At 38.0% G+C, this 250,834-nt stretch overlaps 1 protein-coding gene across 7 annotated transcripts; it reads left to right on the forward strand.

Moving 5' to 3' along the window:
• Positions 1 to 4,195: 4,195 nt before the first annotated feature.
• LOC122837344 (protocadherin-1-like) lies at positions 4,196 to 188,306 on the forward strand. 7 transcript variants are annotated; one of them, XM_044127644.1, is made up of 7 exons: positions 4,196 to 4,384; positions 4,472 to 4,847; positions 17,832 to 18,660; positions 23,057 to 25,237; positions 102,140 to 102,359; positions 135,895 to 135,948; positions 139,376 to 139,455. In XM_044127644.1, the coding sequence occupies exons 3-6, from the start codon at positions 17,836 to 17,838 to the stop codon at positions 135,918 to 135,920; spliced, it is 3,252 nt and encodes a 1,083-aa protein (XP_043983579.1). In that variant the 5' UTR covers positions 4,196 to 4,384; positions 4,472 to 4,847; positions 17,832 to 17,835; the 3' UTR covers positions 135,921 to 135,948; positions 139,376 to 139,455. The 7 variants fall into 7 exon arrangements, with proteins under 7 accessions (XP_043983579.1, XP_043983577.1, XP_043983573.1 ...); XM_044127642.1 differs by lacking the exons at positions 135,895 to 135,948; positions 139,376 to 139,455 and adding an exon at positions 182,225 to 188,306 and having other exon boundaries at positions 102,140 to 102,369; XM_044127638.1 differs by lacking the exons at positions 135,895 to 135,948; positions 139,376 to 139,455 and adding an exon at positions 182,225 to 188,306.
• Positions 188,307 to 250,834: the final 62,528 nt, after the last annotated feature.

Genomic DNA, 250,834 nt, shown 5'->3' on the forward strand with positions numbered 1-250,834 from the left:
AAAGTTGATTTACTCTAATTTAAATGACGAGCTATAATAATAATTCACTATTCAATAATTATTATAGAGTACGTGTGAAGGGTAAATCGTAGCTGACTGTGATTACTTGTTTGGACAGATGTTGTTTTAAGGTGTTTAAAATCTGGAATTTAAAATCATCTTGAGACTAAGCATTTCTCAAGGTCAGATTCTATAATCTTTTCTACGCCTCAGCTTTGTATTACAGCAGGAGGGTGATTGCTTTTTATTTTACTCTTGTTGAGAAAGGACTAAGAACGCATTTTAGAAATGTTTAGCCTCTGCCAAACAGCTACACCACAAACAGATCAAGCTACAAGAGCCAGATCTTGTAGCTTGATCTAGTTTGAGATCTGTGAAATAAACTACAGGATAATTATTGGGGAGATAAACTAGTTAAAAAAATAATTTCAGCATTTTTTTTAAGACTTCTGTTGTGTGATCATGATCTACGAGAAAAATGATCTTGAAAAATACAGTCATGTGAAAACATAATGAGAACACAAACTTTTAATTCTTGTATGTTGAGATATTGATGTTTAATTTTCTCTTTTAGTCATCGTAAAAGAAAGTCAGAAAATTCCCCTTAAATAACAAAATGTTGTGCTTTTTGTGTGTCTGTTTAGATTCTTACGCGAGTGTTACTTTTTGGCTTTGGTTAGTGAGAGATGGCAATCGATCAATTCAGTACAACCAAAAACATTCTTTTCTCTCCACATGTTTAGTGATGGCGAAATGTTGGAAAATACAACAAATCTTACATCTACACACATGCAGTAATATATTTTACTGTATTTATTATACAACTAAGATTGTTATATTACATGTAAATAAAATACAAATCTAATTTAAGTATGGACTATATTATATTATATTTAATTATATCTTAGATTAATTATCTTTTTTAATGAAAGTCATAGCAAGGCTAATATTAGAATTGTCCTTTGGCTGTGAAAATGTCCTTTTCAGATTTACTGAATAACGGTAGAAAAACATTGCGTCCATTGCTGATCTGAAAGTCTTATCTTGTTCCCTTTTTTTACGCGTTTAATGCATATAGAAATTGTGCTAATAAATAGTTTATGTCAAGTTTAATAGAGCCAAAAGAACACATAGTAAAATATGAGTCTTACTACTAATTTCCTAAAAGGTAATAATTAAAATATGTTTTAAAAATGTTCTTTTGCTGCATCTACTTCCAATATGTAAAAATGGCAGCATAAGAATAACCATAATCCCAAACAAAGAGAACTTTCCACTCTTTGAACTAACTCTATGAGTGTGATTAGTTTGAGAGCAGCAGAGGAAACAAGGAGAATACTGATGGCATATTACAGCTGATCAGGTGGGCTCCACATAGGCTGCTGGGTTAATTTCTGACATGGATGCCGGGAAACGAAGTTGACCGCTGAGGTTTAAACTCCTCTAGAGACGAATGTCTGAAGTTTAGGAGGGAAAACAAACTGAGGAAGTAGACCAAAGGGGACCAACACAGCTGACAGTGTCTGTGTCGCACAGTGGTTTAGAATATTTGTGGTTGTGCATTTTCTGTTACATGTTTCACTGTGGCTTTGTTGCTTCTGATTCCGGGCATTTTCAGGCAAGACATGTTTCAGGAGTTTTTAGTTGCAGCTTCATTAATAACTCACCTTTTTGGATCACTGTATTTATTATACAGCTAAGACTGTTATATTACTGAAGATTGGAGAAATTAATGAAGAGATGTTAAATAGAGGAATAACGGTTTTAGAACTGTTCAGATAATGTAACCCTGAGGGGAAAAAAGATGAAAACATATTAGAAACAAAACAACAACAAAAACATTGCTGAATACACAAACAACTTTATAGAACATGCAACAGAAAATGACATTTTAAAAACCAAAACTTAAAAAAACCCCACAGATTAAAAAACAAACAAAAAAAACCATGAAATAATATTATAAGACAGCTGTAGAATCTCAATGTCAGTCAAAAGCTCTTTGTGGGGGAAGGGCTGCAGAGGGAGAAGAGTGGGTGTCTGCATTCAAACACTTTACAGGAAAATAAAGGACTAAGCTCTCCACTACTTAACAGTCCAAGACAGACTTACTTAAAAACATAAGGTTTGGTCTTTTAGGGGTTATTTTTTGTCATTTATTAATCTGGATGTAGTTTACAAAGTTTTACTGTTATTGATTATTTATAAACATTTTACCTGTTGAAGTATTTGTGATTGTGTGTTTTGTTTTGTTTTTATACCTCTGGATTTCTTTCATGTCTGCTGTTATTTTATAGTATTTTTATTATGTATTTGATGCATGTTGGTGTGTATATATAAAGCTATATGTCTGTTTTTGGATTTTGAAAGACATACTTAAAAATTTAACTATATGCTATTTAACTGCAAGCAAGATGGCAAAAGGTGTTCTTCAAACAAAGGTGTTTATTTCTGATTGTTTTATTTTGTTTAAAATGTTCATTGATGAAATTTCAAGAAATTCCATTTTAGGACAAAACTTCTCTTGCATTTAATATCTTGTTGCAAGTATTTGAACAGCCCCCTGTCCTTGATTCACAGACAGCTTAGTGCATACCAAGATACGCTAAGCAGGAAAGGTGAATGGATGGAAAAAGGGTGGTTGATAAAAGGCGCACAAACGGGGATGATCACAACCTTGATCACAGCCACAGTATGAGCTCCTTCATAACGATATACAAGACATGAACTGTTGTTGTCACATTATTTATGCCAAACAACTCCAGAACCAGAGGAAAGTAATCTAGACCTTGCTTGCCTCGGCTTTTCCTTATATATTTGGCATGAAACATACCAGCTGTATTTAGGGGGGTTTTGGTCATGAAGCAGGACAATGATCCAAAGCCCACCAGAAAGTCCACATCTCAGTGGCTCATACAAATAAACAATGCCCCCCTCTAATCTGCCATCACTCCCAAATGAGAAAAAAATAACCTTTTGAAGAGGTCTGGTGAATGACAGGACCTAAATCCTGTTGAAATGTTGTGGCATGACCTCAGCTCGTTCATGCTAATAACTAAATAAATACATGAAAAAAAAACAAACAAAAAAAAAACAACGTGGCTTAATTAAAGCAAATCTGCAGAGAATGGTGGGCCAAAATTCCTTCACAACAATGTGAAGGACTGATTGCCAGTTATCGCAAATGTTCGATGGTTGCTTTTCCTGCCAAGGGTTGCATAACATCTTAATAGGATTATGGAGCAATTACTTTTTTATATATTACAAAATATATTTTGGAACTCTAGTTATCCGTTAATGAATTAAATCATTGTTTTAAAAATAGCTTTTTAAGTGTGACAAAAATCTGAAGATCTGTAAGGGCGCTGAAGCTGCTTTTCAACATCAATATAATGTATGACCTTTGCATTTTGATTCAGTTCATATTTCTGAAGTATTTTATGAACTCTAGTGCTTTGGTTTATAGTTCTGTTGGCTCCTGGGATTCTAGCCAGACACTTGTCAGAGAGACCATAAAGGTAGAATAAATTCTAAAGAATGAGCTTTTTTCCCTAGCTGAAAGCTCCATTTGGATTAAGTCTGTAAGCAGATGCGCTGAAACCGAGGCCCCCCATATGAAAAAAATCATAATCCATATGTGTTGTTTGTGATATCACGGCACAGTAAAGCTGCTTTGGTGCGCAGCCTCTTTTGCGCCGCTTGCTTCCCGGGGTTCGTGCGGCGGCCGCGGCCATCAGAATATCCAGATTATGCGTTTTACACTCTGGCTCTCTTCCGCCTGCGCTCCGCGGCAGCATAGGGAAATGAAGAAGAGGAGGAGTAAGAGAGCAGGAGCTGCTGCAACTTGCCGCCTTTAGGTGGCGCTCAGAGCGCAGAAGACGGCGGCTCACTTCGGTCTCCGCAGCCGGACAGAGATGCAGGCAGAGCGGCTGCAGGACAGGTGACAGTCCGGAACGCTCTGCTCGTAAGCACGTGTGTTCGGCATCGAAGCTTCGACACTTCAAAGTTTATTATAATAAAGCTCGTTATAAAAGTGTGGAAAAAAGTGAGGGAAAAAAAAGCAGTGGGAAATGATGGGAAATCCATGAAGTTGATGTAGAGGATGCTCGCTCCGCCTCCTCTTCCTCCTTGATGGGGGAGTGTATAATGAGTGTAAGGGTGAGGGAGGGGGAGAGAGAGAAGGAGAGGGAGTGAAGCGCGAGCGCACTGGTTTGGATTCACTCCACTTTCTCATCACTCACGGTGCAGCCGCGCGACCTGCTCCGTGCCGGACAGCGCGAGGACCGAAACTGGACCAGAGGGGACCGGAGCAATCCTGCGTTACTAGCAGCTTCAACTCTTTTTCCACTTTTTTTTATTTTTAGAAAGTGTGTAGGGAGAGAAACGGGTAAGATTTTTTGTATTTTTTTTTTTTTCGTCCCGGTGCTCCGTCCACATCCAGCACCTTCACCCTAACTCCCTCTTCATCCCGCAGAGAGCGTGCCACCAGCGGAGGATGCAGCTGCTTCCATCCGGCCGCCGGTGACGCTTTCAGGGGTCCGTAAGTGAGTCCGGCCGTGCCACCGGAGAGCGCTGGTCACGACTGACAGAAACTGAGAGAAACTGGAGGAATAACTACAGCCGTGACTGGATTGTTTGATTCGCCTTTGAATCCTTTTTTTTTTTTTTTTGTGTTGTTCGTTTGTTTATTTTTCTTTCTTTTCTTTTTTTTTTTTTTCTACTACAACCTTGTGGATTCTTTATGATAAAACATTTTTTGTCCTGGAACGTCTGCGCCTGGATACCGCGGAGGAGCGAGAGCCTGTAGCCGGCGTTGGAGCGCCCAGACCTGGGTCTTTAACTCGATCCAGGTAGGAACTTCTCCGCACAGTCTCATTATTTAACCTGTACGTGGGTAAAAACCTCAAACTAGTGGATCCGGGACGCGATACGCACCATCATTTGCCCGGGCGCACTCACTTTATATTCCATTTCGCATGAATGCACACTTGTGCCTTAATTAAAGAACACCCTCTGCAGGGGACGGATCTGTTTTAAAGAACACTTGTTGATAAAAAAAAAGAGAGAGAGAGAAAGCCATCCTATCTTCTATGTTCTTCGTGTAATCTCCTTTGATGGGTTTTTTACGTGTGTTACACTACAGAGTTTATTGATCTGTATCGATCCCCTCCGTCCTCGGCATTACCTCCCCGTCTGTCAGTAATAAAACACAGCTTCCTCAAGCTTTAACATTTCTCAAACTGGGGGAAACTGTAACAGTGCTCCCAAAGGGAAGAGCAGCGAAATCTCTTTTTTTTTGTCCAAATGCGGGAGATATAGTTATAATCATACATTTGGGTCTCTTTAGCTTTATGAGGGGAGGTAGGGAAGCTTTTTAATGCTACTAAGAAGTCCATTCAGCCAGAGGTGCCCATAAACTCCCAACAAAAGCTTGTATCTCGCTGCACCTGAGCCCCCCTCCTCCCCCCAAGAGCACCTGTGGCATCAAATTTACCACCCTGTGATGCTGCTCTGCACAGAGAGGCAGAGAGTTTCACTTGAAAGGTGGACGAAAAGGAACGAAACATCCACTATGTGTCATCTGCAGGGAATCTGGTCCATCCGGTGCCTCTGGTTTCCAGCCTCCTCCGCCTTTTCCCTCTGCTGTGGTGAGGGAGAGAAAGAAAGAGGGTGGGCGTATGTCCTGCTGATAGAGAAAGAGAGAAGGGAATGAGGGAGGGGGAGTCGGGTATTTACATGCAAACTGCATCTGCTTGGCACACACAGAGCAGGAGCAGCGAGCTCTGCGGTCAGCTGTGGCGCCTTTGAATTTTTACAGGTGGCCAACCCTTCACAGGGATGTTATGCCTTCCTATGCATGGCCTTTGACCCCGTTTCCTCCTTCATCTCTTCCTTTTCATGTGAACACAGGCTTTCAATGTTTCTCTTGAAACCCTAAAACATCCATGCATTCAGCTCCAAGCCCAGGGGCAAGGATATGTGCACCAAGTGCTGATTTTCAAAATCTGAGCAGTGTGAATCCAGCATGAAGCGTTTGAAGGGGTGAGAATCTTGTTTGAGATTCAGTAGAATCGTCTCCCGGAAGAAATCAAAGAAGAAAACTACTAGACAAACATCTCATTCTGATATTATTCTGACACCGGCTGAGATGAATCCACATTTTCGTACTTTATCATCTTTTCTTCCACCGTAAACGTCAGCGTCTCGGTTACTAGAGTCGCTATCAAGTGTGGGGATTAAGTCATGCAGTGAGTGAACGCAAAGCATTTTAAATGTAACAGTGTGCCAGAAGTTGCATCAAAACAGGATTTTACAATTGTGGTGTTACATAGATTGATATTGTGATTTCACATAATTTTCAGCTCTTAGAAAGAAAAACAACATTTTACACTTTTCTGTTTGATCACACAGCACTAAGTGCCTTGGTGGAACTTCTTTAGTGTGTTTGTTTGGTTTTGTTTTGTTTTTTAGTGGAAATGCTCTTCTGAAGCAGGTTCCAGCAATCTCTGGAAACAGAAGCTCCACAGAAACCTCCGAGGTTCAGACAAACCGCAATCTTTGCGTTTTATTTCCCACGTCTGCCGCTTCAAACAGATATTTAATCTTTGGGTTCCGTAGTGGATGTGAAGATACTCTCGGTGAGGTTAGCGACTGGTTTGGATGGCGACCCTGCCATCACCCGAGCTCCTCCCGTTGCCGTCGCCGCCGTGTCGTGGGGATGGGTTTGAGGTTTGTATCCCAAGCTCTGGGATTCCTGGCTGCCTCCTCTAATTTAGAAGCGCGCCTGTCCCGCTCCGACCACTTAAACAGATACGTGCTGATTCCCGGGGCCCTGCAAGCGGGGTCGAGGCGAAAGAGGATTAGTCTGAATGGAGGAGGAAGAGATGGGAGGTCGAGCGGAGCCCGTTCTGCGCATTTCTCCGTAAAAATTGGAGATCTGAGGGAGCCCTGTTGTTAATGGGCATCATTAAACTGGGAGCTGGCAGAGTGGAAATGGGTTTAGTCTGTCAGATGAAAGCACTTGCACATGCACACACCCCCTTTTCTTTTCCCGCTCCGGAGCAAAAAGAAGCCGTCCACGCTTCAGACTTTAGAGATGTCATGGCACGTTTGCCTTCTTCTACGGTTCAGGTAGACAACAAGAAAACCCAAATTAAGAACAATCTCACACTTGTTCACTTTTTCTGTCCAGGTAACAGCCAGTTGGTAGACTAATGCAGGTGTCAGGTGTCGATGTGTAATCCATGAGTCACATTTCTGGCATCTCAAAATCCGGTCGGAGGAGCCATACAAGGAAATACGTCACAACAATAGGAGAATTTCATTTGAAGTTATGAAATACAACCGGTTCTCTTTTGATTGAGATCATGCGCTAAGATAAAAGTTGACTCGGGGCCTTTTTGTCCTGTTATTGTTGTACTGTAAACTTTGTTTTTAGATGTTAGAAATACGCACATCAAAGCTAAGATTAGACGAAACGGTTTGGTTCAAACTACCATGGAAAAGTGTAAAACATGAACATTTCGGAAGGATTTATTAAACCTGGCCTACAAATCTAGAAATATTGATTTTTCTTTTGACAAAAGCACTTTCTGACCCTGCGAATAATGCACTCATTTTCATGTTGGCATTTCTTGCCAGACCTGAATATTGCGGGGATTTTTATAATCTCTCTGGGGCATAGTATGATTGTAGCTATTTGGTAGCCATTTTACTCACAGATTTGTGTTTTATCCCAGCAACAACAATATTTTTTGAGAAAATGTAAACCACTTTCTCACTTTTTTCTGCTCCTGGGTTTGATTATTTATATGTCTTTTCAAATTAGACGCGTTAGAAGTTCACACACATCAGCAAAACAGAGTCGGAAGAGGTTAAACTATTCATACTTTCTCCTTTAGTCACCGGTAAGACAAAGCTGCAAGCTGCAAGTGTAAAATGCCGTAAAATGCAGCCTTATTGCGGCTTCCTCCTGAGAGAAAACTGCCTCCGCTCGGGCTGTAAGATGCTCGTTTCATATGAGACTCTTCATATTCAGCTTCATTTTGAGTCCATTAGGATGAAGAGTGTGGAGGCGACAGCTCCATTTGGGTTTTTCTCGGTGTGTTTTTATAATAAAAATCGTAGATATGCCCCCCTGCCACAGTCTGCACATTACTCCCTCTGCAACCCTTCCAGCTCGCATCAGTGGGTAAAAACGCTGTGGGTTCACGTCACAGAGGTTTTATGTCAGCCCTGAAATGTGCTGCACTCCTCGGTTTCCTCTCTAACAAGGCAGACAGAGTCGCGGTGGGAATGTTACCTGATGGTGGTGCTAGAAAAACTCCTCCATCCAACATCTTTTTTTTATTATTATTCTTCTCTCCTCTCTGTTCAATTCAAACACATAATCATGCACAGCGGATACATCTGATGTCATCATCGCTGTTGCTCTTTAGAAGCAGAAATCCTCTAGAGGGAATCATAAACATTCTGCTAATTCGATGCAGCTTCCTTGTGCAGAGATGCTTCTCCGGTGGACTGATGGACACACGTCTGTGCTTCCTGCTGTAAGTGGAGCTGAAAGCCAGACCATTCAGGCTTTATTGATTATTTTTTCCTGTTGGTTAAAGGTAGCGAGACCTCGCAGCCTGCTCCCACTCTGAGCTCCAGGTGTCATTTCACACTGTCACACATCGCTGCGTGTTTATATTACGTGATTCAGCTGAAGCATGAATCATTGATGCATGTAAAAGAAAAACTTGTGAAGAATGGTAAAGAACAGCGTCCTCCAGGATCTTCTGATTGGTTCAAACAATTTGGAAAAAAGTTTTTTTGTTTTTTTTCTTCTTCTTTGGTAAACTTTTTGGATTAAAAGTTCTGTCATTGTTCTTGTTTAAATGTATCATTGACTGATGTTTTTCTGATTCTAGGAGTGAAACTTTAAATTGCAACATGATTAATGTTTTTTTTTTTCCTAATAGGTAGAAGTAAAACCAAAGTATGCAAAAGTAACAAGCCACTTTATTATTTTAAAAGTTAAAACTCTTATTTTTTTCTTTTATACTTTACTATTAATGTCTTGCCTTAAGATATATCCATCCATCCATTATCCAACATATTTATCCTTGAGGGGTAATGAGGGGTAGCGTAATATAGACTTCATTATTTCCAACACTGCCAAAGAATTTCTTATTTTCTATGTTCTGTACTTTAAGGTATAAAAATGTTTTAATGACATTTTTTTGTCATTCCGATTCATGACCACATTTAACCTTTTACAGAAATGCAGTGATGTTTTCTGAGTAAATCAGTTTTTACTCTGAATACCAAAGGTAAAATGCAAAACACCATATCCTTCAGACACCCAAACGTATGAATATAGCAGATAGATATTTGCCATTTTTTTAAATTGCTTCTAAATCCTGTACGACTTGGTAAAAAAAACAACAACAAAAAACTTGTCTTTTTTGCAATGCAAAACTTTTTGTATCATCTGAACATTAGTTCTAACCCTAAACACATACAACACATCACTTTGTTTACAGAAACTCAAAGATTCCCACTAGTTCTGCTTCTCATTTCCGATCCTCTGGTAAATTTTGCAGCCTCATAGGTGTACCCAAAATTTGCTTTTATTTTGAAAATGTAATTCTTCACACAGTGATACTTTTTTATTATTCACCACTGGACAGATGGACAAAGCTGAAATCTTGAACCTTTTTAAGTTTCTTGTTTGAAGAAAAGCAAATATTCCTTTTATCTAAGTAATTGCATCGTTCCTTGATTTAGTATTTTTGTCGTACTACCTCTGCAAATACTGGCATGCATATTTCTGTCTCACAATGCAAACAGCTTAATTTTAAATCCAGTGTGTTGACCTGACCAAATGTACATTTGGAATCAGTTTACTGTTTTGGATGTTATGCAACAGCGTAAAAGCTGCTGTTATGCTGAGTTTCATAAATTTAAACTGCTGATTCTTCTAGTTTCACGTCAGATCAGGAAATGCAACTAAATCACAGAACTTGGAATGGTCCTGTAAGTGGTTTTGTATTCAAATTAAATAAAAATGTAAAAATGTGGAATTTGGATTCTAAATTACATCCAGATAAAATCACTAATTTGAAAACATTCATTGTTGTTTGTTCCGTTGGTCAGTTAATGCGTTAGATTTATCATCCCCTCTGCAGCTGCCAGCTCCACCAGTGAGTTTGTGGAACCAAAGGTTAACACATCCTGTCAGTGAAGGGTCAGGCCTTTGATCCTGATACTGGTTAGTCCTGCTGCCACACCCTGGAGCACGACTTTCAACTAGACAGATAGAGGACAATAAATCACCGAAACCAGTAAACTTATGAGTCAGAGCATGTTTAGCAGTACAATAGCAGTTTAGTGTACTGCTGACACTAAACTGCTATTGTGCAATGCAAGTGAAGACAGTCACTGCGTTTGTTGCTCACATTCTTTCCCCTCTTGATAATTGTCATTGTTTGCACAAGGTATGGACAGAAAACCACCTGCATGTAGCGGAGGACTTATCAGCAAGTCTGATGAGCGAGATTAACTTCTCACTGTCAAACTGAAAAACTGTTTTATTACTTAGACTGAGTAGCAGACCTCAAAACTTATCAGCATAATTGCCGCCCTGCTCATCCGCTAAGTCAAAATGTACAACTTTTTAGTATCTCGCAGCAGCCCGTGTTTGCTAAATTAAATTCATATTTCTTTTTGTATAACAGTAAATGTAACCTATAGGTTCCTCATTCCTCTGTTTCATCGAATCAGAAATTGTTTTTAAATCAAAGCATGACATTTTCAAAGATTTTTACCTCGGTTAAATTTTATTTGGTCAGAAAGCTGTGTGTGTGTGAGTGTGTGTTCATTTGCATGAAACAAAGGTACTGAATGAAGTCAGTAGAGTGAAATACTCTCTTGGTCAGTGAGTGGACCATCTCGCAGAACTGTGCAGATTCTGTCCATCTGAGAGCTGAAAACATCAAAGCATTTTTTGCATATCTGCATGTGTGTGTGTGTAAGATCTTTAACTCAGGCTGGCAGCTACACACACAAACTGGTTTTAAAACACTCACCTCTGAGATGGAAACTTTTTTCAGACTGGTTTCCAGTTTGGCCGTGAGCCACCTGCTGCGAGGTGCCAGATTGTCTTCCATAATAGTTGTCACATTTTCATGGTGTGTAATTGGTCTCACAGCGTTGCCGAGCACATTAATGCAATTAAAAACGACACCGGGGATTATTCAGGCTTTTGTGTAACACAGATGACTTTCTGTCACGCTCACGCAGCTTCACTTTAAAGTGATTTTCTGCAGGAAAAACTGCTTCATTAATTGGCTGAAATAAACAGAAACTGACTTATGACCCTTTATGGAGAAGGCTTTATTTATAGCTTCGTCAATTAGTCAACAAAATACTGAACTGGAGATATTGTTCCTTTTTTCCAAGGACAGCTACCATTTAAAACAAGCTACATTTCATTTAATCTGAAGTAGATTTAAAATTGACGCCTTATCTTTGTATTTCTGTTGGCGAACAACTGCATTTGGTGAGGCATGTTTAAAGTCAGACGGGGGGGATTCTTGTTATGTAGATGAGGTGGGCTTGACTTAATGGGACGGTCCAACAGACGGGAAAGTTACTGGTTGGATTCTTTAGATTCCCAGATGCAGCTGGGACTAGATAGGAGTCAACAGCTTGTATTGGATGATATTTGACAAATATCCAGCACTGGAGACAGGTCGGAGTGGATTGTAGGAGACTCACTACAGTAATCAGGTGTTGTAGAGTTTTCTTGTATTTTTGGTAGAGTTTCTCCAGTTATAGAATTGTAGCACGTTTGCAATATGTTTAGTGTGTAAGTTGCAACTGTTCTTGAGCTGCTAAAGTAGTATTTAAACTGTCTCTCAGTAGAAAAATTTCAATTGTTGTGCATTGCCATGGTTTTAAAAATTCATGTTCTCACATTTCCAAATTTTGGTACTGACTTTCTAAGACGAATTTGTTATTTTATATAATTTAGAAGAGATTTCATGGATGATTGGATACCTAAACCTACTCAGCCTTCTGTTATCCCAGCTGGTAAAACAAAAGTTTGTTATACTATTAAATGACAGGTTAAAAGGTAAACAGATTCATTTCGGGCATCTCAGATGTTAGAAAAGTGCTGCAAATTAACCCGGCGATATTGGTAGTCATGTTTAATAGAGTGAAATGTCAAGTAAAAGCATAGGCAATGTTTTGTTTAGACCTTCTTCAACTTAATCATCACATTTTATATTTCCAATCGGCTTAATGATTGATTTATTTTACTGCATGCTTTTGAAGGTTGACTTCTTTCTCGATGCTCTGGGATTCAAAGGTTGCTGTGCAGTATTTCTGTAAATTAACATCTACTCAGTTCATGGTTCAGATTGTTGCTTCACTTACCATATAATGTAGTTTAAATCTATAATTATGAAGATATTTTATGGTTGTTCAAAATATTTTTGAGTTTGTTTTGCTGATATTAGTCTCTATAAGGTATGTTGTTTTTATGATGCATATTATTTTACACCTTGTAATCCCTTTGCATTTGAAACCTCTTAGTCTTCCAACAAAGTTTAATGTCTCAACTTTACATTTGTAAAGGGACTCTGAAACATTTAGCATATCAGGTTTGAAGATCTGTGAGGGCTAGTCCATGCGGAGATCAAACAAGACTTGAGTTTATTAAAGTAAAGCACTGCCAAAAAAAGTTCTTTGGGGTTTTTGTCTTTTTGTAAGTTTTCTTAAATTTAATATGAAGCCATAATATACGGGTATCAGATTTTACAATTTGTTTGAAGTGACGTTATCTTCAGCCTTCTGGGATCTGGGTGTGCTGCTGTGTTGAGGATAACAATTACTGTCAATAGTTTGGCTTTAAGAAGTTACTTCATTTATAACTCATCTCATTCATTTGTAAAAATGATTCCAGGCTTTTTTTACAGTAATTCGATTCTATTTAAATACTGTAGAGATTCTAGTTTCAGTGTCATTATTTAGTTACTATTTGAAAAAAAAAGAAGTTTTTCTTTATATTGATTGCTGAATAAATGAACACTATTTGACATTCAGCACTTTCATAAACTTTAATTGAAAATCATTGAAAAAAGCTTTATTTTCCCTCAGTGGGGATATTCCGGTATAACAGCAGCATCTGGAACATGGAAAATAACTGAATGTTTGAGACAATTTTCATATTTGAATTTCAACCTGTGTTTTGCAAAGCTGCTGTTTCACAGCCTTGTCCATTTTGTATAGATTCAGGGCATAACTTGCTGTGCGGAGAATGAAAAACTGAAAATATTCAAACTGTTTTCGGTTTATGTTGTTGCCTCACTCATAAAATATCTCAGTTAATAATTGAAACTGCTTCACAGTTCTGTTATAGTAAAATGTTTTTTTTTCCTCTGAAACTGTGATTAGAATGTTATGAACTGTTTTTTGAATGTTTTCTGAACCTTTTTTTGCCTCTTGGAGGATGTAAAATGAACAATGTGATTAAAAAAATTGACATGTTAAACATCCCAACATAAGAGACCTTTAAAGGAACTGAATCCTTGCTAATCTTAACACTGTGAAGAATTTTGGGGATTTTAGTTTATTTTTTGTAAATATTATTTGACTAAACACTCACCATACTTTCTTGTAACATGCTTAGTGTAATTTTGATTTTTAGAATTAAATATCTTAGAATTTTCCAGTTGGAAATCTTAAGTTTCAGCTGATGTTCACAGCTTTACCTTTGCTTAACGTGACGTTCTGCAGTTAGAGTCTCATCCAGTGGGAGGTGGACTTGTAGATCCACCCTCAGTTGGGGGGCATCAGGGCTGTTAAGCTGCTTTGTAATGTACAGATGATTGCTGTCGTGGCACACCCTTTCTCTGTGTTCCTCTGGCTCTTCTATTGTCAGTCTTTGTCTCTCCACCGGCTCGGCAGCAGTTAAAATGGCTGTGCGAGTCAAACAGTCCTCACACATGGAAATGTTACTTCCAGCAGCTAAACGGGGGGAGCCTCCTCTTCCTCACCTAAAAAAAACACACAGAGGCTGCTTGGTGACTTTTTCTGTGGGAAGAAGACGGGCTGGATGATCTCTGATCCCATCCTGTCCCTTGAGGAGACAACTGCACATACTGCATTTGAACAAACTTGTTAACATGAAATTCCACCAGCAAACAGGAACTCATTCGCACTCTCTTGACATTTCGACCAACGGTTTTTCTCACGACCCAACGTTATATTTGCTTTCTATATAAACCCTCCGAGACAATGGCTAGAAATAAACTGAAGACGAAAAACTAACCTTAGATTTATCTAAAACTTGCCTATCGTCTGCTTGCTTTGGAAGAAGTGTATTTCTAAATATATTTATAAGTTTTCACAGCATCACACTTGCATTCAGATTCAACAGACTGGGTCTCTCTTTTGCAGCTTAGCCTTGAATTTGCAGAGCAGCTGAATGTAAAAAAAAACAAGCAAAAAACAGTCAACTCTGGGTTAAAAATTCAGCAGTGATTCAGACAGGCAGTGGTTATAAAGAATGTGCAGCACTTCACCTGCTATTCTTAAGAAATGAAGTTGTAATTTTAGTGCTTTTTTACTTTCACACGTTAGGTTTCTAAAGTTTTATTTGGGGAAAAAATATATATCAGATTTCAACAATGGTAGATTCGTGATTCGGAACTGCAAAGCAAGAGAAGTTTGTTTTCTTAGATTCCTCTGAAGGTGACGAGCAGCAGCAGCTCAACGTTTCCTGTGTTTATGTGTTCAGCTGTTGGAGTAAAGAGTCAACTAGAGAGCACCAGCAACAAGCAATTGGTATTTATTCAGGGTCTACTGAAATTCCAATGGAACAATGGAATAACATTGTATTTAGTGTTTCTATTAGACATTGCTTGGTATTAGTGTTAGGAGGCATAAAAAAGTTTTATGGTACTGAAGCAAAATACTATGTCTGTCATGATGAGATTGATTTTAATTTAAAATAAGTTTTATTTCTCATTTCTGTTGCCAATGACATTTTAAATATTGCTGTAGTGTTATTTTTGGTAGAGAGCTAATTTATCAATAGTTTTATTTTTTATTTATTTATGATGTTTGATGCCTTCTGTATACAAGAAGCCATGAAATACATACAGTAGTAATATAGAACCTGAATGCTTAAATTCAAAAACCGCCTAATAATCAACAATGACAACTTTAAACTACGTCAAAATTACCAATTAAATAAATGTATTTATGTTTTTTAAAACTTTTTTTAAAGAATAATGCCAGCCTGCACATGGAGTAAGTTGATTATTTCAGCTTGAGACACCTTTGACCGTGTAGCTGGTTAACAATGTTTGTATATCTTATTCTTGACAAAGTTCTCATAAACTTAATTTATTTTATTTTTATGTTAGAGAATTTTCTCTCTTTAGCCATCATAAACAGTGGGCTGACAATTTAACTCAACAAATGGGTAAAGTTAGCTTGGCTATATGGTCAAAGAAAACTTTGCACTGTCTAGTGTCTCTTCATAAGAAGAGTTTTGAAAGCAAATCATCTGAAATTAGTTGTAGCTTAAAACCAGCACTAAATGAAAAATGAATTCACCTTCACCTTTTCTGCTAATAGTATTGTTTATTATTTTCTGTAGCCTGCAAGCTAAATTTCATACTTTGTTGCTATCTCTGCTGCTGGTTCATATTTACATACTGGCAAAACATGAGGGCACTTTTAAATAAACTGGCTTTGGAAATAAGCAGCAGGTTGAGCTTTCATCTAGAAACTCAAGGTAATCGGATGCATATTTTACTGCAAATTTACTGAAAGACCATTACTTATTGATGAATTTTGGACTTGGCTTTGTTTCCACAGCAACATGTAAAATGCCGTTGGGTCAAGGATTAGAGAGTCCATGGTTTCTGACTTTTAGCATCTCAAGAAGAAAATGTGCGAAAACAAACACCTATTTCACACTGTAAGGCATTTACAGTTTGCAGTCTTTCATGGGTAATTAGGTGTATGTGTGTCATAGAAGTGAGCCGGGTATTTGGTGAGCTGCACTCACGGCAACAACAGTGTCAAACATTTGCTGCTTTCAGTATCACAGTTGACCTTTTGTGACTGTTCATATCCACAAAGCAGTTTCTGCCTGATCTTTTTTCTTTTTTTGCCCAAAGCTGATTTTTACACTTTTTGTCCCCGAATGGTCTAAAGTTGCAGCTTTGCACTGGCATGAAACAAGATTGTAACTGAAGACACTTGTAGCTCGGCGTGGATTTTACTAACAGTCTGTGTCATACCTTTTAGTGAGTAAGCTCCTTGTTTGATGTGTAAACAAATTGTCAATGTTGGCAACCGTCCACAGACACTTGGAAAACAAACCTCAGGCAAAAATCAAATTACACACTAAAAACGTGATGATGCACACATCTTGTTTATAGCGAAGCTGATTCACTGAATAAAACAGAGCCCATTTCATGCAAATAAATAACCCCTAGAATTTTTATAATTCGTCAAATTTTCTGAAAGAATATCAGACACATCTCATAAAAACACAATTCCCTCAGACTTAAGGACATAGCTAGCAACATTCAGGTTCTATAACATTTGTTAATCTATTTCTTTATTAAGAAATAGATTAATAAGTGTCAGTTTTATGAAAACATAAAAGCAGGGATGTGCTGTGGTGGTTCAGGGGTTAAGCACAACCCACGTATGGAGGCCTTAGTCCTTGACGTGGCTGTCGCAGGTTCGATTCCCAGCCTGGTAACCAAATTAAGAATGTGAAATTTTGAAAAATAAAGCGTAACGTCCACATCCAATAAAACTCTTACAGCCCACATATCTAAGGCGATACACTGCCAAGATAGAAAGGGGTGTGAAAATTAAGTAGAGGAAGAAAGAGCTTGTATCATTCAGAGTCTGGCTTAGATGTTGCAGTCAGTACATAAGGTGAGGAAGTCAACTCGTGAGTAAAAATATTTGCATTCAACAGCATGGCCTGCTTCCATCTGAGAGACCACAAGGTCAGACAGAGTCTGAAATTTACTGTAAATAAAACCTTATTACTTAAAGGCCTGAGCTCATCAAATGCAGTCATAACAAAATATGACGGTCTTAATTGGCTGGAGAGTCCTGAGTGTAATGCAGCAGATTTAATTGTCCCTATGACGTTATCACAATAGAACAATGCAAACAGTGAGAAATAAAGAACACTGTAATGCATAAGTCATTTTATTTCAGAACTAAAGTTCAAAAGCTGCCTCAAAAATATGAGTAAGCACAATGTGTGCTTACTCGTAATTTATTGGTTAAAATGTAGAAGTAAGAATAAATGGATCAGCTACACTCACAGACATTTGGTTAATTTTATACATGAGACTAAAACAAGATCTGCTTAAACGTAAACTCTACTAAAACAAACACAAATTAATACTTACTTTTTGTTTCTTAATATTCAGGCATGTTTCTCTTTTTTTTTTAATTACCCAGTTCTTTGAAATTTTATCTGCAGTCATAAAAAGAATTTAAAACCAGTTACAATACACCAATAAAGGTGTCAGAAAGTTCAAGTTATAGAGATAGAAACAGAAAATTCTGTAAGGTCTTTCATTGGGCAACTCTGATCATTTGGGAGGAAGTAGCACAAATATTTAATCACACTCTTCTTCAGAATACCAATGTCTGCTTAGTTACAATCTCAAATGCCTGCTTGGATGAAGTGTTTGGTTGAATAAGTTATTTTTCAAGTTACTTTTTCTTTACTTTCTTAAATAGTTGATGACAGCGAGTCTCACTTTCATTATTCCCGACTCTTTCTCTTTCAGATTGATGTTGTCCGGCAGAGACATGGTGATCCTGAGGTGCGAGCTACTGTCCCTCTTGGCCGTCATCCTGATGGTCTCCTGCAATGCTCTGCCTACAGATATTCTGTATCGGGTTAATGAGGAACAGCCACCCAACACGTTGATTGGCAGCCTGGCCGCAGACCAAGGCCTTCCAGACACTGGACATCTGTACAAGCTGGAGGTGGGCACCCCTTTCCTGAGGGTGGATGGCAAAACTGGGGACATCTACACCACAGAGATTCCTATTGACCGTGAGACACTGAGAGACTGCCAAAACCAGTTTGACGACAAATGCTACCTGGAATTTGAGGTGTCCATCACAGACATGGTGAAAGGGATTGGCTCAGGGCCACGGCTGATCGAAGGTCGCATTGAAGTGCTGGATATGAATGACAACACGCCGCAGTTCTCTTCACCCATCCTCTCCCTAGCAATTCCAGAAAATACACACATTGGTGTACTCTTCTCCATCCCAATGGCCACAGACAAGGACTCTGGTTCCAACGGCGTGGCTGAGTACTCTCTGATTTCCGGACCGGATGCTGATCAACTCTTCAGTCTGCAGGTCGCTTTGGACACGGATGAGAAGCAGCCACAGCTGGTTGTCATGGGCAACCTGGATCGTGAGAAGAAAGACTCGTATGATCTGACTATTCGGGTTGTAGATGGAGGTGATCCACCAAGGGGGAGCAGCGCTTTACTGCGAGTCACCGTGACCGATCAGAATGACAATGCTCCAAAGTTTGAGAGAAATCACTATGAGGCCGAACTGCCAGAGAACAGCCCACTGGGACACTCTGTCTTGCAGGTCAGTAAATTAACTATAGAATAGATGTTTGAAATATAGCAACTGCAAAATATTATGTGCCAACATTTTTGTTTATCGACTTCTGGTGTAACATATATTTGTTGGTACATATAAAATCATATATTCTAGAAATTTTCTTCTTTTATGTTTGAAAAGTTCTAATGGGAAATATTCATCCATTTAGTAATTAGATGTGAATCACAGTAAATAGATTCATTAGGTGAAAATGTTAATTTCAGCTAATTTTGATAGTTATGGCTTAAAAATGCTAAATTAAGATTCTGACAGTATTTTTAAATACTAACAATAAAAAAGACATTACTAACAGCCTGTGTCATACTGTTAGTACTTCATTTTCAGCCTACTTCATGCACTGCAAAAACTTATATATATATATATATATATAAAATTTCATGTCTAAAAAAATTATTTTGAAGAATTTTTGTTTCCAGAGTTGTTCACTTTGTGGATATAAGGGAGAGAAAAGAAGAATAAATTTATTCATGACAAGATAACACTGTCTTGGAGTTCCCAAAGAGTTCAAAGCTTGAAATATTCAAGACACCACACTGTCTCAGCCACCTCCCCCATATATCATCTTTTTATATGGTGTTAATAATAAATCATGGCCCTGATGTCTGTTGGTGTAAATATTGTTGCTCTAAGATCAGCTGGGATTTCCACTACAGGTCAGTGGTTCAAATAATTAGTTAAAAAGGTTTTTTCTTCATCATCATAACAGTGTCAGAACTGCAGGACAAAGTAATTAAAAAGATAGCTGTGGTGTATAAAACAGGAATTAAAAAAAAAAAAAAAAAAAAGACACATCGCCAATATTAGACCAAACTTTTGAAGACTTTTTTTTTTATACCAAGTGAAGTTGTCCCCATACATTGCTGCTGTTGCTCAGCAGTCAAGAGTTTCCATGTCACCAAACATTCCAGTTAAACCTTTGGCCTCGTTGGTAATAAAGTCTGAAAGCTGCAGGACAACTCGGCACACTGACTGCACATAATATGCTGCTCAATTATCCGTTCAGACAGATGGTGCAGTGGAGGTGAAGCAGGGCGTGGGATCGCTGTGTGTAGTCACATATTAACCACTGATTCAACTTCACCTTTGAGCCCTGAGCTGGGCGCCGGTCCTTGATGTTGGCATCAGCTGGCAGAATAGGAAGCCGCTGTTCGGTTGGGCAACTCCACAACAACCTGACAAACCCAGCTCACCGTGTCGTCCTGTGCGCTCCCTGTTTCCCCACTTCTCTATGACTGCAGCACGGGCCGACCAGCCAGCCTTCCAGCTCGATGTGCATGACTTAATCTGAGTCAGTCATGAGATTATCCACGGGGCTTATTGGTATTATTGCTCTGGATGTGGCTCATTGCATTTCAGAGAGCCCCAGAACTCATTTCACTTAGCGTGCATTTGAGAAGTGAGGCTGTATGGAGGCAGTGGGACAATGATGACGGACGACCCTGACCTGCTTAAAATGTCCAATGGCTTTGCAGACATGTATATCCCTAGCTTTTACTCAGTCTTTGAAAAGGCCATGGTGATTGGTTATGCATTCTTTACTCTATTTTCTTTCTGGGGAAATTCAAAAACTATCCAGAGGTTTCAATCAGTTCCTCTGTGCATTAGATATGTCTTTATATTTCTCTAAAATATATTTCTGAAGCACTTTATTCATAGGAAGATTTTCATTCCAACTGTGCATTTTCAAAACGAAAAACAATCCACTAAAATATTGTGAAATCAATCCTGGTGTCATCACATTTTAAACCAATTGTTGCACTTGCACTTGATTGGTCCGTTTAAACCTGTGCCGCTGTTTCTTGAAGTTAGCCTTGCCTACTTTAAACTGATTAGATAGGAGTAATAAAGAGACAAAATAAACAGGATGCATTTTAAATGACCAAAGTGGCTTTGTCAAATCCAAACACTCATATTAATTAGCTTAAGGACTGCTTTCATAGAGATTTGCAAAATGTGTAAATCTTGATCTTATTAAAGACCAAATCCTCCTGAGTATATTGACTAAGATCTCTAACGTTTAACAGCTAAATTGCCATAAAGGACTATTAAACAACAGTATTACTTTAGGAACATGCTGATTAATAATGTAAAAGATGCTATCCAGAGCAGTTTGAAGAGTCCACATCGATTTTCTATGTAATTGTGGTGTTATTTACTCAACAATGAACTAGACAGAATGTAAACTATGATGGATTATCTCTCGAGTTGCTTTCCAGTACAAGAGAATAGAAATTAAAGTAGTTTAATTTCAAAAACTGTTTAACACTGATCAATTATTAATCAGCTAAAACGTGCAGAGATTCTGGTCGGTTTATTTAATGACGCTAGTCAACTTTGCTGGGTAATTGTTAACCGAGACATAAAGAGTGTTTATACTTGCTGTGTGCTTGGACAGAGTGGCCTTGGAGAGCAGCCAAAGCGGTTCTGGCTTCATCAGAGTGAACCCTATGCTCCATCAGCCCCTCTGTTCAATACACAGTTTTCACAGACTGTCAATAATTTACTGCTGTTTGGGGATATCTGCTGTTTAAAGGCACACTGGCGTGTGAAAACATCCATCAGCAGGCAAAAACTTAATTTTACTTTCAGACTCTCCTCAACCATATCCTTTCTGTTTTGGATCATAGTGTCATATTGGGTAATCTTAGACAGGAAACCAGATATTTATTACGTTTTTAACATGTAAAATGTTTTTAACATGCATGATAAACAGCTACAGTTTGTCTGAAAACTGAATATGAGCAACTAATAAATGAAGAGTTTCGATTTTTCTAGTGCAAAAAATATGATTGACCTTTGTATCATTTTATCACTCATATCATTCAGTTTTAGTTGCTGTATAAAATGTAAATAAATGGAGAAATAAAAAAGCAAACCAAGATGAATGTTACGTAGTATAAATATATGATGGTATGTTAATTTGATCAACATGTAATTTAGTTTTTTATGAATAGGTCAGCTTAGTTTAACATAAACACAAAGCTGAAAAAGACTGCCACTGTCTAATATGTTTCACAAATATATTTTCCATGTCTTAATACAAGATACACTAACAAAGCCAAGGCCCAGGCTCACCCAGTACACATAAATATAAAATCTGAAAACTTGTACTCTGGAAATTAATCTATCACGTAAACACCCTCAAAAAGCACTTTTTTATTTATTAGTATTTCTTTTTAATGACGAGAAACAAGTGCTCTAATTCTAAAACACAAAGGTGGTGATTTTGCTAACCTTGCTCTAGGTCTGTCTTCCCATTTCCAGTTGCCTTGGAAATATAGTATTGTAATTATATGTTGTAGACAAGGCAGTAGTTTCATCTTACACTTTGATTAAAGACCAATAAAAACATTCCTCTTGCTGTTGGAATTATAAATTGATTTTTGTGCCCTTGGCCCAAACTAGAATTTTATTGTCCGTGTTACAGGGTTCAAATAATCCTATCCCATTGGTAGATTTATTTTTTCTTCTTTTTAAGGACTTTTTAAAAGATTATTTTCCTGAGTGCAAGCTTGGCTCAGATTCACCAATGCTTTAAAGGAATAATTGGCCTTAAGTTTTAAAAACCCTAATTACATTAGTGTAAGTTCCAGGTAAAGGCTGTAAAACTGCTGAGCTAGCAGTACCTGAGATGTTTATGTAACCAGTCTGATTGTATTTCATTTGATGACAAGCTACATTCCTTAATAGCAACCATGACATTGAATAAATACAATTAAAAAGTATTAGACATGTTGACACAATCGCATCCTAACAAGCTCAACCTAAGTGATATTTTGCTGACTACTCCTACACTCTAATTGACTAATTACCTCCATTTAGTTTAGGTTTGGACATGTGAAACAGGATTGTGGCTGATGTTGGTCTGTCCTCCCTGCTCTCCTAATGGGCCCAGAGGAGCCGGGGCTTTTCTCATAATGAGAGAAACATTAACATTCACTCATCTGCCCATTACATACCAATGACCCGCTGCACGGCCGTTAGATGTTGTTGTGTGGGTGTGTGCACTCAGCTTTGATAATGTATTATGTTTCTACACAGCAGAAACTTCCACCCCCTCAGAAAACCAGGGCTTTGTACTGTTGCATGGCTAATGGTTGTAACTCTTTGTAAGTCAAACAAGCCAAATGATCAATAAAATGCAGCTGAGCTTGTTTTAAGAATACAGGATGTTCAGGTTCAGCGTTATGTCTGACTGCAAATTGACTCAAAATTAGTCAATTGAAATTTGGTATTCTATGCTATAGTGTTGAAACTGTAATTGGGCTTTCTTTGAGATTTGATATCCCTAAAAAAAATATTTCCATGTATTGTATGCTTTGGTAATCATAAAACTCTTTTTTTTTTTTTGCATTTTCAGGTTCGAGCCAATGACGCAGACACTGGTGCCAATGGAGAGATAGATTACAGCCTACATCAAGCATCCGAGACTGTCCAGAGGCTTCTGCGCATTGACCGCTCCACTGGCATCATTTACGTCAAAGGCCTGGTAGACAGAGAAGAAACAAATTTTCTCAAGTTCTTTGTGGTTGCCAGAGACCGTGGGCCTAATTCCAAGAGTTCCAAAGTTCTAGTGACCATCATTGTCAAGGACCAAAATGACAACGCACCAGCAATAGAGATTCGTGGTATTGGGTTGGTCACCCACCAGGACAGTGTGGCAAACATCTCTGAGGACATGCCGATCGGTACCCCAGTAGCACTAGTCCAAGTGTCTGACCGTGACGAGGGAGAAAACGCTGTGGTGACATGTGTGGTTGCAGGTGACGTCCCTTTTCAACTCCGACCTGCTAGCGAGTCAGCCAATGATCGAAAGAGAAAATACTTCCTGCAGACAACTACTCTGCTGGACTATGAACGTATTAAAGATTACCGAATTGAAATAGTTGCTGTGGATTCTGGTAACCCAGCTCTGTCAAGCACCAATTCTCTTAAGGTCCAGGTCACAGATGTGAATGACAACACGCCAACATTTTCTCCAGCTTTGCTTGAAGTGTTCTTTCCTGAGGGCAACCAGCCAGGTGACAGAGTGCTAGATATTTTGGCCACAGATGCAGATAGTGGTATAAATGCAGAGATGATTTACAGCATCATTGAGTCTTCTGCTAACAGGCTTTTTGAGGTTGATGCCAATACGGGAGAGGTTCGTGTGAAAAACACACTGGATCGAGAGGAAGTTGAGCGCTATGAGTTCCATATCGCTGCAGCCGACAAGGGTCTTCCAAGTAAAACTGGAACTGCTACAGTTGTTATAAATGTTCTAGACCGCAATGACAATGAACCCAAATTCATGTTAAACGGATACAGTTTTTCTGTAATTGAAAACATGCTCCCACTAAATCCTGTTGGTGTAGTGACTGTGACTGATGCTGATAAGGGGGAGAACTCAAGAGTGACACTGTTTGTAGAACCAGATAATGGCAAGTTTGTAATTCAAAATGGCACCGGAACAATCCTGTCAAGCATTTCTTTTGACCGTGAAAAGGAAAGCACCTACACCTTCCGTCTGAAGGCTGTGGATGGTGGTGAACCACCTCGATCTTCCTACGTTGGTGTGACCATCAATGTCCTGGATGAGAATGATAATGCCCCCTATGTCACCAAACCATCAAACTCCTCCTACACTTATCTGACACCTGTCACACCTCCAGAAACAAGAGTGGAAGTGGTTGAGGCTGAGGACATTGATGCTGGGCTCAATGCAGAGCTGTATTATTCAATCACTGGAGGAAATCCTTATGGCCTTTTTCAAATCTCGTCCACCAGTGGGGAAATCACACTGGCACAAGCATTCTCTGGCAAGCACAATGGACTTCACCGGCTTGTCGTGAAGGTCAGTGATCGAGGCAAACCTGCTCGCCACACCACAGCCTTAGTTCACGTGTTTGTAAATGAAACCAAATCTAATGTGTCCCTTATTGAGGCACTTGTGGGTCACAGTCTTTACACACCTCTGGACAGAGACATAGCAGGAGACCCTAACTATGCCTACAGTCAGCAAACCAACATTTTATATGCAGTCCTTGCAGGTGTTGCTGTTGTTATTTTGGTCATTGTAGCTGTGGTGGTCATCAGACACCATCTGCAGAAAGATACTAAAAGCGGTTACCAAGCTGGCAAAAAGGAGAGCAAAGATCTTTATGCTCCCAAGCAGGGGCCCAAAAATGGCAAAGGAAAAAAGAGCAAAAAGCCCAGAGCTCCAAAACCCACCAAACCACTGGAAGAGGATGAGGAGGCGAGTCTGCAGAAAGGTCTGAAGTTCAACCTTATTAACGACGTTAATGACAGTCCCAGAATCCATCTGCCCCTTAACTATCCACCGGGAAGCCCCGACCTGGGCCGTCACTATAGGTCCAACTCTCCTTTGCCATCTATCCAACTGCAACCACAGTCACCCTCTGCCTCCAAGAAACACCAGGCTGTTCAGGACCTCCCTGCAACCAACACCTTCGTAGGGACGGGCGACAACAACTCCACGGGCTCGGATCAATATTCGGATTACAGCTACAAGGCCAACCCACCTAAATACAACAACAAACAGGTAAGCGACTACGCAAATATGACTGTGTACCCCAGGGAGAACATCTATTGGACCAACCGTGTGTGGTAGACACGCTGGAACTTACATGGCACTGCTGCCAGTGTTTTTTCACCAAAGCCGCACTGATTCCCTTGCACAGCACCCCTTTTTCAGATGGCTTTTATTCATTTTATTTTGAGTTTCATTCTGTTCACAATGTCCATTCTGTTCAGTTTTTGCTTTTCACTTCAGTATGGACAGTACAAAATATGAAGCATAACATAAATACGGTCTTTCTGATCTGGTGACAAAACCTCCCTAAAATGGACTTTAAACAGGGTTCATAAGTTTTCCGCTTTATTTTTCACACAAATGTTTAATTCCTGAATATCTGCAGTACGCATCTGTTGGTACCAGGCCCTGTTCACACTAATCCAGATATTTAGCAAAAAAGCTAGAGGTGACAAACCAGAGATTTCCAAAGTTTTTTAAAACCTCCATTTGTGGTTTAAATGTGTAAACAAAAACATGAACAAACAGACATAGCTTGTACTTGCCCACAGCAGTGAATGATTATTATTTTTTCCTTAAGTTTTTCTTTGTGCAAAGTCAGTTTCGATTAAATGTCAAAAGTAAGCTAAGTAAGTCAATAATTAAGCAGAAAGGTGAACTGTTTTCACAGAAAACTTTTTTTTTCTAGCCAAGCACTGCTTTAGCCTACAGAGTCTTCTTCTTTAGAATATAAAGCTCTAGCCTAGATATTACTTCTTTTTTGAGTGCTATCCTGCAGACCATTTTAGAAAAAAGGAGGGAAAAATATCAGTTTGAGAAATATCTGGAGTAGTGTAACTGGGGCCTGATTTCTTAATTTATAATCCAAGAATAAATCAAACTTATTTGTTCAACTCTGGATATTGGAAATCTCATGTAGGTCCATCCTGGGGTCCTTTGTGTTTTTAATTTATATTATTTTGTGTTTAGCTTCTTGTTTTTGCAAAGGGTTAAATGAAGGTTGGTTCTTTTCCTTGTTCTGTGTAAATTGAACTTGAAGTTCTTCCTTTGAGCTTCATTCACACTGACAACCTTATTAAGTCTGATTTTGTTTCATGTTTTTTTATTTAGTTGTTTTGGGTTTTTTTTGTTTTTACTTCAGAAGAGCCAGTTGTTTGAGTTTAAACTCTCTAAGTTTATAGCTGCTCCTTATGGCTGGATCAGCTTGTTGAAGTGTGACAAAGAGTGACTGTGATTTTTTTTTTTTTTTTTTCTAATTGATTCTTGGCTTTCTCTGGCCAGGAGCTCTGCAGGATGAGGAACACTTTAGAGCGTTCCATCCAGTTCAGACCAATTTAAGGTAATTTTAGCTCAGTCAGGGAGCCAAACAGTGAAAACAGAATAGAAAGACGAGGATGAGGATGTAGAGTTGCATAAGCCCAAGAAAGTATGAAGGAAAAGGTACATGAAGACTAAATGCAACCATTTCTTAACCTCCACACTTCCTGTCAAGTTGGCTGAAATACGACTTTTAATTTTTCCATGTTCCCAATCAGTGGGGCTACAAAGTCAATTGTTTGCACAGATTAATGGCAGGTAATTTTCCAGGCGCTCACTTGCGCCTTTTCTTTACCCAGAGTGCCTTGCTCTTTTCTATTTAATGTAATGGAAAAAACTGAGGGGTGAGATGGTGGTTATTAACAGCGTGGCTGTGACTAGCACTCGTGACGAACTGCTGTCACGTGACTTCACTTTGACTGCTGTGAAAACTGAAACTGTCACATGCACTGTTGAAAACCCTCGGAGACAATCAAATTAAGTTGTCATAGACATGTTCAGACTGTACATACATGTGAAAGATGTGTCAAATGTTTTAGGGTTGTTGTTTTTTTTTTGTTTTGTTTGTATGTGCTCTTTCATCTGCTGTTTGTTTTTTTGTTGCAACATTACTGTGTGATGTGTGTGAGCCTAACCAGGGCGTGTCATTCTTCCTCCCTGCTTCTTAAAGACTTTTGTTCACCGTGTGAAGACCCAAACCAAAGACTCACATGTAGATACACACACACACACTTTCATTATCATCACCATTTCACAGTCAAGTACAGCATATAAGGACCTGAGGCCATGGATCTGCTTCCTGTTTGGTCAGTCTTGGCAGTTTTACACATATGTACAGTGTTTGTTGATGTTTTTTACAGCTAAAAGAAAATTTTATTTCAATAAACATGTTGCTAAAACATTACTGTGGTGCTCTTTGTGCATTCACTGGGTTCTTGAGGTGGGCTGGACGAAACAGGGAACAGATTGCTGGAAAAGGTACAGTACTTCATTGTCACCTCCATCCTTCACACATGGAGAGAAAAGATATTTGGTGGAAATATGCTTATTGTGGAATTCACCTGTAAAAGTTTCCAAATCATAAAATTATTTTTTTAGCAATGAAGTCTTATAGATGCAGTATGTAACTTTTATAAAAAAAAATTAAAAAAAAAAAAAAAAGTGTTTCACATAGTTGCTAAAACTGTCAGTAGAATATGAGGCAGATAATCTGTAAAAAAAAAAAAAAAAAACAGAAAAAAAAACACAGCAAACAAAAAAGTCAAGCTCCTTTGCCCTCTTCTCTTACGTCTCAACATAGTGACAGTTTTAACAAATATGTAAAAAAATATTTTGTAACAGTTATTCTACATACTGCAGCTTTATTCTAGTTTCTGAGTTAGTGACTGAAAGCCTGCTGCCTACCGACGTACAGACTGGAACACTCGAATGTGTGTCATGGGTGGCTGTGTCTGGATAATTTGTAATGGTTTAGGGAAGAGTTTTTAAGCTTGGAGGACAATTATGCTAAACTTTAAAATCTTGTCAAGAGATTTTTGGACAAAAATACTTACCTTTTGTTTTACATCTAAATATCTGGAATAATATTTAAGTCCGGATGGCAAAGGATTACATTTTGAAAATAATAATAATAAAAAAAAAAAGATTAGAACCAGGATTGGAACATTTTAGAAAGAAAGAACTCGAGTGGGGCAGCATATTTTGGAATTTTAAACAAGTTAAAACAAATTAATAGTTGAATTAAAGCAAAGAGACGGAAAATGGAACCTGCAAGAAACGTACAACTTTTAGGACCTTGCACCCTCAGGAAGGGTGAATACAGAGACACTTGTGATTATAAAAATAGTAAAATAGCAAGGAAGTTCTATAGATGCTCTGATGAAGGACTCCCATTGAGTCTGTGTGACAAAGGACAATTCTGGGGATAGAGTGAGAAGGAGGGGGATGATCTGCTGTGCTTGACCCTCGTTCTTTATTTTCTATGTCTTCTATGCTTATTCTTTCCTGAAAATGTATTTAAAAGAAGCATATTCTTTTCCAAACTATTCAGGAATACATAAAACATTTAAAAGTTTGATAATTTATTAAAAAATAAACCCTCAAATATAAACGTAAACTTTTTATTAGAATTTGAAGACATGTCTAATTGTTATAAGAGTTCCCAAATTCTCCCTAAAGTTTTAGTTCTGAACCATTTCCAGAAATAAGAGCTAATAAAATGGTGATTTTTGTTTTTTCTTGACATATGTTTTGTTTTCAATGATCAACAATTCCATGTGGTTTGTCTCAATTATAGGTTTATTACCTGACACATGCAATTTTATGGGATTCCCATAAATGTAGGTGTAACCCTACTGTGAGAGGAGCATGTTTATTGTTCAGGTTGTGGCAGTTCGACGTCAAACTGTTAAGCAGACAAACTGGCCTGAGACAGAGTAAAGCTGCACCTTATGTGCAAATGTTAAAAGCAAAGCAAGCTGCCGAAAGTCGAAAAACTGCCCAAAACCAGCTGAGTATGTTTTCTCTCCATGAACACACTGTTAAGCCTTTGTGTTTGTCTCTGTTAACCCACACCTGGCACGTTGCTTTTGCACACAACGTCTCTCTGGACTCCTCGCTCTGCTTTAAACAGACCTGAGATGAAAACATCCCCGAGCAGGTGCCGGACCTGCCGGTGGAGGTCAGTGGGGTCAAATATCACTCAAGAACAGCTATTTAGCAGCTAGGATTGAGGAGGTCAGAGGTTAATAACACGCTCCACGGCCCCTCCTTCCGTCTGCACTCCATATTAGCAGTTAGGCGGCGTCATGCTCGCTAGTTACGCATTATGATTGGTCCGTTTCTATGGCAACACGTTGGCCTGTATATGTGTGTGCTGACCCACCTCGCTTCCCTTATCCTGCTGCTTTTTTCATCCAACCCAACACAATCCCTTCTTCTGTGGCAAGCTCTGCCCTTTAGATGATGAGCGTGTGTGTTGGAGAGTGTGTTTGCCTGTCATTCAGTTAGTATAAGCTCTGAGCTAAGCATTTGTTTTCCTCTCCCACACACTGACACATTTCATGCAATGTAGCACACCACATTGTGGCACACCATATTGTGGTGTGCTACATGGGGGGCATGTAGCACACGACCACGGTGTGCTACATTGCATGTAGTCACGTATGTGGTCTCTGTAAGGTAATAGAGACTAAGTATTTCAGTGTCTGTTACCTAGCAGGTGATTGTAAACATTTACGTCATCACTTTTTCAGAATTAACCTCACATGGACATTTCCAGACTGAACTGTTATTAACTCAAACATTTCAAGCCCTGACACAGTCAAACACTTGATAAGAAGCCATAAACACCGACATAAGACCTCAGAAAACTCTCATGTCTGCTGTCTTTGAGAGCAGGATCTGTTTTTTGTGGTATATCCAGCATATCTCTCCAGTATGAACTGTTTGGAGAAGAACGGGAGGCTGCTGCCGGTTTTCCAACTGTTTCGTCCAGATATACATTCTTCTCCAATGTTGTTTGATGAAAGATTCACTTAGCCTGAATGCTTTCTCCCACCGCCAAGTTGCTTACAAGGAAAGTACTATGTTTCATGAGCATAGACAGGAAAGCTGACCTAAAGCTAAAACTGCAATGGAGAATCTGAAACAAGACTTGAAAGTTGATGTTTATAGATGTTCTCCCTCCAGACTGAGTGACCTTGATCTGTTTTACAAAAGGGCTGATCATATGCTGAGACGGTTGAAGTTTACTTGCAACTGTAGTTTGAGTAAAATATGATTATAGCAACTGCAAATGAACAACAGGCTTTCAACAGTTTTCATGATTTGTTTTGGGGGGGAGGGATGAAAGAACATGTATCCTTTTCATTCCAACTCAAAAGTATACAACATTTTATTACATAAAGGCCCCAAAAAGAAGATTAAAGTTTGTGACAGTAACATAAGAAAATGTGAACACAGCATTCTTGGTCCGTTTCTGCAAACAGCAGCTTTATAAACTACTGAAATTACACTGAATTACAGTAAAGCTGAATTGAAGTCTAATGAATTGCTAAAGAGACCAAACTTCCTGAACTGTTTTTATTGCTCATTTGCATCGTCACCACCAACAGCTGCTTTCAATCTAAACACCACATCCACTAAAGGTTGTTTTCTCACGCCAGAGCAGACAACCTCTTTGGTTCACAAACTCAAATATGAAAACAGCATATACCAAAGAACAAATATTTCTCTTTGGGTTTCCTTGTGGGAACACATTTTCAAAATTATACAGATTTTTGGAAATTACCGTAGCTATACGTTGAGAACCTAATGTTTGAAAAAATAAAATAAAATAAAACTCAATTCCTACCTGCAAAGAGCCAAACCCAAAAAGTTAGGGGTGCATTGGCCAACAGCTTAAAAACAATTACCTCTTCTTGAGATGTGTTGTGAAAAAGCAAAAATTACCCTCCTTAAACCATAGCAGCCGCCTTTCCTCAAACTCCACTTTCAGTCAGCTGCAATTATGAGGATCCTGACACACCCAGAAACCAAACTGGAACTCTGGTTTCCATCTCGCATGATGTGTTAATGCAACACTAAACGCTCATAACCCATTTGCTGGGCTGCAGTTACAGTCTATTGGGTGATTGTTGATTTGAAACAGGTGATTTTAATCACAAACATGTGTCCCTACACTTTGACTGACAGAGGACTTCCTGTTTGTCTTTGCGGTACAGTTTGTTGTCAGGATATGGGTTGGCAGTGGCAGCCATCAGGCAAACAACTAGGAGCTTTGCATCCCACCCCTCTGAGAAAATTACAGTAATTTAACAGCGGAAGATAAAATCTGGTAGAGTAAGAACAGATTGTCACCCGTCAGTCATATTGTGAAGACGGGATAATGCCACATTATGGTAGTAGTCCATATATCAGTGGTTCAGATATATTCTAGGTATGCAAAGAACTACAAATCTCTGTAAAAAAATATATGCCATGACACACATTCAATAACGATATGTCTCCAATTCTACTTTAGTTTGATTAAGTCATCTAGTGCTTTAGATAGTTTTCACTACATATGCTTAATCTGCCTGTGGTGTTAGTGCTTTGTTTCCCTTTTCACAGACACAAAAACTATTTCAAGTATAATCAGAGTAAGAGCAAGAAGTAGTTTTGTTTATTAAGGAGGAGGTAAAAAAAGAGCAAAACATCTTGACCCTTTTACCCTCTAATCCCATAGAGATTGATTGTGCTACTCTTGGTTGTAATGACTATCAGTTATTCTATTTCAGAAAGCTTTGGATTCTGAATATGTCCTTGTGGCAAATCTCAGAGAGGTCTCTGTGTTGTTTTTGGTTGGCTGTAGTGAGTCAGTAGTTTGTCCTTGGAGTAATTTTGATAGTCCGGCAATTCCTGGGAAGACTCACCACTATCCCTATTTTTCTCCGTTTCTGAATAATGGCTCTCATTGAGGTTTGGTGGAGTTCCAAGCTAAGCCTGTGTGGAAGTCTTTCCTGAAACTGGTGTGGGATGGGATAAAATTTGAATGCATCACTAAATTTTAAAGGAGCTTAGTTCAAGGAGACTGGCACATTTGTAAGAGACTAATTCTACCAGAAATTTGACTTACCGGTAATTGGAAACTGGTTTTTATGAGTTCTTTTCAGTGGTAATCTAAATTTAAATAAGATCCTCACAAATGGCAAATGTTAATGCTTTTTGTTTGTTTTGTTCTTGTACACCAGGACAATACATCAAAATAGCTAAAACTAATATTTTATTACTTTTAGGGGTAAATCTTTTACTTCAAATAACTAATAAAACTGAATTTAAACAATTTCACAGTGTTATTCTTAATTCAAGATCAATATTGAGTAAACACTTTAAAGTAAAAACCCATATATATAGGAATTATCTACATAATTTGTAGATAAAAAAATTTTTCCAAGAATTTTGTTCAACGTACAAGATGTATTCTGGAAAATAAGATGTTTTTGTATGAATACAGTTATTTTTTAAAACAACAAAACTAGGCACAAATTTGAACAAAATTTATTATAATTCAAGTACCGAAAGTTTTTTTGTTTTTTTTTATAACAAGTTACTTTGTTTTTCTTGTCCACAAATACAGAGAGCCAGCTTTAAACTTCCTTAATTCATTAAGATTAGAGATTTGTTAGTAGCATTGTTCGTTTGTAAACTTACAGATATTTAAGCTCAGGAAGCTTGGCTTTCTTCACAGGTTAGAACAGGTAAAAGAAAACTTTGTGAAAACTGTAGGTTCTCAGAGAACCTACAGCAAAAAGGAGAAGGAGGGTGCAGAACAGCAAAGCCTCTGTGACCCACGCACACCATCAGAGACTAATATTATGTTCCATATAACGTGCACATTCCTACACTTTGCCATCACTCAGCACATTGTGATACTCTTAACTCTAGCTACTATTAGATGAGTGTGTGTTAAAACAGTCGATGTGTGTCTGACGGTTGGAAAAACACCTTCGCTAAAGAATTAAGTGAAACAACCAGCTGTGACTTTAAAGCTCAGCTCACCTGACTCACAGGTGTCTTTGGAGGAGCTCAGCTGCTACTCCTCTTCCAGCTTAATGGGAGCGAGATGAGCAGTGTTGTTTGTGCAGACGACTGAGACAGGAATCCTGTCAGGTGCAGAGATCACAAACAAACCTCCGAAATGTCATTTTGACTGATGAAGACATTTGCAGAGTTCCTTGTTATTTTTGTTAATGTACCGTCAGTCAGAAGTAATCATAATCCAGTCTGGATATCTGGTGGGCCATTAGTTGCTTTTGAAGGTTAATATAAGTAGAATTTAGTAATTCTATTCATTGTGTTATTGACTAATTTGTAAGTCCAGGTCTTTTGTTACACCATTCACCCTCACAGTATTAAAACCCTTCTCTTGCTGAAATGCCTTGTTGGTTCTCCCCATTTCTTGCCCACATCTCCTGCTGGCTTATTCCATTGGTTTTATGTTTTGTTTTGTTTTTTTGTTCTGCTGTGGCACCCTGTGTTTTTTGGGATGTTTTTTTCCCCTTTTTTTAATGAAAACTGTCTACATCATCCATACTCCCAGTCCCTGTCGACATTTTCCATCTTCAAACTAACACATGATCGTTTTTATATGCTTTTTAAACTAAACTGAACAACTTTATTTCCATAAGGCATTGCCAGTCTGGATATTACAAAATGGAGGAGTGGACACAATGGAGTAAAAAAAAGAGCAAAAAATAAAAGTAAAAAAATATTTATGTTTGTGAAGCAGCCGAAATATAGCTAAGCATGAATTATATTGTCAAACAGTGATAAATGAAAATATCACTACAAAGTAACACAGAGAAAAAGCAATCAAAGACACCCTCTTAGAAATAAATATTAATTTTCTACAGGCTGAATTTAAAGCCTCACTAAAATTAAATAAATGATGGCAGTAATGCAACATAATTGTGTAACTACTCTGCTTTTCTAGCTCTGTGAGAAGGGACTTATTTCCTAATCCAACAACAGATTCCAAGAATAGACGCTCTTCATTTTACAGGCTTAAAAACCCTCCGAGTCGAGATTCAGAGCAACCATTTGTTTGATTTAGCTACAGCCACTGACGCAACGAGGGCCATAAACACTTCCGGACCCTGATGTGTTTTTTTTTTTTTTTTTTTTTTTTTTTATGTTGTTCCTCAGAACACATAAGTGGTGGCACAAAGATCAGGAAACAAAGAAGAAGTCAGGCAGGAGAATAATCTTGGATTTTCTTTTAGCAAATTTTCCTGCAGGAGCTGATATCTAGCCTTTCCGTCCACCCGTCCGTCTGTCTGTCGTTGTCGTTCCCTCAGGGTGTCGATTGTTCTCGGGCCACTTAAATAACTCAACAAGGCGATCAGCTCGTTTCTGCGCATCTCACATGGAGCCAAGAAAACAAAACAAAAAAATTACTAAACATGATTTTATTTTGCGTGCGTGTTCAGTTTATACTTATCTTTGTGTCTGTGTTGAAATGCCACCTGCTCCGAAAAACACAAGTGAAGTGGAACGGAAAGCCGCCCGAGGCTCCGCGCACACACGCAGATATGAGTGTGTGCGCAAATCTGCCTGGAATGAACAAACCAGGCGACAGCAAACACATGGAGACTGGGTTCAGAAAAGAGGAAGAAACGAGGGGGAGATGATGAAGAAGTGAGCGTATTAACATGCACGTTGGCTGTGCATGGGAGCAGGTGGTGTAACTGCAGAGAGCAGGAGGTTGCTGCCCTGAACACACTCACATACCTGTAGGCAGGGTCAGAGGTTGCATGTTGTACAGCTGTTCTGTATGCCAGGCTGCTGAACTCCATCAGTGTGCAGCAAAACACACACGTGGACTCCACCATGACAGGTTGTCAGTTCAGACGCTGATCAACCGTCAATGTACCAACAGTATGACAGTATTGGTAAAGAAATGAAGAGGAGGGCAGGTTTTGTAGCCGAGTTCAAAATGTTCACTCCTGCCCAAGTGTCAGGGGATGTATAGCGTGATTCTGGTTCTGCGGTTGGCTGATAACATATTCTAATTAAAATGTCTGTCTTTACAGCACCGACATTAAAATTTATGACACATATCTGATTTAACAAGTGACATCTGTTCATACAGTATTCATTCACACAAGGACTGAGCACAGCTATATGTATATAGATGCTCACCACAAAAGACTTAAAGCCGGCAAGTCTGTTCTGTTCAGCTGAATTCAATTCAGTTTGATTGCATTTACCGGTAGTTACAATTAATGTAATTTAAGTAATTTTAATCAAAGTTATTTCAGCTTCATATAATTCGATGAAGTTCAAAGTAGGTTCAATTCATTTCAGTTTAATTTGTTTCAATTTAGTTTAATTCAAGTCACTTTAATTAATTTAGATTTCATTCAGTCCAGTTCAATTTAGTTGAAATGGAATATTGTTATTCCACGTACTGTAAAACATTTGCACAAAATAACAATTGTTAAGATCTCAGTGTGCAAAGATCAACATAAACAGAATAAACTACCTATGACCACAAATACCTCTAAAACTAATAAAACAAAAGTCATATATATCACAAATATTAGCCATGAGAAGCTATTAAATTTTTTTAGATCTTTGCAAGAAGTCAGCTAAAATACAGTTTTTATGAAATATAAATATAAAGTAATTGGAAAGAGATTAATTATGAAACACAAAGATTCTGCTTTTCTACGTAGGGGGAGTTGAGGACGAAAGTAAGGCTCTTCTGAAGACCCGAAAATATGATAAAAATAAGAATCCTCAGAGTGAAGCTTCAGTGAGATCTAAAAATATGCTGATATTTCAGTGGGTGCTACACAGGTTTACGCTTGTTGATTTAGTTCCTTATGCAGGCCTGACAAGGGATTTATCAAAAGGGTAAGGCGTTGACTGAGACTGCTGATATTCAGGGTGCTGAGTGATTCTACTGCACAATCAGAGGAGAAGCGCAGAAGCTGGGTGGTTTGTCTTGGGACTCCTGTTTTTGTGCTCAATACGCTCACAGTGAAATAGCGAGCAAAACATCTATCTGCCACCCCCTTATAGGAAGCAGTGCAGGGAGCAGGTCAGGGCTACACCATCTACGCAGATGAGAAATGGTTCATCATTGATGGATGAACATAGATGGCTAGATGGTTATCGTTCAGTCTTTACCGCTGAACTTCTTTCACTTTGTGCTTCAGTAGGTTGCGGTTTAGGAATGTGGTTGGACAGATGGAGGACGAGATGAGTTGCTGTGTTCCTGAGCGATGGCTAGATCAGATCTTTGATTGCAGTGGTGTGGTGGTTGCTCCAGTCTGCCTTGGTGAGAAAATAACTGGGACAAAAAGCAGAGCTCTTGATTTTTTGACCTGTTTACATTCCAGTTCTCACCTGTGATTATAGAATGTGGTTTATGACTGAAAAGATTTGCTCTTGAGCACCTGAAATTACCTTCCTCTCTGCAGGGTGGCTTAAAATCTGCTGTTGGGATTTTTTTTTCTTCATCTGAACTACTAATGTAAAAAAAATAAATTTAATTAATTAATTTTGGGGTATTTACTTAATCTCTTCTCAGTAAATAAGCTATCAATACCTATAGCAACCCTACCTTAAATCTCATTGCTAAATATGGTTAAGTCTATAGATATTCTTGATATTGCTGACTTTTGCACAGTATTTACTTCCTAAAGATTGTGTGCTTACTGTATCCTAACAGTACTGGTTCTAGTCCCAGTTGCAGCAGCACCAGTATCAGTGCAGCTCAGCATGTTCGGGAACAGAGCACAGTAATCCGCAGCAGATGCTAAGTGACAGTCGGGACTGTCACCATGAAGTCCCTGGAGAGTCTCGGAGACGTAGTGTGTTTGAGGACCTTCTGCCAAGTGTACAGTCACTCGCAGTCACCGCGGCAACCGCCTCCGTCTCCATCCTGACTGACAGGTGACGGCGAGCAAAGTGACAGCTACCGGAGAGAGACTGAGAGACAAACATGACTCAATCAATCAGGCAGAGGAACATAAAGAACATAATCACCTGCAGCTCACAGCTTCCTGTTTGTGTTTCAGGTTGTTATTCCCTTTTTTTTTTCACAACAGTTGGGTATTTACGGAAGTTGTTTGTTTCACGTGTTCAGAAGTTTCTGTTTGTTGCTTAGAAGGTGTATGTGAGGGAGAAGTCTTAATGTCTGACCTGATTTATAAGAGGATTTAGCAGCATGTTTGTTGTTTATGCAGATCTAAATAACAGATAGACGGTTTTCAGCATTTATCTTAAATGGACATGCTGGGGTCATCCATCTATGCCATGACACTTTTTCATATCTAACCAAGCACCTTGAAGATAACCAGACAGTGACCGAAAATAAAAGTGAAATTTTGGATGACAACAATGGGCAGAAAAGAAGAAGTAAGACAAATGGATGCCTGTAACTTTAATACATTTCTCAACATTTATACTTACTGGTTCACTAGTGTTAAAAACTGATTATGTTTAACAACAGCTTCTTGAAGCTCCTTCAAAGCTGCTTCAGTTCGTGAACACACTTTCTGTGTTCACGAACTGACTCTAGTTTTCTAATTTTGCACATTTTTTGGCAGCTTCTGCAAAGAAGGCCGTTAATATTGCTAAAACAAAGAGAAAACTCTAATTTAATTAGATGAATACACTAACAGTAACAATAAAGGCAGATAGAAACTGATTCAGTCAATTTTCTCAATAACCAACGATTTTTTATTTTACTTCATAAAATTTGTTTCATACTTGAAAATCTAGAAAGAGTGTTTAAGTTCCCCCTTTTTTTCGTGCCCTGTTCATGGGTTGTACGTACATTTTTAGTGTTGGAAATAAAATCATCCCATCTTTACTGCCCTCATAGTTTAAATATCTCCTTGTCTCCTTGGCAGCATTTCACACTCTGCAGACTTTGGCCATAAAAGTCTGTTTTTACCTTCGGGCTGCTACTTTATATGTGTCTGCCTTACACACACACACTAACATGCTCACGCACACATACGTATAAATAAAGCTGCAGAACATCCCTGCCAGTCATAAAATCGCCGGACCCTGCAGGACAGAGCATGACGAGGGCAGAGGGCATCCTACTGAGTGTGTGTTGGGATCTGTGAGTGTGTGTGTTAACTTCCCCGTCACTGAGGCAGAAAATGACGCAGCGGTCGGCTGAGCTCAGAGAGGTTTTATGGAGTAAGAAGGGGGCTTCCTTTTTCCATCTTTTTTTGGGCAACATGCCTCGTTTCTAATACCTCTATCTTCTTCCTCTCTCCTTTCATCCATCTTTTCCTCTTTTCTTCCTGTTTTTGACCTGCACTTTTCTCAGTTTTTCCCTCTTTTTTGTTTTTACTGCCTGTTTTAATAATTTACTCTTTATTTCCTTTTGCTGCCCTGTCACCCTTCAGTCCCTCTTTTCCCTATCTTCCATGCAATTTTCCCCCTTTCCTCCCCTTTCATCTCTTCCTCCCTGTTACTCATGCACCTGGTATCTACTCCCTCTGTTTTTATTTATTATGTCCTCCTCGTACTTCACCTTGAGTCGCCTCCCCTTCCTCCGCTTAGACTGTGGAGAGAAGATAAGAGTGTTGGACGCAGGAAGGGAGATGTTGTCGTTTCTTTTCCTCGCCATTTTCTCCCCTGCATCGTCCAATGCATCCATTCGAATGGGAAACTCTCATGTCCTTTCTTCTCGTTCCTCCTCTCTATCTCCATCACTCATCTCCACTACTTGCCTCAATGTCTCCTCACTTCCTCCTTTTTCTTCCACTTCTCCTTACTCTTCCTGCCTGAAGGAGCAAGGTGATGAAGTCTTGGTGAATGGTGATCAGGATTTTGAGTTTATTCCATTTGTTTTCTTTTCTTTGAATAAATGTAAACATTATAGAAGAATCCAAAGAGAAAATGAAGATAAAGGAACAAAAGATTTATTTTTTGGGGAAAACGAGTTAAATGTTAAGACGAGGTATTTCATTCATTGATGTGCTTTATCATTTTAAAAGAGGTCATTTTTGTGTTTGAGCTGTGGGTTGGTTAACCTTTCCATTTTTTTAGACATAAAAAGAACTAATAACATAACATTTTCCATTTAAGGTTTGTAAGTGGCACAACAAGAACATGGGAGAAAACCCTTTGAACTTACTTGCAAAACTATGTGTGATGGAAAAGCAGCACTGTACTCTGAACACACCATCCCCACAGTGAAACACGGTGGTGGCAGCATCATTCTTTGGAGATGTTTTACCGCAGAAAGAAAGAGAAGAAGATTGAATATATGGGAATTTGGATGCAAAAAAAACAACATATTAAAACTTGCAAACTGTGGTTGTGATATGATAAAAATGTTACAACGTCAATGTGTGTGAATACTTCTGCAAAGCACTTTTAGAAGAACTTTGTTTACCAGTTCCCTGGTAAGGAGTGTACTTCCTCTTTCTTTTCTCTCACGCGTTCCTCTACTTTCTTCCTCCTATCATCCTATTGTCTCGTTTTTTGTTTTTTTTTTCTGTTGAGTTCACTTGTCCCTCGTTAACCTAAACTACTTTCATAGACAGGAAATTCAATGCAGCCTTTAAACAGATGAGATAATTGATCAAACAAGAACACACTTATGTAAGTACACAAGTCACCTCCAGAAAGCTTTTGGCTTTCTGTTTTTATCTTCATTTGTCACGTTACTCACAACAGTAACCTCTTCCCTCATGTACATAATCACTCGGATTAAAAATGTACAACAACAACAATAATATACGTTTCTCACTTATCCTTTTCTTTCTTTTATACATAAAACCAACCTCGTAAATATTTTGTAAATATTAAAGGGCCTTAAGTGGATGGTTTTTAACCAGGGGATACAATATAAAATGTGTTTTTTCTGATAAATGAAACATTGAGCCAAAAGAAAAAAAAATGTTAATATGAACAAACATAGAAATAATAAACTTTGCATTAAATTGTGTTCAATGTAATCAAAGTTCTAACTGGAGGCAAAATAAAACTAAATGGATGCAATAAATGTGGGATCATGTTAGAGTAAGATGTAGGCGTAGAATGTAATAAGAAATGAGACATAAATATGTCTCACTGCGGCTTTTAGTTCGAATATTATCAACATGTCTCTGAAGTGTTTGTGTAACAACAAATCTGACAGACATTTCTAAACAGTTCTTTACAAAGATATCTACCTGATGTAGAAAGTGAAAAATACAAGAACATTAAACGGTTAAAATGTTTCTGGGACGAAATAGGTTCAACTGGGAATAGAAGTCTTTTGGGGTTTGCCTCTATCAGCTTTGCACATCTGGAAAATGAAACTTTTGCCCATTCGTCTTTGTACAGTAACTCAATAATATCATTCTAATCAACTTAAAACCAATTTAATGAAACAACTCCAAAGTCGATATTACACAAAATGAAGCGATGGAGATCCAGCAGAAACAACTGAAATCCTAGAACGAAAAAGGAAGCTGAGGTCTAATAGGGGCAGATGTGCTTATTAGGGATGGAGACCAGGTGTGTCACCTGGTTCAAAACAGGAAACATGAGAAGGAAACAGGACTGTTGATGGTGTCAGACTTAAAAAAAAAATATAAAAAAAAACTGGTCAAGAAAAGTTGACCTGTTCTTTGAAGTGATTTGATATTCTCCCCACCCCCATTTATTGTTTGTAAGTACTTAATGTTGGTAGTTGTTAAAATATTCCACTGGTATTAGTGTATTACTTCAAATATTTATTAATTTGTTCATGTAAATATATGTACAGTCTATTACTTAATGTGCCTTCGCATATCATTTAAATGATCAAGATTTAGACTTGAATAGCCACTTCTGACCAGTTATTCCAACCGAGATGCAAGCCTGTCTCATTTGCTTCAATTTTAGGAGTTGTAAAAGACTCCATAATTTACATGCAGTCATGCTGATGTTGCTGATGTCTGAAACAATCTGCTGCAAGGCAAAGTCCAGCTTCTTTGCCAAACTGATGCACTCCTTTGCACACGTTTAAAATATTTAGGATGTTTTTTTGTTATAAATGTTTCATGTGTTGGACAAGTGAGTTCAGCGTGTAGTTCAGATCGTGCTTGAAGCATTTAAGGAGGATACAGTCCTCAAATACAGCACTTTAGCCGGCTTTCAGCTGTTTTGTTTATGCGTTCGGCAGACAGCTGTTTCACTCCTTTAATCCCCTTGCTGACCTCAACTCCTCGTCCTCCATTTCATCTCATCTTTATTTTAATTTCCCTTCAATCTGTTTTATGGGTGGAAACAGGAGATTTCACTTCTCAAACACAATATATTTGAATAAAAAGGCAAAAATGAATTACTAAAACAACACAAATCCTTATTGTGCTGATTTCTCAGTCTTTTTTTTTTTCTGCCCCATTTCTGGATTAGAGGTCCTAATCTCTGGAGGTTAAATTAGAGGATTGAGGTCGGATGTTAACACGGAGCTCAACATCTGTGACTTTTTTTTTTTCATCTTTCTTGTGCTTCTTTAGGTTTTAGAGAGCGAACACAAAATTTCCCCATAGGTTTGTGTGATTCCCGATAAAGCTGAAGCAGGAAATAACGAATCTGATCTGTTTGTCGGACAGCAGCGCTCGAGTTGTGAGAAATCAAAAGGAAAATGGGAAAGGAGGAAAATAAAAGCCAGCAGGCAGTTTATCTGCTCTGAAACACACTGACAACTGAAAACACCAACAAACCACATCATCAATATGTGAAATGATCGATAATGATTTGTAGCGGAACTGTGACGACTGCTGTGGAAGATTGCTTCAGACAGGCTGTCTTTACTCTGCAAACAGCATTGTTATATTATATTTTAGCTTTCATGTGCCAGGTAATACTGTTTGAAACACTGGAAAAAAATACTTGGAGATCAAATCATAGCTGCCAGATGAGACAGCTTGGACCACCACAGGCTGCCGAATGAGCCTCCAAACTTCCAGTTTCAGGCTTCTTGACAGATTTTCTTTCATAACCTGCCTGCAGACAGCAGTGGTCTGGAAGCTAGTCCAGCATATGCAGGAGGTCTTCTGCTCACCTGATGCTGAGAGGTAATGGATTGGTTAGTAGGAGAGGTTTTCAACCAGAATAAGTACACCCTATGGGCCAGTGTCTCTGTCTTAAATAGTTTTTTATTGGGCTTTTATTCACAGTTTTTTAGTAAAAAACAATCTCCATTTCTACATAGTGTGAAGATTCTCTGTTACAAAAAGGGTTTAAAGTTGTTGTTTTTTTTCTTTTCACTTTAATGGAGATTCTTATGTAGTTTGTTGTGTTTTCCAAATTATCAGTTATGAGTTAATATCTTATCTGAAAGTTGGTACATGCAAATATTTCTTTAAGCAAGTATCAGAATACGGTGAGCAGGGTATAATTCCTATTTACAGATAATCTGCCAATTTTATGATTTAAATTGAAACTAAACACTTTTTTTCCCAAAAACTTTTACTTATTTTCAAAGTGAAAAAAAATATTTTCATTTCCTCCTATAGTATTTGATACAGAACTGTTTTAGGTTTTTATCATTTCTTTTTATTTCAAAGAATAAGCTTTCTGAGAAATAAACATGACTTGACTATAAGGGCCCTTCTGGATTAAACCATTGAGATAATTTCTGGAAGCAGGAAAGAGGAGAAACGAGGCAGAGCAAATGCAGAGTTTGAGTTTGAGTCCTCTGTTTGTTGAATGCACCCTTCCTGATATTCCCTGGAAAAGGAAGCCGATGATAGTGAGTGTTGTAGAATAGAGAGACAAAACATGACGACACCTAGATGAACCAAGTGATGACACAGCTGGAAGCTATGCCGGAAACTCAAACAACTCTTAACTTGTCTGTCACTTCTGTCCCGGGCAGTGGTGACAGGGAGGGTTGAATTTTCTCTTTGTTTGAACAAACATGTTTGGGCATGTAGGGATATAAATACGAAGCCACAGACACACGGCTCTTTTAGACGTGTTTGCATTCGGCTTTGCATAAACCCTGAGGTCATTCGGTGAAGCTGTGTCTCCCTGACAACCTGTGCTTGTGCAACAGGTAAAATCACTATCCTGCCCTCTGCAAACTCCTTTACATGTTCTCCTCTCAGTCGTTTTGGTCCCCGTCCCTCACATCCCACCGGCTCCTGATACAATGTTACGGGTGGCTGAGCAGCCGATGGAGCGATCCCCGTAACTAATAAATAAACACACTGAGCGTCAGCGGCTTGCAGGGTCTGCTGCAGGGTCTGCTGGGTAGTTTGGTCTGACTGATCTGCTCCACAGATAGACCACTGATCTTCACAGTGTGTTCATTTGTCTGCCTAAAATCACAAAGTCCCACTGCTTTTAAGTTATGAAAGTGGGTAAATCCCCTTTTACAGGTCAAATATTGCTTCTTTCCTCCTCCAGTTTTCTAGTATTTTTAGATTAGCGGTCAGATAAGGTGAGCCTTTTAAAGGATTGATAAAATATTGAAATACTTTCAAAGTTTAAAACACTAATTAATCACAAATCTTGCATTATTCTTAGAAAATCTGTCTTTAGGGCAGCAGACCACAGTTAAACAGTAGCACTGAAAGCTTAGCTCTGTCAATGTTTCTGCAATAAAACAAGGCCAGGCTAAATGATTTCAAAACTTTCTCCATTTTTGTGAATGGAAAAAAACAAAATATGGGCAGAAATAATACAAAATACAAAAGTTCAATCATCTGGTTGCATTAATGTGCACATTAATAGTTAATTGAAACATCTACTTGTTTACTGTCAACATTCAGCTTTTCTGAATTCCTCCTCGGTCTTCTTTCTGCTCTCTCACACCCTCATCACCCCAGGTCTATTGTTCCAGCATTCACAATCACAATCACAGTATTTATTCACCTCTTATTCCCCCCCTTTCCTCATCTACAAGCTGCCTCTCTGCATTTGGATCCACTTTAAAACAACATATCTTGACAGGGACTTTTAGTTGCAGGGAGGACTGGTGGATCTCACAAAACAGATAAAATACAAGAAAAAACACCATAATCTTAATCTTTGAAGTGTTGGAAATTTTTCTTCAGTCACTTCAAGTATTTGATTGTGTTCAAACTGTCAACAATGTTTTCCTCCAGGGATAAATTAAACCACAATAAAAATACACGAGTCAGGAATTTAAAGCTTAGGCCCTATACTGTTATTTCTAGATGTATACTGCATCAACAGCAAACCAATCTTGATTTTCATGCGCCAGGAAACGTGTCTTGCTCCCCTTTTACGGTCTTCTTGACAGCCTAACCTAGAAATAAAGTATGCATTAGCTGTTTGTCATGTAAAATAAATGCTCTAAGAAAAAGTCTAGTGCCAGAATACATGCATAAGATTTCATTTTGAATGGTAATTAGAACATTAGCATCCTTGCTATGTTAATACACAGTGCTCTAAGCAAACCAAGCTCCTGGGATATGGTTAATTCCTGGTACCAAATATTCACAAAAAAAAATTCTAAATCATCTCATATAAAATATTAGATTTGTAAAACCCTGTACATTGTTCACTGTACAGCTTCAAGTTGGGATCCTAATATGTAAGCATGCCTAAAAATACAGCCAAATTACTGACAAGGTAGTTTAAGAAAAACAAGTCAGTGTTTTAGAGAAGCTATGAGCCCTGATCTTAGTCCCATTGAAAAGAATAGTTGGCAGAACTAAAAACGTACCTGTGCAAGGTAAACCTAATTCAGATACTGTAGAAAAGGCTCAAAAGTCTGTGATTTTGTGTTCAGTTATAGTTTGATTATATTTCAATTGTTGTTAATTTGTGTTTTTGTGAGTGTTGATTTTATTGGCTCCTCCTACGTGAAAGACGTCACAGGGAAATGGTTGTGGATGTTGATGTTGAACTGCAGGGGAGCTTGTTCCATGTAGTTCATGTGCACGTAAATGACAAGTGAGTATTTTTGTTGTATCAACTTTGATGTTGTTGCATGTTATGATGACTCTCTATTGCATGTGTCAGTTCTGTGAATATTAATAATTCTATTTACTTTACTTTATTGCCGATGTCTGGAGAATGCACGCTTGTTGATTAGCCACGTGGCTAACTGTTTCGCGCTAAGTTTAATGACAGCATATTCAGGTCATGTATGCTTCTTTGTTTGGTACTTGGTTCGGGGCATTATAAAAACTGTAGCTACTGCACGGTAAAGCATCAAGAGAAGTTTAATTTGTATTTTTAACCCAATATCCGCAGCAGTGTTTTTTTTTTTTTGCACCGGAAGCGTCGCGTTTCAGACTTTCAAAATAAGAGTCCATTACAGGAAGTATGACGTTTATATTGATGGTAACTTGACATGGCGAGAATAGGACTATAATGACTGTCAGCTTTGTTTCTGTTTAGAAACAACTGGTTGAAGTTTAGTTTATTCATAAAGATTTATTGATTATTTGTATGAATTATTTCTTCTAGGAAAACACACAGTTATCTGTTGAAGTGTGGGTACAATAAAGTACTGAAGCAATCACGATTATTCTCAGTCCTTTCTCCACTCATACTCCTGTAGCTTCAATTCTATCAGAGCTACAATGTAGCTCTTCACCAAAATAATGCCCTTCATTGGGGGAGTTCCTGTGAATCTGAAGTATCAGCACTTGGCACTTCTCTCATGAACTCAGTCAAACAAAAAATTATTTCTATTTTAGACCCCAAACATATACAAAAATGGCAGCATATAAATAGTATTTTGTTTGGCAATTTTTGTTTGAATAAGTGCAGCTCCAGAGAACTTATTTAGCACAAAACAAATACACTGAGGCAAGAATTAAGTGGCTTTACTTTTCTCTATGTGTCTTTATGCAGTGTGTGTGTGTGCGTGCGTGTGTGTGTGTGTGTGTGTGTCAGGCTGGAGGAGGATTGCCACACTAAATTGGCAAAATGAGGTGTAAATGTCTTGAGGCAGATGAGCTGCCTTAAGTGAATACAGCTCTGAATATTTTACCCGCAGCTTTATGAAACCATAAGTGTGTATGTGAAGGAGTGTGTGTGTCTGTTTACGTGCACAGCCATGGCAAATCAACGTATGTCATTCAGTTTGGGTTCTGACAGCTAGAAGAGGCAGAAAGTCCCTAAACGCCTCAGAGAAACACTTAACTGCCTCCACTGCCGCTTAGACGGCTCTTTTATTATAAGTGCATGTCAAGGAAAGTGTGTGAATGTTTGCGTTAGAGGTGAGCTGTATGGAGCATGATCGTCTCATTATGTGCGGTAATGATCTGCGGCCCGATGCACCGGAGAATCTATTGACTGCTTTCAACACTGGAGTTACACCTGAGCTGCTCTACTTGACCTTCACTTTGCCTGAAAGTGATTAAAGGTTAAAGAAACTCTTCAGGTTTGACTTATGGCGTGTTTTGTTTTGCATAAAATCCAAAAGGTAATATTTTGGATTTTCCTATGCCGCCTATTTGAAGGTTTAGCCTTCAAACAGGCTATGCTTCAAAGTAAAGTTTGTCAGGACATTTGTTAGATCAGATGTCTTGAAAGAAAAAGTTTGTATTTATTTTGATCAAACTGAGCCATCGTTTTGCTTGTTTTCAAGGTCTAAACATTTGAAAGGTAGCTCTAAACCTTTGGGTTAGATTGTTACCACACAAAATGAAAAATGTAATCATTTATTTAAATTTCAGCGACATATTTCCATGAAAACCCAACTGTTCATTAAGAAGTGGATCTGCAGTTGTAGCAGACTTCCTGCTTCCTAAAAGTATTAATGCATTGATAAGTGGATCTATACTTAAAAACAGCTACATCCTCGTTTCTGTTTGCCTAGTAAACAAGTACAGGAAAGATGGGGGCTGTCAAGGTGCGATAACTATTTATTCTTTATCTGTTGTCAGGCCTCTGATGCGCAGCAATAAGCTCCTAAAAAGGAGCAATAGTCTTGCAGGTTGAGTCTATTGAGGGTCTGTGGTTCGGCCTTTTCCTGTTCAGTGGGTTTCCGCCCTTTGTGACAGAGTACAGGACTTGTGAACAATAACTTCAGCTGGTGGATCTTCATACAATAAAACAGATCAAACTTTGTAAGATTACTAGTAAATAAACTTCTAATAAAAGAAAACAGTGTGAATATTAGTTTGGAGCTACCAAACTAATATTGCTACCAATAGGAAATCAACACACAGCGGTTCCCCATGCAGTGCGCTGTATGAAGCAGTAGGAGGTCCTAATCTGGACTGTAACTGGCTACTAAAGTTGGCCAGATATAATTTCAAGAGTCAACTGGATTTTGTTCTGAAAATGTGTTTATTACTCAGAGTTTGCAGAGTTGTTATACTCAAGTCTAATGTGCAAAGTGCTCTAACTTGGTGTGAGAGCTGATCTAATCTTTGGCTCAATTAGATTTGTCTGTCTGCTCTGGAAATATTTCCTTATCACTTGCCGAACGCCGAGTGGTAATGTTTCGTTTCTGTTTTCTTCTGCAATCCTACTGATTAGGAAAAGTAACCCGCAAGTATCTGGTTGTTTTTGGTCTGACTCTGGGTGTCGCAACTATCTGGCTGTTCTCAGTGAGGAAATGACGCCAAAAGAGGAATAGCATTGCCTTAAAATTTAAATGACAGGCAGTGTGCCTGATTAACTTTAGATGAGCTCTGGTTTCAGGGCAGCACAGGCTCAGCTCTTCTGCTCCATGAGCATCATCAGCGGCAGGCAGGAGCAGCACCACCATCTCTGAAAGTCTCTGAAATGTTTGTTCACCCATTGTGCTGACGACCTTTAACCTCCAGACTGTGGCTGAGCTGTAGCTAAGTGGAGCTTTTTTCCAGATGAAAGACTCACAGAAATGTCTGGAATGTAAAAAAAAAAATCCAGTTTTTTTTTCATTCTTTTATTTCTCCTGTTGTTTGATCTCTTGCTGAAATCCATATAACTTTGATGAAAACACACATTTCAAAATGCATTAAAAAGGGGTTATAAAAGAGCTGTAACTACATGCAACCGGACACCGTGCTCTTCCTCTGGCTTTTGAACACTATGAAAAATTTACGTTGTGCAACACAAGTTGGCAAAAACTACAAAGTAAATCTGAGCTTTGGAGGCAAGATTAAAGCAGGAGCTACACCAGTTAAACTCATCAAAGTGAAGGAGTTTTATTTTTTAAAAAGTAGAGCAAAGCTTTTAATGTCTCCACAAGGAGACAAGTAAAGTTTTATATACACTTCAATAAAACATTCTGTCATTGCATTGACTTTGGTGCAAAAATGTATGACGTTTGATTGATTTCTGTAATATGTAAATGAGAAAATACCAGCTTGACTTAGAAGTAAACCCATTGATGGAATTGTCTGTGGGATTCTTACAGAGTCCTAAAACATTGGGAAATTATGGAAGTTCAGTTTAGCACCTTGAAGCAATAATTGGTCTTGGACTTAATTTGGTCTGAATTGACACCATTGCTGGGGATATAAATGATCAGATGTGTAAGGAGCTAGCACATCTGAGAATGGGCTTCAGAAGGCATATGTGGTACATAGAACTTGATGAAGGTAGATAGGTGTCACATTTTGTGTTTTTATAAGAAGTAACCTTTGCATGTGTTGTCTTTTATTGACCTAACAAGGAAAGTAAGCTCAGTAAGGTTCAGAAAACAGTGTCAGTCAGCCAAGGATACATTAGCGTCAAAAAAGCCTCCATCTTGATTTATTATTTTTTCTTTGCATTTGTTTCTTTCATTCTGTTCATTTGGCAGTGTTTTGGGCTCTCTGTAGAAAGCAAAATTGTAAGGGTGACAAAAATAATCTGAATTATTTGTAGGATAATTTTTGTTTACATTGATCTGTCTCATTTCAAATTAGTGGAGTTTCAGAACACCAATGGGAAGTGAAGTGGCCAAGCTCAGGGATCATTAACAGTATTGTGGAGGAATATCATTTTGTCATGACATTGATGCACCTGTGCAGCTAGCAAGGGGCATTTGTAACTATCAACAGATAAATGCACTTTGATATGACCTTATCTTGAATGGCAGAATCAGCTTGACTAAAGCACTTATAGATGTTTTGTTGTAGTTTCCTGACCACAGGATGAGGAGTAAATAATATATTGCCAGGGTATAAATCCTAATTCAGCACAATCACAAATCATCCAAATGTTATTGGGGCCTGCCCATAGCAATGCATAAGGAGAGCAGTGACTGACTTGCGAAGCAAGTCAGTCACTGCCTCCATGCATTGCATGGCAGGCACCTATTGTTCTACACCCAATAGAATGTTTCTTTATTATTATTATAGTAACTTATTCTTCCGTTGAGCCCACCCACAAAAGTGGTATCAAAACGAACCCGGCATTGAGCTATTACTTTTGGTGGTATTTGGTGTAACCAGGGCGCCGAAAAAAGCAAAAAAACGACCCCAAAATCACTAACGAGCTCACCAGGTGCAATCTCGTCGTCAAGGGGATGAGGCAACCTCTAAATCTTAAAAATACCCTATTTTTGAGGATTTTCTGTCGTCATAACCTTATGTAGAACGCCATTCAAACTTCATTTTGCTGATCTCTTTTAAAGTGAAGACAGCACGTCAATATGTATTATGGTTTGTCCACAACTTCTTTCTAAGCAACCCAAAGTTTTTGATTTTTGGAAAAATCAGAGTGTGAAGGCCGCTCCTCTAGAGTGAGAGTCAGAGCGACATTTTGACCCCAAATCATTTAACTCGCCCTCACGCTCACAAATATTGCATGATTGGTATCAAACTTGGTCATGACATTGATACGCGTGCCTGCTCCGGTCAAATGTTTTCAAAAATTATCTAGCGCTTACAGTTTTCTCTCAGGTGCTTCAGAGCAAAGTCATGCGCCAGGGTAGCAGACAGATCTCACTGATTCACTTCCATGTATTTCTGAAATTACAGACCTTGGCACACACTTTTTTATCTCATCGCTGTTAATACTGTGAGTGAGGTAGAGATATGAATGGCGGGACTATGTGAGACGACAAATAGCCCTCTCATATGCTTCAAACGGTTTTCGAATATGTATTACGGTTCAACGGAAACAGTTTTTGCAATGCTTTTTAGTCAAACTGGCTGGCTCAAACAGAGAATTGTCTCCCCTGGATGTCTCACTCACAGCTGGCAGAGAGGATTATTTACCATGGCAACGGAACCCAGAGCAGGGAGAGCTGCTGAGGACTACAAATAAACATCACTGTAGTTCGAACTACTAGTTCAGTTAAAACAGAGGTTCTGAGCTGGCCTTTAGAAAAACTTGCTGCTATGGGCTGTATATAACTAATTTAACCCTGTCACTGTTACACATGGGATGAGTCTAGCCCTTTGAAATGAAGCTTACTGAAAATTTCAAAATAAAAGCCCTTGAAAATTTTTACATCAGGTCATTGCTTTTTTGAGCGTTATATGACTGATTTAATCCAATGACTGTTACACATGGGATGACTTTGACCCTTTCAAATGAAGCTTAACAAAATTTCAAAATAAAAGCCTTGGGAATTTTTACATCATGTAATTGCTCTTTTGGCTTTATGTGACTGGTTTATCCAAAGCACTCTTACACATTGGATTAGTGTGGGCATTTAATATGAAGCTTACTGCAAATTTCAAAATAAAAGCCTCAAAATGCCCCTCTGATTTATTATCTTTTGGAGGCGGTGCAGTGATATCATTCTGCATTATTCTGAATTATTTGTAGGATAATTTTTGTTTATTTTCAGACTTATTAGCCATGTTTAGTATACTTAATGGAGTAAGTAAATGACAGTAAACATTCTAATGATACCCCACATGCTACTGAAAGTATTTATGCTTACATTAGCATATTTGCTCATTTTAGCTAATACACTTACTTTAACATACTGAATGTTGCATGTCCAGCTTACTTAACATTCTTGTGATTCTCCACATGCTATTGATTACATTGCAGCTTTCTTTAGCATTGATGCTAATTCTTAGCATCACAACGCTGGGTCCAAACCGACGGGCACACTTTGGCAGGCCCCAGTTAAATTTCTTCAGGAATTTTCTAGTTAAAACAGAATGTTCAATGTTAGATGACATAAAAACAAAGTATGACAAAATCAGTATAATTTTATGCTGAAGAAGCCTTTAACCTAATCCCTAAACAAACTGGTCAACATTCATGTTTTTAGCATTCAGCTTAATGTATATTTTAAGACATTTAGATGGATTGAATTTGAGTCTGGAAAAGGATGGAATTTCCAAAGGGAACCTGGTATGGGACTCAGAGATTCTGAGAGAGGAGCCAATCATTTTGGCTCCTCTCTGTTAGTTTCAGTGTCGTCTCTGTGTCAGGGTCACCGGTGTTGGTTTAACTGAGGAGAAACCTCTTTAATTTTGAATGCCATTGAAGCCGAACTGGCTGTTAACAGAGCAGTACACTTCTGTCCTGTTTGGTAATATAAAGCCATGTCTTATCCAGGGTTTCCCCCAGTGTATTATAAGCCTGGTGGGCCATCAGGCTTTACTTGTGCCCCCACCAGGCTTAGCAATGCTTGTTTAAGTTTTATTAAATGCTTGCATTTTTAAGACTTTATAGTTGGTGTTCAGATATTAATCTTTCTCAACTCAAAAACACGGCGAGCTGCTGGATGAATGACTGCCAAGCGCCCCATTTTCTGTGGTAAACCTCGACTAAACCAGAATGCAGCTCTATTTGAAAACTGACTTACTGTCAAATTGACGTCAAATCTCTAAAGTAAACTGCAGTACTGAACCGTCTGATGTTCAGTAAACTCTGTTCTGGGTTGAACAAACAACAGCATCGATTTGTCCACACAGTGAGTCCTACGTGGGTCACATAGGTGGGGACTTCTGTCTGAAACAGTGACTTTGTCCCGCTGTGAATTTCCCGTGTATTACCTTTATGCTATTGTTTTTGCAGTATTTCCTCCTGTTGTGGCATTTTAAAATCGGTCTAGCAGTTGACCACAACATTTACATTGCTAATGTTGGCCTGGAGGGAGGCTGTGCACTGACTGAGTGCATGTTTCCTGGACTTGTACAAATGCTCTTCAGCAGTGCAGTTCAGCAGTTTTCATTCTGAGCAATGTGTGGTATTATTTGCAGTCACAGCAGAGGACAAACAGGTCATGTTCCTAGAGCAAAAGTCAAACTAAATAAACAGAAGATGCATATTTCATGAGCTCATTATAGTATTTCTAAATGAATAACTTTCAACCTATCAGGTGATAAATATTCAGAGATTCCTCAGGTCATGTTGAAATGCTAAAAGATTGCATTTTGAGTGAATTTTAGAGAGAAGTTTAGCTGCATTTCGCTGCATATTTCTATTTTTCAGCTCTGATGTATGGATTTCCCCAAAGTGTCACATATTATCTTTATTTCCTCCCACTGACACAAGCACAGACAAGTATGAATGAGTCATGCCACTGTTGTCCTGGTTGAGTCTGTCAGGATGACTGCAAGGGTTTGTGTCGGAAAAGGAGCAATGATCCACTGCGGCGAGGATGAATTGCCCATTTATCTTCCTACATATTCCAAGATGCCTGTTCATGCAGAGTGAACCAGTAAACACTGATCTGATTTTAAAACATATAAAAGTAAACTAATCATGCAGACTTATTCCAGTCAGCTACATTGCCTTCTAGGTGTAATGCCCACTTCACACTGGAAAGGTGGAAAAAAAATCAGCTGGAAAGTAGCTGGTGTTTGAAGGGTTTTATGTCTTGAGGGGGGGAATTAAAAACACAGTAAGCTCCCCACTGAGTGTAGGGCCTGTGCACAGCAATATGAGGTTTGCTTGGGTCATAATGAATTTGAAGCAGGACTGACCGTACTGGCCTTGTAACAAGTTTTCTTCCTAGGAATGTCCTTAAGGTTTGGACAGAGTGGCTGCTACATTACAACACTTCCCTTCTCCAGAACCAATGAGATCACGCCACACTCTGCTCTGGTTTCCATTATTGTTCTACCTTCTGGACAATGACGGAAGGCTGGGTGTGTGTGAGGTCCTGCACAAAGAAACTGCAAAGCAGGCCGTATCTGCAGTAATCAGAAGTTGCTGGTTTTAGTGTGGGCTCAAACATGGGACCTGCTGGTGTTATTGATCAAAGAAAAACAACTGGGTTAGCACTTGAAACAGGACAAACACAGAGGACCCGGGTTTCTGGGTCAGTGGATACACATCGGAACAACAGGCAGGATGAGTGACACATGTTTGGGAATCTCTCAGGGAGGATCCAAACATCGACCAGCCTGGAACAACTATCCATCCGTGACGAATGATAGAGATGGGAGATAGCAAATCATCGACAGATTAATGGAGGGAATGCGTGTGCGTTTCACAGCAGAATGTGTTGCTTCTGCTTTCTCACACACATACGCACACGCACACAGCAGGTTTCAGCTGGTGTGTTAGAACAGAGCTTGGATTCAAACTTTGATGGTAGTGGAGATGGCAGGAGACACTGAGCATGCTCAAAACCACTATGGAGATTGTGTGATGCTGTCACAGATAAATGGTTGGCTTTCTTTTCATTACTTATAGAGGTTTCTCACCCACCATGTTAATTTTGGACTTTCAACAATTTATTTGAACACTTCTTTTTCAGGATGAAAGAATAAATCAACATAAAAGTTAAATTTTTGTAAACAAAAACTGGCTTCACATATTTGAAGTTGTGGATTTTTTCCTGTCCCAGAAGAGTTAGAATTATACATACAAGTTCATGTTTGAACATGCGTACTTGGATACTTGGATGACTATCTCCTAACAACTTGATCAATAACCACAGGATTTTTGTTCACTGTGACAAGCTTCTGGAATGATTCTGGCTGGATAGTTGACCACTCGTCATGGTAAATTTTATTTAAATCAGATGATTTAACAGCACGGACAAAGCTTTGAAAATCATCGAAAATCCCAAATCAGAAAACAGAAATCAGTCCATAGTGAAGAAGCGGAGGCTTCGTTGTTGTTGCTGACTATAAAGTTTCAGAAGTTTCAAGTTCATGGCACGTTTGGTCCAAAGGGTTAATAGTTTTTCAACACTGATCATTTTATTTAAGGGTGATAATTTGGATCAGTGGTTGAGAAAATATTTGGGAGTTTTAAGAGGACAGACAGCCCAAACACAAAACAATACTGGTTTTAGATTTTGTAATTAATAAATTAGCCTGATGTCAAACTGCTTTCAAAAGCAAAGTTTGTATTGGGTAAGAAATCAGTTTAACAAGCACAAGGCAAGGCAGTTTTATTTGTACATCACATTTCAGCAACAGGGCATTTCAAAGTGTTTTACACTACTAAAAATATAAAACAACAAACAAGTAAGATACATTTCATTACAGCGCCAACATAAAGAAAAGCAAAGACGAGTAAAAAAACAGTTTATGATGTTTCAGATCTTTAAATAATTAAAGGCCAATCTGAACAAATGGATGTTCTGTTTTGATTTAAAGGAACTCCATATTTCAACATATTTACGGTTTTATGGAAGTTTGTTCAAGTTGAGAGGAACAAAAACATTGAATGGCGTTTCTCCATATTTGGTTTTGACTTTGGGGATGCAGAGTAGGCATGAATCAGAAGACCTGAAGGTGGTTAGTTTTGTTTGATTTATAAACAAACAAAACTACTTTTATTCTCTGAGCCACCGGGAGCTATTGCATTGTTGGGGGTGACTGTTTTATTTTCGCAGTTTTAGTGGGAACGCTAGCAGTAGCATTCTGACTCAGCTGCAGCTGTTTGACTTTATAGGCAGACCTGTGAAGACATTGTAGCAGTAGTTTGACCACAGATAAATGCATAGATGAGTTTCTAGATCTTGCAGGGAAATGATAGAAGGCTGACTTTGTAATTGTTTTGGTGTGACTCTTAATGTTCATTATTGAGTCTACTATTCCCACATTTCAGGGATGTTCAGATGCTTCCAGCTGTAAAAGCTCAAGCTATGTGTTGACTCTTGCTAATTTTTCTTTTTCTCCTAGAATAATTAGTTCAGTTATTATTTTTAAAAAACAGTTACGGCACATCTATGTATTGATTTATTCTTTGTATGACTGAGACCATAAACTTAAATACAGTTTGCCTAAAGTCCTAATGTTTAGCAAAATTATGAAAATGCAGAGGGTAAAGTAAATATCTGTTGAATGACTGTTAGATGACTTCATTTTTGGCCAACTGCTTGTTAACAACACTTGAAAGTCAACAAAGGAATGCACCACTGAATGTGAGCTTCAGAGCCGGCCCAAGCCTCCATGGGCCCTAAGCAAAAAACTCAGAAATATACAGAGCCAACCACGAGAATCAGCTCATTTAAAGTTAAAACTTAGCTTTACTCAAATGCAAACATTTGTGCTATCAGGCTAATTTTGAATTAGCAGCTCCAATAAATCTTTCTGATAAACATTACGTTACCAAGACACATTAAAACATACCCTTATCTTGACTTTTTTTTTTATTCTTCTTTTCTTTTCTCTCTCCTTGAGGAATAAATATTTTTTGTGACATTGTTTTGATAACTTATCTTCTATCAATGCTTTGGAGGTTTGGATGCACTCTGCACAGCAGCTCATATTACCAGTCAGTGCGGTACCTACCGTGGCCACCAGGGGCCCTCAAGGGCAATTTATTTCTTTTTGCCCATAAGAAAGATTTCTACATACATTATCAAATATATAGTATTGTAAAAAATATCACAACTTTATAATAAAATTATGTGTTTTTGTTAATATAATCACATAGAAATCATTACAAAAAAAAATAAATAAAAAATCTGTTCCACTTATGGGACCCCATAGCAGCCCTGGGGCCCTAAGCGGCCGCTTATTTTGCTTATGCTTTGGGCCGGCCCTGGTGAGCTCATGGATTTTGTTGACTCTGTGGCACTCATGACCATTTTTCACGTTTGCACAACCTGAGTCAGAGTTGACTGAGTGTGACGGACGGTAAACAACCGTATCATTGGTTCTTGGTTACAAAAATGCATGCTTGTTCTCGCCAAGACAGATGTTTGCTATTACTGAGTGTACCTTTTCTGCCTGGATTTCTGCTCAGTTGCCACTACCCCCTTTGATGCCTTTGTTGCTTTTTGTTTGATGTAGGTGCCCTTGCTTTTTGGTTTCTATCTTTTGCAACTTTTTTCCCCTCCAGTTCATTCAGAGTTTATGACTGTATCTTTGTGGCACAAAGCGCAAAAGAATTTGAGGGAACAGATCTGTATCAAACCCATGGGTTCTTCACAACAAAATGTGCTTTGTATTTCAATATGGGCAGCATAGACAGGGGAGTTTAAATAAAGTACAGTTGTTCAGAACAGGTGCTCTTCACTTTACATTGTATTATGTAGTTACAATAGGACGAAAAAAAAACTGCTTTTGTGTTTTTGGAATAATTGTCCTGCTGACCCAGTTTGGTCCAGTGATTATGGCCTCACATATGACTGTGGTATACTTTGAGAAACAGAGGAGTCAATGATTAACTCGGTGATTACAATGCCCAGGTCCTGTGGTTGAAAAACAAGTCTGCATTATCACCCTTCCACCACTGTGCTTGACAACCTGTGTGAGGTATTTGTGCTGAAGTGTTCTGTACGTTGTGACCAAACTTCTCTACCTGGACTTTGTTCCTGAAGTTTTATGGTTCGTTAGACCAATTTCTTTTCTTCCATATTATTTATTCAAGAGAAGAGTTTGGGGCAGCATCCGATGCCTGTTTAAGGCATTTGTTATTGTCTTTCTTCCCAGGACATTTGCTTTTAAAGAGCTGCTCATACTGAGGATGACTTGTTAAATTTCAAAAATTGTGGATCAAGAAAAAAAAAATGCATGGTTCCCTTTCTGCAAGCAGAGAACAAAGAACAAAGGGAGGATGTAGCCACAGAAGTGATGCTTTATGAGCACAAATACAAAACTTCCTGTCCAAGCAGCTTTTATACTTGGTTATGTGTACTTTTGTTGTTTCTAGTAGATTCTGTCTTGCTTTAAAAGATTCCATTTTCTCTTCTCTTTGTACTACCTTTGTAGTTTCCATTACAAATTAAAGGTCGTTTGTATTCACTCCTAAAGTTTGGTTTTTGGATACTCCCTTTTGGTCCACATTAAACCTGTGATTCTTCCAGAAAGAGCAGTTACTGGTCTGCTTTGTTTGTCTCCACCAGTGCTCCCAGTTAAAGTCCAGGTCTCCTCTATAAGGTCAGGGGTGAGACCGGGGTCCTGCTGGTGTTACGCTTCTGCACATGGTACCGATTACCTACTGGTTATCACTGTCCCCCGCCACCGGGTGTTTGGTGATTAATGAGGGTCTTTTCTATCAATCTCCTGGTAATGGTCAGGAAGTGGCCACCCATACCCACTAGCCTCACAAACCCTGCAGCATGCTGGGTAACAAGTAGAGCATTGCTCTATGTAATGAGACTCTTTCATCCTCTCTGTTCTTTGCATCCTGCTGTTTTCTCCTCTCGCTGGATTAGGATAAGGAGGACCAATTCTGGTGGAGATTTTTTCAGGACTGACCTGGAGTGGCCAGAGAAAAGGAGCGCTGCAGGATCAATGTGATCAAGAGTGTCTGTGAGTTCCAGGAGCTCACAGAAGCTCCGAGCAGCAGCTTTTCGTTTCTCTGATCTGTGACTAGGACTTCAAAGGAAGCTAAATTAGAGAAAGTGTTTTTGTTTTTTTAAGTGTATAAAGAGTGTTTCAACAAAGTAACTACATCTGGAAGCCAGAGCTACATTGCTGTGAAAATGTATTTTTTATTACTAGACAACAATTACTTGAGTAAATGCAAAATCCAGTTTTCCATTGATAGTTTCATGTGTTCAATAACCCAAACCAATAAGAAATTTCCATGTTAAACCCCCAAAATGCACTGTAATTACCCATTTTTTTTTTTTTTGGAAAATTGAGAACACTTTGTTGGAAAAAAAAAACAACAAAAAACAAAGAATTATTATTTTTTCATCACAAAAGAAAGGAAAATTTAAGCAAACCAATGGTCAAATTGTAATAATACCTTGATCTTTAACTGGAAACTTTCTGAATTTAGAGTTTTAGGAAAGCTATAAAGATTTCATAATTTTTAACATTACCAGCCTTTAGAAATGTAAAGGCTAACCTTTGCATTTGAAAAGGTTGGCCTTTTGAAATGTAAAGAATCTGGATTCTTTTTGCTAGATGTTTGAGATTCTTTCGGAGTCTTACAGCCTTTCTTGTCTCAACAAACCAACACACATTGACTTGTTGCTTCACTTTCAGTTGGCTCAGCAGGAAAATTGATGAGGATGTGGATGGGGACTTGATGATTGCCACCCCTCCCAAATGAGCAGGAATAATTAGCCCTGGCAGGTAAACGAGAAGCTGCTTATGTAGGATTGTGTAGGTTGTGTAAAAGTAAACAAGAGGCTGGTTAATTATCCAAATTAAAAGAATGCAGCAGAAATCTCAGACCTCTTGAATGATATAATTCATGATTGATTCCGTTAATCAGCAGAAATAAAATCTTGAATCTTAAAATTCCCATAACCTAAACAAGGAATGAAATGAAAACAAAACTGTTCAACTGTATCTTAAAAAAAACATATGGAGCTGAAATTTGACGAAAAGCTGTTTCTGTCTTATTTCAGAGTTGGTACCCTGGCAGACGCTAATAAAGTGTGTCTGCTGCAACCTTTGACTCCTGGCCTCCTGATGCTCCTTTTTTGACCATCTCGTTTCATGAACACACAGACACACACACACACACATGCCTACGCAGAAAGACCTCCCCTTCACTTCCTAGTGACAAAGGCTCTAATGAGCCGGTGGAAGTAAGAGGATGGAGTTGAAAGGTTGAGCTTCGGCTCGGTGGTCGGCGGGTGGCGACGGATTCCTGTCTGAGCTTCAGGTCAGGGGTCAGCAGGCAACAGACAGACAAGGGTCAAAGGTGGAGCAGCGTTGAGATATGTTTGTAGTTCTCATTTAGGCTTTCAATGAATGCAGTTTTCAAACCCCTTTGAAAAACTATCATCTACCAACATTGTGCTCTGCAAAAGCATTAAAACCTCTTGAAATCCTTTTTATTTGTTCCAACTAGGAACCTCAGAGGATCTTGTCTGGATTTAATGTGACAAACCAAGAAGAGCCTAATCACAAAGTCAAACAGTGATTTCATAAGTGTTTCCACCTTTCTTTTAGGTGTGTATCTACGCTAACTTTGCATATCTACATACTAAAATATTTGCTGTTAATTATTATAATTTTTTAACCAAATGAGAAAGAGTTATTCTGCATATTTAATGGGAGCAGCTTAAATCACATGTTTGCTGTGTCTTCTCCATGAATTTTGGTGGACTGCACACCATCCTTCACATGACCCTCCTATAAGCCGGATTGGCTAAAATTCTAAATATCTAATACAGCCACTAAAGCCAAATGAATCCATGGACATTTTCATTCAGATAACTTGTAGATACGTCGATGGGCATCCCATACATCTTTAAAACACACTGCACAAGTTAATCATTTTTTCTAAGCTCTTTTCAAAAATAACCTAAGGATATTTCTTCCCACCTTCAAAGTCTGTTCATCCCTGCAAGACTCTGGAAAAGAAAGATGTATAAGTACTATCCTTGTAGCAGCATCAGTCTGTCAGTCAGAAGATGTTTGCTGCTGTCTTTTTTTTTTTTTTGCACAGCTGACTCAGCACTTCATCTGCTCTCCATGTCCCCCACCGCCCAGAGCAAACACTGAGCAGTTTTCTTTACAGACACCACTGAGGCAGCTGTGCTCTCAGCTAGCAGCGTGCGCGCCGGAGGGCGGAGCCTGCTGACTCACAGGGAGGGCAGCCGTGACTCAGAGTGCACTTTCTCCTGCCAGCGCTCGCTGTGGAGAGCCAAATGTGATGCTTCCTCTTTGGTCACAATCTTTTCACACAACAGATTAAATTGTAGTTCGGAGCGTCCTGACAGGCGGATCTGAATGTAGGAACATGGCAGCTGAGCAGAATGTGTGAAGCCGAGGAGAACGTGGTGACAAAAGAGCAGTCTGAGCTGCAACACTGTGAGAGAAGAGCTCTAGATAGAAAAACTCACTTCAAGCAGTTGTAAAGAAACGTAGTGCTCCAAAGCGCTGTAAACTGGTCGAATTTGCATCTTGAAACATTTTTTTTTTATTTGCTTTTGAGTTGTCAGGAGGATTTTGCCAAAATATAATGCTGTTTTTTTGTACTTTTCATAGAAAGGCACAGAAATTTGAATTTAATATTAGTTGACTTTAGCTAATATTTGTCTTATTCACTGAACAGCAGAGGTTTGACTGATATTTATCTAGCCTCAAGATTTTATTATATTCAGTTTTGCATATAACTCAGATTTTCTTTAAATTATATTTTGAGCACATCATGAGAGCAATAATATCGTCTGAAACATTTTGGTAACGCTTGCGTATCTAATGGGGGAAGAAAACAGCAAAAGTAAACTTAGGGATAGTTACTCTGTTACTGCCAAAGTTGGTTATGATCATTTATGAAAGCTTCTGAGTACTGAATCTCCTCAAATATCACAGTACAGGTTGAGTTATTAGGATAACTCTCGAGTGAATGTCTAATACCAAAGGAGTGTCCCAGGAATTTAGTTTTCCATCTTGTTAAGATCAGATTCAGTTTATAACTGTACACTATAGTCTATATGGGTGAAATGCATAATCTTGATCAGGAGTGACTCAAGTATTTTGGTGTCATGATCTCAAGTCATGGCAGTAATGGAGCAGCAAATGGGCAGATTGATGAGGGAATTGAATAAAGAATGAGGTTGTTCTAGTTTGTTTTGGTGAAGAACTGAAACTGAAAAATGAAGTTCTCAATCAACTCGTCTATTTACATCCCAAAATGGATGTAAATTTTGGGATGCATTCCAGATTTTATTGGAATACTCCCTTAATTATTCGAACACCTTTACCCTCTCATCGTTCCACCATCCCCCTCTAGAACAATAAATGCCTCCCCAGCTTTTCTGCAGTCATTTAGCCATTTTGTCAACCAAATGGCTTCCTTTTGTGCTCTGAACTGTTTGGTTATTCAACAAGCTGCTCCGAGGGAGGTCTAGCTATTATTGTTTCAATTTTTTACATTGTCTTTTGCTTAGTTCATTCTATATTCAGTCTCACATCCATTAAAAAAAAAAAAAAAACAAAGCAACTAGTTAATGCAAAGTCTACAGAGGGAAAACGTCTATGCTAAATCATTTCATTGAAAGAATAAAGGTTTGATTCTTGTAAAAATGTAAAGAGTCGAACATCTCTGGCTCCTCTGAACTGAATCGACCTGTAGGGGTGATTCAGCTCATTTTAAATTCACAAGAGTCAGACGAGGTCAACGTTTGAAGGATTCTGCTGAGGAGGTCAGAGGTTGTGTGCAGGGATCATGCCTCACAGTATTCACTGTTAGGTGAAGCAGTCAGCTGTGAAGATCCTGCTTTGATTTCTGGTGGGTTTTTCCTCACTGTCTTCCTTTTAACCTCATTTACATATCAGTGCTGCTGCTGTACTTACAGTGAAACATGGAAAAATAATGCCTGACTACGCTGCAGTGATCAGAGCGTGTGAATGATGTGAACACGGCAGAAGTTGGAGAAACTTGGATTTTAAACATTTGTGCTGTGGGCTGGTGATGTCAACAACATCTTGTTTTTATGCATATACAGAGGTGAGAAGGTAAAATTGGAGCATTTCAAGTTTTACAGTTCAAAATAAGGCCTTTACACATATTATTATTTTAAAGCAGTGGGACTCAGAAAACAGAGGTCCAACACTATGTAGCTTTAGAATGGTCACACTTATGGAAAACCCCTGCATTAATGTCACTGTTTTTACTGTTGATACACACACACACGCACACACACACAGCTTGTCCCGCTGCTCTCCGGCATCTATATATAGCAGATATTCAATGGCCCTTGGCGTGTCAAGCAGTCGATATAATCAGCCGCTCGCCGGCGGACATCATGTCTGCACCTGATCCGCCACCAACCACACCGCACGTCGTCCTCCAGCCACCATCCAGAAAGAAACGGAGAGGGGTGCTTCCTACTGCCCTTCATTAACACAAGGAGATTAATATCGCTGGGGTAACCTTCACACGTGTCATCAGAGTCACAGGTTATAGATCAGAGTTTGAGCATCAGATTACAATCCCTCCTGGATGATTCCCTTGTAAAGGTTTCCCAGATTACAATCCTCACAACTCTGTACTGCTCCTTGGTCATTAATCACCTCCTTCAAATCTCGGGGAACTCAGACTAGAGGTCTTGCTTCTCCCCATCGTCCAACATCAGCTGAAGTGGTTCATCTGATTAGGGTGCCTAATGGAGGGTTGCCTTTTCTTTGGACGTCTCATTGGGAGGAGAACCTAGTCAGACCAAGAGTTTCCTAGAATTTCTTTGAATGAGCCCGAGTACTGCTGAGAAGAGGGATCTCTGTTTCCTTCCTAGATCTGTAATCTCCATTACCGATTCTGAGGGAGAAAGTAAGGGATAGGTGGATGTCTGAAAAATTAATTAATCAATTAATTAATGGAAATTAAAATTGCTGTGCCCTTTTATACTGTTTTTCAAAGTTTATGGTTTTATAAGCTTCCAATATTCATTGCTGTTGGCATATATTTTGGGCTTTAAAACAAATTTGCTTTAGATTCTGCACCTGAGCAGGAAGTGAAGAGGGCAAAATTGGTGACGCTGAAAATTAAAAATGTAAAATTACCTTCTCATTTGGGGAGGTATTGGACGTAAGGCACAAGTAATAAAATCTGGAACCATGTTGGCTGCAGTGTTTTAAAATAACATCTGCAAGACCATAGTCATTATTAAAATTTTTTTCTGACCTTCTGATTGGTTGTTGTATTGGAGATTGTAATCAAAATCAACCAATGTCATTTGTGATTTGCGAAAGGATCGTTTGAGCGTCATTGTATAGAAAATTAATGCATGTTCTTGAACTTTCAAAATTATGTCGTTTTTTCAGTCATTTTTGTCAGAAACCTGCTGAGATTTATCAATTTTAGTTTGAAAATTATTACTGGGAGTCCATTAAACCCTTTCAGAGGAGAATTTACATGAGAACATGTTAACTATCAGTGTTCAGAAATTCAATAGAATGAGGGACAGGACACACAGAAACACACTCATGCTGCATAATGAGGCTTCATCACAGCTGTGATACCATTTGTTAGATTCTGATATTTGGATCTGGTTGGTTACAGACGACTCTACAATTGTGATCCACTATCTGAGTAGGATTTTGTTTTGAGTGTTTAAAAAATATATATATATATCCGCAAAATACCTAACCAAACAAGATGTTAAACTTCCTGCAGCTGCTTGTCAATAGGACAAAAAGCTCTAACACAGTAGACTGATTTCCTACAATGCATGAGATCAAGACCAACACTTTGCCTGTGTTGTTCTCAGGATGAAAGCTGAAGGCACACCCTTCTTTAAAGACTTTATTTCACTAAAGCTTCTGCACAATTTCCTTTTTGGATAGTTTGTCTTATGTGGTTTGTTTGAAATCCCGCTCTTTGTGGCTTTAATTCTGCACATGCTTCAGAATTAAGGCTGAATTATGGTTAGTTTTAGTGGTATTTACACATGTTTGACCATGTATGATGGACACAACAAAGCTTTGTTGACTTTATAATTGTTTGTAATTTAACTCTGGGTCATATCTTCATGGAATGGGGTTAAGGAAACTAAAGTTAAGATGGTATGATGATATTTAGACTGGAATGTTCTCAGACTTGCTCGTGGTGTATCAGATTGCACTCAGGTGTGTTTGTAGTTCCCATGATGTAGCTACCTTGGAATGAAAATATCTGCAAAGGTCACCTGAAAGGCCATCTTTTTGGAGATGGTATCTTACTGTTCTAAGATGACTGAAAGTAAGGTCCGTAAAGTCATGGATTAGTAAGTTTGATGAAAGACCATCTTTGGTATAAGAGAGAATTGAAATTGCAAGCCAGGCCTTTTCATCAGACATGAGACTGACCTCATCAATCATCAAACATTCCCACAAACAATCTCGCTTCAGTTAAAACTGTCATTGCTGCAAAGCTATAGCATTAAAGCCAAAAGAAAATTGTTACACTAAAATTTAAAAAAAATCATTAGTTTGAGGTCTTCTTTAAGGCAAAATGTTATTTGTGTAACACCTTATACAAACTGTTGGAGTGGAAATTAATTTGAAGGCTGGGTTATTTTTTTATTTTTTTGCATTGTAGTTCCAAAAAGAATAGACAGCATTTCAAATCTTTCATCTTTGCTTTGGATTTATTTTTTTGAGCAGTCGGACTTTTTGGTTTAATTTACCTGTCAGAACTCTGCTGTGTAATGGTCATATTTGGTTAAAATTTTCATCAGATGTTTTACTGAATCACAGAGGGTATATTCTGGAGCAGATGCTCCAAAAAATGAGTCCAGCAATGCCTATGATGCATGACATCCACATTATATGTAGCAGTTGTGTATGCACATGCAGAGTAATTCATTTAAGTGTCAGCGTGCAGTGGCACAGCTGGGCAGACTCATCCCTGCCACCTTCACTTGTACAGAGTATATGTCTGTTTCTGTGTGTGCAAAATCCCCCCACACATACTTAAGTAATTAATTTTCAACTTGGCTGGCCTTAAGGTGTGTGTGCAAGCCTGTGTGTGTCTGCCTGAGCAGGGAAGGTAGCTGGCGTCAATACTAATTTGGTACGTGAGAAAACAAATGTATTTAATCCCTGGTTGTCTTGTCCTGTTTTCCTCTTCCTCTTCTATCTCTCTGTTTCCCTGCCTCTGCTAACCCCCCTCGCTCGTCCCTACCGATGCCTCGCGGGCTGATAGCCTTCAGCGCTGCAAAGGGAATTCTAATGCAATGCCACCTTCACTGGGAAGGAATGAATATTTAAAACAGTGAAACACTACTTGAGCAATAAAACAAGGACAAATCCCTAATTTTTCAGGCACACATGTTCACTCAGTTACTCTCACACACATGCAGGAATGTGTTTAAGTGACACATACTGACGCAACATCTGTTTTTTTTTTCCCACAAACTGGTTGAGCTGGTCTGACTAGAGATCGGTCTGCCACTGTTTGTTTTTGTCTCTGCGGAGTGTTCCCGTCCTGTCAGGGAGCAAAGATGAGAGAGGTTGTCATGGTTACTACTTGAAAGCCCTCAGTCAAGGCATGACATGACGGCCTCCTGCTTTGCCTTTTTCCAGTTTTGGAGTCTTTTTTTCTTTTTTTTTCTTTCAAGCTGCAGTTGTTTTAATGTTATGACGCAGAAACTACAGTCTTCCCATCCTCTCCATGGAGATGCCAGACTTCAAGTGTGTGTGCAAATTGTAATTTGGAGCTGTTTGTTGCTTTTAAATTTTTTCTTGTGATTTGCTTGCTTGTTCTTTTTTTTTTTCATCTTAGTGCATTCTTTGATTGACAGTCTAACTTTGCATCTTGCAAAATGGTAAGCTTAACCCTTTAACTGTCACCCCAAATATTGCCACATGCAGGTCAATGGTGACACCGGTGTCCTCATGGCAGTTAAAGGGTTATTAATGTGGTGTGAAATATCAAACTGGGAAAGTAAAAATTCTGGGGCATGAATAACAAAACAGATCTACATTTTCTATCAACCATCTCAGATACTCTTCCTTAATTAAATGTTCCAGCCATATAAAATATGCATTGTTGTAGATTAATGTGTGCTGACAGTGTGGAAGGTTCTGTTTGGCATCAAGACAAGATAATTTTTTTGTCTTTAGAGCAGCTTGAAGTGAAACTTGAAATGAAAACCAGAATTCGTAGGAGATTAAACAAATACACGGTTGCTTCTTTTTTCTCTAAAAAATGCACAATTGTTTTGTGCTATTTTGAACAAACAAAAAAACGGTAAGAGAAAAATAACAGGTGAGCTGAAGTCACCGTCTGTTGGTATGGAAACAAGGTGTGCTGTCGGCTTTTCTTTTCAAATAATACAAAAGAAAATGCCTCAGGCTCTACTTTCCCTGCAAACACACAAACTGAATCCCCACATGCGCAGCGTTTAAGACACTTGAATACTTCTGAGAGGGAAAAAGTTTTAGTTCTAATTTGAAAGATTCTTCAAAACATCTGAGGAGATAAACTTGTGAAAAAGGGAGGACAAAGAGTCTGAACATCTGATGCTTTTAGGTCACAGATCTGAAGAAATATGACTTCTTAAGTTTTGCAAAAAAAAAAAAAGCCATGAAAGATTTCAATGGTGCAGACTAAATTCACATACAATGTCCTGCTTATAGAAAAATACGGACTGAGAACCCAAAGATTTTTAAATAGTAACTAGGAAGGAAATGTGTAAAAAGGACAGTAGGCAAAAGAAATAACATCATAACAATTATCAAGCATATTCAGCATTCATACTGACTTTATGTAGGGTCTGAATGAACAAACCTGAAAAACATTACCTTTCACATATTTTATTGCTTTGTTTATAAGGATCATGCACAAACATCATGAGGTTTGGAAACGATTTTACTTTGATGGAAAAAAGGCTTCATGTTAGTGTACAAACTGTAAATGTGGTGATGAAAGCAGCATGCATGAAAAAGATTATGAATATTTCACAACCTCATTATCCAGAATGTGTGATGTCGCCCTCTTCTCAATTGAACATTTGGTGGTAAGACGTAAAATAATATTCCTAAAACCTAAAGTTAGAATTGTACTTCATCAGGATAAAGTCCACTTTTGTTTTTTTCCTTTTTCTTTTTCTCTGAATAAATTTTCCCATTGTGATACAATAAAGCATTTAGTCCCATCTTCTGTATCTTTTACCCTCATACCAACTCAGTTCATGTCTTTTTTTCCCCCCACTACATCCATAAGCTTCCTTTTTGGTCGTGCCCTCAGCCTCCTGGCTGGTTCGCTCCAACTTCAGCATCCTTATACCAATACAAACATTCCTTCACCTATGAAAAAGTCCAAGCATGCCACTCTGGCCTTCTTGACTTTATCTCCAGGACATCTAACATGATGTGTCCCTCTGATGTACTAAATCCTGACACTATTAATCCTCAACAATTCCAAGGAGAACCTCAACATATTTTGGTGTTTTTTTTTTTAAGAAATTTGTACAGACACCTTTCCTTTCACACTCTTTTATAACACATTACACATTTAAAGCTCTTGTACAGCTCTTTCTACATGTCCAGCACCAGTTAAACATACTTGCTTCTCTGCCACTCCAGCTCTCCTTCCTCAGCACCTTATCATGCGCTGAACCCAGGCCTGGACCGATAGTTTGAAGTCCATGATTGTGATTCATATATTTGATTTGGTTTAGGCTTTTAACATTGGGTTCTGTTCTTGATAAAATACCCTGCATTTATCCAGACTTGGAATCAGCTCAAAGAATCACTGGGTTTTCTCCCCTTAATGTTTGTATTAAAGTTCACCTTTCTTTGACCTGTTGAAGCTTTGAACGTTCCTACGTATAATAAGGTTTCGCTGATTTATGGAGCCAGACAGAGCTGCTTTCGCTCAGATGCTTTGCCAAATGTTTTACTATTGTGTATGTGATGTTTTAATTATTATTATTATGTTAATTTTACAGACTCTATATAATGTATCCCTAGTGAAGGTTGTATCACATAACTTCCTTACAAAGAAACAAGAAGAAACATGGTTTGACATTTTTGTGTTTATTTATTTAGTTATTCTTTTTCATGGCTTCACGATGAATAGCAAACAGATAATTGATAGAAATAAATTAAAGTATGACAAACAGTAATAGGTGGATTTCAATAGCACATAAAACATAAAATATTCTGTTATCATGGTCACCTCACTAGCTGCCAAACTCCTCTTCACAATCTTGCATGAATCCCAGTTGCGAATGCTATATTAAAATATTCAAAAGTTGGTTTAAATTTTGCTGCAAAGAACTGTGGCTTAAGATAATCCCCTTTTCTTTCATTAAGGTCAGTTCAGTGTTTCCTATGCTTAAGGAGATAATAAAGAAAGAATTACAGCTCCACTCCTTCACCTTTAAATAATTCAAACTGCTTATATTGCAGCTGCCGCTCAGATTCAGGGTAATTTCTTTGTTCCACCAAACAAAACGTTTTGGAGTCAGTCAGGATAAGCAGGAAACAGAAGAACAAAACTGTTTCAGGAAATGAAGGTTAAATATAAAAGATTCAAAGGTCAAAACTAAGACAAAAAGAATGAGGAACAAAACCCAACCATAACCATGAGATTAGCTAACTGTTGCATGAAGGTTTAGATTCAATCACATGAATTCTGCACAAAACATTAGAATTTTGCATGTTTATATATTGGAGGTTGTGATGCTTTATTCTTGGTTTTTAAAGCTGAAAATAAGCAAACACAAACATATGCAGTGTAATTCTAGCATCTTCTGGCAAACAGAAACCCACAGGTGTGATCAGATGTTCTCGCTCTGCTACATTTTTCTACAACCTGCAAATAATGAAGGAATCAAAATCTGTCTGAGAAAAGGAAGACTTGAACATTCCGAGTAAGTTCCCATGAAGACACACAAGAAGATAACTCAACTTGATCTTGATGATTGCATGTGTATTTTCTTCCTTTTCTTTTTCACTGACTCATCCTAGGTGAAGGAGTTGAACTATGTGTTAGTGATCGATAGACAGTGAAAAGTGAGATAACTTGTGCTGGTATGAAGTCTGACAGCAGGGACGTTTTGCTTAATGTTTGTGTTCCTGATGAAGCTGCAGTGAAAGCAGAGATCATCAGAAAATTGTTGAGGTATGAAAAGTAAAATTGGCTGTTTGAATTGATCTGCACTCAGGAGACTATGAAAGCAGTGTTTGTGTGTGTGTGTGTGTGTGTGCGCGTTACGTGATCCCCTTCAGGTCTATAGGGTGACAGATCAGCTTTCGTGCAATGCGTCTGCAGACACTCGGTTTCCTGTGCAGAGGGGAAGCGGAGCTGGAAAGTGACTGCTGCTAGAAGCTGACCTCAGGTGTAGATTTCAGGACACAGCAAACCCGTTTCATGTGTATTTCTTGTATTCTCTTGTCCTCCCCTTCTACTTTCAACATTTGGAGTTGAACCTTATGTTAGCTTTGGTTCAGCGAATAGTTCATGTTTGTATTCCTGAAACATAGTATCGTGAAAATAATCAAAACTTTCAAGTATTCTTTTCTTTTTTTTTCCAAATTTTGTGACATTACTACTTCAAACTTTACTGCATTTCCTTTGCTGTGATGTCTCCATTCTTACCACATGAATGCACTTTGATCTAAACCATTCCATTGTTTGCCTGGCTTTATGTTTAGGCTTGTTGGCCTGCTGTAAGATTAATCTCCACCTCAGGCTCTTGTCTTTTGCTGGTTTTAATAGGTTTTCTCTCAGGATTGCCTTGTATTAATCTCCATTCATCTTCTCAACTGATCAGTTTCTCTGTCCCTGTGGATGACAAGCTCCCCCACAGCACCTGCTTCATACAGGTGATGCCTTCAGGGTTATATGTACTGTTAGGCTTCCTCTATAAATCATTCTTTTTGAATAGAAACACCTTCTCCCATGTTTGCTGTGTTCTTTAAATGTGTGGTGAAGTGCAAAGTCTTTCGACAAAGACTTCACTCATCAAAAATGTACCAATGAGAAAAATTTGGCATCAGAGTAAATGGGGTCTAAAACAAATGTTTGACACAACTTTTATATTTTTTTTTGGTGAAAAACGGTGGAAAACCACGTATCGTTTTCATCACGTTCATCATGCATTTATGCACTACTTTGTAATATAATATATATTGTCTCAGCAAAATGCATTAGTGTTTGCAACTTCAAGGGCACTGAGACAGTGCATACGTCATTACAAAAAGAAACCAAAAAACTAACTTGTATACAACTTTCCGAGTTAAAAATATTCTGGATTTACCAGAACTAACATCTGCCCAAAAGTGTGATGCAGATCCCATGATTGTCTGCACACACAACTGGGAAGTGTCATCTGCCCACCTTTGAGACAAACAAGGAAACACATGTTCGTATTAGGTGGGATCAGATGAGAGGTGTAGGACAGAACCAGTGTGTTCATGTAAGGTGCTGCTGTGCTCATTAATAGCAGCTGTTTGAATCAACTGACTCCCTCGGCTCAGAGGGAGAATTTGCTGACGGCTGCAGAGACATCGAGAGCAAGAACAGGGTCAGAAGCATCCGGCGCTTCCACGAAGATAAAGGAGTCACATTTGTTTCGTTTTCTCTAGTTCATTTTCCGACTGGGTGTACACCTGCCTCGTATCTGTCCTTCTCTTCTTTCGTTTGCCCTTCTTTCCTCCCGTCTTTGGTTGTTAATCTGTGTTTGTGCTCCATCTCTCCTTCCGTTTCTCCTGCATCCTTGAGTATCATAGAGAACGGTCAGAGGGTGAAACAGGATGAAGTTCTTTCAGGATGAAAGAGACAGACACAGAGATATGTGAACCAAATGAACAGACTCTAAAGAAATGAAATCTGTCCCTAGGAAAAAAAAAAAACACACCAAAAATACGCCATTTTAGCAGTTTTTTCACTGACAGCTGAAACGTTAGCCTGACAGGATGGCAAACTGCAACTCAGCAGATCAGGAAGCAAGGACTCGCTTACTGTATGTTAAAACGCAGTCGCATTCGCAGGAAAAAAAAAAAAAAAGTCTGTTCCCAGGCTGTTCTGACTTCACAATACTGTGCATGTGAGCATAATTGAATTTCATCTTTGTAAAAGAGAGCTTTGACATTATTGTGTAAGCGGAAGAATATGCTGCTGGGCCTTCAGGAGAAAACTGCAGTAAAATGCAACATCATCATACCTAACCAGGGCAGTTTGCCTCCCTGGAGGATCCTGTAATGCTCTACGTTTAATTAGGCAGAGAATCTTGTGTAAGTGAGGAACGTCTGACCTTTGTGATGTGGTGACTGATAGCTAAATGGAGAAAGATGATGAGAGCAACTTTTCAGTGACTCAAAACCTTGGATGCCAATTAAGTTGACAGTAACATTAGTGATACACTTAAGATTATGCAGTTTATATTTTGTTTACAATATTTTCGTGCTGCTTTTGAATTCTCACATAAACTTAAATAAGGGTCAAGCTAGAAGTCTTACTGTGGATGCAAGCTTACAGCTTGCTGGAAAACATCAACTATATTTTGTCTGACAGTGATGAGGAGTAAACAGAAATATTAAAACATCAATTATGTCATAAAAAAGTCCGTAGGACAGAATCTTGTTTTCTGCTATGGGCATTTTCAAAATCTGCTTATTGCTGTCTTTGGAGGAACCTACTTAATATTCTTACTAATTTGAGTTCAACTTCGAAAACTGAATTTTGTTTTCCTGAAACGTCAATTCTGACAGAGCATTGTACAGGTACTTGCAACCCTGTAGAAACCTGCGGTAAACCATTCTGGCATTTTCTCTGTTGCATTTTCAAATGTTGACCGTACAAATTTGCATCCGTGGAGTTTTATCAGTAGCTGAAGGAGGAGGTCATGCAGCAGACCCTTTGAATTAATGTGCTGGCAGATGATGTTGTGATCTGCGGTGAGAAAACAGAGGTAGTGAGAGAGGGGATAGATTGGTGGAGACAATCTTTGGAGAAGTACCACTCAATGTGTGTGCATGGATGTGAGGAGAAAAGATTTGATACTAAAGCTGCAATGAGTATAGGTACTGAATGTGGATGAGTTTAACCATCCAAGGCAATGGGTAACTCCTTTAAAGAGCTGGCAAAAGATGTTGCGTGATAAAATTTGGGCAATTATAAATGTCTAACTTCCTTTTTAAAAGTGATTTAAGGGGGAATATCTTTTTACATCTTCTAGGTAAAGAAAAAGTTAGATTGTCATCAAGTCATGATCTGCTCAAATCTTGTTTTGTTCTCCTCAAGGGAAGTAAATGTAACGATTTGTAGGTCAGTCAACGCAGTCGGTAAATTGAGTGGAGCCTTGTTAGGTGTGTGTCTGATCAAGATTAAAGATAAACATAATCATTGAAATGGTAATAAAACACACAGTGTTTGGTACAGCATTGATCCCCGAGGAATAAATCGTTAAATAATTTAATTTGAATTCATTAAGAACAGTTTGAATTAATCACAAAAGAAACATTAAAGCTTACAAAATCTATTTGAAGCGTCCGCATCGCCACATGAACAATGTCTTTGATAATCAGTTGTTACTGTACGACAAGCAGAAGTGACTCCTTAGGCTTAAGGACACTGTTAAACTCCAGTTGACCTCTAATTGTAGCGTTTCGTTCACTTGAACAAAGGTGCAGAAGGAGGCGGCGAGAAGACGAGGGGAGGGTTCAGACTTTAACCCTGACAGTTCTGAAGCTAGTTCAGCTGCTGAGCTCCAGCCTTCCCTCTGGCACCGACAATAAAGTGAGCTCAGACACAACAATCAGCTCACTCTGACCCGACCGTTCAGCTGTTTCACCCTCCGACTGGCATTTATGGCTTTTATAATCCGTTACAGCTTGTCACAGAGCACCGCGATCACCCAAAAATCTTTTAGGTGAGGTAAAGTGCAGCCATTCCCCCTGGAGCTGTAATCCATACCTGCAGCCAAGGGTGGTCAGTCTATTTGGACTGTCGGAGATGGATTTGTCGGGATGTTTATCCTGAGTTAAACTGTTCACCTCACCATTATCTTGCTGGAAGAAAAAACTTTTGCAGATGATTTCCCAGGATTATTTAATCCATTTTGTTTCCTCCCATATGATCTCATTTGGTTGGAATTACTATTTCCTGGTAATTTAGATCACAGTCCCACATGAAGGTTTTATATTTATACAATTGCAGGAAATGACTGGGAATTCTCTGTAAAATCAGCTTTTAAGTTATTCAGGTCGAGTCATCTTCCTGGGATTCTTCCATGGAATCTGTGTTTTTTTCCTTTTCTCAGGAATTAGGACTTAAAATAACACCCTTACAATAATAATAATAAAAAAATACAATAATCTGTTGACTTGTTTCCATTTCCATGATAATTGTGCTGGTTTTCCATCAACTCCTCTTTGTACCAAAGTTTTTTAGAGTTATTGTCGCTGTTTGACTATTGAAGCATAGTTCAAACTGTGTTTTGCCAGCTTACTCCAAACACACCAACAAAACAAAAACAGATGGCTCAAAGTGAACAGAATCAAAGGTCCAGTTAAAGTTCAGGACTGCTGTGCTGGCACCCTAACAGAGCTCTGCAGAAGCAAATGTCTGCAAACCTCAATGAACCGATCTGATGCTGCAAGGCAACATAAAGAAGTGAGAGACTTCTGGCCACAAAACTGATTTAATGCTGGTAAAGAGGCTTTCACAAGCAAGTGCACTCAGTTTCTTAGAGTTCTGTATGTGCAGAAAGTTTGTCGAGATTAGGATTCATTGTGAAAGGCAAACATTTAGAAAAAAAACAAAAAACAAACTTGTAATCTTTAAAACATTTAATCACCTCTTTCTATTTATTCAGCACAAAAATACCAGATTCAAGTTCCTGAGGTTAATTTTTTTCCTCTACAACAGTGGGAACAGTTTCCAATTATTTCTGTTTCTTTTCTTTTTATTTTTTTATATAAAATAAGCCATTCTTTAACCTTGATGTGACTCACTGCTTTTCTGTAAGGTGACTCTGAATCTCTTCTAAAACACACTGTTGGCAATTTGCTGAACATTTAAGAGGAACTGCAGCCTCTATTGATGAGGCCAGTGTTAATCTATTCCTATCATGTCTGGCTGCCAGCAGGAACTCTCCCTCCCTCCCTGCCTCCTCTCTGTGTCTCTCACTGTCTGTGGTGTTTAAAGTCTGAGGTAAGAGGAGCTGAGGAGGAAGCGTCTCCTCATACACCTCCTGTAAGACGAGATGTACCCTTCTCTCTCGCCGCTTCGTTAGAATCTGACTGGTGGCTGTTCGTTAACCAAGCCTGACCTGCAGCCATGAAGACGCGGAGGTTTCAGCTTGCAAGCTGTGTTACCACAAACCAGCTCCACCCTTTGTCAATATTGGTGTATTTTCATACTGTGGCCTTTGACCTGGGCCCACCTGCTAGGACAAATGTCACGATGAGAAGGAAAAACAGACGCATTTCATGTCTCTTCTTCGTTTTGGATTTAATTCCCTGCGTGTAGAGAGATGTTTGAATGTTAAAGTGACAGAGATGAAGGTGTCATTCACAGCTCAGTGACTGTGTTTGAAATTCTGCTCGTCTGTTAACCGACTCCATCCAAGAAATCCACAGCAAGGAGGAGACTGACAGAGACACACGAGGGAGGGGAAAGTGTGACTTTCAGAGCGTTTAAACAGGCTGTGCTGCCGCTTCTGCAGTTCCATTCACTCTGTGTCACTTCAGGATCCAGATTCTCCGGAATCAATGCAGCGTAGTCGGATATGTTGTCTCCTTTTATTCCCCACGTTCCTCCAGCTGCGAGAGAAACTTCGCGAATCCACAGTGCATCAGGACCAAATGTTTACAGCAGATGTTGTAGTTTCTGGTGCATGCCCAATCAGATTTAACCTCTCACGCCCTCTGTCTTTATTTTGCATGCTCGCACAAATTACTACAGGCATCAAGGATGGTTGTTTTTTGGGCCTAAATATTGAAATATTCCTGGGGCAGACTTCAATATTTAGATTAATTTTGGCAAAACAAATCAATCGCTTTCAAATATTAATTACTCATATTGATTCACAGCCATTCTCAAATGTTAAGATGTTAGAGAACTTTCCAAAAGTATTCACACTTGTTAATGTTTTCAACATTTTGTCACATTAGAACCACAAACCTAAGTGTATTATTTAGACATTTTATTATAGACTAACACATAAGTCAAGTGGGAGGAGAATAATATATGATATTGTTTCAACAAGTAAAATCCAAAAAAATGTGAAGCGCGTTTACATTCAGTTTCATTTACTTGGATATCGCTTAGCAAATTATTCCAGTTCATTTTGAAATTTCTAAGAGCTGACGTACTTTCTTTCTGCTTGTGAAGTGGCTCTGTAGTTCTTCTTTCTTGATCATGTGACCAGTTTCTCTTCACAATTCAGCAGAAAATGTCCTCCGTGTCAGGAGAGTAAATAAATAAGACCTGAGACAGGCACATCAGGGAGAACATTACCCTGATCAAAGTCATAAAACTTGCATCAGACGGGACTTTTAATGTCTTCTACCTGGTGGGTGGAGCTGAGCAGCTTTATTTATCACTACCTCCATCAATTCATCCGTCTCTCTGACTGTCTGTCCGTCTCTCCCTTGCAGCTGCCAGCTGGCAGCACCTCTGTAGACTCATCAATAAGACTGACAGAGTGGAGATTGATGATGCCGACTAACAGAGAAGAAGCTGTCCGACTGACAGATTATACTCATGTGGAGACACAGAGAGCTCTGAAGCCGGACAACATGTCAGGAAACTGGGAACCAGGATCATTTTCATTTTGAGTTCAAGATTTTGGGATTTCCTTCTCTATTTCAAGTCTCTTTCAAGTTTTATGTGATTTGAACAATCATATGCTTCGGAAACCTAAGAAGCTTATGTGCATCTATCTCAAACTTGTGCAACTTCATTATTGGTATTGAAAAAGAAAATCTGATTGGTTGGTTCAGTCCAATCACACCAAGAAAGATGATTTTAAATACATTTTCTAACAATTAATTTAAGGTGCTTACGTACAACTGTTTTGGATATTTTTCAAGACTTTTTTCTGTTATGTGCAGTGTAGGTAAGGTGTTTTGTCAAGAAGCCAAAGGGTAGAAAAGAAGATGGACAGGAATCAGAGATTAGTCTGTAGTAATCATTGCAAATGCAAAAATTTGGATTTACTGGTTTACTTTCAAAAGGTTCTTTAGAGAAAGTAGTTGGAAGAAAAACATGTTGAGCTATTTTGTCACAAGAATTGTGCTTGCAGGAGTTAATGATGGTGATAAGAAGCTACAGAACATGTGTGTTGAACCACCACTTCATCATGGTGGTGGTAGGATCATGCAGTGGGATTATTAGCTGTCAGTGACACTGGTAAATTGGGGGACAAATGAGGTCACCTCCAAAGTCTACATCCTGACCTCACATCAACGGCTACATTTCCTCAAACTTGGAGCCAACTGTGTTTGAAATGGGAAAGTGAGGTCAACATTTAGCTTCTCACTTAATTGCTTTTTTTTTTTTTTTTTTTTTTTTTTTTTTTTTTTGTTGCAAAAGCTAGGACAGTACTAGTAAACAATTTAATTCAACTTTTCCATTTTTGCCAAGACAAGTAGTTTAATATGCATCCTTGATTATACCAGGAAATTCAATAGAAGACTCAATTATTTGGTGGGGTGTACTTGACTAGAAGTTCATCCCAGACAAAAGGAACGGTTCAGATGCAACAGTAAATACCAGAAATTAAGTTTATATGTGCTGAAGGGTGTATGTAAACTTCTGACCCTCTGATCTTGAAACACATTAAAACCCTTGAGAAGCAGCAGGAGGACTGGAGAAAATCGTCTGGGTTTTCCTTGTGTATCTATAACAACCCTGACCTGACCGCGAACAAGCATAAGACCATGAATGGATGGACAACCGAGGCTAATGGCAGATACAAGCCGCCCAATGTTGTACACAGCTTTGTTTACTTCCTGTTGAAATGTCCACACCATGTGAAAGTTGAACCAGTGACTAATTAGATTAGAAAATGGTCCAGAATCTGTGTGGAATCCTCAGAGAGAGGGAGGCTATGAGTTGTGGTCTCTGTTCCCTCTGAGTTTGTGAATCTTTGTGCTCTTCATGCTCCATCATCCCAGCTACGAACACACTCGGCTAGATTCTGCGTGGCTGCCGTCTTTGGTTGGCCTCAAGCAAACGAGCCACAGACGCACACCTAACAGAGACAAACTGTGTACAATAAACTCCCTCCCTCCATCTTTATGGGGCTCGTTAATGTCCCTCTCCCTAATGGCCGCACACACACGCAGTGCCAGCTAAGGTCAACAACCACCTCAGCCGATGGATTTTCCTGCTTTAAGGAATCTCGTGATGGGATGTTTGGCTCGGGGGAAACTTCCACTGCCAGCTTTTTCCTTCTCCAATTTATTTTTTCTTACATCCCTTTAATGTGAAACATAAAATCTGACTTTCATTTGTCCTGTTTACCATCTTAATGAAGTCAGCCTGGACAACCACCATCAGTTTGAGACGTTTCCCAGATGTAGAAACGGAGGAGGAAGAGTTTGTCTGTTGTTTTGAGGGATCTGTAATGCTTTTCTGTCACCGTTTTTCTTTTTTCTTTTTTTCTGTTGAGACTGACTGAGCAGATGTGCAGCACTCTTCTGTTTGTATTGTAAACATGAAGCTGGAGGGAGCAGAGCAGTAGGTTTATTTAGCATAAAAACTGAAAACAGCAAAAAGAAAAAAACAAAAACAAAAATGTCAAAATAACAAATCCTGCAGCTTTGCGTCTTAAAGATTAAAGTTTTTTTTTTCTTTGTAGGTTTTTTTTAGTTTTCTATCAGTCTTGTCTTTTGTGGATAGGACTGACGTGTATCTATTTCTATTTATCTCTGGAATGGCTCACAGATAATATTTGGGCCATGCATAGAAACAGGGCTAGTGGGAGGACACCAGTCTAATTAAATTAACTCCAGTAGTTGGATCAAGGAGAGTGACAAAATATCCATCAACAAGTGGCCAGAAACTATATAACAAGGCAATTCAAAGTGCTTTACATGAATTAGAATGATGTTACATTATCTGTATTAGGAAATAATGGTGTTTTTCTTTTGCCTGACTATTCATGAAGTTTGAGAATATTCAGAGAAACTGAAGAGAGCTTCTCTTCTATGAACCAAAAGGAGTGAGCTGAGCTGGTTCATCTGACTGGGTAATGTCTCTCATGTCTCAGGTTTCTCAGTAGTCTTCCACTGTAAGGAGTCAGAGCTCCCAAAGGAACTAGAAACTTCTTTAATCCAGCCTCTCATACACAGAGGATGGATGGATAGTGTTTTTTTGTTTTATTAGACAAACATGCAGCATGCTTACTGAATTATTATCAGCAAACAGATGATTTGTGCTCCTATTCATTTCCATGACATAAAAGTGTTGCAGACTGAAACTTTGCGCCAAAGCTAAATCTGTGCTCCAGCTTTTTTGAGGGCTTTATTTTCAGATTTTCCATTAATACAGAAACGACAACAGACATATATGTAAGACAACACTAACAATGTCTACAAACTAGAAGTAGCTACTGCGCTTTAGGTTTAACTGTAGATAGTCCATGTGAACATTTTTTTCTAAAAAGATTAAGAGATGACTGGCTGAGTGAATTCCATTAGCAACTGTGTCAAAAATAAAGGTGAAGTCTGCTTAATTGAACTTTCCTAGAAAATCAAAGACTTCCCAATCAGAATATTGAAGCGGTGATTAACAAAGTTGTAAAATGTTTACTGTGTTCACAAACTAAATTACTCTCACAAAAGCCGCCCGTTTCAGATTAAAAAGCTGTCGTTCAATTGAAGCTCACACCTCGGTCTCCTACTGATCAGACTTCAGTTCTTTTGATTAACATCCGTTTTGTCAGACAGCTGAAGGATTTTGATTTAATAACCAGCCCGTCATAGAAAAACTGCTGTGCGACTGGAAAAAGCCTTTCATTCAACACACTGACGTCCTCTGACAAGCACAGCGTGACTCCGTGGAGCGTTCAGCTGAACCGGCATTTAAAATGAGCCATCAGATGGACCAAAGGATGTTTTTAACAGTCCCGCAGCTGCTGCTCCTGCTGACCCTCGCTGAGCTGGAGAAGGTCATCCCTTTCTCTAAAAGCTCAGTTTACGACAAACATGCTGAAATACGACGCAGGCGTTTTTCACATTTAAACGCTTTTTGTTTTGCGAGGCAAAAACTGCTGTTAAAGGGCTGAGACAGAGAAAAAGATGCAGATTTAATCAGTTTAATCCACTTTGTGAATCTGCTGACCGCTCAGCTGTGGATGTTCCTGCTTTAACTTTCCAACTTTAACATTCAGAGAAGGGAAGGGATTCCCCTGCCGCAGGAGCACAGGGAGCATTTGCTTTTTCCTCCTCCACCTTGCTGTTGTGGCTGGTCCATTCTTGTCTTCTTCCTTCCTTTGTAAAATGTATGGATGTGTGAGGGAAGGAGGAATCTTCCCAACGGGATGCTTCAAACATTTAAAGCACAGCTCACACACTTCCTGTTAAACTCCTTTGTCTTCCATTCCAGCACAAAGTGCAAAAGTGACGTCTTGGAAAACGTTTAAGACTTTTCAGGATGTAGATTCAATGAATGTAGTAATAAGCACAACTAATACAGAAGTTAGGAAAATGACTTATTTAGCTATGGCTCTGTCCAGACTGAAAATAAAGAAAACAAAGTTCACCTTAAGACACTGAAGTTGTTTGAATCAGCTTGAACGGAAATACCTTCTTTCATAATTGCATTAATTATGATTCACACTTTTTGCAACAGTTCTTCAGTGATTTGAAATGCTGTAGTCAGAAATGAACATAAATCCCTGGTAGTTGGGTCAATGAACACTTTGAATCTCAGGGCATTAATTATTGCACAGAAGGTTTTAACTGTTTACTAAAGATAAAGTATCCAGTTTTTCCTTCTTTTTAAAAAAATACTATTTAAAACAACATTTTTAAATATCCTCTGTAATGATTAATGCTCTGAGATTCAACGTTTCATCTGTGCAGCCATAATAGAGATTACAGTAATTATATTATAGGACTCCTTTACACCCACATTCAGTTTGAATGATGATCCAGATTTAATAGATCATCTACAGTAATTGCTGTTTTAGAACTGTAAAATGTTACAAACAGTGCTCTGTCTGTTTATCTCTGAGCATTTTTGCTCTGTAACAATATTTGTCTGGCATTTGGGTATGCTACCTAAACTGTGTTCTATCCTCCTGTTCCTACAGCCAAACAAAATGTTTTGCAGGTTTTGCTTTGGTTTATTTCTCAGCCACCGAATTTTTACATTAGTCAAAATTTATTTTAATTTGCGCAAACTGACTACGGTTAGACATGTAATTGTATTTAAGGGTAAAACGTGAACTTCATGATATTAAAATGCTTTATAACAGTGTGCAAACTTATATGCATTCTATTTTTATCCAGTTAGTAAAAGATGGTATATTAAACACGTTGAGCTTTCGCACAGCTTTCTTAGACAGGTTGCACAAAGAAAGCATCCATTGTTGGTTAAGGAGGAGGCAAATACTTGACATATGTGTTGTGGAGTTTTTCCTTAATGATTCATTTGATATTTTCAACTCTTTAAGCTCTCCTCTTTCCCCTTATTCAAATTTCAAAGCAATTTACTTACCATCAAAGTCTGTTTGAAATCGTCTGTAATTCCTGGAGCACCTGGGCAGGCAGGGTAGAGCAGAAGACAGGGTTTAACGGAGGAAAACTTTGTGTGTTTTGGGATTTTAGTCCGCAAGAGATTAATTTAATTTGGAAGCAAGGATTTGGTGCTGCATAAGATATGCAAAAGAGACAAGCCAAAGTGAACAACTCTATTTGCTTATAAAGGTTAAAGGATAAAGTAAAGGCAATCACAAAAAAAAAAATAAAAAAAATCAAGAATTGTAGTTCTTAGTATTTAGTACTTAGTCCAGAGTACTTGCACCACAGCCGTTTGATCAGCTGGACTTATTCAATAATAACACTTTTGAATAAAAACAGACAATTGTTCATCTGACTCTCCTGATGCTCCACGTGTGGACAGACACGTTTAGTTTTCAGCAGGAAAACTTTGTGTGTTTTGGGATTTTACATCCTGCCTGAGCGCTGCATGTGTGTTAATTTGGAAGCAAGGATTTGGTGCTGCAGTAAAGATGTGTCTGTGTGCACGCATTGTGTATGCAGGTGATTTATCTAAGGTCAGACTAAAGTAAAGGCAATCACCACAAAAAAAAAAAAAAATAAAGAATTGTAGTTCTTAGTATTTAGTACTTAGTCCAGAGTTCATTCAGAGCCGTTTGATCAGCTGGACTTATTCAATAATAACACTTTTGAATAAAAACAGACAATTGATCTGTCTCACACTTCCTTCCAGTGTCCCTAAGGTTGTTTTCTGCCTCTGAGAAAAGGTTTGCAGATTTCCAGAGACGGATGCAGATTTAGAAAAAAAGGGGATCCTTCTAGATTAAACCAGTTATCACCGGACAGAGCTCATCCTTCGCTGGTTGTCACAGAAGAACACGCTTGTCCTCCTGACTATGTTCCATATGATTTACTATAGTATTCACCCATATTTCATACTAAATTTACTGAACGTCATCAGATTGAATGGCTGCCTTTAAACAATTTACCTGCAGGACACATCAAGGCTCAACTTGAGTTCTCTTTAGTTTCTGGTTGTAAATGCATTCCTCAGGTTTAATGTTTGCTCCTGTAGTAGCCCAACAGAAACACGATGTAGGTTTTTTTCTTACAAACTGTCGCAGAATGGAGCAAGAGATCTATCAACAGTTGAAGGCTCTATCTGCAGTAATGAATATGTCACTCCAGTCTTTCATTGTGAAGATGTACTTTAGCTGAAAGATGAAGGTTTATATTTGCTAGAATACATTCAAATCCTTAATTATGATGTGAATATGATCCAACCTTGATCTGACACAGATAGCAGGTTTTTACAAACTGGAGTCAAATGCTTATATGTAGTTTTGGCATGCATTGCTTTATGGAATTTGTTGACGTGAACTAAAAAACAAACCTGGTGTGTCTTTTTCAAGTTGCAACTTTCAGTGCATATTCTTAAAATCTGCCAGTATATTAAAGTAACACAGGGAAAGAAACTGATGATAAAAGAAATTTTTCTGTTTTCTACTTTCTTGAAACACAGCATCTGCTGTCGCTATTTACATTAACTACTCTCATCAGACCAATAAACAGACTGAACTTTCTCACGTGACTTTTAGTGACAGGTTTGTCGTTTGCTTGGATCTTCCTCTGTGGAAAATAGATTATCCAGTTTTAGACAAAAGTACAGGAACTATAGGTGTAAAAACGGCAGTAGACACCAGCCATCTCATTTATAAATGTAGAGTATGTACAGAGTTGCCTGAAACATACGTGTCACTTTTCATGCAAAGATTGTGATCTATAAAAAACAAAATTGATGTGAGAATATTGGGTCCCTAATTCAAACTCTGACCCATTTGTACGCTCAATTTGAAGACCGGGAATACTAGCGACACAGATGGTGAGGTGAGGTATTGAATCCACACTTCATCATGTTTCTTCTGGCATTTAATTTCTTTCCATAATTAAACTTTAATCAGTTTATCCACTTTATCTTAAGCTGTTTCCACTTTATCTTAAGCTTTCAAAACGGCAGTGTTATTTAAGATTCTTCTGGTGACTCATAGCTATACTAACAACCTTTCAAATTGAAAAAGACATATAAATTAATTTCAGTCTTAAATAAAAGTCTGCACAATATTTCATCATCACTTTTTTCCCAAACACTTTCTACTCCTCGGATGTCTAACAGTTTCCCTTCTGATAGGGAAGAAGTAGAGGAGTCACATAACTGCCATCTTAAAGCTGACCTATTTCAATTTAAGATGTTTCTTTGAGGAGAAATAAAAAAAAAAAATGCATTCAATATACTTCATTATGTTGTACTGCTTAAGGAAGACGCATCCGGTTTATTCTTCTTTGGGACAAAATCCTTCATGGATTTTCTCTTTTCTTTTATTCAACGCCACAGACATTCCAGTTGAGAAAATTCCCCGATTAAAGCTTACTGAAGTGTCCACAGCAAAATAAAACAACCTTGAAAACATTCCAGAGGTCGAAAAACATTCCACATGCCAGCACATGTGATGCTTCTCTCCAGTCTGAGAGTTACCAAGCGAGGCTCCGACTTTCTGTGCAGCTCTCTGTCATTACCGGCGTCCCTCCTGGAATGCCGCCACTTGGTTCAAACCGCGTCTTTCTCATGACTCCGCCCACTACTCCCAGTCCCACAAACCAGCCCAACCAAAAAAACACATTCCTCGACGAGTTTGCTTTACTCTGAGGGAAAGGAGGAGCGAATAGAGTGGAGGAGGAAAGATGAAGACAGGGAGGGTAATGCAGTGTGATGTATTAATCACAGTCGGAGGTAATTGAGAGGCTGAGAGAGGACCGGGGCCAGCGAGCCATCCTCCATCAATGTCTCGTTCTCTGTCTCTGTGTAAACACTGTTACTGTACCGCCTGAATATTAATACAGCAACTCGCAGAGAGAGCGTGTACTGACTGATGGTGGAAGTGTCCTTACAAGACTGCGCATTGTTGTTCCTGTTTCCTGCATCACTGAAAGTCTGTTCTGGCTGACACTTTCTCTCAATTTGACCTCGCGGGAAGAAAGAACAAAACTGGTCAATGATTTCATTTCTTTCTTTCTTTTTTTTTTCTGAAATGTTCAACTGCTCCTTTCACAAACTCATTTCGCCACTCTCCAACACAAACACCCAGATAACAGCTAATTGGATAATAAGTTCGAAGATGCTCCATCTTTCTCAATCGGCCTAATTTGTTACTGCTCATAGGAAGTTTCTCCACCCTCTCTCTGTTGCCTCATTATTCACTCGCACACTGATCACAAAATACAGAGAGATATAACACAATAATGATAATACATAACAACAGCATCTATAACATTACAAAGACTTGTAGCAGGATTGAAACCCTCTGGTTTCTGTGGGCATTCAGTTTTACCTTCATTCAAAAATATGCTTTGGTTTCACATTAGTCTGCTGTGTTTTAGTTGGAGGCAGTTTTGGTTGCTTCATCCGGGGAATTAATATGATTCACATCATTGCTGTGCCCTCAATGGGCTTTGCTTTATGGCAAGAGCTTTTTATGTCTCTGCTAATTGCAAGCTGCCTGATTAAAACACCAGAAATAACGAGGTATTATGATCATTATCAGACGCCTCGCATCTAAATTCCTCTTTAAGTCTCCAGTCTGTGAATGCAATCAAAACTTGTCTGAAATTGTTATTCGTCAGAGTTTTATTGTCAAGAAGGGTTATTTCATGGTCTCAGCACTAATAATGGAGCTGTCACATGCACTGTGATGTGTCCTCTTTCTGTAATTGATGGTGACGTGCAGTAAGAGCGGACGTTGAGGCGGCTGATGGAGTCGGTGAACCCTGCAGCTACTTTTCATCCCTGCTGACCCAGTCTTGTGGCTGGATTTTCCTTTTTCATTTGAGATCTAATGTTATGGTTTAACTAACTAACTAACTGACTGACAGACTGACTGACTATCACATGTTGGATAGTTTGGTTCCAGAAGACTAGTAAATATTATAACAATAATTTTAAGAAAACAGAAACTCCTCCATTTACTGTTGTTCAAACATAGAATGAAGATTTTTCAGATCACAAATTTTCTTACAAAGAAATGTTTAGAGTATTCCACTTGACTAGTTGACACATTGTTGCTTTTATTCTTATCTAATTCTTAGGTGGCCATAGCGTCTAATCTAATTGGTGCTTCATAATTTACATGGTTAAATTTCCCTTCAGATATATCTGGTTGGTTTTACCTTCTGTTTGACTGATTGACGTTTACCCCTGTGTTCCTCTGGATTGCATCTATGGATTAAATGCAGAATGCTGTAAGATCTTCTCTTCATTTTTCTCTTGTTCACACGGCACAGACACTCTGACTGTCTTTTTCTGCTTCTGACCTTGAAGTATCAACAAACTTCTTAAATTATCCCCAGACTGACAAAAACCCGGCTTCCTGTTTTCAAACCTGTAAACATATTTCTGTCTCAGACTGCTGGAAATTAACGAAGGAGGAGGAGCTGTGCGTGTGTACCTCTGACTTTAATTAAACCCACAGAATCAGTTTAAAGCCCCAGACTTGCTTGCCTCCTTAGCGGCTGTTCAAACATTTCCACATTTTACTACGAAGGCACTTTATAATACAGCTCTGTTAATTTCCGTCTTAATTTCAGAATCATTTTCTGCTTTGTAGCTCTCAATTCGCTCCTGCAAAAAACTCTTTTAATGTACTTTAAACAAATCATTCGCTTGGCACAGCCGGTAGAATACTGCTCATTAGGTGCAAGTTTAGAAAAAGATTATCTTGTATTTAGGAGGGAATCGAGGAACTCTTAACGAGTGATTTATTTCCTGTGTGAATGACAAAGGTGCAGCCAGCCAAAGTAAATGATTTGCAGCTCATAATCGTCTCTTTGTTAAACCCACCACCCACGATCACTGCAGCACGCACAGTGGTGGAGGCTGGAGACAGTCGCTGCAACATAATGCATTCTTACTTTTAGTAATACAGACTCTTACATGACTGAGGTATTTTATTTACAGCAAAGATGGACGTTAAAACTCACACAAACAGGAAAATCGATTTTTAAAAGAGCTGAGCAAGTTTCCATTAAAATGACAAAATTATGAATCAAAGCTGACCAAAAGTAAATGCGTCACATTTTCCACCCTTTGTTTATGCATCCCTGTGTCCTCATTTTGTCCTTCCTACAAATAGTAATGGGACATGACACCTCATCCCACGCAGTAAAATGCATTAAACGTAAATGAACAGACACATGATGCCTTCATGTCCTCTTGTGTCTCTTCAACTCTCCCTATTTGCATTTTCTTACATGATGTTTGTTTTCTTTTATTTTCACTGAACTTAAAGGTGAGAAATTGTATTATTGGTTTTTGATTATTAAACTATCTGAGCTTCCAAGAGATCTGCAGGAAAAAGAAATCACAGGAAGTTTCTGCACTTTTTAGAGATTAGAGTGTTGAAAGTCACTCATACTGATAGATATAATGGGAGGCACATGGAAGAGCAATGTCAAATCCTGTGGAGATTTGGAGGTTGCGATGTGTTTACACCCTGAACTGTTTGAATAAAACCAGATGTCTGAAAGTAGAGAGAGAGAAAAGGGTTAATTATTCTAGCCTCTCTCCAACTACAGTGCATTAATTTTTACCACTGATTAACCATAACAAACATGTCAGTCATGAATGACAGCACGGTATGCATTCCTGGAACCTACAGCTACCTTAAAAAAACCCAAAAAAAACCCAACATAAATTAGTTTCTTGTCCTTTCAATGTGCTTTTGAAGATTAGAGGTTAGCTAATAAAACTTAAAGGGGGCCATAAGGAACCTAGAGTTTACCTTTTGGCTCCATCATAGAAGTTTTTAGAACATACAATTATGATAAATGGTAAGTAAATATTCATGCTTCCATTTTTTTATTTTACTTCATTTTCTTGGTCTGTATCAGAGGCTGAAATCAAAAAGTTGAAGGAAATGTATTTTTTCAGATAACTGTCTTTCCAACATTAATTAGTTTCTTTTTCAAGAGGCTTTCTTGGTCTTAATGGGTTTAATTAATTTGAGCTCCTTTATGGTCAAAGGCCAACATCCATACTTTAATAAGGCAAATTACTCAAATCCTTCCTGAGTCTTTAAATAGCCTTGTGGTGTAAAAGTTGAAATAGAAAAGTGAAGATTTTGAAACACAGTGGAACATTCCTATAAATTAAAGCAGTTTATTAAATGTCACTCTAAAACCAGCTACTCACACTCAAAAAGACACTTAAATTGAAACAGTGTGCATGCAGTACTGATCAACATACCGACTCACAATAAGCATTTCTTTTCTCAGAGAAAGCAGTAGGCTGAGATTTCTTTTTCTTTTTTCGGGTGCTTTCACACTGAATTTCTTGGGCATTTTCTGTTGTTGGTTTCAGACTAAGCCAGTTTCATTTTGACAGCATTTATTGACATTATGAAGAACAGTTTTTCCCTCCTCATTGTGATTCAGAGGAAATAGCCACCTTCCTCTCAGTCTCTCCTTCTGTCCGCTGTTGACAGGACTTGGCCTTAGTGTTAGCATTAGCCTGTCCACTCATTCCCTATGGGCCTGTTGTCTCTTTTGGCTAGCTGTAGCTCTCTTGGCAGGCTAGCAGCTAATCCAGACTGGATGCTAATGAACTCTGGCCAGTGTCCACCTTGTTCCTGTAGAGATGTCTGCTGCTATAGAGCCCAATGGCTAACAGTCCAGCACAGATGAGCAGGGAGGCAGAAATATGGAACAGTGAGGACAGTGAGCTAACTGGCCATCTGATAGCTCTTTTCTATTGTCTCATTTTGTGAATACTTCAAGAACATAGCAAAAATCAGCAGAATATATGAAATAAAATGGAAATTGGAAGTGAATTTGGAGGGACTACATTATCATTAAACTAATGCAGCCCAGTAATCCTGCCCATTAAATGCAGCAATTTTCTTAAAATCTTTCAATACAGTGAGTAAGTAGTTATTGAGTCAACTGCTTGCCATATTGCAAGTTTTGACTTACGTAACTCTCTGAGAGTAAATGAATTTGTGTAAAAATCTCATTTTCTGTTTTATAGACTCTGTCTCTTTGAAGTTCCAGTGTTATCTAACTTCAGAAATGGAAACAAATTGTGTCTGTGATAATCACATTACAAAGTTTCTTAAGATCCACTTTGAAACATGTTCTTTGCTAAACCGCAACACTAATTCAGCTTTTGCAGATAACTTTTCTGGCTCTTTTCTAAGGAAGTCTGATGAACACAATCAAAATGTACATTATAAACCATTTTCACAATAGCAAAAATATGTTGGTATAGATTCTTAGTCATTCAGTATATGACCCTGAGAGATACTATAATGCAACTGGACTTGTGTTATTCTTTAAAGACATTTTGGTCTTATATGAACTGAAAAGATTTTTCGGTTCATATTGAAGAAAACTGTTTGAAGGTTACTGTACTTTTTCTCTTGATCTTTGAAGATTTTTCACCTCTCATCTACAACATAAAGGTTGAGAACACTGAACCTTTTTGCTGATTACTTTTACTCACATTTTCTCCTTTATTTCCATGAAGGGTATGACTTAGGTTGCAGGGTCTAGCGTAAGTCTTTTTAATTCCAATGCCTAAACATGATCCACAGTCAAGAAAAGGAATTCTTGATGCATTTCTGATTCTCTATAGCATTTTAATAGCTAGATATTGTTTAAGATATTTGTTTGACAAATCCAAGGTAAAATCTGTTAAGTGATAATTAAAGTTTCCAACATGATTTTTAGAAATATTCTGTCTGATCAGATAAAAACTAATCCAAATCGGTGGTGCCTTGTTTTCTCGGTCATTTTGTTTGCAACAGGTTTTCCTTCCTGTTTCAGTCAAACTCTCTTTGTCTTTGTTTAGATGTCATTTATTCCCACAGCAGATGCTTCTCTTTTTCACTAAACACTGCGCTCTGTCAACTTCCCTCTATTGTTTCTAGACAATCGACCTGACCTTCACTGGCATGCAACTATTTTTACTGCTTTCAGAAATGGACTTATACAGAAACACACGTGCATATGGGCTGCTACCTCTTCGGGCGTACCTGCGCACACATAGTGCTGTAAGAGATCCCTCTAAAACAACTGAGATTCAGAGAGCCATCCAGAGAGCTGATGTGATTTATGATCCTCACGTATGAAGATGGAGAGAGAGAGAGGGATTATGCCGTATAGAGGTGGAGGTGGAAGACTGAAGGAGAGGCTGTGTGTATTCGCTTTGTCGTTTTTTTTCCAGACTTTCCCAGGAGGATGGGGAAGAATGGAAGAAAAGTTACAACAATAACAAAAAAAAACATTCCTTTGATCCAAATGTTTCTGATAAAACCCACACTGATTTTTACAGCTGGTGTAAAATCGGCAAACGTTACACTCAGATCTAAAGCTATAAAAGGCAAGACCAGACCAAAAATAATCTCTCTCAAAAGTATGAGGTGAAAAGTCATACTGAACAATGTAGAAGTTTTGTTTCCTTTTACTTTCTGTTGAAAATTGTCACTGACATCAAGCCAGATAATGTGGAAGGGGAGGGAGAGCCTATAAGCACATGTAGTCTTTTCCACTGAACTCTGACTGATCTTTACCTTTTCAGATCCTATTTCTTACCATTTCTAAAATGTCCATATAGCGGCCGAAGCAGGATATAGAGAAGAGGGAGAGAAAACACAGAAAACCTCAACCCAATCTTAGAAAAACCAAGAGAAACCCTTCCACTTGAGGGAGCATTTCATTCTTGTTTCGTTTAGAACCATGTCTTAGACGTTTCTCTCTGTTTTTCAATGCTTCAGTGGATGCTAAAGAGTGACAAGAATCCCTAAAACTGATTTTACCAATCCATAGAAGGAATTATTTTAAACAGAACTGAATTTTTAAAGGACTGTAACCTCAGTGGTTTTTCAGAGTTTAACTTTTAATGTATTATGAATCAGACCTGACCTGCAACTGTTGCTCATCTGAAATTTTCTCGTCTTTAAATGTCAGACAGGATTAAATACCAAACCTTTCCCGATGGTTCTGTAATAACAGAACCATTTATAGTTTGAGATCCTGGAGGTTTAAAAAATGCTGGAAGATTTTCTGTCTGAGGTCACACATTTTTGCCCCTGGATTTGGTTGACTTCACGAGACGCCTCTTTTATCAAACCAGTAGTTAGAGTTTATTATTTTGAACTGAGGATTGGAGAAAATGAGACAGATTTCTGCAGCAGATGCCAGAACTTCAGCTCAAAATCATAGTTTCTAGTCTGGCTTTTCTTTGTGTTGAAGCTGGACTTTAGCCGAGCGAATCAAAACCACATTTCCCACACGCTCATCTCTCCCTTTTCGCCTGTTTTATCACTCCACCTTTCTCTCATTCTTTCATCCTCCCTCACTTTACCCTGGAGCTAATTATAACCTGCTGCAACGTTCCTAAGTGGGGGGAGCGAGGGTGGGAGGCGTTCTCAGGGATTAACGTACCATAGCTGTCAGCTGGATACCTCTCTATCACTCCTCTCTGTCTCCAAAGTTTTCTGGGCTTTTTGTGAAACTTTTGGTAAACGACAATACATACAAACATAAGCACAGCAGCGCAAGGGGAACCCAGCAATGACACATGGAGTTAGGATTATGTAAACACATTTGAACAGAGAGAAAGCTTTTCAAAGATCCAGCCTCGGATCCATCTGCACACTGTCAAAACGTATGCTCTGCCTACACAAAACAAACACATACATTTTGTGGATTTGTTGTGCAGCACACTGAAAATCATTCTTGTTGTCACCTAAACAAACATAAGCACAGCAGCGCAAGGGGAACCCAGCAATGACACATGGAGTTAGGATTATGTAAACACATTTGAACAGAGAAAAGCTTTTCAAAGATCCAGCCTCGGATCCATCTGCACACTGTCAAAACGTATGCTCTGCCTACACAAAACAAACACATACATTTTGTGGATTTGTTGTGCAGCACACTGAAAATCATTCTTGTTGTCACCTAAAATTCAAAAAATTCTCTAAATTACTGCCAAATTGGCCCAAATCATCATATCTCTTCCACCGTGTCTGAGATTTATGGTTGGTTTTCTCCAGATATGAAGTTGAACATTATAGCCACACATCTCTACTTTGATCTCCTTTATCCAAAGAACGTTGTCCCAGAAATTCAGTGCTTTGTTCACATGCAGCTTTGCAAGCTGAAGTTGTGCTGCTGTATCTTTTCAGCTAGAAAGAGCTTTCTACTTTAATCAAACTTTTTTCCAAGTACCTTATTGTGAACCCAAATGTCCAATATGCAAAGTGAGGCCTGCAGAGTGTTAGCTGGAGCTCTTGGGTTATCTGACATGTATCTGAACATTACAAGGTCTGACTTTGGCCTAAATTTCAAGGGATGTCAAATCCTGGGGAGGCTGGAGAATGTTTTAAATATTTTCCACTTCTGGATGATCTTTCTCATTGTGGAACTGGAGACTTTAGAAAGCTTGAAAAGGGTGTTATGAGTAAAGTTTAAAACTAAAACTTTGTCAGGAGCAAATTGTTATTATGCCCTGGTAAGTAAAACACGTAATTTGAAAGTGAATGCACAATAACCAGCACTGTTGTATTTGTTCCATGAGAAACCGGGAAAACGTTTTGGCAATCTTCATCTAAATTTGGACATTTTATTGTTTGCATACCAAAGATAGTCTCTTACAAAACATTTGTGAAAAGTCTTTTAAATCTGTATATGCAAGCCAAATGCTTGAGAGGCGCATCAAACACATCAGCAAGTAATAAATCCACACACAAACAAAAATGCTGAAAATAAACCCTATGGTCAGTTGAAGAGGGAGGGCGGTGAATTTCTCTGGGTGTGTTGACTGTTTTTTTTCCTGTCTGTTTGCTACGCGTTGGAACTGTGTTCACTGATCTCAGAGTTTGAGAGATACGCGATGGATCGGCGAGGCGGCAGAGTGAAAAATGCCAGCAGCAGCAGATTTATTCAAGTTCATTTCTCTCAGCTGAGCATCTCGAAGTACAGGGTTTCTGTCAGTGTCAGCTTTGAATACATATCTATCTATCTATCTATCTATCTATCTATCTATCTATCTATCTATCTATCTATCTATCTATCTATCTATCTATCTATCTATCTATCTATCTGTCATCTGTCTGTCTGTCTGTCTACCTATCTACCTATCTGTCTGTACCTACCTACCTACCTACTACCCACCACCCACCCACCTACCTGTCTGTCTGTCTGTCTATATATATATCTATATATCTACATATCTATATATCTATATATATATATATATAATAGTTTGTTGATTGCATGCGTGTGTGAATCATACTCTAAAAGCCAGAGGATGTGACTTGCGTGAGATACTGGAGGTGAAGGTGCTCCAGACTTATGGATTCATGTGCAACACTAGATTTACTGCCTCACTGATAACACACATACCTTCAGCGAGGAGGAATGCAAGCGTGCGGGTAAAGTCCTGGAACCACATGAGAGAAAGTCAGCTGACCTGCTTTGAGAGAATTGATGTGAGGAAGACTGATGCTGGGCGACAGATTCAGCGATACAGGTCGTTTCTGTTGCAGACAGAGAACAAGCATCGGCTTGTGGATGTTGTCTGTGCAGCTGCAAAATTTTCAAATCAGAGAAGGCTGAAAGGCGGCAGCAGCATGATCTTGATAGAGGCATTTCTGTTGGTCTTCCTCACTTCATGACTTCTTTACTTGCAGTATAAAAACACAAAGTCAGGTAAATGTTTTTACTGTTGTTATGGAGAGTTTTTCAGCCAAATCAAGACTCAACTACTTGATGTTCCCCTTCATAACAAAGCTTTTTGGTTAAGTCATAAAATTTGCCTGGTTTATTTATGTCCATCCATTACTTCCTTTCAGGCTGCAGAGAAGACGATACTTAAATTCCTCTCCCAACACAGGAGACTTTCAGAGATTAAGGATAAAAATCCATCAGTAATTTCAGTTATAATTATTTCGAATCAAATTCAGCAAATTATTTTGAATCTTTCTTTGAGAATGTTTTAGCAACAAATATAAAATGTCTATGACCTAATATGCTATGTCCCTTTTGTTCTTCAAAGCTTTTTTCATGAAAGCAGCTCAAAAACCATAATATCATTAATCCTTTGCTTTGTCTCTGGCTTAATTGCTAACCAGATGCCTCTATATTTTGAATGTGTTGCAGCCTAAAAGGCAGGAATGGTGACAAAATGAGTACAGTCTCAACTTCAGTGAGAGTAATACTGCTATTAATGGTTGTTTATTTTCCATTTGTATTTTACATATACTCTGCTTTTCTGATTGAATGCTGTATAATAATGTTTGTCACATATTTATTTAGTTCTCTAAACAACGCTTAGTTATGCTTAGTACAAGACTTGAATAGCTGGAGGTAAATAAGAAGCTAAACAAAGTCTTATCAGACTTTTGAACTTCCTTATGTTTTTAGGAGTTTTCACTTACTTGCAAAACAAAGTTTTTTTTTCCAAGTAACATTAACATAACGAAGCAAATTTTTCTATTAATGTCAAAAAACACAAAAATGACAATTGGTTAGGTTTTCAGTGCTTTATTAACATGCTTCCCAATATTTTGAATTTCTTTTCTTTCTGTGCTACATGAAGTTCAGTCACATAAAACTCCTACCAAAGAAACAAGAAGCTAGTGAACACCTTCTGTGGACCGTTCATTCTGGAGGATTGGTGATTGTGAGAGGCAGCAGCATGAGGCGAGAGGTGTTAAGCCAAAAAACCACTAAAACCCAAAATATTTGTCCCTGTGATGATAATGGAACATGTCTCTGAGTGCAACAATGTGGCTCATTGAAGTGTTTTTGTCAACTGAGTTGAGTTTTGTTTCTGGAACCGAGTCAACCAGAGCAAAAAGGGGGAAAAAAAGCTGCTGTGGAAACAAATGTTTTCTCTCTTTCCCGTCGTTGTAACTCTGAGGTGAAACTCTGTGCTTATCTCAAACCAAACACACGCACACACACACCCCCGCACGCCCACACACATCCACTGTGCATCCATAGTGTATTTTGCATAGGTTTTTTTTCTGCCTGAGCTGATGGAAACTCATTTCCCTGCTGCAGTGCCTTCATTTGGATTCATGTGGGAACTTTACATGGAAACACAAAGCTGCTGTTTGTGCGCTGCTTCGCTGCCTCCACAGCTCCACGATCAATGACCATTATCAGCAATCGGACTCTATCAGTCCGAGCTTTTAGCATTTTATCTGAGTGATAAACTGCCTCTGGAGGTGTTTATTTGAGTTTTATAAATGCCCATAAGCTTTTCTACAGAATCATAAACAGTCAGGGTTGCAAATGATGAGACCAGCTGTGCTCTTCTGCCAGGAGGTGCTAGAAATGGGAACCAAGTTGTTGCTACTTTGAAGGAGAGAAGTGAGCCATGTTGTCTCTGCTCTGAAAACTTCCTTAGTGGTGTGTCCTTCACGTTTCTGCTGCATTGCAAAGGAAATATAATGGCATCATTCTGTCACAGACCGGAACCTTGATCGAACAGTCAACAGGGCAACTTAAAATTAAGTGTTTCCCATGGCATTGGAATAAATTCTAAATAAATGTATTATTTTTCCAACAATTGGATGCCTAACTCAGTAATCAGTAATTTATGTTTTCCTGTAATAAAAGTCCACAATAACAGCACAGATTTGAAAGCTTTTCCTTTTAAATGTTTGAGTTCTCCATCTTTTCAGTAGGCCTGCGTAAGCTGTGTGCACATGTTCTGCTCCTGTTCCTGTGTAACTTACATGCAGCAGTAAACACATACAGACAACTTACAAAGCTGCTCAGATTGGCACAGCAGGCCATTTCTCAAAGTGCTGGTCCCCCGCTGCAGCATTGAACTCACAACCTTCGAGAATGGAAAGGAAGAAAGACGAATTGAGGGAACGCGGACGGTGCTGTGGATAAGTTTGGCTGCTGTAGCTATATGAATTCTCATAGAAACTCTGTGTAACAACTTCTTCTCTCAGGATGCAAAGATTCTTTTCCTCAAAGATTCCTTGAAATTTCTTTCCAAAAGTTTTATGTTTGTTTTCTGAGAACTTTTATTGATCAGATACAAAGTAAAAAAAACAATATTTACTGGACTATTAAATCCTGTTCTGATATACTTCTTTGGCTAATGTTCACAAACCAAATAATGATATATGAACCTGAAACTCTCTTCCACCAAAAGAGTGTCCAGGCCCTTGTTAAGTCACTGCCTCTTAATCAAAAGGATTCAGTGCAGGTGAATGGGGCGTCTCTTTGGGACATCTCTCAATTGAAGTTATCTTTATACTTTCCACTAGGAGAGGATCCAGGGAAGAAATCTGAACGGGCAGGAGGAACCATATTTTTTGTAGCTGGAGAACGCCATGCAGCTCAGGAAGAGTTCGTGTCTCTTAGGAGAGGCATTTGTCCTACTTTCCTCAACATGTTACTTCTGTAACCCAACCTCTGCAAAGCAGGATTCTAGGAATGGATGCATAGATAAAGGGATTCAAATTCATGACAAAGTTCTGTAATCCATATTTATCTTGATCTTTCTTTTAGCTATAAATTAAGGTGGAGCGTGTAAAATGACTTGTACAACCCAGAAACCTTTTCCTGAGAGCCAGCTTTACTCTGACAAAGTTTTCCTGGAGCCTAACTGAAGGATGATGTGAATGCATTTTGTTTGCCTGATTAACATTTTAAATGCCCCTCAGCATTCGATTTACTGTCGCATAATCAAAATATTACCCGATACATGGACATTCGGATTCATCCGTCATGAGTCACCGTTAAGCAGCGGTTGGTCCGTCGCTGCCAGAGGGATATAATAAAAAATGACACATATTGTGAGGAAGAGTGGGGGCTCAACAACAAGTTTGTGCCCTGGGGGGGTTAATCCGACACTTGAGATGGATTTGGACAAAGTGTTGAATAATTTATAACATTGCCACACTGCTTTTAAGGCAGAGAGTCGCCATGCTTCTTAAGGATGCTGCTCAGACTCCTTCGCATATTTTTTATTTTTTATTTTTTTGGAGCAGGAATACTTTAAGAAAATTACCGTGACGACCTAAAGGGTCAGTGCAGCAAAATGTTTCATACATGTTGATATTCACACCTCCTTGTCCTCCTTTGTCGTGGCACTCCCCGGTCATCTTTTTTTCCAGATTCTCAGCTCATCCTTCATTTTTTGCTGGGATTCAACACATTTGTGTCGAATTATTGCTGGCAGCCGTTCATCTTGTGGTCCGAATGTGTGTATGTGTCTGCGTGAACATGTGATAATAAGTGTGTGTAGGTTTAGGAGTGTGTGTGCGCATGCATACTTGATAAGGACAGACTTTTATAAGCATGCACAATGCAGCCTCACACACTCTTATCTCCCACAGAGGGAGGTAATGAGGATCTCTCACACACACATTCACACTCCCACACACACATGCACACACTTGGTTATCTTCCTCTCCGTGTCTCGGCTGACAAACACCCAGCGAGGCGTCCTGCGTTCCTCCTCTCACTGGTTTTTAATCATCTCTGAACAATGTGGCCCACTGAACGCGCCTCCTCCTCTTCCTCTATCACCTCCTGCAGGAGTTTGAGCTGCAAGAGGAAGAGGAACCGACCTGGACTTCTTATCAGCCTCAACCCACCTTCGTCCTGCTCCTCCAGCTTCCTCTTCCCCCCGCTGCTCCTCTTCCTCTCCTCTTATCCTCCTTATCTGCTTTAATTCCCCCTTTCTGCATGATGGATTTAACGATACATCCACGGCCTCGCTGTTGCCTCTCCCCGTGATGGTAATCAAGGTCAGTTACTACAGATTCAAGGAAAAACGGCTCATCATGCCTCTCTTGTTTTACATAAGTGCACATGTGCGTTTTACCTGCAGACGACTGAGCATTCGTCAGAGGAGAAGCTGTTTGGGGGGGGGAACTTCCGACAAAGTGCAGCATTAACAGTTTTCTGCAGAAGAGAGAGGCCGTGATGAAGCATTTTCCCTTGAATTCTTAATTACTGACCTTCATTGCCATTACCACAAACTCTCTCCAGCTCCTTATATACAGTTTGGAGAGTAGGAGGAATGCTAACAGCAGAAAATCTGGCAAAAATGCAAATACAAATGGAAATATCACTATGCCAAAAAGGATGCAATAAAGTTTCAAAGTATTTTCTAATGCAGAATAAGGCCTACAAGGTGATTCAAAGTTCATTTTATACATCATTTGAATGAGTTTTGGTCATGTTGATTCAAACATTAACGTTCTGTTTGATTGAGTGTTTTAAATCTAAAAAATTCTTGTATTGATGACCACAAACATCCAGTATATAATAGGTTTTTCTATTTTAATAAATTGCTACATGCCTGTAATATTTCCCTATTTTTCACATTTCATAATAATGCTTTAAATTATGATAGCGCTCATCATCCTTCTTTCTATTTTGGATCCCTTTATTGTTAGTGATGCTTCGGTTCACATCAAAAAGTCAGAAAAATAACAAAAGTTCATTAATTAATCCCAACCCTCTCTGGGAACCTCCCTTGTGTTCCGGGTTGATGTTTGACGCAAAGTAGGGCAGAAGAGAACAGCGTAGCTGGTCAGAAATACAGCAACTATTTATTCATCCACAGTGCGACCATCTGGAGGACGAGGACATGATGTTCAGCTAAAGGATAGCGGCAGGGTGTAGACTGAGGTAGAGGATGCTCTCGATGTTGGTTGGTCTTTTTTTTTTTTTTCCCCTCCCCTCTGATCTGCTCCACTTTCTCTTAGTTCAACATGCTGAGGAGGCACTTCTATTTCCAGCAAACAAACACGCAAATGCAATCAGTACAAAAAGGGCAACAAACAAGAGAGGGTGGGAGGTTGTCTGTACTGTTTGGGCGGTGGAGGTGTTAGACAGGTGGGAGAGAGATCCAGACACCTTGCTCCGTAAGTACGGAAGTGATTTATTTCTTAATACTCACTCAGCAAACTGAGCGGAGAAAGTTATTGGCAGCGACGAGTTATTAATAACACAGCCTGGCACACTTTGCTTTCCCAAACACACCTGATTGAGAAGAAGACCGTCACACAAACCCAGGCAGGCATTGCCGCTCAATATTTAGAAAAAAGACAGTTGTTCTTCTTTTGTTGTTGTCTTTACTCGGGAATTCTTAAATTGTCAACAATAATGAACATTCCTGTCTTTGCTAAACATCTTGTATACGACATTGTGCTCACAGGTTTACATAGGCTGGCCAATTGGACACATTCTGTGTGTGTACTTCTGTGTGTTTTGAAAGAAAAAAATGACAATAGAAACGAACCAAATTGCTCTGATCTAAAGTTTACATTGCTTAGTTGTTTTTTTTTAATGCCATCCATTTCCTCTTTAACACTAATGACCACTCAAAATCGTTTGTAATTTGCAGATGATTCTTGGGCTTTGTTGTATAATTCAAATGTTTGAGATCTCACCAAAGTGACTCAATGACACAAAGTTCAAGAGACAAATATAAGTAGTCAGGGATTTTCACGTTCTCCTGTTTTAGAAAATGACAGGTCGACTTGGTCTTATGTTTTGGATCATTGCCATATTGGCAATTATTTTAACCATCTGGTTATCAATGTCAGTCCCTGTGCCTCTGTTGATCACACATTAATACCAAACATCAACAGTCCAGATCATGGTTTCACTGTAGAAATAGAGTATTTTTATTTCATAGTGCTTGTAAATTTCTCTCCTTCTGCAGTGTTAATGGTTGTGGCCATAATATCCACTTTTGGCCTCTTAACTCCAAACAACTTTCTTCCAGAAATCTGATTGGTTGTTTTGTCTACCATAATTAAGCTGCTCTGTGGCATTGGCAACATAACAGCTTTCTTCTAGCAACTCAGCCATGTAGCCCTTCCCTCATGTGCCTCCTCATTAGGAGTCTTGTGTCACCTGAAGTTATTAGTTTGTCTGCTTCTCTAATTTTTTTTTTTTTATTTTTTTTGCAATCTCTAGTGATACTTATTATTATTATTTTTAAGTCCTAATTTAAAATTTGAACACTGCTGAATTTTGTTTTTCAATGTTTGCAATAATTTTGTTATTTTATCCACCAGCCAGGCATGATACTACAACTACTATCATGATTATCTCTTTGTCACAAACCCATCTTGTCCTCAAACTTGCTGCACTACTTGCACGCTACCTTTTGCAGATGATATTGCTCTAGTGTGTGAAGAATGACGGTTAGTGGCTCCAAGCTTGAACAGGAAATACTTAGATACAGCTTCTTCTTAGGGCTGAGTTTCTGTCACAAGTGAAGGAATTGAAATACTGGCAGAAAATTGGTACATAATAGGAGAGGAAGACTGCAGCCATATCAATGGATTACAAGACATTTTCAGTTTACCAATTAATCTATTTCCAACTCACTCCTGTGGTCATAAGCTGTGGTGGAGACCAAAAGAGGGGAGCATGGAAATAAGCTCCAGACGTTGCTTAAGGATATGGATAAGGAAAGAAGAGTGGACACTTGATTTAGCGAAACATTTCTAAAACATCTGTTCATACGCCCTGGATCAAAGCTGGTGATATGCAACCACAAAGTTATTCTTAGAGGAAGTGGGCAATCCAGTGTTAGATATCTAAATGAAGTAAAATAAAAAATAAAAATAAAAAAAAAATAAAAACAGTTTGGCATGACTTAAAAAATATATATTTTTTAAGACATGCAACAGAGACAATTTATTCTCCATATTAGTATATGTTTGCTGGACTGCCCTCTAGTGGAGTCTTCTAGTGGCAGTCTGTGAATTATATAAACAACAAAATTGCTTGATTATATCAGAAAACTATTTAGATCAGAAAATTAACTGTTAGCTCAGGCAAAAAAGTTCAATTATTGGTTATGTTTCATTAATTATTACGAGGTGTTAGATGTGCTGAAGCAAACACAATGGGAAATCCAGAACAAAATCTCTCCTCGTTGTAACTCTTTCCTATCTCACAAAGTTGGTATAAAAAGTGGAACAAACCCCCTCCTTTAAGTAACACATCTGGTTCTGTGCCAGTACAGAAATACAAACTGACCTTTCTGAGCTCTTCTACATTCTTCGGGGAGGGAAGACAGGAAGTGAGAGTGCTCAGAGTCCAGTTATATCTGAGTGTTTGAACCTGTTCACCTGCAGAAGACGCCTGTCGCCTGAAGCATCAGGGATCTGGGCCTTTGATGCCTTGGCAGCACAATGTGTCTGCACAGGTCAAGGGGGAGCTCCATTGTGGTTTTAGTTTTGCACATTTTCCATCACTTTGACACTAATATTGCAGTTTTCACCTGCACACTGAGACGAAGCAGGTATTTTTAAATCCTTCCAGGTTCAGCTGAAAAGCTCAAACTGTTTTGGAATCCAGGTGATAAAACATCAGGAGACCCTCAGTCCTAGAAGCTGCTGTTTCTAAGCAAAAAAAAAAAACAATAAAAGAAGCATGACTAATAGACAGACAAATACTCTTTTGATCCCGTCCGGGAAATAATGTAGATATACATATATGAACAGTGTGGTACAATGTATGTTATCACATAGACATGCATGCATAAATGTGATGGTTTAAATTCAGAATGCAGAGGTTGATCACCTTCTACACTTGCATAACTTATTAAAACTGGCTTTATTGACATGCAGACAGATTAATAAAATGCATAGATGAAGCTGAGAGGTTGTGTGTTTATGCTCTGGGTGTTGATCTGCTGGTTTTACTGGTTCTGACACCACCCTGTTGACATAGTGATCGACCCAGTGATGTTGCTCTTCAGTAGCGCTGCCCCGTCCTTTGTGTTTGTGCACATTGGAAGTGTTTGACCATGTATTGTGCGCCTTTGAATTAGGACACTTTTCTTGGCAGCCCTCTTTGTCTTTGTACAAAGTGTGCTTGTGTAAGTGTGAATGCTGTCGAACATCCCCGCGGCGCTACAGGGAGGCTAATTGTATTTTAATTACAAAACCATCAAATGCAGAAGTCAAACAGTTACCTTCCACCCACAGAAAGACACACAAGAAATGAAAGGAAGTGTGTGTTTGACCATGAACAGACACTCTAATCACAAAAACACACACTGGATATTTTTTTACACTATAGTTTACATTAAATACTTTTGTAGTTACAGACCATGTTATCACTTCTCATTTGTATATGAGAGTGAAATGCTATAAATAACAGGGGAATAATAGGGCGACTTGCAGTTAGTGCTTTAAACCCACCAGGGGGCCACTTGTGTTAAACATTTCTCTGATTAAATGTAAATATATTGTGTTTGTATTATTATAGCTCACCACTTGTTCTACATTCAGGAGGTGTTTTTTCACTACCTTTTTAATGTTAACAAAGTTATTACATTTGACCTTTTTTTTGTTTGTTCTGAGCCTACAAGGATGTGAATATTGGCTGACTTATCAGTGAGTGGGTTGCCAGCCTGTAGGCTTTTGCAGCCAGTAGCTGTTCCACTGGGTGGGTGAATTTGCAAAAAGATGTGTCTTTTCATTCATACCAACCCATCAGTCACCAATGCCAGCTTAACATGTTTCAGATCAGGGACTGGCTTTGGGAACGTTGTAGCCTCTAATGGTGTCTGTAATGTTTTGCCATTTTAGAGCAATAAATGTCTTAAACAATCCTAACATTAAAAACTTAAATCTCTTGACTAGGGTTGGAAATTTAAGTTCAAAAGTCAGAACAAAGGATAAAGATAACGATTTTGGGACATTTCACCAGCTAGAATAATATGTTGTTGTGTTTTACAGCACAGAAGTTGACTCTGTTGAGAATGTTTTTTTGAGTAACTGATGAGTCCAAGGGGATTAATCGATCTCTGAGACATAACTGTTTCTCATGATGTCTGAGATCCCAAAAGACATTCAATAATAGCTTCTAGTGGTGAACTCTGTGCAAGATTTATTTATATGCTTGTTTCCACATTGTTGTAGACAATACATTTTGCAGTTTGTCTAATGATTTAAATGACAAATTCAGTCAAATGTGGGGTGAAACAAAGTGAAATTATCTTGATCCAAGTTTTGGCCTGAAGTGTCAAGTCAATATTTCTTGGAAAACTTAATCATTTGGGTTCTTTTGTAACAAACTGTGACATAATAATGAATCAAAAAAAAAAAAAAATCTTGGTAGAATCCTTCAAATCAAGCTTCGCTACAGATTGTGAAAAAATATATATATCTGTTAGTATTTTCTAAATACAAGAAGGTTAGTTAGTGAAGTAACCTCTTTACTAAGTAAAGAGGCACAGTTTTTTCAAGGCTAACAAATTCTTTAGGCTTTTCATATTTTTTCAGGAACATGGGATTTGTATTTTATGTCCACTTCAGGACTTCAAAAGATAATAGCCATTTGGTGTGAGTTCAGTTTCGGCAAACTTGCTACAACTGAATGACTGGGGTGAATTGGATGAAGCACAACATAAACTGGCATTGTTTCAGAGGCTATCAATTGTTCTTTTAAAGTGATCAATTTTACTGGCTGTAGAGCATCTGCTGTTCAGGTCAATGTGTCTAGCAGGCTGGTTTGTAAATCAAAACACTGGACGGAATTAAACAATCAATCAGCCATCTATCCATTAGCAACTCCCATTTTAACACGAGAGGGAGGCCTTGGGATGAAATGTAACTGCTTCAAGCCACAGAACCAAACTAAACTTGAATCAGTTTGATGAATAAAAGAGCATGCCTTAATGAAAAGGAACAAAGCAATGCACTAATCCCTCTTGTTTTCCTGTTTCTGCTTATTTCAGCTGCCCCACCGCCGAGTAACCTTCTCCACCTCCAATCAGGCCCAGGATCTGCAGGATGCATCCCAGCACAGCTACTACGACAGTGGCCTGGAGGAGTCAGAGACCCCCAGCTCCAAGTCATCATCGGGCCCCCGGATCGGACCACTAGCTCTGCCAGAAGACCACTACGAGAGGACCACACCCGACGGCAGCATCGGCGAGATGGAACACCCGGAGAACGGTAAGACCAGGTGGAGTTTCCCCTCCCTCTTTTCCTCTTCTCACCTCCTTCATTCATTCATCAACCCTGAGGGGAGCAGACACACATAAGCAGATTTATAAACACACCAGCAAGCATTTACACACTTTTCATCACACACTCACCTTGTCAGCAGGAAAACTAACACTGTACATGTAATCAAATTCCCACAATTCCCTGCTCTGCACACTGTATACCTTCGTTAAAGAGGTGTGCGACCTCACAGCAGCACAACACAATCAATATGCAACATAATCAACTCCCACAGCTTAACAAATTAACATCCCAATTATGTAAATCATACTTAGTTCAACCCTCCATCAGCTCCACTTACGGAGGCACAGAGGGTGGCTTACAGGAAACACGCATACACAGCACTCGTGGCTCCTGGACTTTACTGGTTAGCACTTCCTGAGCCTGCCATAATCTGTTACAGGAAAACACGTTGGAATGTGTTTAAACTGCCAACAGGTTGGGGAGAAATCAGTCTTATCCAGTTTACTGACATATTTAGAGGTGCTATGATGCTAGCATCCCCACAGGTACAAACCTGACTGAAGTGTTTTAGCTTTTAAAGCAGATGACAGAAGCAATAAAACTGAGAACGAGAGAATTGATGCTACACTCTGAAATTTGTTTCTCTCTTTTTTTGTTATTGAAACAAAGTGTGAACTGTTTTGTTGTTCACCACTCTTATTAGATGACTTTTTGATTTTGTTATTTTGAGGCAAAAAGAACAAAGCTACTAGGTACTTGCACTTGATTTCATCATTCCCTACGTGTTTTTTTATGTGACTATTTAACAGATACATGCAACAAGAAATGTTCCAATTTATGTGTCTCCCATTGTAAGGCTATGAATTAGATTACTACAAATGACAAATCATGGGCATTGGCAGAAAATGTCAAACTTTGGTTTATGTGAGAAACCATATTGTGTATCCCACAAAACGTTTGTATCAGTTTCAGTACTCAATTCCCCCCCTGTGCTACTTCAAAATTTAACTTAATCTAGCAATGAACTCAAACACTATTTCTTTATTAATGTCCTCTAAATGCAAATCTTCAGTTTCACCACATCCCAATGGTGCCCTATTGGTTTGAGATGTGGTGACTGCTGAGGCCAATGTAATACATGGAACTCATTATCATATTAAAATAAACAATTTGAGATGATCTGAGCTTTATTTTTTTATCCTGCTCAAAATAGGCATCATAAGATGTGTGTAAAAGGATGTACAAAGTCTTTCCAAAGTCTCTTCCACACTCTGGTATTAAAAAATGCAAGGTGATACTACAGGACACAAAGTGTGGTGAGAAAACATCTCCTCTACCTTTGTACCACAACCACACACCTAAACTTTTGAGTTTGATATAAAATTCTTATATCCTTGGGTGCTCAGTTTGAAATACGTCATCTAAATGTCGTTGCTCAAATCAAGACTCATTGAACCAGGCAGAATTTTTTTCAAACTGTTTATCTAGTTTTTACGACCTTGTGTAAACTAAAACGTCCGTCCTTGGCTAATAGGAGTGACACCCATTGTGGTCCTCTGGCGCTGAATCCCATGTCCTTCAAGATTTGACGTGTGTTCTGTTTATAGATGGCATTCTGTACACTTTGGTTGCAAGAAGAGATTATTTATCTATGCTTGACTCCATCTAGTCTTCAGCCAGCCTGCCCTTTCTTCTACGTCCCCATTGAAGCATTTTTGTCCACACAACTGCTTGTCCCTGATATTTTCTCTTGTTCAGACCATTCTTAAGAAACCAGAAGGATGGTTATCCATGAAATACCAACTGATCAGCACAGTGTGAAATACTTCTTAGACCAGCCTATCTTGTGCATGCCACATTCAGGGACACTTTTGATCCCTGTCTTTCTGATACTTGGACTGGACTTCAGCAGTTTGTCTTCACCTCTTCTAGATGCTTCGCTGAACTGAGCTGCCGCTATGTGATTGCTTAATTCAGCATTTGTGTAACAAGCAGTTGAGAAGGTGTAAATGGTAAATGTCTTGTATTTGCATAGCATGTCATCATTACAGAGGACCCCAAAGCACTTCACACTGCATTCAGTCATTCACATAATCACGTAGGTGTACCTAATAAAATGGCCAACTCATCTTTGGCATACATTTTGAGGATACATTTTAACATGGACTTCATTATGATTAACTGAATGATTAAATAGACAGCAAATAGAATCTTTGAAGCAATTTGCTTAAAGATTAAAATTATGTCTGACTTCAGGACAATCAGTGTTATAATTGGTATATCTGAACTGAAAGAAGAAGTGAAGGTGAAAGAGCAATAATAATATAAGGCTAATTTGGAGGTTACTTTGAGTGAATTTAGGATTTAACTATTTGATCGGATCTTTAGAAATTAAAGATCTTCAGTTTGTATCTGTACAAAATGAAGAAAGGTGAAACATATAAGGTTTTAGATTGAAAACGTTTTCATGATCTAATTTAGCCAGTACATTTTAGATTCATTCAAAGTTTGTTACTCCTTTATTTCAGCTGCCAGCAATATTCAATTTTGATTTTTTATTTTTTTTTCTTATTTATGCTGACGTTGAGACACAGTGCTTCGTTTTCAAGATAGAACTGTCACTGAAAAAAAAGAGAAAAATGATAGTAGACAGTAAAAATAAAATCCTATTCATTTCTATTATTTCAATTTCAATTTAAAAACAGCTTCAACACGGCACTGATTTTGATCACATCGTACTAAAAGTAAGATTGTCTGTTTTTTACCTTTTAAATGGTGTAAGCTACTTTTTTGTTTCTCTCTTCTGTGTGACAAATGCTTTACAGATACATTTTTACTGATTGACAGATATAGCATTTCTGTGAGCGTTCAGCTGTCTTACACTTTGCATATCAGCTAATGGGAAATTACGATGTTCCTCTGCATGCCTTGAGTTGCAATGCCTTTATCTCAGTCTTGCTTTATATGCCAACCGTGCAGTACACAGGGAGGCAGTTAAATATGACTGTTGGAAATGAGCTGCAAATCAATCAAGATCAGTAGTAACAAATTAAGTGTGTGCTTAAAAATTTTCTCTGCTTTGTGGTTTTGAAAAGAGATTGTATTGAATCTTTTTGACCAGATTTTTCTGCAACTGCTGCACAAATATAAAACCATTCAGAGATGGTTATGACTGATCCATCCACAGTCCTCTATCTCTGCCGCATATTCAATGAGCCTCATTTAAATCTTTAAAGCACAGAACATCTTGAGCGTAAAAGCCATAATTTATCCCAATAATCAGCGAATTGCAAGAGGATGAATCAAAACAAGACGGGAATAAGAGCTACTTGTATGTTCTGCATGATAACTTTACATTGAGATAATGATGCACACCAGCAGGTGGCTTTTAGTGTCTAAAGCGACATTCCCTGAAGTATAAATAAAACAGCCAATTTACCTACATCATGGAACCAAATTAAACTTTGAAGTAGCAATTCGCCAATCTTTTCTTACTTATGTTGCTGTTTATTGTTCTGCTTTGGCTCGGAACGCCTCGTTAACACTTATGCCAATTAAACTAAGTGAGGTGAAGAAGTTGAAGTGGGCGGAGGAATAAAGGAAGGAAGGAGGGAAGGAAAGGGATGGAAGAAGGGAAAGACAGACATTCACTTTAAATGTCACAGCTGTCTTCTGTCTTTCTTCGAGGGGTTGAGAAGTGTCGTTGAACCCACAGGTCGCACATATACCATCTGTAAACACAATTATTCACAGCTGCTTGTACACCCACAGGCTACTGCCACCCTCTGTGTTTGTGTGTGGGCGTGGGCGTGTGTGTGTGTGTGTGTATGAGATGGCGATAAAGACCAGGAGAAAGTAGCTGACTCCACACACACTGGATTAAGGTCAGCTTTAGGTGCGGAGTTGATGATGTTGTTTCAGTCTTGTGCTTTGATAGTTAAACATGTTTGGGCTGGAGATGATATTTTTCCAAAGGAAATGTGTGCTTTGTACGAGCTGAGAGGTCAACAGATTACTGCCTGTATTCCGAGGATTAACACACTTCCACTGATACACTTTACTCTCCTTCACTTCTCATTCCTGATGATGCCATTTCAGTGTACTTGAAAAGTGCCAGCTCCTTCCATATCTCTTTTTTTTAATCAGTGTAAGGCTTGGACTGTAAATGATATTTACCTCATACGCTTTCCCGTAGTCTAGGTTTTTTATTTGTTTCCACATCAAAAATAATATCTAAAGGATATATATATATATATATATATATATATATATATATATATATATATATATATATATATATATATATATACATTTATATATATATATTAACATTTGCATACATTGTATACTAACTCAACTTGAATTAAACTAGTAGTTTAATTCCTGAATGCATTAAAAATAACAACATGGTAGGAAAATTAATTAAAAACAATAAGTACTTTAATAATATATGATTCCCAAGCTACTATAAAATAAAGTTTATATCATGTAAAAAAATGGTGATAAGATTACATTTATTTACAAAAAAAGACAGACCCCAAACAGTTTCAGAAGTTATATTTTTAGGGGTAATTGGGCAATTTTAGGTGAGTTTAACAGGAAATCTAAAATAATATGGCCACAATTTCACAGATTAGAAAAAATTATTAGATTGTGAAAAAGTAAAAATCTCAAAACAAAAACCCACAATCTTTAAAGTACATATGTGCAGCTTAGATATTTCAGTTTACTAAGTAAATATATGAAACAATCTAGATAGTAATTTTAAAACCAATAGTATTCAAGGACTTTGGGTCGGGTGAAAAACAAACTGAACGCTGAAATGCATTTCAGCATTCAGTCTAGAACTAGATAATTATGCTACATTTTAACTTGGTAAGATTTGCACACTGCCCTGCAAAACTTAAAATCTTGTCCACATCCCTCTTCTGGGGATGGATATTGTGTTGGGTTCAGTTCTCAACTTCAGGTAATATGTTGCAAAGCTCAACTTTTCTTTGGATGAAGCTTTTCCTTTGTTGCTTTTAATGAACTGGAGTCACTGTGCGTCTAAAAAAATAAACCTTGTTTCATTTGTTGTTTGCCTGCAGATTCCATGTGCAATCTGACTTACATCCACCTTAACAAAACCAAGATTTAGGGAGATTTTGGTCAGAGTTGGAGGTCTTCTGCAAATTGAAAATCTTCTCTCTTGGAGCCATGCTCCATACTCCAGACATACGGAGATAACAGGATATGGTTGTCACATGATAACACCACCAGTTGTTGTTGGATATTTCTACTGCTTCTTCAGTCACCCTGTCAGCCTCTTGGCAGACAATGAAATATATTTTTATTCATTTATTTGTTTTAGTTTAATTGTACAATATATATGTCACATTAAAGTTGGCTAATGGTTTTGTCCTGATGCTATACTTTTAGCCCTGACTTTTGATGTAGAGTTGCACTTTTTCCCTCCGGAAAACAAGATAAATGAAGACTAAAGACTCTACAGATACTTACATTTCATTGGTAGTAACTTTGTCCTGAAACCAAAAACAGATCAAAATATTATTATTCTCTGACAAATAATAATATATTGTTTATCATTTTACAGAACTGTTCCGTCCTGTAAAACTTATAAATAAAAAAACATAATAATTAAATTCATTTTCACCCAATCCCACATTGAGAAATATGCTAACCCTGCCTTTATTCACTTCAGAATAAACCCAGCCCTTAAGCCTGATTAAAAAGCACAGTGTTCAGCTGTTTCAGAAAATCACTGAGCCATTCTTTCTTTGAAAGTTTTACATCTTCAGCAGGAAAAGCAGGGCTCAGGGCTGACAGCAACCAGCAGAGCTGCAAAGCACTAACAGACAGGTTTCAGTCTTTAAATAAGATTTGTCGTCTCAAAAAGGATTCCAGACTTCAAGGCTTGCCCTCTGACCAAACTGGCCGCACGGACACATAAAAACCTAACACAAACATGAAAAATACATTTAGTGGTTTGTTCTGTGAGGTGATAGCTTGCTATCGCTTCAGTCTTCCTATTCCACCGCTACTTTTATGCTACTCTCCATTCTGCAAATGGTCAGATAATGGAAGTTAATTCCATCAGCTGGTCTTCGCTCGGCTAATGCACCCGCTTCCTGTCAGGGATGGACAGATGGGAAAAGGAGAAAAACCAAAATGCGAGGGAGGAATAAATGGGGGAGGTGTGTGGGATTTGATTGCCTGTTTGTCTTTTTTTCGTTTTACTCATAAATTGGAGGAAAAGATAAAAAAAGTGAAAAGATTCAGGATTGAAGGATCCAAAAAAGGAAGAGAAGCTGCTGCATAACAAGCTGCCTTACGAAATGTGTATGTGTGGTTGCATTCACTCACACACACACACTCACATGTAGGCTTTTTATCTGCTGATTGCATCAGACTGAGAGCTGTAGAAACCGCTGCAAACTCGGCCGAGCACACTCGGATGAGAGACGCAGAACATCAGTGAGGTTTTCTATCTCGGCTCTTAATCAGCCCCCAGTTTGGTTTCCTGATAAAGTCATGAGAGCAGCCTGCAGAGTGACGTCAGCCGCTTCAACGTTGCTTCTGTTGACACATGTGTTGTGAGTTAGATGAGCCTCCAAGGGAGGGATCATTTTAAATGTAAAAACATTTCATCTGCTTGTGAAAGAGATTGAAGAATGATGTGGACGATGGGGACACGTCATATAGGTTTCAGTCTGATTCTGGGTCAGAAATGTCTGTTGCGGCCTGATCCTTACACCTTAAATATACAAAGTGCTCATGGAACTTTCTAATAGTTCTTTCATTTTGAAATCTTTAATCCATACTTCAATTCTTTAAAAAAATATTACACTGTTTTTTTTTTTGTTTGTTTTGTTTTTTTGCCAAATTAATCACCAAGTACGATGAACAAGAAACCTTTTATTGAGAATTACTGTCATTCGTGGTTCGGGGTGGAATAACGATGAATTGCAGGTGTGTTTTGCTTTTGACAAAATTTTCTTTGCTTTGACTTTGCAAGAATTTGACATATTATAAAGGTGTATTAACATCTGACTCATTTTTATTTTTTTCCTACATTGGCCTGGACCTAGTGTACAGCTGTGAATATACCAAAGTGAACTTTGGTATGGACCAAACAACTGGACTGAGACCCACTTTTAGGTCTGGTCCCATTCACTTCTGGTGTGAATACAGACTGACCTTGATTCACACCAATTACCTTTTGGACTTCACAAGCCACTGGTGTTGGTCATTACAGTTCATAATCACATAATCAGCCCTGAATGTTTCTAGCTCTACTACTGCATGTTCTGATTGTACTGAAATCGTTTCTGACCCGTTGCTTTCTGCTTAGCGATGCCGCTGGCAGCATTTTGTGGGTCAGGGGTACCAGAGAGGCTCGTTTCATACAAATTGTAGTGAGCATTTGCTGACACGTTCCAAATTATAAAATCAAATCGCAAAACCTATGTTTCTCTTGACATTGAAAATGCTATTACAGTTATAATAACAGCACAAATTCTTGCTGCATTTCTGTTCAAGTTTGGGTTTTTGTCCAGTTCTGTGATTTTGTTTTTTTCCTGTTGCTGCCAATAGTCGGAGCAATGGTCATTGACTTTGTTTACAAATTGTAGTCTGGTTGCAAAAATGGAAAGCAAACCACACCAAGCTGAAAAAGAAGCACACTTTTGGTCCAGACCAAACGATTAGACTAAAAGACTTCATTGTTGTGAATACACCCTACATTTTCCTACAGACGTAAATTTTAGTCGAAGATTGAAAACTTTTTAAGCTCTAAGGAATTGTGAAGAACATAATCTCTCCACCAGGTCTTTGGTCTGTCCAAAGGCCTCACTTTAGAGAAACAGACATGACACACCTTTGTAAGGAAAGGGTTCCACAAACCATCCTCAACAGATGCCTAAAAGACTTCAGTGGCTCAATGCAAAGAAACAGTAATTTTATTCTGATCTGGAAAAGTTTTCAGGCCATTAAAGAAAAATGTTTTCTTGCAAACATTAAAGTCTTTGAACTACATTCTTTAATCAAATGCAAATGCCCTTTTAAAGGAATGTGACAGTACATGTAAATCTAATCATCTTCATGTCTCCTATTAAGCTCCAAGAACCTGATTGATCTCTATCAAAATTTTGGCTACCGTCTAAATTGTTACTGAAAACACAGATGGTTTTTGTTTCCATTCAAAATAAAACAAACAGATAATTTGTGAATTTTTTCTATTGCTCTCATAATTATGTGGGAACGCTTCATATTCTTTATGTAGTCCCAGCCAAACCCTACTTCCTCTAGACTTTGTAAGTCCAATGGGACAAGGAGAGGGTTCAAGAGGTCACGCATTCTTCCCAGTGAAGCAGATCGCCTCCCACTGTCTCCATCTCCTTCAAACCTCCTTCAAGTGACTCTTTAGTTGCTCTCATTCCTCCTCCGGGATTCTCATTCCCTGCTTTTCTATTTGCCTCCTCTTTTTTCCCCTCCTCCTCCTACTCCACCTTCTCTTGGGTGGGTAATGATTGGAGGTCAACAGTTCGTCTCTATCCTGACAGAAACTCTCTGGAGTTAGCTATATTCTCCTGAAAATAGCATATTATCTTTAGGTTTTCCCGCATTTGTAAACTTTTGTCTTCTCAATGTAAAGGAAAATTTGAACTGCACTGAGCAGGCAGCAGCTCCCAGCAGATCGCCAATGGAAATGTGGTTGTTATGTCAAATATTAATGAAGCCTAGAGACTACTGGTACTGAGTACCAGCAGCTGAAATGAGCACACTGTGTGAGGTGGCTATGCAGTGTTTAAAAAAAGGGGGGTGGGGATTTCTGAATAGAATCATCACACCTTTGCAGGAGAAGTGATTCAAGCATTCAATAAGGATGCTCCTTGTACGAGTCATTGACCATTTTCTAGACACACAGGATGTGGTCGGACTATTGGGATCAACGCGGAGAAATTCACTAGTGTTACTGAGCTACGGTCCAGGCTAACATTCGGAACCGGTTACATCAGTAAAAATAAACAGGAAATAATGAATAGGTAAATTAAATTCTTTTTTTCCTTGTTGGAATTATATATAAAAAAAACAAACAAACAAAAAAAACTTTTAGGACACCATATCAGTAGATTTTGTTGACTCAAAAACTTGCCAATCCTGTTTTCTGTTCAAGACGACTGTGAACTGCCAATCCAGTCTTCAAAAACTACTTTGTTGAGGTCATACATCCCAGTGGTAAAGGGACAGAAGTGGGTGTAGGAGTATCGATACGTAAGTAGAATCAATTTTTTTATTTGAGTTTATTTCGTCTGAGAGATTTAGAGGTGTATACTTCACCTAAACTAAACAAAAGTTGCCTGAATCTTTCTTGCATTCAGCATAGTTCATCCACTTTTCTGGCAACCGCTTGCTCTGCAGAAATGCTCTTTACTAACTAATAATAGAGATGCTGTTGGACAGACATATACAGCTTCTCTACATGAACACACTCATTAGAGCCTGTAGTGTTACAACACGTCATGCTGAGGAAAGAGGCTGAGTGTTCAAAGGTTTTCTGAGCTTAACACACACATAGACACGCAGTTGCATACACATCTACTATCCTCAACCAAAACATTACATAACGATGTAAGCAGTGGTCCTTTTAGAAGTGGGACACTCGCTGAGAGACACTCTGATGAAACCTCGGTCCTGAGGAGGTGTGTGCATGCATGAGGCTTCTTAAGTGTGTGTTTTTGTGTTTGTGTGTGCTCCTCATTAGCCAGCAGATAAAAGGAGTTTGTAGAACGATAGAAGAGGTGATTCCTCCCTGTGGAACCATACCTCCCTCTCTGTCTCCTATTTGTATCATTGTGTGTGTGTTTATGTGTTAGTGAATGCGATGTCAAGAAGCTTTATAGTAACAGGCGGTGTTCTTTGGATGCCCTCTCCCATCCGCTGGGAGACAGAAAGAGAGAAGGGAGGTAGATTTATTTTTCTAGCTCTGTTGTTTATTTGAGCTTATCTGTGGTGGCCGCTGCACACTACAGAAGGTGTGTGTGTGCTGGCGTGTGCGCTTGTGTGTTTGGCAGTAGCTGTAAATCGAAGCCCGGCCAGGATTCGACTAATGTACAGTGGCATTGGAGCTGAGCACTGCAGCACACAGATGCTGTTGTGAGTCCATGATTGGATTATTTTGTTACACCGAGATATAGCTAGTGAGAGTGCGTCCACGTGTTGGGGGGTGTTTGTGAGTGTAGGAACTCTGAAAGCTTGGACTTTGCTTTGTCAAATTTAAAGCTGCTGGAGGGATTTTTTCTTTTATGGTTTGAGAAGCTCATTAATAAGATTCAAATTGCATCTCATCCATCCATAAATCCATACAATGTTTATCAATCCGTCCAACATTTGTCTATTCATCCGTCAGTATAACAGTATATCCACCCATTTGTCTGTCCATTCTTCCATCAAGCCATCCATCTCTATTTATCCATTAAATTACCTGGTATTATTGACTGTTTCAGTGCATGTGCAGGTAGACGTAATTCTCTGTTGTTACCAACTTTGTTTGGTGGCTCTCAAGGATACCAAGTCATCCCTAAACCAAAAGAGATATACCAATGATCCAGCCTGTAAAGTAAACTTATCTTTACAAAGAATGATTCAGTATAACAAAATTTGATTGTAAAAGACAAAATTAAAAATGTTCAACTAGTTCATTGATGGATGAAACTGTACAAAATTCAGCAGAAATTGTGTGGAGTACTCATTACCACCCTCTACATCAAGGCAAGGTTTTCATTTCTAACAGTATTAAACCTTAATATGACAGGTCAGAACTGGTACATGACTATGATTACAGGCTGACTGATTGTTGCATCACTAGAATAGATGCTTTACAGGATTCTAGCTGTGCCTGTTTCCAATGAGTTGGTCCTGGAAAACCTGAGGAAGGGGGGAAATAGAAATCCTGATCAAATTCCCAAACCCCCTGAACTGTTTTCATTGAGTTTAGAGGATTATAGTTGCCTGAGCGGAAGTTCTGCTCTGGCGCCAAATTCGCCAGAGTAGAACTCGGTGAATCAAGGTCTTCGGTTTCAACTCAGGGACTTACATTGCAGACCCAGTTTTGTTTCTCATGATCATAAATGAAGGCTGTAACACAGATGGAGTTGCTGAAAAAGCAAAAGATCAGAACAACGCCTTTTTTAGAGTAAGTAGTAATAAAGATGTATAACATTCTATTCGTGTTTCAACTCTGGGTTAAGATACCTTCCCACTCTTTGAGTTCACATCCAATCACAGGGAGTATGGCTGCAGAAAACACTTGTTCAATCGGAGAGGACTTTAAAGGCTTTGATGCTATTGAAGAAGTTCTGATGAAACACTTTCCACTTCACAGAGGTCATTCCGAAACTTACAAAAAGACTTTGAAAAGAAATCAGTTATAACATTGATGAAAATACATTGTTAATTTATTCAGCTCTTCATGTTTGAGTTTGATTAGCGCAATTTTTTGCAGAAATCGGTTTGGTTAATGTTGTGTTTGTGAATAAAACCGTTTGAATACTAGAAAAAAAAGAAAAAAGAACTGCTTCTTTGCTTCTTCTTCTGTCAAGTTTATGGAGCACACCATAACTCTGTCCTTATCACTTAGATAACACTGAACAGTGAGCCTCAAATGAATAATATGGTTCTGTTTTCTAAAGGTGAACTCTTCAAAAGTCCCCCTCCGTTATTAGTTTATTTCCAGACATGTAACCTTTAATAGAGGCCACATGCATTACTATCTTCATGAATATTCAGTGCAGCGAGCTGCTCTGTATTCTTTTCAGAGTTTGCCTTCTCTGCTCTTAAACTGCTGCTGGAATAAACTGTCAAACTGTCCTTTCTGTCAGCTCCAGTTTTTGTTATTGGCATGAAATATAAAAGCACTTGAAATCTAAAAGAGCTCCCTGCTGAGTGAAAGAGGGAAAAATCCCACAGAGGCATGGATTCACTTCTCCAGGTGTTAAAGGCTACTCAGTGAACGTAGCTTCTCTGAACACAAGATATTAAATGTGTGTTTTCACAAATATAAGATAAGTGTCAAATTTATGGACCAAATAAGAAATTTTAATAGATAAAGTTGTAAAAACCCTTCAACATGACATTTCAGCATGTTGTCCCACCTGACTTTTCTCAACTTTATACAAAACAAAAGTATTCATATTCTTTTTTTGTTGTTGTTGTATTATTGAGATTTTAGATAGAGTATACAGATACAAAGTATTGCATGATTGCAATGCTGCATGTAATACAATCCACATCAATGTAGCATAAACTCATTTTCAGGACCAGAGTGATGTGCTTCCACAAAGCAGATTGGCCTGTTGTTGAGACAAATTTAAATAAAGAATTTTAGGAAAACTGAGCTGATAATAGTTCTTGAAGATAACACTTCAAGAAGTATTATCTTTGTAGATAAATGTCTTCTCCTTTACCCTGGTTTAAGCATCATTCTTGAATTTCCTTATGGAACATTGTGGATGAAACAAATATTGCAGAAGATAGTTTTCAGACATATGAGAAACTTTTAATTGTTTTCTAAACGTGCAGCCAGAGATAAAAACAAAAACAAAACAAAAAAGACACAAATGTTTTCAAAGTTTTCATTTCCAGTGGTTTAGATCAAAGCTTATTTGTGTGTCAGAATGCTTTAGTCAGTATAGACCCAAAACCAAGAAAAACATCAATGGCTTGACATGAAAGTTACTTTTCACGGAACATTTCCAGCCAATCTGACTGAGCTTTAATCGTTCTTGCTAAGAATAATGTAAAAAAAAAAAAACAACAAAACAGACTGACAAAAAAAATAAAATAAAATCAAAAATTCTCTCTTTAGCTAGTAGAAACCCAGTAATAAGGTTGTTGTGCAAAGTATCCGTTCAGCTGGTGCTGAATATCAGTGAAGCCTTCTAAGATTTCTCATTTGCTAAACATTTTAAAAAGTATTTTTTTCTCCATTTCACAAGCTTGTACTACTTTATATTGGTTTGTCATATGGAATGAATAGATGTTTTTAACATGATAAAAATGCCAGAAGAAGAAGATACTTTTTTTACTGACTTTGCCCTGTAATTTCCAAATAATGGTCAGAGTTCCCCTGTTTCCAGTTTAATAATCGTAACTCGCATCAGATTATCTCGGAGATCAAAGTCACTGCTCGACCGTCCGCTCTGAACAGGAAGCTATCGCCTGCTTCAGCGTCGGGCGAGCTAAAAGCGGCTCTGCTAAAGCCGCCTCCTGCCGTGTCCTGGCTCCGGTTAGCCACCTCCGTTAGCGCCGGCAGCTGTTCCCGGTGGGCCGTGCCCGCTCCTCACTGGCAGCTCCAGGACAGATGGTGGGTCGGTGGGGGGTAAGATTGGGCAGCCATGGGCCGTGACCCCTGGGAACTTATCCAATGAGAGCATGAAAGCAGCAGGGGAGGTAGCCACAAGTCCGGTTGCCAGGTTAGTGTTGCATCATGGGAACTAATGAGGAGAGGCTGACTAGAGGTGTGTAAAAGTGTGTTTGTGTGGTGAGGGGATGTCAGAGGGCTAATGGAGCAGAGTGCGTCAGGTAAACAGGTGCACACGCTTTGCAGACTCCCCGGTGTGCCTCGCTATGTTTTCCTGATGTCCTGCCGAGACCCTCAGCAGGGATGGATCACCATGGCAACAGGGAGACAGGCACCAGAGTTAGGAACTGGCCATCACTTCCCTGCTGTGTACAAACATCATCATTGTTGCATCAGTCAGAAACAACAAACTTTTCACGTATTTTTTTCAAAATCAAAGGAAAGAAAATGTCGGTGTAAAATCATGTAGGGCACTAGAGGACACAACATACAAACTTCAGCAATTCTTTTTGTTTTTGGTTTTATGTGTTTTTCTACATTAAGGAACTCACATAAACAACTTTAGTAAAATGTAAGAAATTCTTTTGTGTAGAAAAGCAACATAAATGTGATGAAGCACTTGAAGCAACACAAGAAGTGACCAAGCAAAGATTATACAGTTCTGAAGAAGATAACTGTGATTCCTGCATCTTTCTAAGGGACATCTAAACACAAACTACTGGGCTAGGAATACTTTCTATAAGCACACAAGAGTAGACAGCAATTCCGGCTTTCCCTATGCACTAAAGAAGCATATTTCCTGATTCTGCACCAAAGAAAGGGAAAGCAGATGAAACACATTGTCCAGACAATAAAAAAAAATCACCCAGTAAGTAGCAGAAGGTTTAAAGTGCCTAGTTTGAACACAAATTTAATTAGAGCATTAAAATAAATGTTCTCTGCTATGTTCCAGCCCACACCTCAGTGATCGGTTCAGTCGATTAGCCGTCTAAGTAAAAACATCTCTCAGTATTGGGCAGGTAGAGTTGGATGCTTGGCTCATAGAGCTTAAGGTGAGCATTGGTCACATGCTACTGCTCCATGTTACAGCCCCCTGATCACCTATTAGGTCCCACAGATTAATGCTTTCAGTAATTAATGAGCAGCTTAGAGGCAAATCACACATCGAACCCGCTCTCTCCATATTGTTTCCCATTAACGGAGGAACAAGGAACATGCTCGGGCATTTTCCAAGCTGCCGCTCAACATTCTCCCTGATTGATGAATGGTACTGCTCGGCCCGACTTACAAGTACTGGCATTAAATACAAAGTTGGAGGTAGAAACTGAGTCTTTGTCCTTCCAGAAAGATGTGTTTTAAGCAGAGTTGCCTCTAAGTTTTGCTGTTTTGTTTTTGTTTTTTGTTTTTTCGGCAAAGTTCACAGATTGCAGGTGCACTCACTTTTCTGACTGTTAGGGTAACTTCAGGTCTAAATGAAAATCAAATTGTTCTTACCTCAGGCAGAATAAAAAAAACAAACAACAACAACAACAAAAAAATAGATTCTTTTTAGAAATAGCTGAGAAGAACCTCTTCCACATGGAGGTCGGGCTAATTGGCTCAGGTTGGGTATAATTGGTGGGAAGTTGAGAACTAGGCTCTTAGTAGATTTCCAAAATTGAGGGTTTAAGATGTGTTGCTTTCAGATGTAATTTTTTATCAAAAGGTTAGTTAAATAGAGATGCCATGGTCAACCCAAAGCAATTATGTCTCAATTCTAACTCCAGAGCATCTAGATAAACTTGTTTAAAAGGCTAACCCTATGGAGAGAGAAATTATATATATAATGTATATTTATCTGTGACACCTGCCGTCTTTATCTTTCACCTCTGTAAACCACTCTCTGAAAAGTAGTATATATTTGTTTTTTGTTTTTTTTTATCATACTTTTGGTGAAAACTATGTTGCATATCCATCTTCAGTTTAAACCGGAGACAGATTTAAAACACTGCTCTAACCAAAGTTACTCAGATGTCTGAAAGTGTTTTCATTTTGTACACTCTACAGCTTCAGCTTCCACATTTCATGCTGTTGCACCATCTGAGTGTAAATGAAACTTGTCTGAGTTTGAATACTGCTTGTCTACGGATCATGCGTTTATGCGGAAGGTGACTCTGGGGAGGCGGTGAGGTTAAAGAGGTTCATAAAACTCTGCTCACTGGACATCATCAGGTTTTAATAGACTTGAGCCATTGCTGTCATATAAATCAGAGCTTAACAACCATTCAGAGCACATTGTTATTTATGACACTGTACTTTCAAGCAGCGATGAATCTGCTGGCTGAATGACATGTAAATATAGATTTTGTGCAGTGACGCTCCTGCCGTAGCCTCAGGCTTTTTACCATGATGTCATTGAGAGTGGTTATGCTGTCATGGTAGAATGTAAGTGCACCCTCCTTCAGTTCTTGGGGGTGAAATATCAGGACATATAAAACATGTTTTAGTCATTTACAGTTAGTTCATTCTAAACCCACTTGTGCAACAAACACAACAGATTTCACAACATCTGGCAAAAATGAAGTCAAGGTAAAAAAAAAAAAAAAAAAAAAAAAAAAGCTTGCAATCCATTGAACCAATAACCTAAAGAACCAGAATTGATACCTACATTGCCCAGAGGTACCTGTTGGACAAACGGCCTCACAACTTCTCTAAAACTCATAATTATTTTGTCTAAATTCAACTCCTCACCTGGAGTCATAAGAGATTAATTAAGATGTCAAGAAGGAGATCCTGGATACAAGCAACTGAAACAGGTTTCCTCCGTCTGGTGCTTGGATTTTGTCCAGGCATTGGGTGAGAAATGCCTGGACATTGTTTTTAGGCATCACATTAGGACTATTCCTGGGCACTTTTTTTGGAAGTTTTCCAGGAACATCCCATAAAAAGGAGAAAACATATATAATCAGGACGTATAAAACATGTTTTAGTCATTTACAGTTAGTTCATTCTCAGAAAAAAACATATATAATCCTTTAGTTTTGTTTGCTTTTCCACAGAAGGACTAGAAGAATTGTTGGCAAGATGCCTGAGTTTTCCCTCTTCATCTTTCATCTCTGCAAACCACTGTCTGAAAAGTAATTTCTAATATCCCTATTTCATTTGAATCATTCTAATAATTTTATTTTAAATTATAATATCCCTATTAGAATTAGAATTTAGATGACTAAAATCAGTTAATGTATAATAAGACCGGACCAGTCAAATCCTTAAGTGGCTTTGTAGTTTGTTTCGACCTCATAATTTATTTGTCTTATGCTTTTGGTTGTGTTAAAAGGGGCCTTGCATGAAAATCTAAGGAAAGCAGTACAGAAGGTGACTGTAGCGAAGGAGTGCAGGCAGGTCATGGTGGAAAGGACAGATGAAGGAACATGGGTCAGAGGTAACATCTGCTCCAAACGTAGGCCACGGCCTATTATTGAAAGATCCTCTAAGAAATCCACAGCAGGATGACGTCTGGCCCTCCTGTGGTTCCGGATCAAAGTTTTAAGGATTCTCCAAGATTATATTGTGACTTTAAGATCGAACAAAAAAACAATGTCTAATCCACACTGACCCGCTGCTAATCCACTTATTTGGCAGGTAATACAATGACAATCCCTTCTAAGTTAATAAGTTTTTTCACCGTATTGCCTCTCCCACACTGGGACAATGAGAAGAAGCGGAAAACACATTTATTCTTCTTGTTTAGGATGAAAACCCCAACTACACTGTTCTAATGCCTCTTAACCAATGTTGATTATTTACAGAATTGTAAGGCCTCCAAAACTTCACAATACGTTTCTAAAATTTCTGAAAATAAAATACAAAAAAGTGTCCAATGCTTCCTTAAAGGTCAAGAATAACAGTCAGATACATGAGGAGGTGATCTCAGTTCCTGTTTAAAGTTCTGAATCTTTTGAAAAGGTTTGAGTTCTAATCAGCTCAGGAATTTTGGCTTTTTGTTGTCAAACATGAAATGCACTCAGGTTCTTTAAAGCTTAAGTCATTAAAAGGAGAAGTGTTTCAATTTGTTTCAGTCCTATAAAGTAATTTGGTGAATATGGGTTGGGGTGTAGGTGTGGAGCCAAAAGATTAAGTTAAATCCATCATTTAATTGAAAGAGCTGTCCTGAGCATTTGACTATTTTCAATTTAAAATGTTAGACCTCATTAAACCCTCCTCAAATTAAACTAGAATGTTTAAACTGGTAATGTGGCTTCACCTGTAATGGCTTGTAATGCTAGGCTATTTGAGAGCATTTAAAGAAAATTTAAAGGCCATTTTTGTTTTTTAACCTTAGTTTTGTGTACATTAATGGTGCAACAGAAAATTACTTCTAATTTTCTATTGCAAAGTGGAACAAACTAATTTAGAAATAGATCAAATTACTGCTCAAACACAGATGTTTATAATGCTACAGGATCAGTATGCTGTATTAGAAGGTTCTTTCTTAGGCTGATTGGCCTAATTGAGTCTCAGTTGGTGTCTTGACTGGCTGCACACATTTCTTTTGTAGAACTGTTTGCAGTTCTGCAAAAGAGACTGCTAAAGAAACTGGTAGAAGTAGCACATAAATAAGGAAAGTGGATCTTGCTATATTCCTGCTTTGTCTGTGGAACAGAGGTTCACTTTAACATTCAGGCAGCTGCTACGTTTCTCTGTACAGTTTTCGTTCACATGTGTAGTTCTGGTTTTCTGATTCTATTCTAAGGTTTCAACAGAAGAGAAAACATGTGTATTGATGCATTTGGCTTTTAGCTTCGATTTCTTTCTTTTCTGGCTCCATTGTAGGAGATACATCAGTGGGAGCAATGATTGCAGGGATTTGTATATTTGGTCTCACTCACTTTAAAACATTGAAAATGAGCAGGGAATCCCCAAAGATCAGGTTGCATTAGATATGGTGCAAATGCATAAGGAGCTTCCTCAGAAGAGTAGCCAAACTTCCACTCTTTTGAGATAAAAAGTCACAAAAAAAGAGTCAGATGAGAATGTTCAGGTATCTTGTATTCAACACAACAGAATGGCATTGAACATGCAAAACTCTACTTTTTTACATGGTTCTTACCATTAAATGTTAGAATGTCTGGTCTGGGTCAGTGGTGAGTTTCTGCCTGAAGTGAATAAGTTCAAGTATCTTGGTAGCTTCTTATAAGCTATGGCTATTACAGAATAAAGTGGAAGATGTATAGACAGACATTAAGAAATAAATCATGACTGAAGGAACATGACACAGCACTCTGAGTAAAACCTATTTCATAGAGTGTCACAGTTCTTCTTTAGGAAATACATCATGGGCAAAACCCAGAACTCACTGGTGGTTATACAATATGTCAACCCTAGAATAACTTTGATAGGACCTAAAAGGTCCTAAAAGGTTTGCTACTGACCTGTTTTTGCTCCTGGAAACTCGGGTGTGTAAGGATTTCAACTCTTCAACCAGATAATAAATGGACTCATCTACTTTCTTGATGTAAACTTTGTTATAAATATAAGATGTTGATATGTTTTGTTTTTTGCATTTCTTCACCGCAAATATTAATTTCTACTTAAATGTTGAAGTTTTTGTAAGTTCAAGTATTCCAAGGTATCTTAAGTAGTGATTTTTCTGCATGCAGGTTAACAGGGATCCTACTAAAACTACCAAAATAACGGGGCATTAAAGTTAATAAATGCAAACCTAGCTCCCCTCTCATACTCATTCAGATACAACTCAGCAGCCAACACATTTCATCAGAAAGCATGATGAGATATAGAAGCAAAATGACTGCAGAACATGAATAAAAATAAAACGGACTGGGGGAGGAGGCAAATAGCTAGCTGACAATTTCAGTTTGATACGTTATATGGAAATGTATGGATGAAAACGTTTGAAAAAAGGAAATGGGGGAAAGACGCACGGCTGCTTTATTTATATGACAAACCCAGCAGCCGAGCAAATGGAAGTAAACCTGCATGCGATAGGGAAACGTACAAAAGATATGAAATCTGTGGAGTGTGAAAACGCTGAAAATGTCTGGATGTATGCAGAATATGAAGCATCAGAGTTTTAGCGGGATGGAAAAGCCCCCTCGATCTGACTCAGACGATGAATAAGATGACGAATGAAGCAGGGCATGGAAGGAGGTGGATGGAAGAGAGGTAAGGAAGAAGAAGTTAGAAATAGGGGAGAGAAGACGGAGGACAGGGGGATTAGACGGACGCTGGCGGGTAATCCCAGAGGAGGAGGTCGTTAGCCGGAATGGAGCTAATTAAAATGTGATTTGTGCTACAAGCAGCTTACGGCCTGCTGCACTAGAAGAAGGAGCACTGAAAAGAACAGAATCCCTCTGAAACCAGAAAAGCCAAATGTCATTTTTTTTTTAACATAGAGCTGTCCATGGCTGTGTCCACACCTCTGAATTTAATTAAGAATATTAACTAACTACAGAGAATATTTCATGTTTATCACTGGTCCATTTTGTCAGTTTTGTTCAACAAAGAAGCCTTCAGGCTATAAACTTTGGGGGCACATTTACTCTGAATAGGTTTTGAAATCAGGCGTTGGTCAGCAATTCTAAATTATTCAGTTTAGAATGTGTCACCTTTCACAAATTTTTCAGTATTGCATCATATTCTGAATTTTTTATTATATTTAATATTATATAGTTAAGCATATCAGAAGGCCAAATGGAGAGGATATATATATTGAGTATATCTGCACCAAATCTGTACTGGGACTGTAAGACCATAACTAAAACCAGAAGCCAAGAATGAAGCTGCAGCTCTAAAACTACTGTAAAAACTGACAAGTGGACCAACTGAACTATTTATGACCCTTATGCATGTTTAACTGCAACTTATATTTCATCTATGTTTTTATGCATTCATTTACAAATGGCCCCACTATTTTGCCATTTTTGAATGTGGCAACAGGATTAGCATGATGGACAAACAAAACACACATTTCTGAAACTTTAAACTGAAAGCATCCAAAACAAAATAAAATAAAGGAAAATACTGACCTACTCAGGGACATAAACAAAACCTGAAATGTTCTGTTTCACGAAAAGGGTACATAAATGTATGATGTTTTGTTTTGACAGCATGCTGCAAAGTAAATCCATACATAACAGTCCCATTGAGAAGCTCCTATATGGAACATTTATGCAAATATTCTCTCTAAGTCCAGGAGGGAAAACATGATCACATTTGACACAACAAATATGTTAGTTGAAATCTAAGGATGAACTAGAGACAAAGAAAATTTGAGATGGTCTCGACCCTTTAAATATCACTCTGAAAATATGTGTTATGCAATCAGTCCACAAGTGTCGTCATGGCAGTGAAGGGTTTAAACAATAGTTCCCAAACACATCCTGATTTCCTCTGCTCTCACATTAACTCCCATTCAAAATCTGAGACCTGGCACCAGACTTTGTGTATTTATGTGACATCATTAACAATATTCTGTTAACAGAGAAAATTATTTTAGACTACTTGAATCTCTGAAGCCTACAAATAGAAGCTGCTTTTCCGACAATGCATACATAAATGACATATGCAGGTTTTTTTGTTTTTTTTCCCATCAGCTTCTCCAAAGTGTGCACATATCAATTTGTGCTCACGAAAAAAAAAAAAAAAAAAAAAAATCAAACAAGTTGTTTATTCATCTTCATCCTTTTTTTCCAATTCTCTTTCTCCTCCTCCTCCTCTTAGAGTCTGTTGGATATTGGATTCTGAAATGTTTCTGTGTTATATCGATTTCTGCTTACGCTTCAGAGCAAGCAGCTCATATGGCTTTGACTCCAATGTTTTTTCTTTGTTTTTTGTTTTGTTTTTTTCTGAAGACAATCAGCTACTTCTCTGCTTTTTCTTTCACTGATTCACCTAATTTTTTCTTTGTGGCCTGAAGTTAATCAAGCTAATTGAGACAGCAAAGTCAGAGGTTAAAGCTGCACTTGGATCGAAAGACTTCATGGTATACTTTTTGCAACACTGTTGTTCATTCAACTTATCTGACCTTTAGCATGTCTGTATCTCTTTGTATCAGCTCATCAGATCCAAATCTTTGTTGCATTCTAAATTTCACATTGAGCAGCCATTGACGTGATTCACTGTTTTACACAGAAATGAAGCGTTTGCTGCCTAAAACTGAACACCTGAGTTGGAGAAATGTTCTGAAAAGCATTGACTGACACTGGCACTTCTCTCAAAGTGTACATTTAAAACACTATATATATATATATATATTCACTCTCGGTAAAAAGTTAAGAAGTACTTGTCTTCTTTGCTGCTTGAAGCTGATTTGGACCGAATAAGCCTGAGAGATTTTGCTAAAGAGATGTAAAAATATCTTTAATCATGAGGGAACGTTCAGAAATAACATTAAAGCAAATGGAATTGTTTTAAACTAGAAGTGGAAGGCTGTAATCTTCCTTTAATAGACGTTTGCTGGAGCGTGAAATGCTCTTGAATCGTCCGTCATCATCACAGTCATCCATAAATAAGCACAATGAGCTGCACTGATGAGGCGTCCCGTTGATTTTTCAGCAGCAGGGAGCTCCTTCAGACACACAGTGAGGGATTCAGGTTTATCCAAAGAGGACAAATGACAGACCAACTGACCGGCAGCAATACACTGAATCGGCTTCCTGTGATCCGCTCGGTATGATTGGATTAAGCCATCATCCACAGCAGATGATCCGATCCACCCTTCCGCCCACACAACAGCCGGATCCCTTCTGCTCTCCTCGCTTGTATAAGCAGATTTGACAGACAATGGTATTATACACTTCACCACATGTCTTTCATTAACCCAGGCAGGGTCAGCCAGGTGGTGGCAAGGCCAGTCTGGAGCAGTACTCTGATCAGTACCAATGACCTCCAGGGGTTTCCTTCTAATCTTGGTCTTTTAGGAAAAGAAGCCAGAAGATCGTCAGTCTTGAGTTGCTGCAAAACTCCTTTTATCCTTTATGGGTTGAGGGATGCTGGGTAAAGTCTGAATTACTTAAATGAATCAAATTTGAAATTCTTTTCAAATTTAATTTATTTATTTTTTTTCTGTCTTCATAGTGAACCATATTTTAGCAGCTCCCCACACAGTTTTGCATCAGATTGTTGTGACTGGCTGTTCCTTGTCTTTTGTTTCAAAGTAAAACTTTTCCAAGTTTGAGGGTGAGGAAGCTGTGGCCTCTACTGGTCAAAAACACTTAAAATATAGAATGAATCACATCATAAATAATTTTATCTCTTTTGCTACAGTGATTCTCAAGAGGATTCAGCTACAAACTTTAGATTATTGTTGGAATTGTATTTGATTGTCCAACACAAAGTGGTGCGTAATTGTCAATTTTTTTTTTTTTTTAACAATAAAGCTCTAGAAGGCTGTTGTAGAATCTTAGAAATGAACTACATTGAGATTTTTTTTTCTTATAAGTGGAAAATGTAAAAAAAAAAAAAAAAGAAAGAAATAAAAGTCTTTTTTGATTTACCTCGGCGAACTAATATATTTTTATATGTCCTAACATAAAAAAAATATATGTAAATAAAAAAATAAAAATAGAGTTTAAAACTTAAAAAAAACATCTCCAGCTGTAGTTCTGGAGGGATAGAGATGCATTTTGCTCTGACTTGACTGACTGGAAGGTCACTTTACTAGTGATTCCTCCTGCTGCTCTGAGCAAACCCACAGAATTTTTTGGAGGGTCTCAGAAGTTCTTGCATTTCATGATATAAAAAGAAGAAAAGAAAAATCAATCCAACTCTGAACAGCTTCTTTAGAGCTGAGACTTCTTTCATGCTGCAGGAGGAGAAATGCCAAAAAAAAAAAAAAAAAAAAACACCAAAAGGTATATACATTTTTCTTGTCCCAAGACAAACACTGTGTGTGTCTCTGGTGGGCTGGTGAACACAGGAGGAGTTGCTGGTGTCCATCTCCTGACCAACACAGAAGTTCCTATGGGGAAGTTGCAGCGATGCATGTTAACATTCTCAGATTTTACCACAACAGAACGGCGTTTGGGGATTCTGAGCGCGCTCTGTGAGCCTTCAGCTGAAGGCCGCTGCTTTCATGGCCTCAGCTCCAGAAAATCCCCCTGAACCAGCGGAGAGCTTCAGGTACCGCGAGTCCCAGTGGATGAAAACAGAGGAGGAGGCTGGTGGAAGGAAGGAGAAATGGAGGAGAATGATGAGAATAAAGGAGAGAGCTGGTTGGAAAGAAGAAAATGAATAAGGGGGTGTAGGAGCAGGGCAATAATGATGGGAAAAGAGAAAGAGGCTGAATAAGGAAATTCCAGGAGCAACGCGAAGCAAGGGAATAGGCACATGAGTCGACGGGAAAACTCATCTGCCAGCAGGGGGCACTGGACTCATCCTTCATTACACCATCTGTTACACATTTGGCAGCTGACCCGGACAGTGAAACCCCATCGACACACACACACACCAGAACACTTACTTTGGACCTCCTCTGCTGCTCATTTGCAGCAACACGTGGACATATGACCCCTGTCTGTCCACTTTGGTGTGGGAGCACGCATGGAGGTCTTTCACAGGTTACTAATCTGAACAAGCTGCCGGGATTCATCAACTGATTACGGCGCCTGTCCCTAACCATTAAGCTCAACAGCACCATCTGCATGTAGAGTTAGACGTCAGACTACTAAATATGAAGTTTACGATGAGTCAAACTGATCTCCACAACTCAGTATAGTTTCTTTACCTGTCATGAAGATGGTTTTAGTGCTTTTAGTTTGTGAAAATTCTCCCTTCACTGGTTTATGAACAGAGCAGTTAATAGCTGGGTTTCACCATTAGATCAGGAATATCAACAATGGAATGGGTGGATAAATCTCCAACCTGAGATTGTTAAGGCTGCTGTCTGCTGCAGATAGCATGCTGACTCCTTAAAACTACTCAATTTAATCCCACTTTGCAGAAGTCCTCTCACTGCGCTTTTTGATTCTCCCAAAGCTCTTTTTCTATAGCAAAGTCACTTAAATGTGGTCACATGAGGGCAATGTCTTTGTCTACATTATCCTTTATAAGCATATTTTTCATGAAAGGGGACATGTTTCTAGATATAGATTTTATAGGTGGCTTGTAATTACTCAAACATTAATGTCAGCAGTGGTTTGTTGCATGCACATCCATCATCCTGGAATGTGAGGTCAGGAGTAACGCACACACACACATACCTCACAAACACAGAAGTGTGATGGTCACCTCCCCTGCAGCGGAACAGCATTTCCTTCTCCAGAGAACAGCAAAGTCACAACTCAACAACCTTACACTCTAGTTCCTTTCCTTCTCTCCTTTCCTCCCTTCCTTCCTTGTGCCTCCGTCCTTGAATCGGTTTGCCCAGAATAGAAGCTTGTTCAGCTTGTTAGCGACAGCAGCGGGTGTTCCTCTGTCTCTGGAGACTGAAGGGGAGGACAGCAGTGGACCACAGCTGCCCTGCCAGATGTGAGTCTACACTGTCGCTCTGCAGTCAGCTGGTGTTTGTATTGGCATGCGTTCGCCTCCTATGAATCTAAATCCATTCATCTAATAGTGTTAACTTTTCTTTAATAAAATCTGGCCATCTGTAGATATTCCTTTATTAAAGGAAGATCCGTTTGGGTGTGTGTGTACATGTGTTTACTTTTTTTTTCTTCTGTGTGTGTGTCCAGATAAATATCCCCCAGTGTGTGCCACCTCAGACACGATAAGATTCATGCTTGGTCTGCTTGTGTGCAGTTTGGCTTTTAACTCATCAAATCGCCTGTGCGCTCTTAGCGATTTCCTCAAATCTGTCACCGTTCTGACAGCAAGTCAATTTCCTGTTTGCAGTCTGTCCTGCTCGGGATTGGTCCAGGGTGAGTTGCTTTGTTCTCATCGGAACCAATCAGGACCTCTACATTAGGTCATATTGTCTTCAGTAAGGTTTGATTAATCATTTGAGGCCTCGTTAGTACTTTTTCTTTCCTTAGCTTTTATCTTGAAATCGATATATTTTGTTTACTTCTCTGTCTGTGTGTGCATGTTAATGTATGGCTGCAACTTTTGTCCTCTGGTATTGAAAATCTATCTAGAGAGGAGAGAAAAAAGCCATTTTTTTCTTTGTCAGTAGAGGCTGTAACTTATGCTATTCATCACTGTCATTAGAGCATCTGAAGAAAACGTATGATTGTATTTACTGCCTCTCTCTGCATGCATCGTGGCTTCTTTTCTACCCGGACCAGGAATGGATTCGGTAGTGATGCAGCAGCTCCTTTCTCCTCAGACTTTGACCTAATTGTGGGCTCAGTCGACCGGCTGCTGAGTTTGCTTGGTCGTTTTTGAATGTCTGTCTGGAGCTCATTAAAGCACAAAACAAGTCAGCCACATACACAAATGCACTCTCTAACATACACCCAATACTTTGATTTAAAAGGACACTTTCAAAAAATTTTTTTTTAAAACCAGTTTTTAAGATTGTTTTTGTCTCTTTTTAAAAATTATTTTCAGTAGACAGGACATGAAAAGCACATATTTCGAGTCACTCTTTTGCATGTAATCAGAAATGATCATTATTTCATTTAACTTTGATAAAAGGCAGTTCTCCCTGAATCACAAGGAAATGTATACTCTGATTTAAAGTAGGTTAACATTTTGTGACACACAATATTAGAATAAAAACATTTTTAATTGGTTAGGGTAGATCAGGGAACTCATTTTATTGCAGAAAGCTGCAATAAAATGAGCCTCTTTAGATTTATAAAACACTATTGTCCCTATTGTTAGCAACTAGACATATGTATGTCTAAATCAATTATTTTCTGTATGTTATGAGTTCATAATCTCCACATCAAGCCTGATGTAGCACAAGAACATTTCACATCACATTTTGTACATTCAATTTAATTATATTTCATTAAATCCTTTGACATAGTTTGTGAATTACCTGCAAAACACTGATTAGCATTTACTGAAATTCCATAGAATTGAAAGAAATGTTAAAATTGTAATTGACTTTTGTTCTTTTATTTTGAGGAGCTCTAGGTGTCTTGGAGATTGTGATTTTAAAGAGCTGAAAGTGTCAATGCTACCTTAACAGCAAGCTTAGAAATGATCCAAAATTAATTCAATATTGCATTTAGTTTAGGACACATCTTAATTACAGCTAGCATTTTTCTTACAGTGTTCATGGAAGTCCCAAACTTCCTCCTTCACCAGAGCAATATGCTCATCTTTGTCCAATCTGTGGACAGGATTTACTAACTGCTAGATTACAGCATTAAATAATAGGAGATGAACTTGAAACATACCTTTTACTTCTCTCACTGAAATAAATTAAGAAACATAAAAGAGAGCCTATACCTTCATGGAGCATAATGTTACCAAGACAACCAGTCTTTCATGTACATTGTGGTTACAGTATTAACCATGAACTCAAATGTTCTATACTTACCAACATATTCATTCTTCTGATCACACATTGAGTCCATCTTAAGTCTAAACTTTTAGAGTTCAAGTCTAGAACTAAAACCTTTGCATTTCTTACTTCAACTCAAAGTCAAATTTCTTTTTTCTGCATACATTACGATTTTCTTGTATTTTTATAAGTTGAAGTCATCTTCCGTGAGCTAATGTGACAAATCTAATGACACCTCCAGTTCATCTGATAAAGGTTACTACATGTCAGTAAATCACCTTGTTTGAGCCACAGTCCCATTTTCCTTCTGTCAACTTGTAAAATATTAAGTTTAAGTTGTGAGAACAATTTGTGTCCTTCTAACAGGTTGTTGGTAACAGATATTTTTGTTATGTGCCTCTTTAATTTAGACATTTGTATATTCCTTTTGGAGACAGAGTTAAGAGCTAAAAAGCAAAACATGTCTAGCAGAGAATCAAGGTACAACTAGGCAATATTTTTCAAGAAAGCCATTTAGAGAGCACAGAGGACTATTGACCAAGACCTTATTAAAAGATTCAATAAAAATTGTATCTCAACTGAAGAAAAAAGGGGCAAAATGCTCAACCAGAAGGACTTTTGCGCACCACTGTAACCTGTATTTTCTGTGTGACTGTCATTAGCAACAGAATCAATTATGTTATCATTCTTAACCGGTTGCCTGACATTATAACTGAATGCTTCTGAAGCTCGCTCACCTCCATGAACGTTAATCAATAAAACTCTGACTCAGTCACTATTTCTCAGAAGTTTCCAGCCTAAAGCATGAGTCATTACACAAACCACCGACACGCACAGCAGGATATCATCTGGCCTCCGCAGTTCGGCTAACAGTGCAAGCTGAAGAGGAGGTGTTCACGCTAAAAAGACCAGACTGGAAGGGGTTGGCATGGAGACCTTTGTGAAGGCAGCCCTTGCAATTCTTTTCCATCTCTTCTTCTTTTCATGACACAAAAAGAATATATTTTTTTTTTTTCAGTTTCCTCTTTAAAAACTGGCAGAGCTGAAAAAGCTCACCGGCATCAGACAGAAAGGTGTGAGGTGCAGCCCCACCACCCAGGCCCGCTGTCTGTCTGTGAATGGCTTCAGTGGGGTCACAACGTGCCGCGGAGCTCGACACGTAGTCTGGCTTCCCTCGTCTTTGCAGTTTAGCCTCAGTGCACATATACAGACAGTGAAGCCAGGGGCGGCGTTGAGTAGGGTAGGTGTATTGTATTAATGGTTACACATGAGAGGAAGCTGCTCAATGAACTTCCTGTTTTCTGTTACCGCTAATTTGACACAAAGGCTGGAGATGAATGAAAGGAGTCAGGCAGAAGTAGCTGTTTCCAACCCTGAGAACAGATATTGATCCAAGCAGTACTGATGAATATACTCCAAGTATCCACACCATCTCTTGATGAAACGACTTAAAAAATAGAATGAAGAGGTGCTTTAAATCTAGTCTTACTTTGTTTGTTCAATGTGTGACACTACAAGGCAATAAATGAAAAAAAAAAAAAAAAAAACAACAAATAATTAATTGGTTTTAATAACTTTTATGGCTATTTAAAAATAAATAAATAAATAAATAAATGTTGCACCCAGAATATCTTTTCCGTGGTCTTTATCCTCAAACTCTGGTCAAAGATCAAGATCAAGGTTGAAAGGAAGATGGGGAGAATCCTGTATGTTAGGTATAATGTGACATTATTTACAAATGCATCTGATTTTACAGGTTTTTCAAATTTTATGGATTTTCCTTGGCAGACATATATTATTTTGTGTCACTTGGCAATCATAAATCAAAGCTACATGCGGCATTCCTCAAGGTTCTATTCTCAGAATACTTTGTATTCAACATCTGCCCTCTATTATGTATCATATGCTTAAATTATGCATCGCTGCAATATTTTTGGACATTTTGTTCATGTGTCACAGCATGACCAGAGTCACAGAGCAGGGGTATCCATGGTATCTATCAGTGCATAGTTCAGAATTTCCTCCATATTAAAGTAAGTGCTGATATTGTTTTTGTGACTCTCTTCACCACAAAGTGGACAGATTGTCCAGCATGTCATAATGACTAAATCTGGTAATAAACATTGATAAATTAGTGTTTTGAAGACTTTATCCATGTCAAAATTCATCCTTCAATTTCCTTTTAAGGCTTCTTGTTATGTCAACTCAAAACTTGTTGCACAACTCAGGTATATTTTAGATGCAAATAAAGACCTGCTTAGGCCTAAGAAAACAGCAACGAAGTTTTGTAGTTTCAGACATAACGGCTGCTTGTTTCTCCTCTTTTGCTATGCATCTTTTTTTGTGTGTGTTTTGAAGTACGTACGACCACTTCAAAGACCAAAAAACAACATTATTCTTGCATAAAATTTCCACAGACGATGCAGCTTCTGCCATTAAAAAAGAAGAACCAGTCTGAGCTGTCTTGGCTTCAGAATTTCTTCTGTTTTTTTTTTTTCTTCTGTCTTCTGTTTTAAGTCTCACTCTCACAACTCCACCTGCTTTCAAGGAGCCCACCCACTCTGCAGGGAAGTGTTATAATGAACTCTGCTGCCGGTGTGATTCAGAACAGAAAGATTACATGAGGACGGCTCCATTCTGTATGTTAAATCCTTTAAACATGGTCTGATAATGACTTCCTTCCTTCTGAGAATACCCCAGGGGATAATAAAATAAACCTTAAATCATCTTCCAGTCTTTTCCCATCTCAATCTGTAATGTCTCTCTGTCTGTCTGCTGTTGAGTAATTTGGAAAAAGGGAAATAATTTAAAATTGGAACTGAGCAACTAAAAGTGATTGGGCCAAAGTAAAAGGAAAAAAAAGAGAGAAGAAAAAGTGGAGAACTGAGAGAGAGCAAAACACTTAAGAGAGGAAAATCGACTTTGAAAAATGAGAAAGAGGGAGCGCCGGGTCAGAGCTTCACCAATAAAGTGAAAAGAAAGATAAAAGATTCAGCCTTGGCAAGAGAAACCGAGACGCTTTCCTGAGAGCTCTTCAGCCCGGTGGACACATCCAGCCTCCTGCTCCGCTCTCCCACAGCCATTTAACTGATTTAATTCTCCAAAATGGAGTCTCTTTGTCAGTCTGAGCGGCTTTTTTTCTCAGCTGTCACATTTGAAACTCTCTTCTCGGCCTCTTCCGCAGTAAATCTGTTTAACAGCGGTGCATAAAAATGACATAAATTCAAAGGATGAGTCGTGTCAAACAGCACAACAAGCACGCTAGAACCTCATAAAGACCCGTGATGTTGTCAAACACAAGCTAATGAGCTAATCCCCACCTAGGATGCTGTACAGGAAGATGGACTCCATATATGACACAATAAACGCTGTGCTGTTATCGTCTCTTAGACCACTCCTATCAGTGATGTTGCACCGTAACATTTAATATAATTTCTACAACGTCTGTGCCTACAAAAGTTACGCTGTACAATTTTTCTGTGAATAGGTTTTTAATTTCATTGTAATGATTCCGATGTTTGTTTTATACCAGCATCCAAATAAGCCTTTTTGCACATATGGGCAGATGATCGCTAGTTTAGAATTGATCTTTAGATAGTTGTTCTACTCAGCAATTCTTAGTTAATAGCCTCTATATAACCTCAATTTATTTGCAGTTATAATTTTTTTTTAGAAATTAGTGTTGTTTTGCTTTTGAACACATTCTAAATTATGTCACATGCAAAAATTCCAAAATTAAGTACTTAGTTTGCATATCATTTAAATTAGGCACAACACAGCACAATCCACACCTCTAGATGGTGGCAGTGAGCATCTAACAACAATCTGTGCGTGTAGAAAATGTCCCACCAGTCATTAGTGGTAAACATATGCCATCTCTGCACAACCACAATGTACAACAGGGCAGGAAACAGATTAAAAGATTAACCAAAAAGCTTCAGATTGTGACGAAATGTTAACAAACTGTGAAAACTGTTTCTAATTAGTGTAGCTGTTTTACAATCTGAAAGTTGAGGGTTCATCTGCCAAATGTTGACGTGGCCCTCTACAAGGCACTTAACCATAAGTTGCTTAGTGTCTGATCTAATTTAATAGCACACTCACGGCTAATAAACAAAAATAAGCAATTTAGATTTATGGTATTTACTAAAGTTAGAACATTTATGCAATGATCATAAGACTTTGGGGGCCCTAAGCAGTAAATTCAGAGAACAAGGCTGAGGTGGAAAAAGAAAATAGTCCCATGACACAGAACTTAATCAATAACCATAATTCATCAATAGGTAGACGAGGGATTTCTTTAGGACCCCTTTGGCAATCTCTACAACCTGGATCTAAATGCCACTTGAGATTTTACTGTGCAGAAAATGAGCCTTGTGTTCAACTTGTCCAGAGGCAGCATCCACTTCTTTCACCACTAAAGCATCTGAAATTGGTAGTATGGCAACACATGATAATGTGGGTTATGATAGCATTGATGAAGATTTATTCCACAAATTTGTTGGAAAAATCGGTTAAAAAAGGAAAAAAAAAAAGATGATTCATCTTGTCAGTAATCAGTCCCAAAGTTTTATGGATTGTAAAGAACATCAGATATTTTAGAAAAATATAAGCTACCTTAAAGAACAGAATGTATCAAGCGATAACAATCCATCTTTTATGAACAGAATGAAAATACCATGGACTAAGAATAAGGGGGTTTGACTATGGAACTGGGTTACCCATAGACCTGAGCTGTCCCTTAAACACAGTATTTGAGAACAGGAAGCAAACCTGGAGGAAAAAGGGAAAAGTTAATATTCTGGACAGGAGTTTATTAACCAAGCATTGTGGTTAATATTCTCTGGGTTTGCAGCCAGAACAAATTTTATTAGGTGAGCTCTTGCCTTTTTACTGGTGTACCCAAAGCAGAGTTAAAAGAGCAGAGATCTCACTAACAGGCAGCAGGCTTCACATCTGTCTGTGTTTATATGTTGTGGACAGTGTTAACAGGAAGCTTGGAGCTGTGAAAAAAGCACACAGTAGGAAAAATCCGCAGCATTATCTCTGAACCTTTCAGACCAAGTGCATGTTGAGACGCACTGCCTATTTGTTGACTTCTGAAGTTTCTCTTTTATGCATCGAATAACACTTTCCCTGCAGTCACATTCCTTAGAAACCTTGGAAGTATGCAACGTCTGAGCCTATTTTTTATTTTTTTTTTTAAGATGTCTTTCTTTTCTGTATGGATTTCATTTCACACCACTTTTCTTTACGTCATTTGTGATTCAAAAAGTTCAACACTCACAAGTGACTCGTCAGTCAGTACAATAATTCAGCAAAGTTTTTTGTCATTGTTTTGATTAGAGGACATTTCAAACCAAGGTCAGTCAGCCTTAAAGAATAAAAAATCAGACAAAGAAAAATTGTCAGGTTTATTTTCCTTTGTATGAAGATAATGTATAGGTACACAAAAGCTCATAATGACTAAAGATTGCTACATGACATGTCCTGTCACTTCAACTGAAAAGTCTTTTATCTGCAGTGTTAGGAATATTTCGTATTCACAGCTAATTGTATAAAACATCTCAATGTCAACTAGGGAACGTTCTTAATTTTAAGAAACAGTAAGTAAGGGACAAAAAAAAAAAAACATTTAAAAAAACTTGACATTTTTTTAGAATCAAGACTTAAACTTGTAATTGACTAAATGTACGTGGCAGTACAGCAGCCTATGGGTTTTCCTGTAGAAACTTCTATATTTGAAACACCAGCTATAATCAATAATGGACTATAACTACCAGAACTAGGATTCTAGCATGGTGTGATCTTGCTCTGCCTTAAACGCAAGGTAAGGAGTTCTACCAACCAAGGAGATGAGTACAGTCTCCTGTGAATCCTGAGAATTTAGTTGGGGTCATTTTGGCATTTGAAGGTTTTTTTTGGGCTAGATCCAGGGCTCTGCAAGGACAATCTAAATACTTTATGGCCTTGGATCACCATGACACTCAAAGGAGACCTGGATGCTGTTGCTGATTTAAAGGGTTGTCTGATTTCTGCCCTGGACCTGTTAACTAGACCCCAGTAACATACAAGTAACATACAAGTTACTGGGGTCTAGTAACTGTTACAATCTGAAAGTTGAGGGTTTATCCTGCTAAATGTTTACGTGGTCCTGCCAAATCAAGAGGGCCACATCAAGTCAGAGAATAGATGAATGGATGGATTAGAATTAATAAAGGGGACTGAAATCATGATTTAAATCCAACTCATAAACATATAATTAATTTTATTTTTTAGTTTGTTGAGTATTAGTCATTCTTAACCTCAATGGAAGTTTGATTTATCCATATTCTCCATTAGTACTGTCTGTGGAATATATAATCTTTTAAAAAATACCAAAAAACAAAAGAGCAAATACCACCAATACTGACTGCATACAAAACAGCTCAGGGTACAACATAATTGTAATGTGTCCTTGAAGGAGAAACACATATTTATCATTTTTAACAGCTCTTAGTGTGGCACAGAATTGCCTTTAGGTAATGTTTAATGTCTCATGTGGAGAGTACAGGAGAGCAGAGGAGGCATTTGCAAAGATTTGTGTCTGATAAGAAATGATCTTCTGATCATGTACGAGAAGGCCAAACTGCTTGCATACTTGTATGTACAAGAAAACATCTGACCTTTACTTTGTCTGATCTTGAATTTTTCTGAACCATGTGAGGAATCTTAGTAATTTTCTTTGGTTGAATCCTTCTTTTGTCTTTTTGTGAAATTAGAGAACCCTCAGATCTCCCCACAGTGAACAGCTACACAAAATTTCGTCTGAATGTGTAAGTGTTTCCATCTTTGTTCTAGTTTTTAATTGGTCATCTGAATTTAATTACTATTACAATTTTACTTGCTCTTTGGCTGAAAACACTGATTTTAAACTTATTCACTCTTAGGTCTGAAGTTTTTTTCATAATATTGGAAGAAAACAATGGAAAGTAAGAATAAAATGTGCTGGACAAAAATGTGGTTTTGCTTTTCAAATATGTAGTATAATTGTGCTTTCTCACAATAAGTACAATGTTATTCAACACAATTTTATTTTGCTTAAATTCAATATCTTTTTGACTCAAAAACTGCATGGAAGCGGTTGAAAGTGAAACATATTAAAGAAAGTTTTTGAACTCAGAGCCCGTAAGCATCTGATTTATTTATTTTTTTTCACACATTTTGTTCATTTCTCACTCCTGAAGCATTCATACAGTCTCATTGTAGAGGAAGTGAAAGTACAAAAAGTGACTTCTTGACACAAGATTCAGGTAAAAGCTGTTTCTGCAAAGCATTGTGAAGCAGAAGCTCAGCCTTGACATTTCTGCAAAATTTTAAGAGAAAAGTGGTCAATTAGAATCCTAATGGCTTCATAATAACTTAATTTTCATTTTGTGACCATATGTCAAGGAGCAATGTTGCTTTAATAATTGACTTTGGAACACTGGATCAGATTTTTGCTCTAGGAAATGCTGAGAGGTCAAGGGTGTTTTCTTCTCCTGTACACAAACATTTTGTGAATCTGGAGAAAGTTTACCACCATCAATGCATTTTTGGGGGATGTTGCAGAAGTGCATAGGGTGCCTGCGTCCCTGTAGGCCAATATCTAATCCTCCTATATGCAAAGTAAAAACATATTCTTGTTAGAGATCCAAAAGTCCCTAGAACAACTTCTTCTGCTTCCAAGGTACATGGAGAGTAACCACGATCTGGTATTGTGAGGACTTCAATAGGTTCACCCTAATGAAGGCCTCAAGCTGAAACTCATCATTCTGTCAAACGCTTTTTTCTTTCACACCATTTCAAGTGTTGCATTAAGTCTCACATTTGCACATTCTTGCCACAGGTTAAGCTTATGCTGAGTACGAGTTGAACTCATTTTGAGCTGCCATTTGTCGTTGATCTTCAGGCCAAGACAATATGTGTAGTTTGCGTGCTGAGCACAGGACAGCCAATATGAGATTCAGCTGTTCTAACGATGAGCTCAGAGTTATCCAGTGCCTGCATTTGCAGTCACGAATTGTTAGATGAGCAAAACACAAGGAAGGAATGAATGGATACATGTCAAAGTCAACATCGCATCAATTCAGCAGGATTGTACAAGTTTGTTTGTTTGAGCATCCATTGCCCCTTTTAACTGGTAAACAGCTGATCTTATTAAATTATTGATGAAATTAATTACTTTAATTAATATTTTATTGCAACTAAATGAACTTGCCTATGCTATACAATCTATATAAACAAAGTGCTTTTTGCCTTTTTCAAATGAGCCCTAATGAAAGAACCAAAGACCTTCGTTCTGTGCACATTTAACAAGTGTCTGATCTGAACCCCGTAGGCGATCACAACCTTTAACTGCCCGCCAAACATCGGCAGTCTCATTTCTTATTCTCCCTGTAAATATTAGCCTACGCTAAAATTACACACAGCATGTGCCTTGGAGCTTCTTGCAACCTGGCTCTGATTCAACACTGCTGTGACCCACTTCTCAGGATCAATGACATCTGGAGGATGGAGGAGGAAGAGGGGAGAGAGAGAGCGAGAAGTAGAGAAAGGGAAGGTTGATGTCTTACAAAGTGCTTGGTAGGAGGTAACTTCTGGAGCAAGTAGCATGGAGGAGGTGCTAAATGAGAACGATGTCCAATTGCGGGTTTTCATAACAGATGCTGGCACAATGGGAGAGGGAAGGAGGAAGAGGAGGAGGAGGAGGAGGAGCAGGAGGAGGAGGAGGAGGATGGAGTTCTTAAGAGGGGACAGATTGGAATGTAGGAGGAGAAATGCACTGAGGTATAAAATTTAAAGTAAAAAGATAATGTGTGTGCTCTAATTCCTTAAAACTGAAGTGTCAGATCTGGGCTGAGCACTTTTAAGATCTTACTGTTCCTCTGTTAAAATGCAGCCTCACTATGGTTGAAGTAATGCATGTTCACAACACCCTCAACCTCTGAAGCCTTTCTGTGAGTGTGGGTGTTAATTCCTTTATGTCTGCAGTGCAGCGCGAGTCATAACTCAAAGGTGACCGAAAGCCTTGTTCATAACAAAACACAGCGACAGTAGGAAGCCTGTCAGTTTTTGAAAGTAACTTTAAAGTTTCTAGTCGGTATGGCAACCAAAGTGCTTCATAAAGTTAAACTATATGTTCCAAAAGGTAACTACATTTTCAGAAAAATAATTAGCAAATTATTCATGTGATTTGCAAATTATTTTCTGAAAATGTAGTCATCTTTTGAAACATATAGTTTAACAGGCTACCTGTCCAGAATCTATAGGGTATAGGATATTTTCTTTGAACTTAATAGCTTCTCTCAGTGACTGGGATAATTTCTAAAGTTACTAACAATTTATTGTCTGGAGCTTATTGGTTAGTTCACAAACATCACAACCTTTCCAAACTTGCTGCTCACATTGTAAAAACTTTCAGGTTATCTACTCAAAATATACAGGTTATGTTCCTAACTTACCTTCTGCTACTTTTTTCATTCATTAAGTTAGAGTACTTTTTAAAAAAAAATATTAAGGTTATCTTGCCAAAATGTTCAGATCTTTTTCAATTTTACCCCTCCCATAAATTTGCAGCTTCTAATGCTATAAACGTAAGACTGATTTTTGTCATTCCAAATTATTTAGCACTAATTAAATTTTGTCAAACATCATAGCCATTAGAATGATATAGAGCTTTTGCAGTGTCTGTTTTGGTCCTCTGCTGTCAGTGTTTGAACAGCATGGCAGTAGATACAGTAGTGAGGAATATCACACTTTCACTTATCATCTAAAAATGACAAGGACTTCTAAAATAGTACCTCCTAAACCAATAAGGTAAAAATTCCCTTAAAATTGCTTGTTTTTGAGCTTATTTGCATCATGTTCTATCATTTATGTAATGACAAATAAAAACTCCTACCAAATATTATTTTTGATCAATTTAATTGTCCAATATTTACCATATTTAGTAGGGACAGTGTGAGTTCATGCACAGTTCAGTTATTCCTACATTTCTTAAATGTTCTTCAAGTTAATTTAGCATTCTTGTGGCTCTGCAAACTGCTTCACAGTTTAAAAAAAACAGTATTTTTCTTTTTTTTACCCTTTTTTTTTAACAGACAGATTTTATTGACTCTTCTTTTTGACATTTTTTTCCTCATTGATGAGAAGTTTTGCATGGAAATGTGTTCTGCGTTGCGTTACCAGAGGTGTAAGACGTTCGTATCTATCCTCTTATAGGTGGAGCGTCGTCGAGCACCAGGCCGGAGAAGGGGGCCGGACAAATCAGACTGCCTTAAGACAAAACTAAAGACACAAAGAGCATCTTAAGCTTCCATTTTTTCCTCCTCCTATTTACAAAAAAGAAAACACATTTAAGTCCTCAAGCTTTCTTTTTCTCTATTTTTCTCTCTGTGCTGCGATTCTGAGGACTTCTTTTTCCTCTTCCCTCCTCACCTGTAGGCATGAGCTGTTTTTTTCAGCTTTATGCTTCACTTTCTTGGAATTCCCAAGCAGGAGAATCACATCAGAAAAAAAAAAAAAAAAAAAAAATGTATGAAAACCACATTCTTTTGATAAGAGAAGTTGACCCGAATAACACGGAATCATCTTTGGCTTTACAGCATCTTTTCTTCTCAATCGTGTCCTTGACAGGTTACTTTTTTGGAAGTGGAGTCAATTTTTCAGGGGAGGGGTTTTCATCTTTGCCGCTCTTTTCATTTTTTGGATGATACTGAAGCCTAAGTGGAAAGATCAGAGTGGATTGAAGAGGGAATTTCCTCCTTTTATGGGCATTCTTTGCTCTCTTTCTTGTTATTTTGTACGGCTGCTTTGGCTCTGTAAATTGGACTTCCATATAATTTTGTTTGAAGCCACTTTTTCAATAATATTTTTCTTATTTTTGTTGCCCTGGTGCCTGTAGTTGTTAAATGACAGTCAGGGTTCGGAGGACAGGGTGACTGGCAGATAATCAGCCGACACGCCTTCTCTTTCAGTCCAGTAGAAACTCTGGTAGGAATTGTTTCAGAAACTGTCTTTCTTTTGGCCTTCATTGACACTACTGCCATGGGACATTTAGGCACAGTTAAAGGAGCAACCTCAAATACTTACAATCGTTCTTAAAGATGAATGGAAATAAGTTTTCATTGTGGGTTTGATATGGGGGTTGATCCAGTGTGTGTTACACTAGACTTTGCACAGACACTGGAAGCTGGGAAATAAGTAAATATTAGTAATAAGTCAGAAATATGTTGTGCAAAGGTGCTATTTCATTTGAAGGGGCTTTAGAAACCCCTACTGTATAGATTTTTCAACCAAAACAAACTATGAAGTAAAGGAAAATGTCCTTTCAGCCTATATGAGCAAACACTGTCTTGGCTCATTGCTACAAGTGGATTTTCTACCAAACGGTACTAAAGTTGGCTTTGCTTTCACAAAATCTGGTACTATAAAATGTCTAACAGAGTAAAAAAGCTGTTTTCGTTTAAGAGTGTAAATTGATTCAGAAACCACCAAGCTATTGGTTGCTTAGAACTCTTGACTCATTTTCATGTTAAGTCTGGCTTGCTCAAGACTAACCTCCCGACCTGCAACCTGAGCAAACAGGGATATGACATCATCATCTCATCTCCTCAGTGTTTTTATACAAAGCAGAATTTTGCTTTAGTGCCACACATAAAACATTTCTCACAGCTTTTATAATTTATTTAATTTATAAACCGAGTTTGCAACTCTGTAAACACGGATGGCCTTTTAATATCACCACCCAGTGTTTAAGATTTCTGCTTAAAACTGTGGAAGTTTAACACCTGTTTGCAATGCTTATAAATAAAGATGAAAAAAAAAAAAATCACACCCACCATTTAAAGTGTTCACGCACAACTCTTCATTTTAAGTGTTTATAAATACGACTGAACCTGATCAGACATGACAGCAGAAATAAGAACAGAAATTGTGTAATATTTGTAGACAAGTTGTCACTCTGCACTGCGATCCTGAGATTCATCGATCTGTTTTCAGTAAAGCCCATTAAAACTAGTTCTAGAACCAGACCTAGTTTAGGCCTGTAACCACTTTGGTGGATAATCACAATAGATCAATAACTCCCTTAGAAAACACATCAGTCATTAAGTGGCATCTGTTTTTTTCTCTGGCATCTACACAAATTGAGCTTTAATTGTTCATTTTAAGCCTTTCCACATTAACGGTCTTAAATCAAAGCCCCAAAGGATGTTAAATCATATAAAAGAGATCAGTTTAGGAGACAATTTACTATGTGGTGTTAATCAGTTGCATTTTAAATACCAAATCTGTGGGGAGGAGGACATCCAAAACACCACAACACAACAGCTGGGTATGTTCTTGCTTTAGTTTTAATCTCTAAAGGTTTTGCACATTTGTATCACTAATTGCCAAAATAAGTGTCATATTAATTGATTTAAGTCATTTTAATAATCTTCTTTAATTTGTTGGTTTATGATTGCAGTAACTTTTGACCCCACTTTCCACTTTTCTTGAAAAAAACTCAAAAATATTTCAAAAATAATAAAAAATAATAATACAAAATGTACTCCTAATTAATGCATTTAAAACAACACTGCAATTTTTAAATTTGATATAGGGTTTCTTATTAGGTTTTTTTTTTCCTGAACGATGTCCAGTACACTCATTAATCTGATCCTTTTTCTGCCTAATTTCTCCTGCTATACTGTATATTAGGCCAGTCATTCTGATCTCACCTCTTCTTTCCTCCTCGCTAATAACTTTTTTTTTTTTTTTTACAAGTTCCATGTAAGATTTAACTGCTGGTAAATTCAGCTATCAAGGCAGTTAACCTCCTTATTGACCTGTTAACGAAACCCCTAAACTCCAAGCTGTCATTCAGCTCTCCTCTTTCCTTTTTTCTTCCAGTGAATTGATCTGTGTAGGACTCAGTTAGTTGGTTTTTACCACAGCTTAGTAACAATTGGTCACTGATCAAAGGCTTGATTATTTGTAAGTGCAACAGTGTGTTTAGTTTGAATTATACCAGTATGTTTATGGGATATAAAGCTGTAAAACGGTGTATGAATTTGAATATTTGTAGTAATCACTGGTTTGCTGTAGGAATCAAACAGAGCAGCTTGGTGTCCCGCTGCCGTTCCTGTGAATGTAATTTGTATCCAGAGGCTTTTATTACAATAAACAAGTGCTGTCACACTCTAAAACTGCGGTTTGTGTGTTTGAGCTTCAGGTTCTATGTCTGCTCTTTGTTCATTATTCTATTTAAACACCAGATGACATATTTGTGCTTTAACCTAAAATGAGTTCTAGGAACTGTTTAGGTCCCACTTTTTGCTCCCCTTGTGAATAAACAATATGCTATGTTCTGTAAAAGACTTAAATGAATACCACTTAAAAAAATTTATTATCTCGCAGAGCACAGTTATGGTCTAAATTTCAAGCTAAAAACAAAAAGCTCATGTTTCTACTGATTAGAGTTTAAGTTGCAATAATACAGTATAATATCAGGTCAAGAAAGAGATGAATACATTAATCTGAATGTGATAATTTTCCATATTTACCAAGCTGATATGTAGATCATCTAATGTTTTTGAGACACTGAAGAAACTTTTTAGTTTTTAAAGATGGGATTTGTCCTTATATAAATTTTCCACTCGTTCTCTGATCTTGGATTGTTCAATGCAATTTTTATGGGGGTATGATACTGACAACACCTTAAAAGACGGTCTTTTAAAAATGTAAATTTTAAACTTAAATCCAAAAGTGCCTCTCGCCCGGAACGTAGCTGGAGATTGGCACCGGCAACCCTCCCGGGTGGACAGAAAATGGATGGATGGATGGATAAAATCCAAAAGTAACTGTTTATTTTGGGATTTATGACCATACATTTGCTGAGTGTTTGGAGAAGAAAAAGCCTATGGCGTCACTGTTCCCCCATGCATCTAACAACAGGCATGAGATGCTAAATTTAAATGTGGCTAGTAATTGTCCAAAAAAAAAAAAAAAATTTCCAATATGATAGTTGAATCCTTGAGGTATAAGAGCAACAAAACATTTCATTATCAGAACAAGAATTCATGCACTACATAGTCTACATAAGTTTTTATAAAAATGAGGTCTGAGTAACATGGCTGCAGGGGCAGATATATTCCTTTGAGGGTTCTGAATGCCATTGTGTTGAACTGTATTTAACCAGGTGTGCTTTTCAAACACCGGCAACTCTCTGAAGTCATATTTACCTCTCCTGGGACTTTTTACCTTTCTTGAATAAAGCTGCAAGGGTTTTATGTCACTTCACCATAATGTCATAATCAGCAGCCCATCTGTGGAACGCTTGGAGAGTTTCTACCATAATCTTGTCTAATTTCTTCCTCTAATGATTTATTCATTCATCTTTAAACATGACCAACATTAACATGAAGAAGTCAAAGCACTTTTACTATCTGGGCTATTAATTATCATTGACTCACTGAGAAAGAACTGTATTAAAAATAACCTGGTGTGTTTGAAGTTTCTTGGAAAGGTTTCACCTTAAGCTCTCTGACGTTTATGTCTGTTCACTCAGCTTCGCTGTTGTCATTTTCCAACTAATTTTCTCCTTCACTGACGTCTCCACACCTGGTTCCACATAAATGCGCACAAGTCTGGGCTGCGGTCACCCAAACTTTGCAGCTAAATTTATATCAGCTGTGAAATCTGGGGAAAATGTGTGGATGTGCGTGTTGAAAGCCTTCAAGCAGCATAAATCCTCATATTAGTTTAAAGATAGAAACCTGGCCAGTCCTGTGGAGCCTATACATTCTATGATGATTTGTCATGCAGTTATAACAATAATTTTTTCTAACATCTTAAACTAACTGGGGAAATTTTGGTTTGTTTTCTTACAATGATTCAAATTGTTGATTCATTATATAGTGCCGATGAACTTTATTCATATTAAATTGCCTGCATAAGTCACTGACTATGATTTGCTGAATGAAAGGATCATATGTCAACATCTATTATCTTAACTAACAGCATTCACAGCATTCCCTTGCATATGTGTACATCATGACATTAATGGCCTCCAGCCCATTAATGCTGGAAAACTTGCTGCTACTGATCTCTACAGATTTACAGAAGGCTACCTGTTAGAGTTGAACATGGACTATTATGGAACAATAAGAATGAGAATGGATAAAAAAAATTAAGTTGTTTTTAGTTCAAATCGAATGAATGGCTTTAAGGAGCTTGTGATCTGAACCCATAATGGAAGCTTATGTGTTTGAGTTTTCAAACTCGGCTTGTCCCAGAGGAATTCAATATTTAGGTCTTTGTACTTGATGTAGTAAATACAGACCTGAAAAAGTTTGTGTGGGAACCAGACCATTTTCAGTGCCGCTGTTTTATATTGATTAAAGCCAAACTGCAGGCTTAATTAATACTATGATAAACAACACCCCTCTCCTCCTCTCGCCATCAAAGCACCCACAAAGCTCACACACACGTGTGTGCATGTACATCTGAGTGAGCTGAATGCCTTTAAAAAAAGAACATGAAACACACATACATAGTTTCAGATGCGTGTAAAGAATGTGGTCTGTCTCTGTGGTGCAGCAGAACTGTGTTTATGGCTGTTAATGAAAACTGAGGCCAGTGTCCCAGAATCCCAACGCTAATCACCATCCAACTCTCTGGACAGCAAAGAATGAAGGTTAGAAGGGGGAGGGGTAGTTTAACGAACACGGCAGATGAGTGCACTCATGTCTGAACGTGTGGAAGTGTTGAAAGTGGTTAAAATAGGGCGCATTGCATGTAAGGTCTAGAAATGTGATTACTTTTTTGTTCTTACCATTTTTATAAACAACAAGCTTTTCTAAAAAGCTTGTTGTTTACCTCTTTGTATGATTTTACAAAGAGGTCTACTCAGCTTCCATTGGTTGCTGGTCCACATAAAAACTGAAAGATTGGATGATGATCTGAGTCACACGAGCTAGTGGTTACTTCTGTTGCACTGTGGAATTACTGTTGAATTATTATAACTAAGTAATCAAGAGGGTAAAACTAGCCAGAAATCAACATTATTGCTCAGATACTGCACTATTTGTGAGAGAAGTATACTGGAAATAATTAATTTGAAAATAATAATAGCAAAATTATATTGCCTATTTATAAGAGAAGACTCATAAATATTCAGTATTTGTTTGAAAATTTTTACTTGCATAAAAAAAAAAAAAAAAAAAAAAAAAAAAAAAACATTGCCTGGTAGTCTAGGTGAGAAAATATTATTTTCAGCTCAGTAATCTAAAGTACATCGATGTGATTTATACAGAGCTTTCATCATATTTGGGCAAAATATAAATTATTAGATTTTTAAATGATGAATTAATAATGAGTATAATTGAAATGTATGTGCTAATTAAAACATTTGATAACTCCCATTAATACTACAGTATGCAACTTTCACAAAATGTGTAATTTTCCATTTTTGGTAAAGCACGGCCATGATTGACGGCGCTTGCTAAGGCTCTCCTGGCTCTGATTGGTTGTTCCTGGCTGAGCGGAATACGTCTGCATTTATTCCTGGGAGAACTGGGAGAAGGCAGAGGAGCTAATTATTTTTCACAGATAATCTGTGAAAAGAAATAATAATTATAATAATAATTATGCTATCACAGATTATACTGTCACAACACAATGATAAATATAACAAATATAAAAAAAACATTTTTTTTAATAAAAGTTACCTATTGCACCTTTACATAAATTATGATAGCAATGAAATAGAATTCTGACCACAGTCAGATTTTAGAGAATTATTAGCATGACTTTTTTTTTTTTTTTTATTGTTTTGAGAACTTTTGCTTTTTTCTAATTGGAGACCTGAGCATTCCCTCAATATCCTAAAATTAATTAGTATTGATTAATTTAAGCGTAGACATGTATGTCCCAGATAAAACTGAATGCTTTCAGTTTAAGATGATCACAATCTCTGTCTTTGCTTGTGATTGTCATGGACGGAAATGAACACTTGGCTCTGCGCTGCTGCTTTTACTGTGCATCGAAGAGTTTATTAAGTCCACTCTGGCTCACTGAGCTTCAACTAGCTGTAGAAAATGGACCATGTGAAGAGACATGGCCGCCCAGAGAGAACTGTGTGTGAGACTGGAAATGGAGTTTGGAATACACAGAACTCTACTTCCCTGCTCCGCTGAGACAAATACTTTTTCCTCTCCGAAGGTGGTTACCTGAACATTGCCACATTTCTGTGATAAAGAACTTCACTGACCAAAGTGAAACAACAAATTCCAGTTGTCAGACATATATTAAAAATCAATGTAGAAGCTAAATGGCTGAGTACATTCTCCAACACTCTCTAATAGCAGCAAATCAGTACAGTGGTGATTCCCTTGTCTTTCTCAACCGTCCATCTGGAATGTGTGTAAAATCTGGTTTTCTATTGTCTTTGGACTTGTTGCAGACGAGACGTATTTTCCTTTTTGCTTCATTTAAATAAAATCTGGTATACTGATTACACTGTGTGATGGTTCATGGGATTCCTGTCGATTTATTTTCTTATTTTGCTGGAGCTTGACAAAGGCTTCCCAAATTAATCATTCTTCCATTTGCTTCTGTTAGTTATTACTGACTGAAGGTTCTGGATGCAGAATTGGGACTCAAGGCTGTCCAGTTGCTCCCTTGTCCTTTAGGCTCCTTTTTTTGAGACTCATTGAGTGGTTTAAAAATAAGTAATATTTATTCAGACACAGATGTCAGAGGAAATTTGGCAAATTGGTTTTGGGGAAAAAAAAATGTCTGAAATAGCTCAAATAATCAGTTGATATATCGAAATCTTGCTGAATCTATGCCACAAAGAATATTAGCAGCTCTGAAGACATATATGTGTCCAACTTCGTACAAGCGAGTTCCTGTGAGTGTGATGGATAAAACAAAACTACAGCTGTTCATGCAGCGCTCCTGCAACAACTGGAATGGTTCCAGTTCCACGGTGGTGATATCATGTGCTGCCTGCAGACGTTGCTTGTTTGAATGCTGCTATTTTCATGCTCATTAGTGATGTGTGGGTTTATTGTATTACAACAATAAATCACGTCAGTCGTTTAGAGATGTTTCTGTGCTGTAAAGAAGATGACACATTACTGACTGCATCAAAATATTTGTAAACTTTTGAAGAAGAAACATAAAAAAGATATTTCTTGAATCAACAGCCATTTGGACTCTAAAGCATCATCTGCAGTGCCCGTCCAAACCTTAACCAGCCTGTTACAGCTAGTTCCTCTCCACACACAAACAATACGACAGAAAGCTGTACGTATGTGCACAGATTTCCAGACACAAAGACAAAGACACAGAAAATCCAAATAATTACTGAAGCCAGAAGTCAGCAGCACCATCCAGCCAGCAGTGTGCGTGTGTGTGAGGGGGTCTGTGTTTTCTGTGTGTAACATGTACTTTAATGAGGAGACTGAGGACAGACCGGTTTACAGAGAAAAAAAAAGTCCAAATCCCATTACTTCACTGGTTAGTGTGTGTTCACAGCATCTGTGTGTATCATTGTGAGTTTGTCGAGCTGTGTGATTACTGTGGGTTTATTTTCAGTGTGTCTGTGGGTACGTATAGGTCTGCGTGCGGGAGTGTGTGTGTGTGTGTGTCCCTCTGTGTCCACGGTAAACAGCGACTTCTCATTAAAGCTTTCCGCATGACTGCAAGTGAATGCCGAGTCCTGGAACCTGGATAATCCACTCTACAACACAAATAATACACACACGCACAATCCAAAGCTCTGTGCAGCCCGCTGACTTACAGACCTCATATCAACTCCACGGTCACCTGAAGGGGGAGATAACATATAAATAAAAGATGGAGACAGAAGAGATAAAAGAAGAGAAAGAAGAATAAGGAGGAACATGAGGAGAAACAACAATTGTGGAAAACAAAAGATTTGCAGCATGCCGGACTGTTGGAGGGAGAAGGCAAAGGAACAATTCAGAGGACGGGATCGACTAGATTAAGAAGTAAAGTCACTAAAAGGAAAGGGGGAAGAGGAAGATAAAGAGCAGAGGAGGAGCAGCCAAAGGGAGTTGGTGTATTTGTCAGTTTAATCCTCTCCTATTAGCAGCTCCTCTGTGTGCTGTAAGGATTAGCTTGTTGTTTGAGCTCCAGCAGGTCAAAGGAGGGCGTCGGTTGGGGATAGGGGTGCTGAGAATAACGTCCCCGTGAGGAACCTTCATCGTCACACGCAGCATCCACCTCCCATCCTGGAGCTCACTGAGAGGATTCACAGTCATTTTGCTTGAAAAGAGCTGAATGACCAATGAGGTGTTGAGTCAGGAAGCGTCTCCCACAGCGATAGTTTAGAGGGCCCTCCCGTCAATTAACTCTTAGCATGGCTCAAACTCTAAAAGCGCACATACAGAAACAGGAAGAATAATATGTGCATTGATATGCTAGATAAAGGCCATGCACATATCAGGTCAGAGTGAAGCTGCTGCTCATAATTCATAACACACACCGAAAGAGTCGCACACACACCAAACCAAACCCGAAGCTCAACGGCGGATGCTGTGTTTACGATTCGGGTCACACAGCTAGAGTAAAAAGCACACGCAGAGGCAAACATGGGTCAGCGGTGCAACCCTTGCTTCTAATGCAGAGCACAAACGCACAACAAACACACGCCGAGTTTAAGGCCAAAGCTCAACAGGGAGTGAGCAGACACGCAACATCATGTGCCAAACACAAGTTTCCCACGAACTTCCCCGCTTGCTGTAAAATGGTTCTGCCTGGTTGATCACAAGAAGGGGCTCTCTGGCATCTGCTTAGGCTTTAGGGCAGAGTTAACTTTCAATAATCTGAAGGATTTGATTGGTTGAGCAGGATTTGATGGGTGTGGCTAAGGGTGTGAGGCAGAGCTGAGGGAAATAAAGTGTATGATGGCCTGCAAACAACACACAGGCAGACCAACTATCATATCACATCACATCACTCCACAGAGGGCGTGTGTGTGTGTGTGATTGTGATGGTTTTGCATGTATCTGCAAATGCAGCAACAGTCAAGTTTGTGTGTTTTTGTGTTACACAACAAAAGACAAAAGAAAAGGGTTTGGGGACATGACTGCATGTTGTGTGTGTATATTGCATGGAGGGAAGTGCTGTCCAGGGGGGAGATCTTCTTCTGCTCCAGTTAGAGCGGTCAGACACCAGCGCAGCCATCCATGGTCCACTTCCTGTGCATTTTCTGTTGACCTCTGACCCCTGCTGGTTGATTTTAGGTCCAGAGGGATATTTGAACCCTTCATCTGCGGGTACATTTTTACTTGTTTGCAAAGGAATTTTGTGAGGGAAAGAAAAAAAAATATTTTATTTGACAAGAAACATGTCCGTTTGTGATAAAAATTCACCTGACAGGGGACGTAATACAGCAGCATTACTTTATCAGTAGCCTGACCCTTTAATTCCTATTTTCTTCCTTCAGTCAATAAACAAAACAATGAATCCAAAGATCCTTCCAATATACTAATTTGTTGTTGAACCTAAAATGATGCAATGTTTCTAATCCATGTTCTATATTTTGAAAGTTGTATAAATAACAAACTAACAGTATGCTAATGAGGGAAAACAGTGACTCTACTCTGTCTTAGAGACACTTCTCAAGCCACATATAACTTACTTTCAAATTCCAAAATGCTGTTTACAACCAGCACATTTATTGACTTTATATAGTTGATGCAATTGTTCAAATGAATTTCCTATGTGAGAATTTGTAGAGATTAGTTAGAGAGTCATTTTATTACTTAGTCTGTTTAAAAATTACACCTTCAGCCTGGTTTCACATGATCATTTTCAGTTTCTGCAACTGTTTTCTCAAAGAACAGAGTTCACAAATTCATGATGTACACTGAAACAAGGAAAGTGAAGAATGGTTCACTGCGAGTTCATTAGATTTAAATGGTCCAAACAGATCAGTTTGGAAGGAAAGAGCGAATCAGCACATAAAACTGCAGCTAGAAGCAAATTTCCATCTATCTGCTCTTCAAGTGTCACTGTGCTCGCTTTAGGCTTCGCAAGATTCTCTGAAAGGTTGTGGAGTTAATCAGATGTAGGAGCTGAAGTGATGTACTGTCATCGTTAGTTTGAGGGGCTTAGCAGAAGTAAACTTATTTCCAGAGCTGAACTTCTTTGAAGCATGTCTCCTTTTTGCATAATGTCTCAAATGTTGTTGTCATCACTCATCTAGACATTTTCCCTTTTTATCCAATCCTTTTGCTTACGTTACACCAGGAGGTCTTCTGGCTGTTTGAATGTCAGGTGAGAAATATATGCAAACCTTTTAAATGTGATGTGTGCCGTCAGGGTGGAGATCTTGATGGTCTATAAAATGAAAACGTAAAACATACAATGACTTTACAGACCAACTTTAGGATTTAGTTCGAAAATGTCCGGTCTAGCTATGGATTTTTCTGACTTTGCAGTTTCCCCGCACTACTTTGCTCTTCAGAGCACATACAGTATCACTGTGTACAGTATCCCAGCCACCCATTAATATTCCCAGCTGTTCTGCGTTTAATTTCCTTCTTTTGTATATTCTCTCAGTTCTGCCTCTGCGAACTCCTAATTTACCCAGAGGGAGCAGAAAGTTTCATCTCCTCTTATTAAACTTAATTTCCACAGTGTGTGTGGGTGGGTGTGTGTGTGTTTGCTCAAAGACAAGGGGAAGCAGCCATGCAGTAAATTGTCCTTGTCATCCGTGTGTCACCAGCAGAGTCGGTAACCTTAACGAGGACTGCGTGTCCGCCCGCTCCTAGGCTCGGTAGCGGGGGTCTCTAAGGGCCCTCCGGTTGGTGTCCTCACAGCCGGAACGCTGTGGACCCAACGGGATGCTTTCCTCTGACGCCCTCAAACAGCGTCACTGCTAATTAGCCAAACAGTTTGGAGGTGTAAGGTCCTTCTGTTGGTTGTTTTGTAGGAAAAACACAGCTGACTTCACGGTTCCACTGATAAGTTTTTTCAGTTTGATTTTTTTTTTTTTTTAGCCTTATACCTTGCTGAAGGACAGCAGAAATGTTAAAGCAAATGTTCAAGAACTTGGAAGCTGATAAAATACATAGGAAGTTATTTCTATTTTTGTTTACTTTGCAATGAAAGGTAAATTATAGAAGTCTTTATGAAACACATATATTCTGGAGTAATTATTGAAAAAAGAACACTGACTTCCTTATTTACCCACTTTTACTACAAGAACAGAAATGGAGATCAATAGGGAGATTGGTGTTGTGTCTGCAATGAGGCGGACATTGTACTGATCTGTTGTGTTGAAGACAGAGCTGAATCAAAAGACGAAAATCTCAATTTACTGGTTCCTATCCTCAACTATGGGCATGAAATGAGTAGTGACTGAAAGAACAAGATCATGGATACTAGCGGCTGAAATAAGTTTCTTCTGATGGGTCTCTGGGCTGTCTCTTAGAGATAGGATGAGAAAGTGCTTTTTCACATTGAGAGAAACCCTTTGTCCGGGGTCTCACCAGGATGAGACCCGGAGAAAGACCCAGGATACACTGGAAGGACTTTGACTCTCAGCTGACCTGGGAACCTGGGACCTTGGGACTCCGCCATCGGAGCTGGTCCAAATGGCTGGGTAGGGGGAAGTCTGAGTCTCTCTGATTAGGTTGCTCCCCCAGATAAGTGGAATATAATTTGTGTAGAGTCCCATTATCTTTAAACCTGAGGATTTACCCAATTTGGATTTCAAAAGCCTCACTGATTCATATTTGTTGGTTTATAGAAAGGATTATTTTAAATTTGGGTCAATGTTTCGTTAACCCCCCCACCGAAAAAAAACAAAAAAAAACCATATCAATTATAAGTGTGTGTGTTCTCACAGATCCATTTTTTGTAAACTGGATTTAATGACCATGGATCGTTTTCACACCATTGAGAAATGGGGTCAGTATGTGCTCAGTGTTGCATGGCTCCCTCCTGTGACTGTGACTCAGGCTCTCTTGCCCTCTGCTGTCACTTAGCCCCCCACCCCACGCACACTCTCACGCTTATCGCTCCTAACAGAGATTTGACTCAGATTCTCTCCTTCAGTCGTTTTCCTGGCTGCTTGCTCCGTCTCTCTCATAGTATCGCCTTTGTAAAAGGATCCCCAGCCCCGGCCTGCATTTGCATGGGCGGGAGCCAATGAGGGGGGCCGACTGGGAGAGTAAGGAGGAGAATCTTATTTCCATATATAACGAGGCCTTTTCTGCAGGCAGCTAGAGACCCAGAAAGCACGGGGAGATGAATTTATTTATGTATGGTTTTGTCAAAGATCTCCCCCAACACTTGAAGTCAGTCCAGGAAGCCAATTATGCACTGGATTGCGAGAAAAAACATTTCTTTACATGTCATTTAGTCTCTTCAGCTTGCTTTTCCATTCTCCCTCACATAAAAAAATGAGAGAAAAGATCAGCTGAGGAGTAGTCGAACCGAACCACACTGATTCCGTCGTTATCGCTCCTGCTTCACGTCTCATTTTTGTTACGATCAAAGCAGCAGCCTTTCATCTATTGCCTGCAACTCTTGTGCTCGGCTTGAGGCCCGTTTCAGAGAGAAGGAGCTTCAGGGTGATAACTTACCATCGTCTTCACTTTCTTGATTTTACTGTAAATGTCAAGGAAAACTCGCCCAAAACCAGAGAGCGAGCAGAACAACAACATGATGTGCAAGACGCCAAGAGTGCTTTTGTTCTTATCAGTCGAGATGAAGCAGCAATAGAGGAGAGGGTTAGAATAAGAAATGCGTTTGCATCTTATATTCTCCAGGATTTTTTTTTCCCACATTTTTTGCCAGTTCTAATCTGCGATGCAAAAGAATTAAAGCGTGGAGCTGAGGCGTTATCTCCTGCACACAGCACAAGAAAGAGAGGGAGAGAATAGGCAAGAGCTGAATAATGAATCAAACACACTACAAAGCCTTTTACATTTCCTATACTTCACCTTAAATATTAAGAGGACTGCTTCGCGGCCCAATATTCGTCTTAAGAATAATGGCGAAGTTGGAACCTTCGTACAACTGGTGGCTAAAAGGAGATTTCCATTTTGTTGGTTTCTGGGTTTTTGACCGACTCCCAATTCGCTTGAGGATGTTTTGCATAATGTTGACTGGTCGACCAAAAATGGAGGAGTATCTAAGCATCTGGACAGCCTGTGATGAATGCCAGGAAGTCTCAGCGGGAATGCCGTCTGATGGATCATCAGACTGTGCGGAAATATCTCTTCACTGAAAAAATTGTGAATTTATTCAAGGGTCTTGCAGTTAGAGTAGCGCTCCTCAGCAGGATTTTGAAGTCTTTATTTTTTTGACTTCTCCCCCCCGTCCCTTTCAGACACATTTTACCCAGATATTGTGCATTTTTTTTTGGCATACGTTACGTCAATGATTAACCAATGTTTTGGTTTGCAGGTATAGCTTTTTATTTGTGATAATCTGATGTAAAATAATGGAAACAGATTTTGCAATCACTGATTATTATTTCAACATCAGATACTCGTCCGGTTTCATAAACACTTTGCTTCTTTGCATCAAATACTGTACACATAGCTGCAAAGTTAGCCATAAATAGCTGTTTTGTGTAATACCTTGGATCCTGTCATACATTGAACACTGCTCATATTTAAGCTATGGTAAAGTTGCATAGTCATCCCTTATCAAACTGATCATGACTTTTTGGAGAGTATAAGCTAAAGCATAACAAAAATAAATCCCATCCAGTGAGGATCAGTCTTTTTCCCCATTTTTTTTTTTTTCTTTTTATAAGCTCATGTTCCATAGGTAATTTTTTTCACAGAAAAATTTTACAGCCCCTGCCCGATTGAATAATGGTTAATGGCTGTTTGAGAAGATAAGGCCTAAAGCTACCACTGTTTAACATATGGCGAGGTGCTAATGGAGCCCTCAAGATGCTCCTGTCTGTATTGTTAACTGCCAGCAGTGAACTTGAAGCCATGGCGGCAGAAGCGACGTGAGATTTCACAGCTTCCCCCTGAAGATAATCTGATGTTAATTACCATGGGGCGCCAATAAATCACTCACAATCATGTCATAAACATGAAGGGGTCCTTCATGCATCATTATAGCTTTGCAAAGAGGAGTGAGCGAGCTCGGGACTTGCTCCGTGACACCCTCAGCTTTGCATAAAGGTCCCTTCATTATCCCGCCCCATCATTTCTCCTTGCAAGACAGTGGCGCTTTGACTTTAACAGCCTCCATCGTGTCTTTCTTCACATTCACTCATTCCACCGATGTCAAATTACAACCTGTCTCCTCACTGAGCTGAGGCTCCATGTGGAGCTCCATAAAGCAGCGTTAATATGGGCAAGAGGACAGAGGTAATTGTAGACTTTTCAGCTCTTCATTAGAATCAGTTATGTAATTGATGCATTTAGAAGCATTTTATAAAATGATTAATTCAATTTGCATTTAAATGACTCATCCATCTACATTTTATACTCTTTATGATGCCTCCAAACCCAGCATGTAGTGCGTTGGAGGCTGCCAGTCTTTTTTAGAGCTCTTTGATTGCAGACACCACTCAGTCTGAAAGACTACAAACATAAAATTAACCCTCCTATTATGTTCGTTTCTAGGGCACAGCAATAATGTTCGTGGGTCAATTTGACCCGGGGAGTGTTTAATCATGCAATAGTGTCAGAAACCAAAAAAATCCTCCAAATCATTTCTGTATCTGATTATTAACTCCAATACTAACCATTTCAATCAATATTTGTGCAATGATGTTTTTTTTATTTCTCAGAAATTAAGGATCAATGATGACAACCTACTCATTTGGACATACAAATTGGAATTTACATTTTTTATTTTTTTTCTGAAAAAAACCTACAAACAAAAAACAATAATTTCCTTTAAATTGATCTTTAGTAATTTCTTTTTTTATATTACACTTTATTATTTTTTTTCAATGGTTGATCTTTATAATTGAACTTGTGACACACATACTGGTCAGGGTCAAACTGACCCACTGATTAAAATCAAGATAAATGAGTCATGCAGAGAGTATTTATGTTTTGCTCCACTTCTGCTGAGTGTCACTCAATGTGGGTGGAGTTTATCCACGAGAACAGAAAATGTTTCCATCAAAAGTTGTACGAACACCTGCTTTCTCTCTGTTTCCTAGTGAAGTAAAGAGAATACTGAGAAAGTGGGCTTGTGTGAGTCCACATGTGCATGTATGTGTGTGATGTGTTGTGTGTGGGGTGAAATATGGTTCATAGCTGCAAGGAAACATGTAGAATTTGAATCTGTTTTTGCACTTTAACTTGACTGCTGGGTCAAATTGACCCGAACAGTATCTATGCATAAAGTAGACCCAGGGGTTGGTGCAAATGTGTAAAATGAATAAATTTTCAATTTATATGTAGAGTGCACCTATTTAGACAAATAGAAAAAGTTTCATGCCAAAAAAAAAAATACTTCCAACAAATAAAATTAAAAAAATCAACTTTAAAGCGGGTCAATTTGACCCGCTTTAAAGGAGGGTTAAGGCCCTCTTAAAACATTATGATCCATATCACCACTTAGTTAGTTCCAGGTTTAGTTGAAGACTTCTTTCTGACATATTCCGTGGATTTATTCATAGACGTTAAATTAGAACAACGCAGGCGGCAAACTGGAATGAAAATAGAAGAGGAAGCTTTGAGCTTCAGTGCTGAATTTGAAAATGTTGGCCAAACGTTGCGTGAACTGGGCTGCTCGCACCACTTACCATCTGCCGGCCATTATAATCAACACGTCTTCAGCTGACTGTGAAGCGGGTTTTAAGGATCTGATCAGTGAACTAACATATGATTAGGCAAAAACTTGTGGTTTCTTTGATGAGTTAAATCACATATCACGTTGGGATGCCAGAAATATCACAGAACCACAAGACTTGACAGGCTGCTTCGGTTTAAATTTAGGAAGGAGCAGGTGGTGTCGCATAATTCTTGGATTTAGTCGACAGTTTTATTTGTGTTCAATTTTACATACTGATGAAATTCTTCGATAAGGTCCAACTTTACAAGTTTAAGCAGGAATATAAGTCTACTATTGAATAGTTGCACTTCAATCTGAAATCACAGAGCAACAGTTCCAAAAACATATTTTCAAACCAAGCTTTTGTAATTACACATTTAAGAACGATATAAACTAACAAAAGATTCATTGTACACAGAATGTACTGGTTCAACATAGAATTGGCTTAAACAGATAAAATGGAAAGTTAAAGAAAATTATCTTCTTGGAGAAGGAAATGTAATGATCTGAGGTTGTTTGCCTGGAAGCAAAATTAATGACTCGCACAAAGTATGAGGTTCAGGTGTGGAAACAACATTTTAAAGTAGTAAATCCTAGTCTGGTCCAATAGATCAGTTGTTTGTCCTGCAACAAGATAATGAACCAAATCAGAGCTCCAGGCATTTTACAAACATGGTAGCAGATAACCCCAGCAGAATTTACAGGAAGAAAGTTTTTAGCTGCTTATCAAGGTCACATTTAACTATCTAACTGGTTTTAGGTCCAACAATCCAAGTGGAAACTTTTAGACTTTTAGAATAGTGTCATGTTTTACATCTGCAAAGGGTGGATACTTTACTTTTTTTAATCCAATAATTCGACATGAAATCACAACGCTGAACATCATACAAGTGTATGTTTTGTCATTAAATTTTATAGCTACCCAAGTGGAAAACAATTAGCTACCCTTATTCCTTATAGCAGGTTTATTATTTCTTTATTCTGATCCCTGGTGAAAAAGTGATATTGCTCTCTTTTTTTGGTGGGCTAGTGACCGTAGTACCTATTTATCTCCAGAATATGTCATAAGGTTTACACATTTTAGTGTAGTTGAAAGAATACTGCATGTATTTAGTATCCCATAAAGGGAAAATGGCTCTGGAGATAGATGTTTTGTAATGTAAATTCCTTCAACCCTACAGTGTGAGCTGCTTTTTCCCTCTTTTTATATATTTTTTAAAAAGCTGTGATAAAATATTCTCACATTGTATCATAAAGAACATTGTTCCAGGAGTGCAAACCTTGCAGTAAATGTTGCTGGCAATTTCTCTTTTGCCTTCAATTCTTCCAAATAAATCATAAGATTTCATTGTTGCCTGTTCTGTATTTGAGGTAATTATTTAGCTGATGACCCAACTTTAGCTAAGCTAAAGACAGAAGGCCTCAAATTTGATTCTGAAATATTTTAGTTTATGATGAACTGAATTATGATAAACTGCATATTTATTGTAGCTGATAAACAAACTCCAAAACATCAACACCCTGGTATGAGGTCTTTGAGATGATATGCTGTTATGTTCTCACCAAACATGAATTATAGACAAATATAAAAACTGATGGGATGTCCATTCCTAAAAACATTAACTATTTTTTTTTTTCCCATTTGTGAATAATCTCTCCCTCTGTGGGGTATTATTGTTCAAATTGTTTGGATGGCTTTGGAACCTCTCTCAAGTTTAAAGGCAGCATCAATTGCTTCATAAGAACATTTATGTTCTTAGAGTATAAGGTCGATGATTCAAGATTAGTATGACTGGTATACATCTCCAGTAGTGCATAATGCTGTATGAAGGGATAAAGTTTACAACTTTCAGGCTCTAATCAGACTATTCTGCTATCACCTTTAATTTATTTGTGTTTATTACTATAACTGTGCTTGTGGTCATAATTCATCATGAGATTTATTTTTTTTTTTGCCAGAAAGCCTGGTAGTACAAAGGTTAAATAAGTAAAGGCAGTACAATAAAATGAAACAAATTTCTCTCTCTTCTTCTGTGACTCTTATAAATCTCCATATCTAATAGGCATGGAGGTGACTCAAACAACCTGGCTGTGGTTGGAGAAAGCCAATTAAAGTGGAAGGCAAACGTGCTCCGTATCTTCAGAGTCGCTTCTCTCTTTCTGAACATCTAGTCGTCGTCTGTCCGCTGCTCTGATCACGGTGATGGGTCTATTACACTCTGTGTGGGCTTGAGCTGATACAGGTAGTGACAGGTACAGAAGAGCTCAGAGGAAATCTATTTAAATGTTACTGAGAGCTGTGGTAACTACCTAACTCAATGAGCTACAATTAAGTTCAATTTGTTTTGTTCAATTTGAGGGTCTTCTTTTGTTTTTGCTATTTTATAACTTTGTCTGTATTCACATTCATTTTTATTTTAAATTCCAATCTAACTTGATGTCAATTTGAAGATGTTACTTCTTGGATTGTAGGTAAAATACTAACTATTAAGAACATTGAACACTCCATAATACAAAAGCTAAACCAGATCTCTGAATTGCCTATCAGTTAAATTTGTGTCCATTTTGCCTCAATTAAATGTCTCAGTGAGTGGACATATGATCACTTAAAATGAAAACAATGTTTTTGTTTTACACCTTCCAGAGGCAAGCAGTTAAATCTCAATTATGTGACGATACATTATTTGACACTTTAGTTCATTTGCACAATAGTGCCTTTAAACGTTTGCCGATGTGTATCTCCTGCATTACCCAATAACTGTCCTTGAAATGGACCATTTCCAGAAACGTGCTGTGTCTTTTAAACAGCAATTGACTCAATTCTAATAGAACCTGTGTGAAAATGAAAACCAGCTCAAGATCTTCATAAATGTGTTAACTAATGAACAGACTGTTGACTTGTCCACTCCACCTAGATCACAAGAGAACTGGTGGTAACTGTTACAAGTTTAATACATACATGTTTATCTATAGTTCTATTTCACACATTTTGTTTAGAAAAAGTGAACTGAGCTACCTTTGTTGTCACATAAAAAGGCTGTACACTACTTAATATATTCAGATGGGACTAGTGTGTCTGTCATGCAAAATATAGGTTAGGTATTCAACAATTTATTAGGGCGTTGGAGTTTAATAATGTGAATGGGATAAAAATGGTTCTATTAAACCCATGCTCATAGATTTCAACAGTGTGAACCCTCATGAACTTCCCAAACTTTTGGTAATCTGTTCTGATGCACTCAGGAGGATCATTTATTGTCTTGTGATCTTTAGTTCCAGTTCACTTACTGTTGGTGCTGTGGTGACTGTCAGGTACAACTCCCAGCACATTATATTTGGGAGAAGAAATGGCAACAAACAAGCAGCGATTGTGGTTTCAACTTTACACAGATATAACGATTCTTTCTGCCTCATTAGGAATACCCTTTTCTTCAGGCCGTATTTGTATAGGAAGCTGCCACAGTAACTTCATCATGGAAAATATGTGATAGATTGATGTGAGGATGTGAAAAAAGAAAAAAAAGAAGAAGCTGAGATCAGACTTCAGAAGATGATGCAGGAATGATGTAACTTTTCCTTGCATTCCAACAGAGAGGAATCGTTTGGAGAACCATCATTCCTCTCAGTGTGTGCTGTTGTTTGGACATGGACCTGTAAAGTATCTAGGACTTTTGCCTGTTTGCTTTAGTTTTTGTCTATGGCCTCTGAATCAGTCCTCTCTTGTTAAGTGTAACCATGCAAATTCAGTTTGCGTGCCGCTGATCTTCAGTAATCTAAATTAGGGTAGAAAACCAAACTCTGAACTTTCAGACTTTCATCATGCTGCCTGATTCTCTAAGTTCCTGTTACAGATTCATGATGAGTCTGCGGCTGTGTCGACAGCATGCCGCTGTTATTTACTGCTGGTGTTTTCATCAGGCAAACTACCACTTGAAACTCTCTCAGAACATTGAAAACAAAATGTTCATATGAATGTTCCTCACCCGCTTCTGCTATGGTCTAAGCATTCTGCTTCATTTGAGTTCAGAGTGCCTCTGTATGGGATTTCATCTGCCACACTGCATCCAGATTGGACCTACCTCAGGCCGGTATTAGACCCAGCCGGTGTCATCCTTATTTATGCGCACAGAGTTACAGTGCATCTTCTCATCCACTCAGCACTTGGCAGATAAGAGCTTTCTATATCCTGCTTATCTTGCAAAAGATAAAACACCGTCAGAGGCAAAGTGGAAATGAGATGTGGAGACAAACAGCATCTTTAAATCTATAAAGAGTGTGAAATGCTCTCAGACTGGTCAGTTCAGCATAATACAGCATCATCACTAAAGAATTATGATAATTTCCCCTGTCTGGATGAGTGAGGGGAAGGCTACAGAGAGGAGAACTTGAATACCATATTCAGCATCAGTTTCTCTGTTTGCTGAGACGCATGTGTAAATAGAAACGGTGGGTGACATGTACTGATACTGATACCAAGTGAGTGTGGAGCACTGACTGACCTCTGACTGATGAACACCATGTGATGAGACTAGATTTTTTATAGAACCTTTAATGAATTCTGACTGTGATAAATAAGAACTGTTGGAAGGAGTTTTAAAAAACTGACCCAGTGCAAAAGAGAAGATGTGAAGAATTTCAAATCTGTAAAGTAAGCCAACCAAACCAAAACTGTGAGCCCTTTAGCACATTTATATTCATCTTGTGGTAATGATGCGCTAACAAAAACATAGATTTTACTATTGACTGGATCAGAAACTCCAAAATGCCTCCAGTTAAAAGAGTATTATGATAAATTAAAACATCTTCTCTTAAAGATGGTATTTTAATGGACACATCATGAGCAGAAAATCAACTATCAGAGTTTTGCCTTTGACCCGGTGATACCAATTTTGGTAGAATATAATTTCTATTGAATATGATTTCTGTCAGTCTCCTTTTTTCTATTAGTTTCATTTAAGATAGAATTCTGATTTCATCTAGGCTATAGATCATTGTTTTGTTTGTTTTATTTCATGGTGACATGAAGCTTTTATAGCTGCAGATTCAGATGTTTCCAGTCCAGGCTATGTTGCCTTGTCTGGTAATTGCGTAAGCTGAAAACAACGATGAGCACAGGCTCTGTTTGCTGCCTGCTGTCAGTTTCGCTTTCTGAGCGTATTTCTGATGGAGCGACATTTTGTTTCGACTGACGGTCAGTAAAGACGCTCGTTGCCTCCGCCTCCTTCTGTTTTCTATTTCCTTGCCAATTCTTCTCCTCTCGGCTGCTGCAGACATGACAGAATGCTGTCAGCTCCCTGACAGTGTTTCGTTTTCCTCCTTTTGGTGTCGTTTGTGCCTTCTAGTGAATTCGATCCATTCACATGAAACATTTCCTGTTCCCCTTTTCTTCACTTGGCCACTTTTGACAAATCACATATAAGTTTTCATCCCCCAACCATATTTCATGGCGGCTGAAGGTTGCAGAAGCTGATGAAGATCATTCACTTCACAGTCCATTTATTAAAATCATTAAAAACATTCAAACATGTAAATTGCATGTATTGGAGTGTGAAGTCATTTTCCCTCCAGCATGCAAAAACACACCAACCTCGCTCAGAAAGTTTAATCTTCATCAACTGGAGAGACAGTGTTGACACACCCGAGCAGTCTCAGAGTGGTGATTCTAATCTACCAACCTGGCTTCCAGAGATTAGACACATCCCTTTAGGGTGTTGATTGAAACATTTGCATCTACTTAAGCTCGTTTGGTTACACATATATTTTTGTTCAGCTTTGTCAGGCAATTAACTGAACATTTATCAGATTATTTTCAGTTCAACGAGATGATGTGATAGTTGATATTTATCTCTGATGAAACAAGGAGATTTTATACATTGTTTTGGATGAACTCAGTTTCTGGTTATTGTACTCAGCTCTCTGATGAGGGTTGGAGGCTTCGGATTTAAACTGTACATGCCAAGCAATGTTGAATGTGTCACAAATATTTAAGTAAGCAAAAAATCCCCCAAAAAAAAAAAAAAAACAAAAAAAAAACAACAAAAAAAACAACTGTGGCATTCTCTGATTTTGATAAATTCACAATAATATAGTCAAAGTTTTATTAAATAAATTCAGGAAAATAAGAATAAGAAAAAGACAGCAGTGCAAAGTTGTTTCCTGATCTTTTAATAGTATAATTTAATACCTTATTCCTTAATTATTAAACTTTTCTCATAGACTTGTGCATTGTCTGCACACAATATCTAAGTTTTGTTTTATGTTGACAATCATAACTGTAGCCACGTCTGCTCTGACTCATCATCACTTTGCATGCAAATACACTCCAGCACCTCCACCTACCCCTCCCACACACAGACAAAAACATACTGCATGATTTTATATGCAACCTCTGACCCTCCAGCACAGCTGTAAACACACCATTAATATAAATCTATGTGTATATCATCAAGACAGGCTGCAGTACTGATCTTTCCCATAAGTCACCGGGTCTTGTTGTGACTATTGATCTGGCAATCCTTCTGAACACACACAATGTTTACATGCCATCTAGTTCAGGCAGCTCTGAGCTGATGAAGAGACACCCAGGAACAATCATTCCTAAGGCACAATATATACATATACATATATATAGTAGAGGATATATATTGTAAATATATAGTGAATGTGATGCACAAGCTACATCTATAAACAACAATTGATGAAGTTGATACTCTTGGCCCACTGGGGGTACAATTTTGCTTGAAAAAATGAACTGATGGGACAAAGGAAAAGGTGATTGGTGTGTGCAAGTTATGTAAAAAGGAGTTAACTTATTACCAAAGCTATTAAAGCCTGAAATACCATCGCGATACAAAGCCTGTTGCAGCAGGACAGACGTCCCCAACACTAATTCCAACATCAACAGTTTACCTGAAGAAGTTTTATTTTTTCAAAGTAGTGAATCATCAGTAGTTTCTGAAACAATGGGTATAATTGCACTATGCATCAATCTGATGGTTGAATAACCTAAGTAACAAATCATAAATTATAAATATATTTGCTGTTGAGCTTATGTCTGTTTATTCAATAATTCTAGCTGTATAAAGACTTTTGAACTGAAAATATTTCTTATTTTGTCAATGTATAGCTTTTGATTAAAATGTGATCCTATAATTAATGAATAGAATCACATTGTAATCAAATTACCGGTAACTTGATTCTTAATAAGACAGCAGTTACCAACATATAGACAGCATGCTCTTGTTTTTGTGTAGATGATGTAGAGAAGAATGACAAATTTTCACCTCTTTATGCAAGTATATTATATAACAATATTGAAATAAAGTTGCTCTATTTAGTTTTGATTGATGTTCATTCCAGACTGTATGAATATATTTTACCAAGCAATCGTTTTATGACAATTGAATTTATCATCCATCATCCAAATATTTTCTAGATACGAGAAAATAGTTTGTGATGTAATAAAAAAAGAGACTCACATTCATCGAGTCACTCAGATTTACTTGGATTTCACAGATGGGAACACTGAGACTCCGCGGCTGCAGGATTCAATTCATGTATGGCTCCAGGCCTTCTGCTGACATTTAACCTTGGTGTGGAAACTTAGAGACACATCAGGGAGATGCTCGGAGAAAGCTTTTCATCTATTTGTGTGTGTGCGTGTGTGTGTGGAGGTCATCTGCTGCCTGAAGAAGAATTCCTGTCACCCCTCTGGAGTCTCTGCACTTCTCACCAACTCTTGAATTCACTTCTCTCCTTTCCTCTTTTCTATTTTCTTGGAAAATACCTGGAAAATAATTCTAAACCTCCAGGTATTTTCCAAGCAATCCATTCATCTCTAATTGTTTCGGAGAGGTTTCTTCTCTCCGATATGATAGCAATATGAAAATTCAACTGGTCATCTTCAAACTTGTATTCATTACTTATTTTCCTCCATCTCTGACACTTTCATTTCAGTCCACACTAGATATCATTTAATTTCAAACTTCCATCATCATTTCATTTCAATGCTGTTTGCAGCTTTTACTTGACCACACAAAGGACTTTCCTCCAAACTTGACCTGTAGATCTGACTCTCTGACCATCTATGTTGTTTTATTTTTATTTTTTTATTATTTTTACTGATTTTTTTCACCTTATTATTTTATACAACATGCGCAGACTGACAGAAAAAGTGAACTTTGATGTCAGCGGGTCTGGTCCCTCAAACCCCCTGTTGGGTGAAGAAGCTGGTGAGAGAAAGAACAAAGACGGACTGACAGAGAAAAAAGCTCAGACTCAGAGAGATGCAGGTAGAGGTGAACAAAGACCAGGAAGGACAAAAGATGAAAGACGAAAAAGCGAGAGGAAATGGAATTTGAAAATGAGTGGAAGGAAAACCGTTGGAGAAAATAGTTTAAAAAAGACAAACATTGTTCCTCAGTCATGTTTATGCAGCTGTAATTAAGAAAAAAATGTTCAAGAAATATTTATTGTCATTGAAGTGAGGTTTATGAGATTTGTTGGTGTTAAAAATCTAAATCTTCATTGATTCAATTTGGATTTTATTGTATTTATTTTAATCTCTACTTTGAATCTTATATTACATACACATACTGGTTTTCTCCATTGCTTCTACATGGTATGATAATTTTGTCTTGTGAAAGGAAACACTATTCAGATACCTAGCTGCTTGTTGCTGTCGCTTCTAAAACAATATTATATGTGAACTGGATAAATAAACAAATTTTTTGATGTGAGATTCAGGAATGAGTTTCCCTCATTGATAGCCAGACTTGTGCTTTGAAATAAGGTGAAGAGCTCCAACATTCAGTAGGAACTAAGAGTGAAGCTACCCTGGATGATATAGAGCTCTGCCTACTCAGATGTGGCCACTGCAGTAACAGTACATTCGACTGACAGAATTGGTCATTAGAAAACAGCATTTGAAGACGTAGCACCTGAGACACAATTGAGAACTTATGCCAATTGTTGCAGCTGAGCTCGTCATTATTGCAGCATGAGGATATTGAGACTGAAGTGATTCATGAAATTCAATATACTATGCAGCTCCAGATTGGACCGTTCAGGCATCTGGTCAAGATGTGTCCTCATAAAGTCCCATTTGGAGGTTTTCCAGGCACATCCAACTGATGATAAGCCTGGAAAGTTCATCCTAAATGCTTTTAGGTATGTAAACATCTTGGGCTGCTAATGCAATTGGTTCCTCTGTTATTCAAGTGTTGCTGGAGTCATCACTTCATCCAATCTTTGTCACGCTCTTATTGAGTTCTGGGTATGGATGGATGGATGGATTTGTGTCTTAGTTTTGCTTTGGTGTGTGGTTGTGTTTGAAACCACAGTTCTCTATTCTGCAACTATCTGCTGAGGCATTTGGTGCTAGTGGATGGGAGGAAATCAGAGTAGGATTTAATTTTCACCAAATGACAACCTTTTACCTTCATTTCAAAAGCAATAGTTTAATCTGGATGCATGTCCACATTCTGACCGGTAACAACAATGAAGTCTAGATGTTATAGATTCATTTAAAGACCCATAAATATTTTAGATTCGTGCCACCTTACGTCCAAATTGGATCACTGCTGAACTTGGTCACCAGATGTGTTTCCTTTTACAAATGTGTGCAAATCTTTGTCTATTTTCTGCTAATGTTAAAAAAAAAAAAAATCTTGTTAACACATTCCAAATCATGGCAGTGACGGATGTAAACTGTTACATGGGATATAAGCATAATTCAGCGACAGCCCTGGTGCTCAGTAGAAACGTCATCATGTTTTTGAGGCTTTGAAGCAAAAAGCCCCTTGTAATTGTGAGCGTCTATATTTGAGGCACTTTGAAGGAAATGTAGTTTGGCAATTTTGCAGAAGAACTATGGATTCAACAATTTTGAACAATACACAACCTTTTCTGACCTGAATGATGCTGTGAGAGCTCTCATGGATGCAGCTCCACATTGAGCGAAGAAAAAATAAATAAAATAAAGAAAAAAATAACATCATCCTCCTAGCACTTTTTTGTTTTTGCCAGTGGTAACATCCAGCTGTTGATCCCATGACTCATGTGATGTAAAAAAAAAAAAAAACCTGTTTCCATTGCAGTTTTCCAAAAGACATCTCTTTTCATACAGCCGAAAAATGTGAGTTTCCTTTAAGCAAATTTCTTTTTGTAATTTCAATTTGCAAAATGTTATGGTACTAAGAGTACTTTCCTGTTCTATCAGCAAACTGAAGACAGTATCCAATTCATTACATTGTGTTATAGGCTGAGATTCCTGTAGCAAAATGTAACATTTGTGTTAATTGACATTAAATACCCCTGACGAAACTCTGTTAAGCTCTAGAGACAAGCAAAAAAAGCATAAGTAAACTTTAAAAAGTAGCCCAGGACCTACTTTATCCACATCTATAAATCTATTTTATGCATTTTTCAGTTTGTCTCTGTACATTTTCACTTTTCTTTGTGTTATATTGTAAAGTACTTTGTCATGTCAGCTCAATGAAGGTCTTGCTCCTAGGAAGCGTTCGTAACTCGGTTACCCAGATTTGTTTCGTGTAGCTCCAGAGTTGCTCCTTTTTCCACCAGCTGCAGCACTGAACCAGTTTCTCCCCGTGAAGTCAAGCTGCTGAGGCAGTTTTCCTCCAGAGAACAACATCAGTGAGCTGCAGCCTGGATTCGCAGTGACTGACTCAACTTCTGTTTGAGGACTTTTCACTTTTAGGTTTCTGAGTAGGGACGACAGAAAGAAAAATCTGCCTTGCTTGATTTCTTTCTTAGGAGGGAAAATGAATGTTCACACTGCAGAGAATGCCTCAAAATCTGATGTCAGTCTCCCTTTTTTCAATTTAAAGAGTCAGATCCCTGAACATGAAAGATACGAGCTATTTTTCTTTCACGTCGAGGAAATTGTTGTGAATCTCCAGAGTCAGCTGAATTTACGAGTAAATAGCAAGAAGTAAAAACTTCTGTTTCTCATTTCCCTCCATTGTGGAAATGGAGGATGCCCTCTTTACCTTCCAGTCTGTCCCATTTCTCCTTCTGTTATATAATATTTGTGCAAAGGTAACGAACAGAAAATAAATAAGTGAGTGCTAATAACCAATTCTGTCCACTCAGTCTTCAGCAGAATGAAATTGCCTCTTCTTGTAGCTCAAATGAGCTCAAATTTCCCCTGAGATGGGGGCGAGCCGATGCACCTAAACACAACACAGTGTTTTTCGACGCGCCTGCCACATGTTGTTCCATGCGGCCAGTCATACGTGTCAGCATCAATCTGTCTGTAGCATCACTGAGCCACGAGAAAGGCATCAATCAGCTGCTGGTACAGTCTCGCTGTCGGATCAAACGGGATACGGATCGGAGCAGAGCCGCTGACAGTCGTCACGCCCAACGTGCAATCAGCTCAGAAAGATAGAAACGATCGGTGAGGAAACATGAAAACCTGCCGCTGAAAAACAGGGAGAAAAGAAACAAGCACTCTGAAAGCTGATGGATATGTCCGTGAAGAGGTGCTGAAGCTTCACTTGGGAATTTATACAGCCGAGATAAAATGTTTACTTCCAGCCTGGTAACAAATGGAGGGTGTAACCGAGGAATAGGTTGTTACTCACAGTGGGCAAGGGGCCTTCTCTCTTCAGACTGGCAACTCTACCAACAACAATTTTCATACTTGCTTTTAAAATTTTATTTGTTCTACTCCAGCATGTCTGGCTGCACCCATTTTTGTTGTGCTTTCAATTCCTGAAACTCTTACATTGTTTTTCCTGTAGACTTTACTTTCCTCTGGATCCACTGTTACCTCGCAGTGGAAGGTCGTATGGGTGGTTGGATTTTTGATTGTCTATCCCTGAACCTGTGAACCTAAAAGGCTTTCCTGGTGAGGACTGACCACTTGACATTTCAGCCCACAGATGTTGGCATATATTAAATGGACTTCATTTCTACTAAGCTTTTCCAGTTTTGTTTTTTGTTTTTTCTTTTTTACATGGCATGCCATCTATTTGCACACACATTTACTCACAACATTGCAGTTGTGCAAGGTGTAGCTCAGTATTTTCTCCAAAGTTCCTTTAAGATCTTGTGGAGCATATAAAACTTATATTTTTCTGTGAACATAGCATAACAGGGAGACCAAGAAGTAAATGCTATGTCTTGAATCTAACATTATTCACAATCTGGAGTGCAAAGGTAGAAAAATGCCAAACGGGCAGCAGTAGAAATGACTTCAGCATAGAAGAAATCTCAACTTTGGTCCTCTCTTCCCAAAGCCATTATTCCAGAAATCTTTTTGTTCATTCAGATGCAGCTTTGTAAATCTAAATTGTGCAGTCACATTAATAATAAAACAGAGACTTTTACTCTTTTAGACCAGCCATATTTCTTTATAGACTTTAATGTTGATATGTAGAAGAATTGCACAGTCTGAATTTTGAGGTACATTTTCTGTAAATCTTTTTTATTGTCAAATCATATACTGAACTTAAAACAGACAAAATCCTTTGCTACAAAACACTGAGCCACTGAGCTCTCTACATAGGAAATATAAGTTGAACAGTTGAAACCATCTGTATTTACATGCTATGTGTAAGTTATTAATATCCCATACCGAAGAGCGGAAATTTACACCTCAAATGGATAACATCTAGTGGTATGCAGGAAATGTAATACATTAATTAAAATATCCTCTGAAAGACTTCTATAAAAAAAGAAAAACATTAGAAAGTCTTTTTTGAAACATTTTAAATTTGTTTAAATTGTGTCCATTGGTTTATTTTACAACTGGGATTGTTTTATGCATAACATGATTACCTCTGAGTAAAACCAGATTTTAGTTTATGTTCTCTGTGACAGAGCCAAAAAACTTTGAGGTCCCGTTAATAAGCCTCAACACCCCCCACCCCTGTACCACCACAGTGCATCCTGGGAAAAGGCCAGCCCAGCTACAGCCGGGGGCCTACGATGCAGTAAATTTATTCACTTTTGTAGGATAATTGAATTTTTCCTTCATAGTGGGCTGATTCCACAGGGGTGGAAGTGTGAGTGTGTGTGTGCTCACACACACACACGTTTTTTTTTTTTCTTTTTCTGTAGACTATTAATAATTGACTGGTTTCTCTGTTCGTGTAGATTCATTTCACCTCGTCGCTAATTCGGTCTTCTCTCAGATGTGATCTGCAGGTTCCTCAGATTTTTCTCTCTCCTTTTCCCGGTTGGTTGATGTTATTTACGGGGGCGGGTCACTCAGTTTGGTTTACTGTCTTGGCTTTGCTGCGTGATGAGCGACTGTGTGAGTTAACTTCAAGAGACAGGCGTAAACAGGAACACTTTAAACCTACAACATTAGGGGCTGTTTGATGCATGGAAAACAGCGCTGACAGCTCTGGAAGTCCATTTTGACAGCTGATTCACAAGAGAGTCACGTCTCTTACTCTCAGTGGGAACATAAAAGGAAAAAAATCTATTTTCTTTTAAACAATTGTGGGCTTTTTACAGTTGTTTTGTGCATCGTTCCTTTCAGATATGATCACATTTCACAGCTCCGCAGCGCGAGCTCTCCCTTTGCATGGATGCTTGATTAATTTTGAGCCCTTTTGCAAAAATAATAATGTATTTCTGTCTGATCAGAGGTGGATTAGTACTGATTAACAGGGGGAAATTGTGTAATTATATGACATGTTGCATACAAAGATTAAAGCAATTTATTAATCATATTCCATTATTATAGAACAGCTTTAGAAATACAATTTTGTTTTGAAGCCAGGACGCTTCAAGACAAAATCTGAATTCAGTCAGAATGCAAATCTGTTTAATCAGCTAAAAGACTGATTTGCTCCCAGTATTAAAAAAAATAAATAAATAAAAAAGATAGACTAGATTTCAGTTTTTAAATTGACTGGGTAGGAGAGCATCCACTGATGATTTCCAGTAAAAGTGGAGGTTGGATGTTGATCTAAACAGTGAAGTCATCAAACAGATATGTTTGAGACATCAGATACCTCACAGGCACTACTTTTATTCAGATTGCAGTTTATATGCAAATAGACTTTTTAATTGACACAGTTTTTAAGCCATATTGTAGATGTGTTGTTATTTGTGAACAATGACCAAGTTGGTGCAGCTTAGACCAAAGTTTTACTCAGCCAGAGGGTCTTAGCTGTTGAAGTAATCACTCTAGAGAAGATTTGAAACTATCTAAACTAACAAAATTAAATATTTTCTATCTGTGAAAAATCTTTCCCACTGTAGAATGATGGTTTTCACGTTGTTTTAAAATAGTTTTAAAGCAATTACTGCATTGAAGAGCACTTTCAGTTGCTTGTTTAAGGTCATGGTTGATGTCTTTTTTTTTTTTTTTTGCCTTGCCGTTGCATTAACACAAACTGCAAAAACTGATTTCTGAAACCTTCATCTTTTTATTATATTTTTTTTTTGTCTCCAAACCCTGGAGATTGCTGTGTTTACACATTTACCTCCAGCAATATTTTATCAAGTTTTCACCTGCATTCTCATTCATAAAAGAAAAGCCTATCCCTGTCTTACCCTCCTGGATGCAGCCAGATCTATGTCAGATGGGACAAAATAAACCCACTACTAATTAAATTTTGCCGCGATTGGGCTGATTATATAAATTAAAATAAAATATTAGGGGAAAAAAAAAAAAAAAAAAAAACTTATCCAGTGGTTAGAAAGGTGGGTGATTTATCTAGGAAGATAGCAAAAAGGAGACCTTAATAAATCAGCAGTTATTTTCTGACAGAGAATTATCATAAAAAGATAAAACTGAGACCCATTTACTGTAGTTGAGAAAAGGCCAGCGCAGGTTTTCTCTTTAAACAGATGCAGATGTGATGCGGCCTGGAGAAAGTTTGTATATTCAGGTCAGTTTGTGCATTCAAAGCAAATACAAACCATGTTCCTCTGCATCTTTAATGACCTCTCTCTTTGCTTCACTCAGTGATCCTCCCTCTCTTCTTGCTCTCAGCTGGGTGAAGTGGTCAAATATTTATGGCCGGCAGAAGCTGCTGTGTTATTGTACTTGATTTAGCTTCAGGCACTTTTCATTGCATTCGCTTTCTCTTCTTTTTTTGGGCAACGCTTTCAAAACACAAAACGCTGCAAATCAAAACACTGGTTATTCTGTGAGCTCACCCTGAAGATTTTTTTTGTTTTAAACTCTTTCCATGAAATGTTACAGATTTGTGGACTGTTTATTAATCAAAAAGAGAAAAGAAAAAAAGGTGTTTTTTTTTTCTTCTTCTTCTTCTCTAGAGGTGTCAACACTATTGCATTGTGCTCGGCTTCTGGTAAAACATCAACACTGGATTATCAGTTCTGTTTCAGTTACCAAGCTTCCCAGGGTGATGCAGTGTTTAGGGTTTTGGCTAAATGTGTTGATATTCATGAATGGTAAAATATTCCCATACCAAAACAGTCATAAAACATAAATTACAAGATTTCATCACTCACTTTAAACTTTTTGGGTAATAGTATGTGACATTAGATTTGCAGCATCACAAGATTTAGTCCCATTCAGAGGGTTGTTACAGAATATTTGTTAACACTCAGCTTCTGTAAATATACCTGATGATCCAAGGATAAAGCTGTGGAGAAAAAGTCAGGGTTAAAGCAATATATGGAGTTTAAAGTTGTACATCATTAGGCACTGATAAATCCTTCCTTCATGGAAAAGTGTGATTAACATGTTAGGAGGTAGACTGCTGATCAGTCCATCATTTGGTAGAAGAGAACTCTTCAACCAAAGAGAACTCTTCAACCTAAGCTCAATTCTGTCAAAGAATCTGTTGACAGGCCAACTTGTAGTTGTGCACTCCACACACACTTCACACTGGTTGTAGGAGTGGCAAAAAGAAAGTAACTACTGAAAGGAAAAGAGAGTACTCTGGTGGTCTAAGTGGTGGACAATACTGCAAAAACATCCTCAATAAACAACCATCTGAAGAAAAAACAAAACAAAACAATGTGCTAGCAGTTTTATGCTGCTGGGATGCTTTTTGTCAGTGAGGTTGAAAATGATGATCAAGTATAGAGGAAATGAGGAAAAACCCTACAAGAGGATGCAGAAGACTTGAACCTGCACCATAAAACAGGATAACAAAATTTAAAAATGCTGTTTGAGCAACACTGGAATGATTCACATCAAAGCATTTCCATGTACTCATGCTATTTTGCAAATCTATGAAAGGCTTGCATCATTTTTTTACTTCACAATTATGCAGCTAATGTGTGTTGATCTAACTGATCAACCCCAACAAACATCAAAGTTTGTGGTGGTATCATTATAAAATAAAGAAATATAGAAGGTACTTTGATATGTATCTAATAAAGCACAAAGATGTTTATTGATTTTCAGTTATCATCCTCTGTTAGAAAAAGGAATGATCATCCTCTTTAGTTCTTTGCATGGTTTCTCATTGAACATCCTCAGTACCTGAGCTGATACGGATTTCTGCAGGAACTAAGGAAATCTGATCAAACTTTTAGGTTAAAACCTGAACAAAGACGCTGATTGTGCAAGAACTAAACTGTCCCTCAAACCATCTCCATCAGGCTGTACAACTACAAGTTTTAAAATTTGATAAAGAATGAGGAAATCGAGAAAATCTTAAATTCAGGAGAGTTTGTTTGAAAATTCTAAACTTGTTTTATTTTGCAAGACGATATGTTTTTGATATTACTGGAAATGTATATATTTATTTTTGGGGATTAGAGAAAGGTAAATATATCAGCTGAAGAGAAGAACAGAGGAAGACTTTTCTTTTCATTTGTACTGCAGGTGCGTTTCGGAATTGAAGCAGGAAATGGACTTATACCTTGCAGGGAGCAGAGAAGTCTGTCTGATAGGGGGAAGAGTCATTTTAAACATGTCTTTCAATCCGTTCATGTCACAAAGGAGGACATAAAGAGAAAACCCTGCGGAGCTGAAACAAAAAAAAGGACGACCCAGAAAGCAAAGAGAAAGCACAACATCTTTTCTTGCACTTTTTAAGCCTGTTTGTTTTCTGTTCTGCCTTCAGAGGGAGTCAGGGGTGAATTAATTTTGGATTTGGAAAACAAGGGAGGGGGTGGAGTGGTTGTCTGTCTAATAACCTTTCTGCATGAGGCATGGAAGGAGGGGTGGACTTCTGAAAGCATCAAATGTTAATGTTTGAACAAAAAAAAAGATTTTCATCTTTGCTGCTCTCTCCTGCTAATTAGTGAAAGAACGGCTGACATTTAAATATCTAATATCCTCCTTTTTCTTTCCCTCCATCTCTGAGATAAATCTGTGCCTCCTTTTCCTTCATTTTCTGCCAAAACCTTCTTCCCCCCCCAATTTTTCTGTCTATTTTTTCTCCACTTTCATCTCCCCTCACCTCCCAGCCACCGCTGCATCAACCCCCACCCCCCTCGCTCTTCGTCCTCATTCCCAGCTCTGTGTCGATTAATTAATTGCCGGCTAATTTAATTTCTCAAAAAGTAATAACTTGTTTAAGCATGAATAAAGACTGACAAGGCAAAGTTCTAATCTGCCCAAAGTTTAATTAGAGCCGGCAAGGTTTCCGCATGGAGCCAGACTGGGGGGTCAGAGAGAGGGAAGAGATACTGAACCACAAGGAGGGAGGGGAAGAGTGAGGCGGATGGGGGTTGACCAAGCCTCTGGGAATGGATCAGGCCTTTAAGGATGATGAAGTGACAGCTTTTGGTTCGCGCAGCTGTGGAAGTCTAACAATGTATCATTTATCAGTAAAAATTCACAAGAAGAGGACAATAGCTGGCTTTCGATCAAACTGGTACAAGCGCTTGCTCTAGTTCATCTTCTTTAATGTGGTCTTCTGAGATCTATAGGGCCAGAGAAATAGATATGGAGGGCTGCTTTTAGCTCATGGCATTAAATTTGACACATGGTTTAGAGGATTGAAAAAGTGTGGTTTTAAAATAAAAGAAGTTCAAGAAAAAGTCCCAGTTTCCATAAGTGTTTTAAGCATAGACCATCCTGGAGTTTGGCAGAGATTCTCCAGGTATGGACTACAACTGGAGTCAGAGTTTCTAAAGTCAAAACACAGAAGTACTGAGGACATGGGCTACATCTGTTGCTTCCTTGAGTTAGTCATCTCCTAAACTGGCTCTAGAACGAGACCTGGTTAAGAACTGAAAACTCTTTGGTTCCTTAACCTTACGTTCCTTAATGTAAAGGTAAACCTACCTATAAACGCCTATCAACATTGCCGTCTCTGCATTGGATTTGCATTTCTTAAGATAAAATAATATTTGACAAATTTTCACTTATCATGTAAGTTGGCCATTTCCAAAAAATAAGATAAATTTATAGCCCGGGTTTATAGTTGTATCCTGGGAGTAGGTGGTCCAGTTTCAGCTAGCTATAACCTGCCAACAGGCATTACACGCTTCTGCATAGAATTTCATGGCAATGACAGTGAAAGAAACATTTCAACCATTGTCAAAGTGTCAGCTAATGTGTCCATTTGTAAGAGATAAAACACATTATCCTGAGGAGGTTTATGTGACGCCTGTGCTTTTGCTACTATCATTGCATTTTGAGGGAAGGTTGGGAGATGGTTGTAGAAAAGCTTTTTATTCTGATGATTGTAAAATCTTTATGGGAACATGGAGTACAGAACACACTGATATGCCAGGATCACACAGACCTGCTGGGGGAAAGAACACCAAAGACAGGAGCTAGTGTGTGTTGTTCAAGCATCAGTGAACTGAGCCAGTGTGTGTGACACTGAATACAGATTTGGGTTTACAGCAGTCTGTCTCTTACATAAAAAACCCACACACCAACTCTAAATAGAGCTTTAGTATTGTTTTCATGAAAAAGTATCTGCTATGTATGGTGAATAATGTCTTCCAGGAGCAATATCATCTGAATCTAATGATGTTCTGCTGGGAGGATAGTTCAATCCCTCCTAGTTCAGATATGTATTCAAAGTGATGATGAACTGTCAGTGGAAATGTATAGACTGGGAACAAAACATGTAGTCAAAGTAAAGAAAATTTAATGCTGTTTTATGTCTGTCAAGCACTCTTAACACCTTCACAGACCAAACGTCTACAAATCTGGCACCAAACCAATATAACTTTTCTGCCAAGAGGGAAATCATTAAATCTAATGTTAGCCATTCAATGAGTCTGCATTCTTTGAACAGAAAAAAACGACAACCATTCTCTTTCATCTACTCTTCTTAACCCTCTATGTCGGGTAAAAAAAAAGTGATATTGCCAAAGACAAGAATACAGGTACAGTCTCACGCTGCTAAAATGAAACAGTTGTACACAAATTAATTTTCCACTTGACTATGTTTGAATTAAAATCCTGTGACTAAATATAATTTACTTCAGATTATATGGTCTTTGCACATAATGTTGTGGAGTGCCTTGAGATAGCATTATAGTAGTTTGGTACTACATATGCATTGCAAGACGTTATCATATTTGCAAAAGGCTGAGGCTGCCTTGATGCAGTATTTGGTGGGATATTACATCTCATGTATCATGCATGCAAATGCATCAGACCTACAGCCGTTGGTGAACATGCTGACCTAAAGTCTACAAAGGTGACATATTAAAGCAGCTCTTACTAGTCACTATATCCTTATCAAGAAACGGGTTGCAAGGGCATGAGTTTCAGCAGAGATGCTCGGACTTCCCTCTCCCTGTGTCCTGGATCATCCTTTGGGCCTCCAACGTGCCTAGAACACCTCCTGAGGAAGGCGTCCAGCCGGCATCCAGAATAAATGTCTGAGCTATCTTAACTGACTCCTTTCGATGTCGAGGAGTAGCAGCACAAGGAACAAGGACACTTGCAAATGTTGCTGGTTTACTCAGTTGCACTGTGATCACAGTATAACTTGAATATGAGATGTCACCGTCACCGAGGTATGGAACATAACATTAGCCTGGATTAAGAAATTAAGTGGCACGATTTTCACACCCCAGATGGAGTAGCTTGTCAACAAATAAGCAATTTCCCCTTAGGGATGAAGAAAGTATATTCTATTCTCTTCTATTCTACTCTATTCTATTCTATTTAAATCTGTGAGGTGCAGACTCTAGCTTTTCATTTAAGGAAAGTAAATTGTTGTTCATGCTATAAAATATAAATCAGAATGTGTTAACTCACCAAAGCAAACAATAAAAAATATCATCAAATGGCACAAACAAAGAATGAACTGTGCTTGCAAGATAAAAACCAATATATCATGCTCAACTAAACTCAAATCCAGTAATGAGAAGTGCCAGCTCACAAATATTTTGTTATTAATGTTTGGAGGTTAGGACAGATTCTTAATTGTATTATTTCTGTTGTAAAAACAATAAAAAAGAAAAAAAAAAAAGTCTTGCTTATTTTTTCATCCTAACCAAGCCTAACAAACAGCATATTTTAAGACTTGTTAAACCACATAGTTGCTGACAATCATGTCTAATGGCCCCTGCAAATAACTGGGTAAAAATCAAAAGACACTGTTTTCAACTTTATTTGCACATCAAGAATCAAAAGGCCATATATTCTATATTTAGTTTTTCCAGAACATAGTAGTTATAGCCCTCAGGAAATGAGTCTAAGCCACTGAACTTCTAAAAGCGAAGGTGTGTGGGCACTGATTGCAGCAGAGGAAGCTGTAGCGCGTCTTTCTCCTGCATGTCTTTCAGCGTTCAGAGGAGCTACACCTCCTCTCAGTCCTCTATTGTTCCTGTAAGATAAATTGAAGCCATTGTCATAGACAGAGAAAAGGCTTTAATTGAAGGTTTTCCTGTAGAATTTGATGCAACACAGTCTCGCTCTCTCATACATACACACATATATTTATGCAGAAAACCCAGCTTCAAAGTAATTAAACACATTAACACTTCAAGCAGAAGCGAGAGAAGAGAACCTCTCTTTTGTGTACATTCGCTTCCATTTATCACCACGGATTGAGCAGCGAGAGGGGAAGCTTGAGGATTTAGCATATCTCTGCGAATAAAGTGATGGAGCGGAAAAGAGGAGGAAGAAGAGGAGAAGGATGAGAGAGCCAATCCGCCTTGGCTCTTTACTCTAGTCGACAGCGTAAAATGTCAGATACTCATCTGGAAATTATTTCCATTTCATACCACTGACATCTTCCCAAGCGGAGACTCTGAAATCTAATTAGTTTGACCAGAAAATGGTGACCAAGGTAGCGGAGTGTATTATGCACAGAGAGAGAGAGGCCAGCAGGGTGAGTGAGGGTCCCTGAGGTTAACTGCAGCTCAGCAGTATTGATAAGGTGAGTTAAAAAGAAAAAAAAAGAAAAAAAAAACTCTGGAGGGCTACTCCATTTTAAAAAAGACCATACTAATAGTGGCAACCTTGAATTTGGCATTTGAGTTTTGTGAAAGCATCATTGCCAGGTTCGGGTGCTGTGGAGAGTAGGCAAAACTGTAAAGTGTCTTGTCCTCCAGGGGTTACCCCAGAACTTTTAAAACTTCCCAGACTGCAGAGAAGAAAGTTGAAAGCCTTGGCATGGGTGGAGAAGCATAGTTGCTCCTTCAGGGGAACTTTTTAAGCTGATAAGTGTTTTGTGATGTTTGTTGCCCTGGGGAGTTTGGATTGTTAACTGCAGTTGTCATCATCACGCCTACAAACCTAAATGTGCAGTGTAGAGCAAAAATCATTCTGATCTCCAGTCCACCCTGTAGCCAAAACAGCTCTGGGAGGTTGACAAATCTTGTCAATGACGACTTTTAAACATATTATAATCCATCACGTTTTCTCGTTAGCTTGATCTTCCAAATTTCTAAAACAGCCTTTTGTCATCACAAAAAATTCTCTCACAACCCACTTTTCTGTCTGACCACGCTCAAAAAAGGGCCTTTAGAGCCTATAAAACATTAAAAAAAAACATGCACTTTTTCCACTTAAAATTAAGTGACTGAAAACCTGAAACATATCCTGAACATTGAGTCCATGTGAACAGGTTAGTTGGTTCTCTAGAACGTAAAGCAAGAATGAAGACAGAGTGTTTGCAGTTTAGTTTTTGCCCAACTTGGTCAGACAGAGTGGTAGAGTGCCTACACTGCTGATGAAGGGAATGTAGTCAGAGCATATGAGCATCTCACACAAGTTGAAAATAGCTAGCAGAAACATTCTTGATTTACTTGCACACAGTTTTCCAAATCTGGCTCCAATCTAATTGGAATAAGTTTGAATGGAGCAGTTTAGAAATTGTGTTATCTTGCTCACAAGTGATGGCAGGATGGACAGATGGATGCTATGTCCACAATCATGATGGTTCTTCAACCCTTGTGTATGAGAGTGAGATATAGATTTGACTAGAGGAGCAAACAAAGAACAATCTGGGAGGCAAGAGGCATTCATATGGATCCAGCCAGGACCTTTTAGCTTACATGACCCTACCACAGATAAGTAGAACTGCATGAGTGAATGGAAAGACTGATTGGACAAAATATTATCACAATGACATTATTTGTAAGAGAGTAAACATTCTGTGGAAAATACAAAAGCAGAACACCAGGTTCAGACTTAATGGACTGACCACAGTAAACTCCCTTTTTATTCTCAATACAATTTACCGATGCAAATGTCTTCAAAGATACAAATTAGTTTGGAGCAGATTTGTTGTGAGCTATGTAAAAAAAAATAATAATCTGTATATATATATGTACATATATACTGTATATATATATATATATATATATATATATATATATATATATATATATATATATATATATATATATATATATATAATGGTGCACACCTTTTCAATAATATCAGTTTTAAACTGGGCAGAATATCAAGTTTTTTTCAAGTAAACAGGTTCAAGTCCAATTTACGTCTCAAATCATTGGTGTAAAACTCCAAGCCAATTCACAAGTATCATTTTTCAAGTCAAGTCTAAAGCCATAATAACAATACTGAAGTCTGATTTGACTCAAGTCATGTGAATTGAGTTAATGCAGGCAACTTGTGCATACTATAATTGTGTGATGTCTAAATTTACAGACGTGGACTTGTTGGTTCAGAACAGTGGGACCATATGTTAAAAATGTGGTGCCTGTGTGTTAATTACAGTTGACTTGTCTCTCTGTAAATAATCTAAATGCTTTGGCAAAATTTTGAGCTGATAAAAATGTAACCAAGACCTACATTCTGTTCCTCATAATCCCACTCCAAGCTGTGATGTCCCTGTACTCTATATTTTTCTATGCCGAACAGCACAAATAGAGACTTGATAAATGCCAGACATTAATCTGAAACGCCCAGCACTAGTTTTTTGGCAGGAACAACCTTGAGATAATTTGACTACTTTCAGAGCTTCAGGGGTTGTTGAGCCAAAAAATATTTGAAGTGTCCCTAAGAGAACGAGACCACAAATATAAAAGGCGTCATATACTCGGAAGAACACTGTTATGCTGAACATTTAGCTTTGGTGAGGGTCAAAGATAATCTCCAAAATCCCAAGTGACCTCTCATATGTAAAATAAAGCCAACTTTGATTTCTGTGCCGTACTGAAAATCCTCTTTGGCCATTTCTTTGAAGACTTGTCCCAGTGTGGTGTACTTCCATAATTTAACATGAAGCTGATGGGAATTCCTCAGTTAGAAAATTAACAGCTGCCACTCTACAAAGGCAGGATAACATACTTTAAAGTAGTTTAAGCCCATTAAGTTAAATTCTGAATTTAATTCAGAGGCAATAAAGGAACAATAATAAGCTGACAACAGCCGAGTCAGCGGAATCTAATCAGTTTACGTGAAATCCACTGCAGTTGATGCAGAATGCCCAAGCAGTGCTACAGAAAGACCAGTATTGATCTCTCATAGTGACTCCGGCCCACACTGCCCAAACCCTTCCCTACTATCAGGCATTAGAATCAGCTTTATCTAAGGTTGTGATCAGTTAGTTCTTGTGTTTAATTAAGAGAAACACGACCACTATTGGACTAGTCTTTGATTAAATCAACACATCCCTGTGTTGCAGTTTCAAACACTCGAGCACATCAGATTTTACACATTCACATCAGTTGGTGGAGGAACACAATATATGGCAAAAGAAGTCAGAAGGTTAGTGATAGGATATAGATAAGTCTAAACAGTGTTGCAGTGCTCGAGACCGGTCTTGGTCTCGGACTTGACCGCATTTGGTCTCAGTCTTGTCTCGGTCTTGGGCGCCAGTCAAGACCGCAACTGTGGAAATATTACTAAACTTATAGCATACTGTCCAGTTTATTTGTTAACATGTATGTTTTCACTGGATGGGAAACGCACCGATTAAAATCCAAGCAATAACGTGTTTCTGTTACTCCAATACCCCCTGCCCACCCTTTACTCGCACGCAACGCTCCAAGACATACACAGTGGTTTTCTTTGAGCGGCAGAAGAAGTCTGTCTAATCGTCAATCGTCACTGCATAAATCATAAGAAATCTGATGGCGACAGCTAATTCAGCAACGCTTCGGTTTCACAGACGATTTGGACTATGTCTAACTTTTTTCGTCACTTAGAAAAGAAGCTCAAAGAAAGGTAAGCTTTGTTGACGTGATGTTAGCAAAGCTAGCTGTACAGAGACACATAAGCATTTGTGATGAAAATAAAAAGTCACTCACTGTGCTGAATTATGGACCTTACCAAAGGGGCCGCTTTTCATTGGCTGATGCCCATCCTACGTGGTCATGTGGGTGGCCGTCTCACAAACGCATGCTTCCTGTTAGCTAAAAATGAACTTCTCTTTACTAAGAAGATCCATTCTCCCATTGATGAGCTGCTGAAGATATTTGAGAACAGGACCAATATTTGTTTGATTTGAGGTTGCACACATGTGAAGAACTGATTCTGGAAGTGGTGCAACAGCCTCTAAAAGTTACAAACCCGGGTTTTTCCCGCAGGATACGGTCCTGCTGAACCCACCTGTTGCTGGGTTACATCTGGTCCTCTCAGAATTGCGTGTGACTCATGCTGACATGACATTCAGAGGCTGAGCACCTATTAAGCAGGCGCACTGAACTAAGCAGTCGCTCGCACATGACTTAACAGTTTCTGCAAGCAACTTGTTTTTGCATGGGAAGTGCTTAAAAGCCCAAATCTGAGCCAGCAGCAGCCGTGAGAATGAAGGGAGGGGAGTGTCGGCCACTCACCACTCCCCTGGATTAGAACGGACATGTCAACCGGCAAACAGACAGAAAAGCCGACTGTAGCTCCTTTAGCAAAATCTAGGCAATGAATGTCAATTATACATGAAGCGGCCGGTATTTTGAGAAATCAGCAGCATTCCCCAAGCGGACCAGCACTCCCTCCTGCCTCCTCTCTGCACCCACTTCCCATTCCTTCACCATGCAAGTATCTAGCCTGGAGTATCAAAGAATGATCTAATGTCACGCACAGAAGAAAGGTTACTCTCTGCATACGCATTGATATTTCTGCTTCCATCTCTGACCTTTTTCTGTTCTGAGCTGTGATGTTTTTTTTTAATGCAAACTTAGCCTAGCTGTCTGTCACTTTCTGTCTGCCTAAGGGATTCCTAAAGCTCAGGAAATAAGAATAAAAAAACGTGTAAACTGGAGAATTCAGTTTAAAGTTTAAAATATACAACACTGTAAAAACAAATCAAACCATAATCAGTTTTTGTACTGTTGTTGTTTTTTTTACATTAATTAGTTTCCTGAGTAACATTATTAACATTGCATTAAACCTGAGGTTGTTTGCCTTCTGAAACAGGCAGGTGATCCTGTTTCATGCTCAGCAGCCAGTTTCACAAGGTCTCCATCTCTGAGCATTAAATGAAACAACATTCCTGGCACTTTATGAACTATTAGTGACATGAAAAACAACCATGAATTTAGCTGATTTCCTTCAAACGGTTTGAGCTTAGTGTGGAAAAAGGATAATATTTTCATCAGTGCTCTCACCAACATTGAACTTTGAAAGTGTCCTTATCTTTGTTTATACACAGAAGAAACATTTATTGCACATTTTCTTGCAAAACGTAAAAGGCCAACATTCATGACTAGGAAGAAGGGTCTGTTTTCTGTCAAGCAGTAGGTTAAAAAAAATATTTTGAATATTGCTAAAACTATCACTATGCCTTGATAGTATATGAGCAATATAATTTGGGTGCTCTCGGATCCTACCACCAGTGCAGTGGTAACACTGCAGTACGTTTACAATCCGTTTCTTCTTGTTCAGCATACACACATACAAGCTTCATCTCCATCTCATGCAACCACTGTTTGCCAAATTTTCTAAGTAGCTCATCCTTATACCGCTCTCTTTTTTGTGTCTTACTGCAGACCTCAGGCCCCTTCCAGACGTGGCAATGACCGGTAATTGCACACGTGAGTGCACCGAGTTTGGCCACTCTGACTCCTGCTGGATGCCTGGCCAGCCTTCCCCCAACCGTAAGGTCTCCAAGAATGCCCCCAAGCTCTCCACCTTCGTGCCTTACCAGGAAATGGACGGACAGGAGCACCAGATGGCCAACGGCAGCCCAAAGCCCATGGTGACGGAGGAACGTGGGACGGGTGGTGGCGCTGGTGGCAGCAGCTCCAAAGTGGCCAGCATGAGGTTCATGACCCCTTACAGCAGTGCCTACCCTGGGAGCGGAGACTCATCTGGCAAAGACTGTGGCCTCGAGGAGATCCCACTGAGCCAGGCAGCGGAGTACCACTCTGCCACCACCCCCACTGGCCAGACCTCCAAGAGAGAGATCTACCTGTGAGGGTCAAGCTCTCAACTTAAAATCCCCAATGATCCACGATGCCGCTCACCGCCTCACCTCCCACCTCCTCACAGCCACCCCCTGTGCCTACAACTCGCTGTGCCGCAGCACAACTCACCCTTCTTCCTTTTTACAACTGCATCACCGAACAAGGCTTTAGAACACCCCTGCCCCGTCTTACTGCCGCCACCGCTGACACTCCCCTCTAGAAACCAATCAAATGTAAGAATAGACAAATGAAAATGGAAGAAAATTCAGTTTTAGCTGCTGTGGACGGAATGTAAACAATGCCACATAGTTGTGATGATTTCATGGGAAACTATTTAGCTCTTCACGTATTTGAGTTAAATTTTTGTGTGTGGCATTACTCGTTGTTGCTTTGTCGGAACAGAAAAAGAACAAGAACTTCATGGGGGGCTAGGGAAGAACTTCTTGTAAATCCTACTTAAGTATACTGTGTAATCTTATCTATCCTCAACTTTTTTATTTCATTTACTTTGTCTTTGTTGACTTCGGAGGCCGTAGGAATCACATTTTTTAGTCAAGTTGAATTCAATCAACGGAAACAGCGCATTGAAAAGACGTTTGCAGAAACGCAGCTGTTTCACAATCACCGGAGTTGTATCTTAGTTTTTCTGCAGAACAGATCCTTTTTTTCAGTGTACAGAGCTGTAAATATTACAAACAGTGACAGAGGAAACTGCTGTGGCTCTCAGTGTGGATCTGTGGCTGTTGTGCTGTCTGCAGATCTTCACGTATTGTCCCTTTGATGGACTGAAAATCTGGGCACACACAGGGTAACAACATCGCAGCATTCAGTGTCACACTGCAGGAATCTGGACTCTTGAGCATCACCGACGGTGCCAAGTTACAACCACAAGACTTTTTGTTGTTTGAGTGTTTCAGTTTTTTTGTTTGTTTTTTTTTTTATCTCTGCAGCTTCTCAACACTGCTTCTGTGGGGAAGTACATCTTTTTTTTATCATAAGGAAGCTGACTGAGAGGATTATAACCTCATGTTGTTCTCAGTAGTTGACCAAATTTGATAATTGTTATAATGGACTTGTTTAACAGTTAAATATAAATACACAATCTTCAACATGTGTTACATTCCCATTTTATGTTTACTGATGAGAACCAAAAAAGGTTTTGTGGTAGAAAGTTCTGTTTCCATCAAAACACAATGTTCATGTTTTAGAAGAAAGAACAACAATACAGAAATTGTAAAAATAATTACAGCCTTCTTTGGTTCTATGGGTTTTATGCTTGAGGATGTATTAAAAATAATCTGGTCTTTATAGGTTCTAAAATTATTTAAATCTAAACCTCGAATTAAGGAATACCCACAACAAACTTCACATTATTTGTAATTTTCAAAAATAAAACAAAATAATGTCAAATACACTGCCTGGCCAAAAAAAAAGTCGCCACCAAAAAATGGTCACACTCTCTAATATTTTGTTGGGCCGCCTTTAGCTTTGATTACAGCCCGCATTCGCTGTGGCATTGTTTCAATAAGCTTCTGCAGTGTCACAAGATTTATTTCCATCCAGTGTTGCATTAATTTTTCACCAAGATCTTGTATTGATGATGGGAGAGTCTGACCACTGCGCAAAGCCTTCTCCAGCACATCCCAAAGATTCTCAATGGGGTTAAGGTCTGGACTCTGTGGTGGCCAATCCATGTGTGAAAAAGATGTCTCATGCTCCCTGAACCACTCTTTCACAATTTGAGCCCGATGAATCCTGGCATTGTCATCTTGGAATATGCCCGTTCCATTTGGGAAGACAAAATCCATTGATGGAATAACCTGGTCATTCAGTATATTCAGGTAGTCAGCTGACCTCATTCTTTGGGCACACAATGTTGCTGAACCTAAACCTGACCAACTGCAGCAACCCCAGATCATAGCACTGCCCCCACAGGCTTGTACAGTAGGCACTAGGCATGATGGGTGCATCACTTCACCAGCCTCTCTTCTTACCCTGATGCACCCATCACTCTGGAACAGGGTAAATCTGGACTCATCAGACCACATGACCCTCTTCCATTCCTCCAGAGTCCAATCTTTATGCTCCCTAGCAAACTGAAGCCTTTTTTTCTGGTTAGCCTTACTGATTAGAGGTTTTCTTACGGCTACACAGCTGTTCAATCCCAACCCCTTGAGTTCCCTTCGCATTGTGCGTGTGGAAATGCTTTGGCGTTCACAATTAAACATATTCTTGAGTTCTACTGTTGTTTTTCTTCGATTTGATTTGACCAAACGTTTAAGTAATCGTCGATCACGATCATTCAGAATTTTTTTCCGACCACATTTCTTCCTGGAAGATGATGGTTCCCCACCTTCCTTCCAGTTTTTAATGATGCGTTGGACAGTTCGTAACCCAGTGCTAGTAGTTTCTGCAATCTCCTTAGATGTTTTCTCTGCTTGATGCATGCCAATGATTTGACCCTTCTTAAACAGACTAACGTCTTTTCCACGACCACAGGATGTGTTTTTTGCCATGGTTGTTTAAGAAATGAGGAGTTACTCATTGCATCAGCTGGGGTTAAATAACTTGTTGCCAGCTGAAAGATAATCGCCCATGCAGTACTTATCCAATAGGAGGCTTGTACCAATTTGCTTAGTTAAATCCAGGTGGCGACTTTTATTTTGGCCAGGCAGTGTATAAACACCATACAGCTAAATACACCATCAGTGTGGGGTTTAATCTTGGAAAGCAGAAACAAGCTGCTGCTTGTGAGATGCTCCTAAAACACTAGTAGTTTGCTGTCATGATATGTGCATGTTTTAATGCCAGGCCAAGTCAGAAAGACAACATTAGTGATCTCAGAGAAGCAATTGTTGCTCAATATCAGTCTGGGAAGGGTAATATGATAACTTAATAGGAATTTGAAATCCATCCTTCTACCGAGCTAGAGGAATTTTATTCTGTAATTGAAAGAATTTACTTCCACGATACTGATGGAGTATTGACAAAAGGTGTACATTGGTTTTAGCTATGCTGTGTTATTCTCAGTAGATTAGTAGGCTTTTTATGCAGAAAATTCTTCCCAGTTCTCATATATTTTGATTTTCTCAAGGTATAAAATTCCTAAATGGAAGCCATTTGTGGTTAAACCCAACTTTATTACAAGTGAACTACAGGAAATATGCTGGGTCTCGGTATTTTCTTCATTTCTCATAACTATAACTAAAAGTTGAAATGTTCCATTGTAAAAGAATGAATAAAACAAAAAAAAATCATAAAGGTCCATCCCCTAGGGAGCAGATGTGAAGTTGAAAATCATCACTGCATATACTTTCAGCACAGCATTGGGGTAAAAAAAAAAATTACATAGATTTTCAGTCAAACTTCAATGATGATCAAGTTATGTTCCAATTTTGGTACAAACACAAACAAAAATCACACACAAAAAGAAAAAGCTGAGTATTTATCGGAAAGTCCAGCTGGTCTCAGATGGTTGCGCAAACATCAGTTGTGAAGCTGCTCCTGCAGCTAGAATACGTTAACCACAGTGTTTGTGAAGACTGTTTTGTTTGTTTCTGAAGCAGCTGTTTCCTGTTGATACTGTCCACTGCAGCTTTTCTCACTCCTGAGTGTTTGACTTTAGAGAACGTCTCCCTGCTGTGTTTGTTAACTCGAAAGAAGAGCCCTTGGGTCATTGTCGCCGCTCGTTAGTTTCCGATTCTTTTCCACCTCTGCGTGAGGCCGAGTTGCTCCATGTTTAGCAGGAGTATTTATTAAGCCAGTTTGCTGTGTGAGGTGGGCGGGGGGCAGCTGGGGAATGTGGCAGACAGTTGTTGTCGCGCTCCGGCCACACAGAAATGCAGGATTAATGACATCTGAATGGGCTTTCGTCCACTAACTAACACTCCCACTCCCCCACACATGGAGCTCAGCAGAGAACGTCTAATTACAACCTGAGGCTCTGCATGTCACCAGTGATAATTTGCGTGAGGAAAAGGGAGTTAGTGTGGAGGTTCAGTCATTTCAGGTATTATTCTCAAGGCTGCTGAAAATGATGTGGTTTCACATCATTTTTAAGTGATGGAGACTAGCAGAAGAGGATGAAAAGAGGATATTGATTAGCCTGCTCTCTGAGATAGTTTAGCTTTTTATATTAATTACACTGAGTCTGACTGAGTGCTGACATTTTCAAAGTATACATTTTCTTTTGCAGACAGATAAAATGAAGTACATAAAAACATTTGGGTCTTAGAAAAAACTTAGAGTTTAAAGCTAATGAACATCTAAATTTGCAAATATAAGAAGTCAATTTGCTTCACTTTATACACCTTACCTTAAAGAAAAACACATGATTATTGCTGATTATTGACCTGAGCTGATAATTATTCCACATTGCACAACTGCATACACCTCACGCAGTGTGTCCAACACAAAGGCGGCATTGTTTCTGACTAAAACATGTTAAATTTTTAGACTCATCAAAGTACTTGCTGCATCTCTGTTTATCATATCTACAAGGTGAGAGCAACGTCTTTCTCAACTGAACAGGAGTGTAACTGACTCATTAGTTTGGTTTCTGTGCACTCAGCACTTCCAGCCTTCACGTTCAGAGCACCACACCAAAGCAATATAAACAAGCTGAAAGTCTTTGCAAGTAAACTGATTACAAATTAGGGTCATCAGCTGGGTCAGGCAGGGTTAATGTCTCGTTTCATTAGGCAAACAGCTTGATGGAGCATCTTAGATTGCTTCTCTCTAACTCTGTGTTTTTATCTTCAATGTACAGTCATCCGTTACATATCACACAGCTAATTACTTTGTGTTGTGTTTTATATTTGGTTCAACTTGAGGTAAAGCTCGACGCGTGGGCTCTTCTGCAGTTGTTCTCATGATTCAGCCTCTGAATAAAGTTTGATTTATTCTCGACATATCTGCCCGTTCAGTAAATATGCTCATACAACGACACACATACATCAACAGTCATTCAGCTGCCGCTCAGCCCAACCCGCAGAACAGATTTAGAGCTCATGAGTGCTGCATGCGCCTGCGGTGATTTAACGCCTGAGCTCAACGGTCTGATTGATTATTTACAGGCGTATCGTGGCGGTCCGCCTTCACTCTCTGTCTTCCTGCTCCTCTGCTACGTCCACCGGCTGCTTGGGTGCATGGTCAGAGTCCCGGTTGGCCTGTGTTGTGCTGAGTGCGGTGTGTGGTGTAAGGATGCAGGAAAAGGTCTGGAGGTCTTGTAGCATCAGCTTAGCCTCAACCTTTTGGCACCAATTAACCCTGGAAGAAAACAACAACCCTCTGGTAACCTCTGGCAATCTTTGGTGAACTCTGCAACGTTAGTTTTACGTCAAGAGCAAACAGTGCTTTGGTGTTTGTGCACATACCCACTAAGAGATTAGTTTGCTTTTTATAGACATGAATGGGTTTAAGTTCTTAAAACACTTTTTTAGTACAGATAAACTTAATTAAAGCTTAGATAAAAGATTTGTGCTGGGACTCATTAAGCTCTTCCAAACTGGTGGACTGAGGTTAGTTGCATCCTCTGTGTACATTAGATTTGCATTATTAACAACTCAATCGGTCTGATTGGCATCATCAAAAGGATTGATCCAATCAGTCTTCCTCCTAATTTTTCAATTCATTAGAGATTGGATATAAGTGAGCTAAAACACAATATCATGATGGAAAAAACAGTTCTGTGATGAAGGAAAGCGTTGCTATTTTCGTTCACAGAGAAGATAAATATCATTCCCTAATGTGTCAGTTAAAGCATAGTTTTTTAATTTCTTGTGACAAAAAATACTTACAGTGAAGTTTGCTCATGAAACATCAGTCAGATAAAGCCTAATGTCAAGAAATATTTGTTACAGCTCATGGATTTGGTCAATGTTTGTTTACAGAAAATTGTACAAACACAGCAAAGGCAACAAAGAAGTGCTTCCCATAAAAACAGAAAGCAAGAAAAAACAAATGTCACACACACAAAAAAAAAGTAAAACAAAACTAACATGGAAAAAAATGACCCCAAGTGATCTGAGCTGAGTAGGCCACATAGTGGTCACAATTTTAAGGAACAAGGTAAAAGGCAGTTGTGTTAATTATAATGAGAAAACCAGGGCAAGTTTATTCGTATAGGACATTTAAACAATAGGACAAATCAAAGCCTTTTAGATAAATAAAAAGAATCAATGTCAAACAATCAAAAACACTATTACAATGCAGTGCTGTGATAAAGAAAATAATGACAAGTTGGAATTCAGATTAAAATTAATGATGTTCCAGCCTTTCAAATGTAGCTCTAAACAGATGAAACAAAAGGTAAAAATTACCTTCATCTTCGTTTCATTCAAACTGGTATGACTGTGCAGTCAGACTGTCAGATTTGATAAAACCAAGTAAAGAGGAACAGCTACCGTGCTGAGAATATAGCTATTTGTTTCTTTGCATGACTTTGACTCACATTTCTTCTTCTGTTTTTTACATCCTGTATGACTGCAGCAGGAGCCCTTAGCTGTGTCTTGAGAACACTTACGTAGATGTTTCAATAATTTGTCAAAAAATAAAAAATAAAACTCATAGAAGAAAATGAACTAGACAGAACTTCAAAATCAAGAGTAAAAGATAAAAAGAAAAAGTGTTTTTGGGTTATATTTCACTCAGAAATATGTATCAAGTAAGGAGAATAATGAAAAAAATACTTTATACCCAGCATATGCAATAACAGTCACATATTTAGACAAGGTAATGAAAAAAGTAAAACGGTGTCCAAACGCTCGACTGCTACCGCGTTTCTGTGACCATTTGAAGGATTCAAAGTGTCAGCAAACACTTCCTGCTCCCTGGAGGAAAACCTAAACCCCCCGACACAGCCTCCAGCCTCCCGACCTACCTGTCAGCCCCCAGGAGACCTTCTGTCACACACTTTGACAGTCTCTGTGTGGGTGTGTATGGGTGCGCAGGAAGAAGGATGGGAGCTGGTCGCTTTGCATGAACATTTCAACTCCACTTTTCAGTGACAGAAATTGATATTTCTGACATTTCCTCTGTGTTGAAATTCAGATATTCTGTTTGCCAAAATATTCAGGTGGACTTGGAATATGCACCGACTCATTTAATCAGAGAAAATAATCTCTTTGGAGCTCTTTGGAGTGGAAAAACAATTTGTAAAAGTAACAAGTACCTTCAGTCAGACTTCACAATGAAATGGACCATTATACACACTAATATCTATCATTTACTACAATTAATTTATATTATAAACAAATTTGGTGTGTGCTTCTCAAACCAAGCTGCAGCTCTTATTGCAAAATAACATTACAATCCTTCTATTTTGCTCTTAATCAGTAAATTCTTTCAACATTTGACATAAATGCATAAATATTTTGTGAAAATCCTTTCTTATTTAATTTTTTAACGCTTTAGACGTCTAAAATTGTAGTAAATCTACCGGATAAAATACTATTGTGGGTATTTTACACAGTTTTCTAAAAGAAAAGATTTCTTACGACACTGGGCATCAGACATCAACTGGATTTTCCCCCCTTGTATTTCTAAAGTTCAGGAGATATAATTCTGATTATTTAGTTGTTGTGTTTGTATCTTTACCAAACAAATTCTTCTTTCATCATATTTAGGGGCATATAAAGATATTTTTTCTCACCTTCCGAGTTGGTTATTGCACTTTTCATCTCTACCCTGTTAGCCAGTGTTGTTATGGATCTGTTGACGTTTCTGACGCAGTTAAATTCAACGTTTTCTCTCTCAGCTGTTTGAGATTCAGTTGGGAACCAGTTGATTCCCCTTGTTCCATTCGCGATGTGTATAAATGGCACGTTTGCTCTGCTGAACATGTTAGACACAGAAAAAAACACTTCATGATTAACACAAAGATATTGCATTGAATTTTTTTTTTTTTTTTTTAATCAGGAGAAAAAGTCCTGGATAATGGCTCAATATTTGCATTGCTTTTACTAAACTTCCATTTAGTCAGCAGTTTTACTTGAGAATCAACAAACATCTTAGCAGATTGAAGAAGGGTGATGAGCAACAGAAGGTTTACCTACTGATAGAGGATCAATGCAACTGAACATTTAAATCTATTAAAGAACATAAATACAAAGGATGTATTCCAATAAAAATATCCATGTGAAAATACGTTTTTTGTTTTGTTTTTGTTTTTTTGTTTTTTTGCAAATTTGAGACAATAAGTGACAATTTAGTCTGAAAAGGCTTTTCCATCCATTAATCGATCACCTACCGTTTAATCCGAGGTTGAGTCACGGAGGCAGCAGTTTAATAAAAAAGGTCCAGACTTCCATTTCCCCTCTTGGGAACAGGGGGGATCCCAAGGCATGTGCAAGCCAACTGAGAGACATAGTCCCTCCAATGTCTGGGTATTCCTCTGGGTGTCTGTGGGACGTGCCTGGAAATCCTGACCAAGGAGTCAACCAGATGCCCCGACCAGGCGCCTGAGCCACCTCTACTGGCTCCTCTCAATGAGGAAGAGCAGTGACTGTACTTTAAAACTCTCTAATTGATTGAGGTTTCCACCTTCCTCTACGGGACAACCCAGACACCCTCAGAATGAAAATCATTTCAGGCGCTTTTATATTTTATATCACTTAAAACAGGTTATTATTTGTGAAAGAGTAGATTCATTAAACTCTCAACATGTGATGTTCTTGTAAATCTTAAACACTCTAACTCCTCAAAGTACATTTTGTACTTTGATGAGCTCAAAATGCTTTTTTACTTTGAACACACTTTTGTGTAACAAAGAAGAATTAAAAACATTTGTCTCAAAATGAATACTTGTTTTGAATACCTACATTATATTTTGATAGATGCCTTTCTTATTTTATATCAGAAACATGTTAGCTGAATGAAAACCAAATCTAAATCTTATACGAGCATAATGCATCATTTTTGTCTCAATTGTACTTCTTACCAGCCTTTCCTTTCAATAGATTGAAATGGATTGGAGGAAATTACTTCAAAGTTTTGATTGTTAAAGTGTGTACAGAAAATGCAAAATTTGGGTATGAAAAACACAAACTACAGAAATTCAGGAAGGCAAAGAAATGAAATGCAAACTACTGACTCTGTAAACAAAAATATCTGCTTGTTTGTTTTTTCTCTGGGATTTCTTCACTTATTACTTCTTTTTAGTTAAGTTAAAATGTTTAGCATTAATTATGACTGCTTCTCCCTGAAAACCTTCTGCTTGCTCTGCTCTGCAAAATCCACTGAACCCAATTTTAACCTTTTAGAATACAAAAGTTTTCATTGGATGTTAAGTAAAGTTTTTTTCTTCTGAAGTCTGTTTAAGGTTAAAAAAAAACCTTTTCATTAATAGTGTTGTTCAGCTCTGCAGCTTGATGAGGTTGAATTTTTTCAGTGCAAACCTCCAGTGAAAACTCAAATGCAATTCTACACAGATCGCTCTACATGAATCTTGGAATAAAGTTTGGTTTACAGTTTTTTGGGATTGTGTATTATACCAAAGCTGGAGTCTCTGGAAGTGAGGCCACAGCTGAAGCATGAAGACATGCCGACTTTATAAATATGATACATTTCTGTTATTGTCACAGTTGTTTATCAATGACATGGAATCAACACTGTTATAGACATACAATATGGAAATAGGTGATTGTTGTTTTTTTTTGTTTAACCTGATGTGTGAATGATAAATTGTAATTTCCCCCCCAGTCCCTCTCACCCACCCCAAAGCGAGCAAGTTTGCTACAAGTTTTTCATTTCTCAACTCAACATAAATGAATAACTAAATTTGGAAGACATGACAAAGACAGACTGGTTTAACCAGCTTATTTTTCCAATCCAGGACATAAAACAGTCTATCCAAAGTTTATCTTCACAAAAGTAAAATGTAGTCATCTAACAACGAAAACTCAGTTTTTACTGCTTTTTTGAGAAATTGAAACAACAAACATAGTGGTTCCTTCTGTAAGCAAAAATACAACTCAAACAATATAAAAATAGAACCATGTAAGTGCAGGGATTTCACAGACCAACACAATTTGTGCACAATTTTGAAGACCAATAAAAATACAGATGTTTTTTTTTTTTTTTTCACAAATGAAATCATCTGAACACCAAGAAAAAAGACAAATTTTGTTATTTAGAAATAAGATCATCTGTCTTTTTCACTGCTTTTCAAAATTGTGCACTATTGTGTTGGTGTGATATAAAATCTAAATGTTTTGGTTCTAGCATTACAAAATATGAAAAGTTCAAGAAAGATTAATGCTTTTGCAAGGCACCCTGTATATGTGGTATTGTTCCTAAATATTTGAGTTTATAATTTGCAAATTTAAGAAAAACAACACAGTTGTCATTTCTATGTGATTTTATGGAGCTCAGGGTGTGGCGCCCACATTTATATATTACTACTAAGAAACTAAAAATCTTCATAAAATTGGTCTTTGGCACAAATTCCTTCAGTGATTTATTGGGTTTAAAGTCCAAATTTGTATAGAAAAACACTGATTTTGGTCTTAACAGCATGGAAATTTTACAGTATAGTAAAAAAATATATATATATTTTTTTTTCAATTAGAAAAAAAAAGTGAAGAAAAGAATATTGAATAATTTTTGTCTTTACATGAAGTCCACATTTGTAACCTACATGTTGGTTGGTTATATTTAAATAGGAAAAAAAAAAAACGGCTTATGATGCCTTGTTTTTTTGTACAGTTTTATGTACAAAATCAGGAAATCAGTGTTTCAGCTTTTCTGCAGTTCTCTAGAAGTTTGTTCCACATTTGTGGTGCATAGAAGCTGAATGCTGTTTCTCCATGTTTGTAAAGGCTGAAGCGGTGTGGTGAGTCTTGATTGCTCCTCCTTTGGTCCACGCAAGTGTAGGTTTTTAAAAGATGAAGATGAGAAACTATATATATTCAAAACCGTGAAGGAATCCAGAACTTGTAGAAATATATCACCTAAAGTACCGTAGGATCTATTGTAACGTAGGAGAGAGGAGTAAGGCTCAGAGTGGAGGAAGACAGCGTTCCTTCTTCTCCGATCATTCACCCACTCCTAATTTTTCCATTTTCGCTCTGGAACATTGTTACTTTTCTGAAAGTGATCTCTTGATTTTGATGTCTTTTGATTTTCTTGGAGGACGTTTGGTGATGTGTTTGATCCTCATCTGTTCTCTTTCTATTGGCATGTTTGAATAAAAAATGTGGTATTTTATTTTTGCTGAGCAAATCAAAGAAATATCTTGTAATTACTCCTTCCTTATAGCTTTACAATAAAATCCATTCAGTCGAAGAAAGTTGATGAGTGAGTCTTTTTTTGTCCACTAATGTAGACTGGGAGCTTGTCCGGTGTCCAACTTTATCAGTTGCCATTATGTAGACTGATAACACAATAACTAACATATTTAAAACATCTACTTCGGCACATTTTGGGATTATACAGATCCCCTTCCCCCATCCTCCCTTCAGATTTAAAAAAGCTTATAAAACTAAAATAGAGTTAAAAGATGATGTATTAGTGGGAGTGTCATACTACTCTAATGTCTCTATTACAGCTTAAAGCTGTAACAGAGACAGTTGTTCGTCCCGATTTAAAGGAAATCAGTGTTTCAGCTTTTCTGCAGTTCTCTAGAAGTTTGTTCCACATTTGTGGTGCATAGAAGCTGAATGCTGTTTCTCCATGTTTGTAAAGGCTGAAGCGGTGTGGTGAGTCTTGATTGCTCCTCCTTTGGTCCAGAAATAATTATGTCCGTGTTTTTTTTGCGGTCTAGCAGAACCAGTAATGTGGTTCTTCCACAGTTTACTTTCAGAGATCATTTAACACTTTGACATAGGCAATCTCAGGACTGTGCAGAGCACAGAATTTGGACCGAAGGACATCAATAGCAATAGCAACTTGTCCAGATTTCAGCAGCGGTTTGATAACTGATAAATTTAAGGCCTGGGAAAAACACCTGATGAGAGGTATGAATTTATTATTTGAAGCAAATCAAACGCCACGACAGGTAAAAGTTAATGTTGTGGCAAAGTCTGAAAAACATGAAAAAACTTAAATGTGGCCTTTCTGAAAACTGTAAAGTCAGTCTCGACAGACAGATCAGGCTTTCAAACACACCATCTCCACTAAGATGATATGAAATGTGGATCCTTTGGATCTAAAATCTGATTTTCTGTTCAGCTCTGAACAGTTTTCATTGTCTGCACATACTTTTGCGGCTACAGGCTCTTAGTGTCTTACCAACCCGTCAGCAATGCTTAGAAATCATCTCTTTTCAGTTTTTTTTTTTTTTTTCCAGCTTTTTGGATTCCACTTCAGGAAATTGACTGGTGAATTCTCACGTTGTACCCTGAAGCGAGGCGTCGCCCAATCACATTTCAATGGAAAGAAACTCCGATGTGTGGCTGCAGTGTACAAGGAATATCAAACGCACTCTGAGGACGGCGTTTATGACACTCTGCTTATAGCGCTGTTGCATCGCATTACAGCAGTAAATTGAAATTCGGGGCAAAATGATTATATTCATTGCCACACAATATTTCTGGGAACAATAAATGAAAAATATTATCAGGGCTTGTTTTGAAGCAGATGACACAGTTGCAGCAGGTTGCTTTTCTCTGCCTTCTTTCCCCTAAAGGTTTCATCACTTTAACCCATTTCCTCATCCACGTTTATTTAAGTTGTTTGTCTGCTCTTCTTCCATTTTATCCATAATTTTGTCTCCTTCCTTTGCATGTCCCCCTTGTTTTCCTGGTTAGTTTGTTTTTTTTTTCGTCTCTGCTTTGTTTATATCATATTTTATCAGTTATTTCATCCCTTTCTCCCCTTTGTCCATATACATTTACATAGTTTCCTGCAATAGTGTTGCTTTATTTCTTCATCCAATTGTTTTCACCTTCCATCGCTACTTATTCCCATACTTCCTCTCTTCTTCAAGTCCACATTCAAATTACATCTTTCTTTTTTCTTCATCCTGAATTTTCCTACGAATGTTTTGATCCCCTTTATGATTTTTTAATTTGATCAGACATTCCCATCCTATTTTTGTCTGTTCTCGTCTTTCTTTCTGCTTCTTCTAATTTAACCATTACCTTCTTTTTTGTGTCATATCCTCATCACTTTGAATCAGTCTGGTGAGGTCCTCCACCCATTCCTCTTGTTGTGTTTGCTTTTCATGAGCTTCATTTATATTCCCTGATTCTTTATTTTCTTCTCCACTCTTGTCCTTTTACCAGAGTTTTGCTTTTCTCTGTGATCTAATTCTTCTTTTTTCTTACCTTGATTTTACTCTCTAGTTTGGAGCAGTGGGTGGGCATCAGGGACTCAGTACTTGATTGGTGCAGTCAACTTGGCAGAGCAAACTTTCTGTGTCAGCCTGAGGGACCACTTATCCTATGCTTCTTTTCTTTCATGCGGGGTCCCACAAGGCTGGGTTTTAGCCCCTCCCCTGCTTTGTACTTGTCCCTTTTGGCTGCATACTGGCAAAGGATGGTGTGTCATTTCCTTGTTATGTTATTGGTAATCAGATAAATATTTTTTAAATATTCTACAAATGTGTAAAGTGTCATTGACAAAATTGTCTTTAAGGTCGGAATGGTTCTCAGATCTTTAATAGTTGAATGAGACTAAGATTGATGTGATTTTATGTGTTAGCACAGCTGAAGCTGCCCTACCAGGAGTTGATATGGATTTTGAAAACCAACAATAAGACATTTTGAAGTTAAAGTTGATGGAGATGTTACATGTGACAGATCAGGACAGTCGTTTCTTCCAGCTTTTGTCAGTTGAAGCAACTTGAGAGAACATAAATGGCTAGCATTTGAAGAGTGCTTTATCAAGTCCAAGGACTCCAAAGTGCTTTACTACATTCAGCCACTCACATGTTGATAAACTACATTGAAGCCACAAGTTCAATGTAGTTTGACATTATAAACTTCACAAGGCCAGCAGGACAGACTGGTGAAACGTCTTCCCTGCACAAGGAACAGACCGGTTACATGACTTGTACACAACTCCTTCAGTTTAGCTTCCCAACACTGGCTGTCCATACAGTTTTCAATTCCTTTCTGAGCTGCTGCACCAGCTCTGCCAACCTCTCCAGCAAGAAAGTAAATGTACATGGACAAGATCTCTCAATAGTTTGTGAAACAAAGGTATAAGTGTTTATATCATTAACATTTTAGATCCCGAAAGTCAAAAAACATTTTAAGTATTTTTTCCATTGACTATATTTTCAGATCTTCCTTTCATAGACTTGTTTTTTGTACTATATTTTCTAAACATATAACGAACTATTTAAGTTTTATAAAAAGACAATTTGATTACAAAAGCATATGATTTGCATTGACTGCTTCTCCTCAACTCAAAAAGACAAATAGCTAAAGAAGGAAGCAAATAAACAAAACTATTAAGCTCTTGTTCATGAGCATAAAGATTACTAGTCAGGAAAAGATGATCTTTTACAATAGTTCTGGTTTTAATGTGCCATCTGTATGCACACATCATCTGCTGATGCCCATAAAATAACTTTTTAACACCTCTATTAGACCTCATGTAATTCTGACAGTGAATTCAGATCAGTCACACTTGTACTGATCATTGCTTATTTATTATTAACAAGTCTGGAGATGGCTGATATTAGAATTGGATGTTTGTGGTGCTTTCGCTTTTGTAGTTCCAGAAAGTTTTGAAAAAAAAAATACAGATACTTTTACAAATTAAACCACTGCTGTCCCATTTTACCAGACACTTTTAAAAATGTGTCAGTTTGATGTTACGTATTTTATTGTAATTTTTTTTAAATGTATTTGTGTATTTGTCTACACTGCGATTTGTTCAAACCGCCCACACCCCTAGCTCACCACTCGGGATGAGTGAGTCAGATGTCATGATTGGGCAACAGGGAAGCGTTGGGGTGTCCCATCAGCCTGTCAGTTTCCAAAACCACACACAGGTCCACATTCACGCAAACAAACAAACAAACAAACAAACAAACAAAAAGAACAATTAAAGAAAGCATAGTAAGTCCTGCATGTACAAACACACATATGCTCAGTCATCCCTCTCCAAGACCTTGTGCAGGGTGTGAAGCTGACATGCATTCATCTCAGACCATTGTAAAACTTTTAACCATCAATTTTTATCTGAAATTGTTAATGTCCTTTAAATCTTTATTCTTACCTCTGTTTTGCTTTTCTATTTGCTGGTGTTTTGTTTTTGTTTTTTGTTTTTTTCTCCATTGCCCATCATTGTATGTGGTTACAGAGGAAATGTAATTTGAGCCTAAAAGAGGAAATAGATGACTATATAATATTGCAAGATGAAACCATATTGATTCTCTGTGGTTGAATCAGGTCACAGCAGTAGGAGAAAGCATAAAAACCAATTAGAGCCAAAGAGTAGAGCTAATGGAGGAAATCGAGATGCCAGAGGAGCAACTTAAAGGTGATAAGGTCACATTTGTGAATTAAAAAAGATTAAATCTATTATAAATATGCAATCTACGCTGGCATTTGATAAAATAATAACCAAACACAAAGTGTCAAAGTTAAAAACCTTTACTTTTGTTACTTATTTTGTAAAGCTTTACTTGTTGGCTCTCTTTGCTTATTAAATCAGTTTTCATATTATATCTTAAAAGTTTGAGACAGCCCTTCAGATTCCAGATTGTAAAACATTATATGGATCTATAAACTGTAAAAATTAATAACCCTTCCTTCACAGTAGCTTTAAGGTCACTGTCGCTGAGCCCAAACACAAATAAAGCAAAGTTAAACTATATATAACTTAGAAGTCCAATAGTAGCTAATTTTCGTTTTTCCTTTTTGTTGAGGTAATAATTCTGGTCTAAAAATCCAACTTGAATCATTTGTGTAAAGCCTGCTTCATATACTTTTAGATCTCCATATTGACTTGCCAACTTCTTTTGGCAGAGTAAAATGCAATAAATGTTATGTTTAAAACAAGGCTTTTAAAAGCAAATAGTTGATAATCAGTCATACATAGTGTGAGATAATGCTAATCCACTGAATTCAATTAATTTTCAGGGTTTTTACACACCTTTACTGGAGTTGCTAATTACGAAATATGGTGCTATAGCTGGAGTGTTGTTTACTTACACCACTGACATCTGCTGCAAAGCACAACATGCCTATGTTCTATGTATTTTTGCAGGGTGGTGGTGGAGAGGGAGGAATAAACCATCAGTAAACTCACTCTAACTATAGACTCAGGTCTGGTAATGACAGAAATTGCTGCCAAATAACCAAGCAGTGAGAATCTGAGTCTATTTCATTATCTGAAAAAACATTCTGTATTATGTGCACCTGAAGCAAAAGGAAAGAATTCATATTAGCATAAATAAGGAAATGAAACACAATAATTATTTACAGACAAGAAACCAGGGAAATAATCAGTTGAAAGGTTTTCCAAAATTATTTTTTGTTCTTTTCATCAGAAAGACTACGTCATTCTAAATCCTTAAATTTTCTTCAATCAGACTGCTAAATTTATAGTCTCCTTCACACTTCTGCTTGTGTCACAGAAGAGCAGAAGAGGTGGAGCCCACTGCTCTGTGTTTGGGAAGTTACTTTTTCAGCTTGGAAAGCAAGCAATAGAAAGCCAAGGAGACACCCAGAGTTTTGGGTAATTGGTATTAGGTAGGCTGTCAGGCAGGCGGGAGGTGGGAGGTGATGTATGGATGGAGAAGTTGGAGAATTGAGTAGATTTGGTGGAAAGGTAGAAATCTGCTGCTTCTAAAGCAAGCTTCTGTCATCACTCTATGAGGATGTGATGATGTAATGTGGGATGTCTTCAAAAAGAAAGACAGTCAAAGTTAAGGGAATGATGGAGAAAATTCAACAGTGGGAGAAAGTTTTAATATACAACTAATTTATAAACATTGCAGCAGACTGGAGACTTTTTAAATGATTTTTATAAAAAAAATATGTGAGAAAGTAAAAAGAATAATTTTAAGAATTGAATGTTGTAATTATTCAAGGCAATTGATTTAAAATGTTTGCTTAAGTGATCCGTTTTTAAAACTTTAATCTAGACAGAGAGAAGGAGAGAGATAGAATTTAACCATTCGTGGTTAACTTCTGGCTGTATCAGATTGGATGCAAGATAACATGCATAAAGCTTGATCCAACATAAAGAAGATTAGTAAGTTCAATGAACACAATACAGTGCTTGTGATAACATCTTCACAACAGTCTTGAGTAGCACTTTTGTCAGCTATCTGTCGTCCATTCCACTGGATGACAATATTCTGTGTCTTAGTTTTAGCCTTGGGGACTGAAATACATTGTAGCTGCTCACATATAGCAGGGGTGGCGGATACAAATTAATTTAATAAGATATCAGGATTCAGACTCAGATGGTTCTGACTTGATTAGCAAGTCTAAACTAGAATATCTTAATCTTAATTTATAACCTACTTTTTAAAGAAAAGAGTGAACAGAACCCAGACCCAGAAACCTCTACATCTAAAAAAAAATAATATTTGAACAAGAGGCATACCATATACCAGCTGTGCAGCTCTAATAAGAAATATTTCTAACCTCGACAAACACAGGGAATCATAGTACACGGCACCAGCAGGAGGCAGAAAAACAGCTGACCACCTGCCACCATCAACAGAAAGACTATTGAGCTCGTGATGTCAAAGCTTTCCCCTAGACTCAAAGCTACTTAAAAATTCAATGCAATTCAACTTCTGTGACCACCGAGTTATTTAGAATCTGAAACGGTCCTCCCCTCACGCTACACAATCAAAACAACACAATCGGTTAAATCATTTATAATGACTCTAACAATATAAAGTAGGATCTTATTTTTGTCATGATCCATGACTATTGATCAGGGATGGAACACATATTGTAAATTTAGAGCTACAACTTCTGGCTCTGCTCTAGATTGTCACAAAAAGTCTTGAACTGAAACTTTATTCTAGAAAACGAGCTCCTAAAAGTCCATGAGTCCATCCGTCTCGTCACCCATCTTACATTTTACTCTATTCAAGACATCAATATAAAAAAAGTCTTCTCAGAGACTGACCCCTAATCTAGGAGCATTTTTGGTTCTTTTAAAGCAATTATTGCTGACTTTGAGAAGCCGACTCCTGGTTCAGACTTCTCCATACTAGGCATGCTCCAGCAAATGCTGAAGATCAAAACTTGAGGATGGAACCATAATCAGATCATTTGGAAAAAGTAAACAAAAACCCTCTTGCGTTTCACAACGCAGAAACCCTCCTCTCCATGACTACAACTTGAGATCCTTCTAGAGAAGGGCCGATCAGAATTTCCAGTTTCTGTTTTTTTTTTTTTTTTTAAGCTTTGACCCTAAAATAGCGCTTGCAGTTTTCGTTTTCTGTTTTCCATCTTTTTTCAGCCTTTCTGCCATGAAAAGTCATTTTTTTTATATTGCTGCTAAGGCAATGTCATGCCACTGTGTGAAAGTGCAGTTGCTGTAAAGCAGCATTTTGCCAATATTTGAAGAAAAGGACAGAAACAGTTCAGTTTACATTTTAATGTCTTCAGCTTGTTATATTTTTGACTAAAATTACCAGCATTAATGAAATGGCAGTCTCATGAGTCACACACATTCATAAAGAGTCTTGATCCCTACCGAAACTTTTAACATAAACTTTTCAGAAACATCTCCATAAACTTTTATGTATCACTACAGAATTTGTCAAAGCTAGAGCAACTTAAATTTGTTGTTCTCAGTTCAACCTTCTGTTTATCTGCTTAAAGTATTGCTCTCGCTTGCATTCTCATAGTCTGAACAAACCATGAACATCTCAACATGATGTAGAAAATAGTTTCCTTTAAAATAACTTCTCACCTTTCCAGGCTTCCGCTCACATCTAAAAAAATAAATAAAAAAACTCACGAAAACTGCTGAATATTAAATATTTTACCCTTCTTTTATTCCCCATCCACAAGCTGCTTCTAACACTCATGGTACATCAAACCAATCAAACATTACATTGAAATTGTTGCAAATATAATATATTTGTTTAAATATATCCTGCTGCCTTGACAAGTAAACTAAAACATTTTAAAAGCATACATACCTATTTTTTTAGTGAGGCTGGGTTAATACAGTTAGTTGTTTTTAATTTTTTACAGATGTAACAACTAGAAGCAGTTTGTTAAGAACAAAAATAACATTCAATTTGAATAAAGCACTTATATTCTTGCAAAACGTTTACTTGCATTGGGTTTTCCACACCATTGGAGTAATTAGATGGTATTGCTCAGTTCTACTACACTCACTGTTTTTCAAAGGATTTAGATTTTTTTTTTTACTCTTAAACAAATAAATGGATTTTGTTCATCCAGTTTACTTCTTCAAAGCTCCACACTCTATTGTTATGCTTGTAAACTTTTCCTACGTGAAGTAACCAATTGTCTACAAAAAGGCATATCAGCTCTGTTTTCATTTCTGCAGCCATTTATCTTAAAGGAGCAGCATTTTAAAGGGGCCTACAAGGGTTTCATTAGATTTTCAGCTAGATTCTACTTGTTCCTGTCAAAGGACACCAAGCCGTGCAGACACATATCTGAACCACCAGCTTCTCTTTCTGAAAGCACGTCCTTTTTTTTTTCTTTCTTTTTTTTTTTAGTGTTGCATATGTGTGAATTAATCCAGAACCTTATCAGAGCGCTTGCAGCCACAAGTGTTCCCATTGAAATGCATGGAGTGATGTTTAATCATTAGCAGGGAGATCTGTGGTGGCCGAGCTAATCTCCATTTTAACATTTCACACAGTGCCTGCAGTTATGTGCCCCCCCCCATTCTCCTCCCTTCCACAGAAATGGCAAACAATAGCTCCTATTTTTTCTCATACCAGTGAAGAGGCATCGAAGCACCAGTCATCAGCGTGAACAGCAGCTAACAATCTTGACCTCAGCAGGTTCATGCAAACACACCACAAGAAGCAATAATAGTGGCTGCTGCTGATGACACGCAACCCTCACTTGAACCTGATACATCCTGCGGAAAGGAAAGGAGCTGAATTTAGATCTGTGCAAAGTTTTGAATGTCACATGCAGGATAAAGTGAAGCTGCCAAAATCAAAAATAAAAACAGAGGCAGTACAGCAGCCGTACTCTCGTCTTTCTCACCATTCATTTGAAATGAGTGCGGATTCTGGTGTTTCATTGCCTGAAAGATAAAGTGCATGCAGCAAACTGGACAGAATGTAACTGGGCAACATCTGTTGTTTTAAAATCTCTACTGTATTGTCCTGCATGCTAACATAAAAAAGTGGAAATGAGCGTTGCAAATCATATGACCACAGTGCCTGAATGGAGGGGCTTGTTGCCAACAGCAAGCTAGACTCTTCATTTCTTCCAATAACAATCAGGAATACAGATCCTCTTGACCACAGCTCCAGTTGTACTGTGTGATCGCCCATCCCAGATGTGTCAAAACCCAGAGAAAAGAATGATACATCTAGACAAGATTCACTTTAGGTTTGTGCGTTTGCACAGTACAATAAGCGGTCATACATTACCCAGCCGCAACTTGCTGCTAGCTGGTGTCTTGTTACCGTCTATGCCTCGATTCTTAATGACATGTATTCTTCAGCGCTTTGGAAGAATAGCGCTGAAGCAATATAGATATTGGCCTGTATGGACATGATAGATCCGCAGTAGCAGGTTTGTATATATTTTCACTGTAGACCTAAGAAACTAGTTCCGTGTAAAACCCCAGGAGGTTGGACTTTTCTACCCTTTCCAGAACATCTCAACATGAACACCAATACCAAACTGTTATTGGCATTCTATGTCAGCAAGTCCTCCCTTCTTTTCCAATTGGTTAGAACCTCAGGCATTTTAATCAACCTTTACCTTACTGAATTTAGATTTGCTGTGCATGTCAAAAAAGTGAAACTAGTGTGCCTGATAAAGAGGCTGGTGAGTGTCTCTGTATTGTAGAGTTTGGTAAATGACACACAAATTTCCTGTTCACATTGTTCTATTAGCTATAGACAAATTATGGTTTGTTATGTGATATCTGTAGTACCTAAGATCACACCTGTCCAGTTTTGGCTTATTCACCTAAAATAAATTTTCAGTTTCTTGAAACATTTAATCATGTTCTACACTTTTCTGCACACAGCATTATTAGTACGCAGCGTATTTAGAACTTTTATCTGAGTTTCTGAGAGTAAATGAGCAGGGGGAAATTCAGCAGAAACATAAATATGCTTCCTTTTAACACAGGAAAGCCTGTCTGATAAATGAAAAGAGCAAACAGATGAAAAGCAGAAGGTGGAGCATATTTCTACATTTTGGACAGTGTTGTCACCCTCCTCCATGCCTTCATGCCTCTATGCGTTCGCAGCCTCTCTCCATCACTGTCGGAGCAGGCCTCAGGCCTCCTCAGCAGGCCGCTCAGGAGCCTGCTGAGGAGAGAAAACATAAGAACGACGCAACACTGGAAGGAGGTACGAATGGATGGATGGATGAATGGGTGGAGGTAGGAGGTAGTTCTCCTCTGGGTCTTTGGAGGAAGTGCTTGTATCAATCACTCGACGGGGGGAGGAGGTTATTCTGAGATATGATATTGTGCTGTAGAAAACGCCTCCTCCTCTCCATTGCAGTTCTCCTTCTGACCCCACAAGGCTAATTTTCCATCTTTTATCTCAGCCTTTTTCCATCCTTTTTCAAGACTTCTCTATCTCTCCAACAACAGCATTTCAATCCTCTTGATGGCCTTTTATGTTCATTTAGATCTCTTACGTCTGAGAAGAGTTTCTAACCACCATGATGTGGTTAATGATGGCAATCAATTGTAGCTGTGTATCATTTTTATCCTGACCTCTGTAGGAAAAGAGGCGTGAGGTGTGGCCTTATCCACTGACCTTCCAGTTGGGCAGCAGGAGGTGGGTGGAAGCTCGTTATCTGCTGGCATGATGTTACTCACAGCTAACCTGGGAAGAGAAGGTAGAAGAATGGCAGTATTTCCCAAAGCTCTGGGGCATTATAAGCCTAATAAACGGAAGTCCAGTGACAATCCACACAGAATTTACATGGAATTAATATTTCTTGAGTCACTTCTTATTACGCTTTATGATGCTGGACTAAACACCTAAGGCTTCCTCACATCCCTTGGCTGAGATTTATAAGCTTTTTGTTAGTAAACAGCAGCTGAGAGTGGCATGTTGGGTTCACCAATTCTCAGAAACATCCATAAGATTTACAAATATCTAAAATCCTACTGCTTGTAGATGTGTGTGTGTTTTTTGTCCTACCACAACAAATGTATATAAATTTTTACATGTCATATTCCTACCATAGCTAATATCTTCTGAGACTTAAACTAGAGCCTTAGATTTGGTCAGTTGGGACTGTATTCTGAAGATGAGACTAAATGTATTTCAGTGAAGCAACGTCAAACGTTTTCCCCAGAAAACGTCTATTTGCCCTGATCATTCCTTGCGTGTATATTTATTCATGTGTCATTTGATTTGATTGCTATACAATTATTTGATTCTAATTTTTAAAAGTTGAGGCAAAGGTTTAACTTCAGGCTGAAAATAATGAAATATTGCAAGCAGGGACAGACCAATGACATTAATTTAACTACATGAAATTGGATTGTCTTTGGTAGAATAGAATAGAATAGAATAGAATAGAATAGAATAGAATAGAATAGAATAGAATAGAATAGAATAGAATAGAATAAAAGTACTTTATTCATCCCAGCAGGGAAATTACTTAAGAAAGTTTTTTGTTTTTTTTCATGAAAATACATTTGTTGTTGCGAAAATTTATGGGGTACATTAAATTTAATGATGGAAAAATCCATCACTTTTCATCTCTATGTTGCCTGTGTCTGTTGAAACTTTAATTGATGCGACTCAGTGGACGTGAGGTGGTCTTAGAGGTCATCACACCTCCTCCTCACTGAGGGAACATTGGTTCTGGCTCTGCTCCAAGCTATGGTAATTTTCCTCTACACTTGTTTCATCCTTATTTCCCTGATATGATGAAACTCCCCGGATCAAAAGTTTGGTGTTTTGGGTGAGTTGTAAGACCCATCGTGCCAAACAGACATCGGCCTCATTACACTTTCATCCTTCCTGTCTTCATTTTAGATTTAGCTGGAATCCGAAAGCCACAGAGTTTCAGCACAACAAACTTTTTCCTTAATCAGAGCATGTTAGTTAAAAAGAGTAACAACTTTTTCCTAAAATAAAAGGCACACATTGATGTGCTAAGTTTATTTTTTGCTTTGTAATTTCTTTCTTCTCTGCATAATAAATTAAAACTATTTTAACTCATCCTCATTGTCTGCTATTTGGATTTATTTTAAGTTATTTTCAAGTTTTCCATCAGATTACATATAATGCTTATCACTTTTGAAACCATGCGCAAAGAAACTATGAAAGTTGTCTGAGGTTTTGATCACAAAATGGAAATTTAAATGTCATAGGAATGTTTCTCTTTTTTTTGCTCCATAAAGGTAAGGTTACTTACATGTGAAGGTTAGCTGTGATTTTTTTATCCATACCAACAGCCAATGACTAATATGATATATACAATATATTACCAAAACCCACTACAGTTCTTATGAAGCTTATTATTCAATGGGTAGACCTTCAGCAATGTGCACTCAGCACACCGCCGGGTGCTCAGCTCAGTTTAGCAACCGCCCAGTAGTAGTCAGTCCAACAAACAATGACGCCGCTGATGCTAAGCACACTCCAACCAGCCGGTCATGCTCATCACTTCATGGTATTTTTACAGTGAACACATTCAACAGAAATTGTGTCAGATAAATGGCAAATTTCTTAGGTGCTTCTGTGAAGAAAAGAGAAGAAAAGCAGAGGATGAAAAATGTGAAAAACAACATAATTAGGTGTCTGTTGTGGATCAAAACATGTTGCTAGCTTAACATTTGTTTGTTTTTACATATTTATTAAGTGTCACCATGTTGTTACAGTGTAATGTGAGACAGATAATCTGTGAAAAGACTGAACTCCTCGACTTCCTCTTAGTGTTACTATTGCACTGCTCTAAGTCAAAATCAACCAATCAAAGTCAAAAGGAGAACTTAAACACTGCAAATCTTCCTTGTGTATGTGCTGCTAAATGTGCTAATAATGGTGAAACAACCATTCCAGGAAACCTGTTTATCTGTTACACACTGCAGATTTAATTATAGCAGAAGGTAGAGAGAGCATAACATTACATACAGCATGTGAAAAATGTGCAAAAACTGGTTTACTTTGGAAGACAACAGAATAAGTACAGCTAATTAATCAAATAATAGCGAGACTTAGCATCAGTGACTCCCAGCTTGGTGGAAATTAGAAAGCAAAGGGCATTATGTATTTTTTTTTTTTAAGTAGAAAAATAATGTGATAAACTTTAAGGCAAACAAACCAGCTAATAAAATAGAAGAAATATAATTACAAGGATACAAGCTACTGTTTTATAATAAATAAATAAATAAATAAATAAATAAATAAATAAATAAATGCTTTAGAGTCCCAGTGTTTTTATTTCTTTGGAAACATGATATTCCACAAACATGCACACGCACACCCACGCCCATCCCCACACACACCCATACTCACCAATTCTGAGTCAGATTGCTCTGGAGATCGTGCAATCTGTGCCATTTTCTCCTGTAGTGAAATATTTGAATTCCCCATGACAGCTGCTGGTGGTGGCAGAATTTACCTTCACATCCAAACCGAAGCGCCTCGGCTGCCGGCCGAGCCTGGAAAACTGCTCTAATAAGCAGAGCTGGCTGCCGCGGCAATGCTCAGTAAATATTGCGCTTACCAATCAGAAACTTCACTGACTGCCTTTAAACATCCGACTGGAGGCAGTTATATGGCTGCATGGCCTCATTCATTCTGCTTATAATAAGTCATTATTCTCTAACATCCAGCAACAAGCTGAGTCTCTGTGATGAAACTCTTCCTCTCTCTGCCTAGAAGTCAAACTTTTGCTATTATATTTGCAGTCTGGACTGATTGAATTCAGTTCCCTTGGACCTTATTTTATCTGTCTTCTACTTATAACTCTTAGTATTTGGTGACAATCTACACTTCCATCATAATAATGGGATAAAGTCTTTGTTGTACAGATTTGAGGTATTTCTCTTTTTGGGCCAAAAGAAAGAAATGTAATTTTTTGAGGCTCTGCATCAGATACACCTCCATCCCAACCCACTTTGAGTCGTAGTGAGTTATAGACCATAAGATCCTGGAAACTGTTGAGGTGATGATGCAGATGTTGGTAGGACCGGTAGGTTAACACCTCACAGCCTGCTGCATAACGTCATCAATCTCTGGAGCTATCCTCATCTACACTCATTGTTTTTGGTGTCACCAGAGCCATTTTTATCCCTAGAGTCAACGCCAACATCTGCACCAAGTTTTCTGTGTGGTCATTGTTTCTTTTGTTGCTCATCTTTCAGGCTCTGATTGAGCAGCCAGAGCTTCAGACTACAATAAAGTTATCCAGCTTTGCCTTAACCAGACAGAGTCTTAGCTTTGCCTGAAGCTACCAAAGCCTCACCTTGAGTTTTCCAAGGTCTACCGATAGCCAGTAAGAAAACTGGAAATGGCAGCCTTTGCAGCATCAAGCTCCATGTAAACCTTTGCCATGTGTGTCTCCATACACACTCTCTCTTGCTTCTTTTGTTCCTGCTTTAGTTAAGAGTAGGTAGGGGAAGGAGGCCTGGAAGAAATGTGGTTGCACTCTTCAAGACACATCTGACAAGGTTATTCCATGCTGATATGCTCCTGCCCTCCTGTATCTTAGTTCTTCTGGATTCCCTCTTGTTAAGTTTTATTAATTTATTTGTTTTTATTTTCCCCTTGTACAATTCATCAACACACGTTAAATGTTTACTATGAGAAAATGGCTCCAACCACCCAAAACGTCTTAATTTAGGAAAGAATCAGGTTTAAATGAAAGCAGCTACCTCTGACTTATGGATTTGATTTGTTTTATTGCTGGTCTATTATTATTAGTGACAAATATAATCAAGTTAGTTGTAGGTGTTTGGTAAAAACATCATAGCACAGAGTCTGTTTTGATTGATACATTTGTGCAAAACGTTTATGATTTATACCTTGTGATATTGCACTATTAGTGTCATTTATTAAAACCTTAATAGATGACAGATATTACATTTTCAACAGGCGAACTGTTGAAAGGGTTATTAAACTAAAGCAATCATTGTTCTTGCCTGAATTTGTGGGTTCTCTGGTGATGGTTTTAATTGTCTCAGTGTGTGGAGCTGTTACCTTTTAAGCTCTTATATGACAGAATTTGTCATCTTGCTGTTCAAAGCTGCAACCCTACAGAGGAACCACATTCTGCTGCACAGGTAGACTGATAGAGTAATAAGCTCAAGGCCTCCATACAGGCTTTGAACATGTGACATATGCCTAGATTATTTTTCAACCAGGTCTTCTTCTTTAGTTTAGATATTGCTTTAAAGTCTAGACGTTGCACCGTCATGTTAAGATCCATACAAATCACTTGCTGTGAGATGTTCTTGCCGGAACTGCTCTCTTTCTGTATCTTAACCTGCCTAAAACAATCTGATGCCCTCATTTCTCCTCCCCACCTCTCCGCTCGCTCAGACTGTTTGTTCTCCATCTGTGTGAAGCCGGTGTAACGAGCACCGTGGCTATTAGCCAAATGGCCGTAATATTACTCTCGTCAGACTATGCAGTCACTTTGCTCCTCATGTTAGCAATCTGTCTGAATGTATTCGCCTTTATTGCCTCTACTCTCCTCTGCTAGCAGACGTTATTAGAGTTTTTTTCCCTGCTATTTTTGCATAACAGGCAAAAGCTGACATGCTAATATTCTGCTCCCATTCAAAGCGAGCGGCTGAGAATCAGTAGGTAAAAATTCATGTCCTGACTGCTCAGGACAACAAGTTACTGCTAGTAGAAAAGAGAAATTTGTATTCTGGGGTGAAAAAAGCTTGATTAATGTCAAAGATAAAAGACACCCTAACCATTTGCTGTAATTTCTCACAGAAACACCATCCACCCCATGAATCATTAGACTCAGTACTGTTGTGTCATTCATAAAAAATACATTCAAATGAACAAATTATTTGAGTGAACGATTTTTTTATTTCTCAGTTCAGATGAGATCAATACCAGTGTGCCGGTTAGGTGAACATCTACGGTTTATGATTCATAAGATGTATGATAAAGATTCACTCTGTGAGAGACGCCATCATTCCAGGACAGAAGCTGCCAGTCATGCTGAGTGAACGACACTTTGTGGACAAGATGTGATCCTGTTCTTTCCGATACTCAGTCTTCAGCATGTCATCACAGCAGTGTGTTTCCATTATGTTTTTTTCAACCATTCTTTAGAGCTTTGGATAGTTTGTAGTTCTAGTTCATATGATAATCTCAGACTAACAGTCCCAGCAGTTGGTTTGAGATTTGCCACTGCCGCTTGTCTGGTGGAGCTGAGTGAGGAATCTGTCAGTAGTTAAGAGACACGTCTTTAAGTTAATAAATTCCATTGCAAAACGTTGCATTTAGAATTATTTTTGTAAAATAGTTTTTAGCACAATTAACTGAAAACACAAATAATTGAAAGGATGCCCCTTGTGCTCCCCCTTCACGGATTTCTGACAGTGCTTGGATTATCAATATTTTATTTGTACAAGTAATTACTGATTAAAGAGTTCAATTACAATACATAAAATGTGTTTTCTTTTACAAAAAGTAACAAGTGTCAGAAAAACATTTCACATAAAAAATTGAGAAGTCAAACCCTTTGCTCTAATTACAAACTGACAATGTTTTTTTTTTTCTTTTGGGGGGGGGGGTTTGTTTTTTGCACATGTACATAATCTTTTTCCTTCAGGTGTACCTGCAGCAAAGACACATTACATTACTATAGGTGTCTGTCTGTTTAGAAGAAGTAAAAGAAAGAGGAAGACAATGTTAACAGTAATGTTTTGGACTTGATTTAAAAATAAAAACACTAAAAAGTTCAGATTTTTACTCAGTTTTCTTTTGACCAAGCTTATCTGGGGTTCCAGGTAGTTTTAAATCAGACAGTGAAAGCAATAAATAATAGCACAGCTGCAATGTTTAACCCTCAGGTAAAACACCCACACAACCAAAATGAGAAGCAGGGGAAATGAGTACTGTAAAACATACTGCATGTGTAATAAAAATTAAAGGGGGGGGGGGAACAAGAGCACAGCCTCAGGGTGAAAAAGTACATTTGCACACTGGGATTAAAACACATTAAACAGGTCAAACAGTAAATTCAACCACACATACAGCAAAAACAAAAAAAACAAAACATTTTCCTTTATTATGTTCCAGTCAGCATGTTTGGCACAAATAAAGCTTTCCTAGTCTGACTTGTTTAGATGACACTGGCATGCAGCAGGTTGTTTTGCATGAACTGATGCCTGACATGTGGCCAAAAGCAACTTCTCAGTTGCTATTGTCCTGCTTTCTCATTCATGTTGTTAATAATGAGATATGTTTAAAAACTGTAAGTACATAGCCGCAGTATCAGATGTCTGTGAAAGTTGTCTTAGATAAAAAATATTTTAAAAACGTTTCTGAACTTCTGCATGAAAAAAAAACTGTCAAAGCACAAAAAAATGAGCAGACCTTTGTGGAAAACAAAAACTAAGAGGGCAGAGCAAATCTAACGAAATGAGAGGTAAAATTAATATACAGGATATAGCTTAGGGAACTGTTGGTAGTACTTTTGTTATTATTATTATTATTATTATTATTATTATTATTATTATTATTATTATTATTATTATTATTATTATTATTATTATTATTATTATTATCTAAAATATGCAAGTACCTTTCAGACAATTAGGAAATTACTGAAATTATTTCCTTACCTTGTGTCCAATGTCAACTTTGTAACTGTTTTATTTTGTTGAATTTAAAAAAATGACACATAAGAGCACACAGGCACCCCATGTGAGAACTAGAGCAACACATCTCTGCTTTATGTCCTGCCACAGTTACTTTCCTGCATGGCTCTGTCAGAGTGATCATCCACATTTCACACTCGTAGATAATACTGAAAATAAGTGAACATTTCAGCATCTATTACTCTCCTGGTATTCATGTTTCACCCAGGTCAGCCACTGCACACCCAGCGATCATATTACAGAAGTGTTTTTTATTTTTATTTTTTCTTGCCATGTTGATGGAAAAATAAAATTTAAACTGACTGACAGCAAGACAATCAGATTTTATTTTATTTCTTTTTCTCGGGCAGTTGGTGTTTACTGGCTGCAGAGGTTCAAAGACGTGTTAAAACTTTCCAGATTTCTGGAACATTGACATCTTTGATGAGCAGCAGAGAGATGAAGAGCCTTGGGTGACAGACACAAACACACCTACACACGCACACACATGCCAAACACAGCAGCTCATATTGTTTCATATCAGCAGAGAGCAGAAAACTAATTTCTCGTCTTTCCCCCTCCAACAGTAATTGGATGAATTCTCTGTAAGGAATTCTGCCGAAGTCTCAGACTCGTCTAACTGAAAAGAAAGAAAGAAAAAACACCCCAACTTGTGTGAGTTTTCTCTTTTTAGTGAGAAGCAATGACCTTTAGGATTTGGAAATTGGACATTCATTCCATTAAATATATCAGATTCTTTTTTAATTTTTTTTATTTTTTTTTTAACCCTCCTATTATGTTCATTTCTGAGGTACAGCAATAATGTTCGGAGGTCAATTTGACCCGGGGAGTGTTTCATCATGCAATAGTGTCAGAAACCAAAAGATTCTTTCAAAATATTTTTTTGTATCTGATTATTAACTCCAATACTAACCATTTCAATAAATGTTTGTGCAATGATGCTTTTTTATTTCTCAGAAATTAAGGATTAGTGACGACAATCTACTTATTTACTCATTTGGACATAAAAAATGAAATTTACATTTTTTTATGTTCACTGATAAAAACCTAGACACAAAAAAACAACAATTTCCTTAAAATTGATCTTTGGTAAAAAATTTTATTTTACACTTTTTTGGGGTTTTCAATGGTTGATCTTTACAATTGAACTTGTGACACACATACTGTTCTGGGTCAAATTGACCCACTGATTAAAATCAAGATAAATGAGTCATGCAGAGAGTATTTATGTTTTCCTCCACTTCTGCTGAGTGTCACTCAGTGTGGGTGGAGTTTATCCACGGGAACAGAAAAGACTCCCGTCAAAAGTTGAATGAACACCTGCTTTCTCGCAGTTTCCTAGTGAAGTAAAGAGAATAGTGAGAAAGTGAGTTCAGGTGTGTCTGGGGGGGGGTTACAAATGTGTAAAATGAATACATTTTCAATTTATTTGTAGAGTGCACCTATTAAGACAAATAGAAAAAGCTTCATGCAAAATAATACTTCCAACTATTAAAAAAAAAAAGTAAACTTTAAAACGGGTCAATTTGACCCGGAACATAACAGGAGTGTTAACCGTACCTTCCTATTATTTCTAAGTTTAAAAATTATTTCTCAGTAGTGCAGTCACGTAATTTGACTTTATTCAAAATCTATGAATATTTTAGAACTATTCCAGTTCCCAGAAAATGAAAATAAAAGCTGTTTAGAATGGGGAAAAACATGCGAGAGAAGTTCTTTTCATCCATAAGAGATGCACATTTCTGCTGAACAGACTTCAACTATTTGCACCTTTTTATGTTGGCAAATTAGAAAAATCAAGAACCTTTAGAAGGGTTGGTCTAAATACTTGCCTGTATTTGTCAGCGTGAACAGTTTCATGGATTTAGTCTTAGATGATATTTTTGTTCATCAAAACTTTCCACCAGAAGTCACATACAAAAAAGGTTTTGTTTTTTGCTACAACATAAATAAATCAAACAGCAAATTAATGAATTATCTAAAGCATTCTGCTCCAAACAAATGGAAAAAAGCTGAAATGTTGAAAGAAAGTCAGAGAAAACCCACACATACTTAAATCACTGCTTCACTGGGTCCTGTTTTGAATCTGCAGCATGAAAAATGTTTTGGTTTCTGGCCGCTGTAGAGAGCAAGAGGTGGTTATGTTAAAAGCCAAAATAATCACAATTCAGGCACACTGCAACGCCTGGTAGAAATTCTCTTCTTATTTTATATTTTGCACAGTGTTTTCCATGTCTTTATTGCATTTAGTCTGTGTAAAACAAATTAACAAAAACTATTTTTGAAAGCATGAAACCTCTTTTATGTCATGTATTATAAACGGATTAAATGTGTGAGAATTTTGTCACTTTTTGTTCTCCACAGAGAACAATAATTCAAAACAATACTTGTCTGAGCAAAGCTGAAGTTGCATCCTTTTTAAACATTTAAAATGTTTCTTTCTGGACAAGAACTTGACCAAATTGTTCAATTTCAAAACTTGAAGTTTTGCACCATTTGAACCCTTCTTCCAACATGTCAGAAGACTTTTAACAAGGATGCACTTTGCTAGCATTGAACAGCAGCCAATGCATATTCATCTGCAGCAGGATTGAGGAATCACATTGAAAGAGGTTCAGGTTGTAGAGTGTTAAACACCCCCCATGGTCCGTCTGGAGGACAGAGCACAAATTATAGTCTCGCTAATTAGCCAGCGATAAAAATAGTTGTGGAAACAGTTGGATCTGGATCATGACTTCCCCTCCTCTCCTCACACCCCAAAGTGACGTTATGCATGTTGAGAATTCAAAACAAGCTGTCAAGAAAGAAACACACAAGTGAGTTTGAACTGAGATAGTTAATCCTTTATGACATGTCGCATTCAAACATCATCTGTAATATATGAGTTTGATTATTTCCAATAGTTTGCAAAAAACAAGTTTTTTTATTATCTAACACTCAGATTATGCTTTTTGTGAGAATGTCTATGTATGCATTTATTCAAATGAAGTGATTTATTTCTTCACTAAATTATGTAATCTTGCTTTCTCTAAACTTATATTTTAGGAACATTGTTTTTCGTATGTGAACACAAGCAGATCAGAGACCGCTCCAAAAGCAGGAAATGCTCTAAAGCGGAGGGCATTCTGGGTAAATACAACCAACATAAATGTTAGAATCTAACGTTGTTTGAATACATCTAGGTTTACAGGTATTAAAGTTATTATCTACAAGTGGGACAAGAAAACTGAGAATTTATTGTAAATATGAGGTAAATAATGTATTTCCATTACTCTTCTAAACATCATGCTTTCAAATTCTGTCATTAGGATCTTAAAGGGATCAAAATACAGAATCTCTCAATTATACATTTTTTTTGGTTAGAAAAAATATTCTAATCTACTCACAAGAAAGATTCAATTTGTTATTAGCATTTTTTGCAAGTCTTTTTAGTTATGAACATACTTCATGCTTCAGTTTTAATCATTTTTTTATTATTATTATTTATTTAGTGCATGTTCTGACAGATTCTGAGATCAACATGTGATTGTTGGATAATGAGTTTTTGTGAGTTCTTAAGTTCTTTTATGTCACAAACAGCTGAATAATTTCCTTCAAGGGGCTGATTTGTTGAGGAAAGTTTAAAAGTTTTAGTAAATTTGTCCTCTCAGGGGGACTCACAGATAAAAAGCCCTCATCATCTGCATCGAAGTGACTGAGCCGCCTGCAGAGATTTCTTGTCAACAGATTAGGAATCACTCGAAGTGAATTGTCCCCGCCATTAATATGTGCATAACATGAACGAGGCAGCGTGCCACTGCTGCTGATAAACAATGAGGCCGTTTCATCTTCAGCTGAGTGTGACTGTGATGAATATTCAAGCCCCGCTCTACACAGTACACACTGAGCCTCTTAGCTAAATCAGCACTCACTTCTTTATTAACATACTGGAATGTGCAATCAATGCCCCAACGCATGTTTGCTACGCACAACGCTAAAACAAAAGACATGACAAAAAGAGCTTCATGACTGTAGGAGTCACACTCTACAGAAATACAGTCACACTGTCAGTTTGCTATTGATAGGCAAGTATGGTGAGATTTCTGTGCATTTAATCAAGCTCAGATTTCAACTTTAATGATGTATTGTTTTGAGAAAACATGTTGGAAAGATCTATTTCAATATCCAAGAATTTTCAGAGAGACCCAATTTTTACTAAGAGCTTTAGCATTACTTAAGATTTACAGCATCTGATTATCAATTAACCCCTTCATTCCTATATGCTGTTAGGTATCAAGAAAATACTCAGATCTATGGTTTGCTACATGCAAATATTTTCATTTATTGCAGCTCTATTAATCAGAAAAGAAGTTGAACTGCTGCACAATTGGACCCACTTCAACTTTTTTATCAGAGAAATCTTCTGCAATAGATTGATGTTGCATTTAAATATAATTGTACATATAATGCAACAAGGAGAACATGCACACTCTATATTGTTACTAAGTATCGACACGTTCAGAAAAACTATGGCAGTCTAAATTTAAACAACCTACAATACAGAATACATCTGTAGTACAGGGAAGCAGAAAAAAAATGTTTACTTAAAGCCACAAAACTTCACTTTCTTCTGAATTGAAAGACATTTATGCAACAGTATGACTTGCATTATTTCATTTAACCTGGAAATAGTATTTCAATTTAATACAATTTTCCTGTTATGATTCATAGCTTTTCCGTCCTGAAAAGGCTATGATGCTGGATGGTCTTTCTGCCGCAGGTTAGTGGGGGCCCTGAGCTGCCTAGGGGGGCTGGGCTATTAGCTTGACCTGAAAGGCTTGGAATGGCATGTGGATCGGGAGGCTGCGCATCCTACATCTCCCACTGCCTCTTGGGCCTTGAGGCTGCTGATCCTGTGCCTTACTGACAGCCTACCTCTGTGTGTGACTACCCTGGGGCGGTGCCTTGTTTCTGTCTGCCTGGAGCTGCTGTGGCCTTCTGGAGCCGAGTCCATCTGTCCTCTGCTGCTCTTGGGTGTTGTGTGCTAAAGGCCTTCTACCGTTCTCACCACTCTGACAACTGGACACCACCGAGGGAGCCACTCACACACATACACACGTGTACTTCCAATGGTCAAAGGTCATTTGTGTTGGATCCAGTATGAATTGATTTAATAAAGTCAATCATGAAATTTCAATATCCTTCTTGAGATATTCTTTCTGTAGAGCAACCATCTTCTCTTTATGTTATGCCTAAAATGCAGGGACAGTAAAATAAGACATAAATGTTTAAGTATATATATCCTTTGCTAAATATATATTAGCATCTGTAAGTAGAACTAAGTATGATATATATATATTAAAAAAAAAATATATATATATATATATATATATATATATATATATATATATTTTTTTTTTTTTTTTAATCTAAAGAACGTTTGGATCTAGATTTCTTGCTCCACATTAGATCTTTCTGTGTTTCTGTGAACTGTGTTCCAGTTTGTAAATAAATGCTCAGATGCTCTGTCATTGTGTCTGTTTGTTTGTCTGCTTATGCCTAGTAAAAAAATACCTGCACAGAATGCCAGGTTATTTAAAAAATATGTAGATTAAAGGTCACACAAAGGAGTTAGCAATGTTTAACTACTTTTGATGCAGCCCTCAGGGCGACACTTACTCAATTCTGTTATTACCTTAGTCTTAAAATTAATATTGTACAGAATATTTGAGTATATTTTTTATTGAATAACAGTTTGATCGAGAATAAATTCATAGTAGGACATACATTTTTCGATCTTGAAACTTAAATGCAATCCATGCGAGGAATATTTATCTTCAAAGCCATGAGTACCTCCTATTGAAAAAAAAGACAAACATATTTTAATAACCATAAGAGAAGAGATTAACTAAACAGATTATTTTAAAAAGAATATTTTTTACAGTGCTCAGCAGGTTCAGGCTGAAGATCTGTGGACTCAAGAGATTATCTGGATTTATCAGCTTTGGCCATTTTGTTACAGATTTTCATTTTTTATTTCATCAGTTAGATGAAAAACAAACCTGAATGAATATAATCAAACAGTGGCCCTTTTACAAATGGAAGATGGCTGGATCAGATCTGCCTCTCTGATAGGAGCAGTAAAGAGGATTTGTTGGAGTGGAGTCCATGCGGCGCTCACATGTATCCGCAGTAATCAGAAACAGAAACAGAAAACCGGAGATTTCCAAACAAACATCATGAGGCGGGATGATAAGATGGAACGGCAGCTCCAAGAGGAGAGAGCAGGGGATTAAAGAGATTAAACGCTGAAGTCAAACCGTCTGGGCTGCAGGACGTCAGCGCACACAGACCTGCAGTACCATGTCATGCAAATCACAAACAAACTGAGGCTTTCCCACTTAAAGAGAGCCAGTGGGTCACCGGCTTAATAGTGGTTGGACTCCCAAGCCCAGCTTGTTGTGAGTTTGAGAAGAACGCTGATGCTCCAACAAAACAGGTAAAATTAGTTTTTCAAAAAAGACAGGCAGACACAAACGTTAATAAGCAGAGTAGATCCGACTCTCCATGAGGTTATTCAGACATACTGTAGTGCTTGAAATGCTTAAAATATACTCCATCCAGATCCTGAGTCTGCCACAAGGCCTTCCCTAACCACATGTATATTTATCATAGCAAAAGAGCTAAAGTTTTCTCAAAGATTTTTAATCATGTTTAGGAGCGGACTTTGACTATACCATTCTAACTCATTATTGCAATTTACTCTAATCAAACAATGAAATGAAACACATCTTCTGTTATATGGAACCTTATATATTGGGTTCCTTATTTGTTTGGGAACCTAATATTAGGGAACCTATATATTCTATTATTTTAAAAATAGGGGCCTGTGAAATCTTTTTAATATTAAAATCTTACATTTTTTTGAAAGACTAGGTGCTTAGGTTCCAAATAACCATGATCAAATCTAACAAACAAGTGAGGAACAAGTTCAAAATACACATGCATAGTTTCTAGAACCATTAAGACATAAAATAATAACAGTTTATATTAGGGTATAAATTGATGATAAATCGTACAGGCAACATGGAACATGAACATTAAATTTCATATTAAATTATTATATAATATTAGCATTTTATATAAATAATCGCGCATGAAACAAAAGTATTTGCATGCCCCGAAAAAAATACAAAAATAACCATCTCACATCTAGCCAGTCAAATTTATTGTACTAACAGATTTTAACAGTTTGAATTTATTTTGCATGACCAACTTGAAGCTACTAACTGAAGCCGGGGCAGTGTGTAAATGTGTGTGTTTTTCCAGGTGGATGGTCAGACCTATAGTGTGAACTCTGTGCAGAACATGGAACTCAGTGTGAGGCAGTGGTGTGCATCTTTGTGTGATCTGTAGAGATGGAGTCTTCCTTTCGCTGCAGGCCTCCAGGCACTGCCCTTGGCGCTCCAACTAATGCCACACTCGGACCCAGTGGAGTTTACACAGGATTAGATCAGACACATGCAGTTTCTTTCAGCGCTATCTTCCAGGTTTCTTCTTAGAACTCCTACCTGCCAAACTGTACCACAACACCCTGAGAGTTTGTCGACTACAAATGTACACATGCAGTGTGATGCAAAAGGTTAGATTCTTGCAAGAGAAATCTGTACATGGAGGAGAAATAAAAACTACTGCCAAAACTAAAATAAATACAAAGTAAAGAGAGTTTTAAAAAATGTCTTACTACTCTATACCTGTAAGATTACACTAAGGTATTGAAAAATAACACATAATTATACTAATATGAAGTGTATTTGATTTATGGAAAGACATTTCAAGATATAGCAAGCAAAAATAGAATATGAGAGATCTAAGACTCATTTGTCAACATGACAGGTTCTTATAATGTTAAAAGGAAATCATTTATAAACAATAATGAATTAACTAAAATGATTACACACATATATATCCATCCATCCATCCATCCATTTTCTTACACCCTTCTTCCCTAATGGGGTCGGGAGGGTTGCTGGTGCCTATCTCCAGCTGCGTCCCGGGCGAGAGGCGGGGTTCACCCTTGACAGGTCGCCAGTCTGTCGCAGTATATATATATATATATATATATATATATATATATATATATATATATATATATATATGTAGAGAGAGAGAGAGAGAGAAAGAGAGAGAGAAAGAGAGAGAGAGAGAGAGAAATGAGTACAATTTAAGCAAAATAAAGATTATGAGAAAAAAAAGATTTATTGGTAAAACTCTAATAAAGGCAATCATAAATTTTGAATATTAAATGAATGCATTTAAAAAAAGATCCACTTTCAAATACCCAAAGGCCTTTAGGTTGTTTATTCCACAGTTGACAGTAAAGTGATGTCTCATCATATGTGTCGGTTTGCTCTTTGGGAATTACTAACAACCTGCACACAATTACTCAAAACACACAACATGATTATCTAGATTCATCTTTTAGCCAGGTATGGAGCAGAGTCAGGTCACAGAATAAATCTCCATGTGACGATATCTGATTGTTTTCACAAGACTCTGACCTGAGTAAGGTCAGCTTACAGACATACCTGATGGAGCATTTATGCCAGAATCTGTTTTTGTGTTTTTTGCTGTGAAGAAAGTCAGACATTACTCTGTGTAGGAATACGTCTGCTCACTTTTAATACTTTAAGATGTGTCATGCAAACAGACACTGAATTTCAAAGTTGCTCCGGCTGACAGAAAAAAAAAAAAATTAATTAAAATCAGTGCAGTAAGCTTAAAGGTGAGTGTTAAAGAAAGGGGGAAATGTGGGGGAGGGGGAGCTCTGGGAGATGGAGGAGAAGGGTGGGCATGAGGACTCATAATGAAAATAGTCTCTGAACTTGATTTCCTTAATCACTGCATGTCCCTCTTTCTGTTAATTGAAGATAATTATAGGATTTTAATTTCCTTATGTAGGTTAAAGAGGAGAGTGAGAAGTCAAAGCAGATGGAATAACTGATGCAGATGAAGACGGAGAGCCTTGCAATCTATTAGTTATGATCGACGCTGATAGAGAAATTCAAGTTTCCAAATTTGGTTGAAAATTCAAATTTTACTTATCAAATCTGAAGATCACATGAAGGGAAATTTAGAGAATGTTTGCTGCGCTTTCAGCTGGAAAAACTTTTTGTACAATAGATCAGTTAAATTAAAAAGGAAAACATTATTATATAAATTTACATTAAAAATAGGTGGTTATTTTATGTATTTTGGAGTCAGTTTTACAGAAAAGTAAACCAACATTGCCATTTGATTTGGCAGTTTTATTCTGTGTGGTTTAATTTTTGGCTTTAAAGTTTTACAGAGGAAAATTAAACCATTTTGTTTTAAATGGAAAGACAACCAGTAAAATTGGCCTCGTCAGGGAAGATGAATCATCAGTGAGTTATGTTCACTTTCGGGATTTAGTTTTTGTTTTGTATTACTCTATTAAAACCTTAATGTCCTATTTAACTAAAGATGAAGAAAATGTGGAAGGAAATTAAATAAATATGATTTATTTATTTTCTATGTAAAAAAAAATAATGATTCCCTTCTAGCATGAATTATGACAATCTCACTTGGGAATATGATTTACTAAATGTTTTCAGGCATTTAAACATTAAAATTGTTTCTTTCTTTTCTTTTTTTTCTTTTTTTTGTTGGTTTTTGTCATCTTCCTGTTATGGAGTATTTTTTTGGCCATGCCTGATATTTACAGCATGCATCCCTCTTCATGAAAGTATTAATCATGAATGCTTTTGCAGATACAAAATTTACTCATACAGCATGTTCAAATATGACAAAATGTTAATGTCTTAGGTTTTGTGTGTAGCAAACACACACGACTTGTGTTTTGTCTTTCTGGTTCTTCCCAGAAAAGAATATGAAAGAAATTAAAAATGTTAACTCACAGAATTAAACAGAATATGTGTGATAGTACAATCAAATATTTTCGCAAGTGTAAAAGTACATAATGAGCACAGATTATAACTTAAACTAAAACAAACATGAACTGGTATTTTATAGAATTATTTTAATCCTTCAGTCTAAATGAGACAAACAAAAAGACTTGTATGTCGTTCCTATTTATTTTTGAACTGATACAGATCAGAAAATTGCTCTTCAGAATTTAAAGCTTTTTTTTTCTCTTTGATAACTGAAGGATGATATATCCGTATTAACATCCAGCACACTTTAGGCATATACCACAAATTTTGCTTCATTTTTTAAAAATTTCTTCAGTCTTAAACTTTGCGAGAATTTTTTGAGTCAGTTTCTTAAGTCTGCTTTGGTTGAGCTGCAAATACGGTTATTTAAAAAGAAGGGGAGGTGTAGACCAAATAATTAATTAAACTTTAAACTAGAAGATTTAAGAAAAGAGCAAATAGTTGAAGTATACATGCTTAAGGTTGCTGTGTGTGTTCTGCAGCTGAAGCTCATCTTTCCACGTTCATGGCTACTGACTGAACTAATGGCAACAACAGCAGCAGTTTCCACCTGTTAAATGCCAGAGATGACATTCCAATATGTGTAATATCTTTCTGATACGAGCAGTATTGCAGTGATTTGGGACAAAGGGGATGGGTAGATGAGGAAAAAATGAAGAATTTAGAGCGTTAAAGTGTGTCTGTCCAGACTGAGAAAGATCTAATGCTTTGTTCTGCCTCCCCATTACCTCCATAAATATAAAGAAAACATGAGTATTTGTCTTGGAAATGGACGGTGGTGTTTGGCGGGACACACACTGATAGCCTTTTGTATCAGAGAAAAATGGCATAACTGTGGTCAAATGGAGCCTTTATGAAGAAGCCACCATCTCTTCCCCGGCGAATGGGACGTGTCAGAAAACGGGCGGCGCGTCCAGTAATTTGGGTTTATTTATGTGATGTGTGACAGCGAGGATAAAGCAGAGTGCCGCATCGAAACGCTGATTGATCTTTCACAGGCAATCACCACAAGCAGCGAGCAGAAAATAGGCCGGCCGTATCCGAGCAGGCTCATCTGAGAGCGGGATTACCACGTTACCAATGAACCTTCAACTTGTCAGAGTCTGACCCGTCTCTGAAGGTGAGAAACAACGTCACAAGGCAGGACGGTCTGATGTGGACAAATGAGAGACCAAAAACATTGCAGGACCTGCTTTGTGTTTGTTGCAAAATGTCTGTGAGCACTGGCTGAAGTTTAAGATTAGAAATGTGTGCTGATGAATTTCCGAAACTGGTCGCACATGTCGAGTAATGCCACAATTGAAAGAATTATATTTCTGGTGATTTTTTTCTTTTTTACTGCACAAAAGATGTATTTAACTTCCAGACTGGTGCAAGAATATTCATAACCTTGATCTTTTTTTCCTAATGTTTCTTATGGTACAATGACAAAGTTCAATTTTTTTTTTTCTAAGTTTTTAGTTTATATACCAATGCACATCAGAGCATGAATATGAAATGTAAGGAAATATATATACTACATCATTAGTGTATGTCTGCTAATTTTTAACATCCAGACCCTCACCTTTGGATCCATTCTTTAAAAAAAACGCTATATTGTAAAGTATTTACTCATATCTTAAAAATAAATTGATTCAGGTGTTGATATGTATATAATCCAGCACCTAATGCAGGCAAACTGTTTGGAAAAGTGAAAAAACTCTAAAATGTTATAAATTCAACCATAGGTCTTCCAAACTTTATAAGAAATATGAAAATACTTCCACACTTTTAAGATAATATTCTAGTACAATACATTACTTCTAATTAACATTATCTTTTGAAAGAGTGATATTTCTGGTGATTTTTCTTTTTTGTTGTTGATTTTTTGAAGGCAATCCAGATTTTCTAAAAATCACTTATTTCCCTGTTCTCTTTGGGGTTTTTGTCTGTTTATTTTGTATCAAGTATGTGCATAGAAATGTCACTTTTCCTAATTTAGATTCAGAAACCATAAGTTTACTGTCCATCACAAGTCCCTGAAATCCAATTCCTTTCCATCTCTATTTGTTTTTGTTTTCTTTTGTTTTGTTCATCATCGTCCATCCCAACATTGGCCTGTGAATCAGTGTGGCAGTCGTAGTAACTGCCTCCGTAAGGCCCTGAGTGAGGAGAAGCAGCTTCTTCCCCTTTTTTTTAAATCCCCTTCTAGTTTTATCTGCTGCTGTTTAATTGACTCAGTGTGACGAGACGGCAGCGAGGGATAGAGCGCAGAAGGGAGTGATGTTCCTAGATGTAGAAGACAGTTGTGGGAGGGCTATGATGAAAAAATAATGATGCTAGTTACATTCTATTACACAAAATATGGAAAATGGCAATGAAGTTTCCCTCAATAACATTTCCTTCCTAATATCACCATCATCATTTACTGCTGCCACTGCTGCCACTGCCGCAAGGAATTCTGGGATGCCACACAGCAAGAAGCTGATGTGGATGTGCTTTAACACACATACAAAGTTACTTTCAAGGCTTTAATTCATGCTGTTTTTAATGTATTTTTCACATCGTATTCTACTTCATTATGGATTTTATTTCTCAGTTCCTCATTAACACAGAGTTAATATATTTTTTATGCATGCATTAGTATCCTCTCCTTCATTATGCACTCACCAGCCACTTTATCAGTCCCACCTTCTTCATAGTAACAACTTGGCAACCTCCTCCCTCTCTTTGCTTTCAGTTTTATCTCATTCCAATTCACATGAATCCAAGAAACAACATGTTTGGTCTCATTAGATCTATTTACTTCACTGCATCATGACCATGACTGAACTGGGATGTATGTGATTTAATTTCTGTTTACATCATTGGATTGATTTGATTACACTCTTGTGTATATAAAATGGATCTGTCTGTCTTGTGCTGCGGTACGACAGGACACCTGTTGTAAATTGCAGAAAATAAATGAACTGAGGTGAACATATATTAAATTGAAGTCGAGCAAATTTAGACAACTGCTTTGTGTCCAATCCTGAGTCAGGAATGGACACAAATGTTTAGTAATTAGTTTGAAAAATCCATTCATCATCCACAGTTACGACCTATACAGGACTGGGTAACAGAGAAAAGAGAAACACAGACTTCCCACATTACACTGACACTCTGCAGCTCGCTCTGGGGAATCCCAAAGAATTCCCAGGTCCAGAACAGATATATTGTACACTTCATCAACCAATGTACACCCTGGGGTTTCATTTCAAAATTGAGAAGAAAGCACATTCATGTTCAGGAATGACCGGCTGGAAGCACATGTTCAGTGTCCATCCTTGACAACAAACATTAACATAATGATTTTAGAAAAAGTAGGACACATGAATAACTTAGGGGTCTTTTGGGAGCATAGGTAAATAAATGAAAGAATTTTAATCATTGAACTGAAGTGTGTATCTATGTATTTTATTCTATTAAAATCTAGTTAAAATTGTTCAGAGAGAGAAACCCAGAAATCACTGGCAAGTGTCCCAGTGACACTTATCAACTACATCAGAGGAATCTAGTGAGTTGTTCACTAATGCAGATCTATTTAATATTACCTCTAGTTAATGCTGAGAGGATAAATGTCATGACAGTTTAAAAAATATCAGCATATTCCCTGTAATACTTGATTTATGTAAATTAGTGATGAGTTTATTGTAGTTTGTTTTTACGGTTCCTTGACTGTTTTGAATTTTACTTTAAGTAAAATCTATTGCTATTAGTAATAAGAAGTATGATAGTTCTCATGATGAAACCACCAGCTCACATTAAAAACCACGTAATTCTGCATGCTAGTCCACCCCTGACTATCCTCAACAGGGTAGATTGGAGAATTTATAAGTCAAAAATTTTGCCAATGATGACAATAACCCCATTCTGGCAGACACCTTAAAGCTTAAGACGTACAGGTACCGTAATAAAAATCAGACAAAAAAGAAAAACACCTGGAACTCTTTGTGGCTTGATGTCATTTATGGAAGAACCTCTTCAAAGACATTTGTAATGGTTATCATTTCCAAATGTCACAATTTTTTAAATCTCCAAGACATCTGCTTTGTTCTTCCAAATTAAAATAGTTTTCACAGCTTGCTGATATATATCATCCTTTCAGATCGCTGATATCTTATTTCTTTTCATCTCTAATTTTATCCCGTTCAGGTCAACAGAAATTGAACATCAACAAAGCATAAAGACACACTGCTGATTTAATACCCAACACAAAGCTCAGCTTGAAGTGAATAAGGAGAAAATGCAATAAAATTATCTGCTGTTGAGGTGGAGCAAGAACAAATATTTCTCTTCAGATCAGTTTAAGTCACTTCAGAAATGGAGGAGTCAGAGTCCACAGTCTTAAAATCAAAGCAGCAGGACGCAGCACCAAAGTCAATTTAAATCCTGCACTAAATAAAGCAGCGAGAGCTCCTCGCTGAGTCTGACACAGTTTCATCAGGTTCATAATAAATGAAAGTTTATTGATCCCTGCAGGGAGATGTGTCAATGCAGTGGCAAAATAATAAAAGGCTGAAATTGAGTATAATTAGAAATATGCCAAATGAGAGCTCGGATAATGCAACTGTGTCCTGGATAAGATATGATGGAATGAATAACAAAGAGAGCTCCTGCTTCTCACAAAACAATTTCAAACTTCTTTTGTTACAGCACTCTTTAATTCATGTGGTGTCACTAAAAATACTCAGACTACGATGAGTCTGATAAATAAAAGAAAAAATGTAAATTACAACAATTACTTAAAAGTGTAAACCACATTACAAACACTAAAACACCAGCTGTTTTGAGCGGGAAAAGAGAAGAGGTGGAATCTTGTTCTGAATAAACTAGGGTTGGTGTACTAATGTTAGTGTTACAGAAGGCATGTAGTCATCATGAAGATTAATTTTATCAATTGAGGAAGTTCTTGTTTCCCATTTAAGATAAAAGCAACTTTAAAAGATATGTCTCAGGCTGTCAGGAATATTTTAGGACTTTCTGGTAACTTCCTGCTTCTTTTCATTCCAATCTATAAGCAGAAATTAGAAACCTTTCATTCTGTGATTTGGACTGTTAAGAACTGGAAAGAACAGTCATACCAAGAAAAGTAGAACCTACAACTGTATGCACTGTGCGTACCTTGAGATTTTCCTTTAAGTAAAGAAAAAAAATGTTATTGTATTTTTCTATTATCTAACCATCTTTACTAATAACGAAGCACACGTCCGTCCTAAACCTAAATGTTTTTTGTCGGTTTACTTTTGTTTATTTGGCGGCTTGGCACTCTTTCTGATAAATATGACTATGCATTAAAGCTTGCTAAAAATAAATAAGCAGAGTTTTGACCCTCCTGTAGTACTAAGAGAAGCTCTTTGAACCAAATCCTGAGCTTTTTACAGTGCACTCAATTCTTTCGGGGTTTCTGATTTACAAGCTTTTTTTTTTTTCTGTGACTTTGCAAAATGAAGAGCTGACCGGTCACTACATTGACCAACCATGTCATCTGCTGCACTATTCCCGAGCATCACACCAAGACTATGGGAGGGTAAACAGTTAAATATAGTTGAAACTTCGCTAAAAGAATAGAAATGAAGCAAACCTTGTCGCTTCACCTGAAAAATCCACGGCTTTCTCTGCATGCTTTATCAAAGTCAAGCTGGTGTATTAAACACAGCTGAGGCTGAGAGCTGAGGCTATGCAGTTAAGACAGAAAGCTGCATTTAGGGAATTTCTCTTTGCCTCCTTAACTTTGAAATGAGGGCACAGATGCCAAGCTCGGTGGCAGAATTAGTGGCTTTGTGAATAATGATGGAGGCCAGGTTTCAGGCTGGAGGACAAACATCAACTATTACTGGAGTCATGAGGGTCAACATCCCATTTTGAGCCTTTCTGTTTCTATTGGACCATAAAACATTACAATGCTGTCCTTGTAATTATGTAAGTTTGCAGGAGCACCTTCAAATGATCTCATTTGCCTTTGTAAAACAAGTAAACAGAGTTCACAAGTTGGAATGGTTATTTAAAAACAAAATACATTGAATGTAGTCTTCACAGTAGTAAATGTGACATGTTCAATCCCAGGTGATGCATTGCTTATAGAAAAAACAAAAATGAAGCACACACAACAAAACAAGAACTCCATCAATGTCCTGGGTTTAGACAGCATTCTAAATATTATAAAATATAGCAGCAATATTTCATCTGATTGACCCACAAGACATCTGCAACTATATTCTTGTGACAGAAGAGACCAAATTCAAATTAGGTTCATAATATGAAAACTTTAGAAGAAAACCAAGATATTAAGTTGTTACAATTTTATAGTTAAAGTCCAGAATATATAATTTATTTCAGTTTAGTTTGAAGTCTGAGCGGAAAAGAAGAGACATTTATTTCACAGGCACATGGCTGATGAATCCAGACAAATACTTTGCACACAAGCAAAATGCTCATCAAACAAATACATGATGCATCGCATAAAAAGCAGCTGTCGACATACAAACATCTGAGATCCCCTGGCCATAAACCCAGACTGCTGTAAACCACATTTGATGGGATAGTTGAGTGTGTTTGTAATAAATGTCTATTAGAAGGAACAAGGCCCTGAGAGAGAAACAAAGCACCTAACACTGCCACTCTGACCTCCACTGTCTCAAGAGGAGGCCTGGAAGTTGATTTTACTTCAGAACCTTTTAGATATTAAAAAGCTGATGGTTACATATTTCACTTTGGCAAGTACAACTGATTTTGAACTAGTTCTTAAGCCAATAAACAAATGATAAGACAGCCTATTAATTGATCTTAATTTTAAATGTCCCCAATTAAACAGTTTGGTCTAATTAAAAAAAATAGACAAAAAAAAAACAAAACAATTAAGCCGGGTGTTGGGAATAAATATTTTCTTTAGTGAGAGATTGAAATTTGCATCTAACATGCTCCAATTTGAATAATTTTTTCAGGACAAATAAAATGGAACAGTAACATCCAACACAAACCAGGAAGCAGGTTAAAGTGGAATTGCTTGTGCATTAAAATAATTATTCTTAGAAAATGTATTGGAAAACATAGACATAGACAAGCATTTTTCTAAATTTCTAAATTTGTAAATTGTTTTATTTACAAAAATAAAACAATTACTCACAGGAGAGGGAAAAACAAGCAGGTCTCCCATCAAGTTCAATTCAGTCACCATTATTTATTTATTTTTTTTCACCTGCTGATTTAACCACAACTTTGTTTTTTGGTGCAAAGCCAGCAAACAGAATGAAAACAGCAGCTAGGAGACACAAGAGCAATGACTCACAGCTGGAAGAAAATCTCTTGTTTACAGCTGCAGGTCAAACAGCTGTGGACACCGGGGAGGTGTGGTGGAAAGGTATGTTTGTGTGTTTGTGTGTTTGTGTGCGTGAATGAGAGAGAGCTCAGGTGGTTAACAATTTCAACTCCAATTTACTCAGTGGAGCATCATCTGTGTTTACATGTTTATTTTCTGAATTTTGCTGAAATGGATTCACCATTTCTGGCTCAGTGTTTAAAAACACAGCTCATGTAGTCAGTATGCATACGGTTGAATTTCCTCATTTGTCGGGCATCAATATAACAAGGGGGGCAGTAAGTGTTGAGGTTTTTTTTCTTCTCCTTTTTTTGAAATAATTTTTGCTGCAAACGTTTAGAGTTTCTTTAAAAACTATTTTCTACATTGTATTGAGTGCCATTCTTATAGTGGAAAAATATAATTATCTCATATTTTCCTGTCCCTGTTACTATGTTGATGTAATAACTTTAATTTTAGAAGAAAAAAAACATGAAGATTAAAAGTCTCTTATTCACAGGGGTTCTAGCCAAGAGGCAACAATCACCACCTGTCACTGACTGTACAAAGTGATTAGTTTTGGTATCTTACCACAACATTTAGTTAAATTTGTAATTTTTTAAAATAATCACCGACTTGTCCATGGAATCTCCAGTACTTTGCTATTCTACTAAAATCTTACAAAGTTTAGTTATAACTTCAAAAAGTGTGCGTTCAATGAGCAACCATGGCAAACTGGCATTACTCCTGTAATCGGTTGTTACGTTTCCTTTAAATACTATCAGATAAGAAACCAATAAGAATGTGGGAAAAGAATATAAAAAAATGTTAAGCAACGTCTATATTTATTTAATTCAATCATCCAGTCTTTGGAATATAAAGATCCGACTTTGATTGTATTATTCTTTTTAAGGTTTAAACTGTCTTGTCAAATTGTTTGCAATAACTTCCTTATGGCTGGTCTAAAGCCTTCCGAGGCCTCAGACTTTGATAGTGGTTGTTCAGTACCTGTCAACTGATTAGGTGTACTTTACTTTGGATACAGCCAAATTGAAAACATTTTATTTCCGGCGCACAAAGAGCTATTTAAAGGGTCTAAGTATTACCAAGGCACACCAGGAAACAGGGGAACCTGGGGAGAAAAATGGTGCGGTTTCTTACCTCACTCCAGCATATCAGTGACCCATATTTTGATAAGGTTATAAAATAATAGTTATTAAAACAGTATCACCACTTATTGCTTCATTTCCTTAATATTTATGACAGGTGGCTATTCTGCAAAGTTTTGATTCAAATTTCTGCTCCCTCCTGCTGGTTCTGGTTGGGGCATTCTGGGATGGAGAGGTCATTCATTCCAGCTGTGCTGTTGCCACGACAACATCTTTCTGCCCTGCTGTGTGTTCTTTCAGTGTGTACTAATACATCAATCTTTTTTTTTTCCCCCCCACTTCCTAATAACGATGATATTAATAAATCATGAGCTTTTTCTCTGGCAAACTAGATACTGTGAGTTAACAAAGAGCAACTAAAGAGAAACAAACATGGACATCAAAGTAAAAAACAATAAAATGACAGCAGGAGATGAAAGCGGAGGAGCAGTGGGTAAAAATAATATATTTGTAAAAATAATAGCATAAAAGTCATCACATAAAAGCAAGTGTGTAAAAATAGTTTTGAATAGGAGATTGAAACAGAGGATGTTCCCTCCTTCCTTTTTGTTGTCTTTCAGTGTCTCTCAACCATTTTCTGATCTGACTCTCGCTGCAGCCAAGAATTGATGCTCTTGCTTAATTTATGCAAAGGAGGCTGCAGAGCAAGACGTGACATGTTTCAGTGTCGTCGCCAATTAAGTGGCGTCACCCAGTCATAGAGGAAGAGTAAAGAGGGATAGCAGGGGAGCAACGAGGAGAAAGAATCAGAGGAAAAGTTTTAGCGATGACAAAGAATGCTTGCAAAACTACAATAAAATAAATGCTTAAGTCTTTGACTTTTTTATGCAAATATAGATTTTACCATTAACAGCATTTTAGGAAATTTTAGGGTAAACCTAAAAAAAATCCCTCATTCCCTAACCTTTGCTTTAAAAGGAAAGCTAACAAAAGATTGCTTGATGATCACTCTATCTCTACTTTTGAATATGGAGAACCAAAAGCGCTGGAATTAGTCATGTTTACTTTACTTATGCTTGGAAAAATCATTTTTTCCAATATAACAGTATGGAGAACATGTAAACTGAGACAAGTTCTTCAGGTAAATGTTAAATGTACCAGAGATTTGAGTCAAAAAAAGAACTTGCTAACATACTAGCTGAGAGCTGTGTCAATAAAAAAAATAACATGAGGAATAGATGAACAGATGAAGACTTATCTTTCCAAACAAAATCTCAGATATTCAGGAATGTTTTTTTCTATAAAGCCTGATGTATACAACAGTTTAATAGACTATTAGGATGTCTGGAGTGGACATAAAACTTTCTTAAATTCACACAAGACAAAGATTGTTTTCATTGGAGGGGAAATCTGAGGAACACACTGCATAGTATCTTATGTTGAATAACATTCATTTGACCAGTAATAATAATAATAAAGAAATAAAAAACTGACTTTACGCTTGAATAGAATCTGTTGTCTGAATCTAACTTTAATGTTTTCAGTAAAACATGTTATTTGCCTAAACAATATCATGAAAAATAAACATTCCTTGATGCATGGTGTTGTAGAAAACACATCATTGTACTTGTGACTGTAAGGAGGAATATAATTCTTATTAATCAAGAAGATCAAAAATATCTTGATGATGACATCTTGAATGATGAATAAACTGATCTTGTATAGTGTTTCTTTTAGTTATACTAAGCACACAGACCTCCCCACAGAGTCTGTGGGAAGAATGATGGGACAGACTGCTCACACATTCATCCACAAATACACAAATAGAACATTTGAGGATTAGTGTCTTTCCCAAGGTTAGTTCAACATTGTTGAACTAAACTGCAGTTTAATGCAAGTCCTTTTAACATGCTCTTGTGTACACTCTGAATGTCAGTCCATATGCACCGCACCAGGCTGCTGCTAAGTTTTTCCAAGTAGTAAATCCTTGCTTAGATTAATGAAAGTTATTCTATCAGGCCTCATGTTTAAATTTTAAACATATTTGTTTTCCAATTCCTCCTCAACACGGCCATCTTGACCCGTTGACCTCTGCGCATGTCTTCCCTCTCTCTCTCAACCCACTTTCCTTTCAGATTATTATAGGTGAAAGCCACTAGAGCAAAAGAAAATCCTTAAAAAAACAAATGAACACCTGAATCCATGGAATTCTTCCGTAAAAACTATTCAAAAGTCAGTTTAGTCTCTTATTATCAACCTTGTTTATTTCTAAGTGCATTCTCCATTGCCTACTACCTACGTTTCTTAGGTAGTAGGTAAATTACATACCACACTGATACCACACACTAACTGATTATGTTTCTCTGATATTATATCTGGTCAAGTATTGTTTGCTTCCAGCTACATAATTGTGTCAGATGCAGAAAAAAAAAAAAAATTGTGACTGAGGTAGCAATGAAGGAAATATAACAGAAATTAACAGAGCTAACATGTTGGCATTTGCGCCTGCCACACATAATGAAAATTTCCCAGCTGTGAAAAACATATTGATCGGACAAACTAGAAGTTCTTAATTTTCAGATCTTAGAATAAAAGAATGAGACCACTTTAGACATAAAGAACATCTTTTCTTGGAAACAAAAAGCTTTCATAAGGAACATTGACATGTTTCATGGGTAGAACTGAGGTTAAGATATCGAGGAGAACATTTGATTCTGGCAAACTAGATACTGTGAGTTAACAAAGAGCAACTAAAGAGAAACAAAATATGTATGCATATTAGACATTCTGCTGAATCCAGTGTAAATATTAGGTTTAATCAACTTACGAGGAAACCAGAAGATTACAGTTAACATTTCCACTGGGGGATACATGAAAGTTATTCCACCCAAGTTTAAAATTTGCAGTCATATCTCACCAGAAGAAGCCTCGGAAGTTGCAGACTCCACGGCAATATAAACAGGTTAAGCAGACATACAGTATTGCTGTGTGGCATAAGTCGTGGGAACATCCACAGAATTATTTCTGAATCAAAATAAGACATGAAGTGTGGAAAGAAGAGAAACCTCACTCAGCCTACTAATTCTCATAAACTTTAACGGGTGTCTGTATAGGTCAAAAGCACAAGCAGTTAAAGAACATTGATTTGCAGTATATATTCATCAACTCACATTCAAAGCTATTGTGGCTTTAAGTGTCAGTTTAAGACACAGCTGGATAAAGAGCATGTGAGCTGAGTGCAGCAGCAGGTAATTACCACTCCTCCATTGATAACGATTCTAATAGACTTCCAACCAGCTATTTACATTAAGAAGGTGGCCCTCTCACTATATTGACTGTCATGGAATATATGTCTGCTAGGCTACATTAAAATCAATACAGCCATTTAAAGAGCATTATCATTAAGAGGGAGCTGTGTGTTGATTCTGACTGTGTGTTTGTGAAGACTGGAGGAGGCAGCATCCTGCAGCAGTATGATGCCTTAAACCAACATCATTTACTGCATGATTGCACCATCACTTTGTCTGACACACACGCACACACACCCCCGCAAACAAACACTTACAAACATAGTAGGTCTTTCTATCTTCACAAGGACTTTGCATTGACTTCCTTTTTTTTATTTATTTGCTTTAGCCTAACCCTGACCCTAACCCTTAATCTAACCATTACGTTACTCCGTTCACACCTTAGTCCTAAATCTTACCCTTAAACCAAAAACAGCACTTTTTCTTATGGGACAAATTACTTTGTGTTAGGAAAACAGTCCTTACAATGTATCAAATGCAAGGCCAAACACACACACACGCTCTCGCCCACACACACGAACACGCACACCAACACTCCTCCTTTCTTAGCATCTTTGTAGTTCACTTTTAACTCGCTTTACAGGTCTCTCAAAGCCAACCCTCTACAAGAGAGTGCAGTTGGGAAAGGCAAATCTACGATTAATCATACAGTCAGAGGATCACGAACACCTGTGCAATCTATAGAGCTGCAATGCCAGGGGAGTTGCAGGTTCCAGGGTATTTATTTAGCTCTGTGAATCTTAAAGTTTTCTTTTTAACTAACTGCTCAGTGGTGCTGAAAGGAAAGTCCCTAAGGTCACTATGATCCAAAATGGTTAGATGTCTCTTCAAACTAAAATGGGTCTTTGGAGTCACAGATGCCTACGCTCCTTTGGTGTCTCCTGTCTGAAAGCTTATGCTTTCTAGGAAATATATTTTCCAGTGGTTGTTCGTGTTTTGTACTCCAGGGTTTTCTTGGACAATTGTATTTAAACCAGACATTAGTTATCGGGGTTGTGAGTGGCCAAGCTAGGAGGTAGTTAGGAACAATAAAGAATCAGAGTCAGCTTTTGAATCAGAAGCATTGTGTCCTGTTCTTATTCCTAGTATACAATCCTCTTTTATCACTATTTCTTAACATAATTAGTTGATTTAGCAGAGAAAATAAGGAGTATCAGCATTTAGACTTATAATCAATACCATCCAAGCTGCACCCCATATTTTAATGATTGGAAGGATGATTATTTATGCAAGCACATTATTTATGCAATGTGAACATAGGGAAATGCACATTGCAAATGGTTTCTCTGCAAGAGACCATCCCGTCTCTTGTAATCTGAGGGTTGCTGCTTGCTGCACTGTCCTTCTCTGTTGTTGTGTCCTTGAGCAAGACACTTCACTAGCCTTACCTGCTGGTGGTGGTTGGAGGGCCTGTTGGTGCTTTCCAGCCTTGCCTCTGCAAGACAGCCCCAGGGCAGCTGTGGTTACTATGCAATTGCCGCCATCAGCATGTGAATGTCAGCGGGAGAATGACTCAAGGTAGTATGTAGCTTTCTGGACTTGATAAAGTGCTATCCAAGCACAGGCCATTTACCATTTTGCAGTCAACTGGCAAAAGCAGTGAATGTGGAATCTATTGCATATTCATTGCTTTTTAGAATGCCTTTGTACATGTGTCAGTCTTGGAATAAAACATGGAACATTAACCAGCATGGGATGCCATCATCTGCTTATCATACAATCTGTACTTCTCTATTTAGTCTTTTTATGTATATAAAAGTCTGTAAACAACATACCTTTACCTTTTTGTATGTGATGCTGTCACATTGCAATACAGAGACAGCCAAGACAAACATTCCATGCACACAGACGTACACACACCCATGATGTTAAAATTGGAATGTCCATTAGGCAGAAAGGCATATTTTTGGACAATGGGACAAAATCCCTAATAAAACCATCAACATACTCTCTATGTATTTTAGAAAGAGAAAAAAACTAATCTGAAAATCATGTGATTATAAGCAAGTGCAAGAATAATGTCAGATTGGACATTTTATAAATATTAGTTCTACTTACAATCAGAGTTGTTTTGGTGGCTGCAAGAGACGTAGACTCACTGATAAACCAGAAGATGCAGCAGAAACCAAAGAACATACAAATAACAAACAAAAACCATTTTACTCAAGTAATCTCTCAATCACAGAAGAGGGCTCAGATTAAATCTCCTACTGATTTGAATATTGCAATTTTTGTGATTAGAGTCCATATTCATATTAATGTAATTGTGAAAGCTATGTAGATCCTGAAGCATCTTATATTTAGCTTAAGTAGAGAACAAACAATATGGATTCATTTTAAAAGACCATAACGAGTCTAAGGAAAGATGGTCTTTACAGATAAAAATAAAGCAGTAATGGATTAGAGATTATGTATCTCGTTTCTTTTCCTGAATGTGTTGTTGAACATTTTGCAGTATTCTTTCCCCTACAGTATTTGTGTGCTCCGTCTCCTTTTTGTGTGGCAGCACAGCCTCAGTTTGACCTGTCAGTGTGATCTATGTTCAGGAGTATCAGAAGGGCTCAGCTGCAGGACTGATGCAGAGCTCTATAACACCCCCTCCATCCCCTCAGCCCTTCACCTACCTCTTCGTCTCATTTGACACTGAATTAAGTCCCACCTGAGCTGCCGTCACTCCCATCATGCATCAGTCTGCCACCTGAGTCGTGCCTTCACACACTTACCGCACAGCATCATCACAGGTCTTCCTCACTTTTCACACAAAAATACCAGAAATACACACAGATCCACAACAGTGATAAAGAAAAATGATCATAGATTAAATTTGTTTCCAAGCTTCTTTTGCAGCTCTGTGACTAAAATGGTTTTCTAAAACTTCTGTGCCGTGTGATGGAAAAGGCACATGAATACATCTGCAAGTCTATGGTAGAGATTGACAATATGCACATGGGACCACTGCATTTAAGAAAAAAAAGTAATAGCCAGCTAAGTTAAATCAAGTGGAGAACCTACCTTACGCATCATCAGTGTGACTGCCTGTAGAAAAGTGGGAATGCTGTCAATTTGTCATGCTAGAGCAAACAGGTGTAGAATCACAATGCCAAAGTGGTACAATAACTTTTAAAAGCAACTTTTGCTACCTAACAATTTGGAAAGGGTTTCAAAGCAATTTTGTAAACTATTTCAAATGTTTTCAATGTTCTGTACAGCTGAAAAACAGCTGAAAAACTTACCTTATTTAAAAGTCTCTGTGCATTCAGCTTAGACCTTATTTAAAAGTCTCTGTGCATTCAGCTTAGAGTTTAACCATGCATTATTCAGATAGATGAGAATCCATCTCAGATTTTAAAGCCTAATGCAAAGCTGACCTTTAAAGTCCACTTCAATATTTTTGTGAAACGACATTATGGAAATTGAATAATAATAAATTAAATAAATCAAAAGATTTCTGAAACAATGTGATTTGGAAAAATTAAACCAAAGTAGAGATTTTTATTTAAAAACAAAAAAAAAAAAAACAGCTGCATATTTAGAGAAAACCAGAGATCAGCACAAACATTTTATACAAACTGTCAAGTAACTGATTATTGGGGCTTCGTTAGCAGCAACAGAACCTGCGGACATTGCAGTCAAACTGAATGTTACAGCCTGTCTTGTCATCAGCAGATTCATCCTCATGAGACCATCAAGCAGCAAAAAGTACAATTTTTAACATCTTATATGTTATTTATGTATATTTACATGAGATGCTACAACAATATGAGCTTACAGATGACTTCAGAGTGAGCTATAATACCAAAAAAAATTAAACTGTCTTGATATTAATCAAATCTTACTTATTTGAAAGTAAATAAACCAAATGGCAAACATTTACCTCCCTAACTAAAACAGACATCAAAACTCCAGATGTAAAATGGTTGACAGTTCACTCTTACAAACGCCACAATATACTTCTACAGATGTTTTGATAAACAGCAGTGACTAATTGGGATGAGCAGAAGATGCATAGCAGGATGTCAGCATCTTTATATGCATCATCTCTGGCAGGTCACCAATTTGTCGTCTTTGAGCTTCATGATCCACCAATCAGCAACAACTGCTATGCGATGAAAAAAAAAAAAACTTTTTCAAAAACAACAAAAGTTCACAAAACGGACTCATATATTACCTTAATTGAATAGAACTTATCAAAAGGCAACTAAGGACATAAGAAATGATTGGAAGATTCTAACAAAGAGCGTAGCAAACCAAGAGTCTTCCTAATGAGGGACGATAACGAGACAATGCAGATTAATTAGTTACATTGGACCAGGTTGTAGGGGAGACCAAAAATAAAAACTAATGATACTAATATAGAACATGAAACAAAAAGTAGTTTAATTTAAAGTACAACATAATGGAAAGAAGAACTACATGTCTAACAAAAATACATGAAAAACAATTTGATGCTACTTGATGTGCTGCACCATTTTGATGGGGAGATTTGAGAGGGGAAAAAAATTATAAATATAAGCAAAAGCTTGGGAGGTCACACCAAAAACAGGTTTGTCATAATAAGGGCACCACCTCATTATCGCCAGGCCTTCCATGGTATAACCCATCAGCAGCTGTCGGAACATGCTCGGGATCTCGTTAAGCCCAGAGTCCGAGGCTTCATTCATTACCTAATTGGTTGCCGGGAACCTGGCTCCATGAAGCGGGGACATGATCTCTGCCGCATCGTCCTGTGGCGTGGGCTGCCGGTTCATCCACGGCTCTGTGTGTCAAAGTGTCACAAACAATGGCTCCTCTGTGTCCCTCTCTCATTGTGCAGCAGGCAATTATCAGTGTAAACCAAGGCCGATTATTTCGGTATGCTCCCGCAGTTGTGCTCTAAATGTTTTCACTGTTTGGCCTTTAGTGCCAAAAAACCTGCCTGTAAACTGTTAATAAGGTAATTAGAACTGTGCAACCAGTCAGATTTGAACCACATTAGAAGACAGAGCTGCGACTTTTACTCACATAGAGTAAAATCAGGCATGAAAACAGCTGCAGCTTATTACGGCAGTAAATACGGCTGCTGGTCGATAAACAGCTCCTTTCAAAAACTAATTCTAGCCAATCAGAGCGAATCCTCGCCACAGGAAACGCATGGCAACAAGCAAACTGATGGCAATAAAGCTGCATGTGGACTCTGGAATTAGAGTTACTCTTCCACATCAGTTTGGAAAAACATACAGAATTGTTTCTCAGTAGGAGTTTTAGAAAAATGTGGAAACAACTGTCAATGCAATGACTTTCAACATCATCTATGAGAAATATTAAATAACTATAAACAGTATTATGGAATATGGTAGAGGTCACAATACATATATTGTGCAGAAATGTTTGGTCCAGCATCCTTCACTCACTCTTAACAAATGAATATATTGTTGTGTTATGTATATGGATCGCCTATGTGTGGAACTCAAGAGTGCAAGTATGTTCCACTGTAGAACTTTAAGAAAAACCCTGAATGAAAATAATCATTTTCATTTGATGGATCAAAGATTGTCCATTGATCAATCTGTGATCAATGGACTTCTGTTCAATACCTTTGTAAAGAAATTTACTGGAAACATATGAAAAGGGAAATAGACAGGCAGATAAAGAAAAGGAAAGAACATGGAGTTTAATAATAAAGGACTTGCAAAAACCAAAGAACCAGCACAGGAGAAACTGACGGACATGAAAAAGGAAACCAGGAAGCAAATGTAGCAACCCTGCAGCTGTGAAAAATCTGAGGGAACTTGTATAATATAAAGAAGAGAGTTAAAAAAAGAGGGAATAGAAGACACAAGCCCAATACACAAAGAAAGAACCCTGTGTATTGGTTTATAACTTATGTGTTTAGATTGTTCATGTTAAGAATCTTAACACAAAGGGACAGAACCCCATTCATGACAATTATTAACAACCCAATATAATTCAAATACAAAATTAGATGAGAACCATCAACACAACAAGCCACTAATTGTGACAAAATAGGAAAACCATTTATCCATCGTCATCAGTGGACATGTTTAATACCCTGATCATTCATTGCAGAGAGCAAGAGGGCAGGGAGTGAGCAGCATCTGACTGACAGTCCTAACAACTTCTTCCAGGCTCTGATTGGCTATTTCTAGTTAGCACTGGGACCACTGGGAGAAAACAGGTGGTCAATTTTTTTTTAATGTTACTTCTTCCATACTATACTGTCACAACATAGTGACAACTTTAACAAATATGTAGAAAAAAAAAAGGTTTCTGAAAGCTACATACTGCCACTGTGGACCATAAAGTATAAACAAACCCTGACTTAAGAAAATAAGAAAAAAACAAAACATTAAAAAATCAATTAATCAATCAATAACTTGCCCATTCTAGAAAAACCTTAGTTCAGTTTCCTTCACATTATTTACTATTTCATAAAATCTTTATGATGTTTTTATTTTCTCTTTGAGTTTCTTTTCTTTCATGTGAATCCACTTTGGAAAATTATTTTTGTTTAAGTTTGCTGAAGTTTCAATGAACAGACAGAAACTTTATCACAATTTTCTATTTATTTGGTCTAAGCAATGTGCTTGTGCATCATTGAAGCACCTTTTTCTTTTTAATACCCTCTGATCTCCATTCAGTATCTATCAAAGGAAGAGCAGAGCGTTCAACATTCATCACTACATTTGTGAAATAAATACTGCAACAGGATAATTGAGTAATTTTGACTTTCAAGTGTCCCATTTCAGATATGTGAAGATGTTGAGTGACTGCCAGCGAGGATCTCAAATGCCTTCAGGGATGAACGGCTTTATTCTGAGCTAGAAACTGACCATAACACTCACACACACAAGACCCTTGCACTGGGAGGATTGGCGTTCATCTTCTCCAGTAGTCTCGCCGCAGGACTGCAGAGAGGGACGTCCTTTAGACAGCAAAGGTTAAAAATTCTGCACTGACTCTGTGGGACCCGTCTCGCCACTGACGCTATGACTTAATCAAGCGGAAGGAGAGGTGAGACTTAGTGCTGCGCTCCTCGATGGACAAACCTGACCGGATCACAGAGAGTGTGAAAACACGGAAAGTCGGGGGAAACGAAGAGAAACGGAGGAAGGGAGATGGAAATAAGGAACTGGACACAGAGGAACACCAATGAAAAAAAAACATAATTACTGTTTTTTTTTTTGTTTTTTGTTTTTTTTTATTCTTTATAGATTTGTCAGTTTCATTATTAAAGAAGGGAATTTATAGGTCTCAGTCAAATAAACTTGATTGATTTCTCATACCTTGCATGTAAGAAAACTTTTCAGCAGTAAACTTCTGCTTCAGCTTTTATCCTGAAGGTTATGGGTGTGTCTTCTGCTTCGAGACAATTGAAAATTTATCCATTATGCCATTTACAACCATTCTCAGGATTGTGGGGCTGAGAAGTAGTTTTTATGAAAAACCCAGTAGACGCTCAGTTCCACCAGGTGTTTGCATATTTCTGCTACTGCTAGCCTGGTGGAGCTGAGTAGGAAAGGCATGGGCAGTCTCCCCTGACAGACTGCCAGGGGAGATTCTAGGATTCCTTAAACATGCAAGAAAGAGTCAGAGCAACACTCCAGGCATACTTTTGATGAATGAAAAGCTCAAAAAAGCTCAAAAAAAGTCAATTTTACACAAGAGTTGACAGATGTCCAACAGAAATAAGGTCCTTGCTAAAGACACCAGCTATCCATAGAGTGTTCCAATCATAACAATTGGAAGGCTGAGTGGAAGGAAAAAGTGTGGTTAAAAAATGCAAAATGCATATAAATAACCATAGCCTTGACAATTATGTGAAGCAAAGCTTATTCACTGTGTTGGACTGCAGCTAGAATCAATATTAGCAGCTTCTGACCTAGGCCAAGGAGAAAGCACAATCATCTACCCAGACATTTTAGAGCACTTCAGATCCAGCTTTCCATACTGCCAAAAGTAGTAATACTCAGTGTGCCAACAGTTGTTTTCAATATTGTTGATTGGCTTATGAATTTTCCTGACTTAAACTCTATGAACCAACAATGTCAACCTTAGATACACAGTGGATCAAAATTGTGAAATTTGCAGCCCAGCATTGACTTTTACATAGACAAAAATTATTTATAAGCAAAGCTTAAGAATAAAAGTACATGGCAAACAAAATAAAAAGAAGTCTTCAGAGTTAAACTTCAATTATATTTTTTTTTCACAGGGTAACAATTATGATAAAAATTTTCTTAAATGAAAATTTAACTATTGAAGATTCTGCCTCGGAGTAGCATGAAAAGGTGCACAAAGAAGTCATCTATTAAAGCTCCATTTTCTGCTCTCTAATCTGTTCTTGAGCACACTGATCAAAGCTGCATTCCTGAAATCTCTCCTTCTGAGTTTTCTAATGAATGCCAGTGGAGGATGAGTACTTGTGAGTCCTGATAGATGTACCAAAGCTCCTACATTCAAATATGTGCAGCATAAGTGGTTCATGTGTAACCCAGGGTAAAATCTGCCCTTCTGTATTCCCCATGCATCAACAGTATGTTTTAGTATTTCAGTCATGTGATCATAATCACATGATGCAGTCAGCTAACAGTGTTGTCTGGAGTGGTAATGCAGGTCTGCTCCAGCTTTCCCCAAACCCATAAATATTACTGACCTTTGTAAACGAATCAGTGCCTGGCTGCAGTTTAAACATATTATGTAATATAATATATTATTGTGGATATGTTCAGTAGATTTGTTTGCATTTGTGTGTCTATTTGTTTCTGTTAAACAAAAAAAATACTAATGGTTATATTATTACACAGAAGCAGAAATGCTTGCTTTTAACAACAAATATATACAATTATACAAGTGTAAGACTTCTCATAACAACACTTATTGAAAAAGGAGTTACAAAACATTAATATTTACCAAGTTAAGGTGAAATAAGAGATATTTGGGAGCCAAAAGACCTGGCTCATCTTTAAGAGCCAAACATACCAGCAGAATGCAGGAACGACCTCTGAAATATCTGACCTATGTTCAGTGAAATGACTGTTAACCTTTAAATTCCATGTGCTGCTGCTTGAGGTGATACAAAGTGCAAGTAAAAAGCAAAAACGTAAACAGAATACATGTCATATAAACTCGTATTAAAACAAGTTCATTTGAACTGCAGCACAGTTTAACCTTGCTTGTATCTGTCGTCAGAACAGACTGGGGATTAGAGATGTGTATGTATTTTAGATGAATCCTCTTCTTTAACTTCAGTCAACTGCGACTCGGCGAACATTTCACATCTCTAATGATGTAAACAGCTGCATTTAAGCTCATCTACAGCCAGGACACAGACCAGCCTCAAAACTGCACTGCGTCTGTATATGTGGGTGTACGCGGGGGAAGGAGGGTTAAAATGGTCCACTCTTGGCACTGACCCAAGCAAAACTGTCTGCAGATGGTGACAGCCGACATCACTCTCTCCCACTGCAGAACAAAGTATTGGCAGACAGAGACTGTCCTCTGTGCCAAGCTGAGATTAAAGCTTGTGAAGATCATAACCTGTATGATGTGTAATGACCTGTGATAATATCACTGATATGTTTGATTTTCTGAAATTAAAAGAAAATAGACACAACCTTGAGGTTTAAAATTGGATCTTGGAAGTGCAGACTGATACCATTTGGACATTGCAATACCTTTTCTTTCTGTTTCATTTAATTGGTCTGTTTGTTTTGCTCTTGTGGGTACTACTATTACAGTATGGGCTGAGACCAGCCCTGAAACAGGGTCTGGTGATAATGCCTTTGCAACTTTTTCTGGTTCATAAAATAATAATATGTGATATATTTGAATAATTGAAAAGCTAAAAAGATGTGCTAATGGCAGAGTAACAACTTACATGAAAATTATCATCAACATTGGTGGCCATGCTAACTAGCCCTAGCATTAATGACAGGATTGTGCTAACTGCAGAATAGCAGAGAAAAATGGGGGAGGGAAAAGGGAGATGAGCATGGAGAGGTGACAGCACTAAGACCCTGCTCCTGGCTTTGATTGGATGTTTCTAGATAGCAGTTGGAGAAGGCAGAAAGGCTTGATTTTTTTTCCCACATATTATGTGTCTATACAATACTGTCAGTGACTGTACATCGTGTTCCAAATTATTATGCAAGTGATATTTTCTCAGATTTTCATAAATGGTCAATGCAAATGATGGTATAGTCATAAACTATTACAGTATAAATCAAATTTTACTGAACAAAGCTCCCCATGAGAACAGTATTTTTTTTTTTCAAAAATAAAAAACTCAAAATACACTGTTCCAAATTATTGTACACAGCAGATTTTCTAAACATTTTATGGATTATAAAGAACTGCAAACTGTCATTCTTTGAATGTCCAGCATAAAGTGGTCACTTGTACTAAAATCTAAAGCTATTTCAATCAAAAACATCTTAACAGAGCGAGTTACATGTTATCATAGGACCCTTTCTTTGATATCACCTGTACAATTCTTGCATCCATGAACTTGTGAGTTTGTGGAGTTTCTGCTTGAATTTCTTTGTAGGACATCAGAATACATTCCCAGAGCTGTTGTTTTGATATGAACTGCATGCCACCCTCAGATCTTCTGCTTGAGGAAACTCCAAAGGTTCTCAATAGGGGTTGAGGTCAGAGGAGGATGGTGACCACACCATGAGTTTCTCCCCTTTCATGCCTATACGAGCCAATGACACAGTGATATTTCTTGTAGCATGAGATGGTGCATTGTCATGCATGAAGATGATTTTGCTACTGAATGTACGGCTCTTCTTTTTGAACCAGCTCTCTCTCCATGATTTCGGCCCAAAAAATGACTCCACCACCTCCTTGCTGATGTCGCAGCCATGTTGGGACGTGGTGGTCATCCACCACCAATCCACTACTGAGTCCATCTGGACCATCCAGGGTTGCACAGCAACCATCAGTGAACAAGTCTGTTTGAAAATTAATCTTCATGTACGGCTGGGCCCACTGTGACCGTTTCTGCTTGTGAGCTCTGGTTAAGGGTGGTTCATTAGGTTCATGCACCACAAGCCTCTGGAGGATCCTCCATGTTGAGGTTCCAGAGGCACCAGCAGCTTCAAATAACTGTTTGCTGCTTTACAAGGGCATTTTAGCAGCTGCTCTCTTAATCCGATGAATTTGTCTAACAGAAACCTTCCTCATTATGCCTTTATTTGTACAAACCCATCTTTGTTCTGAATCAGCCACAAATCTCTTCACAATATGATGACAACGCTTCAGTTTTCGTTAAATGTCTAATGTTTTCATACCTTGTCATATGGCACTACACTATCTGATGATTTTCATCAGCAGAGAGATCCTTTCTCTTTCCCATATTGCTTGAAACCTGTGGCCTGCTTAATAAAGTGGAACATCCTTCTTAAGTAGATTTACTTTAATTGAGCTCACCAGACAAACTAATCCTCCCAGCTCTCTGAAATTAATTATAGTGATTGAAAGAGCCCTGACACACAACACCATCTATAAATTTAATAGCACAACAAAAAATGGAATCTTTATGGCACTTAAATCCAATTTGCATAATAATTTGGAACATGATGTATGTAGTGACAATTTTAACAAATATATAAAAACAAATGTACTAAAAGCTTATGTTGCAGCTTCAAATTTAATAATTTGTAATTTGGTACCATCCACACAAAATTGAATTGATTTGACTGATAAAATAAAACTTAAGCACACAAGTGTTATCTTGAAGTTCCTTTTCTGTAGCTATCTAGAGTCTGGACAGCCAGAGAAATAGCCATGGTGGGCCGAATTTGAGTTTGACACATGTGCTCTAAGTCCAGTCCTCAAAGCCTTCAACTTTTACACGCATCCTGCTCCAAGACACCTGAGTCACAGAGCTGACCTCCCTCACTAGCAGAAACTCAGTAACTCTGCTCATAAGCAGAGACCTGTTAATAAGCCTTTTATTTGATCCAGGTGTGTTGGAGAAGGAATGTCTCTAAATTTTTCAGGGTGGTAGCTCTCGAGGACTGGACTTGCGTACTCCAGCCCTAGAGTCTAGAGAGCCATATACAAAGCTAAGGCAGACCGGGTATGGCCCCTGGGCTTTGAGTTGGACATGTGGCTTACAGGAAACCTCCTGTTCTGCTTCTCTTCTTGAATTACTTTAAAAATTGACTTTAAGCTCATTTTCTGCCTTATCGCACACAGATAGGATCAGATCACCAAACCAGGTTTCAGGTAGGGTTTCCTTCCTCTCAATGTTTCAGATTTAATCAAATGGACTTCTCCAAATGTATGCTTCAAACACCGTGACAGCCAAGTTTGTACCTGGATGAGATTTTCTTTGGAAAATCCAATAATGTTTTCAATTGTACCTCACTGTTTTCTCACAGCTTCTACTTTTTTTGTTGTTGTTTTTTTGTTTAAGTTCCGCTGTTGCCATGTAAGGAGTCTGTGCAGAACAGTTAAAAGCCTTTTGTAGTCAGCAGCGGTCGTTCCTTTTAGGAATTGTAAATAACTGATCGCCTGCCCTGTGAGTTCCTTTAAATGAAATCAGCATGCTCCTTTAATCTGTTTTAACACACCTCATTTGGATTATCTCCCTCTCTGGTTTAAGCTGATAAATAGCCCACAATTTCATTCCAAAGTCCTTCTTTGTGCACCTTTAAATGAAAATTAATAACAGCCAGGTTAATGGAAAGATTAATGAATCCAAAGCGTAACCCCTGCAAGTTTACATAATGCATATGTATATAGAAAACACATTGAATTTCACAGAGCAGAGCATTATACAGCACAGAGGGGGAGAACTGTCTGAGCACCATATCTCCACTGCCTCCTATCAGCCAAGTGTGAGGCTTTATCAGCTGTAAAGCTTTGGTGGAATAAGCATATCTACTCAGCACAGAGCAATATGAAAATTAGCCCACTTTTAAAATGAGAATGTATGCATTTTTAAATAAATGTAGTTTGTATGACGCTGACTCAGTGCTTTTTTTATTTCCCTGGAAAAATGGAATAAGTTCTTCTAATTCATATTTAAGAGCATCTTTAACTGTAAACTTCTACTATCTTTATTCTGAATCTGAATGAACCGATTTATTGTTGCAAGTATCGTCTAACACTTACATGTTCTTTTTTTCAGAAACTGCAGACATATAGAAACCTTGAGTAGATAAACTATAAGTTGCACTGTTTTTTTAAATTGTACCTAAATTATCAGTCTCAAATTTTATCCCATACTTCATCAAAAATGTGTCTGAAAAAACAAATCCCTGATTTAATGATCTTCGTTAAAACATGTAAAGAAACTCAGAGACCTTTCAAGTTTCACAGAAATTATTTCATTTCATTTCACTTTTCTAGTTTAGATTCACAATAAATGTTGCCTTAAGTAATTTACCTATATACCCAAACTGCAGAATAAGCTTTAGAGTGGTATTGTTGATGAATATTCATCAAAATAATGTCTGTTTTATAATGATTTAAATAAGATTATAAAAAGAGACATATGTAAATAATGGCTCACCAAATGTATGATACTGAATTTAAAGTCAGTGATTATTCCCACATTTAACTACTGTTTTTCAAACATTATAGACTCATTTAAATCATTAAAGGTTATTTTAGGTAAAGCATGCAACTCCAATTCGATTTGAATAGTAGAATATATGAATAATAATTTGACAAATTTTACGTTTAATGGATTGTGGCATATAGTTTTTCTTTCCAAATCTATTTTAAATATTATGCTATGATAACATCATTCAACAAGGATGTTGATTTTACAAAAAGCTTTGAAAAGCCATTTACATTACAATAAAAGAAATGTATTCAAGGCCTTTGCTATGTAACACCTGACAGTGAGCAGCAGGATTTTGAATGAATTCAGAGGCTCAGCAGCAGCAGGAAGAGAGACAGAACTGAGCTGCTGCAGAGTGTTTATCAGACAGCCTGCTTTCCTGGAGGCTGTGTGAGTTTCCTGGGATCCTGTGAACAGACTTTGAGATATGACAAGTGGGGGATCTCCTCTGGAAAGTGAGAGCAGACAGGAGCTGGATAGTTAAGATGTGGATTAGAGGAAGAACAAGCAGCTGTTCCTGCAGGACTGGCTCCTTTGACTCTCTCCGCTGTGAATCTCAGCACAGCTCTGAATGGACTTGGGCCAGGCGGATTCTCTGAGGCCCAGTCATCTTGGTTCATATGTTTGGGTCTCTGCAGTTTCAGGTTTAGCCTGTGGGAGCATTTAATTAGAGCAACAGACTGCTTCGATCAATCACAAACGATTGTTTGAAAGTTTTCCAGATCTTATGAAATTTGATTCAGCAAGAGACTCTGTTCAGTCTTCTGGCTTCTAAGATATATTTTCTTTATCAGGAGGAAACTTGAGGATGATCAGCGCTTTGTGCCAGAAAATGTCAAGTCATCCAAGCAAACCGCAGGATATGTTATCACTCCATCAGAACTGAAACACTGTGAATAAATTATGGATAAATGGACAGATAAAGTTGCATATGATATACGCGACAAGACTGAGATAGATGCAGGGAAAGATAATAAATATAAGAAGAAAACTACAAGTGAAACAAGTAGAGGCGCAAGGAGGGAATAAGACAAGACAGGGAATGGATAAAAATAACAACTCTCTCCAAATCCTGTGCTTCATTTTCCCAAATATATTTCTACCAGTCATTGGGTAAGACTTGCATAATTTGAGCCAATTAGAAGCAGAGGGTTGTTAGTCAGCAAAGAGTTGGTACAGAACATCAATTACTTGAAACTAAAATTCTTATTTAAAAAATATGTTACTCAGGTAGACAATGTAATCTCTGAACTCCCTTTTTGATATTACAACAATGTTTTACATTAACTAATTAGCCAGCCAGCTATGCCACATGCAGGCTGTAAGTGGAATGAATTTTAAGTCGCTTTTCCAGTCATAGTAAGTCAATGTTTTATTCCTGATGGTTAGGCTCACTGCCGTAATATAGTTTTAATACAAAGGACATCTTATTAATTTTGTCTAGTTTTTTCACAACTTCTTGTTTGTTTGCTTGTTAACTTGATGGTCCTTGACATAAACCAGGTTGTTTCTTTGTTCCACCATCTTGGAGTCTTCCTTACCTGGAGGCCAACACAAGTCCTAATGGTGTTTTTTGTTTGAGAGAGGAGAAAACTTCCCTTGCACCTGCTTTTTCATCTCTAATGTGGTACCAGTGAGTGACCACATCCATTCGCTATTTATTTCAGATCTTTGACCATGCATAGTTAACATTTGTGGTAATTTGTGGTTAACATTTGTGCAAACTCCATTGTCTCCCTTCCCATGTACCAGGGATGGAGTTGCTCAAGACCGGGCTTGGAATTTTTTTTACCACAGTTTGTTTACTTTTTTTATCATTGCACCACTTTCCATGAGCTCTAGTATCTCTGCTAATAAAATATACAGGTAAAAGCAACATGAGAAGTTAATATAACTGTCCAAATATTTACACATCTAAAAAAATATTGCCAGCAAGTTGTTCTTTTCAGCTGAGTCCTGTGTGAACAGTTCTTTGACTTTTATGCATCATGCATTGAATTACATCTGTATTCTTTTCCTGAAAGGAAACTAAATGTTGCTCTAAGTGTTTTTAATGGAATTAAAACACACAAACTGCATCAGTTTATAAGTGTAAAATATGTTAATTATGAAACAGAACCATTGGTTACCTTTTTACAGTGGAAAAAAACATCCAGGAATTAAAGCATCCCTCCAGACGAGGAAATACAATGAGATTCTTCTCTTTTCAGGGTCTATGTTTTAGGTTGCTGCCTCGGAGCCAGAGGTCACGTTGCTGCTTAATTAGTGAGATGTTTAAATCAGCTCCTGGCAACAGAGACACAAAACTATGATGACAACAAGCCCCAAGTTATGGTGGCTCATTTCTGCCCTGAGCCGTGATGCCTCTGCATTCATCCGAGATTTATCTGACATTTCTTCCACTGTGGATGAAATGTGCCATGGCTCAAAGGCTGATTTTAAGAACTTAATGTTGAGTTATGATTGTTGGGTGGAAGGGCCAGATAGCGATAAACAGCTCTGGCTGTTGTTTTTGTTTCTGATATGGGTCAGTGTTGATGAGCAAAATGGATGAATTTTCTTTCTCTTTGTAATTTCCATTTTCCTCTGGGAAATAATGTGAAGTTCTCCATACTGCTGTGGGTCTGTTTGCTTGGAACGGGCTCATTATTCTGGATATTACTGTGGCAAGAGCCCATGAGCATGGGCGGTGAGGGGAGTGGACCTCAAATGAAAATATTGATGACCCTGAAGCCAGAAATATATAACACAAAAAATGAACGGAAAGATTTTCAAATAAAAGTTTTTCTAGCAAGAATAAAAATTAAGGTTTCTACAGTTGAGTTGTAAGCAATGTTTAAATTTCAGTCAAAAACTTCACTATGATTTAAGTATATTTTATTTGCAATTATGGAACATCTGCAATTTTATTACCTGATTTCAATTTCCTCCTAAATATGAAAAAATAAATTAATTAATTAATCAAACTGGTATATAAATGAGCAATAACTGGTCATTAGATTATTTCTGAAGAGACGACTGAGCTTATTTCTGCTTGGTTTGATGAGGTCATTATCTGAATCAATAGGGTTATTACTGTAAGATCTCTAATAAAGTAAGAATAAAAACACAAGATTTTTTTGTAAGAATTTTACAAATGTGCCTTATGGGTATATGCTATACCCATAGCATAAGGCATATGGGTGCCTTACGCTCAGTGATGTCAGTAACGCGTTAATTTGTAACGCGTTACTGACGTCGGACCACTTTTTTCAGTAACGAGTAATATAACGCGTTGCTATTTCAAATCGAGTAGTCAGACTACAGTTACTTTTCAAAATCACTTTTGCGTTACTACGTCACTATCTTCTTTTGTTATTAAATCATATTTCCTCTACTTGTCTTGTCGAGTGACCGACGTCTCTATGCGACAGAAATGTAAACAATGGAGGGAGATGCGCATTTTGTTGGTGGAAAAACTGGAACTATTTTGAGTTTCTGTCGCCAAGTCCGATTATTATAAGCGGCTTTGGGCTTTTTTTTATTTTTTAAAGTCGCTTGCAGATTTAATGAGTGGCGGGTTGCGCCTTTTTTTGGCTCGTTTTTGAACGTGAAGTTGCTCATTTGGGTTTGGAAATGAGCAGAGACTCATAATAAATCCCAGAATTTGTCCGTCATTAAGGTAGTTTTATTCAGTCTCTCCCTGTTCATCATTTCCCGGATGATCCGTCCCGCTGTTTTTTTGTTAATGTCAAGTTAATATATTACCTCTGAATGACGTCGAGTTTCGCGTTGCGCTCCAGAAAACTGCAAACATCGAGACCAATATGAACAGCGCAATAAACGTGAAAACAGCCACGAATAAACGTGTCCGTAATTGGCAATGATTATAATGGCAACTTAACGCTATACTAATGATTAATATTAAGATAAGTGTCACAAATCTGTGCAGCCATCTGAACTGTGGAGCTGCAGGAGGAGCTCTGTTCGCTGTGACACCAAATGCAGGGCCGTAACACAGAACCTG

This window comes from Gambusia affinis, linkage group LG09 (assembly GCF_019740435.1).
Source record: "Gambusia affinis linkage group LG09, SWU_Gaff_1.0, whole genome shotgun sequence".
NCBI lineage: Eukaryota > Metazoa > Chordata > Actinopteri > Cyprinodontiformes > Poeciliidae > Gambusia > Gambusia affinis.

Excerpts from the sequence above, each read along its gene's own strand:
- LOC122837344 (XM_044127640.1), top strand. The coding sequence starts at position 17,836 with ATGTTGTCCGGCAGAGACATGGTGATCCTGAGGTGCGAGCTACTGTCC. Across the intron at positions 25,238-102,139 it reads CTAAATACAACAACAAACAG|CTGCCCCACCGCCGAGTAAC; the intron begins GTAAGCGACTAC and ends TGCTTATTTCAG. Across the intron at positions 102,360-182,224 it reads GATGGAACACCCGGAGAACG|ACCTCAGGCCCCTTCCAGAC; the intron begins GTAAGACCAGGT and ends GTCTTACTGCAG.